Raw genomic sequence first — 288,358 nt, forward strand, 5'->3', positions numbered from 1 at the left:
TTCTACAAAGTTCTCAGGTGCTGATTATGCTGCTACATCAGCATCACAAGTTGAGAATCACTGGGCTAGTTTTTAGGGCATTGACATGACTTAGTTTCTGAGCCCCCAGTGCAGAGGACCAGACCCCAAACAGTGGTGACTTCTACGTAGATGCCATCTTAGGAAGTTTCTTGATGGCTAGCTAACTATCCTGTCCCTGAAGACTACTCTATCTCGGAAAGCATCTTTTAATTATTGATCAGAATAAGTTATTACCTATAGGTCAAATCTGTCCTGATCTTATGATTTATATCAGAAACTGTTTACATTAGTAAATTCCTGATTTTCACTTGGATTACTTGTTATTTACTAATGTCGTAAGATCAGACAATTCTGCTATTGCCTTCTACAGAATACAATTTAGCTTCTTTTCTGCAAGTTGATTACAGTATCTAGAAGTCAGAGTGGTCTTTTCCAAAATAATTTTCCACTGTAATCTGCATCAGTGTCTTTTGGTCTCTAGAATTAACTCAAAGCAGTTTCTATCATTTCTGTATCAGTAAAAGCTGGTATTAGATGATGGTTTTCAACCATCCATTCTTCCAGTTCTTCACAAAGCTTTCCAGTTCGTTGCAGTTGCAAACTACTCTCTTCTACTCTATTTCCAAGTTGCAGTTCTAAACTACTCTCTTCTACTCTATTTCTTCCCTCTCTGCCCAGTGCTGACAGTTTGAAGTTGCATGACATAAAAACTCAGTATATTTTGTCTTGACTGACAGGATCTGATCACATAATTGCTTCTTTCCAAAGCTGTTACCTCCTCAGTTTCCCTCACTGTTCCCTCTTATTCTCTAAGCAAGTCATTCTTAAACTTTTAGAGAATTTGTGCCCAATAGAAATATCATGTGAACCACAAATACAAGCCTCATATATATTTTGGAATGTCTGGTAGCTATATTAAAAAAGTAAGAAACGGGTGCAATAAATTTTATAATATATCTTATTTAACCCAACATATCCAAAATATTCTCATTTCGATATGTAATGAGTATAAAAGCTATTAATGAAATAGCCTACATTCTTTCTTTCATATTAAGTCTTCAAAATCTGGTGCATTTGACACAGCATATCTGAATCTGGACCAGCTGTATGTCGACAGCCACACGTGGCTAGGGGCTACCACGTTGAACAGTGGTTTTAGAGCCTCTAGATTCTCTGAATTTATTCCTCCAGAATAAAGCAACTAAGTTCACACTATTTTGAAAACTCTGTCAGGAGTTTTGTCTGAAGCCCATCCCTGGATGGGGTTTGTAATCCCAGGTTAAAATTCTTGCTCTTAACATTCCTCAAGCTCCCAAAGGACCTGGTGTTCGGGTCTCCAGCAAATAGTGACAAAGCAGTCCTTGCTTTTGTGGCAAACATGGGTGAGGGAGGGGTGGGCACACCGGCCAATCAGAACTTTAAAATGTGGGTCTTATGTTCTTTCTGCCTCTGGGTTTTGGGCACTTGCATCCCAATTCCATCACATCCTGTACTCTTCTGTTCTTACTTCACGCTCAGCTGCTACAGGTGTGTGTGTGGGGGGGCAGTGGGGGGTGGGAGAAAAAGAAATAAAAGGAATTAAAAGTAATAGAGACTTCTTGTTCTAGCCTACCAGATAAACCAGGATCACCTGTGGTAGGTGTTCTTTGTACTCGCGACAGGGGCTTATGGATAAGTAAGAAAGAGGATTTGTACTTAAATATCAAGAACATTCCAATGCTTAGCCAGTTATACTGTTCACTCTTTCGTCGTTTGCCTCGTCCTTCTCCAAATTATTTGTCCTCTGGTGGATCTTGACAAAGCTCCTGCACAAAACTAACATGCATGCAAAACCTGGATGAGCCAAATTGATTTGCCTATAATTTGTTTGTGAAGCGATCAGGACGTGGTTGAAGTGATTTTAATTTCAGAGCCCAAGTCACCAGTCTGTCTTTTTGTCAGGCAATTAGTTCCGCTAGCTGGGCAAGAATGCTGTGATACAGGAGCCAGGGGAACCGGGCAAGCAGAGGCAGTATGGCCTTCCTTTTTGCTTCCTCTGTGTGTTCCTCGTGCCAGGCTTCTTTTGTCTCTCTGGTTTATCTGAGGTAAAAATCCCCCGCTGAGCACCAGGCTCTGTGACTTTGCTGGGCATCGTTCTGTGGATAAGTGCTCTGGATAAGGACCCAGAAGGAGGTCAGCAGAGGAAACCCTAACAGCAGTTACTACTTCTGGCAGGGTGTGAGGCTCTTCACCATGTGTTACTACTTCTGGCAGCGTGTGAGGCTCTTAGATTCAGTTCATGCATTCGACATCAAATGACAGGTATTACTACCTTCGTTATCCTGATGATGAAATCAAGGGGCAGAGGGAGGTCGGCAGTTAACCCTAGTGCAGCGTCATGGCTGCAACATGGGTGCTGTTAATCCCTGGACTGCGCTGCCCATTCGGCCACACAGAAGCCATTGCCTTTTGGACTTTGGGGAGGAACGATGTTGGGATAAAGAGGCAAGCTAACAGTAAGCTCAACAAGGCACTTCTGCCTCCGAGGGCAGGGACTTGGGAAGTATCCTCCAAGCCCGACGGAACCTGCTTCATCCTCGGCACATTCAGGAAGCGCACCCATATTTGTTCAGTGACTAAACTACATTATCCCATCGGATTTTCACAATGAGAGGCAGCCAGGAAGGGTATTATTATCTTTTTTTATGATGACTTTCCCCGAATTTAAAGGAATATCTCACATTCCCAAAGCGATTCAAATAAATTTCTGAGTCATTTTAATTGTCACATGGACAACGTAACCTAGAAAGGTTTGAAGGTCCCCGAAGCAGGGACCAGCTCCTGTACACCTTGAATCCCCTCCCCCCACGGTGCGGAGGACATGGCTGTGGTCATAGAACGTTCTGTCGGACGGTGCTGCTCCTGAGGCAGGCAGAGGCTGGTTGGTGATGACCTAACATAATACCCTACTTCAGAGCCAGAGGTAGAACTTAATAATTTTTGAATGAATAAATGAATGAATACCGTAATGGAACTGTTTTCTTAATATAGACTAAGCTAATTACGGTGATCAGTCACAGGTTGAATTAGAGCTTTCCAGAGTAGCTGACTTCATTTTTCAAAATGAATCATCAGAAAGAGCAGAACAACTCATTTCTTAAAGATGTCAAAGTGCAATTTTAAATGTCATGCTAAGTAATGGCAAGATGCTGGGGTGGGCTAGTCCGTGATTACTGCTATTTAACAGTAATTCAGAAATAAGGCAAGAGCGATGTTTTTACCAATATGGCATTGAAATAGTCAAAACCAACTCCAGTTAGATAATGAATTAATTCATATTTATTAATAATGCATTTCATTTATTTTGTACCATTTTTCATGAAGTTTAAAGTGAGTCATGGTTATTATTTTAGCTAATATGATGTCATCTATCTATGCCAGAAGGCTGGCATTGCCTTTTCAAAAAATGACAGAGAAATGAAAAAAAAAATAAGGTTTTTAGGTACCATGATGCCCAGTGCGTATGATATCCTGAGCCCCCTTTTTTCATCCTGTGATTGTCTCACCTATATTTTGGGGGACACGTGAATAAAAAAAGATGAGTAAAACGGACAACAGAAAGGCTTGGTTTATTGCACTAAGCTCCCCAGAAAGTGCAGCTTATCTTGTATTGTTCTATGCCTTAACCAGCCCCTTCGGGGAGAAGTGCTTTTTAGCAATTCAGCAAATTGGTATTTTGTGGAAACACAGCAAAGGCTGTGGCCCATTTAACCCCTGATGTTCCTTACTTTAACCAGTCTCATCTGTACCAAAACCTGTCCTTAACTAAGACTGATCTCATACAGTTCAAGGGAGGGGCATATCTCCAGGGTAAAGCAACCCATTTATTCACTTATTGCACGTCTGCAAGTGCCAGACAAGTGCAAGGAACACAATGACGAATGGCACACAGTTCCTGCTGTCAAGGAGCTCTGGGTCTCCTGGGACCTCAGGTGAGTAGACTGGTAATTACCACAGGGGGTGATCAGCACTATAATGGGGGTGAGCAGAGGCTTCTGAGGAACGGGGGATAAGAAAAGGCTTTCTGGGAAAATAGGAACAAATCATGTCATGAAGCCAAGGTAATGGTTAGTCAGGTGATGAGAGAGACAAAGAGAGTACAAAAAAGGGAGCAGGTGTTGATGGAAGAATTATAGGAGTCATAGTGTCATGAAAGCCCAGATTCCAGGGGCCACAGTGGGTGGAATGGCGGCATAAGGCTCTGGAGCTGTGCTGTCCAATATGGTAGCCAATAGTCACCTGTAGCCATTTAAATTTAATTTCAAATTAATTAAAAGTAAATGAAATTAGAAATGCAGCCCCTCAGTTGCACTAGCCACACTTAAAGAGCTCACTAGGCCCTTGGGGCTACCATGGTGCCCCGTGCAGATACGCAAGCCTCTCCTCACCACAGAAATTCCACTGGATGGTGCTCCTCTAGAGGCAGGCAGGGGCCAGCCAGCGGTAGACTTTGAATGACATGCAAAGGTACTTGGACCTTATTCTGAGGATAATAAGATGCCACTGAAGTGTTTTATTCAGGAGAGGAGAATGATCACATTTATATAGTAGAAAAGCCACTCGGCAGGGCATGGAAAGAATTAGAGAGAGGCAAGACTGGAAGTTAGACCAGCTCAGAGAGCTTTTCATTCATTCAAGAAAGAGATGATGAGGGCCTAGAACAGGTAGCATAGTGGAGAAGTGTACGGATTCAGGAAATATTGAGAGAGCTAATCTACGTGACTTATAGTTTAGGTGTGGAGGGCAAGGAAGGCAGAAGTTAAGGTTGATCCCTGCTTGGGCAGCTAGTGAATGATGGCACCCTTAGCCTAGACAGGGAACAAGGGAGAGGAAGGAATAGATCTGGAGAAGAGAGATGATAAATTCAACTTTGTACTTGAATTTGAAGTCAACAATGAGGCATCCAAGTGAGCTTGCCGAAGGCATTTGGATAGTCAGACCTGAAGCCTGGGGTACAAATCTGGGCTGGAGATAAAGATTTTTTTTTCTTTAAAGAACTTGTCTTTTTCTTTTTCTTTTTTTTAAAGATTTTATTTATTTATTTGACAGAGACAGACACAGTGAGAGAGGGAACACAAGCAGGGGGAGTGGGAGAGGGAGAAGCAGGCTTCCCGTGGAGCAGGGAGCCCGATGTGGGGCTCGATCCCAGGACCCTGGGATCATGACCTGAGCCGAAGGCAGACACTTAATGACTGAGCCACCCAGGCGCCCCTGGAGATAAAGATTTTTAAGTCATCACCACATGGGTGACATTTGAAGCCATTGGAGTAGATGAAATCCCTGGGGGAGGGAGTGTGGAATGAGATGCTAAGAAGGCCAAGCACTGAAGGCTGACAGTGATGAGACCAGCCATGAAAGAGGAGCCCAGAGAAGCAGCCAGAGAGGCAGAGACTATATGGGAGCCAGGTAAAGAGGATGTTTGGGGAAAAAGGAGTGGTCATCATGTCAAGCGCTGTAGAGATGTCCTCTCTGTAATCCCTGTGTCATTTTTAAATGTCTACCTCGTATTAGAGATATTTGTAACGACTCTTACGCTCTGTACTACTCTAAGCACGTCGGAAGACAGACGGGTTCTTCTATATCTTCACACCTTCATTTTTCCTAGTGTAAGTGTTGCATATAGAAGATACTCTTTTGATAGTTGTTTAATTACTTTCCAGCCTTCAAACTTAAGGCTCTTATTGGACTTAAATATATATAAAGTGTGTATCCTTTACATGTGTTTTCCTCTTATGGAACTTTCTCTGATGGAACGAAAACATCTCAGTTCCCAGGGAGGGTAAGGTCATGATAAACCCATAACTTAGTAGAATCTCATGTTTTCAGGAAACTTTGCAAATTGGGGGTGGGGGGGGTAATTCCCTCCAAAACAGAAGAAATAGAACAAAGATGAATATGTTTTAATAAAAAATTTTTATTATGATTATTTACACCAGTTCCTCGATAAGCATATAAATGTAAACTTTTATCATTGGCATTATTTCACATATGACTTATCGAAATTCAGAGTTAATACTGTCATTTGAGTGTACAGGTAGTGAGAAAATTTTATTATATTCACAGAATATACATACACGTGCATCCAAAATGTGTCCGTCGTTAAGCCAGCGGTATAGACACAGTCCCATTGGCCCGGCTTCTGGTCCGCAGGTGTACACTGGAGTCAGTGATGTCCTCCACATGATCCTCGCTCTTCTTTTCCTTCAGGCTGTTGATGAATCTCAGGGTAATTTCGTCCCACTCCTCCGGCAACAGCATCAGCAGAAACCCAATGCAGATGATGATGGTAGCGGCCAGGCGGACGACATTGAATATCACCTCCTGCTTCAGGAGATCCACAGCTAGGGCAGAAAAATCAGGTCTGTCATAGGCTGTGACTGTTTCTAGGTTTCTCTGAGAACAAATGACCAAAGTCAGTGCTACATCTAGAGATTTCTAAGGTCTCCCTTGTTCTTTCAAGCTCGTCTTTCCTTTCTCCATATCATTCTATCGTTCCCTTTGTTTGCTTTCTGTTTCTTCTCTCTAAGTCTCAGGCTTATCCTTCAAGGCTCATGTCATCTCATTTAATTGCCTCTGCAAGTTTTATTTCTTGAAACTTCTCCTCTGCGTCCCTTCACACTTTTCCAGTTTCATTGGGCCGCTGATGATTTTTCAGATGAGCCAAGCTTGTTAATGCCTACGTTTTGGCACATGCTGTTCTTTTTAAAAAATGTTTAATTGAGGTGAAATTCCTATAAATTAAAATGAACTCTGTTCAGGTGAATTTAGTGGCATTTTGTATGTTCACAATGTTGTACAACCGCCACCTCCATCTGGTTCCAAAACATCTCCATCACTTCAAATTATAACCCCTTACCCATGAAGCAGCTACTCCCCAGCTCCCTCCCCGACCTCCCAGTTCCTGTGTGGGGATCTGCTGTTGGTTTCCATGAGTTAACCTATTCTGGAGATTTCACATAAATGGAATCATACCACATGTGACTTTTTTGTGTGTGGCTTCTTTCACTTAGCATGACGTTTTCGAGGTTCAACCATGTGGTAGCATGTCTCCATACTCCCTGCCTTTTTATGGCTGAATGAGATCCCATTGTACCACAACTTGGTTATCAGTTCATCTGTTGATGGACATTTGGGTGTTTCCACCTTTTGGCCACTGTGAATAGGGCTGCAATGAATATTCATGTACAAGTATATTTTTGAGTCCCTGTTTTCCGTTTCTCAGCATATGTACCTAGTAGTGGAATTCTTGGTCATGCATAGGCTATTCTTTTTACATGGAATGCCCGTTCCTTCTCATATCCACACCATCCAGCTAATCCCTTCGTTAGTTCTCTCTTTTGGCTTCTTACAGGAAGCCTCCCTAGAAGCCACTCCCGTGTGCTCTCAGAGCCTTCATTACACACCTCTATCGAGACAATTCTCTTTCTACATTGTAACTACTCAATTCCTTTTGTCTCCCTCTGTGTACTGCACGGTCCAGAGAACAGGAACTGTGTGTCACTCAGGACCCCTCACCAGCATTAGCACTGTTCCTGGCACATCCTAAGTGCTCAGAAATGATGTGTTGAATGACCGGATCCCTGGGTGAATGAATGAACTTCCTTGACAACTCCTCTCCTCTCTGATATTTCTTTCCTCTGGATATCTTTTAGTCTTAAGAGTCTGTCTCACACGATTTGGCATTTGCTAATAAATCACACTGTGGGGTTGTAAGTTATTTCATATATGCTGGGCTTGTTTTCCAAATTTGGTGAAAGTTTCTTATGGGAACAATAATATCCATCCCGCCCCCTGCCCCCCGTTTCTTCTACAGTTCTGCACACAGTAAGTGCTCAATGAACACTTGCTGATTGTCCCAGGGCAGAGAAAGGTGGGCACCCGAGACTTGGAAAAATAGAATTTTACAGTTAGAAGGACTATACGGTGTTCCAAATCACTCACTTTCATTACTTGTTTCATTGACAGGTTGCACTAGGAAGATTATCCTGGAAAAATAGCTTCTCTTCTTGTCCCTGAAGTGAGTCCAATTGCTTTTTCCTGTATCTATTCCTGAGGGCCATCTGCTGTGCCCCCAGGAGAAGCTTCTGCCGCTCCCCACGGATAGTCTGATGGGGAGCCAACACCCTGAACATTTCCTACACTTTCATTAGTGACGTTTACTTGAGAGTCCTTGGCTGGGATGCCTTTTGTTTCCACAGGACTTCCTCTAAAAATACCGCAAAATTAGGTTGTCAGGGAGATTACATGAAACCCAAATGATACATTTGGTATTTAATTCTAAAAGCACGACCGAGTAAAAACAGTGTTTATAGCTGCAAATTTTAAATCTGCTGCATAGTTGTTCTGTTGTCTGCCACCTTCCCGATATTTAAAAACATCTTCCCAGGCAAGGGACATAATTCACAATTGCTCGAAGAAACAACACAGGGTGTAAAAGGAACACAAGCAAGAGACTGCGCACATGTCAAATCCTACAAGTACCTGCATTTCCAGGAACGCTGAGCACTGTCCCGATGGAGATCAGGATTGGGTATGTCAGCACCACGCCGACATTCACCAGGATATTGAAGGCTGTAAAATAAAGGATACAGATGATGAAGGGAAACTGATCTGCTGGGCTCTTTCCTTCTTAACATAATAGAACCAGTGTTTTTGTTAAACCTGCCTTCTACACTGTCTGCACCTTTGGTCAATTAATTCTCTAATTTGGGAGCCGGATGCACGCTTCTCCATTGAAGTAGTCTATTCTTCTTTCTCCTCTGCCACCTTGACTGCCTGATCTCTTGCCAACTGGCTGGCAAGGGGCATACTGAGCAAATGCAAAGCAGTGAAACAATCAATTCACGACACTGCTTATTAGCACTATAAAGGTAGGCTGGGGCCAGCCAGGGGTTGAAAGCAGACAATGATTGAAGTTTGGGCTTTTTCCCTTTGTTACTTTGTTATATTATGACATATTCCTGATAACTAAAAGGCTCTCATGTTACTGCCAAAACAAAGCTCTATCCAAGCATGGCCTATGCGCTTTTATTTCCTTTCTCTCGTGGTGAGCATCATGCAGACAAACGAAAGTGTGTTCAATGTAATGCACTGAACCCCAGGGACCTTTTCCGCATCCTGACTTGTGCACAGATTACCCAAGGGCAGGTCCACAGAACCAAAGGAAGGTGTAACTAGATACCTTTTAATTAATATCTTTGGATCTTTTTAGTAAAATATAAAACAATCGTCTACCCCCTACAAAAATGATCAAAAATACATGTTTTCAAAAGAAAAACAATTATAAAAAAAGAAAAACAATGATAAGCTATGTAGCATTGTTTTATTTTATTTTATTTATTTATTTTTTTATGTAGGCTCCACACTGGGAATTTGGGTTATGACTATTCCCAGCTAGATTGTTTTCGGCCAGAAAATTATCTAGGCACTTTTAATTAGAATGTTTGGATCTTAGGAGATCAAGACTTGAGCTGAGATCAAGAGTCTGACGCTTAACCCACTGAGCTACCCAGGTGCCCCTACATAGCATTATTTTAATGGATTTCAATCCAGTGTTTGTTTTAGGGGTTGTTTAGATGAGTATTAACAACTACGAATGGTCCTCAATTCAGAGAGATCTCTTTGTAAATGACTCAACCATGTTGCCTATATCTCTATAGAACCAAAGATGGTTCTAGAACTACTCCATTCAGGACAGTGTTTATTCTTCTATGCTATCTACAATTCTTGCTTTAATTAAGCCCACTAACTTACTTATCTGGAGTCACTTGTACTTGGTAGTTAGAGACAGTGGGTTTGACTTTCATAAAACTTGGGCTCCTTCATAATTATCATATAATAGTAGTGGCAATTAAGGCAGAGGACCTTCCTCAGTTAGTAACTCTTTCTCCTTCATGGCAGAGCTACAATGAAAATGTTCCTGCCCCTTAACTCTCTCCCCAGACTCAGGGAATCAACTATGGCACACTCTAGCAAGTCAGGAATTTTTTCAGTCCCACACAGACTCTGTAAACTCCTGCATGGCTATTTTATTAGCTGAACTGGGTATTTCAGTGGATTGAAAGTATTGGTGTTTGGGTGAGAACTGAGCCCTTCCCACTCAGCAAGAAACAGGGGGCTTCACTGAAATGTGTTGTCCGTTTTTAATCAGTTCTTTAGGTAGAACACTTACTCATTTTTCTGACAACCTAAGGACAAGAATATATAATTCAATATGTTATCTGTAGCATGGGGCCCAGCCCAAGTTGAAATGGGCTTCAGACATGTCAGGGGAACGGACCAGGCCAACCTGCATTTGGGCTTAGGCACTCCCTGGCAGATAGCCCGACCTTCGAGAAGGAATGAAGCAAGGTGAGCCTAAGCAAATAAAAGCTGTAGTTACAGACAATGTGGGCAGGCCAGAGGGCCACCGGCTGTTTGTCCAGCCCAGCTCTAGCCAGATCATAGCTGGTTACAATGGAGAAGAGAGGGATGGAAATAAAAACTCAAGAACAGGAGCAGTGAAGATTGTATAAACCCTGGGGTGTGTAACACAGTCAGGAGAGAGGCTGTCCCCTCATTTTATCACAGAGCAGCTTTGGCACCATGAGGACTGCTGTGGGCTGGGGACGGGCTGGGTGGAGCCCCTCTGGTACTGGGCAGCACTATACCCAGTGGAGTATGGAGATCATGCTGCTTGATGGAGAACTAGTACCCAGTAGGCTGGGTAACACCCAACCTGAGTGGGGCTGGTATAGGAGCATGTATTAGACCTGCCAAGGGATATATGTAGGTGAAGGGCTACTTTGCAGAAAGCTGGAGATCATGTGTACACAGCTGAGGCCAAGAGTCAGTGAAATTTGGGTTATGACTGCTCCCAGCTAGATTGTTTTTGGCCAGGAAATTATCTAGGCACTTTTAATTAGGATGTTTGGGTCTTATGGAAACAGTGCTATTGAATTCCACTCAATTTAGCAGAGGTTATGAAAGGTCATAACTACATATTTTTGGACTTCAAAAGTAGAATTCAAAGGACCAACAATTAACATTTGATCATTCTCTTGTCTCAGACCTCTCCTTAGGGGCCTGGGCTAAAGTAGAGAAAAGATGACCCAGTGCTTATGTGGGAATGAAAACCCGGGCATGTTTTTCTCCCAGGAATTGCAAAGCTGCTTCAGATTATGTCACCTTGATAAAGAAGGACAGCTGAGGGTTGGCAGACGTCCTGCAGGTCAAGTGTGGTGGGTAAATGGGGACCAGGCAGAGGGGGCTGTCCTTAGGAAGGGTGAGGACAGAGGAGCAGAACGAAAGTGATTTGGCTCTGAGTAAAGGGACATTGAGTCATGTCGTGGTTGCTGTTGTTCACCTGCTTGGGGACACAAGAGTGGGCTTGTTATTTTTCAGGTTCCTTTTACAGCTGGTGACAGAAGCAGCACAGCTGGAAAGTGGGAGCCCCCTGGTTGCTCAGGTGAAGCAGACCACCTTGAGTTTGGGGAGTTTGGAGAGACAACATTAAAAAGACTCCAGTTGACTTTTTCTTGGTCATTGACTAGGCACAGCCTACTTAGAAGGGCAACCAAGTCTAGTTCTGCCTTCTTCTCCTGCTTGCTGAGGGCTTCCTATCTCAAATTCCTTCTCCATACACAGCCCCAGAGTGGGCTGACTAAAATGCAGATGTGAGCCTGTCATCTCTGCTTAAAGATTTTTCAGTGGATTTTAAATCCACTCCCTTAACGGGTTTCCAGGCCCTTCATGACCTGTTTCTTTCCAGAATGTCATCTCCTTCCTTCCTCCCTATTCCTCCTGCACTTGGTGTTCCATCTATTTTGATCCACTTTGAGTTCCTTGAATGCACCATCTCCTCTCTCCCTCTGCTGACGCACCGTGCTACACCTGGAACACAGTGACATCATACAGTACATCATGAAGAATGGACAAGGCTTCTTGAAGACCAGTGGTGATCAGAGTGGCCTGGGCCTCCAGCTCACACATTAACCCATGGGAGGTATACCAGTTGAACATCTCTGATCTAATGAAGCAATAGCCTGCAAAGAACCTTCTAACCATTAGCCAACCTTAGGTAAGTTTGGGAAATAGAGGACGAAGTTTCCCAAGGGAATAACCCTACTATGATCATTTATCTATCCAAGGAAAGTTCAAGTGACATAGGGAATGGAAGGCAAAACCCAGGGCCACTTACCCAGCCACAGCCCGGCCATCCCACAAAGATAGCCCCATGGCAGAGCTGCAAATGAGGACCAGTGCTCCACCTTGGTGAAATACAGGATGATCGGGGTGAAAGAGATGAAGATCAAATTGAAGAAACCCAATGTGGAGACAAAGTGTGCTGCTTCACCGAAGTTGGCACTTCCAAGAAACATCTTGAACAAAACCTTGGATTGGGAAAGAAACTCCTTAGCCACACAGTTAAAAACTTTGCTAGAGCAGAAAGGCAAGTTCTACACAGTGAACTGACCAGCCCAGAGTTTATCCTCTATTTCTTCTTACCCCACCAACTCCATGGCACTAAATGGGCCGTTGAGATAAGGAAGTAAAATGCCCTGTAGTCTTCATATGAAACAGCAAATGCCATAAAATGAATTCCTTATGATGTTGGAAACTGCTGAAGGCATTGTGTTAAATACCACCATCGGGGATGGGTATAGGGTGAATGATAACTAAGAGTGCAGATAAACCCAGGACAATCTAGGGTTGAGATGCCATCAATTCTTCCCCTCAAGCATGGGATTCATTTTACCCATAATCTGACAGATACCAAAAACTAAATTAGAGAGACGATCTTTATGTTGTTGAGAGACATAATAATGATGCCTTGGATTTATAAGCACCTTTCTCTCTGAGCTTAACATATTTTCACAAATACTGTTTGTTCTCCAGATTAAAAAAAAAATTTTTTTCCTGGATATAAATCTGTGTACAGAGGAAGATAGCAAGGAGGTGTGAATGGTCAACATAAAGCCACGTTGGGCTAAGGAGGACCCAGGTGTCTAGTTGATACTTCTTGGCTTTATAACCCTTCTGCTTCCTATATTAATCCTCGAACAATGTAGAATGGAGCAGATCTTCCTGACGGTGCACATTTGATTTTATGCATGTCTGCAAATGTTACTGCTCCCAGGATGAATACATCTATAACATTGTCAGGAGAATACCTCAATAAGACAGCCATCCCAGTCACATAGCAATTCCAGGGGTTGCTTTTAATTTTAACCAAACTTACTATTTTTTTCTCTTGAGAGAGTTAATCAAGAGAACTTGACCACGTGCTGTTCTTTGGTCCCATCAGACACCTCAGTGGAGTCTCAGTTGGGGGCCAGTTAGACACTAATGGCAATTGAGTGAAAACTTGTCAAGCTTGTCACAGAATCAGTGGGCCAGGAAATGTCAATATGGAAATAGACTCAGTGCCCCAGGAGCCGCAGTGTTGGTGAATAATCAGAACAGGCATCCAGGAGGGATGCAAAGGGCGTTTCCTGCTTTTCACAGAGAAGTTTCTCACTGAAACACCAAGAGAGGGGAAAGTGGAACAGTGCCTTAGCTACATCCCAAAAGCTGGCTCTGAAAAGTGGAGTTTTGGAGATAACCTTTTAGATCTGTTCTCTTAGTCCTTGCCTCTGAAGTCAGGGGCGACGACTGAACAGATTTTCCACTGAAGACAGGCAGCTCCAGCAGAGAACGAGTGTTAAGTACATAGTGCAGATTCAGAGTATCCATCAGAGAGGAAAGGAGGCCCTTCGTTTCACTAATAACAGGAGTTCCTGTGGCTTCGGGTTAATACGTAGCAGTCAACTCGCAAGTGACGGCTTGCTTGTTATTTTTAACACCTCATTGGAGTTAAGATAATGACTGTAGATAGGTAACATAAAGAAACTTAAAGAGAAGAGGAGTCTTTATCCGCCCCTGCTGCAACTGATTGATGATTGTGGAGGGGCCGAGGCGTGGAGCATGGGCTTTGGACGTGGCCAGTCAGAATTTAAATCTTTCTATCGCTGCCTGGCTGTGTGCCCTTGGGCAAGTTACTTAATCTTTTAAGCTTCAGTTTCCTCATCTGGAAAGTGGGGATCAGTGCCTGTGCCTCAGAAAGTTGAGTTAGCACAGGTGAAAATTTCTGGCCAGTGCCCAGCATGTCGCAAGTACCCAGTAAATGGTACTTAGCCTTATTTGAACCATCTTTTTTTTTTTTTCTTCTCTAGCCACGACTTTCATTGTCCTGGCTTCCTTTATCACTTGCATCTAAGTTACGAATGACAGCTAACCACATAAAAAAAAGGCACAACATACCTTATATAATGCAGATGTAGAGGCTGAGCCCACTGCGAATGCCACTCCTATGATCGAATCTGTGTGGAAGTTATCTGCATATGCCATCATGACGATACCAGTAATGGCCATGATTGCAGCAACTATCTGTCAAGTAGAATGCAAAGAAATTTTTTTTAAAAAAATTGATGCCTTCATATCTCAGGGCAAGCAATTGAAGACTTCATGAGAGTTGCTAAATGCTTCCTCAAACCCAATTACCTCTCATACATCGCTGTTTCAAGGTAGGAAGGGTCAGTATTAACAAGAAATCAGTATGCTCGTGAGACATCCAGACAGAGACTATAAAAGCTGCTCACATTCTAATTAAGGGCTAGTAATTGCAGTTTAATCTTTTAGCTCAACTTCTTAGAGATTGATATCCATGTTGGTGAAATAAATTTAATAGGAAATCACTCCACAGCATTTTCATCTAGACTGTATTCTTTTTCTTCAAACAATTCAGCATACATTTTAATCAGCTCCTCAGACCAATGCATGATTTTGAAGATTGACCCATCACCAGGACTTGATTAGGGAGACATACCACTGATGCAGCTAAGAGGCAAAATTTAGGCCAAGGGACAAAAAGTAAAGCCTATCATCTCTCCCAGTGATTTATAAGGAGGGAGCTGATTTTGCACTGGCACTTGGCATGTCAAACGGAGGCTAGTTCTTCCTTTGGTTTACGTACAAATTAACCTCAAAAAGATATATTCTAGAGCATTAACTGCATAAAGTGAAATATTCATCATTTGATTAAAATCATAATGGTTTACTATAAATTGATATGATCCTGGATCTATTCAAAACAGGAGTCCACTCCCTTAGTGAAACGCTGATTTGCATCTGTTTCTGAAATTATCTTGACCTGATTCCAGTAGAAAACATTTCAAAGCTGTAGTAAACAGTACAATGATGGCCCTGGAATAGGGAACGGTGTGTCATTTCCCTGTGAAATAGTCTCACTGACTTTTAAACCCAGATGCAGCTTTGCGAGAAATGTATAGGCACCTGGTGGTTAATTTTGTTAAGGTTCAGTTCTGAGTATTCCCAAGTAAATCAATTCCTCCGAGATAGCTTTTCCACATATGTGACTTTTGTTGGCCCCTCCGAATATTATTAGTGAATTATTTATTACAACAAAATGTAGCCCTTCAACATGTGACTATAGACTCGCTCCAGGCCAGTGCAGAGTATGATAGCTATGACACATATAATTTAGATGCTGCTAAAGCAATTCTTTGTTAATGACCACCAAAAGCAAGTGCACTGTTGGTTTCAGACCTAGCTCCACACTGAAGCATCTTTTATGAAAAACAGCAGGAGTACTTGCGAACAGACGCTGACATGTCAGCAGTGAAAAACCGTCTTCATAAAGCGTTTTTCCAGGAGGCTGTTTGATGGGAGGCATTCTTCTTGCTGAGTGAATATCATATTCTCTAAAGCTCCCAGGCATGTGTTCTAGTTAGGCTTTGCCTCTCACTAGAGGGAATAGAATCTAATACACACACCATGAGGTGTCAAGGAAATTTTCCAAACAAGAAGTAATAGACTCATAAATAAACATGGGGAGGGGGTTCTCTCGACCTGGAAATTCTGCGAGGGCTATCATTTTCTTTGATTTGGGGATTTATAGTTCAGCCCGGGACTTGCAACGATCCTTTGGGCAGTCTGATTTCAGAGAAATGAAAAAGCACGTGAGACACTGGCATTTTCTGATTTGTTTTCATGTTTAAATAATGTTCATGGGTCAAAATGTTCAGGTGCACAAGTCGATTTCCCTCATAAGACTGAGCTTGTAGGACAATAAATTTGAACCAATATTTGTTTTCTTTCAGCCAAGCATCAGTTACATTTTCTTGTTCAGATCAAGACAGGGTTATTAGAATACACTATTAATTGTAATGAACTTTAACATGATGTACTGTTTCATATTTAAAATTATTGTATAACACATAATATCTGGGTTTAAGCAATTGTGTGTAATATAGAATTCTGGGTCGAGGGAACGCTGAAAACAAACAGCCTATCCAAAAAAAAAAAAAAAAGCAAAAACAAGAACACTGTCTAGAAAGCGACGAACATTTGATACTATTACCCCAGGATATGGCTTCAGTTAGAAGCACTTCCTTTTCTGAGTCAGCCTTTAGGAAAAATATATATGCACAATATGTCTATTATAAATTTTCCCAAGATAGGAATTGCGTATGGACAAAGATTATAAATTTCATAGCAATTCAAAATTATAACTGTGATGAGCCTTTTAAAGATCTCCATTAGACTTTATATTCAACTGCTTGTAGAAATATTAGCTGGACCACTTAAGTTGACATATCAATTACACCAGTGTCTCTTTCAATTGCCTTCATGGAGAGGAGCATTTCTCATGTCGGGGTGGGGGGCAGACAATGTAATTAGTTAAGTTCTAAAAGCATGAAAATCTGAATATTTGAGATGTTAGAAAAATTCTTCTCTATGGTATGAACAGTAATTTATAGGTTATATAGGTTTCCTGGGAGGAAAAGGTAAGTTAAATTATTTTCCACATTTTTAATTTAAAGTTCACCACTATCTAACAGAACAAATTTTCTGTGGCTGTGTTTTAAGATCTTTCAATGGGTTTCTTATCTACACAGCTGGAACTCAGGGACGAGAGCTCAGCTAATCTAGGAAATGCAAGGAACTGTGGGGGGGGGAGGCTCAGTGGAGTGGGCATGCGGATCCCAGAGGCGGCTCTCTCTGGCACCACTGGTTAACAGCAGAGTAGATACTTTTCATATTTCCAGAGAACGAATAGCATAAACACAGATCTGAGTCACAGGTATTTTCAGAATTGATCAGTTATCAAGGAAGGATTCATAGTCTGTTCTTTTGAACAAAAACCACAAATGACTCTTCTTGGGCTCGGGACCCTGGACACGTGCCTGCAGGAAGCCCGTGCCTTAAATCCGGGTCAGAAGTGCTCCAACCCCAAAAATGCCTTTGAGCACATTGGCATCTAGATGAGGGATGCTTCTGCTGAAAAGACACCATCTCATGGTGCCCCCTGTCTGGCTCCAGAAAGACATGGTTCTCCTCACACCCTACTCCAGTTCCAGCCCTATAACCAACCGGAGTGTCTAAATAAGACAGAACACTCACCACTATCATTCCGTGAATCTGGTTCGGGTGAGAATGTTTGTAACCATAATGACCATAACCCTCCCAATGCCTCATTTTTAACTTTGGAAACCTCTCAGACCTCTCACGTCATGGTGTGCCCACCTGGGGGGAATACCCCGAGGAAGAGGATTTATTTAGCCCATTTACTCAGCATACCTCTTAAGGGACATTTCCTCCTGAGCCAGCTACCTTCCTCTGCAGGCTCAGCCCCCTCTGAGAGCCTCCTGTCAACTTTCAGGGCTAATCAGAGGGAGACCATGAGGCTGAGTGTGTTCCTAAAGCCCAAAGATGGCTTTGGAGGTAAACATTTGATAATATCACTGTGCTATTTACCATATGTGACCCTGCATGAAAGCTAGGCTTCTGTCATCTCTCAAAGAATTCATCTGTATACATAAAAGCTAGAGGAACATCTGGCTTTTGGCTGTTTTCTTTTCTTGTATCATCATTTCTTTTTTTTGTCTCAGGCCTTCCAAACCAAAATGGTCTGGCCCTTCTCTTGATCTCTGTGAGTGTTCACCAGCCTCATTACAGTTACTGTTTCCCCCACTGACAAAATGGCGTCCAGAATTATTATTTGTGTAACAATACCAGCTCTTCCAGGGTTCAGGGTATTGAAGTGAACCTTTAATCGCTTCTCTTTCTAATTGCAACTGAAATAACTTTCCTTAATTTGCCTTGTGGTTAACAGTGTTTCTAAATCTGGGTGAGCACGGAGGGGCTTCTGTGGCTCACAACGGACCCCTGAACCCCAAGCCTCCAGTAGCCTCTAGAAAGGAGAGCCTCAAAGGTACACTGCTGGCAGGGTGGTACTCAAGCCCAAGACTACAGGTCCGCAGCTGAAGGTGGGATACACATTAATAGCTTGGCCGGTGAGACCTGCACTGATGATCATCCTGCACTGATGATCATCCTTATTTTAGTAGAGTCCATTTTCAAGGAAAACCAAGGCTATGCAGAATCCTTAAGCTTGTCCACATGCTACATTTAAGGTTCCATGAAGGTGAACCATCTGTTTTACTCAGATCCAGTGAAATTGGACAAGAGTTGAAGTGTGAGAAATGAAAGAGGTGGGCAGTGTTTAGCCATACAGATTGTGTGTGTGTGTGGGGGGGGCAGAGGGTGCCTGGGGACAGGTCAAACCAAGTTGTGCAGAGCCCCAAACCAAGATTCCCAACCCCCATCCCCCAACACACATCTATTTTTATATGAATAAAATCCATCTGAAAATGATTTCTAAGGGAGACCAGGATTGGAAAAGTGGGAAAGAACTGCCAGATGGGAAGACTAAAGGGTGTGCATGGAGGATAGAGCAGATCTATTGGTGGCATCTTGTTAAGGGATTACAGATTCCTTGCGGGCATAAAATTGGGAGAGCATTCCACCTCAGCTTTCTCCTCCCAGTATTCACAAATTTTTCTCCTGCCAAGAGGGGGATGATAAGGATGAGTCCCACTACCCATCCTCTGCTGCCTCCTCCAGGAAGCATGAGGGTTCTGGATAGAGGATTCTGCACTGCACACAAATGAGCAGTTAGGGCATAAATGTCAACCAAAGGCAAGATGGAAACAAAAGGTTATCTCGACTCTTCTCTAAATGTGTCATATTGGCACAAATCAGTAACAGCTCAGCTCCAGTGTCCTGATTTAGGGCACTCTGGAGTTCAATTTGAATTCAGAGAAGTGCAGGTTAAGCAGTGAAAGATTCCATTTAACTGACATACTGTAGTCAGTCCGTGGTGGATCTTGGAAAGTATCCAAAGGAGCCACAGTTTGGAAAGTTAACTGCATAGGGACCCAGCTAGAAAAATATGTGGGTGTCAAGTCAAAGAGACACAAATTCATTTCCTAAATCTGCTAAGGAAGTTTGGGGTCTGCTGAACCATTCACCACCCACCAATTTTCTTCCTCCATTCAAGGAAATTTAAAAATGAAAGAAAATTTTCAATTAACAATATAAAAGATGAGGGGGGACAAGATCTGAAAGAAGAGTTTCAACTTCCTAGCCTGACATTTACTTTTCAGACTGGAGTGCAATCGATACCCGTGACGGAGAAGAAACCCCCAGCCAGTGGTTCATTTTCTTTGAGGAGAACCTTTTTTTTTTATTAAGGTGATTTCTCTGCTTTTCATGAATTTAAGAACTCTAACTAAACAAGACAGGATCTTGAAGATGGGGAAACACCCTTTTTCAAAGCTGCAAGAGCTGGATTCTCACCAACATTTGTGCAATTAAAAGAAAAATCTTTTTAAAAAGTTTACTAATTTCCATGGGATGATCATATATCAGCTGTAAGCAACTCCTCATGAAAGAGTTTTTAACACAGCAATGTTTACCAGCAAATTGGCTGAAATGATTTTGTGCTAGAAAACTAAATGTACAACAAATTACCTTTCCATCTGTAATGCAATCAATATTCTAAGGAAACAAAATATTAACAAGTTATTCATAAAACAGAATCATTTCTCCGTGAGCATTGCTACTTCTGGCCAACTGGTGCTCCGGAACAACCCATATTTACCGATTTTATAACTTAAAGCATCCTTCATTCTGTCTAGGGTGTCATTTGGATGTGAAAAATTGAAGTAGGAAATGTGATCATCCTAAATGTGAGCAATCTTCGGGTCAAACAAATGAAAATTACAATCCAAAAACAATCTATCTGTAAACTACTGAAACCTTAGAGTGAGTCAAAAATACAAACTGTAATCTGATGACCGAAAGCAGCACTTAAACTATTAAGAAAAAAGAGAGAGTAGTCCAAGTGGGGAGGCCTGCACGGGCTGTGCTTTGATCCTGTCTGGATGTAGGCAATGAAAACCGCATTTACATTGTCAGTGTTCTGTTTGCTCTCCTTTAATTTCTCAAATGACCCAATTATACATGTTCTCAATATGTCTCAGGAAAAAACAGAATTGCTGAGACTGTCAAAAGGCAAAACGCTGAAGCTGTTTTGGTTCTTTTCATATCCCATGGCCTGATTACAGGCGTCGTTAAAATTACACCTTGACGTTCTTCTGGGTTGTGGCATTAAACACTTCCTCATGTTTCCCAGTGAGGAGCAAAGCATTTCCTGGTATATAAAAAGAAAACTATCTGACTTCTACCATGCTTGACGTTCATGTTTACCATTTTGCCATCTATAAAGTCTTAATTTATGTATGTCCTTATTAACAAGTATATACAACTCATTGGCTATGTAATGGTTTTTTTTTCTACTGGGTCTTACTACTTACGGGTGCTGTAGTAGTTTCCTGAGGCTGCTGTCACCAATTACCACAAACTTGGTGACTGAAAACAACAGAAATTTATTCTCTCACAGTTCTGGAGGCCAGAAGTTCAAATCCAGCAGAGCCATGCTCCTAATGGCAGCTCTGGGAGAGAATACATTCCTTGACTCTTCCAGGTTCTGGGGGTCGCCCCTGCTTTCCTGGGCTTGTGGCCACGTCACTCCAACCTCTGTCTCTGTGGTCACATTGCCTTCTCCTCTTCTGTGTGTCTCTCCTGTGTGTGTCTCTTATAAGGATATATGTTATTGGAATTAGGGCCACCTAAACAATCCAGGATGATCTCCTCTTTGCATGATCCTTATGTTAACTATGTCTGCAAAGACCACTTTTCCACATAAGGTCAGATTCACAGGGTCTGGGAATGAGGATGTGGACACCTTATTGGAGACCACCATTCAACCCACTATAGATGCCAATTTTCGAATGGTGATGGTCTGTAGCCTGTAGGCAGATTTCCTAAATGTGTGATTTAAATAGAAGTTACACAGCTGAGTTTGTGTGTGTGTGTGTGTGTGTGTGTGTGTGTGTTTTAAATCTCAAATAAACACTGAACCTCTCTTGATAGGATACCTTGCATCAGTAAGTTCCCTGGTTAAATGCATTCATTCACTCCAATACAACTGATTGTCTCACTGGTAAATCTAATAGTGAAGATATTGATTCCCTTTTGGTATTCAGATGCCATTGAAAGGGCAGAAAAGCCCCTAAATCTCCTCTTTTCCCCTTTCTTCTGAGAAGGCCCTCCAAATCCTCATGGGTAATCCATGGTGCTGGCAGATAGAAAAGAGAAAGAACTCGTAACCATGAATTTATTGACTATATCCTCAAATATCTACTGAGCCCTGTTTTGTCCCCTGCCTTATTCTAGGTGCCAGAGACAGAGGCAGAGCTGGCTTCATGGGCCTATGACCTTTGCAGATGCATAGGGTCCCATGATTAGAAGGGCCTTGCCCTTGGTTTCATGCTCTGCTGTTGCTGCATTGAAATTATGGACAGATTTTTTTGAGTGGTCCCTGTGTTATTTAAGAAACAAAACAGATCAACATAGGGGAAGGGAAGGAAAAATAAAATAAGATAAAAACAGAGAGGCAGGCAAACCATAAGAGACTCTTAACTATAGGGAACAAACGAAGGGTTGCTGAAGGGGAGAGGGGCGGGGGGAGGGGCTAGATGGGGGATGGGCATTAAGGAGGGCACTTGTGCTGAGCACTGGGTGTTATATGTAATGATGAACCACTGAATTCTACTCCTGAAACCAAAACTACACCATATGTTAACTAACTTGAATTTATTTATTTTTTAATTTAAATTCAATTAGCCAACATATAATAAACCATTAGTGTCTGACTAACTTGAATTTAGATAAAAACTTGGGGGGGGAAATAAAGCTGCTTTAAAAATTAAAAAAAAGGAGTGGTACCTGTGTTTTCATTTTGTACTGGGCCCCACAGATTATGTAGCTAATCCTGAATGGAGCAGTGAGCAATATAGGGAGGGTCCCTGCTCTCAAGGATTTGTCAGGGTACTTGAGGGTAAACAGCTAGCACCAGTGTTTCACATATAAAAACATAATGGTAAGTCCTTTGGATGGCAAATCTAAGTTAGCTGGTGGAGAGTGTGGTACACATCTGGGTATATTCTAATGTATCATGGACTGGTTCAGAGTTTCTCAACTTGTCTGCTATCATAGCTTTCTACTTCTTGTTCATGTCAAGCTTCAGTTCTGAATTTTTGAGCAGCATCTCCCAAGATACAATTGGAATTTGCTATTAAAAAAGTTTTAAGGGTTAATGGCTATCATCAACTCTCTCTCGTATTAATTTCAGCATTTAGGGGGCCAGGGACCCTGAAGTCATTGCAACAAGAACAATATTTGGACAGAAAAATATGCTTCAAATCCAGTCTTGGACATCTCTTTCAGAGAACAATAAGTGTGTGATGTTTATCTTCTGGGAAAAGGCTTTTCATTTGTACCTCTTTCTAAAGAATTACGTTCTCAATATTTTCATCATGGTGGCATGCCAGATTACATGAATGAGATCTGGCTCCTTAAATCTGCATGGCTTTCAATCAACCTAACCTAGAGCAAGCATACAAAAGAATTTTTTTTCAAATCCATATTACTTCTGAAAGGAATAAACTCAGAACTGAAGTGGCTGGTGGGAGTTTAATACAGTTCAATGAAGGATTTGTACCCGAAAGTACAAATTGCTGCTTTTCGTTCCATTTCTAGATTAGTCACGCTAGATACATAGCCACTTTTAACAGCATTGTGCCATTACCAGTGACTTTATTTACTGTTTGGTAACCTTATCTACTTACACCAACGTTAATTAAATCCATCTCGGGGCTGGAGGGGAGGGAAAGCATGAGGGAGTCGTCCCAACATATGTTGATTGAAAAAAAAAAATCATAATCTTTACTGTGGCTAATTTTCTCAGACCCTTCTTTCCTGAGGACAGAAAGAGTTGATCACACCACTAATTCTTAAAAAACTTATTTTTCCCTGTCTGTTTTCGGGCCTCCTGTTGAAATCAGCTGACTGCCCAAGGGAGTCTCTTTATCCTTTCATGATATGGTAATTGCCTGGGTGTCCTAATGCATCTTCAAATTCCAATTTGTACCGAGAACCAATGGGGAAAGTTTGACAGAAATTCCATGAAACAGAGGAGCTCTCCCGATGCCCAGGATTTACGATTACGGGTGTCCTCACACATTGAATCAAGTGTGCCATTACCCTCACTCCCATGAACCTGTCTTTCAGCACGATCCACGACAGCAAGAAGACAAAGGCTTTGTTACAACAGAACAGAGCAGAGACATCCGTGGCTGTCAGCTTCTTTAAAGCCAGTAAATACAGGTAATTAGTCAAAGTCCATAGAATAGAAAAGGGAGCAGTTCTTTTAAGAAAGAGCTTCAATGTCAGACCATCTTCACCAAAAATCCGACTGCATTCCCTAGGAAAGAAAAAGAGATTACTTGTCAGGTACTAATTGTGACACATTTTGGGTTGTCTAACTCTTGACAGCCATTTTCTGGCAAGAACACAAACACTCAACACCCATTGTTCATCTGTGGAAATTACTGAACCCAGGGCTCCCACCTACGGGCCACAATGGGGGCAAAGGGTTCCATGGACAAGAGGCCACATCTCCCCAGGCGCAGAGCTAGGCCCTTTCCTACCTAGATATTCTCTCGAGATGGCTGGGGCAGCCAGTCTGCTGCTGCTGAACATTCTCAGAGAAGCCTGGAGAAATACAGAAATGAGTATTTTCTAGGATTACCAGCTATTGGATGAGAGAGAAGATTCTTTCCCAAGGGGCGAATACAACAGGACCAAGAGGGCTGCGACTGTGTGAACAGGTAGAGATGACTTGCAGCCATGGAAAGCCACATGATGTGGGATGTTATTTTTCCTAAGGGTCAAGGCCTCTTTCTAATGTATCTGCCCAGTTGACTAATTTGTTTTTCCTCTAGCATTTTTAAGACAGAAAAAAATGATGAAAGCTTCTGTGATGACCCCAAACTGGTAAACTAACTAAATAAAAAATCAAACTCAGGTTGTATTTATATACACATATTTGGCTGTTTGGGATGAATTATCTGAATTTATTGTGTAAAAATAATCACTTCAGTTAAATGTTTGCTTTGTTTGATTTCTGACTAAATTGATTATTTAACCCAAGGGGCCATTTTAATCAAAATGTTCAAACTAGCGATACAGACAGGCAGTAATGGCGTGATGGAGTAACAGTGTTTGTCTGACTACGGACTGAAAAGAGGCTCGCCATTGGGATAACTCAGCTTTATTTTTTCCACTCAGTTGTTCATGAACATCCAAGCATTTACTGGGCAACTATCATGTGCCAGGCAGTGTATTCTCAAGAGTCGTATAAATATCTTGTTCAAAGCAACAAGTTACTGATGTTTGCATGGTTATAATGAAATCTACATGGTTTCTCTGGCACTGATTTCTCTTCTAGCTTTTCCTGAAAAGAAACAATTGTGCCTCAAAGTATTGCAAACCAAAGTCATCTCGAACCAGTGTTTGCCCCACACGTATGAAGCAACTTACCCCACGGGAGGGCCACATGGAGGGAGGGAGTGACAGAGTGGTGAGGCTCTAAGCACAGGAGTATGGCCTTCAATGTCAAGTCTCACGGTAAACACTGCTTCCAGGCAGCTGAGAATGCGGGAATTGTAGGCCAGCAAATCCCGGGAGGTTAAAAATGCGTATTGCACACACAGAAACCAGTGTAATAGTTTTAGTTTTTATGTGGGGGACAACTAAAACGGAAGGATTTTTGTAAAATAAAAATGCGATCTCCCAAAGGGAAATTCTAACTTGAAAGAGACAAAGCTTCAAGAAAGGGGCGAAATAACCTAAAAACAAAGTCTTTTGTAAACAGAAATCGCACCTACTCACACACCCAGGGAAATGGAGGGCATCTCTCGAGCCCTGCGGCCAGGGAGATACACGGAATCAGAGCCACAGTTGGCTCAGGACATCCTACCTGTCTGTCCTCACAAAGGGATCTGCTCTGTGAGAAAGTCTCCAGGGAGAGCTGGAGCTGAGAGCTGTGGGCTCATCCTGACATCTACAAGTACTGCATGACTTTTGAAATACACATTGATGAAGAACCACAACAAACGCATTTCTGAGGAAAGGATTTCTTTTCAAATCGCTGGCCCTGTCCGCGGATGGTTCTTCCTTCCCAGAGCCCACCATCATGCTGGGTTGCAAGCTCTCAAGCAAAGACTTTGAATGCAGGAGAGTACACATTCTGACCCTGCAGGGAGGCACAGTGACAGGGAGAGCCCCCTCCCCCAGGGGGGCAGAGACTGTTCTGTTCACCTGGCCCCGCCTGGCCCCCTGGTGTTGGCTTCCTTATCAGTCCCCTCTTCTTCCCTTCTCTTCCTGCCAACCTTCTCCCGGTTTGTCACTGCTATAGCAGGACTTAAAAATGGTCTCCATTGAAACGCCAGGTCACCGGTGTGGCACCTGATGCTGTTTAAGCATTAAGCGCTCAGAAATGTGACAATTCAGAAAAAGAGAGGATTACTTTAGATAAGCAAGTAACAGTGGGGCTCTCCTTGGGATGATGAGATCAGAATTTCTAGGCAAGAGGCACTGACAGGTGGCAAAGCTTGCGCCAAAGCTTAGAAGCTGGGGGACACTAATAAATTAATTATGCTCAACATTGGGGTGCCTGGGTGGCTCCGTCATTTAAGCATTTGATTCTTGATTTCGGCTCAGGTCATGATCTCAGGGTTGTGGGATTGAGCCCCATATCAGGCTCCGCACTCAGCTGGGAGTCTGCTTGAGCTTCTCTCCCTCTCCCCGTCTCTCCCTCTGTCCCTCCCCCCACTCACAGGCTCTCTCTAAAATAAATACATAAATCTTTAATTATGCTCAACACTGTTACAGCACCTACTAGTTACTGAACCCCTTCTATATGTCAGATGACATCTTAAGCACATTTCATAGGTGCTGACAGAGATGAGTAGATCTTTGGCTCTAGTTTCATGCTTTCTAGAGATTTTTTTCCTTAAGAAAACACCCTTGTCAAAACTATGGTTTATAAATATTTTCTTATTAAATTTCAAATTCATATGATGCAATTAAATGCTCTTGATTGTAATATCAGAAACGATTTCCAAATGAATAACCCCTACGATCTAAATTTGATACATTATTGAAAATTCTTTTGATGTTAGCGATAAGAAAAAAACTGAAAATGCTTTCACACCATTCAAGGGAAAAGAAGAAACTAGTCAGAGGGTCTGAAGCTATGGGACACATTCTGTTTCCAGTCTTCTACCCTAATTCTATTTTCCCCTCATTCTGCCATGAGAGCTGCGCGAAGTGCCTTCTTGGCAGATGGTGTTATGAGTCTACAAGGAAAACAAGATCCAGGATCTCAGAATTTTCTGGCAATGTTTACCTCTCCTATGGGGGGGGCACTCTGGAGAATAGTCCTGTCAAAGACAATGTTTTCTCCTTGACAATAACAGCCCTTTGATTCGGTTTCAGAAATCGTCAACTTCACCATACTTGCACTAACATGTGGAGGTGTCTTGTCAAATCCCAGGTTTTGCTAAATTCGGCATTAGTCCGACATGAGAGAGGTGGTGGAGATGAAGTTGATTCCCAAAACAACATTTCTGTCAGCAGCAGCCTCTTGTAAATGTGTTATCTCAAATAAAACCAAGTCGGCTTGCTTTGAGGTGTCCTGAGGTGCTACATCCCGTACTAAACTCTTGTTTTTGTCAGCATGTGTGTCTAAACCATAGGGGCATTGGAGTAGAACATACATGCTATGGATAAACTATTTTCAAACAGGGAGAATTTTAGTCTGATAATCATGTCCCCTGCAATCGCTTATGAAATATTGTTATTAAAAAAGACCTTATGCCCCAACATCATACCTATTTTGATGGGAATCAAATACAAAGTATCCTTAGCAATCACAAATAGGTGTCAGTCTTATTTCTTTCCTCCAAACCAGAAGACATTTATTATTTTTATAGGTTTTGTTTAATTTTAATTAAATAATCATGGACACCATGGAAAAATCAGCTCACAGTGTGACTTTAATATTCTCGGGCACTTCCAAGCTGGTGACAGAAAAGGGAAGTTGAAGATACACACTTTGCAGTTTAAGTTTTTAAGAATAGTCTGATAATGCACTTCTTCTCGTGAAGGACAGGGGCAAGAAAGAAAGGTGATTTTGGCTTCTGAAAGATGAGTTTGTTGTCATTCTGCCCAGGAACAATAAACTGGTGTAGAGAACTGTCCCTCTCCCACTGCCATCCACTGCGGTCTTGACTACTGTTTTGTCTCCATGATTAGAGTGACTGTCCTGGAAGTTATTCCTTCCCTCTGGGCCTTTCCTCTTCAAGAACCTGTCTGTTAGCAAAGATACTTTGACCCAAATGCTGCTTTTTGCCTTCATTGAATGCTATGCAGGACTGGTCCTGCCAGCTTCCTGAATGCTCCAAGATGGAGCTGCAGAGGCCAAGTTTAGCACAGAGCAATTACTAGAACCATGGCACTACCAAGTTCATAGCTGGTGAACCAACAGTGAAGGCCCCATGTGCTCCCAGCCAGCAAAGAATGGCATCTTCTAAACCTCAGGGCTGGGCTGCCTGGGTGGCTCATTCCGTGGAGCATCGACTCTTGGTTTTGGCTCAGGTCATGGTCTCGGGTCATAGATTGAGCCCTGCATCAGCTTCCCACTCAGTAGGGAGTCTGCTTGGAATTCTCTCTCCCTCTGTCCCTGCCCCCCGCCATCAAATAAATAAATAATCTTTAAACCATCAGGGCCAAACTTCCTTTTTTATGAAACCAGATCATTTTATCTGCTTAGGCACCACAGTGTCCAGAATATTAAGCAAATGTTTTTGTAACAATTAATCTTACTAATACACATTTTGTTTTGTTTTTTTTTTCCTAGGCTTGAGACATTGCGGTGTTCTTTTAAAACATGACTTTCTGAGATAATTCTGCATTTAAGTCTGGATCCTGTTATTTAGACCTGTGTGACCTTGGACAAGTTATTCAACCTTTCTAAATTTGTTTCTGCTTGTGTTAAAATGGGAATAACACCACCTTAAAAGGTACACGTTACCACCAATGATGATTAATTAAGATAAGATCTACAAAAGCACCAACACAGTGCCTGGCATGTGGCAGACATTCAATAATTTTTTGCTGTGTGGGGGTGCTGATTCTGTTTCCTAGTTCTCATGTATTCATTACCAACCTTAGATCCTGGCTCTCCACACTCCCCAAGTCAGCTCAGTTCATATACCACAGAGATGAAATTATGCAGATTTTCATGAAATTATTTTAAAACATTGTGTATTGGCCATTTAACATGAAACCTACCTGAATTTTTTCATCGGAGATTGCTTTTCTTGAGCAGTGGCCAGATGACCGGAATAATAGACTGGGAAAAACATAATGTTCCAGTTTGTTGAAAACCAAGTCATGAAAAATGGACAGTAGAAGTTCTTGTAAGTAATTTTTACAATCTGTGTGGTTCCAACCCAAGATGATGACACTGACAAGATGATCAAGAGTCCCCAGACGGCCTTCAGGACCATGGACGTGCAGGACCGGCAGCGAGCCTTGCTTCTGTTTTCTTGACTGCTGTTCTCAGGAAGTGTCTGTGTTCCATCCTCCCCTGAAAACAGGAGAGAAACACAAATGTGTGGAATTCAGGTTATAGGACAGCAACCAAAGAGGAAGACAGTAGAATCACCAGTGTTTTGCTTTTTTACAAACCTCATTTAAAGAGATTCATAACTCTGGCTCACTTTCTCTCCTGAATCTTTGCTCTGTAAGGTACAGTATGGATCTTGACCCCCATCCATTGTCAAGGCCATGACAATGCTCATGAACTTGGTGGATGCTATGCTGTCCTTTCATGTACCCTAATCATTTCCTCATAAAAGCATTACATATTTCAGCCCCAAAGACTTTGGCCTTGGCCCCATGACCTGCTTGGTCTAATCAAACATGAACAGAGAGATGTGAGGTAGGTCGCCTCCCAGAAGAAGCTTAAAGAGGCATCACGAGGTCCCACTAAACTCTCCTGCTCTTCTTTTCTGTTACTAGAATGGAATATGCCAAATAGGAGCTGCCCTTTCCGTCTCTGTGGGAGAATGAGCAGAGCCCAGCCAAAGCGGCCCCGTATCTGCTGACATGAAAAGTAAGTGAGAAATAAGTATTTGTTGTTCTACTCCACTAAGGTATTTGTTTTTTTTTTCCCTGAAACTGCAGCAAAGCTGACTATTAAATTGAAAAGCAATGTGTCCCAAGAACAGAGCAAATCCTGACTACACAAAGTCATTTCCCACATAGGAACAAATTACAGTTTAATGTATTTCTGGGAGCACAATGAGTTCTGCTTTGTGTTTTTACATTTACTAGGAAAATTTAGTAGCATTTTTTTACATTAAAATAATCAAAACTCTCTGAAAGTGACAATCATAAAGACCTTCTCTCTTGATAGAGAAAACAAGTGCAACACAATAAATTTATGCACCTGTCAGGAGGTTAAAAGAAAGCTGAGGTCACCCTGAGTCCCCAAGCTGAGATCCCAGGTGTTAGAATCCTGAGGGAAGGGAGGCAGAGTTGTCTGCAAGTTCTCTCCTGCCTCCAGGCACCTCCTTTGAGCACAGGGTTTATCCTAGGTGTTAAGAGAGTGGTGTAGTCTGCAGATTGTAAGTGGTAGTGGATGGGTTTCTCACTTTATCTCTCCAGAACCTGCTGTCTTTCTCTCGCTGAATGTTGGTCCTATTGCTTAATGAGCCAGGCATGACTGCCCCCCTGGGGTAAAAACTTTCACCCAGCCAAGGCTTTCTGATATCATTATTTGGGGAGGGGGGGTAGCAAGACTTGAAGGTGAATTCTGAATTGGGGACTATAAACCAAGTAATGACAAACACAGTAATTACTGTATGACTTCCAAGTCTTCTAAACAGTACTGGATTCTTAGGACCAAGGCCTCTAGAAGATGAAAACTGGTCTTCTTTTTTTCCTGTATTCAACAAAATCTTATAGAGATTACCAGGAGCTAGTTAGCTCTTTGGGTCCTAAGGGTTCAAAGATGAAAGACCTGAGCTCATGGCCCAGTGTTAAGCCAGAAAACATCCAAAATAGTGTGATAGGGCCAACTATGGCAGATACAAGGCCACGTGGAGGCAGAAGAGAAGCACTGGTTAAGGGACAGGGTGGGAAATGATCAGGAGAAACTTCCATGATGTAGTAACATTGACATGAGTCTGGAAGTGTGAGCCAGCTAACTCCCTTTATTGTGTATAGACAATTCCTGCTCTTGATAACAGTTCTGCAAATCCTCTCTGTGACCACGTGGCTTATGCAGAGAGTAGAGGGGAAAAATATAAAATGAGTGAGAGGGTAGATTAAGAGGCTCTTGTCTTGGGAGGCTGGGAAGGAAACGGTAACCTACCGGGTGAAGTAGGTATTATGACTCCCATTTTACAGATGAAAAAACTGAGATTTGTGTTAAAAGTTGTCCAAGGTTGAACCCAAGTTGGTATGACTCTAGCGTCCAAATCTTTTATTCTGGATATTCGTTCTATCTAGGTTTCAGGCTTGAGCTCTTCATTTAAGCATTGGAAGTTTCAGAAACGGTCTGGAGAAAAATTTCTGTTTCCTGACAGGAATGGTAGTCTGGCATGAGGCTTAAGAGGAGTGATGCCTAAGAGAAAGGTGTACTCTTCAGATTACATTATTCTCAGGGACCATCTCATAAAGGAGGAATGATTCTATAAAGGTTCTCAGTATCCCGTTAAGGTGGTATCTGCCTTCACTGTCACCTTCTTTGAAGACTGCTCGGTGCCACCCTCATACCATGGATGGTACTCTTGATGACACCAGTAGTCACCTAGATCCCTCCAGAGCATCGACCCATTCTTCTTCTGCTAGCTAGATTTAATTGCTGCCAATTCTTTACTTTTACCATCTATCGATACCATAGAAAGACTGGGTCTCCAGAGCTCTTTTATTTTTCTGGTCATTTTAAATTCTCTATAGTCCTGCTTAGATGTATAGTTTTGTATATATCATTACAACTGATATACCAGGAATTCCATCCATTACCATGAAACTTGATTAGATTTATTAATGAGGCCACTGGAATTTGGAAACATGAGTGCAACCATTGTGTGGCCCTGAGCTCATGTTTGATTCCAGTCTTAGCTTTTTTATCTGTCAAACAGTGATAACACTTGTCTCATGGGATTCGTTTTGAAGTTAAGTATATAACATTCATGAGCCATGGTGAGCTGCTCTTCAGATTATTCCCCTTTTCTCTTTTTTCTTTGGTGCCCTGGAATATCCCCCAAGTGCCTTCTGAATCATCACAGAAAGTAAATTATGTCCCATGTGATCTTTAATGGTATAGCCTTTAAAATTTGTAGTCTGCATATGATAGATAGGGCAAGTCTTTATTAATCAGTATATTTAATTAACTGGAACATTCTATTCTGCAGATAACTGGGATAATAGGAATATTACTGCAACTTATTAAAGCCAATTAAAACTTTCTGATGATTTAAGATGTCATTTTCTTCATTTTTAAAAAAGAACCTCAGCCTTGGGGTCAATAGTTGCTGAGATACTATTTTAAAATATTGTCACTTTTTGAAAAATATCTTTTCTTATATTAAAAAAAAAAACCCTCTTCTCAAATTAGGAGAGCCCTAGAAGAGGCTCTTCTATTTCCTGTATACTTTTGTTACCGCCCCCCATCCATACTAAGTGCCCTGAATTCCATTTTCTTCTGTTTATTTTTTTAAGCCAGTTTTCTCAAAGTTCTGTTTTATTTTCAACTAACCATTTATTTTGGATGGAGTCTTTTGTTGGTTTTGCTGTTTTATTATTGTTTTTAAGGATGCAAGAGATTTAATATGTTACTGACCAAGCTGAAGGAATGAGTGGAAGGAGAGACTGAAAATGCAGGTGGCAGAAATGGAGAGGAGGTGGTCATGGACATAGCAAAAGGAGTTGACAATGGAAAGGTAGAAACACACATGTTAAAGGCGGCCCCAAAATATGGTAATTGGCAAACAAAAGAACAGAGACATCGCGGCACAGAGGAAAGCGTCTGTTAGCATACGATCGTTGATTGTTTCGCTCTTTTCAGAAATGGAAGTGCAGTCATGTGACAAGAGGAAGTGAGTATGAACTGGGAACTTGAGCACATTCTCTAGGGAAGGCAGTAAGATGTCCACTGCCAAGAAGGCCGGTATGGCCAGCAGCCTAGTGGACTCAGCTGCATCGGAAAATGATAACTTTGCTGGGAAATCCCTGGATCTAGTTATGAGATTCATCTAGCAATTCCAGTAACCTGAGTAACCCAGGAGTTGGTGAGTGTGGTCAAGTGGATGTGAGGAAAGTCTAGAGGTCTTGACTGACCAGTAAATGCTGATCAGGGAGGCAGTGCAGTGTCCTGAAGAAGGTGTAGATCTAGGAAAACTAAGAGGGTTCCAAGGACCGCCAGTCCCGATGGGCACAAAAGCAGAGTCTGTGATTTTACTGCTGTTTTTATTCTCAGAGAAGGAGTGGGCTATTACTATCCCAGGGTTGAGATCAAAGATGCTGGCATTTGACATCTTCAAGATGAGAGAACTAGTTACCTTATAAACTTAATTGGGTGTCACTGTTTAATCCTGTGTTAAGCCCTTCAAGGACCGTCTTTGGTATTTGCTTTCTCTGCTATACTGCACACCACTAACAGATCCTACTACACATTTCCCTTCTTCCTTCTTCCACTTGACAAACCTTCCCCACTCCCACCCCTGAGAGTCCATGGAACGTCTCTGCATTCTGGGCCAATGGTACCATCTTTCATGGCTGGCTAGAAGGTTACCTAGATGTACTGTTATTTAAGAGGAGGTCACCAGCGTACCTGATCTGTTCTGCCTTTCGACTCTGTGTCCGCAAACTCCAGAGGATCCTCGGCTCTGAAGTTCAAAAATAGGAGCAGAAGAATCTTCAGTGACAGAAAGAGGGGAGAGTTGTCTACTGATACCACTGTGGGAACTGGGGTAGTTGGCCCCTGGTTTACATCGAGTAACTGATGATCTGGAGGTACCTGGGAAAAAAGAGTTCAAAGCAGTTTGAGAACTTCCCAGAGGAAAAACTGGAAACAGATTAAAAAAAAAGATTTTTAAAAATTTATTTATTTAAGCGAGAGACAGAGAGAGAACGAGCAGGGGCGAGGGGTGGGGAGAGGGATAAGCAGACTTCCCGCTGAGCAGGGAGCCCAACCTCAGGACCCCAGGATCATGACCCGAGCTAAAGGCAGATGCTTAACAGACTGAGCCACCCAGGCGCCCCCAAACTGGAAACAGATTTTAAATGCCTTGGCAGTAAAATACATTGTGGCAGCAATCACAGTCCTGATATCAGGGACATTCATTGAGCTCAATTCTGATTTTATAAGAGAGGCTCCTAAAAAGAAAATTCTATATTGGCAAGGTCTGTGTCCCTAAGATAAAGGGTCTTTTTAGATAAATCTGTCAACCAAAAATGAACTTCAGAAAACGGTGTTTGGGTTGATACATCTGTTCTGAATTAGAACTGTTAACACAGTCAAATAGTTTACCTCAAGGGAAGGAAACTGTCCTGTCACGCTTGCTTCTTCCCTTTTCCTCCTAAGATTGACTGTTGAATTCTTGACTGGTGAAAACTGCCAGAGGTGTCTCCTATGAAGCCCACTCTCCACTTTTCCACTGGATCGGTCACAAAAATCCGATTTGGTTGTGTCTCCTCAATCACCTCTGGCCTCTCTCCATTCTTACAGAGGAAAACCCAGCCTTCAGAATCCTCCACAGCCTAAGCCCCTCCTGATCCTGATTAATCTTCTAAGCACCCCTGCCCAGGGTGGGCCGGCTTTACGGGCCTGCAAGCAGTGCAGCCGCACGGGGCTCAGAAGGACCTCACACGCCTCCCCCACAACAGTGCATAGTTGCCATGTGGAAGTGCTTTTATCTTTCCTTTTTTAATTTAAATTCAATTAGCCAACCTATAGTACATCCATGAGTTTTTGATGTAGTGTTCAATGATTCATTAGTTGCGTATAACACCCAGTGCTCATCACATCCCGTGCCCTCCTTAATGTCCATCACCCAGTTACCCCCTCCCCCCAGCCCCCTCCCTTCTGTAACCCTCAGTTTGTTTCCCAGAGTCCAGAGTCTCTCATGGTTTGTCTCCCTCTCTGATTTCTTCCCATTCAGTTTTCTCTCCCTTCCCCTATGATCATCTGTGCTATTTCTTATATTCCACATATGAGTGAAACCATATGATAATTGTCTTTCTCTGCTTGACTTATTTCACTTAGCATAATACCCTCCAATTCCATCCACGTAAATGGTAGGTATTCATCCTTTCTGATGGCTGAGTAATATTCCATTGTATATATGGACCACATCTTCTTTATCCATTCATCTGTTGAAGGGCATCTCGGCTCCTTCCACAGTTTGGCTATTGTGGACATTGCTGCTATGAACATTGGGGTGCAGGTGCCCCTTTCACTACATCTGTATCTTTGGGGTAAATACTCCGTAGTGCAATTGCTGGGTTGTAGGGTAGCTCTATTTTTAACTTCTTGAGGAACCTCCATACTGTTTTCCAGAGTGGCTGCACCAGCTTGCATTCCCACCAACAGTGTAAGAGGGTTCCCCTTTTTCCACAGCCTCGCCAAGATTTGTTGTTTCCTGTCTATTAATTTTAGCCATTCTAACTGGTGGTATCTCATTGTGGTTTTGATTTGGATTTCCCTGATGACAAGTGATGTAGAGCATTTTTTCATGTGTCTGTTGGCCATTTGTATGTCTTCTTTGGAGAAGTGTCTGTTCATGTCTTCTGCCCATTTCTTGACCAGATTATTTGCTTTTGGGTGTTGAGTTTGATAAGTTCTTTATAGATCTTGGATACCAGCCCTTTATCTGATATGTCATCTGCAAATATCTTCTCCCATTTCATAGGTTGCCTTTTAGTTTTGTTGACTGTTTCCTTTGCCATGCAGAAGCTTTTTATCTTGATGAAGTCCCAATAGTTCATTTTTGCTTTTGTTTCCCTTGCCTTTAGAGACGTGTCTTGCAAGAAGTTGCTGCAGTCGAAGAGGTTGCTGCCTGTGTTCTCCTTTAGGATTTTGATGGATTCCTGTCTCACATTGAGGTCTTTCATTCATTTTGAGTTTATCTTTGTGTATGGTGTAAGTCTGGTCCAGTTTCATTCTTCTGCATGTGGCTGCCCAATTTTCCTAGCACCATTTATTGAAGAGACTGTCTTTTTTCCACTGGATATTCTTTCCTGCTTTGTCGAAGATTAGTTAACCATAATGTTGAAGGTCCATTTCTGGGGTCTCTATTCTGTTCCATTGATCTATGTATCTGTTTTTGTGCCAATACCATGCTGTCTTGATGATTATAGCTTTGTAATACAGCTTGAAGTGAGGCACTGTGATGCCCCCAGCTTTGGTTTTCTTTTTCAACATTCCCCTGCCTATTTGGGGTCTTTTCTGGTTCCATACAAATTTTAGGATTGCTTGTTCCAGCTCTGTGAAAAATGTTGATGGTATTTTGATAGGGATTCCTTTGAATGTGTAGATTTCTTTTATCTTTCAACTTATTTTCTGTAAGTGATTTCCAATGGGATAATGGAGCACACACAGGGGGTTTGGGCTCAGAGCCTCAGCTCAGGCATGGTCTTGCCTCCTGTTGCCTCCCCACCTCTTGGGGTGGGTTTTCAGCCACACTCCCATGTCTTTGCTTAGCAATCCTACAGCGACCTGAGTACTGGTGTGGGGAGTGTTGGGATCTCAGGGTGAGACCACCAGCGTGTGTGGGGGCCTGCACTCACCCAACAAGTATCCCTGTGTCCAAGGAACAGATGTTAAGTAGCAAATAAAAAATGGAGAAAGAGAAAGAGAGAGAACATAAGAAAGGAAAAAGCCATTTTCTGCTTTTTGGAAAAGGGGCTCTACATTTTCACTTTGCCCTGGGACCTCTAATTAAACAGCTAGCCTTGCTCCAAGCTGAACAGTCCATTCCAACTAGGCTGGTTCTGGCTGTGTTCTGACACCTTCCTCTCAGTACTGACAAGCTTTAAGCCTTTAACTGGGTTGTTCCTCTACCTGGAACACTCTGAATCTACCCAAATCTTTAAATACTACGATCAAATCCTGATTGGTTCATGCAGTCTTTGCTGTTAAATCACATGCATCTATACTTTCTTTGAACTTTTACTGTCTGAGCTCATTTGACAGTAGTCTTTTTTTTTTTTTAAAGATTTTATTTATTTATTTGAGAGAGAGAATGAGATAGAGAGAGAGAGCATGAGAGGGGGGAGGGTCAGTGGGCAAAGCAGGCTCCCTGCTCAGCGGGACTCAGCGGGTCCAAGATCACGACCTGAGCCGAAGGCAGTGGCTTAACCAACTGAGCCACCCAGGCGCCCCCATTTGACAGTAGTCTTGCACTAGCTGCCCCAATGCTTAACTTTCTCCCGTGTGAATGCTTTCACCCTCTCCATCTGCAGATGCTGCCTGATGCTGGAGACTGCATTCTCTCTCTCTTTCTCTCAGTAAACTTTTAATTTTGAAATAATTTTACATTTACAGAAAAATTGAAAAGACAGTTCAGAAAGTTCCCATATGCTCTTTACTCAGTTTCCTTTAATGGTAACATCTTGCATCACTCTCCCCGATATGCATTTGTCAAAATTAAGAGATTAACATTGGCGATTACTATTAACCACGCTCCAAACCTCGTTTGGATTTCCCTAGCTTTGTTACTAATGGCCTTTTCCTGTTCCAGGACCTCACCCAGGACACCACATAGTATTCAGTCATTGTGTCTCCTTGGCTGCCTATGTTTGTTCACAGGGTACATTTATTTTTCCTTGAAAGTTATGAGTTTCTCTATTTCCATGGCTCCAAGGGGAAGAACAGAGGCTATCCTCCTCTCTGGTCATGGAGGCTATGTCTTGGTGTGATGCTTCTGAGATGGTAGAAACCATCAAATGAAGAGCAAAATCTTGAAACAGCAATGGCATCTTGGCTTTAGTTTGGCTTTGAATAATCATGTCACATACTGTGTGAGTCATCACTTGAAGCAATCAAATCAGAACCTTGAGAAGCAGGGCTATCCAGAAAAAGAAAGCTTGAGTTCCTGGACCATGGTCTCCAACAAGAACCTAGCAGAACAGCAGAGTAACTTGGCTGTGAGTGTTAGTTCTGCAGTCCGGGCCTCCTCATCTATGACAAAGTATATCTTGTTTTCTGTTCTTCCCTTTTCTTTTTTTCTCAGTATTGGGAAAAACAGGTAGAGATATATAAAAATGGAGTTAGCTGTACCATCTATTATTAAGTGTCTTAAGTTGGTCTAATTAAGATGTATTATTTAATCTTGGATTCAAAAGAATAAAAAATGTACCGCTACTCAAATAAGCAACAGAAGAATTACACATTGATTATTATGCTTAAATTAATGCTATGTTAATACTGTTATTATAAAAGTGTCAAAAATACATAAGGTTCTTATTTTATATATCCAAGATATTTCCTATGCCTTTCACAACTATGTTTCTAATGGAATATTTCAAATTCAATGAGAAAAGTCTGTCTAAAATTCAGTGAACTCTCATTTATTTATGCTCTTCAAGAGGGGCTGATGTTCAGATACTCCAAGAGTCATTTTTAATTTATCTTTCAAGTATTTTTCATAATTTATTTTACATGAATTGTGCCTTCTCGTGTTTTCTTATGTGAATATCATGTTTCATTTTGTGATCATTCAGCAATGATCATTATAGGTGGATAAGAGGTGGAATTATAGGTGGAAAGGAGGAAATTCCAAAATAGGTTGGGAAGTTAGTTGAGCAAGGATTGAGATAAAACATCGGCCATAGTTACAAAGCTGGTAAATCATGTGCAGCTGGGAGTGTTGGGTTTGTAAGCCAAACTAGTGATTTCTCTTGCTTCCTCATTTTCACTGAAGTGTTGTTACATTCTGGCTTCTGTACCTCCTGGTCTGTATGCAATAAGGCTCAACACCCTTTCCTGCTGCCAGTTGCCTCACACCGGTTGATTTATGGAAGAGATCCGAGGGCAGCTGAGCCACTGGAGACACTGGAGACATTTAAATCATTGTCCTAAAAAGGCAAACTTTAAACTTCAGAGCCAAGCCCAGAGGCAATGTTCAGGGCTTGGGCCATGAAACAGTCATCTCCAGTCCTGGAAAACAAAAACACTGCCCCATGCTACATGGTTGTGTACCCTTCAATTACTATAAAGCCACCTCTGACAAAAATAATATTCAGAACGTCACCTGGGATGCAGTCAAGGATCATAAATAAATGTCTATTTTCAATTTTCTATGCCACAGTGAGTACCTGGGCATTGCAAATTCAGTTAGTGAACAGTGTTCAGACTTTAATAGGTATTGAGAGTAAAGTGTATTAGAAGTGATAGGTTGGAAGTCTCTCATTAGTCACACCAGATGGTCCCCCCGCACCCCCCGTAAAGATACCTGCTCACCTGAGCCATAGCAGTAGGGCCATCTTGTGCCATTTTTCATATTTGTCCAGGCACAAGAATATAATTTCTTCATTTGCACTGGTTAGGCTCTGCAGTTCCCCAAATTGATGTAACTCAACAAGTAGTTATTAAACACCTATTCTAGGACAGGTATTGTGTCTGGAACAGGAGTTAGACAAATGAAGAATACACGGTCCGTGCCTGCACGGAGCTCTCAACATAGTATTGGAGTCAGACTTGTAACCAATTAAGCATAATTTAACATGAATTGGAGGGCAAGAAGAAAGGGAGTGATTCATTCTGCCAGGAGCAGGGAAGTCTCTATGAGTGGCTACATCAAAGTTGGCTTTGGAGGATGAGCAGGACTTTGCCAGGCAGAGTTCTACACTGAGGAATAAGCAATAGAGTCTGAGGCAACCATAGAAGCAAATGCTCAGAGGGGTAAAGAGTGTGTTATGAGACAATGATAAGATGAGCAACTCTAAGATGCTGAATTCTGAGTACAAACAAGCCTTGAAAATCCTTTGAGGAGTGTTGCTCAGATTAAATGGTCCACGGAACATGCTCAATACATGCAGACTATTATAACAAAAAATAAACAGGTAAACAAAAAAATAAACAGGTATTAGCAGTACTTTATCAGTTAGAATATCTGACTTCATATAATAGAAATCCAAACTTGACCTGGTTTGAGCAAAAATGTAGAGTTTTTAGGAGCTTAGCAACCAAGGGACAGGACAGCCAAGAATGTCCCTAAACCTCAGGAACACCTGGGCCTGGGGCTTGGTGTAGGCGAACAGTCCCCCATCTCTCACTGCAGGTACTGCCGCATGTCTTCTCCCTTGGCTGCCATCTGCTTTTCTCTGCAGAACATTGGGTTGTTTGAAGCTCCCAGGTTTCCAGTCTTACAACTAGAAATCCAGTTTCCCAGAGTCAAAAATCTTGAGGAAGGATCTTGTTGTGTCTTATACTGACACCTGGTCCAATTTCTGTGGCCAGAGAACACCGTGACAAAACCGGGAAAGGGCGGGTGGGGGTGGGCAGACAGGGCCTTGGGCATCCCCTTAGCAACGTCAAAGCAAAAAGTAAAAAAGTAAAGCAACTGCCTACCCAGAGTGTAAGGTGTAGGGTTCTCAGAAAACAACTTGAAAAGCCAAGCAATAAAGAGTAATTAGGAAAAGCTCTTTGGAAAGTAGGTGAGAAGCAAAGTGTCAGGTAAGGCTCTGTGTGAGCAAGTGCAAGATGACTTGGAAGATAATAGACCAGACTCTAAGATATCATTCTAAGAAGAGCCCTGCCATTGACTCTTCTCTCTCATGAACACAAAAGGTCAATGACACATTTGGTTCTACTAAGCATTATCCTGAACAGTGAGCTGGAGATCTTATCCTCACTCGCCCCGAGCTATGGTGCATACTTACCTGAAACACCACAGGTAGCCCTGGTGCCCAAACCTAAAGGCAGAGGTAATGAAAATACAGAAGGCAATTACACAGTCTGGGGGCTGGGGGGTGGGGGGCTGGGAAGGAAAGTGGGGTTGGAGAGGTAGGAGCTGTGTGACCAGAGGGAGCACAGTATCCTGGAAAGACTTCCGTGAAAAGCAAGATACCAACTGGCTATGTCCTCTCGGGGAAATCACTGGACCTCTCTGTCTGTATTCTTTATACTCTGAAATTTAATGATTGAACAAAATGGTTTCCTAAATCCCTACAGCTTTCTCTCCATTGATTTAAGGATTTTTAAATTTTTTTATTTAAATTCAATTTAATTAACATATACTGTATTATTAGTTTCAGAGGCAGAATTCAGTGAGTCATCAGTTGCTTACGATACCCAGTGCTCATTACTTCAAGTGCCCCCCTTAATGCCCATCACCCAATTACCACACCCACCTCCCTCCAGCAACCCTCAATTTGTTTCCTATAGTTGAGAGTCTCTTATGGTTTGCCTCCCTCTCTATTTTCATCTTATTTTATTTTTCCTTCCCCCCCATGTTCATCTGTTTTGTTTCCTAAATTCCACATATGAGTGAAATCATATTGTATTTGTCTTCCTCTGACTTGTTTTGCTTAGCATAATACCCTCGTGGCAAATGGCAAGATGTCATTCTTTTTGATGGCTGAGTAATATTTCATTGTGTGTATACATATATACATACCACATCTTTTTCAAACAAGCAAATCATGTTTAACCATAAAACAAACTTTGTCTATTTTCAACTAATTTTTTATAGTCATTTATATTAGTCAAGGTTCCAGAAGCAAGAGAGAGCAAACTCAAATTAGGATACTTTATTGAAAAGGTGGTCAAGGTACAGGGCTATTGGGCCATATGGTTCCCTAAGCCTCCCACTGCAGCATCACTTGTGAGCTTGTTAGAATGCAAATTCTCAGCAGCCACCTGAGACCTATTAAATTAGAAACCGCAGTGGGGGTAACCTATGGTTTAAGGAGCCCTCCAGGTGATTCCAATGCAAGTGAAAAATTTGAGAACCACTACGTGTGACACCACAGGAGGGAGGGTAATATCCAGGTGTAGCAACCGTTCTTACTACACTTAGGCCTGAAGGGACAAGGAGAGGGAGTGATTAGAAAAATCTGCAAGGAGGGGCTTGCCTGATATGAGTTATGACTTTTCATTAAGGTAGGCACTCAGCTAGGGCTTCCTGAAAATACTCCTTTCCTTTGATATCTCCTAAGGACTCCCCATTGATCAGTAAGCCAAAGTCAGAGGGCGAGAGAGCCTGTTTTCTGCAGTCCTTATAGTTCAACCACCACAAAGAAGGGCAAGTAGAGAGAGATTATGGGGCAGGTAGAAAGAGAATTTGGAAGGGCAGAGGCATCTGATCTACCATGTTTTTACAATAATAATATTATAATCACAAAATCAGGGGCTAGGCCACATGATCTTCTAGCTTTAAGCTTCTTTGATTGAGGATTCTTCTTTGATGACTCTTCCAACCAATCTCTTGAAAATCATACTTTAAGCATAAAACTAACTTTGACTATTTTCAAATAATGTTTTATAAGTGTGTTTCTTTTAAATATCTGTGATCTTTTCTGTGAACATGTTATAATCACTGAAGAAACATCAAAGACAGAAATGTAATCTTGAATTTTGACATGGAGTTGGTTGGAAGCCACGATTATTACTTTGACATTTTGTTTTATAAAAAGAGATAAGGTATTAGCAATTCAACAAAAGATTATGTGAAAAGCTACATTTCAGCTTATTTTTAAATTCATATTTCATCATATTACAATGACAGCAAATATTCCTTGTAATGAGGGAATATTTACTGTCGTATTGGTTGGGTTTTCATTTAAGTCCATATGGAATTTGCAAAAAAGCTACTTATTAGGTAAACACTTAGTCCTAGAATTATTGAAAGGGGTCAGCACGGTGGATGTTTTCACAAGCAATATACCAACTTTCCGTTTCAATCTGTACCACCTTATTCTTTAAAGCCCAAACCCTCCCAGCACAGCAGTGCCTTACTTATCACATACTATTCACTCTCTGTAGCTCTGAACACTTTTTTAAAAAAGATTTTATTTATTTGTGAGAGACAGAGAGAGTTCAAGCAGGGGGAGGGGCAAAGGGAGAGGGTGAAGGAGAAGTAGACTCCCCACTGAGCAGGGAGCCCAATGCAGGGCTCGATCCCAGGACCCTGAGATCATGACCTGAGCGGAAGGCAGACACTTAACCGAATGAGCCACTCAGGCACCCCTGAACACTCTTGATTCATTTCCTAGAGAAATATCTTTTAAAATAAACTGGCTGTTGATTATATTATTATCCACATTTTTTGTATCAAAAAAATTTTTAAGACTTGCTAATTATCTTATTGCAAATGATAATAAAAAGTCCATTAACTAAAAGTTAGATTTTCAAGATGTAAATCTGAAATATTTGGGTACCTACACATGTGTACTAAAATGACCTTTTTAAAAATCTTTTAAAGCCTAATTCATTTTTATTCACCTAAAACCTGTAATTGGAAGAAAAGACTAAAAATTGTTCTATTTCTGTTATACACATCTTGTCCCTAAAACAGTATTAATTTATTCTATCTGGAATGTGATTTATTTATTTATTTTTTAAAGATTTTATCTATTTATTTGACAGAGAGAGAGAGAGACAGCTAGAGAGGGAACACAAGCAGGGGGAGTGGGAGAGGGAGAAGTAGTCTCCCGGCTGAGCAGGGAGCCCGATGCGAGGCTCAATCCCAGGACCCTGGGACCATGAACCGAGCCAAAGGCAGACGCCCAACGACTGAGCCACCCAGGCGCCCCGTGGAATGTGATTTATTTTCTCTACCAATAACTACCTTTAAAACTAAAAAGTATGTTGCTGCTCCCTATTTTTACAATGTAAAAATAAAATGTCTAGCACTTATTTAACACTTACCATGTGCCAAGAGCTTTACATAAATGATCTCCTGACAACACAATACTGTGGGGTGGATTTTACTATTCCCATTTTATAGATGAGGAAAGTGGATCTTCAACAGCCCAAATAAGTATTTTCAAAAGTCAAGGCAGGTCCAGTTCCAAAGCCCATATTCTTTCCAGTATAATTTGTTGCCCTTCCCATTTCAGCCAATCAGCATTGTTGAGCTCTTTCTGTATGAAGGGGAAATAGTTGTGTGGTACAGAAAATAAGGACAATTACTGTTCAGAGAGTGGCGAGATTAATTTCAGCCTGGACAATTACAGAATACTTAGCAGAGGATGATGGATTCCAGCAGATGCTAGCACAGGGCAGGGTTTGGATAGGAAGAGAGCCTAGAACAGCTTCCAACAAAGGAAAGTGGGGATTTTGCCCTTTTAGTTGCTGGGAGCAAAAGAGGTATTTTGAAGAGGGATGATGAGTTGGAAGCAGAGTCTCTTGAAGGCAAAATTGGCAGGAGAAGGCAGGATGCACAGAACAGATAGAACCTGGAAGGAAGACATCTATTTGGAAGCAAAACATGCTCCTTAAAGAGAGACGGGACTTCCCCTGTAGAAACGTGTATGGCAGTGGGATCCTTTTTTCCCTGCTAAGATCCAAGCATTCACATGGTAAAAGTCAAAAGAACACCAATAATAACAGTATCTTGTGCTTATAAACTGGTCATACTTCTTCTTCCTGGTCATGATCTAACCCTTTTGTGATGCAACCAGAGCACCCTTTACCCCAGGGCCTATGTATGCCAGAGGGACTTCATTCTTACTTGGGCAACCCATATATTTGTCAAGTGCATGTTCTGGATTTATACTCTAAAGAAGAGGTTGGCGGGGCCCCTGAGTAGCTCAGTCGGTTAAGCATCAAACTCTTGATTTCAACTCAGGTCATGATCTCAGGGTCATGAGATCCAGCTCAGTGTCAGGCTCTGCGCTGGGCATAGAGACTGCTTAAGATTCTCTCTCTCTCTGCTCCACACACCCCCCCCCCCCCCGGGCCCCCACCTCTCTTACATTTCTTCTGGCTTCCTTCTCCCAAACAAAATATCATCCTTAAGAGCTGCTTGTTTAGATCATTTCTGGACCTACATCTCCATCCAGTATCAAGCATTTATTGCCTCAGTGCTGCTCAAAGATGTCACCCCTCCCTCAACTATGGCTCCAACCACGCCCATGTTTTATTAAGCCTACAGTTATCCTACTTCCAGCTACCTCTTATCTTGCCCATCCTCAGTCTCTGACTACGCAGCCTGTGATTCCTTACACCTTCATCATCTGGAGAGTTAGATTGTAGGTTAACCTTGATGATTTTTGCTGAACACTCATAGATCTGGAATGGATTTTTAAGTATTCCCAAGGTACCTAAGAGAGAATTTTAAATCTATTTGGTTGATCCTAGATATGAATCAGCAGAAAACTATAAAATTACCTTTAACATTTTTTTTCTTTGGTGATAGCCTCAGTCTTAAATAATTTCCCAGATGATAGAAAGTGTCTTTCATTGCAAAAGAACAAATAACAATTTTTAAAAAAATCTCTAAGCCCCATTAACAATTCCCTGAATGTTTTTTAATGTGAATACCTTGGGCCTCTGTCCTACTTTTAACTGCCCAGCACTCAACTCCCTTCGTATTTAAGGGGACCCTCCCCCTGCCAATTACATAAGCCTTGTTGGGAAAGTGCCCCATATCCCACAGTGGAAGCCAAACGAGACTCTTTAAGAGGTCTACACCTCTCCCTGCCCCCAACAATAGGGGGCAGGCATGACTGGATTTCATCCCATCAGACCCTCTTATCCAGAACTTTAAATTTCCAGAAACCAGGATGGTTCAAGTTCCACGAGCAACAGTGGCAGCCCGGGTCGTAGGTAGTGATGGCAACAGCAGTACCCTGGGGGCCTGTCCCGGCTGCTCAACTGTGAAGCCCCTCAGCTCCTGCACATTTTCCAGGGTTCTGTGAGTCTCTCCACCCCAGTCCACCCAGTAAATTTCCCTTTTGCTAACCAGCCATAACAACTTCAGAGGCTCCAAGTTGAGAGCCCCATCAGAGATGGACTCTCTGGGGCCTTCAGGCATACCCAACCCCACAGTATCCTCCTCTCCTGTCCTTTCCCCCTTCTCTCCGATGTCCTCACCCACTACTTCCCCTGTATTGCCGCCTTCTCTATGAGTGACATTTTCTGTTCTCAGGGAGGGGTCTATGGAGAGATTTAGGAAGATTTAGGAAGATTTTCTGGAATTCTTGCCAGCTGCCCTATGAGAACCCAATGGCAGACATTCTTAAGGGGGTGTAGCTGGCCATTACCTTTGCTGAACACCTGGAAGCAAGTATTCCCCCCCGCAGAAGGGGGCTGGCTGATTCCTAGGTGAAGGTGGAATGGGAGGACTTCAGTGATGCACCAACCCCACCGCTCTCCGGTGTCGCTCCAGGCACTAATGCCAACAGCAGGTGCAGATTCACTGGCCATACAGTAAAATGACCTGTCCTGATGGCTCTGAGATACTCACCTTAACCCAGGAAAACCAAAAGAAATTTAGGATCAACTTTAGAACATTTCCCAAAGAGATCAGCTCAATAAATTGAAGCAAGATAGATAAGAAAATGCTGTGCCATATGAAGAAAATAAAAGTAAAAGTGTTACCCTGGTCTAGTATAAATCTATAGCTTGGCTACTCCTGGAGTATTAAGTGCAGTTCTGGAAATTGTACCTTTGAATATACACCCCTGTGTCTCAGTTGGTAAGATACTGGCATTAAGACTACACAACTATTGTGCTTTTTATAATACCGTATACGCTATTCTTAAAACACATATAAATAATGTAACGGTATTAATCATATTTTACATGAATTGATTAATTTTGCATTAATCATATTTTAGATGCAGTGGGAGTGTTTATGCTTGAAGTAATAACTTCTTGTTAAAATAAGTAACTGATTCTAATTTGTTTTCTAATCTTGGATTTTCATATGTTCAGCTTGTTTCCTTGAATGATCTGTTTGCTTTTCATTAAGCCTTCACATTGACTGTCTTCTAGTTGAGCTTTTGTCTCTTCTGCTCCTAAAGTCTTGATTTCTTTGTGATTTGAACTGAAGTATTTACCCACATGCAGGTGCACATGAAGGGGACTAAGATCCCTATGTACCTTGCAGCATCACTACCACCCTCCAGCGATGTCATTATTGCCCTGAAAATCTTGGAAAATACACCCTGCTGACTGTAGAAACCCTTTACTTACAAATTCCTTCCTGGTAGGCTCTCCTGGAATACATTTTCTTCCAAATGGCCCTGGTGAATTTCTCGATTGATGGAGTAGACAAAGCATTCACAAGGCAGCCTCATAACTCATTGTAGTCAAAAACCAATTCAGGATAACCCTAAAGACCTGTGGCTATTGGCCAGATTGTGTGATAACACGTTAATTAAGAAGTTACTGATGCCAGGACGCCTGGGTGGCTCAGGAGGCTCAGTGCCTGCCTTCGGCTCAGGTCATGATCCCAGGGTCCTGGGATCGAGTTCCATGTCAGGCTCCTTGCTCAGCGGGGAGCCTGCTTCTCCCTCTGCCTGCTGCTCCCCCTGCTTGTGCTCTCCCTCTCTCTCTCTCTGACAAATAAAATCTTAAAAAAAAAGAAGTTACTGAAGGCTACTATGTGTCTGGCCCTCTGCTTAGTGCGAGGAAGTAAGAAGGCATGATACCTGCCCTTCATTTTCTTATGGTCTAAAAGGGGAAAAGCCAATTACAAAGGAATTTCCATAAACAGCACTAAAGGCTGAATGGGTGGACAAGCCACCTTTTAATCTGGCAGCCAACTGACTGCAGCTCTTTGCAACTGCCAATGGTCCACCAATATCTTCTCATTTGGGAATTAGCTTTTAAACCATAAGCTTATGGAAGAGTTCACAAAATATTTATGCCTTATGCATGAGCAGAAAAAAATAAATGGGTAGAAGGGCATGCCAGGGTACAGCTAATGTTGTTGGCATCTACATCTGTCACCAGGGAGGAGTGCAAGGCCAGAACTGGCAGAGGCAGCTGCTTGGGCAGCCCACTGTGATTCAGGCCACATCTAAAGACAACTATTCACAAGTTTCTGTCTTGAGTGATATGGGGAAAGCTACATGATCAGCATCAGGTCATTTTCACAATTGTTGTGGGTGTCTACACTTAGCAGGGAAGTGGACTGACATGGCCCTTGAATCTAAACCCGCAAGGTTTAGGCCAAGGTCCATATTCATACAAGCCTTTTCCCCACTCACCTAGATTCTACTGTCCCTTCAATGTCCTGCTCAAGGCCTCACACCAGCTGTCTGGGTCTGATGTCCACTTCCAAGGGCACTCACTGCCACTGAGTGGCTTAAGCAGGGAAATGGAATGACTAGATTTGGGTTTTTAGAAGAGTGCCCTGCAATGTGGAGAATGGCTTGAGAGGGAGTAAAATCAGAGATAGAATGACTTGTTAGGAAACCACTGGAGTGGTCTGGGGGAGAGATACTAGTAGTCTTGCAGAGGTGGTAGCAGTGAGGTCAAAGAGGGGTTGAGTTGAGAGCCATTGCAGAGATAGAACTGACATAATTTGGTAAATATGAGATGTGGTTGTAGAAATGAGGGTGAAGGAGTAGTCAAGAGTAAGTGTCAGTTTCTGCCCAGGACAACTGAACTGATAAGGCACCATTCTTAGACATGTTGAGTTTAAGGTACATGAAAGTCATCCAAGAGAGATGGACGGGGGGCAGTTGGACACACAGGTCCAAAGTCCAGAAGACAGGTTTGGGGTGGAGACACAGACTGGAGAGTCATCAGTATATGGACAAGTCATCGAAGCTAGAGGAGAGGTTATGGGTTGAATATGTCCCACCCTTTCTCAACACATGTTGAAGTCCTAATCCCCAATATATCAGAATGAGACCTTATTTGGAGATAGGATCTTTACAGTGGTAATCAAATTAACATGAGGTCTTTAGGGTGGGCCCTAATCCCATAGGCCTGGTGTCTTATAAAAAGCGGAAATTTGGGTACAGACCCACAATAGGGTAAACACCATGTAGGATGAAGGCAGATACTGAGGTGTTGCTTCTATAACTCAAAGAACACCAAAGGCTGTCAACAGATCACCAGGAGCTAGGTAAGAAGCATAGAATAGATTCCCTCTCCCTCTCGCTGGGAGGAAGAAACCCTGCTGACACCTCAATCTCAGATTTCTAGCCTCCAGAACTATCAGACAATACATTTCTGTTATAAGCCACCAAATTTGTGGTACTTTGCTATGGCAACCCTAGTAAACTCATACTGGAGGGAATGAGATCATCCAGAGAGAGAATGCTGAGAAATGCAGATAACTAGGGCTGAGACTCAAGAAAACTATTAATTAAAGGGATATGAACCTATTTTTTTAAAAAAAAGGCAGCCAGAAAGTGAGGGGAAGAAACAGGGGGATGCAACAATATCGAAGGCAGAGAAAGAGAGTAGGAGAAGAAGGCCATGGCACAGAGTTTGGCTTCGGTCATTGTCAACTGTGGAAAGAATAGTTGGTGGAGTAGCAGTGGCAAAGGGATCGGCGTTTACAGAGAAAGGCATGGAAGGTGAGAAAACACAAGCAGGAAGTGTTGACAGCAACAAATGCAAAGAGAAAGGACATAGTTTTATACAGATTTTGAAAATACAGAAATCATGTTATTTTAAGGAGTAGACAAATCATCCCAAATCTGTTATGTAGGGAGTGGGGATGGACACTTATGCAGATGAATGGATGCAGGGAGAAGACCAAGTCTCTCTGCCTTGGTGCACGGTACACTTGGGGCAAAGAAACCAGAAAACAGGTGAATTCTATCCCAACATGGAAAGCCCCGATATAGTGACAAATCCTGGGCTTCGTGGAAATGAGGAGCTGCAGGATGGAAGAAAGATGGCAGAGCCAGGTCATTCAGTATACTTTATTTTTTTTAAGATTTATTTATTTGAGAGAGAGAGAGTGCATGAGGGGGAGGGGCAGAAAGAGGGGGAGAGAGAGAATCTCAAGCAGACTCCTTGCTGAGTGCACAGTCTGACTCTGGGCTCCTCGTGGGGCTCGATCTCACAACCCTGAGATCAAAACCTGACCCGGAACCAAGAGTCAGAAGCTTAACTGATTGCACCACTCAGGCACCCAAGGACAGTCTTGTTACAAGAAAGATAATCTCTTATTCACAGTGCAAAAAATTCATAAAAATCATGCATGGTGCTGTAATTTAATAGGAGAAGATGTGAAATTTTCTTTAAGCTTCCTGAAATCTTCCTACCCAGAATCCAGGGGATCTGATTTGTCATGTTAATCACCTCCCTGCCCCCAGGGTCATTTCAAATGTTCAATCGAGGGGCGCCTGGGTGGCTCAGTCGTTAAGCGTCTGCCTTCAGCTCAGGTCATGATCTCAGGGTCCTGGGATCGAGGCCCACATCGGGCTCCCTGCTCGGTGGGAAGCCTGCTTCTCCCTCTCCCACTCCCCTTGCTTGTGTTCCCTCTCTCACTGTGCCTCTCTCTGTCAAATAAATAAATAAAATCTTTAAAAAAAAAAAAATGTTCAATCGAAATCCTCACTCACTATCAAGGCCATTTCTTGGCCAGAGATGAGGGATAAATATTAAAGTGTTTGTTTTATGGGAGTAAATTATCCCCGGGGAGTACTGTATTCGCCCACGTGAGGCAAATCACCGCAGCTAGGCAAGTGTTGGGATGCGTACTGCACTGGTACTGACAGCTGAGCATAATAGATTTAAAAATTCTCTTGCAGAGGTAGCTCTTGCAGTCTGTTAGGCATGCTCTCCTCTTGCAATCCTAAATTAATCTAATGGAGTGGAAGATACTTCAGATGTTCACACTGTCTGGAAGATGACTTGAATTTACTGCAGGAGCCCTGGAATAATTTAAAGGGTCCTGCTGGCATCACCTTCCTTGAATCTATCTCCTCTTGCCATCCTTATCCCTCCAATCCCCCAGATGATGCCCTCCTCCTTTGGCTTTTTCTTGCATAATTGACTGCCACGAGCTTCCAGCCCCCAGGATTGCACAGGGTTGCTGCCACATGAGGATGGAAGTTATCTGCTATCAGAGAGAAAACTCTGGGTTAACCTTGACCCACACACTCTACAGCCCAGAGACTAATTTTCCTGGCTACCATTTGTTTTGGCCACTAATTATGGCAATAAGGATGTCACAGGTGACTTATGAAGCAGTTTCAGTAGAGAGGAGGTGAAGGAAGTGGAAGGAAGAGGCACGGAGGCAGAGGTTTGAGAAATTGGAAGGATTTAGCGTCAGGGTCGAGTGAAGTGTTATATAAGATATAGGGGAAAGTTCCAGCTATGATGAAGTAACCTGTACAGGACTAGTGCTCCCTCCCACTGCAAACAAAATAAAACTGGACAAACCATAGAGGCAACTGTTTCCAGGCATTAGCCAACAGGTGGCATGAGACTGCAATCTCTAAGAAAAGTCACAAGGTGAGCCCCTTGATCTCCAGCTTCTGCTCGGAAACAGTTTCCTCCCTGTGGAGCAGAAAGGTGAGTCTGAGCAGAGCCGTGAGGCACCACTGAGGAGAGGAGGCAGAGATCGAAGTTTGGAGCCACTGGAATTCATGGTCCGGTTGGAGAGGATGGACTCATGACTCCCGACACTGTCACAAGCAAGTACAAGCTCGCCTGTTTCTCTAGTCATGCCATTGACCACTTCTCCCCATCCAACCCCTGGGCCTACATTCTGTGAACTCGTATGTGAGCTTCAGGACTCAGGTCAATGTTGCCTACCCTCAAGGGCATTCCTTGACCACCTGCCTTCCTCTATGCATGCTCCACTTCCCTAATCATACCATACTGTCCTGTCACTTCAGTATTTTTATTTATACATTTATTTTTCTCCCTGGCTTTTAGCTTTTTAATAGTATGGGCTCTATCTTGGTCATTTTTGTGTCCCCAGTCCCGGCACTCAGTAGCTTTTCATGAGCATTTGTGGAGTTGCCTGGCCCTTGAGAAACTAAGTGTAGCACCTAATCATGCTCTTTATGTTCAGTAACTTTCATGTGTCTATGTTTTATCACTTAACACATGCTCAAGAAACATATGTTTAAAGACTGAATGAATTGACAAGACTAGAAATGCCCTAATTAAGTTTAAGAACTAATTCTTACTTGTTTTGAGTCTCTTAGTCCTTTAGGAAAGGATGTTAGGCTCACACTCACTATTCAATAAATCCTTGTGAAACTGGTTGATTAGCAGGAAAGTCAGTAAACTCCAGACACATCAAGATTCCCTCACCCCCACCTAGAAGCAGCTTCTCAGCTCCTTTTGGATTCTCTGGTCCAGTTACTCACCTCTGCTCCAGCCTCCATCACGTCCATCAGAGTGACCCAGAAGTCCTACGAGGTGTCCACCTCTGGCCCCCAGGCCTTCAGCAGCTGCTCACACACATGGGCCTGCTGCCCGCATCCTGCCCCCCAGCCTTTTCCCAGTGGGCTGCCGCAGCAGCTTGCAAGATGGCCTGGACACCTGCATGAGTATGGTCGTGGCTACGGTGGGTTTGGGGGTGTGGGGGGCATCACAGCTGTCTCGGTGAACCAGAGCCTGCTGAGTCCTCTTAAGCTGGAGGCGAACCCCAACATCCAGACCGAGTGCACCCAGGAGAAGGAGCAGGTCAAGACCCTCCCTCAGCAGCAAGTTTGCCTCCTTTAGCGACAAGGTGTGGAACCTGGAGCAGCAGAATGAGATTCTGGAGACCAGGTAGAGCCTCCCACAGCAGCAGGAAACAGCTCGGAGCAACAAGGACAACATGCTCCAGAGCTACCTCAACAAGCTCTGTCGGCAGGTGGACACCGTGGTCCAGGAGACCCCGAAGCTGCAGGTGGCACTGGGCAATATGCAGGGGCTGGCAGAGGACTTCAGAATAAATACGAGGAAGAGACCGAAGAGTGTGCAGAGATGGAGAATGCATCTGTCGCCATCAAGAAGGCTGTGGGTGAAGCTCACGCGAACGAGGCAGAGCTGGAGTCGGCCACAGATCTCCGACACCTCCGCGGGCCTCTCCATGGACAGCAGCCGCTCCCTGGACCAGAGGGCATCATCGCGAGCTCAAGGTCCAGGACCAGGAGATGGCCAGCCGCAGCCGGGCGGAGACTGAGGGCTGTCCCAGATCAAGTAGTAGGAGCTGCAGAACTCGGCTGGGAAGCACGCCAATGACCTCCGACGCACCAGAGGGAGATTTCCGAGGTGAACCACAACATCAGCCGACTCCCCGCTGAGGTCCAGGCCGTCAAAGGCCAGAGGGCTTGGGTGGAGGCGGCCCTCGCGGATTGCCGGGCAGCACGGGTGGGGGGCAGTAAGGACACAGCGAGTTGAGCAGGACTTGGCGCAGCGGCCGTGCAAGTGGCAGGAGCTCGTGAATGTCAGGCTGGCCCTGGACAGGGCGATCGCCACCTACCCAAGCTGCTGGAGAGCAGGGAGAGCCGGCTGGAGTCTGGGATGCAGAACGTGCATATCCATACCGGGACCACCAGCGCTACTCAGGTGGGCTGAGCTCAGCCCGCCGGGTCTCACCAGCCCTGGCCTCCACTCCTTCCAGTCCAGCTTCAGCTCTGGTGGGGGCTCCAGCTCCTTCAGGCATGTCAGCGCCTCCTCCAGTCAGGCCATGGTTGCCAAGAAGATCAAGACCTGCGATGGGAAACTGGCATCCGAGTCCTATGACGTCCTCTCCAAGTGAACAGCCACTGAGGTCCCTCCCAGCCGCCCCCCTCCTGTAGCTGCCCTAGAGCCTTTGAGGAAAGGAGCTGTGCAGGGGAGCGTGGGGAACAGGAGGCCCATGTGAGGCTCAGCCCCAGTCCTCAGCCTACCCTTGGGGGGAGTCTACTGCCCTAAGGACCCCATCTTGCCCATGCCCCCAACTAAAGAAACCAATTCAAGTGTCTTCCAAAATAAAGCCTCAGTTGGTTCTGATGGCCCCCTCCCCCCATCAAAAGGGATTTTCTCATATTTGCATCTTTGAAATGTGAGCAGGAAACAGAAACTGCACTGGCAATTAATTGCTTTTAGATCTCATGAATGCCAGATGCGTTGACTCCAAGGAGCTATCACATCTAAGATCTGGGCAGCAAGGACAGGATGGTCTTTGTGTCTGTGTTTCTACCTCCTGGATGGAGGCCATTAACAGACCCGCTGAGTTGGCCTGATCAACAGGTGCACAGAAAAGAATCAGCTTTCCAGGATTTCTGGCAAATCTTAATAGAGTAATTATAAAATTTATCATGTATGTGGCTCCATCAGGGGTTTAGATCAAAGTGAAATACATGAGGCTTGAGATCTACAAAGTCTTGTTGAGGGACAAAAAGAGAGTCTGTCATACACGCCCCAGGGAAGATGACAGGCTGTGCCTCCCCTGGCATCCCCTTCTCTCCTCGCCAATGGGATGCTCACAGTCACAAGCTCTGCGGTCTCTCTGTACTCTCAGAGTCTCAGTTGTTCCCATGACACTTTCTGATCTCCCAGTAACTTGCAATAGCATTCACGAGAAGGCATTTCTACACAGCAACAGTCAGAGGAAACTTTGTCCCATCTGAGATTTAACACGAATTTTTTTTCTGGAAGCTGCTGACAGCGTAGCTTCCAAGGATTTTCTAAGGTCCAGCGTGGCTTCTGACAGAGTCTCCTTAGAGCATAATTTCTGCACTACAGCACAGTTAAAGAGCCCAGACTTGGAAGTCAGATGACCAAGGGTGGAATGTCAGCTCTGCTGCTCACCATGTTGCGCTCTTGAGCAAGCAATCTTTCCTTTCTGAGCCTGCGCGTCTTCATTGGCAAGAAGGAGAGTGGTTATCTACCTAGCAGGGTTGTTGTAAGGATTAGAGGAGATAATGTACTTTGTTGTTACTTTATTTGTAGAACATTATAGCACCCGGAATGGTGCCTTTCACCCAGAAGGCTCAAAAACTATTTCCTGATTGAATTTTATTTTAGCGCAAGGCATATACCATCGGCAAAATCTGACTTATAAACGGGAGTTTTTCCCAATTCTAGATGCACTTCCCCATATAAACAAAGTTATAAATTGTTGTTTGACCGCGGATTGGTACTCAAGTCCCATTTAGTACACGGCGTTGCTAAAATACTGTACATTTGCAGTGGGGAAGCACAGTCATTAAGCAAAACAAGACAACATTGACTAAAAACAGTTTTATATTTATCTTGAATGTTTGTGGTTGAGAAAAAGTAGATTTAATTTAAGGAAGAGGAAGAAGTTGTAAATAATTACTGGCGGGGATCCTGAGGGAAACTACTGTGTATTTCCCAAAGACTCTCAGTGTTGATGCCCTGCATCTTTCTTCTGTTTAATTTCCCACCAAACCTTAGGACTTCTTCTTTGGTACAGGTATCCCATTAGCACCAATTCCTTGCTTATCAATGTAACAAACACTTCTTTTAGCTCACAAATGGTGGGGTTTCAAGAATACAGTTTTATTTCCCCAGAAATAGGAAACTGGAGGGGAAAAACGGATGCATGAGAGAGAAACTGAACAAACAACAGAGCTTTTTATAACTCTAAGAACAAGTTGAAAAAAATGGGAAGTAAACAGAGTTAAAAATAGGTGTGTGTGTGTGTGTGTGTGTGTGTGTGTGTGTGATAATTCTACCTCAGGCAATCATCTTAATGAAAAAGTGAGGAAAAACCAGAGGAAAATGGCATAGGCGTTCTCTTTTGGAGGGTGAAAATGGGAGTGGTGGTCAACGTCAGAAAGAAAGTTCCCCGTTATGGCTTCTCTGTGGTATATCAGCCATTCGAGAACTTGGTTTCTGTTCTAAACAAGTGCATAAGAAAAGTTTGTAAGGCAAATTGAAGGGAGGAGGCTGGGTGACCTTGGGAGGTCACTTAACCTTCCCAGATTGGAGTGTTCTCAGTTATAAAATGAGAAAGTGGGACTAGACACTCTGGAAATTTTTAGTGTAAAAAATTTTAAATTTTATGAAAAATTTATGACTTAATACCAACTAGCACTGTTTCCAGTTAGGTACAAGTTAAAATCACAGACTTTGCTTATGCAACCCAATATGGTCCTTCCCCCTCACCTCCTTAAAAAGTTATCTTCCCTAAGCATCACCATGACAACTGAGAAATAACCTGTGTTTCTTCTAAGGAAGGGATTTTCAGACTTACACCTAGACACAGGGCAGGATATTTTTCAGGAAATATCACTGCATTTGGAACTTTCCCTAGAGTAAAAGATCTAAGGAAGAATCCCTGAAAGAATAAAAAACAGAAACTGATTTTCCTTTAAAATATAAAGAAGGCTCATATTTTGCAGTGTTAAATGCTACTTTAAAGAGTGTATTTTCAAGAAAAAAAAATGAATAAGATGTATGACAAATTCATTACACTCACGTTTTATCAAAGGACATGGTTTTAAAATTCCACTGTGCGCACTGTGAAACTGATCATTTTTATAAAACAATGTTATGAGGCTTCCAGAATCTCAGTTATGCATACTGAAGGGATAGGGTTGAATCTGTAGTTTTGCCTGAAAAGAACATTGTACCAGAAATTAGGATCTCCAGGGCTTAGTGGTCAGTTTAACTCCTGACTAAGCATCTGATCCTGGATGTTTCTTTTGTCATTCTGTCTCTTGATTTTCTATATATGAAGCTGGAAAATAACTACCATTCTTTACATCAAACTCATTGCTATTCTCTTATATTTTTATTGTGGTATAGCATAGAATTTACCATTATACCCTTTTTAAGGGTAATGTTTAGTGGCATTAAGTATATTGATATTGTTGCTCACCATCACTACCATCCACTTCCAAATTTTACATCTCCCCAAACTGTAACTCTGTACCTATTCTCTTATTTTATTTTATATTTTTAAAGATTTTATTTATTTATTTGACAGAGAGAGACACAGCGAGAGAGGGAACACAAGCAGGGGGAGTGGGAGAGGGAGAAGCAGGTTCCTCGCTGAGCAGAGAGCCCGATGTGGGGCTCGATCCCAGGACCCCGGGACCACGACCTGAGCTGAAGGCAGATGCCTAACAACTGAGCCGCCCAGGCGCCCCCCCCATTCTCTTATTTTAATAATATTTCTCTTAATCCACTCAGAGCACCAACCAATAGAGTTCTTATACCATGTACCCCCTTAGTGTGGCTGTGTGAAAATAATTTTACAGAATTAAGAAGGGAAAATTGAAAACTGCAGATATGCCAGTCTGATGTCAAATCTGCTATGAAGTTTATGTATCAAGTTCGGATGATTAAAAGCCCATTTGGGTTACTCTCAAATGTTTGAACTCAAACATTTGATCACTGATGTATATACTCTCCCTGTGAAAAGCACACCAAGAGGAATCTTGTCCCTTTTGGTGAAAAACACCAAGAATTGCCAGAGAAGACTAACAGAGTTAAGCATTCTGGAAGATCAACCTTCCAAAGAAGTAGACGAATCAAGTGGGCTGGTTGTGTCTGTGCAGAAGAGACTCTTGGAGCATCATTGCATCCGGGGATTTCCCGAGCTCCAACGCTCACCTGTCTACTCTCCATTATTTGCTGTTCATTTTGAATCCAGTTCCTTTTACTCACTGCTTTGAACCATCCTTGCTTCCCTGCCTCACCTTGCCCATATGTCCCAGGTCTTCCTACCCCTCATCCACAGCTCCACCCTCATCTTGGATATGGACGAGGTTCCCTTTTGCTTAATCCTACGCCATTGTAGGTCAGCCTCCTCCATTCCCCTCCTGGCCATAGCTGGCTAACTCTTAGCCCTTCTTCTCTCCCCTTTACCCTCTCTCTCACTCACAACCAGAGCCACAGCCATTGGAAACGTGGTTTTCTATGTTTCATAAAAACAACATAATATTGAGAAGGGGGGCAAATCAGAGGGGGAGATGAACCATGAGAGACTATGGACTCTGAGAAACAGACAGAGGGTTTTAGAGGGAAGGAGGGTGGGAGGATGGGTTAGCCCGGTGTTGGGTATTAAGGAGGGCATGTATTGCCTGGAGCACTGGGTGTTATACGCAAACAATGAATCATGGATCACTACATCAAAAACTAATGATGTAATGAATGGTGACTAACATAACATAATAAAATAAAATTAAAAACAACAACAACATAATATTGAATCAGATAATTTGAGCTTCAGCTTTCTGATGCTGATTTATAGGTCAGACTTCCATGCAGAGAAATCCCATATTGAAAATCTGGTTCATAAATGGTGTTGGGAAAACTGGACAGCCATATGCAGAAGAATGAAACTGGACCATTTCCTTACACCACACACAAAAATAGACTCAAAATGGATGAAAGACCTAATTGTGAGACAGGAGTCCATCAAAATCCTAGAGGAGAACACAGGCAGCAACCTCTTCGATCTCAGCCACAGCAAATTCTTCCTAGAAACATCGCCAAAGGCAAGGGAAGCAAGGGCAAAAATGAACTATTGGGACTTCATCAAGATAAAAAGCTTTTGCACAGCAAAAGAAACAGTCAACAAAACCAAAAGACAACTGATAGAATGGGAGGAGGTATTTGCAAATGACATATCAGATAAAGGGCTAGTATCCAAAATCTATAAAGAATTCATCAAACTCAACACCCAAAGAACAAAGAATCCAATCAAGAAATGGGCAGAAGACATGAACAGACATTTTTCCAAAGAAGACATCCAAATGGCCAACAGACACATGAAAAAGTGCTCAACATCGCTCGGCATCAGGGAAATCCAAATCAAAACCTCAATGAGATACCACCTCACACCAGTCAGAATGGCTAAAATTAACAAGTCAGGAAACGGCAAGTGTTGGCGGGGATGCGGAGAAAGGGGAACCCTCCTACACTGCTGGTGGGAACGCAAGCTGGTGCAGCCACTCTGGAAAACAGTATGGAGGTTCCTCAAAAAGTTGAAAATAGAGCTACCGTACGACCCAGCAGTTGCACTACTGGGTATTTACCCCAAAGATACAAATGTAGTGATCCAAACGGGTACGTGCACCCCAATGTTTATAGGAGCAATGTCCACAATAGCCAAACTGTGGAAAGAGCCAAGATGTCCATCAACAGATGAATGGATAAAGAAGATGTGGTATATATATACAATGGAGTATTATGCAGCCATCAAAAGGAATGAGATCTTGCCATTTGCAATGACGTGCATAGAACTGGAGGGTATTATGCTGAGCGAAATAAGTCAATCAGAGAAAGACATGTATCATGTGATCTCACTGATATGAGGAATTCTTAATCTCAGGAAACAAACTGAGGGTTGCTGGAGTGGTGGGGGGTGGGAGGGATGGGGTGACTGGGTGATAGACACTGGGGAGGGTATGTGCTATGGTGAGCGCTGTGAATTGTGTAAGACTGATGAATCACAGACCTGTACCTCTGAAACAAGTAATACATTATATGTCTAAAAAAAAAGTAGGAAGGGAAAAATGAAGGGGGGGGAATCGGAGGGGGAGACGAACCATGTGTGACTATGGACTCTGAGAAACAAACTGAGGGTTCTAGAGGGGAGGGCGGTGGGGGGATGGGTTAGCCTGGTGATGGGTATTAAAGAGGGCACGTATTGAATGGAGCATTGAGTGTTATACCCAAACAATGAATCATGGAACACTACATCAAAAACTAATGATGTAATGTGTGGTGATTAACATAACATAATAAAATTAAAAAATAAAAAAAAAGAAAATCTGGTTCATTTTAACTGCACGTATTCTTTAAAAAAATGGCAGAGCCATCATTATGTAGAATGCATTATGCATTTGTTCATCCATTCTCCCACCAAACATTTACTCAATACCCTGCATGTGCTAGGCACCATCTTAGGCGCTGGGAAAATAACTGTGAATGAGAAAGCTGCTGCCCTCATAGAATTTAAAGTCTTTAGGGAAATATAGACCCCAAACGGGCAATTGCAATAGTGCAGATAAGCACGGTGATAGGAGAGGTCGAGCGGGGCTGCATGAGCTATGACAGGGGCATCTAACCAGGCATGGGGCTCAGGCAAGTCTTCCTGAAGAAGTGATATTAAGCAGGAGCCCAAGAGAAGAAGTTAGCCAAGCACCATCGTAGGAAATTTGGAATACACTGCACGCCATTTACAGATCATGATAATTTCATTTATTTTTCAAAAATTAAATGTTTCTCTTATCCAAAAAGTAAAACAAACTCTTAACTGATGTGTAGGCAACAGAAAGGACTTTAATGATGCCATCTAAATACAGTGGAGTCTGCTTGTCCTTGGGGTAAACAATGATGCTGTCTCATGATGAGATTCATTTTCTTTTTGCATTTCAGTAATAAAATCATATCAGGTGGGATTTAAGAAAAGATTTAAAACTAGAAGTGTTTCTATCTAACATTTAGAATTTATTAGTAGTACGTGAGTAAAACAGATGGATGACATGAGCAAGATTTTAAAATAAAATGTTGGAAAACTTTGTATATTTGATTTAAGGAATCCAATCATGCATAAAGCATCAGTAATGTCTTAATTCTTTGCAACTCATATCTGAACTCAACACATGAAAAGATGAACTTGCATTAGGATGGACATAAAGGTCCACTGTTTGGGATTTAAGTATTTTACATTTTGTGATCAATTGAACATAAGCCAGATTGGAGTTTAGTTTTGTAGTCTCAAAAAAGGGTCTGGTGAATACATTTAGAGTAGAGAAATAAGACTAAGGAAGGACATTTAATTTGCCAAACCCCTCTGCAAGCATTTGTCTGCATATCAAATATCAACGTTTTTTAATTTTTTTAAATATCAATAGTTAATATGCTAACTAGCAAGCAGTAGCATTTATTCCTCAGATCAAGTCTAAGCAAAACTTTGTTAGCTAATTGTTTATGGAATTGTATCTACTTGAAATAATTCAACTGCTTTTTTAAAAAGAAACATTTTTTAGTTAAAACTTTATTACAGCTTAGCTGAGCTTTTTACCTAATTAGTTTGATGTTTATTGCTATTCATCACAAAAATATCAATGAAATACACAGTCTCTCGATGAATCCAAGGAATAATATAATGGAAATTACCATATTACTCATTCTTGAATGCAATACTTATGGAGCAGTTCTTAGTAAAAGTAATTGTAAAATATTCCTTAATTAAATAAAGACATTGTCACTTTACCAATCCAGTACTTAAAAATCTGATGTCTAAACTAATACATGTAGGATTGGTAAAGAGAGAATTTTAATTCTTTTTCTTAAACAAACAAACCAGCATTCAATATATGAGTCATAAGATTCAATATTAGTCAACGTCCAAGAGTCAAAAGGACTGATAATTTCCCCTTAAACAATTAATGTTGTTTTCCCCTTCATTCTTTAGCGTTAGACTCAACACAAGCTCACATGAAATGTCAGTTAGGCTGACAAGGATCTCAATTCAACTATGTAGGAAAACATACATTTTCTTCAGTTCTTTTAGTATACCTTTATTTTTTCAAACGCTAGACTCTAACACAGAAGTCTGACTTTATATACTTGCCTTATGTACGTTGTTAAGAGAAACAGCAACTAAGTATAATGACTGAAATATTAGAGAAGTCAAAGACAGAGAATTCAGGTTCCAAATAAACTGATACCTGAATAAGTCAAATCTAAGCAACTTTTAAAAGTTTTGTCTTTTGGGAAATGTAATAAATTTTTCTCTACAATAATTTTCATCTCCAAACTGCCAATTCTGCAAGTAAAACCTGAACGTAGGCAACGGGTAATTTAAGCTGCATTTCAAGGATTTCTACAGAGAATAAACACAGTGAAAATAATAATGAGCATAAGGAGCATAAGACCAGCCATGTGGAGAAGGACAAATGCCCAGTAAAACAGTATTTACCGTCTGAGAGAGGTGAGTTTCCTGCAGAAACGCTGTAGGATGCTAAGGGCACCACTCTTGAAGAATGTTTCTTTATCTTTTGAAATGGTTCACCTTGTTCACAGTGCTTTTTCTGAGATGGTTTGAGTCTCCAGTTCTATAGCAAACACTCTGCTGTGGCTGGTGTCTGGGTGCTGGTCTGGAGATGCCTCTGGAAGCTACGAGCACTGATGTGCTGTCTCCCTGGGAAACCATCTGCCCGCGTGTTCAAGCAATGTTTGGCCTGCACTAAAATGTTTCTCTTAATCAACTGTTAGGCAAAGTGTAAAACTATGAAAAATGAAAGGGAAAATCAAGATTGCTTTCCACTAAAAAGCACAGCACAGTTGCTGAACTAATAAAGCATCACCTTTCTAAAGATGTGTGTGTGTGTGTGTGTGTGTGTGTGTGGTGTATAAGATATATTAAGATTTTTAAGCTCCATGGGGCACCTGGGTGGCTCAGTTGGTTAAGTGTCTGCCTTTGGCTCAGGTCATGATCTCAGGGTCCTGGGATCGAACCCCACATTGGGCTTCCCGCTCAGCGGGGAGTCTGCTTCTCTCTCTCCCTCTGCCTCTGCCCCCCAACTCATGCTTGCTCCCTCTCTCTCAAATAGATAAATAAATAATCTTTAAAAAAAGGATTTTTAAGTTCCAGATTGGTAAACTGATAATGTCATTATATATACATATTTATTATATTTATATACATTTATATTTTATATATATATATATATATATATATATATATATATATGAAATACTGAAGCACAATATTTTCAGGGTGCAACCAGAAGGAAACAAATGCAACAAAATCTTTGGAAAAGCATTGAGTTCATTGGAACAAATCACATGGAAAGACTATGATGCCCGGGTAAACATTCTGACTTGGATGAAAGGCGATTCATTTGTATAGAATCTCCAAGAGTGAAATGCTTCCATAAGTAGAAAAGAAACAGAATTTTCTCATTTCATGATCACAGACATTACCACTACATCTGCATCAATTTACTCAGGACCAGCACGGATAGATCCGGAGAGACTGGTCTGGTTGCTATGTACTTGAGAGCCCAAGCCCGGAGCCCAGGAAAGAGGGAGGGAGCCGAGCGCATCAATGCAGAGACTACAGTGAGGGGAGGAGCTGAGAGCTCGCAGGGAAAGCCTGCAGGAAGTAAAGAAAAGCAGGCCTCAGGTGGAGCCCTGAAAAATACTTCCTTAAAAAAACCTTTTTATTTTGAAATAATTTTAAACTTACATAGAAGTTGCAAAAATTGTAGTGACATCCCGTGAACCCTTCTCCAAGCATTTTATTACATGCATAGATTTGTCTAACCACGACAGTCGGATACACAACAGCTTCATCACCCCCAAAAACCTCCTGCAGAATGCCCTGGAGATCCATCCAATATAGTTGTGTGTATCAACAGTTTGTTCCTTATTCTTGCTGAGTAGTATTCCATGATATGAGTCTACATCTGTCCCAGTTGGAACACTAATTTCTTTTCTTTTTTTTAAGATTTTATTTATTTTTTTGAGAAAGAGGGGAGGAGCAGGGGGAGGGACAGAGGGGAAGGCCGAGGGAAAAGCAGACTCTTCGCTGAGCACGGAGCCTGACGACACAGGACCCCGAGATCACGACCTGAGCCAAAGTCAGATGCTTAACCAAATGAACCACCCAGGTGTCCCTGGAACACTAATTTCTAAAGGACTGAAACAAGAAAAGAAACCCACATATGAAAGTGAGGAAAATGAGACCAGAGAAGGGAAAGCAAGAGAACCAGAGTCCAGAAGTAGAGGAGGGGAGGTGAGCTTCAAGGACAGTGGACTCAGCTGTGTCAAAGCTGCCGAGTGAGATGAGGACTGAAAATTTTGCAGGACAACCACAACCAATAAGATAGTGAGCAACTGCCACATGCTAGGAAGGAGCTAGGCTCTGAAAATAAAATGGGAAGCACAAACAGACATGGTCCCTGTTCTCATGAGTCTAAATGGAAAGATGAAACCAAACAAATAACTTTACTAAAAAATATAAATTGGAATAAGTATGGATAAAAGAAAGGGAATGATGTTACAAGTATGTATAACAGAGGGACCAGACCTAATCTAGAGTTCATTCATTTCTTCTTTTCTTCTTTTATTTTTTCATTCATTGTGCAAGATTTATTGAGTGCCTAGTGTGTGTTAGCTCTGTGCAAGATTATGGAGACATATTAGTAAACAATATGCACAAGGTTCCTATCCTTATGCTACTTAGATTCTATGCTGTGGAAGTGATGTTTGAGCTGGAAGATCTGGATGATAAGAAGTAATAAAGTGGGGGGAGGATAGCTATTCCCCAGCAAAGGAAGCATATGCAAAGGTCCTGTGGCAGGGTGCCACACAGTTCATTGGAGAAACAGAAAATGCCCATGTGGCTGTAATGTAGTGAGTGAGAAATATATGGGTATGAGATAAAGTAGGAAAGCCCAGCCTTGTGGATTTTTTTTTTCCTAAGTGTAATTTAAACCTATGACTGGTCTTCAACAGGGAAGTAAGCTGGCCTTATTTATAGTTTAAAAGGGTCAGTGGGGTAATGGAGAGTGGACTCTAATGGAGTGGAGAGTTCAGGTGAACCGTGGTGGCTTTGGCTAGAATGGTGAAGATAAGGAGCCAAAGCCAACACAATTTTGGAGACAGGCCTGACAAGATTTGGTGACAGATTATCCAACCCAAGCCAGAAGAGGGTCGTAGAACGCAGAAGATGAGGGAGGGAAAGCATTACAAATAAGCTCCAAATCTCTGGCCTTTGCAACCGGATGGATATTACTGAACAATGGAGAAAGAACAAATACGGGAGACGGTGGGGGGAAGGGGATGGAAGATTAAGTGATCCATTTTAGCTGTGTTAAGTTTGAGAAGTCTATGAGACGTCCAAGTGGGGATATCATGAAGGCTGGTGGGCTGCAGTCTGTTGCTCAAGAGATAACACTGAGCTGGACAAATAGGAGAATCGTCACTGGGGAGATTTTTTTAAATCGCTACAAGTTTGAGTGAGGTCAACTAACAAATGGAGAGAGCCACAAGAGGAAACAGTGCTGAGCCCCAAGACCTCTAGCACTTAGAGATGAGGTTGAAAGGGAGCCAGTAAAGGAGACAGATGCTTAATAACGAAGCATCTGCGAAACTGAAATTCAGAAAGGCCTCCAGGATGATAGCTTAATATGCCACATTCGAGATGCCAGAAGAAATTATTTTCCAGGAATTACAAATGTATTCTTGGAAGCTAATGAACTGTTTTGATTTCTGAGAACAAATTTAAGTAAGTTTGAGAAATTCCATCAAACAATTTATGCCAGGGTATGTAATTACGCCAACACATATTGCACTTAGAAACCACTCACTCCTTCAACGGCATGTGAAAATGTGAGCACAGCAAGGGAGAACCGAGCCTTAACTCAGAGCTTCCTGGCTCTGCCAGGTGAAGTCAAGCAGCTTTTACTCCTGTTGAGGATTTTATTGTTGATTTGTTGAAGTAGGTTTTGCATGCTGTTAACAGATGCTTCAAGAAAATTACCAGGAACTTCCACAGCAAACCTTCATGATTGTTTCGCAATCACCAAATTAGACAGCCCAAGACATGAAGGGAGCAGGGATGGGCATGCAGGGGTCTAGAGGAACAGAAGCCCTCGGGTACAGTTTAATTCCTTGCAGAAACCCATTCAAGCTTAAATGCGGGGCAAAGCCTCTTCTGGGGGATAGGGGTAGGGGATGGAGATAGCCCAAGAGAAGCTATTTTATGTACACTGGATTTACTTACTAAACATGCAGATCGTACTGAAACGTTTTGAAAACTTACTTTCTACTCTTTATGGCAGAGGCTACACCGCAAATACCATTCTCAGCAGTCTACTCCTTGCGCTGTTTATGACACGTTGTAGATGGCTTTCACAATTTATAAAGACTACTGAAATACCCCATGTCATGTTACCCTTCCATTCATCTGTGAGGCACTTACTATTACTCTTGCTTAACTGACGAGGACACCAAAACTTGCAAGGGTTGCTAAATGTGATTTGTCACATGGCCAAGAGTTTTCCAAATACATATTCTAATATTGTTTTATTCCAGAATCATGTATTAAGCACTTGTTGGGGGTCAGGCATTATGCTAGAATCTGGAAATATAAAAAAAAGTTAGGTAGAAATTAGATTTCTGCTCACAGTCCACTGATTTATTAGTGGGGTTACCAGATAAAATCCCATATAGTATGTGGGATGGACTTACATTAAAACTTATTTCTTGTTTATCGGATTCACATTTAACTGGGCATACTTGTATTTTTATGTGCAAGATCTAGCAACCTCACAAGTCATTAGAAACGTTTTATGAACCACCTAGGCCAACAGAGACCTCCTTGTTATTTTTATATTATACAAAGTGATTTGAAATGTTATATTTTCCAGAAAAATTCTATCTGCCAACAAAATGCAAAACACAGACTGATGTTTATTGACTACAGCATAATTAGACAGCAAATTATAAGGCTCTAGCTAAGAAAAATTTCATCTCTTTATTATATATTAAAGTACTTTTTAGTTTGCAAAGCATTTTGCATACATTATCTCACTGGCTCTTATGCAGATCAAGTGATATTGATCCCAATTTATAGATGAGAAAACCAAGGCTTAGAGAAGCCACGTGACTTGCTTTGAGTGAATAGTTAAGTCACGGCACTCTGAAACCGGTCAACGACTCTTTAGCTCAAGTGCTTCTTTTTCTATAGGATTCTGGAGGCTGATGACAATAACTGCTAAAGTAGAATCCTAAAATTGAATCTTCTTCCTTCAGTTTTGGATGAGGCCACAAAGGCACAGAAAAATTTAAAAGTTGTCAAATATCCCCCTGCCCCTAAATGCAGGGCGCGTCACCTCAGCCCACCTATAAGAGACCACTCTGCAGAGAGTTGTTGATGTGCTGTGCCATGGCCCCTCGCACCCCTCCCCCTGAAGTGAGGGAGGGGGAGGGTTTCTCCTCACTTTGGGTGGAGGGGCAACTTGGCACGTGTCCACTAGGGTCTGGGGTCCATAGGCTTTGCAGCCTGAGTCTCCTCAGTGGGATTTGGCAGCTGGAGATGACCCTGTGAAACAACAGAGTATAAAGAGCAGCACAAGGAGCAAAGAGCCCTTCTGTCAACGACTAGGCAAAATGATATGTCCTATGCTGGAGACCAGCAAGGGAGCTGGCTTGGTGGCCTTAAAAGGGATCCTACCCAAGATGACTCCCAAGAGAGGTGACATGACCCCAACAGAATGGGGCTTGGGAACCCCAGGAACTGAGAGATGGGGACATCATAATCAGCCAGTTTGTGTGGGGGAGGTAATTCCTTGGAACTCTTTGAATTGTTTAATATACACTAACTCTTTTTTTTTTTTAAGATTTTATTTATTTATTTAGAGTGTATGTGTGTGTGTGTGTGTGTGTGTGTGTGCCTGAGTGGGGGGAGGGGCAGACGGAGAGGGAGAGAGAGAATCTCAAGCAGACTCCATGCCCAGCGCAGAGCCCAACCTCATGACCCTGAGATCATGACCTGAGCCAAAACTGAGAGTCTTAACCAACTGAGCCACCCAGGCTCCCCAATATACATTAACTCTTACTTTTCATCATATTCGTATGAAATAAGTACTATTATTATCCCATTTGACGGAGAAGGACACTCAAGCACATATGTAGGTGAATTAACCAGCCCAAGGTCATACAAGTGATGAAGCTGGAATGTAAACTGAGATAGGCTTGTAAGCTCTACTGATTCTATTAAGTCCTTATTTTATTTAATCCTCAAACAACCTTATTGTTGTCCTGTGGTTATATTCAGCTAAGTCAATAGGATATGAGGGAAAGCTCTCAGAAACTATTGATATTGTCATAAAGAAAGAAATTAACATTTCCTTTTCTTGATTTTATACTACCACACGCTAAGGAAGGAGATGTGATAAATATATTTACTTTAAGTTGTGGAACACTCAGGGCATAATCCCCATTCACTACTCCCAAAGGCTCTGGAGATCACTGGACAAATAGCAGAAATGATGAAAGACAAAACAATGCAAAATGCGCAGTAGAAATATTGAACCTCATGTGCATTCTCTAGCTGTGAGCTTCTGATATTCAGTCACAGATAGTAGGTAGGTGGTAAGAAGTGAAGAGACAAGAAATCTAAAAATTCTGACCCTAACTGGTATAATAAAAATTTTAATTTATAAAAAAGCCTGCAGTCTTATGCAGATTACATGGAAACATGCAAATGCATGAATATGTAAAATGAGATCCTCCAGAGGAAGCTTCCAGCCAGGACTACTGTACTAAAAGCAGCTCAATCTTTCAAGCTAATTGATGGAGGTGCTAAAAGTCACCTCTGAAAGGAATTATCACCATTAGACTCTACCATTTTACATATTCTAAATTACTGCTTTAATAGAATTTAATATGAACATTATTACAAACATTTCCTGAGGAGACTAAGGCATGGAACTAGCTGGTTTGGTGCTTTACAGTCAAATGGGACTTTATAAAGCAAGAGCCAGCCTTTCTGTTATGAGAAAGGCTACTGCAAAGAAAGGCTGGAGGGAACACATACTACTCTCGTCTGCCCCCCACCACTTCTTCATGATAAGAGCCTCTGCTTTTCCCATGAGGAACCACGCCCATTCCGCTCTAGGTCAATACTGTTTAGGTGAAGCTGGACACCCCACCCCAGGCCCCTGAGTCAAGGATGGACACGTAAATCTGTGCTGGCCAATCATTCTATTCCATAACTCAGCCTCACAAGACTCAAAGCAGTGAGGGCCAGCTCCAGGACTTTTGCCAGAACCTTATGGAAGGTGCTCTGTAATTGTTGAGATCACTTATATTGGTAAAATGTGAGCCTAGAGTTTTCAGGGTCACCTTTGCCTCAAAAGAAAATAGAGCCAGGGTCATCAATGTTTTGGCACTCGTATCAGGCCTCACCTGAACTCAATAGATCCCCTGTACTTCTCAGTTTCATGAGGCAATAAATTCCATTCTGTTTTGTTTTGGTTTTGTTTTCTGCACCCAGTCTGAGTTAGGGATCTGTCACTTGTAAATGAAGGAAGGAGTCAGGCCCAGTCTCCATGGCCCTAGGCAAGGGAAGTTAACAGTTGACCTAATGGGCCATTGCCAGTCCTCAGGAAGCAATGTGAAGGGGTGCCTGGGTGGCTCAGTCGTTAAGCACCTGCCTTCGGCTCAGGTCATGGTCCCAGGGTCCTGAGATCAAGCCCCACATCAGGCTCCCTGCTCTGCGGGAAGCCTGCTTCTCCCTCTCCCACTCCCCCTGCTTGTGTTCCTGCTCTCCCTGTGTCTCTCCCTGTCAAATAAATAAATAAAATTAAAAAAAAAAAAGCAATGTGAAAAATCAACTTCTTCAGCAACATTGCAGATTAAGTGAATTACACAGCATTTGACTTGACAGGAGAGAATGAGAGATGCCTCCAAATGACCATATTGCCTTTTCTTGCCCGAAATGTATCCTGCCTCATTAATGACAAACTATCTCACTTCTCATTTTTCTCTTGTGAAACCATTTTCTCATCCTCTTTTACCTATGTGTATAAATTAAAAACACAGAAGATTCAACCTCCACCTCCCAACCCCCTTGTTAATACAGTATCTTCTGCTTGAGATCAGCTTAGATCTATAAAATTTCATATTGGTTCATGATTATGCTCAGTTTACTGTTCACCAAAACATAAGTCAAATAAAGGACATGTTTATTTGTTTCATCAATGTCAGATAAAACTTTGAAATATGATCTCATATTGAGGATCTCATAATTTTATATTAAAATAATTCCAGCAACATTACCGCCTTCTTGGTGAAAGGCCTGGTGATTTATTAGGAGATGTCTCAGAGGACAAGGTACTGATTCCAATTTATTGCATAAATGACAATGGTTGAAATCTACTAGTCTACTAGGCCTACTCATCTTGAATCTACAAGTACATACGACTACTACTATTTCTACCAGCAAACCTCCTGCCTTAGAAAACTTGGCCTCCCAGATGTTCTGGAGTAATGAAGGGAAGACATAGGCTAATCTATCCAGAAGAACCTTAAGGAACCCTTTTCAGCTCATGGTGCCCATCAACATCATGAATATGTGAGGTATCATCTGAAGTACAGCTTGAAAAAGCAAACTTTTCCTCAAAGCTGACAAAGGCCAGCTCTTTTTTTCTATATTAAAAATCTTCTCACTTCTCCATTCAACACAACCCCTTCCTTTAACGATAACACACATCTCATAATAAATCATTGAGTTCCTAATCCAGAAAGATAGGCACAAGAGGGAAGGGAAAATTAAAGTTTCTTTCCAAGAGTCCCCTCTGGTTTCCTTATCTTCTGAGATGCACTGTAAATGTTCCAGATGGATTCATGTGTTTCCAACATCTTAACTTCATGGTGTTCCCAACACCTTGGCAACTCAAATTCCATGAATCCCACTGAACAAATAGAGGAAAAATAAAGAATCCATCCCTGCCCATCTAAACCCTATTCACAAAAAGTATCAAGCACAAAAGAAATACAAAATACCCACAGACCTTAAAAAGGGGGGTGGGGTGGGTGGGTGGGAAAGTCCAGAAAGCTTCAAGCCAAGAGAACACATGAACACATAGGGCTTGAACCAGCTGCAGACGTAAGCACTTTCTGCCTCTAAAATTGCAACTCTGAGAACTCTCTTGTTTTATTTGGTTACTAGTCCCTCTTTTGACATCTGCCAAATACTATTTCAGAGTGTTAAAATGATATTTGATTTGCTCCTTATTCAGGGAAGTATTATCTTTCTTTTATGAATGAAAAAATTGAAGTCCAGTAAAATGAACAAGGTTATATAGCAAGAAAAATCACATGGAGCCCTGATATATTATCTTGGATAATGTATTTCCCATAAATTTGTTCACATAGATTATCTCTATCAAATTATTACCTAGAAAAGATAAATATTTTTGTGTTCAGTCTGTAAAAAGAACCACTTGAGACTCAAAAGGAATCAGGTGAAGGTTTACAAATGATATTAATATAAAAATAGAACTCATAGACTTGACTAAAGCCAGACAGTTGATATCCTATGGGATTTCTGAAATAAGAGAAAACAGAAGTTTACATGAGCCACGAATTAATTGGTTAATGGGGCTGACTCTGCACACCAATATAATGGCTTTCCAGTCTTTTTAAAAATTCATTTTTCTTGCTCGAGGGCATTATTACAAAAGTGAAAATCAATACAGTGTTATAAAGAAACAGATGTCCTGTGAACAAAATCCTAACTAGACTTAGAGAGGAAGCAGAGGTAATTAGTTATACAATCTAAGCCTTTTTCTGTTCAATATCAGAAACACCTGTTGCATCTTAATAGTTTACTCAGAGGAAAGATGATCATGGACATGCTAAGTTTAAAAATAGAGATGGTTTTTAAAATAAGGTGGTGATAAACAATACTGCCTCTCAGTTTCACTGAACATTTTACCAAAGTCAACAGAGATGGCCCTGGAATAAGATGCCAGGGACCTGAATCCCCAGGTGAGCCTAATATCTCTGGGCTTCAGTTTCCTCATCTTGTGGATGAGTGTACTGGACTGGATGGCCATAGACAGCAAAAATAAAAAATAAACAAAAACATCCTCCAAAATACCATAGGAGGAAATGTAGATACACTTTCTAGCTGAAGATTTGTAATCAGCCACTTGTAGGGTGACCTATTTCAAGAAAATTCAATACTTAAGCCTCAAAACTCATAAAATGAATGAACTAAAAATTATGCGGAAATTATTCATCCCACCATTCTTTTATTTTTTAAAAGATTTATTTATTGGGGGGGAGGGGCAGAGGGAGAAGGAGAAGCAGACTCCCCACTGAGCAGCATGGCTTAATCCCAGGACCCTGAGACCATGACCTGAGCCCAAATCAAGAGTTGGATGCTCAACCCACTGAGCCAGCCAGGCGCCCCCCACTGTTCTTTTAAATGTCGGCAATCTGTGGTACAATTAAGAAAAAAAAGATTTGATTTCTAAAAAAGAAAACATCACCTACAAAATGTTAATACTATAGCTATCACATAGAGCAAAATACTACATATTAATACATAACAATTTATGGACTCTGGATTTTTTTATGAAGGACACGGACATCTTTATGAAGATAGGCAATTCTCATCTGTCTAGATTAACTGAGGAACACTGCAGTCTTCAAAGTGGTGGGTATAGGGCGCCTGGGTGGCTCAGTGGGTTAAGCGACTGCCTTTGGCTCAGGTTATGATCCTGGAGTCCCTGGATAGAGTCCCCCATTGGGCTCCCTGCTCGGCAGGGAGTCTGCTTCTCCCTCTGACCCTCCCCCCTCTCATGTGCTTTCTCTCTCTCTCTCTCTCAAATAAATAAATAAAATCTTTAAAAAAAAAAAAGAAAGTGGTGGGTATATGTAATGTCTAGGCTTATGAGCCCGTTTTACCAAAAGTCATTTTTTGGAAATTATTATAGATTATTTTGTTTGAACATGACATTGAGGATTACATAATCAATTCTAATCTATAAACACAAATAATCATTGTGTTAACACAAATACAGTCTCTATTGCTGGAATGTCTGCATATCCGGGATGCTTGACCTTAGAGCATCATTAGAGTTTAATTGCCTTACTTCGTTTTATTAGTTTATCCCACATTTGCCCATTAGTAAGTGAAATAGCAATACAGCCACTTTCTAAGGTGAAATGAGGAGGTGATTTCTAACCTTATCTAGATGAACTGCTAATTACCTTGGTTGCATTTCTTTCCATGCTCAATGACCACTATGGTTGATAAAGGTGTCTGCATTAGTGACTGGGTACTAAGGAAAAAGACATCTCCTTAGAGGATGATTTCATATAAACAACCAATTAACTCATGCTTAGCTGATAATTTCATTTTTCCAGAAGATTACAGGTGTTTGGAATATTAAAGATCAGCCTAGTAATGATGTTTACCATATTTTGTAAGATATAGATTTCTCAGATTTCAGATGCACCTCTGAAATCAGATTTGTCTCAGAGCTAATGACATCTTACAATCACAGTTAGCCCGTGGTAGCTGTGGTGCAGTTGACATTGTCTTTGAATGTGTGAACTCTGTTGTAATTCCTAGTGGCACGACAGAACAACCCCAACTGCTTCATGTTTCAGTTGATAAACCATTTAAAGTCTATCTGAGGAGGAAAAGGAATCCTGGCTGTTGTTTGAAAACCTTCCATTGGTACCTTCTGGCAAAATTTAAAAAATGCCAACATCATATCTTGCACTATGGGTGTCAACAGCTTGGAAGAAAATGTTGGAGACAATAATGGAGTGAAGAAATGATATATCCCCATCACTCTTGATGGCACAGCACGGAAAATAAAGACTTCAAACAGAGAATAGATGAGTGATTTGGACAATTCAGGCATTTAAATTTTCATACGTTCAAAAGAGAGATAGATGCTAATCTTTTATGTCTAAATTAGCCCAAAACAATAAGAAAGTAATGTGTCATGATTTCATTGCCATTATTTTCTGAGAGCTATATCAAATATTGGTGCATCTTAAAAATCGTAGGTTCCATGATATACCATGGGTTTCAGCTTGGATGCCACATGCATTGAATGAGTAGTGGCTGCACAAGGAACAAATCTGAGAGGGACTCTGAGACCACAGCTGGGCTCAGTGAAGAGAAGAGTGATCAGAGATGTCTGCAATGAAAGCTGGGGTCCTGCCATTTTTCTTCCAGTTCAGCCTTTCCTCAAAAACAAGAGTCCTCCCTTTCTTAATTTTTCAACTTAAAAATATAAATATGGATGGTTTATGCACCTTTCTTTAAAAGGTGGGGGTAGGGGTGCCTGGGTGGCTCAGTCGTTAAGCGTCTGCCTTTGGCTCAGGTCATGATCCCGGGGTCCTGGGATCGAGCCCCGCATCGGGCTCTCTACTCCGCGGGAAGCCTGCTTCTCCCTCTCACACTCCCCCTGCTTGTGTTCTCTCTCTCTGTCAAATAAATAAATAAAGTCTTAAAAAAAAAAAAAAAAAAAAGGTGGGGGTAAACTGAGCTTTCAAAAAGTGCGTACAAAGCATTTTTTTCCCTGAAAAATAAAATAGAGCTTTCTCAAGCTCTTCAGCAATGCCCTGCATGATCTGCCGTCTGCATCTCATCTCCCTTACACTAGCTGTCAGATAAAATACAGATAGGATATACTTATACTAAAAATCGTATACCGTTTAGCTGAAATTCAAACTTAATTGGGTGTTCTGTTATTTTATTTGTGAAGCCTGGCACCCCTGCCCATCACTCACTGCCCTCGTCTTTCCACCCTCATCACTCTGCCTGTCTCTGCCCCAACCCCCAAGCTCCTCAGATTTCCACACGTGCTGCCCCCTCGCGATCTGCCTAGCCCCTCCTCATCCTTCCCCTCTCAGCTCAAGGGTCACTCCTCAGAGACTACTCTCTGATTCCTTAATCAAAATCAGTTCCTCTGTTGAAACTTCTTGTCAACACCTTTTCTTTCCTTCATAGCGCTTATCGCAACTTGTAATTACTTGATTTATCTCTGTGCTAATATGATTAGCATCTGTATTAGTTCCCTCTTGCTGCAAAACAAATTACCAAAGCTCAGTGGCTTAAAAAACCACAAATTTATTATCGTGCAGTTCTGCTGGTCAAACGTCTAAAATTGGCTGGTAGGGCTGCATTCCTTCTGGGGGCTCTGGGGAGAATCATTTCCTCATGTTTCCTAGCTTCTAGAATTCCTGCATTCTCTGGTTCATGGCCCCATATCACTCCTGCTTCCATCCTCACATTTCCTTCTCTGCCTCTGACCCTCCTGCCTCCCTCTTAGAAGGAATACTGTGGTTAGATTGGGTCCACCCAGATAATCTAGGATACTCTTTCTGTGCCAAGATCTTTAATTTATGCACATCTGCAAAGTCTCTTTTGCCATGTGAGGTGACATAGTCACAGATTCGGGGATTAGAATGTGACCGTCTTTGAGGGGTCATTATCCTTCCTACACAGCACCACACAGACTGTGAAAATGGACCACATCTATTTTCTCCCACTGTTATCTCAGGGGGCTGGCATGTAATGGGCACCAGATGAATGTCAGTGAACTAAATGAATATATCTTTTTATGTTTCCCTACTTTGAAGCAAATAGCAAAATTCCTACACAGTTCACCAACTAAGACTGACTAATCTGAATACTTAATTCAGAGGTACGCTCCTTCCAAAGGGAGGCAGACAGGTAAGAAATCCTGCATATGCCATGGCAGCTTCAGATGTGCACCCAATTTTTTTTAAGTAGGCTCCACACCCACCGTGGAGCCCAATGCAGGGCTTGAACTCACAACCCTGAAATCAAGACCCGAGCTGAGACCAAGAGTTGGACACTTAACTAAGCCACACAGGCACCCCTGTACCCAATGATTCTATGCCTTCCTTCATCTCTCCTTCCCTCTCAGAAGCACCAGATGCATCTGACTTTTCTTTCCATCTTTAAACACTTACCTCTTAGCTTCCAGGACCCCATAGTCTCCTGGATTTCCTCCTTCGTCTCCAACAGTTCCTTCCTAGTTTGCCTTCCTGGTATGACTTCTCCACCTGACCATTCATGTTGGAGCGCCTGAGGCCTCGGTGCAGGCTCCCTTCTCATCTCTGACCATGCTCAGTTCCCTAGGTGATCTCAGCCAGGCCTGTGGCTCTAAGTTATCTACCTGTGGATGGCTCCAAAATCACAGGTCCTGCTCCCTACTTGGTACCCTTACCTGAATGTCTAATATTATCCTTAGAATGTCGCAAACAGAACATTTTATTCCTGTCACTCCCAAATACAATTCTCCCCTCAGAGTCCACCTCACAACAAAGAGCATCAACATCCAACCACTTAATGCTCTTCTTACAACATCTAATTCATTAGCAGGCTCTGTTGATTCTGCACAAAATGTACTTCACATACATCCACTTCCTTCCATTTCTGTGCCCGTCACCCTAATCCATACTTCCAGTATCTCTAGGCTGGTCCATAGTAATCTGCCAACAATCTCTCTGCTTCCAGCCCTTCCTTCCTCCTATACTATGCTCTCCACGCAGTGGCCAGAGTTTGGTCTTTTAAAAATGTCAGTCAGACCATGCCATTCCTTGCTTAAATCCCTCCAATAGCTTCCCCGAACTTAAATGCAGACTTGTTTTTTTGGCTTTCAAAGCCCTCCAAGACCAGACCCCTGCCTGCCCTCCGGCCCCATCTCAGGTCACCTCCTCTCACTCACTTGTCCCTGTGATGTGCTCACACTGGCCAAGCTCATTTGTGTATCAGTGCCTTAGCCTATGCTCTTCTCTGTGTCTGGAACTCTTCCCCAGCTCCTTGCATCGCTGGGAACTCACCCTCCCTCAGGTCTCAAACCAAGTATCACCTCCTTAGAGGTGATTCTCTAAAGCCTGTATCTAAAGTAGCTACCCTCCTCGTCACACACCATCCATTACCTTGTCAATTTCCTTCAGGCAAATATCACAATCCGAAATCATCTTCTTCATTTATGTGTTTACTTATCCCTCCCATTAGAGTATAAGCTCTTGTCAGTCATATTCACAACTAGATCAGGACCTAACACAAAGTAGGTGCTCAAAAAATGTCAGCAGACTGACTTAATAAATGAACAAATAGTTCAATAAGACTAAATAACCCAGAGCTTGCCAAATATATCAATAGCAGACTTTTAGTTCTGCAATTGCTTATCGGAAGGTCTCCAGTGGGGCATTCTGAGAAATGAGTCCTCCTGGGGATGAACAGGAACGGTGAGGGCGGTGAACTGCCTGCAGCCTCATGAAGCCCAGCCAGTGCACCCCAGCCAGCAATGGTATCTGAGGGTACCCCCTTTCTTTACAGTGCTGTGGCAGATGAGGGACAGCAACAACTACGGATACTAAAAGTGCTGTCTCCAAAGGAGTACCTCTGAGTACCAGCCACACCACACAGGCACCAAGAGGAACCAGGATGGCCCTTGGAGCATGCGGAGAGCAGAGTTCCTCCTCACAGTCAAAGGGAGGGACATGGTGCAGGTACCCGCTGTGGCCAGACCAGCCATTTAAGCTCCATGGCAGTGTCTTGGGAAATGTCTCTGTACATGAGTGTGAGCTAGAGCCCTATTTACCTAAAGTTTTGTCGTTCTGAGATACCAGGCCCAAGGGGGCTAGAGGGACCAGAGAGAGGTTCATCCTCCTCCCGTGTCAAGAAAAAGTGCTGTCAAGTGGGACCCTCGTTGGGCAGAGCAGGAGGCAGGGACTGAACAGCAACAATAGCCAGAGAACACGTTTCTTCTCCTGGAGGAAATAATAAACCAGATCAAAGCACTAGACTGCGTAAGCATCCTACGTTCCTAAAGTACCCTCAGGAAGGAAGCTCCAAGAGGAAAGAAAGACATTCAGGCCACAAGCAGGATGGGGTCTCTGAGTCTCTAACACAAATCTCTAACACAAATGGGATGTGACCTAACTTCATTTCCCAAGTGGGTAAATGTTTAGTTTGGATGAAGCTAGAATTTTCCAGAAGATTTTGTGGGCTTATGAATTCCACAGGGCTCATATTTTAATGACTGTCAGTGAACCAGAGACAAGGAATAATGATAAGAAACCATGGAGAGGCATTGGGGTGCTCTGTCCTTCTTGTTTCTTCAGAAATCTTTCAGCCAGGTACCTTGCTCTTGGTAACTAAAAACCAACCATGATGTGTCCTCATTCCTTCCCAGGAGGAATCAAAAAATCAACATGTTTGAAGCACATTTTTTCCCTCATTTAGATCAGTGGTTCTCAACAGGGATGATTTTGCCTGTCAGGACATGTCATCAAGTTTCGAGATGTTTTGGTTGTCATGACTTGGGGGACCTAGTGGGTAGAGGCTGGGGTGCTGCTAAACATCCTACAACGCACAGGACAGTAGCCCTCCACAACAAAGAATTTTATCCTAATTATCATGAACCTTCTATATGAACAAAATCTGCACAAAATGTCAGATTTTTTAGTGCTGAATGTGAGAGTCCTGATTTACGCTAAAATGTACTCAAATCTCTTCTCTGCTGTGGCTCTGTAATTATGAGAGGAGGGGAAATGATTTGTGATACTGAACCAAAGCTGACAGTTCATCTTGCAAGCAATTCTAATCCAGAGCAGTTTAACCAAGCACTAATTTCCTTTTTTATTTAGTGCTGATGCCACCTCATGGATGATTCTGCCCGAGTGTTTTCTCCAAGCATTTTCCCCTCTATTGAGTAACTGCTCTAGATGGCAGGCAACCCCTTCAGACTGTTAGAAGCATTTTTCCTCAATATATTAAAAAACCTCAAGTACATATTCCTTTGGAAGTTCAATATCACAAAAGTCACAAGGCCATTTACAAGGATTACTTTCAAAGGCCTTTTATGGTTACTCTTAAATAAATTATATGTTCAGTGTACTGGAGCTTTAGAGAAGAGATAAAAGCAGAATCTCTGCCCTGGAGTGTTTGCAATGCCCTGCGAGGCCCAATAAAATAAGGCATGAAAGAGGACTTCAGTGTGACGAGAAGAGTCAGGTCTCACTGGGGGAAAAATTCACAAGGGAAACTATTTCAAAGAGAGGATCTAGCGAAACCAAGGCTATTCCCTCTGCTAAAGAACCGAGCGAATGGAAGGTAGCTGGGGCTTCGGCATCACTCACTTACACCTGAGGTTAATGTGGAAAGAATCACTGGTGGGCAGGAGGGGAGGCTCCCAGGGACCATCCCTCAAGCTGTTGGCTCAGTGTCCAACCTTATAGTGATAGTAGTTCAGCTCTGGGCCTTTGGATTTTTGTTGTTGTTGTTGTTGTTTTGAGAGAGAGAGAAAATGTGCACATGTGCTAGTGGAGGGAGGAGGGGGAGAGGGTGAGGGAGAGAGAGAATCTTAAGCAGGCTCCACGCCCAGCATGGAGCCTGACATGGGGCTCAACCTCAAGACCCTGAGATCATGACCTGAGCTGAAATCAAGAGATGCTTAACTGACTGCGCCATTCAGGCGCCCCATCAGCTCTGGGCCTTTGATTCACTTTCCAGCCCCACAAATATAAATACCAGAGAAAATTCTGGAAACACAAATGTATTTTGCTTCCTGTCTGTTTTCTAATCAAGACCATAGTTATATTCTGAAAATGTGGCACTGGAGTAATGCAGGTGGTGCTTGCTGCCATGTGCAGAAGAGAGGCCCCTCAAGGGATAGCCACCTTATCAGGGCTGGGTATGCCCTGGGCTGGTGTATTAGTTTGCAAGCACTGCTGTGACAAAGCATCACAGACTGAGTGGCTTGAACAACAGAAACTTACTGTCTTATAGTTCTGGAGGCTAGAAGTCTGAAATCAGGATGTCAACAGAGTTGGTTCCTCCTGAGGGCAGTGAGGAAGAATCTATTCCATACTTCTCCCCTAGCTTCTGGTGGTTTGCTGGCAATTTTTGACATTCTTTGGCTGGTAGAAATGCCACCCTATCTCTGCCCTCATCTTCACAGAGCATTCTCCCTGTGTGTGCGTCTGTGTCCACATTTCCCCTTTTCATAAGGACACCAGTCATAATGGATTAGGGGCCCACCCCACTCCAGTATGGCCTCATCTTAACTAATTATATCCGCAATAACCCTACTTCCAAATATGGTCACATTCTGCGGAACTGGGGATTAGGATTTCAACATAAGAATAGTTGGGGGATATAATTCAACCTATAACAGAAGCTGGAAAGAAAGGAAGACTTCTGAGCTCCCAGCATTCCAGCTTATTTTAAGGTCTGTTGATGATGTCACAATGCCTCTAAACCAGAGGATGTCTGGAGCTCTAGTTACAGCTCTTGGTTCTACACTCCATGGTGGCCCCTACTGCTAAATCAATGGCAGCTATGATTCTTCAGAGCTTGGCTGGAGCCATTCGGGACATGTCTCTCTCCACTGGCTAGAGTCATCTTGTCAATTCAGCGTGTTCCTTAGTGTGTATCAGAAAGGAGAGTTGATACTGAACTACCTCCCTTCTCTTCTTCTTTAAGAAAATGACAAATAAATTATTAATAATCTCTTTCTAGAATCGCATGTTACTCAACAATAGTTGAGTGCCCGCTCTGTTTGAAGAGGAGGGGGCACTGTGCCAAGAGCTGTGGAGGAACAGAAGACGGACAGGTGTCTGTCTTGATAAGACCACTGCAGACCAGACTGCTGAAAAATAAAGCAATAACACATCAGAGTATTTTTTTATATGGATATATACAGGATATATTTTTTTTTATATCCAAGTGATCTAAGGACCTAAATTAGGGCTTCACAATCCAGGACTATTTTGAAACCCCCAGTGGTGAGGAGGGGTGGGTGTTTAGGGCTGCAGCAGAGTGTATGTGACATCACTCTAGGGATTGCAATTCACAGATGGTACCTACAAATAGCTTGTACCATGCACTGCCATGTATTATGGCTTTACACTTACCATCTTCTCTTCACTTTCTCAGCCTTGTGATACCACCCCATCCAAAGCTGTTGCTATGGAATGAATGCTATAGACATCGCTATAGACCGAATATTGCCCCTAAATTCATGTGCTGAAACCTAATCCCCAGTGTGATGGTACTTGAAGATGGGGCTTTTGGTAGGTGATTAGGTCATGAGGGTGGAGCCCTCATGAATGAGATTAGTGCCCTTATGAAAAAGATCCCAGATTACTCCCTTGCCCCTTCCACCATGTGAGGACACAGGGAGGATGCAGCCATCTATGTACTTGGATGTGGGCTCTCACCAGACACCAAATCTGCTAGTGCCTTGATCTTGGACTCCCCAGCCTCCAGACCTATGAGAAATAAATTTCTGGTTATGAGCACCCCAGTCTCTGGTGTTTTGTAATGGTAGCCTGAACGGAAGGGACAGCTGTATTCCTGCCAGTGCCCACATCACAGGCTTCCATGACCCTTTCTTGGTCTTGCTGCCAACTCCTATAGACTGGTACTCTACGCCAACTCTCACCTCATGCTTGAGTGTCACACACAACCAGTTCTCAACAGCGTCATGCCTCATTTAGCACCCATTATAAACTGCCAACGTTTAGAAACAATCATTTCATAGATTAGTGTGGTTATCCCTTAGTGTCACTCCTCCCACTCATTTATATCCTAACGCATGTAATCACCAATCCCATAATCCCTGAGGAAGAAAAGAGGAGGGCATGCTCCACATTGCTGCCAGGATCATCTTCCTAAGGCTCAGGGTTGATCCTGTCACTCTCCCATTTGAGAGTCTTCAGGAGTTTCCCTTGTGTCCAGAATGAATGCTACACGTGTTAGCACAGGTCGTCCCACAATTTTCTCTGTCTTTTCACTCCTTGCATTCCCAGCCTCATCTTCTACTACTCTCCCTTCACATCCTGCATTCTAGCCAAATTAGACTGCTGGTTTCATTTCAACATTTATTTTATTTCCCATTGCTGTGCCTTCATTTTCACTGTTCTGCTTGATATTCCTTGCCCCAGTCATAATGCCAAATCCTACCCAATTCCCCCAATAAGAATCTATCCTTCCCCTGTTCTGCGCTTCCATGACATTGTTAGTATAAATGATTCAGCACAATTATCACATTCCATTGTGACTTCACTTATAATTGTGCAATTTGTCTTGGCTATTAGATACTATGCTCTGTAGGTGATATACATGCCTGTTTCCTCAAAGCACCAAGCACAGAGACTTACACATGGCAGGTGCTTAATCAAGATTCAATCTCCACTAGACACCAAAGCTGCCAATGAATCAGGAAGCACTCATTTAAGCATCCTCTGGATCTTTGACTCAAATGGCTTTTTTTTTTCCTTTCCTTGATTTCCTCTCTGTCCAAGTCTTTTCCATAAGAATTAGTTTCGAAGTGTGTATTTTTCGCCTTATCTTTCTCCTTTTGGGGGATGGAGGAGGAGGGGCAAGGGATTCCCACCATAGCTTCTTAGTCCTTTCCTGGGATTTGATCATTCATAATAGGACATCATCTCTGTTAGAAAGCACTGAACACAACTTTCCACCACTGATCCTTCCAATACATCAGTGTAGGCTTTAAGTAAGAACCGAGCTGCTCTCATGCTATGGGTCTGTTTGTCCTTTCATAAACTTTCTATATTAACAACACATTGCCATTTGTGATTTGGAGGGGGGGTATGGTGTGATATTTTACCTTACCACCTCAGGTTAATGGTTGCTAGAAAGGCTATCCCAGTGTCGTGCATGCATCATTTCCCCAAAACTACAAGTTTTGTGCTGGTCCTTGCTTTTCTCCACTGTACCACAAACAGCATTTCACGTGAGATTCTGTGCAGCTGCAGAAAGTTCCCACGACCAGTGGGGGCTGGATAGTTCTTCTCTACACCTGCCGCCTCGACTCAGAAATCAGGCCCTGACTATGATTTAGTCAGCATGATAATACTGGTGGATAATTCATTATTCTGGGGAATTTGAGGTTTTGTTTTGCTTTGTTTTTATTTATTTATTTGTCAGAGAGAGAGAGAGCACAAGCAGGGGGAGCAGCAGAGGGAGAGGGAGAAGCAGGCTCCTCACTGAGCAAGGAGCCCGATGTGGGACTCGATCCCAGGACCCTGGGATCATGACCTGAGCCAAAGGCAGACGCCTAACGACTGAGCCACCCAGGTGTCCCGGAATTTGAGGTTTTTAAGCATCCTAATTCAATAAAGAAACCTTAGGTGAGAGCAGTACCAAAAAAAGAAAGGTTTCAGGCGTGTTTGCCACTAATTTTCCTATATACAGCACATTAAGTATGAACTCCAGTAAATTACCATGTCACTGAGGAAGTTACTCAGCCTCTGTGGGTCTCAATCACTATATCTATTCACAAAGCTTTTTTGAGAATCAAACAAGAGTATATATAAAACAGGTCAGTAGTGTGCCTGACGCATGTTAAGTGCTCAAGGAGAAGTAGCCATTATGATTATGAAAACTCAGGCAAGTTCCTTTTCTCCTTGGTGACTCTATTCCTCTCTCTTCAAAACAGAGATCATAGTTATCTTTTAGTGTCATCTGATAAGAGTGTTTTATAACTTAATACCCATTAAAAATGCACTGAGAGTCTCAGATGAAAGCCTCTCTATGAAGGGAGAAATTTATACTATTTTTCAGAGAAGCAGTTAGCTGTGATTTAATATGAAATATTTGTTCTCCTAATACTTTATTAATAAAACTGACACCACATATGTAAGCTTTCTAAATGTTCCATTCATTACTTTAAGTGCTTCTTTATCAAATGGAAACATCTGTGTTGAAACAACTTTGATTCAGTGCTTATCACAGTGACAGTGGTATTCGTCAGGGCTACAATCCATTTCTTTGCATGTTTGCATGTATTTGAGATGCTCAACAATTAATTAGAGAGGGAAGAAGTTCCTTTAGTAAAAATAAAACAGCAGATAGGGAAAGAGGAACCGTTATCCGTCAGGTTCCAAGGGACTTTCTGACATTTTTGTTCTTTTTGTTTCTTTTTTAGTTGAAGGGCAAATCACTGATTCTTAATGTGAATGCCACTCCCCAAACTGAGATCCAGTTTAAAGCCAGATACAGCTCTAGTGGCCAAGGTTGTTTGGAGAAATGCTAAGGGTCATGAATAGGCAAGGCTCATAAATACGGACGTCACCTGCCCTGCTACCCCAGCCCCAAATGAGAAGCAGACAGGCAAACAAACCCTAGAAGAGTGCCCAGCACACAGGAAACACTCACTATATTTTTCTAATTAATAAATCAGCTCACTTCTACACTTCTAGGGCTTGTGCTCATGAGTAAGAAAGCAATCCCACAGTGCGGGGGAGAGTGATCTCCCGGGCACATGAGGAAACAGTACATTCTCACCTTCAGAGGTTCACCAGGCATCATTCCTGTGTATTCCTCCTGCCTACTGGGTCATGCTGTCAAGATTTAAAGTTTTCCCGATCTATTTTATTACATTATTTTACCAGCCCAACCTAGAGGAGACAGACATGTGACCCAACATTACTGACTTTTTGGTTCTACTCCCACCTTTTATGGACTTTTTAATATGATCTTGGCAATGCAATGATTTTTAAGCCAGTAAATAACTAGAGTGGTAATAAATCAGGAAGAACAATGCAATACTATTGATAATAGAGGTCAGTTTCCTAAAGGACTTGAATTAGGACATTACACTTGTAGCTACTGTGTGAAGCAAAATGAGGGCTCTGGATCCAGAGGTGAATGTGCTCTCAATGGAAGATAATAAGGGCCCCATCCTCTAAGGCAGGGGGTCTCCAACTTCAGCGAGCATCAGAATGCCCAGGAAGCCTTGTTAAAACAATTTGCTTGGCCCCGTTCTCAAAACTCCTGACTTAGTATGTCTGGAATAGAGTCTGTGAATCTGCATTTTAACAAATTCCCAGGGAATACTGGCCACACTTTGAGAACCACTCCCCTGAAGTTTAGATTGAGGGTTACAAACTCAGGGGTGTTCAACAGCCAGACAGGAACATAAAGAACTGGGTGTAACATCAGGGAATGGCGAGGCCTATGGTGGGCTGCAAAGATTTCAAGAAATAACAGCCACTCAAACCAAAAGCATTACTGTAATCACAGTGCAGGAAGGCTGACGTCTGGGACCCTGGCTCAGCTGTTTACTTGCCCCTGTTCACTCCAACACCTCGAAACGTATGCTTTTAAAAAACCATAGAAATTCATACCATGATCAGAGTTCTATAACTTGGATTGAGCTTCTTTTTTCCCCAGTCCTTTGTCAGACAACTTATAGATCATTCATAGTCATGGCACCATGCTAAGTCATGCCCACTGGCAACGAGCTGACGTTGCCACCTGGGACATGTTGTGATTAGAGCATCTTCTAAGAATCAGCCAGGTGTGCTGCATACTGTGCATCCTCCCCTCCAGACTCACTCTCCATCCTCCCCCACCTTGCTGTGCTCCCAGAGGCTGACTGCTGGGGACTGACGGAACGGGGCTTCCTTGTCTTCCAGTGCCTGGCTGGAATGGCCAATGTGAAGCACTCACAAGAGAAAGACTGGAGGCAGGAAGAGGGATGAGTCACCCACCCTGGGCCATGATTGTCAGTGGTGCTGCTCTTCTAATACCACAACTCTTATTAGGTGGCCCTCTCCTAGAGTTATGGCTATTTCTGGGAACCCTCTCTTTCCCCTGGTCACGTCGTGTCTAAGGATGCAAACATCTCCCTGCTTCCCCAGTCCTTGCTGGTCTCCCTCAGCCCTGACTAAACCTTTGTAACTAGTCCCTTCACTGTATTCCAATCGCTCACCCCTTGTGAGTGTCATGTATTCCCCACGTAGACCCTGCCTGATTCCATTTTACTGGACAAGATGTGGAATATTCCTCATTAGTATTGAAATTACATAAGACAATCTAGCAGCCACAAAGCAAACCGCAGAACAGTGATCATTTGTCCTTTGGTAAAATCAAGCACTAAATGCTGCCCAATTATGGAATTCATTTTTTTTTTTTCAAGTACCAATCAGCATTCTACATCTGGAGCCCAGGTTCAGGTTGTTCAGGGGAAGACCAGATAAGCACAAAATCAGCTTTCCACAGAGGGATCCTGCTGCCGAAACTTCAGGATTTTTATCTTTATCGTGGGCCTTGAGGCTCGGCAGCCTCTGAAAGCAGTGGTGGGAGCCCCTGACAGAGAGACTGTCTGTTGCCATGCGGGGACCCCAGAACCAGGACACGGCTGCACACGCCTAACATCGCAAGACGACTGTTCACATTTCTCCGCTCTGTGACACATTTGGGACAAGCATCAACCCTTTAGTTCTGCGGGGTTCTGGCAATGAAAAACACCACAGATAACTAAAAACCGAACTTGGGGTGCCTGGGTGGCTCAGTCATTAAGCGTCTGCCTTCGGCTCAGGTCATGATCCCAGGGTCCTGGGATCGAGTCCCACATCGGGCTTCCTGCTCAGCAAGAAGCCTGCTTCTCCCTCTCCCATTCCCCCTGCTTGTGTTCCTGCTCTCGCTATCTCTCTCTCTGTCAAATAAATAAATAAAATCTTTTAAAAAAATAAAATAAAATAAAAAAAATAAAAACCGAACTTGATGATCTCCGTATATTGGTCAGCTGGTGAAATCAGGCTGCCAGGGCCTTGTTAGGAGTGACAGATCAGGATCACTTCTTAGTCTGTGACATGACAACACAAACCAGCCCGGGCCATGAGAAAAAGCCATACGTGAGAGATGGCAGATTGGCGGCTTGCAGGCATGGCGCAACCCATGGGCATGTTACCCAGCCCAGACGGTGTTTTCATTTTGTACATTTGGTTGCCACCAGGTAATATTTGGAGGATTTCATATAAATGGCTTTCAGCTTTTACTGAAAAAAATTTTCTTGTAGCAGTCTGATGCTGTACATAGAGTAGAATACTTGACAAACCCTGATGGAAATATTAATGGCTGCAAACCAATATGAGAATGAGAAAGGTTCTATGTGGCCCAGCACCTAAAGAGACACTAATAATCAAGTTTCTGTTGCTGGAAAGCAGCCACTAGAGAAAGATGTACAGAGAATACACATTAGGTCAGCCTAAGGCTCGGCGAGCACATTGCTCGTGACTTCATGAGTGCTAAGGAACGACTGTGTCCGAGGGCATTATCTTCTCTTTTGTCACTGGAATGGTGGGAGACATCCATTTACCAGGTAGCGCGGGGGTGGGAAGCTGGCCAGCCCGGCTCTGGTCACAGTTTGGTCACACCAAACTCAGAATGAAAACCATGCTTCCCCCCATGGGTGGCAATAAATGTATCAGCTACTGGGAAGGTTCTTCTATGAAAACCAGGCTTTTTGACCTTCACGCCTGTCCCATTGACTAGAAGACACTAGGCCACAATGACAGATAAGGCTCCGGGTTTGAAAACAGAGCCTAAGCAGTAGTGAGAGTAAGAAGTGACATTGGCTTCCCTGGGCTTGCCGAGAAGGTGAGCAGGCAGGGACCACGTGCCCCGCTTTCCGCCATGGACTAATTTAACGACATGTTTCCACTTCAGTGTGGGGCCAAACCATTCTAGAGACTTTCTTTCATCTTCTCCTTCTCTCCCCTTTATCATCCTCACACTTTCAAACACACACACACATCCACACCCACACACACACCACCACCACCACCATACAGATGGAGAACAAAAGAGGTTTACAGAGAAAAAGATACTTGCCAGAATGGAAAACATTCTATTCCTCAACTCGGGTCTCCCAGTCAGCCCACCCAGACTCTCCCCGAACTCTGGTTAACATGCACCACAATTCAAATTTTAAATAATAATAACAATAGCTAACATTTACTGCACTAAGCATGTAATTATGGGCCATGTAGGTATATATCACTTTATTTAGAACTCTTCTTCTTCCTCTTCCTCCTCCTCCTCCTTCTTTTTCTTTTAGTTTCAAGTTTTCATTTAAATTCTAGTTAGTTAACATACAGTGTAATATTAGTTTCAGGTGTACAATATAGTGATTCATCACTTACATGTGATACCCAGAGCTCATCCCAACAAGTGCCCTCTTTAATCTCCATCACCTCTTTAACCATCCCCCTGCCCACCTCCCCTCCAGTAACCCTGTTTGTTCCGTATAGTTAAGAGTCTGTTTCTTAGTTTGCCTCTCTCTCCCTTTTTCCCCTGTGTTCATCTGTTTTGTTTCTTAAATTCCACATATGAGTGAAATCATATGGTATTTGTCTTTCTCGGACTGACTTATTTTGCTTAGCGTAATACTTCTCTAGCTCCATCCATGTCCTGGCAAATGGCAAGATTTCATTCTTTTTGATGGCTGAGTAATATTCCACTGTGTATATATACCACATCTTCTTTATCCATTCATCAGTCAGTGGACATTTGGGCTCTTTCCATAATTTGGCTATTGTAGATAATGCTGCTATGAACATCAGGGTGCAGGTGCCCCTTTGAATCAGTGTTTTTGAATCCTTTGGGTAAATACCTCGTAGTACAAGGGCTGGATCATAGGGTAGTTCAATTTTTAACTTTGTGAGGAACCTCCATACTGTTTTCCAGAGTGGCTGCACCAGTTTGCATTCCCACCAACAGTGTAGGAGGGCTCCCCTTTCTCTGCATCCTCGCCAACACCTGCTATTTCCTGTATTGTTAATTTTAGCCATTCTGACAGGTATGAGGTGATATCTCATTGTAGTTTTGATTTGTATTTCCCTGAAGATGAGTGATGTTGAGCGTCTTTACACGCGTCTGTTAGACCTCTTCTTTTCATTCTCTTGACAAACCTATGAGCCAAGCACCATTCTATCTCAGTTTTAAGGTTGAGGAAACTGAAGCTCAGGAATGTTCAAGGTCATCCCAATATTAAGTGGCACAGCCAGGATTCCAAACTGATTTCTCTGATCCCAGAATCTGAGTAAATCTATTACACTGAATATACTAAGCTGGTTTCCTCAGATATTGTCATGGAAAAGTCCTTAATTGCTGTACAGACCAAAAGGGAGGCACAAAGATGTCAACAATTTCCTCAACATCACAGTCTCTGCATGAGGAAATATGAAGAGAGACCCAGAACTTGAACTGGGGTATTCCCAGGGTTCTAAATAAGCAAATTCTGCCCAGTTTTGTTTTCCTCATTCAGCACAATATCATGCAAGCTTCACACTAGGTAAGATTATAAATCAATGATGTTTGGGCTTCCAGGGCATGAGGGCAGCCTCCAGACTCTCGACAACAAAGAGCTGGGGGCCTCAGTCCCACAACCAACAAGGGAAGGAATTCTGCCAGCAACCTGAATGAGCTGGGAATGCCACTTGGTCGACACTTTGATTGCAGTGTTGGTAGGCACAGAGCAGAGGACCCAGTCAAGCCATGCCCACACTCCTGACCCACAAAAACTGTGAGATGGTAAATGTTTCTTATTGTAGCCATTGAATTTGTAGTAATTTGTTACACAGCAATAAAAATACCTGATAAACAATAAAACGGGGATGATGGCCCCCCAAAAAAATGCATGTCTAATTTTTTTCAACTGATAGCAGTCAGTTAGAGAAACCAGAAGCAGGAAAAAAGAAAGCTATCAAAGCAGTTTTTAAGTGCTTCATTCTGGAGGATCTAGTATGTGTGCGGCACTCAGCTTAGTGGACGTGGGGCTTCCTAGAGGATTCAAAGATGTGCCCAACAGTGTCAGAGACTCCAAACAAGGAATTGTGATACATAAAGTTCTAGAAGAGCAGGGTGCTTGGAGAGCTCTGGGGCTAGAACCTCAGCTATGGGAGGAAGGCAGGAGGAAGGTTGGGCAAGAGCATCAGGTAGCGGTAACTTCGGATTTAGACCTTCCAGGAAGAGGATTGAGAGCACCTTACAAAGAAGTTTATTGTTACGCTGGGGAAGTAAACAGGCCTAGTTCTGCTTTTCCTTGGTAAAGAAGAACAAGCAGATGTAGGGATACTCTATGAAGCCTTCTTTAACTTCTATTGATTTATATTCAATATTTTCTAATCCCAGAAAGATCAAAAAGCTAGAGAAGGTGTAGTAGACATTGGCTACTGGTGGTAACCCACTCATTCCTCTTATTGGCTCTGTGCTTCCGTGCTGCAGCACCTGTGACTTCTGAGGCTTGCCCTTGAGCCCTGGAACCACCTCATCCATGCCGAGAGCTAGGAGTGCCTGGGAGGCCTACAGCCACTTCTACCCCAGTGCTCCCAGCTGGCAGCCAATAATATGATAGACCAGTGTGGAAGTACAACAGCCCAGTTTCTTTCCCATGAAGCAGGACAAACCCTAGAATAGTTAATACTCCAGAGCTCCCAAGAGAATCAGACATCGCTTAAAACCACATCCTTTATCTCTTTTTTGCCGCCATCCTGCTCTGCGTGGCTGACTGCTTCTCGCCATGTCTTCCCACAAGACTTTCAGAATCAAGCGATTCCTGGCCAAGAAACAAAAGCAGAATCGTCCCATTCCCCAGTGGATTCGGATGAAAACTGGTAATAAGATCAGGTACAACTCCAAGAGGAGGCACTGGAGAAGAACCAAGCTGGGTCTATAAGCCATCACACATCATGAGATGACACACTTAATTGGCACACATATTTAATTAAGCTGCATGAAGATCACGTGTTCTATCATTCTGTAAACATCCTTCCTACCTGGCCATAGACTTGTCTTATCGTGGAAATGATTTTTCTCCGTGACTATGCCTCTGCACCAGTAGGTTGGTTCAGTAATAAATGTGAGACCTTTTGGCTCTAAAAAAAAAAAAATCCTTTCTTGATTTCTTCTCCACTCCCCAGCCTGCTCCCCTTGTTGGGGATGCTCCTCCAGGAGCATTTCCCTAATAAATCTCTTACACTCAAATCCTTAGCTCAGGACCTGCCTCAAGGAGAACACAAATTAAGAGAAATAGAAACATCCCATGGCTCTAGACATGTGGTATTTGGCTGCATTTTGTAGCTCATTGATCTAATTTGACCAGAGAATATATCTAGAACATTCTCTGAAAAGGGGTGAGTCACAGCATCATGCCCATCCACCAAGGTCACATACTTCTTCCTAAGTGCTCCATTATCTGATGCCCAATCCTAAGGTCCAACACTTCTTATTACCACCTTGCAGCTGCTGCCAAGCTCAGCCAAGCCACTATGGACAAAGATCCTGCAAACGATCTACTTGACCTGGACAGGGGACAATGTGGCCGAGTCTGACACCCACATTTAAAAGTGAAAAATTTTTTTTAAAAAGGTGAAAAATCAAGAATTATAAGTGATCTCAAGAAAAACTATAATAGGAACAGTGACCTTAGCTCTCTAACCCAAAACTTGTGCCATGACAACATACACTATGACCCATACTCTCTCTAATGGTTTATTATGCAAGAAAAATTCAGGTCCCTGGAATTTTTCCCTACTAAGTACACAAAGATATGCTATTGGCCCCTGTGAAACATGTGAAATCAGGACAATATTAACACTATGAATATATAATTGTAAAATCCCTCTCCGAAAAAGTGAAACCCTTCCCTGTATCATATATTGCTTTCATTTATGCTTAAAATCTACTTAAGAGAACTTGCCATATGGCTTTTTAGAGTTGGAAACCAAAGAGAAAAAATAAATGAATAACATATGTCTTTACTTGGATCCTTATCCAGCATGGTAAAGAATATCTAGAAGGTAAGTTTTACTCTTTTCACTTAGATTTGAAACAACATAGTTGTGTTAGGACAGAAAAGTAGGCCACCAACAAAAGCTGGATCCCTTCATATGAAACAGAGTCTTTTAACCACACCATCGCCTCCCACCAAGTAGTTTTCACAATTTCACAGAGCTATTTTAAAATTTTCTTTAAGGAAAACAGAAATTAAAATTTCCCTAAAACAATCCTTTAAGGAAAGGCAACAAAGGGGGCTCCTGGGTGGCTCAATCATTAAGCGTCTGCCTTCTGCTCAGGTCGTGATCCTGGGGTCCTGGGATTGGGCCCTGCATCATGCTCCTTGCTCAGCGGGAAGCCTGCTTCTCCCTCTCCCACTCCCCCTGCTTGTGTTCCTGCTCTCTCTCTCTCTGTCAAATAAATAAATTAAAAAAAAAAAAGGAAAGGCAACAAAGTATTTCAAATTTGAGTCAGCAATCTATTGCATGAACACCATTTAATCTTCATATATTACTTTCAATATATCACTTTGTTTTATAAGACAAACCACTTAAGAAACATGAACAACAGAACTGGGAAGTTTCAGAGGATTATAGTGACAGCCAAGTAAAACAGGAGTGAAGCTCAGTGTGTCTGTAATGATGCAACACGCATAGTGAACAGTGTACCCCCAGCGTTAGGAGTGGTGATGAGCACAGTTTATGGAATCGGGAAGTTGCAAGTTTTATTTCCAGCTGTGGAGCTGAGTGACTTTGAGTGGAGTTACCTCACCTCAGTGAGCCTCATTTTCTGGATCTGTAACATGGGGCTAATAATATCTTTCATGGGGTCAGGCTGTGGATTAAAGGTGATATGTGTATGTAACAAGATGGAGAAATATTATTGACCAGGATTCCAGGATATCTGAGGAAGGCAGACTGGTCTGATAAGTCTGCCCTCCCTACTCCGCCCTCATTTTCAAGAGGAATAGTTGAAGGGCTAGGCACTTCTCAAAGAAATGTCTACTATGAAGAGGGTCCAAAGTAAGGACTGAAGGCTGGGCAGGGTTGGGGGGAGCGTTAGAAACATTTTTTGAGGAAAACACAGGAGCATATCTCCATGGCTTAGAGTAGTCAAAGATTTCTTAGAGACGTCACAGAAAACAATAATCATAAATAAAAAATTAGATATTAGACTTCATCAGAATTAAGAACTTCTGCTCATTAAAGGATACCATTAAGAACATTAGTAGGCAAACCATAGGCTAGGAGAAACATCCCACAAATGACTGATATCAGTGAAGCAATAAATGGCTCAGTAAACAACCCCCCAAAACGGGCAAAAAATTTGGACACTTTATAAAAGAAGATCTATACATGGCCAACTAACCCACACACGTAGTCAACATCATTAGTAATCAGAGAAACGCAAATTAAAACCACAGTGAGATACCACCAAAACAGCCACCAGAATAACTGAAATGAAAAAGATTGACAACCCCAAATGTTAATAGTAATACAGAAATTGAACCTCATACATATTGGGATGATCTAAAATGGCACAATCCTTTTGGAAAAAGTTTTGGCAGTTTTCAAAATAAAACTAAATATATGCCTGCCTTATGGCCTAGCAATTTTACTCTATGGTATATACCAAAATGAAAACATTTATTCATAAAAAGACTTGTACAAGAATTTTCATATCACTTTTATTCATTATAGCTGAAGAACCTGGGCATAGTCCAGGAGAATGGAGAAATAAACTGTGGAACAATGGAATACTACTCAGAAATAAAAGGAAAAGAATTACTGATAAATGCAACAATGTAGGCGAAGTTCAAAAACATGCCGAGACAAAGAAGCTTGACCACACACTGTATGTTAAGAACTGTGAAGGGTTAGAGACTTTACCCTATTAGGGAGCCAACCAGTTAGCCTGCCACCTTTTCACGGATGCCAGTAGAAGACACAGGGCTCCTGGGTCAGTGACAAATCTATAGCAACAGCCAGAGCATCAGCGTTTTCCTGCAAAGGTTCCCAAGCCCAGTTCCTATGGGGTGACGTGAGGAGCCAGGGGAGAGCTGCACACACAGTGGAGGCCCTGAGCTGGGCGAAGCTGCATCCTTTATAGTGGCAATGGGTATGCCTGCTCTCTGCTCACGAGGAAGACATGATCTTTGCATTCCAAAGCCACCTGCTAAACAAATATCCTTGAAAAGAGTCCAGGACAAAGGCCATCAGTGCTTCTGGTAGCAAGGTGTGCAGACATGTAGTCATCTGTGAATAGAGCTGTATCCCAACACTGTATAATACCACTTACATGAAATTCTATAGGAGGTAAGTCATTTATGGCAGAAAAAAATTAAAACTGTTTTTCTCTGGTGGTGTGGAGGTGGGGGTAGGTCACGCAGTGAACTTTCTGGGTAGTGGTTATGCTCTATATCTTCATAGGGTTTTTGGTTCTATAGGTGTATGCATTTGTCAAAACTCAGTGAAAGCACTCTTAAGATTTGTGTGTTTCATTGGATATAAATTTTATATCAGAAGAAAAAAACTGCAAACAAATACTGAACTTCAATTCATGATATGCATGCCAAGGTGCTTGGAGGGGATACATCCTATCTGCAATTTACTCTGTAAAACACTAAAAATAAGCTAGATGAACAGATCGATAAAGAGATGAATAGATGGAAAGCTATGCATAAAGTACAGTACAATGTTAATGGGGAACCCAGCTGGTGCTCTTACAGATGTTTGCTGTAAAATGCTTTCAACTGTACTGTTTGTTTGAAAACATTTAAAATTAAAATGTTGAAGAAAAAATGAAAGTCTAATAAAAGAATAAAGAGAAAACATGGATAACCATGAGGAGATGGCCTTTCTAAATTAAACAACAAAGGAAACCCATAACAGGAAAAAATTGATAAAGATGACTACATTATAATTTCTTAAATTCACACATAGGCTAAATGCACTTCCACCCCACACACACATACATTGTCAAGTGGTGCAAACGAAGAGTTCTCACAAGTCGAAAAGAAAAAAAGACTAATACCAATAGAAAAATAAGCAAGGGTCATGAACAGGCAACTCAGAAAAACTGAATGCAAAAGTTAACAAACAAAATGTGCAGCATTATTAGTAATCAGAAATGCAAACTAAAACATCAATAAGATGCCGTTTTTTGCCTATTTGATTGGCAAAGAATTTTTAAATGATCATACCCTATGTTGGTGTGGATATGAGGCTGATTAACTGGCCAGCTCGACTCTCAACTCCTCCTCTTAACAAGCTGAATGACCCTGGGCTGGGTACCTAACCTTTCTGTGTCTCCGTGTCCTCATCTATAATAAGGGGAAAATAGTATTATCTATTAAGTTAATATACTACATTTCAACAGGGTATCTGGGCATAAGAATATGGCAATAGTCCAAAAGAAAAACCAACCGGAAACAAAACAAACAAAACTCAGTATGTAGATTTTTGGGACGGTCAGAGCACAGAACTCACAGGATCCAAATCATGAACTCAATCACCATGAGAGAGACTCTGTTCTATGATGAAAAAAAACCTCAAGTATATTTCAAATAAATATATGGCTACCTCATTTTTTGAGGAGCTTAAATGTAAAACTGTTGCATTAATATTTTTCCCAGAGGTAAAACATATACTTAAGCTAGCAGAAGGTCATGCGCATCTTAAAGAAACCTTCACAGAGTCACATTTGAATTTTTTGCTTTCACAAACAAGACAGAACAAAAATCATCAAAATTATTTCCGCAGAAGACTTTTCCATCATGGTGGCGAGTTAAGAAAATACAATAAAATAGAAGGAAAAGACACTTATAAAACCTGGATTTTTTAAATGTTAGTAACATCTCAGACCTGGAGCGACTGTGGGGCCATTGCCAGGATCACCTCCTCCCCGTCACCACAGAGACTCTGGGCATTGTCAGCGCCTGGGTCTGGGAGGCCATTTCTGCCTCCCTACCTCAGCGCTGGATACAGACCTGCCCGGGGAACCCAAGCAGTGGCTCCCAGTTAGACACACAGACATCTCTCTTCCCTGACAAATGTCTGGGCTTCATTCAACTACACGTTCCCTTTTTTCTACATCTTAGTGACCTAATTTTCTGTCACTTGACTTTTAAAACTAGTCCACTTCAGTTTAAAAATGTCAGTCTAATACTTTCAGCCCCCTCCCCTGTCATAGATGGACTAGACAGGCCTTCATGCAGAGGCTAGAGGGCCATGCTTGCCTCAAAGATTCCTCCTCTCCCTCCCACCAGCATCTGATGGTACCCATGTGAACCAGAACAGAGACGAGAGCCAATTCCCACCATCAACCAGTCACCCCTCTGTGAGGTTTTTTTTTTTTTTTTTCCGGAGAGAGGGAGAGAGAATCCCAAGCAGATCCATGCCCAGCATGGAGCCTAAGGTGGGGCTCGATCTCACAGACCTGAGATCATGACCTGAGTCAAAATCAAGAGTTGGAGGTTCAACTGACTGAGCACCCCCAGGCACCCCCTCTCTGTGAGATTTTTTACCCCATCTGTTCACCTCCTACCCCAACCCCAGCTGGAGCTGGGTTTGGCTGGGGGTGATTTCCTTGGGGAGAGGGTGTTCATTTTCCCTCTAGGTCGCCGCATCAGAGAGGCACCCGTGTCTCCCTATAGCTCCTTCTCTCCATTATTTCTGGTACTCCTGCAGGAGCCATAGGAATCATAGCATCTCCCTTCCACAGCTCCCAGAGCCTTGGAGAGCTGCAGGGATGGGGGGTGCTTGGCCCTGTCTCCTTCCTACACCCCACACTGCTGTGTGGGCAGACTGTTCTGTGCGCCTCTCTAGAGCAGCGTGGGCCCCCGGGCTCATGCTCGCATCCCCAGCCCTCCTGGTCCTCAGTGGCACCTGGAAAGCTCTTCCCAGCCTCTGTCCTGTGGATACACAAAGATGGATGGGTCTGTGGGTTGAGTATGAAACCACATGGAAAAGAGAACATTCCCTCTGTCCTCCCTCACAGGGGTCTCTTCAGGGTTAGAGAGTTTGTGGGCAGATTCTGTAGCTCCTTAGTTAGCTGTGGAGGAGAGGGTTAGAGAAGGGGGAGATGTCCAGCCCCAGTGGTGGGTGGCTCATGGGATACTTAACAACTTTTATTGTGAGCTTTAAGACTCAACTGTAAATCAGGACAATGCAAAAATTCCCACTTGATATTACATGTGCATGTATATTTCTTCTTTAAGTTTATTTAAATTCCAGTTAGGTAACATACAGTGTAATATTAGTTTGAGGTATACAATTTAGTCATTCAATGCTTACATGCATTGCCAAGGCTCATCACAAGTGCCCTCCTTAATCCCCATCACCTATTTACCCATCCACCCCATCCTCCTCCCCTCTGGTCACCATCGGTTCTCTATAGTCAAGAGTCTATTTTTTGGTTAGCCTTGCTCTCTCTCTCTCTCTTTTTTCCCCTGTGCTCATCTCTTTTGTTTCTTAAATTCCACATATGAGTGAAATTATATGGTATTTGTCTTTCTCTGGACCACTTCCTTACACCATACATGTGCATGTGTATTTCTCCCAGAAATGTGGATTAAAAAATATAAATGAATCAATATGCGTTATCTATGTAAGAAGAAGCAGATTTTCAAAATGCTATGAAAGAGGTGGGTTAGTTCTATCTTTATTGCATGTAAGGGTAAATAGTATTATTATTAACTCTGAGCAAAGATAAAGACATTAGACAGATCTTTAGGCCCCTAGGGGGTCTCTGGTGGCATCCATTGCTGGATTTGTCCTATCCAGCTGATTAGAAAGCCAGAGTCATATGGGAAATCAAGTACAGGTGTGTATGGCCTTAGAGAAAGGTTAGGGCTTTCACTTGACCTGACCACCAGAGAGTATATCCAGATTGATTTTGGTGACTAATGGGATTGGAAGAAGAGAGCAGAAAATGCCCTTTAGTTAGAAACAAACAATTATAGAAATCTTCGGCTTGGGGCATCATTGGGAAATGGGTGATTTTTCTCAAGTATTACTTTTTTCAGTACTAAAGATCATTTGATTAAAAAAAAATTTTTTTCTAAGTAAACTCTACCCTCAACTTGGACTCAAACTCACGACTCCAAGATCCAAAGTCACATGTTCTACTGACTGAGCCAGCCAGGTGCCCCTGATTTTTTATTTTACTTGGACTATATCCATCCAAAGCATTCATATACTTCTTTATGTTCCTAAACACAGTATACTGATCACACTCTCCTTAACTATTCAAGGTCATTGTTACAAATCCCAGTTGGTGTTCTAGGATATAATACAATAACATACTCAAAAGCCAATGATGTGAGCTGACTCTCTGCCCCATATACTGAACAATCCCCAAATTCACTGCTTTTTAAATTATTTGTTTGTTAGAGACTTTTCTGAAATTTTCCTTACGATCACTCAAATGGCCCTTCTCCCTGCCACATACAGTCCATTAGAAGTTCTTATAATCTGATGCTCCTGGTCTTTGGGTTTGGAAACTAGATAACCATGTTCATTTGAACTGCATGAAAATCAAGAGTAAATTAGGTTCAAGAATGGTTCTGAGCAGGTCTCGAGGAAACAAAGCGCATTATCTTCACTGCATGTGACATCGAGGTTTGCTGCTCAGGAACCCTTTATGGTTAGTTCTTTCTTCTTGGCTATGTTCAGATGGGTGAGGTTACCAGATAGTTTATTTGAGTTCCAAATAAGTAATGTTGAACCATCATTTCTAAACCAGGCATTATTAGGAGGCATTAATTCTCGTATCACTGGGTCATTATGTCAATTAAAAAAATCTATCAAGAAGTGAAAACAGTCACTGCATTTTTGAAAATGCTTTAATGTTACCAAGGAGTCAGTTACTTACTAACCTGGCCCATATCTTGAAATTAATTCCTAAAGCTATTTATACTATGCAGGCTCTTCCTGGAGCCACACTTTAAAGGATGCTATTTCCAGCATGAGCTCAGTTGTTCAGGGCAGTATCCTGGGGTTTTCAGTTCAAAAAATCGAATTAGTACAGCTGGGCCGATTACCAAAAGCCATTAGAAGACTCCAGTTGCCTTTTTAACAGCTCCCTACTCTCCTGCACTCTTCCTGCCTCAGAACAGGGATGTTCAGTGTGTGAGCCTTTTTTCTGAATTGCTTTTGGCACGGGCTGCAGGCAGGCAAGCGTGCAGTCAGAATCTCAGCCAGAACCAAAGTTACACGACAATGCTGATCTCGGCTCCAAAAGTCAAAAGGAGAGTCCCTCTACTCTGACCCATGTCAAGGATATTCACTTATTTTTCAAGGCTTTTGATAACCTCATATCAATGTTAAAATGTGGTTCCCAAGATAATAAAAAAAATGATCACTAAAGTTTTTACCAACTATGTTTCCAGATTTATTAAGAATTGTTTTCTGGGGCACCTGGGTGGCTCCGTCGTTAAGCGTCTGCCTTCAGCTCAGGTCATGATCCCAGGGTCCTGGGATCGAGCCCCACATCGGGCTCCCTGCTCAGCGGGAAGCCTGCTTCTCCCTCTCCCACTCCCCCTGCTTGTGTTCCCTCTCTTGCTGTGTCTCTCTCTGTCAAATAAATAAATAAAATCTTTAAAAAAAAAAAAAAAGAATTGCTTTCTGTCCAGCTTTGTTATCGATTGAATTATGTTGAAGTCCTAACCCCCAATATCACAGAATGTGACTATTTAAAGGTAGGGTCTTCAAAAGGGTAATGAAGTTAAAATGAGGTTATTAAGGTGGGCCTTAATCCAATATGACTGGTGCTATTATAAGAAGAGATGAGGACAAAGAGACACAGAAGGAGGACTACGTGAAGACACAGGGAGAAGACTTCCATTTACAAGTCAAGCATAGAGACCTCAGAAGGAACCAGCCCTGTTGACATGCCGATCTTGGACTTTCAGCCTTCAGAACTTTGAGAAAGTAAATTTCTGTTGTTTAAGCCACCCAGTGTTTGTTAGGGCAGTCCTAACAAACTAATCCAAGGTTTCAGTGGCTAACACTCCACATCATAAACAAAAGAGGTACAAGCAAGTTCATAACCATATATGGCAGCAATGACACTAAGGACAGTATTTGAGTTATAATTTAAGAGTACCTTTTTGCTTGAACTGGACCTGTTTATTTTTTCTAGGTATAACTGACATAACATTATATTACTTTCAGGTGTACAACATAATGGTTCTATATTTGTGTGTGTGTGTGTATGTATATACATACATATATTTTAGTAAATACAGTGAAATGATCATCATAGTAAGTCTAGTTAACATCTATCACCACACATAATTACAAAGATATTTTGTTTCTGTGATGAGAACTTGTTTTTATCCATGTTGTATATATCAGTACTTCATTCCTTTTCATAGCTGAATATTTCCTTGTGTAGATCGATCACATTTTGATTATCCATGAGTTGATGGACATTTGCCTTGTTTTTGTTTGTCTGTTTGTTTTACTGTTAGGAACAGTGCTGCTACAAGCTACATGATTTTTTTGTGAATATACTTTTTCATTTCTCTTAGGTATATACCTAGGACTGGAGTTGCTAGGTCATAAGGTAACTATGTTTAACCTTTTGAGGCTGTTTTCTCGGCTTCTGGGCTGTTTTCGAAAGCAGCTGTATCATTTGACATTTCTACCAATAGTGTATGAGGGTTCCAATTTCTCCATATCCTCACCAAACTTGTTACAGTCCATCTTTTTTTTTTTTTTAATTTTAGTTGGTTAACATGCTGTGTAATATTGGTTTCTGGAGTAGAAGTCAATGATTCATCACTTATATACAACACCCAGTGCTCATCTGTGATGAGAACTTTTTAAAATCTACTTTCTTAGCAATTTTCAAATATGTGATACAGTATTATTAACTGTAGTTACAGTTGTATATTACAACCCCAGGACTTTATTTTATAGCTGGAAGTTTGCGCTTCTTGACTACCTTCACTCATTTCACCTACCTCCCCAACCTAGACTGTTTCCATATTTTGACTGTTCCATATTTTAGCTTTTGTAAATAATGCTGCAATGAACACGGGGGTGCAGATATCTCTTTGAATTGTTTTTGTTTTCTTCCAATAAACACCCAGAAGTAGAATTGCTCGATCATATGGGAGTTCTATTTTTAATTTTTTGAGGAACCTCCATGCTGTTTTCCATAGTGACTGCACCAATTTACATTCCCACCAATAGTGCACGAGGGTTCCCTTTTCTCCACATTCTCACCAACACTTGTCATTTCTTGTCTCTTTTTAGTAATAACCATTCTAACAGGTGTGAGGTGATATCTCATTGTGGTTTTCATTTGCATTTCCCTGACTATTAGTGATGTTGGGCATTTTTTCATTTGAGCATTTCATTATTGGCCATCTGTATGTCTTCTTTGGAAAAATGTCTATTCTGTTCTTCTGCCCATTTTTTAATTGGATTTTGTTGTTGTTGTTGTTGTTTTGCTATTATAACTGGCCCTTTTTAGATATCAGTTATATGTAGAATTTGGAGCCACCCGTGATCTATTCCCACGAAACACTCTTTGAACAAGAACATCTATTCTTTGTCCTGTTCCCAACATGAAACATCTTCCCCACTCTGAACACTTTTCCCATCTTCCAATGAGCTCTTCTGAATTCCAGGTTCCATGTCCTTCACTCCTCCTCTAGGGTCTGTGTGTCTCCCTTCCCAGTATCAGCTAATTAGCCTATCTCTCTCACCATTGCCTCGGATCCATTTCTTCTCCTGCCAAGAGGGGAGACTGTCCTGTAAGACACACACATAGGCAGGTGCTACTTTTCAATACCTTGTGTGTTCTCTCCTTTCCTGGCCTTCACTTAGTCACCAGGAGTTAATCAGCTATTAGTGATAGAGTCCTTCTTTACTTGCAAAAAGAAAAAAATTCATTAACATGCTAAAATGTAATTTCTGAAGAACATAAACAAGAGAACACCAGTTTGAGAAAAAAAATATTTCCAGCAATATATTTAGACTGAAGCAGCTGTGCATTCAGATTAAAATTGTAGAGACAGAAGATTAATCGTCACACTGCAAGTCTGTGGAATCGTCCATATGAACCTGCTCCTACATAGGGGTGGTTCTCAACTCCAGGTGAGTTTCCTGAGAAATGTTTAAAAATTTTTGATAGATCTCATTGACAGAGATCCTGAGTGAACTGGGACTATTGATTGGTATTTCAAAAATATATCAGGAATTTGAAAGAGAGGTTATTAATGAGGGAAAGAGAGAGAAAAACTGAGAGACAGAGATATGAGAGACTGAAAGATGGAGGGGGAAAACAGGCATTGGTTTATTTTTTGTTCCTAACTACTATGCAGGACCCAGTGTTTCCTTTGCAAGCAAAATGTGGAATAAATTAGGTTTGATTGCAGCTAAGAGCGTCATATTAAGACCTTAGAAAAACAACTCAAATTGTTGCAGTGCGGAATGGATGTTATCTTTAACTGTAGCATCACCCTGAGACAGCTTTATAAATTACAGGGTACATTGGGTTATTTTGATGAGATTATGGGTTCTTTATATTGCTTACTCAGACAGGGATAATAACAGAATACAACCATGTGTGTTTATAGTTTCTATTTGAAAAGCCCGTAAAGACGACCAGGATGGAATTAATGATGATTGCCTCTCCGAGGTGTGTTTTCTTTATAATGAGTTTAGTAACACCCCTTAATCTGAGCAACCATATTTAGTTGTGAAGGTGAGCAAGATCCCATCTAGTTGTAACCAATGGTCTGCTATCTACCTGCAGCCTTGTTATCCCTGCTGTTCTTCCTCCCGGGTAATCATTCGTTGATCTTGTTGAGGTCCTCAAGTAACAAATACTTGAAAATTCAAGCAGGGTGATGAGTTATTACAAAGGACTCCTCACTATTTACCATTGTAAACTAATTTAATTTTATTCATTTTTGAATCTAAGAGAAAACCAGAAAAACCTGATTAAAATAGTGCTGTGGGAATATGATGTTTAGTGCCAGGGAAAATAACCAAACATAGGGAAGTCAGCTGAGATAATACCAAAGTTACTGTAGACATTATTTGTTAGTCAACTGCAATAAAGAATATTTTCATAAAGATATTAAATGAAAACACAGCATAAGATAACCATTGTTTTTCTGTGTCTCCTCTTTCTTCATTTGAATAGCTTATGTGTTTCAAATTCACCATGCTTCAAGATGAACTAATTTCCTCTCTCTCTAGTACCTTTGCACTTCCAAATTCTTGACCCCAATTAACAACATCATCCTCCAATCCAATCAGAAGCCTCCACATCATGATCAACAGCTCACTATCACACTCTCTCTTTCTCTCTCATCCCCAATTCACTTCTCCATCCAGCCAGTTCTACTTCCTAATTTTTCTGGAGTCCATCCCATAACTCTTCAGGCCACTACCACTAGCTTACTTCAGGTCTAGATCATGACTGCCCTGGAGAACTGCGTATATCTCCTAATGGAATGCTAAGCCACCTCAAATACTTTTAGGAATGAGGCCATTATTAAAACAACAACAAATACAATAATAACAACAACAACAAAACTCCCTGTGCCTGGTCTCACTTCCCTGCCCCTATCCCCTAAGCCATTTCCATAACATTTCCAGAGGTATCTTTTGAAAATAAAAGTTGTATATATTATTCCATCACATAAGACCTTTTGATGCTTTAAAGGTATGGCTCAAATTTCTTAGCATTCTAACCACTCATCCCTGCCCACACTGGGTGATTCCATTTACTTCTCAAACAAGCCAAGCTCTCTTTCACTTCTAGGTCTTTGTATACTCCCTCTCTCTAGAATATCCTTTAGCCCTCCCTCTCTATAGTCCTAAACTTCCTTTCTACCTCAACTTTGAAGCCTAAAATCAAATGTTAAAACCTGGCCAAGCCAGCATCTTTTGGAATGAGTTAGTTGCTCCCTTCTGTCATCCTAACACTGTACAAATCCTCATTGTAAGTCGGTCATTGGGTAATAACTATTGAGCACCTACTGTGCAAGATGCTAGGACCACAGTAGCAAATAAGAAAGGTAAGGTCCATGTTCTCATGTAACTAATGTTTTAGTGGGGAAAGACAGATCATAAATAAACAAAAAGAGCAGTATCTAGAGTGATGTAGGGACAGAAATCCAACTGGGACAGATTGAGGAGAGAACAGGAATGAGAAAGTGCAGTCAACTTAGCACACTTTGGGGTTTTTATTTGTTTCCATGTCTTCCTTGTCCTCTACACTGTGACCCACAAAAGAGCAATGACATCTTATTTATTGATGTAAATGAGGGCACAGCACAATGTCTGGCTTGTAGTAAGCAATCAATAAATACTGGATTTCAAAAAGAAAGAACAAATGAAGAAAGCAAAGAAGAAAGAGAATAAAAAGATGAAACCTCATATTCAATTTCTGACACAACAGCTTTTGGGTATCATACCAAACAGAAAGCAGAAAGACAAAATGCTAAAGGTAGCAGATCATATACTTTAAATATGATGGACCGATACCTGACTTTTTTTCATTTGTTGAAGGTCAAAGGGAACTGCAGTCCACAGCCAGGATGGGAGTTCAAGGATAGTAAAGGATCTTATTGATGTCATGGAGTCAGATCCAGAACGGACTATTGACATACTATTGACATGCTATAATACTGGGGTCTGAATAATCAACAAAGAAACTGAAGCTTATATTGGCTATGTAAATGTAATATCAATTGTAGTCATTTGTGTGAATTTTTAAATTTCCCTGAGGCAAACACAGAAACAAATCCTACATGATCTCACTTATATGTAGAATCTAAAATAGTTGAACTATAGAGGCACAGAGTAAAATCATAATTTCCAGGGATTGGGAGGGGTGGGAGAAGTGAGCAGATGTTGGTCAAAAGATATAAAATTTCATTTATGCAAGATGAGTAAGTTCTGGAGATCTAACGTACAGTATAGTGACTATAGTTAACAATACTGTATTGTATACTTGGAGGTTGCTAAGAGAGGTGATCTTAAATGTTCTCATCAAACACAAACGGTAACTATGTGAGGTGATGGATGTGTTAATGAACCTTATTGTGATAATCATTTTGCAACATATACATGTATCAAATCACCATGTGTACACCTCAATTACATATTACATGTCAATTATATCTCAATAAGGCTGGAAAAAATAAAAATAAATTTTAAATAAAAAGAAGATGGTTGGAGAAAAGGATATTCTAGAGTGGAAAAGTTCAGATGTGGGACACTATGGTGTATGTCCAGGAAATCAAGAGTGCAGTCTGACAGAAAAGTAAAATATGGAAAGATGTAAATTTGGAGGAAAGACTGGAAGAGTGGACTGAGATGAGATCATGATGGCCAAGTGAAAGTTTATATTTTGTCCACTTCCTTATCAATTTCCAGAAAAGGTCCAACTGGAATTCTCTATATTGTGTCCAATAGGTTTTCTTATTCCCAAGGAAAGCCCCTAGTACAAGAAAGTTCCAACATGGAAGGATTCTTAAGGGGAAGCTCATATACAGTAAATCCATTTATTTTTCACTAAATAACTGCCATCTAGCCATTTAGACTCAACATCAAATTGTAGATTTGTGCTACATATGGATGGTAGAACCACTTTAAAATTCTCATATATTAATTGCTTATATTTGGTTGCTTATCGATTTTTAATTTATAACCACTTTACCTTCCAAAAAAGATTTTGAGACAGCTTCTCACTTATGTTTGGAAAATAAGGTTTGTCTGTCAATAATCCATTTTGGTTTTCCACTTACTCTGACCAATTTCCCTGCTCTGAGGTGTTAAAGTACATTTACTTCCTATTCAAGAGATTCCCTGGACTCTTCCTGTAGAGAGGGATCAGAGTTTCTCTTTGTTCATACTTGAACACCTGCAAGGAGATACAATCTAACCGTAAAACCTTCACTTATAACCCAAAAGGCTGAGTAACTGGCCTGTAGTAGACGGCAGTTGCTTTTTCCTTATTGTCTGGGCGCATATCTCCACCTCCAGGTGGAGCCAGTGTTCTAGGAAGTCCTGGGAAATGCAGACGCGTCTCCACTGAGATCAATGCTGCCAGAAAGACCCATCATCCGTGCAACTGTATCACACGGTTTTTGGTAACCACCTGTTGGAGTACTCCAAACATGCCAAAAATAAGAAAATACTATATGTGCCATTATGCCAAAGGCTATTTTATTAATTTAAATTTTTTTAGCAATCAATGTGGGAGCTGGTTTTGATTCTTAAAGAGCAGACCAATCAGAGAAAATAATAAAGGGAGGCAGTTCCACAGTGCTTTCTTTTTGTATTCAATTCTATTTAAAAATATGTATACTTCTCTGCAAAGAGCTGAAATTACCCAATGAGTTGGGCATTTAGACCAGATCTATGTAAGGAAAGTGTTTTTCAACAATACACTATTGTTTGTTCTGCAACATTTTTTTCTCAATATGGGAAGGCTTTATGCCCGCTCTATAGAGTTGGTTAGAATCCCAGTCAGGATCCGAGCATGGACCAGATAAATGTCTTTTCCCAAGATCTTTAAATCTGATGTATTTATAACACTTTGATCCAGAGTTAAACTTCAGAAATAAAAGAATTTCATCCAGCACAATTGCTTCTTTTTTCTAATTTTTTAAAAAAATTATAGACTATAACATAGATTTAGAAAAGCACAACAAACTAAAGATGCAAAACTCCATAACGTATAACAAAGTAAACACCATATAATCACTTCCCAGGTCAAGAAATAGAATACTGGGAACACCCGAGAAGCCCCTTCACATCCTATCCCAGCATTATGTTCTCCCTCCAGAGAGAACCACATTCTTGGTTTTCTTCATAGTTTGGCTGCCTAAGTGTGCATCTCTAAATTCTATTGCTTAGTTTTGCCTCATTGTTTTTTGAACTTTATATAAACATAATATAGCATTTTTATGTTCCTTGCTTCTTTCATTCTGTGTGATGTTTGTGAGATTCATACATTTCGTGAAGCTGTAGTGTATTCATTTTCACCACAGTAGTCCATTGTATGAATTTACCACAGCAATTATCCATTTTAGTGTTAATAAACATTTAGTTTTTTTCTCATTTGGAACTATTAAAAATAATGTTGGGAGTTGATAGGAATTGCATAGAATCTATCAGTTATTTCGGCAAAAGTTGACATCTTTACACTAGGAGTCTTCCAATCTATAAACATAGTATATTTTTTTATTTATTAAAGTTTTATTTAATTTCTATATTTTATTCAATCATATTTTATAATTTTCTATAGAGAAGATACATTTATTCTTAGGTATTTGATTTTTTTAAACTATTGTGAGGTTTTTTTTATTTTCTGCATATTGCTAACGAATAGAATTGCAATTACTTAATTGTAGATTTGTAACATGGTGGCACTGATAAACCCTCATATTAATTTATCATGTGGAAATAATAATAAAGATTTTATTTCTTCCTTTCCAATCTTTATATCTTTATTGCTTTTTTTTTTCTCATTGCACTGGCTAGGATCTCCAGTAAGAAGCCGAATAGAAGTGGTAATAGAGACATCCTTTCTGGTTCTCAATTATCAGGAGAGAGAGAAAGCTTTAAACATTTTATTATTTCTATGATATCTGTTATAGGCATTTTGTGTACAATATTTAGCAGATTATAAAACTTTATTTTCCTATTTTCAGAAGTAGTTGGTTTTTTAAAAATCATGAATGGAGGGGTGCCTGGGTGGTTCAGTCAGTTAAGCGTCTGCCTTCAGCTCAGGTCGTGATCCCAGGGTCCTGGGATTGAGCCCCGCATTGGGCTCTCTCCCTCTACCTGCTGCTCTCCCTGCTTGTGCTTTCTCTCTGCCAAATAAATAAATAAAATATTTTTTAAAAAAATAAATAAAATCATGAATGGATATTGAATTTTATCAAATAAACTAAATTGGTAGTCAAAAGACTTCTCTAACTACTTCTATATTTGCAAAAAATGTAAGACCTTGAAAATTTTATTGGTGAGCTTTACCAAACCTTTAAAATTAAGCATCTGGCTCCTGATTTCCATTCAGGTCATGATCTCAGGGTCGTGAGATCAAGCCCAGCATCAGGTTCTGCACTGAGTGTGGAGCCTGCTTAAGATTCTCTCTCTCCCTCTCCTTCTGCCCCACCCCCTCACGTGCAAGTGTGCGAGCTCGCTCTCTCTAAAAAATAAAAAAGGATCCTTTAGTCCTGGGATCAAGCCCGCAACCACCCAGCTCTGTGCTCAGTGGGGAGTCTACTTAAGGATTTCTCTCCCTCTCCCTCTGCCCTCCCCCTGCTTATGAGCTCTCTCTCTCAAATAAATAAATGAATCTCTAAAATGGATAACCTAACATTTTATGAGAATTGTGCAGCTAATCAAGAATAATTTATTTTTAATATCCCATCATTCTCTCCTGTTGACCTGAGCCGAAGGCAGATGCTTAACCAACTGAGCCACCCAGGTGCCCCAATCAAGGATAATTTGTGTAAACTAATCAAGAATGTGAGAAAAGTATATCCCAGTAGTACTTTTATTTACTTTTTCCAGCTTTATTGAAGTATAACTGATGAATCAAAATTGTATATATTTAAAGTGTACAACTTGATATTTTGATATATGTATACATTGTGAAATGATCACCAAAATCAAGCTAATTAACATATCCATCACTTCACGGAGTTACCTTTTTTTGTGTGGTGAGAACATTTTAGACACCTTCTTAGCAGCTTTCAGTATACAGGATGGTATCGTTACCTATAGTGCTGTTGAATGAAGTTGGCTAGTGTAACAGGGATATTGGCCTATAGTTTTCTTGTGGTGTCTTTGGCTTTGGTATCAAGGGTGATGCTGGCTTCATGAAATAAGTTTGGAAGTGTTCCTTCTTATATTTTTTGAAAGAGTCTAAGAATTTGTATTATTCTTTAAATGTTTGGTAGAATTCCCCCATAAAGACTTCTGGTCCTGGGCTTTCTTTGTTGACAGGTTTTTGATTACTGGTTTATCTCCTTATTTATTATCGGTCTATTCAGGCTTTCTATTTCTTCTTGATTCCATTGTGTTAAGTTGTGTTTTTCTAGGAATTTATCCATTTCTTCTAGGTTATCCAAATTGTTGACACATAATTTGTTGACACATAGTTGTCCATAATAGTCTCATATATTTTTTTAATTTTTAAGGCATTCATTGTAATGTCTCCTCTTTAATTTCTGATTTTATTTATTTGAGTATTCTCAATTTTTTTTCCTTAGTCTGGTAAAGAATTCGTTGATTTTGTTTATCTTTGTAAAACATCCAATTCTTAGTCTTCTTTCCTTTTTTTCTTACGGTGGGAGGGGCGGGGGGGGGGGAATCCCAAGCAGACTGAGCCAAAATCAAGAGTCGGATGCTTAACTGACTGAGCCACCCAGCCACCCCAAGTTTTCTTGATTCAATTTATTTCTGCTCTAATTTTTATTATTTCCCTCCTTCTGCTAACTTTGCGCTTAGTTTGTTTTATTTTTCTCATTCCTTGAGGTGTAAAATAGATTTCAGATCTTTTTTATTTTTTAAAGATATTTATTTTTTAATGTAGACATTTATTGCTATAAACTTCCTTCTTTTGCTGCATCCCATAAGTTTTGGTATGATGTGTTTTTGTTTTCATTTGTTTTGAAATAGTTTTTAAATTCCCTTTTGATTTCCTCTTTCGTTCAATGATTGTTCAAGAGTGTGTTGTTTAGTTTCCACATATTTGTGAATTTTCCCATTTTCTCACTGCTATTGATTTCTAGTTTTATTTCATTGTGATCAAAAAAGATACTTGGAATTATTTCTGTCTTATTAAATTTGTTAAGATTGTTTTGTGAACTAATATGTGGTGTATCTCAGAGAATGTCTCATGTACACTTGAGAAGAATGTGTATTCTCCTCCTGTTGGGTTCAAAGTTCTGTATATGTCTATTAGGTTCATTTATTCTATAGGGTTGTTCAGGTCTGATGTTTCTTCATTGATTTTCTGTGCAGATGGTCTACCCATTATTAAAAGTGGGGTACTGAAGTCTCCTACCATTATTGTACTGCTATCTATTTTTTCCTTTAGATCTTTCAATATTTGTTTTATGTATTTAGGTAATTCTGATATTTGGTGTGTATCTATTTATAATTCCTATATCTCCCTGTTGAATTGACTCTTTTATCATTATATAATGACATTTTTTCTTACATAAAGTCTATTTTGTCTGATATAAGTATAGACACCCCTGGTTTCTTTTGGTTATCATTTTCATGGAATATCTTTTTCCATCCCTTCACTTTCAGCCTGTGTCCTTAAATTTAAAATAAATCATTTATAGACAATATATCACTGAATCTTGTTTACTTCTCCATTCATTCACTCTCTGCCTTTTGATTGGGGAGTTTAACCCATTTACACTTAAAGTAATTATTGATAGGTGAAGACTTACCTATTGCCACTTTATTATTTTCTGTTTTACAGGTGTTTTGTTCCTCTCTTCCTCTCTTTCTGTCTTCTTTTCTCATTTGATGAGTTCTTGTACTGATTTGCTTTGGTTCTTTCCTCTTTTTTTTTTTTTTAAGATTTTTTATTTATTTGCGAGAGAGAGAATGAGAGACAGAGAGCATGAGAGGGAGGAGGGTCAGAGGGAGAAGCAGACTCCCCGCTGAGCAGGGAGCCTGATGTGGGACTCAATCCCGGGACTCCAGGATCATGACCTGAGCCGAAGGCAGTCGCTTAACCAACTGAGCCACTCAGGTGCCCGGTTCTTTCCTCTTTATCTCACCCAATTATCACTTTATTTTTTTCCCCCATCCAATTATTATTTTAAAACATGCATATAAAAGTTTTAAATTTATCTAGAAAATTTAATCAAAGAATTTAATATATACTTATATATAATATAATATATAAGATTATATATAATATATGTAATAACAATGATCTCAATAGACACAAAATTATTCATTAAAATTAATTGCTCATTTGTAATAATTTTTAAAAATTCTTAGCCAACAAAGAACAAAAGGAACTTCCTTAACTCTATAAGGGTATGTATGGAAAACTAGCAATTACCAGCTTAATCGTGAAACTTTCAAAATATTTCCATTAAAGTCAGGAATGAAGGATAGTGTCTATCATTCTTACTCCTTAACACTATACTGTTGGTCCTATTCAAAGAAATAAGATAAGGAAAACTAATGAGAAGAATAAGAATTGGAAAGGAAGAAACAAAATGTCCTTATTTGTAAGTGTCACAGAATATCCCAAAGAATCCACAAACAATTAAAATTAATGAGAATTCAGCAAAGTTTCTGGTTACAAGGTTAAAGTATAAAACTCTATACCAATCTGACACAATAAAAATATAGAACAATTTCATGACCCTCTAAAATTTTTTGTGCCCATTTTGTAGTAAACTCCCACCTCTGACCCTTAGTTCCTGGAAACCACTGATTTGCTTTCTGTCCCTATAATTTTTTATCTTTCTCAAAAGTCATAAAAATGAACTCATATAATATTTAGCCATTTGAATCTGGCTTCTTTCACTTAGCATAAAGTATATGAAACTCACGCATGTTGTTGCATGAGTTACTAGTTCATTTATTTTTATTGCTAAGTAGCATTTCACTGTATAATGTACTACCATTTGTTTTTCCATTTACCAGTTAAAGGACATGGGATGCTTCCAGTTTTTTACAATTCTGAATAAAGCTGCCATAAACATTCATGTACAAGATTTGGATTTAACATAAGTTTTCACATTTTTCGGGCAAATTTAGAGGGGTGAGATAGCTGCCAAACTATTTTCAAACTTGACTGCATCATTTTGTATTCTTATCAGCAACATATGAGAATTCCAGTTGCTCCACATCCTCATCAGCAATTGGTATTATCAGTTGTGTGGGGTTTTTTTTTTCCTTATTTTAGCTATTGTAAATAGGTTTATAGTGGCTGAGATCTCAATGTCATTTTAATTTATATTTCCCTAATGGCTAATGATGTTGGTTTGTAGTCTTCTTTTAATGTCAGAATAATGCTGGCTTTACAGAATGAATTGGAAAGTGTTCCTCTCTCTTTTATTTTCTGGAAAAAAGTGTGTAGAATTGGTATTATTTATTCATTAAATAATTAGTAGATTTCACCAGTGAAGCCATCTGGGCCTAGAAAGTTTTCAACTATGAATTCAATTCCTTTAATATATATATAAAACAATTCACATTTTCTATTTTTCCTCTGTGAGCTCTGATAGTTTATGTCTTTCCAGGAATTTGTCCATTTCATCTAATCAAATTTATGGGCATAAACCTGTTTGTGATATCCTCTTATTATCTGTTTAATGTCTCAAGGATCTAAAGCAATGTCTCGTTTTCCATTCCTGATATTGAAAATTTGTGTCTTCTCTTTTCTTGGTCAGTCTGGCCAGAGGTTTATCAGTTTTAAATCTTTGGTTTCATTGATTTCCTCTACTGTTTTACTGTTTTCAATTTCATTTTTTATTTTTATTATTACCTTTTAATAGTTGCTTTGGGTTTAATTTGCTCTCTCTCTCTCTCTCTGTTTTGTTTTGTTTTTTTTTAGGTTTCTTAAGGTGGAAATTTAGATCATTGATTTGAGACCTTTATTATTTTCTAATATAAGTAATAACATAAATTCCCCTCTAAGTGTAGTTATAGATTCATCCCACAATTTTTTAAAGACTTTATTTATTTGAGAGAGAGAGAGAGCATGTGCACACGTGAGAGAGGGAGAGCGAGAGAGAGCATGGGGGGGGGAAGGGAGAACCAGACTCCCCACTGAGCAAGGAGCCCCACATGGTGCTCTGATCCAATCCCAGGACCCTAACGCCCTCAGGCACCCCCATCCCACAAATTTTTATACATTGTTTTTATTTTCATTTAATTCAATATTTCTAATTTCCCCCGTGACTTTTTCCTTGACCCATCTATCATTTAGAAGTGTGTTGTTTAATTCCAAATATTTAAGAATTTTCAAATACATTTCTGTTAATTTCAAGTTTAATTCATTTGTGTTCAAAGAATATAGTTAGGATGATTTCAATTTTTTAAAAATTTGTTAAGGTTTCTTTAATGTCCTGAATATGGTCATTATAGAACATTTAGAAAATTCCTCTAAGCAAAAGCAACATTGAAAAAAAAAAAACATTGCCCAGAGAAAGTTAACAGTTCGATATGTATTTTTCAATTTCTTTCATTATACTCTCATATGTATATACACACATATATGTATATATACACATGCATGTGTATGTGTGTATATATATAAACACACACATTTACAAATGTAGAATCATGCCATACAGATACTTGGTAATCTACTTTATCTATGTAAAGCAGCATAATCAGTGGTTGAGACTTGAGCTCTTAGGCCACACTGGTTGGGTCCAAATCCAGGTTTCACCATTTACTTGCTATGTGACCTTTGGCAAGGTCCTTAAATTCTCTGTGCCTCAGTTCTTTACATGTAAAATGGGGGTAATGATAATAGCATTTACCTCATAGGAATGAAAAGAATTATTTGCATTAATATAAACAAACTACTTAGAACAGCACCTGGCACCTTGTTAGCATTACATAAGTGCTTGCTATTTTCTCTCATTGTTTTCCCCTGCCATGGTTCCGGTGGAAGGATGCACCACAGTTTATTTAGCTCATACCCTGGTAACAGGCATTTGGATGATTATTTCCTTCCTTAGGATGAATTTACAGAACTGCAATTGCATTTTGAAGAATGGGCATATCTTTAAAAAGTTTCTGATGCTTTTGCACAAGTCCCAGAGAAGTTTGGGGTTTTGTTCAATTCATTTAACAACCCACCATTATGTAACAAAGTGCACAAATGGGTCAGAAATTATTCCAAAATTTTCCAAGAGAATTTTTTTGAGGTTTGAAGAGATAATAGTACTAGAAGACACCTTCATGGGTTGAGTTTCACAGAGCTACTCAGAGAAAGGATTTCATTCCAGGACCTCAGCGCATGACCATGTTACTTCTACAGATGAATCCCAGAAGGATGACAACAGATGCCAATCAAAAATACAAAGGAGAGGGGCACCTGGGTGGCTCAGTCGTTAAGCGTCTGCCTTCGGCTCGGGTCATGATCCCGGGGTCCTGGGATCGTGCCCTGCATCGGGCTCCCTGCTTGGCAGGAAGCCTGCTTCTCCCTCTCCCACTCCGCCTGCTTGTGTTCCTGCCCTTGCGATCTCTCTCTCCATCAAATAAATAAATAAAATCTTTAAAAAAAAAAATACAAAGGAGATTGTGCCGCTCCACTGAACAGTTTTTAAAACTGTATTAATTAAAGCTGGAAAATCAATGAATTGATTAAGGAAAATTGTCCTTCAGACATTTATTGCTCTTAAGTAAGATATAACTCCATCTTCTGAGGATATAGATCACAAAGACCCTTTTTTAAGGAAAATGTTTAATGGCATATAGAGTGCCTAGAAATATAAATTTCTCTGTTTCCCTCTCTATTTTATATCTATAATGAATTGGAAAGTGCTCCCTTCTCTTCTGTACATATATAAATATGTAAAAATAGGGACATTGTTTCTAGCCATGAGTGCTTAGCTTTCTGATGAAAAAGTTCCATTGATTCAAAGAACAAAAATGGAGGATTTGAGGAGAATTTCTTTCTTTTTTTTAGCACTGAAATCCTAAATGGCAGTGTTTAGGGAGGTACAGAAAGTGGGAGGAAGAAGTCCTCAAAAGTTTATCCAAACATTTTCCCACATTAAACCCCATTTCCCAACATGAATAGCAAATGTTCAAGAAAATTCTGGGCAGCAAATAAATACAAAACCAAACCCAAGGATCTCATAATCTCAGCTAGAAAAGTGTGACTCATGGAACCCAGGGTAGGCATTCTCACATATTTTACCAAGCCTTAAAGGTAAACAGCGTGAGCCATTCTTCTCACAAATCAAGATTTGCCATAGGATAAACTTCATTGTACTAAGAGAGAGATCACTCCAGGGAAGCCATCTTCCCTCAAGAAAACTATAGCAGAACAAAAAGGCAGCCCCATTTGGGGGAAAGAATTGAAAAAATTCTATTTTCTCCATCCAACTGATGGAGAACAAGCTGATCAACTTTAAGGACAAATAGACCCAGAGAACCAGAAAACTGAGGTTCACTGAGTTTTGTTCACTAAGAAAGCTCTTTTTAAAATGAATTACAAATTCTTCTAAAATATAATCTATACCCCAAGGTTAACTTTTCTTTGAGTCCAGGTAATGTGGGATTTTTATATAAAATTAAGGTTTCCATTACACAGAATAATTTACTATATCTTCAATATTCCAGGAATGTGAAGGACACCAAACAGGTAACAGCCACCTCAAGAGAGACAAATCTGTGTTCGTGGGATTAATTAGAAGGCAGTCCGTCTGGAAAACAGGATGCTTAAAAGATAACTGATATCCAACCTGAGACTGTTCTATTCACTTTACTTCCTTCTACTTTAAATAATATTCTGTCAGCAGTTATGACTGGATGTGTCCTCCCATATGACAGGTCTTTGTGAAAAATTCATATAACTTCTGGCTATCTTTAATTTAGTTGAATAAAAGATCTCATTCTACAAGTTAGTAATGACAGTTTATCAAAATGTTTGCTCTGTGCCTCTTTCATAAGAGTGTGCATTAGCAGAAACAGTAAAAACCGTAATGTCAACACTTCACCCAACTTAAACATCTTAAGACTAAAAGAGATTTCAAAACTAATTTGTTCTAGACCAGCAAAATATAGCACCAGCAGAACTCTCTCTTTTCAAAATGCTTTTTTATTATTAATCACTTTATCTGCACGATGTCCCAGGAGCTGGTTCTGTCTAATCCCCATTTTATGGATGAGTACATCAGGCATGAGACAACAGTAAGCTGCTGTGGGCTCTAACACGAAGGCCAAGGACAGTGCCCACAACCCTTGAGGACGGTGATTTTCTGAGTTCTAGTCCTAGCTTTTCTGTAGATTGTTAGGATACATTGCCTTTATTTTTTTAAAAATACATTCACACATACACACACACTCTCTATATCAAGCTACAGTTTGTATTGACCTTGCACACACAGAGCTAAAATGAACCATCAGCTGCTCTGTTGAGGCAGATGGCACAGCAGAGGAAAAGGAAACTAGAACTTTGTAATGAAGTAGACCAATTTTAACCTTGGCTTTGCCACCAACTAGCTACAGAACCCTCTCTGAGTGCCATTCTCCTCATCTGTGAAATGGGGCTGATGGCATCATCTTCACAGAGAAGTAATAACAGCAAATGCAAGCCTAGTCATTGGTACGTAGTAGATGCTGGACTATCTGTTCCCTCCCTCCTTCCCCATCTCATTCAAAAATACTGTAGGTGGCAAATTAAATCAGTGTCTTGACTACTTAACCCTGAACAAGGGACAATTTGCAAGGTGGCAAGCACAAACAGCAAGCAGCAAAGGGTACGACTAAGTCAGAGGACAGCAATCCTCAGATAAACTGCTCACAAGTGGCCAGGCAGGTGGGGGTAATTCCCTTGTCCCTCTCATTACTTACTCTGTCCCAAAGGCTAATGGTGGTGGCAGTTGCCAGCAGGTGCGCAGTGGGAGAGGTAAGCCATCACGGACAGGATGAACCCAATGCCAGATAATTACTCCCCATACTATTAGGGATTGAATCAGTGCATGATGCCTTCCTTAAACACTTCCCTTTCCCATGGATGTTAAACTTAGCATAGGCGAGCTACTCTTGTATTCCTTTACTTACAAGCATTAGAATCAAAAACTACTCAGGAAACTCTTTGCCATCTATTTTAAAGAGAATTGCTCTAAGAAGCTGAAAATATCAAGATACCTTTTCAAATCACTTTCATATTCTTTTTTTTTTTTTTTTTAAACAAGTGCCTCAAAGGGCTCATTTCTTTCTTCAAAAGGACAGGCTGTGTCTTGTTCTCTGGAAAATGGACCACAAGTGTGATGCAGTGAACCCCATACACCCAAAGATTCTTGGGGTTCCCTGCTGGAACTTTCCATTGCCGCCATCCAAGGTCTAAACGATAGGACCCTGATCCTGAAATATTTCTCCTCACCTTTTCTCTAGCACATAGGACTTAGAACTGCAGCGTTCAAAACAATTCTTTTTTGATGGGAAGAAATACAGGGATCCAAAATTTCATTGCACGACCTTGAACACGTGTTCTAACTTCTCAGCACTATAGTGACGTTGGCAGCAAGTTTGGCATCTCAACCAGCACTCCGTGGCTTCCTATGTGGAAAGACAGGCCAGTGTAAGCACACCTCTAAAAGCCTGGTTGTAGTTTTAGTTCTGATAACATTTATGTGTGACCTTGACTTCTGTGGCTTCAGCCGCTCCCGTTAATACAATAAGAGTCAATGGCAAGATCAGTGATTCTGCTGAAAGCTGGGGATTATCACCCCAGAAAAATGATCAAAGTCACAAAGATTGGCACAGAATATCAGGAGGTGCTCTGGCCCGCAGGGCTGGATGGCCCTCCCTCCTCGAGGACCCTATGGCTACTGTCCTCAGGTACCCTAACAAGATACAATACGATTCGCTGCCCAGACAAGAAGGGGTATCTCCACTGGCTCTTGTTGCGCTAGTTGCAGGGCACGAGAGAGAGTGGATGAAGGAGAAAGAAGCTTGGGAAGGCCAAGGTGAGATGTGATGACTAGATCAGTAGCTAGATAGACTCCCGTTACATATGAACTTCAGCCTCTGTGCAGGCCAAGGGCTCACTCTGTGGCTTTGTGTGCATGTACATAGGAATTCAGCCAAAATGTCCTTTATTATTGATGCTATATGCATGAGAGGGAGAGCGTGCCCTGCAGTCACTCCCTACCCAGGAATACTCCAGCAGAAGCTCACTATGCATACAAATTGCTCAGCAGGGCTTCTTGCAGCAGAGCAGCCGTGAGAAGGGCTCCTGGGCCAGCCAGTACCTCCTCCCAGTAAGGGTGGGCAGCAGCGGCCTCTGCAGCAACAACAGAAGGTCCTAGCAGTAGCTCAGCAGCAACAAGAATAAGAATAAAGAATAAGATCTAGTTCGCCATTGCCTACTAATTAGGCAATATTATAGCTAGCTCATAAAATTGTTCTGAGAATTGAATGAATTGATGTACATGAAGGACTTTGAACAGCACCTGGCAGTAAGATAGGATGGATAAATGTTAGCTATTAGTACCAAAAACTAATTTACACAGAAAAAAAAAAAACCAAACTACTGGAATTCAACCCAATAGTACATAGGGAATACATATGGGATAAAAAAATTTTTCTTTTACTCAATCATTGGATAAAGAAACTAGGAACTAGAAGATATGGTAAATCCTTAAATCATTTATTCAGCCCAAAAGGAAATACTAAGTGTAATGCATATATAGTTATTATAAAATCCAGCACCCCTTATATACTACCTGCACTGTTTCTGTTTGACCCCACCCCACCCAGATCCATTCTCTGTCTTTCTCCACTCCACTGAGGATCCCAGAAAGCTGACCTCTATCATGTGGGATCCATCCCTCCCTGCATCCTGACTGGTCTGGACAATGAGAGGCTCCAGCAAGAGATGGAAACAGCTGCGCTCCTCCACGGCTACCAGTCCTGCTTGAGTGGGCCACTCCCGTGGCCCCAGCTCTCTCAGGGTTTGGATAACGCCATTCCCTCCTTTTGCCTCTTCAAGCCAACAGACCAGACTCTGGATATTTCACCATCCCTTGCTTGTCCCCCTTACACTGTCCAACACCTTTGAAAATAGTCTATTACACTTAACTTTACTTAAATCCTTTAACTTTAGTTAAATCCTTTTGACTGTGGTATCTGTTTCCTACTCTAACACTAAAACACTGTCTTATGTTCTTATCTAGATGTTTCCTTGAAGTCAGTCTTTTCTCCCCAACTAGAAGTTAGCAGAGTTGCCTTCAACTTCTTCATGCTTCATCTCTTCCACCTAACTCCCCATCTCCTTCCTCAAACACAAAGAGCAATGTGCTGGGGCCACAAAAATATGGCTGACATGCCTAGTACTCCATTCAATTCCACATTTCCCCCAGTGAAATCACCTTTAACTAAGGAAATCATCTCTAAAACTTGATGTTCCTGTTGCAATGAGTGTTTATGCTTCATAGCCGAGCTGTTCTAGATAGATTACACCAACTGTTTTCAACTGCAAAGTCATCCTGAACACAGTGCTAAATCTACTGTGAGTTCTACCACAATAACTGGTTACTGATAAAAACTATATGTACATGTTATAGATAGTATATCTATGGCTATTTATTTATCTATATCAGGATATAGATACAGATATTTTTTAAGTAGTCTCCATCCCCAGCATGGAGCCCAATGCGGGACTTGAACTCACGACTGTGAGATTGGGACCTGAGCTGAGATCAAGAATTGGACGCTTAGCTGACTGAGCCACCCAGGCACTCCTCTATGGCTATCTACATAAAAAATTAAGGAAGGATTCAAGCTTTGTCAAAAATATCACTATCCTAGCTTAAATTCTAGTCTTTTCTAGTGGATTTTATCTTAGGGCCAATGGGAAGCTATTGAAGGGCTCTAAGAAGGGGAGAGTCACTACCAGAGTTTGAAAAGATCTATCTGGATCAATGAGGGCAGGAACAGATATGGGGAGACTGGTTTGGAGGTTGGTGCATTTTGTCTAGGGCAAGGATGACACTTGTTTGGAGAAAGAAATTGGTGATGATGGGGAGAAGTAGTTGGATTCAAAGGTACTGAGAAAAAGAATCGTAAGGCTTGGAAACTGGTGGAATGTGGAGAATGAAGGAGAAAGTAGAGTTCTGAAAACTCCCAGTTATCAGGCTTGGGTAGTTGGATGGATGATGATGCCACTTCCTGAGCAGGGGAGCGCAAGATAAAGACAGGCCTGGGACATGAGAACATCATCTATTGGGTGAGACGAAGAAACAATGGATAAGAACTACTGAGTTAAACTCAGGGCTGAATCATATGAAATTGTCAATACTGGGCTGTTTTGATGTACAAAAATGGAAATTTAATTTGGTACTGGTACAAAAGCCTCTCTCCTGGGATTAACACAATGTTTAAGGAAGCACTGTTTGATTATGGTGCACTATGAGCTTTTCTGCAAGACTAGGTCAGGGCTATGGACTATGATTATGATCATAATCAAGGAGAAGCCACAGAAAGAGGACACAGAGGTACACGCACACACATACACTAGGAGGCCTAAATCAAGGTATGAAAAGGCACAGATTCATCAAACACAAGTGAAGAAAATTAAGCTGTATGCAGCACTACTCTAAGATCAAATAAATCCAATGTACCCCAGAGCTATTCTGGGACTATTGGAAAACACTTATCCAATTAACTTTACAGCCTGCAGAGAAGTCAGAGTTTAAAAACTGGTTTGCATTTATTCACCATAATACCAGGGAAAACAGACCAGACATGTACCGTGTTTGTTTCTAATTTTAAACAAGAATCCAGGTTTCTCACTCTGGAATTCACTTAGAGAAACAGGTAACAGCACAGCATATGGAGGGTTCCATCCTAGATCTTGGATCCCTGCTAATTGGCTCCTATTGCAGAGTGGAAGGCTGCAGCTCTTCTTCCCAATCTCAAGTGCGAAAGTCCCGTAAAGCAACCAGGGTCTACCATTTCTCACTGCACTTTCTAAGAGGAATCTGCCTCCTTCTCAGGCTGTGTCCTCTGCCACTGAGTTCCAAGGTTCTGAGCCTTTTTTTTTTTTTTTTTTTTTTTTGAGCCTATTTATCTTGAAGAGAAATCACCAATATAACAGGGGACAGCGTCAGTTGTCCACACGATAGGAGATTGCTTTCACTGAGCACAGCTGTATCCTGAAGGTCACTTCAAACTAGGGATTCACATCCCTTTGCTTCCGTCTGGTGTTAGTATATTACTCATCATTAAATAAGGTCCGGAGAAATATGCTGCTAGTTAGAGGTAAAACCGCACAATTAAAAGACTCAAATCTAATACATTAGCTGCTAGCTCAAGTTAATATTAGCCTAGAGTTTTTCGAGGTATTGATATTAACAAGCTGATTTCTTACACACAGTATTTTCCCTGTGATGTCTCATTACCAGGCTTGTAAAGGTACCTGGCTGTTTTCCTCATTCCCCCCAGCCCTGGGAGAAAGGAGGGGAAGAGGATGTATGCCCCATATTTAATTACCTTCTTTGCTTACTGCTCTAACAAATAGGTGGATATTTTTTAAGTAGAAAGGGAATATTTTTTAATTTCTAGGACACGTATTAGTTTCTTAAGAAAACAATTACATATTTATATGTCATAATTTTTAAAGAGCTTCTAAATGCCTGTCAAAGAGAGGATGCTATTTTAATCCACCTATTGGGTGATTTAAAAACCTTTACAGACATATCTGCGGCTAGTTGGTTGCAGTTGGTTAGAGCAGTACTTCCCCACCTTTGGGGATTTTCAATACTGTATTGTTTTGTGTTTGATTTTATGTTTCCTACCACCTCCACCTTCTCAGGGATGGCACAGATACATCTTCGTATAAATTAAGCCAGAAACCCAAACAAATATCCTGAATTCCTTCTTTTCCTTCATCCAATCCTCTTCCCAGATTCAATCAAGTCACCAAATTCTGTTCATTCTCCCTGGAAAGTCTCTCTCTGCTCTGCTCCATCTTCAAAGCTGTGACTTTGGGTTAAGCCTCATAATCTATCACCTGGACAACTGCCAGAGCTCCCCACTCTTTTCCCTGCTTTCAATCATTTCTGCCATTCAAGCAATCCACAGCATATACAGCAGGACCTCTCTAAACCCACAGATCTGGTCACTTCCTTCCCATGACAACTCTTCAATGGCTCTCCCTTGCCTACAGAATAAAGTTCAATGCCCTTAGCATGACACGCAAGGCCATCTGTCTCACGGCTCTTTCCTCCCTTTCCAGCTTTATGCCCTTTTCCCCATCTCGTACCCCCTCTAGGCACCAGACATGATCAACTACTTGAAGGCTCTTGAATATGCATTATAGGTTCACACCTTTACACCATCATACATTTATTCTCTTTACATAGGAATCTCCCCTGCCAAATTAAGATTTTCCTCTTTTGTGCCAGAACCAAACTGGATAGATATCTCTATTTTTGCATTTATCATACCATACAATAATTCTGTGTCTGTGGCTGCCTTCCTTTGTAGAACACAAGAAGGTCAAGGAGTTTTCTTATTCATTCTACCTAGCGTGGTGTCTGACCTGTGTCATGTGCGCTATGAATGGATGGAGGAGGTGTTAAGTGGCATCTGCTTAATGTCTTAAAAATTAAATCAATGAACATTATTTTGCTATAAGATTTTATAGAAAATCCCTTCAAATACATAAATTGTAAAATGTTGTCCAGTCTTCATTGAATTTTTATAGCCCCACTTCTCCTACCCCAGGGGATCTGCTTCTCTCTGCTCAAGAGCCACAGATAATCTCTGACTCCCAATCATACCCATATTTCTACAAATGATGACTAGGCACAACATACAACCTGGAGAGAAAAAATTTCACACAACACATCTAACAGAGCGACGATAGCAGCATCTTTATATATAAGACATGACATTTATGCATATTAACTTAGCCTTCAAGAAGAGAAATGCCTACTCAGAGTCTAGAAGCAATTTAACTATCTTTCTTTATACTAAAACTACATTATTTTTTAAAATATTATTATCCTTTGACTCATCCCAAAAGAAGGGGTTTGCCCCTAATTGTTCATGTCATAGACCTGACAATAATGCATCTGCAAGTTAAAGAAATTTAAAAGGTTTTGCATCAAAACACGATAAAAAATAAAAATCCCAGGGGCTGAGTAATGCTTTAATTTTATTATTCACTCTTTTAAGATGTTCAGCCAGAGTAGCTAAAATGCGTTTCCCCATTGAGAGTCTTAAAAATAAACTTTAAACTTAGGAACTCTGAATCCAGTCTCTTTCCAGAATGAAGCCATTTTATGTGTTTGCTTTGCCTACAAGAGAAAGCATACAGCCTCTGTTTAGTTCAATTAACCAAGGATATAAATTACCCTGAAGTGTTTCTTTTTCTTGCTCTTTATAAATAAGACGACCAAGAAAAAATACAAAAGATATTGCCTGACTGAATGCATTCACTCATTCAGCAAACATCTATGAGAAGCCCTTGCTAGGCCCTGGGGCTACTGAGATGAATAATTCACAGTCCTCTCCTTCAAGAGGCTCCCAGCCTCGTGGGGATATGATACCTAATCAGGTAATTGTAAAATCATGTGGAAGTTAGTGATCGAGACGCACAAGTTTTGGTGTAAGCCCGGAAGAGGAACATCTAAGCCACAGGTGGTTGAACAGAACAGACACGTACCTTTGAGACTTCAGGGACCCAGAACAGGCATGTTAGAAGAAAGTCCACGGAGGGGCGCCTGGGTGGCTCAGTTGGTTGAGCGACTGCCTTCGGCTCAGGTCATGATCCTGGAGTCCCGGGATCGAGTCCCACATCGGGCTCCCTGCTCGGCAGGGAGTCTGCTTCTCCCTCTGACCCTCCTCCCTCTCATGCTCTCTGTCTCTCATTCTCTCTCTCGCAAAAAAAAAAAAAAAAAACCCTTAAAAAAAAAAAAAAAGAAGAAAGTCCACGGAGATGTGAGGAATGCGCAGACGAGGGAGTTTATAGCTACTAACCTCAGTCCTCTCAATAGTGGAGGAGTCTAGCTCATTTCCTAGGAAGCTGTAGTCGAGCATTGAGTAGGGGCATCTCTTCTAAGAGGCAGTGTGGAATCACTTCTGAGAGGAATAGGCATACAGGTACTACGGATAAGAAAGCAATTGAAGGGTGGCTCTGAAGGCTCAGTTAGGGGACTGAATCTGTAGATAAGCCAGAAAGGGCAAAGGGCAACACTGGCCAGGTTGGGGTTCTGTAGACCCATGCGGCAGAAGAATACAAGAAGAATTGGGGGAGGGGTTGGAGAGCAATCGGTTCAGATGGCCAACCCACAGGTGGCATAGGATAAAAAGATGGCTCAGCAGTGTATGATGACTGGTGTGTGATCATATGTTCCCGTTTGCCCAGGACCAGCCTGCCGAAGAATCTCTGTTGGGCAATATATTATACAGTCCCCTATATTATATGGAGAAATAATAAGAGAATGGGTTTCTGGGAGGTCAAAGGGATAGGGTGGCCAAAGACTGGAATGAAGGAGTTATGATTTAAGAAGGGAGGGCTTCCTGATAGTTAAAAGACGAAGTGTGTGATCCTGGGAGGGAGTGGCTGAGATGACACAGAGATGACAGTCGTTAGGGTTAAGGTAGCCCCAGAAATATGACATTAAATGATTGGATGGGTCATTCTCATGGCCACTGAGATCAGCTTTGGGCACTTAGGAGATATTCAATACATGTTTGAGGATATGGCAAGAGGTGGAGTGGGAAGGGAGACTATGAATCAGGCCCCAGTGTGACAGACAATAGGGGGCTGGCCAGGAGAGGGGAGACAGAAGGGAAGAAGGGTGCAAGATGGCGTAGATAGGAGCCCAAGATGCAATATAAAAATGTACCTTTAAAAGAGGAAGGAAAGAGGGGCACCTGAGTGGCTCAGTCAGTTGAACATCCTACGCTTGATTTTGGCTCAGGTCGTGATCTCGTGGTGGGGGATCGAGCCCCGCATTGGGCTTCTTGCTCAGCAGGGAGTCTGCTTGAAGATTCTCTCCCTCTGCCCGTCCCCCTACCTGCTCACGCATGCTCTCTCAAATAAATAATAAATCCTTAAAAGAGGGAGGAAAAATAATGATCAGAGAGCCATCAGGGGGCAAGCCAGTAGTTTGTGGGGTTGGGAGAATAAGGGGACTCTACAGTGTGAGCTACAGAAGCGCTGTCCCCAGGAGAGGGGAATGTGGGCACCACTGTGCAGCTCCCACGCAGCCTGCAGGGGCAGCAAAGGTCCCGTTAGGGGAGAGGCTATGGGTTCTGTCTCAATGTAAGTGAATCCTATCGAGGTCAAAAAAAGGTACAGAAACCAAATTCCAACCTGCACAGGAAGTTTAAGGGTAGCAGGTAATTTCTCAGGTATTATTTCTCTTGCCTTGTATAATCCTAACCTATACCTTGGAGGGCTGGTACAATGGAACGAGGATAATTCACTGCTTAACCTTTCTTGGGCTAAAGCGTTACTTAGTTATGTTACCTTCTGTTACTACTTAATAATTACTAGAAAAAAATGACTGATACTTATAAATAAATCATTTCCACTTCCCATATATGTATCTTTTCTTCAGACTTTGGAGAGAGAACTGTAGCTTGTCCCAACATGTCTCTTCCTGTCTATGTGGCACAGAGAGGCAGATCTCAATAAACAACTGTGTACAAGTTGTTCTGGAGTCCCTGAAAATGTACGACATACTAAATATTCCCTGAAGATTTATCTTTCAAAACTTCAAATTAAATTATTTTCACCAGAGAAGCTAAAACTCAAAATGTTTTAATTCAACTAAAAGAATTTCATCAAATTCAACATTTTTAGAACAGTTTGAAAATGTCTGGGTTCTGCTGTCCTTAAATCATAGTTTGGGGCGGGGTGGAGAGCGAATAATAAGAGAATTCTTGACCTACTGATGCATGGGGGAGGGGGAGCCTGTCAAAGGAGTTGGAGAAAGGTTCATCCCAAAACTTATTCCAGTGAAACAGGTCCTGGCTTCCCTGCATACCACCCCTGTCCCCGCTACCGGGAGGCCTGAGACACATGTCCTTGAGCACATGGCAAAAGTCTCTTGACTAAAAATGTCCTGCGCATCCAATAGTAACCTAAGTATTTCCATCTTTTCAAGTGCCAATTACGATGGTGGTTCTCAGGCCGAGGAGTCCAGAGGCTCATCTCATTAGCTGTCTACTATGCTTTCACGATTTTTCTTTGGGTCAACCCCAGTTTAAATAGCAAACAAGATTATGGAAAGATTGTAACTGAGGTCACCAATTGTATAGAAATATGAGAGGTGACTTTTATTTTGGTTTGTTCTTACGAGGAACTCTTGTGTGTGAATAATCTAAACTTAATAAAAATAGCACTGTCCTAGCTAGGAACACCTCTGAAAAATGGTAGCAATACAGGTATGCATTATTTTATTTCTCCCTGTTTCATTATTTAGATCCACACGCTTCTGCAATGGTACGCATCTATATTTGTCTCCTAAGTCTGTCAGAAAACACTGCAGCTGCAACTGTGAGTTTATCCAACGGATACAAATAAGAGAGCAGCACCCTTTTAAAAAGACTTCAAATTTCAGATCAAAGTGTCATATTGCATGGAGACAGATACAAAGCTTTTCAGGAGGCAGCTTGTGGTAGGGCCAGTGGGACAGTTACAAGTGGAGTTGCTAAGGGAAAGTATCATATTGAAAGTAAAGGAGCAAATGCAAAGAAGGGAAGGGGTCATTTAGTGCAACCTCTTCATTTTACTGAGGAAAGAATGACTACCAGCGTGTTAGATCTGTTCAAAGAGCCACAGTCGAGCCCAGGTGAGCACCAGAAATCAGAATCGCCAGGGAAGGGGTCAGTGCTCTACCTAGCACAGCGTCTTCTTCAATCAATGGGGACAAAGTCATGCCTTCATGTTTGGAGAAAACACAGCAGGGATTTCCACTAAACACCCTATGGCTATCATGAACAACTGTCAGTTTTGACCACCAAGCACTATTTCCTAAAGTACTATACTTTAGAATTCCTTTTGTGGAATTACTTTTCTCCTACTGGGAGAGGTCCTGAAGGGAGGGTCCATCCCAGCACCTGCCCCCTCCATTGTGCAAGCTAAAACAGACTCTGGAATCTCTTTTGCCAGAGCATCTTTCTCCTACCCTACAGCAGCCAGGGGCAGACACAGAGTTGGGTCCAATGACTCTAGCAGCTGACCCAGCCAAGACTGTCAGGCAATCAGTTCCTGCTCCTGAGACTTAATACCTACATTTCCTAAGGCTGTGTTTTGAGCATTTCCTTCAGTCCAGGGATTTTCCTATATTTCTGCAACAAAATCTCATTTATTTTAAGTTAGAGTCAGAGTTGACTTCCATTACTTACAACCCAAAGCTTCTCAGAGGAAAAGAATGTAAAAGTCTGAGGGGTAGAGAGATCCTAACTAATTCTGAGACGAGATACATACATAGAAGGCATTTCTTTAGTTAAACATTCCTACTTGTGGCAAAACAGAGAAAAGCTACAAGTCTGCTGAGATTTGGGTACTAATAGCTGATGAAGTTTTGATGTCATGCTGGCATTATCTTGGAGTTAAAATCATTGAACCTAGAGCCTTTTAGAAGAATAGAGAAAGTTTTGATTCCAAGGAAAAAAATTTTTTTAAAGATTTTATTTACTTATTTGTCAGAGAGAGAGAGAGAGCACAAGCAGGGGGAGTGGTAGGCAGAGGGAGAAGCAGACTCTGCTGAGCAAGGAGTCTGATACGGGACTCAATCCCAGGACCCTGGGACCATGACCTGAGCCAAAGGCAGACGCTTAACTGACTGAGCCACCCTGGCGTCCCTCCAAGGTAAAACTTAAGATGAGTTCTAAAGAAGCAACACACACAAGTCTGAGACTGAGACAAGAATTACATTAAAATTTAAGAGATAACAGTAAGATCAGTGTGGAAAACTTTATCTATAGCTAGATGTTTATTTTTAAATCTTTCTCTATATTTAAACTCAGATTTTAGAAGTTTTGTAATATTAAATTTTCCTGTTTTGAGCTTTAGTTTTTGAAAAATAACCTAGAATGGACAAAATGGTAAAATGAGGAAGAAAAAAAATCTACCTTAGGCAAAAAGAGATCACCTTTATGCTTGGACCTTACTATGGCCATGATTGAAGCATGATCGCCTCCTTGTGGTGATATACTTTAATTGCAGGCTCTATTTCTCTGATGAGAACCCCATGAAAGACTGGCCTTATAACCTAACATAAAAAACAAAGGCCGTAGAGTCATGATTTATATGTAAATTAGAAACATCTTATTTCATATGATAGGAAAGCTTTTCAGTTCCAAAGTGTTGTGGGAGTGAAAAATTCTGGTTGATGGTAATTAAGATAAGCTAAACGTTCAATCATATTGCTCTGTGTGTCATGTTCTTCATCCTAAGACTTATAAATCAATATGTTGAGCCAACAACTCTTGGGAAACTAGAAGTTGAGCCCTCCAGTTGTAGTAACCAGGCAGATGGCACTACAAATAGAGTTAAAGAGCTTCTGTCAGAGAAACAGGTTTTACAAGTTGGAATGAAGAAAACCCAAACTGAGCTAAATTGGGTTATGGGAATGCAGTAAGGAATCCTTTTATCTTAGTTGTAAGGAAAATCTATCCACAAAAAGAATCACCCAGAATATCATACATCAGAACATTCATGCAAGCAGAGAAAAGCCAACATGAATTTCTAACACATAAAAACCATTTTCACAGACTGCATGGAAAATAAAAAAACTTATTTCAAAATTCACATTGCCTTTTGAAAACAAGCCATCTGTTGTTTGTAGGAAAGGTGCTAAATTTTTGAAGAAAAGGATATGAAGTGAGTTTCAGAACCAAAGGTGACAGGAAGGGCACTGATTCATGTATAAATATGAAAATATGAAAAAAAAACCCAGCCTCCAGATTCCTAGAACATGGATAATTTATCACCAGAAATTGCTAACATCAAGAGCTACACTGCTTTGGCTTTGCTACTGTTTAGTTTGGGCCTCGGTCAACTGCCATATTATAGATTTGTGTGGGCGATGTCAGAAAGCCTTGCTCTTTGGCCTACAGATTTGGAATGGATACACTTTGAAACTATTCATAAGTCAAGACAGAAATCTGACTATGGATTTTTAAAATACATCTCTGGTACAAGAGAGTGTCATTTTTAAAAAAAATTGGTCATGACTATGAATATCTGTTCATCTACCCAAAGATAAGTAGAGATATAGTCAACCAATAAATAAATTTAGAAATATCCAGGAAAACTTTTTTTTTTAGCAGTCCAGCAGATACAAAGAAAATGAGACTGAACTAAGAGACATATGTTGAAAAAAAAACATCTTACACTTTCAAGAGTGATGTGTATAAAATCCTGAAACACTTTTTCCATTGATGTATAATAACATTAAGAGGGACATTTTCATGTGATAATACAAACACTGAATTTGAAACATTTTTAGCTTTGTAATTATGGAAAATTTCAAATGTATACAAAAGTAGAGAGGATAGTATAATGGACTTTCAAGTACCTTTCAGCCAGCTTCAGTGATTATCAATTCATGGCCTAGGCATGATATCCCCCAGGCTAGGGAAAACAATCTCAGTATGTTACAAAAGACATACTTTTAATTTATTTTCCGAAAGAATTGTTTGCTTCACTCTTTTCCATGGCTATCATCTGTATTTTTTTTTTTAGTTTGTTTGTTTGTTTGTTTGTTTATTTATTTATTTAAAGGAGATAGAAATTTATTGAATACACCACCAGGGAGTGACAGGCAGGACAGCAAAGGAAAGACTGCAATGAGGCAGTGGGTGGGGGCTGTATTTAAAACAGGAAGGCGAGGAGGTCCCCATCCATGGGGACATATGGAATTTTCCCTTTTTTGGTAACTATGCCTGGTTGTAAGCAGCCCATTGATTAGTTAGAGCCTACGGATATTTCCAGGTGGGTCACCTGATGGGCCTGTCTGTATTCAGCCAGGGGATCACTGTGGGCCCTTTCTACATTCCATTGCTCAAGCCTACTGCCTAAAAGTGGACTCTTCATTCTTCCCCCCTTCCCCCCGACAGATCAGCAATGACAAATCTTTGGCATTTGGGCAGGAAGTCTTATCTTCAATAGCTTCTTCTTCCTGAATGAGGAATGTAGAGATGTCCCTACCTAAATTTCTCAGTCCATGATAGACCAGAGCATGGTATTATATTAAAGTGCTGACAGGCGATTTGAGTAAAATTCCTTGGTGGCCAGGTCCATGGGATTTGGGGCAGGGGACCCTCCGATTGTATGGACTGGAATCCCTGTTGAACCATCATTCCTACAGGGAATTGTTGGATTCACTCAGACGGGTAGGAGCGTGTTTGCCTGCAGATCAAGATGGCAGCTGGGTCCACAGGAACAAAGGAAAAGGGTGGAGGCCAAAAGAGGGGAGGAGGCTGAGAGTCAACCAGTGTCAGGAAAAGGTCCCAACCCAACTGAGTCCTTCTGGGCAACAGTGATCCGGCTGGTTCCTCCTGGGGCTTCGGATCCTCACTGAGGAGTAACCGCCACCTGCCAGAGATCGTCAGTTCCCCGTGGAGTACTAGAGCTGGTCTACCAAGGGAAAGTCCCGAGAAATTCCCAAAGAATCTGAGGAGAGCCCGGACAGGCAAAGACTCTTCGTGTGGTGTTCTCCCTTTGTGGGGAGGCCACAAAGTCTCCCCGTGTAGGGCCACCAAATGTGGTGTCTCTCCCAATTGGATGGGGGCCTGCAAATGTGGGGCACCAACTGGGTGGAAGCCAGTGGGCTGGGCAGTGAAAGGATTCACCCAACACAGAACAAAGGAGATAGAAATTTACTGAATACACTGCAAGGGAGGTCAGGTAGGACAGCAAAGGAAAGACTGTCTGCCTATCGTCTGTATTTTTAAAACTAGATAGCTTTTTGTAGAATCAAAAACCAAGTTGAAGGAAACTTAGAGATCATTATCTAATCAACCATATTCCCACTCAATTCAAGACCCCCTGACCCAAGATCCTCATACAGTGTAAGGAAAGTCTCTCTAGAAACAATAAGAATAATTTAAAATCCAGGAAAGCTGCCTTGTGAGGCCATGGAGACCCCATCCCTGGAAAGGTTGAGATACAGCCTTAAGCCAAGACCTAATATTGCAGTATATAGTAAGCATGTGTGCTTGGGAAACACACCTGAGTTTGAATCTTGACTTGGCCAGTTGGCAGTCGTGTCTCCCCATCTGAGCTTCAATCCCTCCATCACAGGTTGCTATTAGAATCCAATGAGGTAACAGAAATAACATGCCTAGCACACAGGAGATACTTAATAGACATCTCTTTCTTTCATCTCCCTTCACTCCCCAAATCAGTTACACCTAATGACGGAGAAAACATGCAAACATATAAAAGCATTTTACTAAATGAAGTCACATTCATGTATAATTTTTCAGTCACTGTTTTATTATGGGATAACAGTAACTGAAATATTAAATTGATAGAGTTTCTCTCAGGGCTGGATTTTTCCTGAGACAATCCACATGTAAAAAGTATATATGGAGAACAGAGTGCTTTCATATCACTATATTAAGCTGGAAAAACACAGGGCAAATCACTCCAAAGATTTATAGCAATAAAAGCTAAATTGGTTTTTTTTTTTCTTCATCACATTCTTATGTTATAGAGAAAATATCTGATTTGGAAAAAGAAAAGCTTTAATAGAAAGGAAGAGAACCGTATTAAGAGGAAATGAAAAAAAAATCTCAAAGCAGATAAATTCTTAATTACCCTTTTTCTCACTATTTTAATACCCAGCTCCAATGGTAAAGTATTTCAAATTAATGACTCCTCGGTGGTTTCATTGCCTGTGAGCCTTCAGTATAAAATAAGTCCCCATGTCTCTCTGAGGAGTGACTGGCTCTCTCCGCCTTCCAGTACTCACTCCCAATGTGGAAAATTTCTACCAGCTACAGTAAGATATCATTATTATTCCATATGGAACCAATTTTTTTAAAGACTCTTTCCTAGAAATGCCTGCCATGTGACAAGCACGGACATTTATGACATGTGCCCTACAACATGCATTAGACCAGAGTGTGGGCTAAGGGAGCATCCGAGAATCTCTCTGGATTTGATTTCTCTTACATGGTGCATAGGGCTTTGGTGACTTCATTGCAGATATTTTTCGTCTTGAATATTGTGCTCTGCTGTCCTTTTCACAGATATCCTACAGCCATCAAAGTAAAGATGACTCTATTTTTAAAGCCTAAATATTAAAACTATTTATTGAGAGTGTTTCAGTTAGCCTATGATGCATAACAAATCAACCCAAAACTTGTCAGCTTACAACAACGATGCTTTATTTTGTCTCACGATACTGCAGTTTAGCTGAGCAGTCTCTCTGTTGGTTTCGCCTGAGCTCATTCCATGCAGCTGCGTTCAGCTGGAGAGACGGCAGGGCCAGAAGGTTCAAGATGGGCTCACTTATGTCTAGCAGCTGATGCTGGCTGCAGTCCAGGGGGCCTCAGTTCTCCTCCACTTAGCCTCTCACCTCCAGGAGGCCAGACTGCCTTTCCTACATGACTATCTCAGGGCAGTGTCTTTGTCCTAAATTGTCTAAAGCAGAAAGTGCAATATGACATTATTGTCATTGCATTTTATTGATCAGATCAATAGGAAGGGAGGAAGGAATAGACACCACCTCTTAATAGCAGATGTGGCAAAGTCACACTGCAGGAAAGTTGGGGAGGAAATGTCATCTTTGAAAACAATCAGCTACAGAGGGTTCTAAGCAATGGTATCAAATCAAGTGTATTGCCTTTCTCAGAACTAAGCTTGTCCTTTCTAAAACTCAAGCATAGCACAATGCCTCTGGCTGTGATTTCCTAGGAATCAGAAACTAAGCCTTGGCTTAGAATTGCAACACATGTCTCAGGGTTCTGGCTGCATTCATAATCCTTTTGTCCCCACCTGCAAGTAGAAGTGTGAGGAAGAAAACGTTTTTTTGTTTTTTTGTGTTTTCACAGTCACAATGTTTTGTTCCCAGTGGGAAGAATAATGTAGAAAAAAAAGTTCAACCACTTATAATACAAGCAAATGCCATGCTTGGAGAGGCCATGCAGCAAAATTTTTGAGATCCTCAGGTGGAGAACTTAATGGGGATGGCACAGTGGCCATGAGCGCACCCCCATGATTTGGCTGCGAGCACAGAGCAGCTTCTCCACGTTCAACGTGCCCCAGCAAAAGCCAAGAAATGGCTGCATGGCAACAAGTGGGTGTGGATCATGCCTGGACTAGTACTCAGAAACCCGGAGCTCTAACCTCTCTAATTGCTAGTTTTTGTTTGACCGTGAACCTGACTCTTGTCTCTCTCTCTCTCTCTCTCTCTCTGCATGGCATCACTGCAATTGCCCACGGGATATGCAGAAAGCAGTTTAGATGTCTCTGAGGAGATAAAATGGAAAAATATCAGAGTACGATTTTCGGGCTACTGCTAATCAGTGGGACATTTAAAGAGACTGGAGAGCAAACAGGAACTTGCTCTAAATTTTAAAATATTTCATTTGAAAAAAATATAATCATCAAGTTATTACAGAGCTTTGAGAGCCAAAATTTAGTTCCACAGTCATCAGAGTAAACTAGAGTGAGCACTTTTTTTCCTATAAATCAATGATTAGTGTCCTCCTTCTTAAAAGATTTTATGGAATATATTTTGAGTCATTTTATGGAATATATTACTTTGTGTTTTTGCTAGTTTGTGAATTAGATGCAGAGTTTGCTCTAGTAGAAGATACAGGAAAATGACATCTGTGTGTGTGTGTGTGTGTGTGAGAGAGAGAGAGAAAGAGAGAGAGAGAGAAGGATAGACAGGCAGACAGACAGAGAGAAACACACAGAGAGATCTCATTCATTTCTGCTACGTCATGTGCCCCTAAAGGGACAATTCCACATAACGTCCAAAGCAATATGTGCTTCTATTAACTATTTGACTGCCGATCTTCCAGATTGGTTAGTGTCCGTGATAAGAATACCTGGAATGATATATCACAGCTACAGATCTTGTTTCCTTCAACTTACTCCCTATTCTGCACCTGCTCAGATTCCTCAGTTTATTTCCTTCCTCCCTTTCTAAAGTTAACTGATGATAGAGATTTTATTACTTTGAAAGAATACAAGCTCTGCCATCATCTTTTGACTCTAGACTGTGAATTATGGCACTTAGAGAATGTACCAATGTCCCAAACAGTGAACACATAACTGGAAAGGAGTTAATGGCAAGGTTGCGGCCAGGGTAAAATGACCCAGGTAGCCGTCGGAGGTTAAATGCATCAGCTGTGGACAGCCGTCCTTGCCGAAGGCTTCTAGTTTTAAAATACTCGGGCTTAAACCTCAGATTCTGACATATATTATCCTCCCTCTAGACTCTCCTCTAGTCCCATAATGCACATTTTATGACTGTGAGCCATGCTACATTGGGCTTTCTCAAAGAATGATGAAATACTAACAGCTAACAGAATGTAGCAGAACAATGAGAACAAAACCACAGATGAGCAGAAGCTTGGCACCCAGTGCCTCTAAGACCAGAGCAGCTGAATTAATCTTTTCCAAATGCAACTAATTGGATCTTCAACTCCAAAGTAAATAGAGATAAGGCTTATTAGATTACAGTATTCATAAGTGAGGAAGGATCAGCAAGTACTAGGCATAGTCGGAAAAAAAGAAATTATATTAGGGCAAAGATTTATACATGCTGAAACTTTGATGGAGAAAAATATATATAAGTAATTTCCGCTTAAAACACTCTGAGAAGTGCCCTAATTATGTCTACAAATGAAGGCTCAGTAATCTATGAAGTTAATTTCCCACTCCAGCAATGCCGGAACATCCCTACCTTGGAGTATATGAGGGTCTATTTGACTCCTGAGGGCTAGGTACCACCTCACCTGCATTCACTTACTAATTTCACAAAATTTGGTTGACCTCCTATTTATATGGTCCACATCCATCTCAGTATCTCAGGGAGCAAAATGGCCTCTGTCCTAGGAAGAGAAGTTGTCAATTCTACCACTGCTAAGACAGACTTTCCTCCAAACAAGTCCACCTGGATCTCCATCCCCCTCTATTTTCACGGATTTCCTGTACCCTGGCTACCTGGACCTCGGCCTCCATCCACTTCTTCCTCCATTTGATTCTACCTCCCTGTCGTATGTGGGCTCTGGTCAGTCTCAGGGCTTGCTGCCTCCCTAGCTGGGCCCTGCCATGTAATTCTCATGGCTGCCCATGTTCTGGTGTCGATTATTGCATGCAAAGATGTTGAAGAGGTGGGGAAACGAACAGGCAGATTTAATTAACCTGCTTTTCAACCAAATTAACTTTTGTTTATTTCTCAAAATCATTGGAAGTCTGCCTAATTCCACTAGATTTACCATTCCAAATTCATTACAGGCTTTGTTTCATAAATGCTTGAATTTTCATATTTTTTTTAAGCTGCTATCAATGCTGTAATTGGGGACAGACCTCCTAGTTGTGTTCTGGACTGCTTTCCTACAGACCGGAAACAAAGAAACAACTTCTTACTTTGCAACTTGTAAAAATCAAACAGTTCAAGTTTCTTTGTCATCACGTCACTGATGGTGGCCAGGCTTTGTGTACGTGACAGCCTATCTCTTCCAATACAAAAACTGTCCTGGGAACGCTCACGGCTTATGCACTTGGCTGGGAGGTGGGGCTTCTGAGAATAGGACTGGGGAACAGACTTCTTGGGACAGAGGGCTCTCAGGGTGCCTCCAGGTGTGATGCAATCATTTAGAGTTCTAAATCTCCATGAGATACCCCACCACCATCCACCAGAGGAGCCCATGTTTGAAAATCTCCATAACAGGGCTCTAAGGGACCCAGGAGCAGAAGGACCCCCCCAGCACAACAAGATCTAGCACTTTGCTAATGACTTTTCTCTCCCTGCTTTGGACTGTTGGAAGGTTTCTTTGTGTAGTGAGAGTAAAACAATGCAGCTTCAGCTTTGGTTTGGGGAATTATTTGTTCTTAACCACACGATTCCTAGGTCTAACTAGGAAGCCCATGGTTTCTGCAAGCAGCTTTGGGCTCTGCACCCCAGAATGGGTAATATCAAATGCCCCAAGTGAAGAGCCAGAATCCAAAGATCCTGTGACCCTTCCTGGCTCACACTGCCCCCTGTGGGTTGTGCTGCAGAATGGGTCCCACAGGGGACGGTTGAGGAATGAGATTTAGTGAGAGCAGTGTGGGGTCTCAGGCTAGACCTGGGCTGGAAGCTGCTTATGCCATTTATTATACATTCCTCAACTTCACTGAATTTCCTCATCTATAAATCAGAGGTAATAATTCCTACCTGACAGGTTCGGTGTGAGAAGAAAATAATCAATTCAGGGCACCTAGCACAGAGTATGCTCCCAGTAAACGGGAGCTATTGTTATTTTTCATTTAAAATGTAAGATAAGGATAACCCAACTCCTGTGAGATACCATAGCTATTTGGGACAATTTATTAAAAGTCACAGAACTCTATTTTTAAAAGATTAAGACAAACTACGATTACTAGTCATATATTGCATTTTCCAAGTATTTACTGACAGAATTTGGGCCATTTATTTCAGGACTGTGGATGAGTTACTTAATTGTTGTTTTTCTAGTTTTCCAATAGCACGCATATTTTGTCTCCAAATATGCTGATACCCTTAAGCTGCCTAAACTCTATCCACAGGAGGTCCACAAGGAATGCTTGCTGGAAGAATGATAAGATTTAGTGATTCTAGTGTTTTGTTTGTTTTGTGGGTTGTATGTGTGTATGTGGGGGGGGGGGGTGTTTTTGTCTCCCAAAGCTTTGTGGTATTCCAAAATGACTCAAGGGATAGATATTATGCAAGCACCATTTATTATCCGGAAATGCAAGGATAGAGAAAATGTGCTTTAAAAATACAGGAGGGTTATTACGAAGGGGTGAAGAGTACAGTCTGGAGTGTGTGGGCCACGTCTGAGTTCAAGCTGGTTTCTAAGGGCTCTGTAACACCTCAGGACGGGGTGGTGTGGCCGCCCACTTGCCATCTCCTGATCTCCTGCCCCGCATGAGGAAAGGAACCTGAAAGAAATCCTAAGTGTGGAAGCTTTTGAGCTAATCCATTTTACTAAATAACTGAGTTTTTAAAAAAGATATTATCCATTCTATCAGGATATTCAGAGTCCTGGGGAGTAAAATATAACAAAAAGGAAATAAACATGTGAGCAGGAACATGCCCTAAAATATTTGCCTTGCTCTTTTGGAGGTTATCTCAGAACAAAGGTTTGCTGTTAGGACACACTCAAATACAAAGTCTTCAGACATCAAGCCAAGAATATTAGAGAGCAAATGCTTACCGCACGGGGCAATATGGGACACCATGGCATCAAAGACATCCTACAGAGAGTCAGTCGGGGCATTCATCCTCAGTGAGACACGCAGGAGTGTTTTACACCCATGGAGGAAAATGTGAGGGTCCTACTCATTTAGCCCACATTTACAATATAAACAACCCAAAAGACTGGGCTTTGTCTTGCATACAACACTGAGGCTGCTTTTATTTTGACTATCTTCTTCTTTAACATTTTCATAAGAAATAGTTCAAATAGGATACAAAAGCAAGAAAATGGTGTAATGAACCCTCAGGTACCATCACTCAGCTTCAACAATTAGCAGCCCATGGCTGACCTTGTGCCATGGATATCCCTAGCTACTTCCCCTGGCCCTGGGTATTTCCAAGCAAATCTCACTTCATTATATCATTCCGTCCATAAATATTTCAGCATATGTCTTCAAGAGAGTAGAATTCTATTTTTATACCCAACCACAATACTATTGCACTACTGAAAAACATTGACAGTGATTCCTTGATGACATGAAATGTCCAACTACCTTTTGCATGATCACCCACAAGTCGATGCAGTCACATGAAAATGACAGCAGCCGTAGGTAGAGACACAACATCTCTGAACAGGCTTCGTTAGAATTAAATTATTGATAATGAAGAGTGTCTAGCATAAACTTCAAGAACAAAAGCCTGTTTTGGTGACGAAAGTGATCCACTTTTAGGAGCATTTGCTTTCCCCAGTGAACTTCAACAGTACATTTAATCCATCCACTTAACTCAAAGTGATGGAGTGTCCGCACATGGAAAATTGAAAGCATGTTATTTTTAGGCTTGAGTTGTAAAATTCTATATCTGACCAAGAAAACATCATAGAAAGCTAATGAAGCCAGCTTGACCAAGCCAGCAGTTGGCTAATTTGTTGGTTTATTAAGGAAAAACTATCTGAGGTTTTTCACTGCTATGTTAAAAAAACAGGAATATAAACTCTGAAAGCCCAAAATACAAAATGCATCTGAATGCTGAGGTTGCTTCTACAGCATATGAGCAGTCTAGATCATGTGTGTGTTTGGGGTGGGGGGAGAGTTTTATGCAATTTTACCCCATGTGCAGATTTGTGTGACCACCATCACAGTCAAGATACAGGACGATTCCACTACAATGATCCCTCATACTACTCTTTTTTAAAAAAGTATGATTCACAAACCACCTGCATAAAATCAATGGGGGGCTGGGGGGTGAGGGGATGGAAGGAGGTAGGTGTTGCTAATAAATCCCAGGGCGTCACTAGAACAGCTGAGTCAGAGGTGCCACAGGCTGGGGCTAAGAATTTGCATCTTAACAAGCTGCCCAAGGAATTTTTATTTATACTAGTTTTTAAGAACCTTTGTTATATTTCAGTATTCTGGCTTTAGTATCTATTTCACCAAAAACTAGGACTGAAGAAATTTAGAACTTTTAAATTAAGGTGCAATCAGAATTGTTGCATCTAAATATAATGAATCTAGTCCAAGCTCAAATGGAAAGCCTATTTTGGATTTTGGAGAGAAATGCAATGTGTATAGTTTACGTGGTTGCATCTAGAGTCAACGAAATTTGCAAAGTGTAGACTGTAAATCCCCAAATATACAATATAAAACAATCCTCTTTGCTAGTTCCCGGGTACTGTGTCTGGTACTTTACCAATACAAGATATTCAGTGCTCACTGTAGTTCTATGTTGTGGGTCTAAAGGTCCACATTTTACAGATGAACAAGCAGAGGCTCGGAGAAATAACCTGTCCATCCGATACACAGCTAGTAAGCAGCTAAGCAGGGATTAAAATACAGGTATGTCTGGAATCAATATTCACACCCTTTCCACAATGCCAGAAGGATTCAGATATAAAACAGAGGCCATTGAGTTAGGTTTATATGAACAACCTCTAAATTTCCTATTTTTTGATTGACATTGTATCTTCACTAAATTTTCTGCTGTTGTTGTTACCATTTTTGTTTGGAAGTAGGATTATGATAGGGCTGAGCGGGACCACGCAAAATATGTTACCAGATTGTGACAAAGTACAGAAACTGAGAGTAAGCATTTAGAAATGTTCATAGCAATCTGACATGGCTGGAACATCAACTGAATCATCAGTGGATTTACCTTCTCGCAGACAATATAGGCCAGGACAGAATGCCAAACTCACATGATGCATCCTGCATGGCTCAAGCCCCAGGCTGGTCCTATATGGCAGGACCACGTACTTCTTTGTGATGGACGGAGAACAAAGAAGTGGTCCATTCCTACAGATCGTTTGAAAAGTACTGGGTTTTGCATCTGAAAATGTTAAAGATGTAAGAGAGGCACTTTGCTTCCTGTTTGCCCATCGTGCAGGGCAGCCATAAGCTGACCAGCCTCTCCGAGGTGGCCTGAGCCTCCTCGGGCCCACACCTGTCTCCCCTGGTGAGCCACCAATGCCTCCTTGGTCTGCCATCCCTGTCACCCCAACTACCACCCCCAACGTGTTTTGCACACAGTGTCCATGCCCAGCATGTTCAGTCGGGAACCAGGAGAGGAGGAATCGGGGCACAGAAGTCCCTCCCCGGTCCCTCACACAAGACTTGCAGTGGCACCTGGAGTGGAGAAATGATGATAATTTATGGGCAGTTTCTTCTGTTGCTATTATCGCTCCCTCTATTCACCACTTTTGCGATCAGTCCAGGAACATTTTGATTTGGAATTTGGCATCCCTCATGTTACCCGCCAGCACTCTTCTGACTCCTTTTACCTAACATACATGATTTAGAGCATCAGTAGCATCATTAAAACAGACATAATAGACTAAAATCATGTGTCAAACATGGCAGAAGGGCTTTATGTAAGTTATCTCATCCAACTCATAAAAACTACATAACACACTAAATGATCTCTATTTTTCATAAGAAGGAACCAAAGCTTAAGAAGGTTAAGTTATCTCTCTGAGTAACATGGCTAATAAGAGGCAGGGCAAAGATCTAATTTCAAATCCTCTGTCCTTAACCACTTTAGATAAACAAATATTCAACATTATTAATATTTCCACATAGTTAGTAGTAAATATCTCCATTTTACAGATGAGAAAACTGAGGTGCAGAAAGAGTCAGATGCCTGGCAATAAGACAATTAAGTTCTCGTGACTCAGAATGATGACTTCAGACTACTGCTCTCTTAGAGATTGTGTTTTTCCTTTTGCTACTGCTATCCACAAATGTCCCACTCTGCTGTTTTAAAATCATTACTTGTACTGTATAAATGGAAATTCACCTGAGCTGAATATCTCAGAAAAGGCAACAGCAAAATATCATTTCACTTAAAGTTATAAATGCCCAGAGCTTCTGGACTATGTTTTTATTTTCATTAATATTTAATTTAGCCTCCTTGTAGGTGAAGGCAAAATGAGGTCGTATACAAAGAAAGAAACTGAACTACATTACAAGGAATAGGATAAAAATAGAACGATGTTAGTTCTCAAATATGATGGTAGATATATTAAAAATTCTAGGCTTACAATGAAAGTATCACATAGCATTTATGTGGACATTGGCAGTTTTTTGAGGCACATAATCTGGCCTTCATTAAATTTTTAATAACTCAATATGGAACACTGAATCCAAACACTGAGATTCTAAACATAAGCCCTTAGAAAACATTGTGTGTGTGTGTGTGTGTGTATTTTGTTTTCCTCACAACCAGGCAATCCATTATTTTTTCCCAGATACTTGGGTAGGGAAAGTAAGATTGCTAACTAGAACTTCCTACTCCATGCTCCTAGAACAGTTCATTTCTCCCCTCCCATCATTTCCATTTCTCTGATGGAGCCAAGGTACTCAATGCAATCCCTAGAAAGTAACTCTAGAAAGAGTACTTGTACACTGTGACGGTCAATGTCCTCACTCCTCCCTTCAGATTTTGGGGCCCTCAGGGTTCTGCGTTAGCACCGAGGACAGGACAGGAGAGAAAAGAGATTTTGCTTGTGTGACCGAGCCACATGTTCATGGTGTGAGTGTGTCCACGGTCTCAGGATCTGGACTGTTTCTGATAAATAGTGGCAGCCTCTAACAAAGAGGTGGTCTCTGCAAGGTGGTATATGCAATCTTCTTGGGGCAGTGTTCAACTGCACCCAAGCTCCCGCTATCACCGAGGACACCCCTACTGGAGCGGCCATATCCTCCTTCAGGTTGGGTTTCTCCAACACTTGGCCCAATAGCACCTGGGCATCCCCATGCTTCGTGACTCTCTTCCAACTTCCATGAGCCTTTACAAGGAACCATAGGTGCTCCAGAGGTATTCTTCTATCCTCTGAGGGCTGAGAAGATAAATATGGGATTGGAATTGCTTCCTTTTTCTTCCCAGATATCTCACGCCATGGTCCTTTCAAACCCTGTTGGTCTGGGATGCTCCACTGGGCCTTCAGACAGCTCTAGACCAGAGGCAGATACCCACTGCTCTGTTCTCCATATGCCCTCGAATTTCAGGGAAACTATGTTAAACTTCCTCCCAAAGAATTCTCTCACATACATCACCATGAGGACAATACCAGAAAGGGGCTGCAATATTCAATTCAGTGAACATCCAGCCAGCGGTCCTGCTCCCAGGCTACCCAACCTCTGGTGATTTTTCTGCTATCCCTCTCACTTAGGTGGAGGCGAGAGGACAGCTTTCATTTTCTATGAACACAGGCCTCCCTCCCTTCCCCCACGTTAGACTCCCTCCATGAGGCCCTTATATTATCTGGAGTGGGAGGTGCCCGTGACAGTTCCAGGGTAACCAGTGTGTCTGGAGGGTCTTGGCAAGAAGCTGTCTGTCCCAAATGGGGTCAGCTCTAGGGCAGCTCAGTGGATTTAGAGCATGTACAGTGAAGATTTCCCTTCCCTTTCAGGTTTGGTGAAATTACCAGGACAACAGGAAGTCTCTCTAAACATCATTAACATAGAGAGAAGATACTTTGCAGTTATTAAACCAACGCATTTCCATTGTCCCTAACTTGCATCTTTCTTCCTGGGTTTACCACCCAAGGGAAGAAAGCTCACACTTAGGACTTCTTTAACAAGACTCCAGGTTTTGCTAAGGAATCAGGTTCATGGAATTCCTCTCTCTCTCACCCAGGGCCAGCTTCCCAGGCGTATGACCAGCACAGTAGCACGGAGTCCCATTCTTGTCTCTCAGTGTTCTGCGGTTGCCATCCTGAAATTCCTAATAAGCTTTGGAGAAGGGGTCCTGCATTTTCATCTTGCACTGGGCTGTGTGAATTATGCAGCCATCCTGCTTCCATTAGCATATCCCCCCATCGCAGGCCTCAGGGCCTCCAGGTGAAAGGAAGATAAGAAGCAGTGGAAGAAAAAAGGAAAGAAAAGTCAACAGTTTCTGGTAAGAATTGTAGGAGGAAAGCAGCAGGTGGGGGATGTAGGGAAACAAAGTGGTGAGCCATGTGTCTTGATTTCCCCCTTGACTCCCGTTCTCTGAGAGGAGGGAAGCAGGGGTGAGCAGCACAGAGGAGCCAGACGGAAGAGGGGCTTCAACTTCCAGGGCTGATGAGACATCTGGCGAGAGACCCAGTCTGCCCCTCACCAAAGTGGGCCTACCCAGCAGGATAAACTTGGTGGTACAGGGTGGCAAGGCAGGAGGAGCCCTGATGCTTAACTCTCCTGGCCAATCTGGCTCCCGGGCCCTGTGGATTAGAACCTTGGCCTCCAGGGGCCAACTGGAAGGACCTCGGTTCAGCAACCCTCTCACCCACCCTGCATCCGCCCTGGGGTTCCTTGTACTGCCAGAGTCCCCAGCAGTGTCTGATGTGGCAGAGGCCCACACACGGCTTCTATCGGAGGCTGAGCCAGCCAGGCCCTGACCAAGGGCGCCTCCAACAGTCCAGGAGTTTAAAGAAAAATCTAAATGATCAATCTCATTCAAATATCCTTTCTTTCAGTGAATATAAACACTTCAGTTTCTCCAGTTCTCTTTGAACCAACTTTCCCATCTTGCTAGTCCCATCATTAATAAGCTTTTGAAATGTGTTCATTTTATATTGAAGTCCCGTTTTTAACTTTAGAATACAGATTTTGATAATGCTTTCTGCCAATATCAAAATACCCAGTTTCAAGAAGTATCCTGCCCCTACTTTCTCTCACTCATTTGTGGAAAACAAATATGCAGAGAAAGGTATCTGTTCTCCTTAACACAACTAAGGCCTACTAGAGAATATTTTTTAACTTAAAAAAAAAATTGAAGATAGAAAGAACATCAAATGTTCAGAGGCAGGATGGTATTGTGATTAAGAGGGTGAACTCTAGAGCCTGAATAGCTGTTTTACTGGCTTTGTGACTCTAGGCAATGTTTCTTTCTTTCTTTCTTTTTCAAAGATTTATTTATTTATTTTAGGGAAAGCGAGAGAGCGAGCACACACAACCTCCTTCAGGTTGGGTTTCTCCAACACTTGGCCCAAGCATTTTAAGAACCTAGAAAAATGTTTGAAAATTGGGGGAAAAATTACTGACTCCAAAATAATAAAACTGTTAACTCACTATTAATATATGTTTAGATGCCTACAAAATGTAACTTTGTGTCAATAGCACTAATTGTTAAAATTAGTATTCATTAAAATGTCATTACATTTGGAAATAATTAATTGGCCAGATGATGTCATTTTGCAAGAATTCTCAAACATGTACAATTGCCAAGAAATCATTGCCAATCATAAATTAAATGAGTTGCCAAATAATTTCCAAAGGAACCTCATAAAATTTCTTTCATACAGTTAATATGAAATTAATGTGAGATGTGGGCTTGTATCAATGTGTTTGATAAGAAGTGGAGTACAGTCTCTAAATGTTTGAGAACTTATAGACAACAAGGTCTTAAATGCTGAATGAAGGGCTCGTTGCCCAGAGCCCTCTGGACAGTGAGGGGGTAAGTGCTTTCCTAACTGTACTGAAGCAGGCCAGTTAAGTAGGGAAGATTATTAGCAAGGGGCCACCAGGGCCACAATAAACCCATACAGTACCTTCATGTGATTTAAAAAAAAAAAGGTGACCCTTCCAAGTAGATATAGTCCAGCCAGAGCACAGAACTTGATGAGCTAGGAGTGGATTCGATTTCAGCACCTATGTATCTCCTGGGCTAGATGCCCTTATTCAGGACACAACATACACAGGCATTCGGAGTAGCCATGATAATACTCTGTGCAAATGTCAGACTCAGTAGAGTAATTGTTGCCTACTTTGTGGCTCTCCTTCCCTCCCATAGTATTGAAACCTTAGTCATGTGTTCATGGAAAGTTTTGGCCTCATTACTGCTTTGCTGTAGGAAACTGAGGGGAAGGACACGCCCCACTCTTGTAACAAAAAGAAAAGCAAGAGTCTCTTGCCTTAGGTCAGAATGGTGTAACTGAAGATAGTTGTGCACAGCAGAGTGGGGATAGGGTGAGAGTCACTGGCAGCCAAGGCAGGTTGAACCAGAGCCTGGGAGCACAGAAGCCTATCCCGAGCATGAGACAGCATGCCACAGAGCCCTTAGAAATAACTGGTGGATAATCAAGTGATTTGGGTACTTAAAATTGAGTCCAAGTTTGTTTTGTAGTCACAGGTGAGTGAAGCTAAGGTACTAGGCTTCTTTCCTTCACAGAGGCTCTATTCTAACAAAAAATTCAAGCAGAGTAAGAGAGGGTTCGGTAAAATAAATAGAAGTTGCTTTCCCAACTTCATCTCTAGCATATTAATAATTAATTTGTATGTAAATAGCCTAACTACACCAATCAAAAGGCACAGATTAGCGGTGGGTAATAAAACACAGCTCATTTATATGCTGTTTATGAGAAATTCATTTCAAAGTCAGTAACATGTAGGTCAGATGTCGTAAATGGATGACAAAAAAGATATACCACGCAAATGTTAATTTTGAAGAGGAGTTACTATACTAATATCCAATGAAGTAGACTCCAGAGAAAAGAAAATTATGAGAGGCAAAGAAAGACATTACATAATGATCGAAGGATCCATCTACCAGGAAGACAGAATGATCCTAAATATGTGCTCATCGAACAACAGAGCCTTAAAGACACAAAACAAAAACTGACAGAGCTGAAAGGAGGAATAGACAAATCTGCAGTTCTAGTTGGGGACATCTCCCTCTAACCAACTGATAGAACTACTAGACAGACAATCAGCAAGGACATAGAAGATCTGAAATACTCAATCAACTGACGTGATCTAATTGACATTAAAGAACACAACAGTCAACAACAGCAAAATACATTTTTAAAAATCATCCATGGAAAGTTCATGAAGATAGTCCATATCCAGGGCCATAAGGCAAACCTAACAAACTTAAAAGAGTTGAAATCTGACCATAATGTGCATTTTCTGACTATAAGGGAATCAAACTAGAAATCAATAACAGAAAGAAAACAAGACAATCTCTAAACATGTGAACATTAAACAACACACTTTTACATAATGCATGGGTCAAAGAGGAAGTTTCAAAGGAAACTTTAAAAATACTTAGAACTGAAATGATAATACAACATACAAAAATATGTAGGATGCAGCTAAAGCATTACAGAGAGGATAATTTATTGTACTAAATTGTTTACATTAGAAATGCAGAAAGGTCTCAAATGGATCAACAAACTAGAAAAAGAAAAGCAAAATAAATCCAAAGCAAACAGGATGGAAATAATAAAAGAAATAGATAAATGAAATTGAAAATAGGTAAACAGTTGGGAAAATCAATGAAACAAAAGCTGATTCTTTGACAAAAAAAATAAACAAAATTGATAAGCCTCTAGGAAGACTCGCAAAAATAAAACTAGAAGGGACACAAGTCAACAATATCAGGTATACAACAGAGAATACCACTACAGATCCTGCCACCATTAAAAGGATAAACAGGGAATACTACAAAAAGCTTTATACACACAGGTTCAACAACTTAGCAGAAATGGACCAGTTTCTTTAAAACTACAAACTACCAAAATTAGGATTTTCTGTTGGCTTTACTACACCAAAATGCTTTTTTCAGCTTATCCAGTAAGAGATAGGGATATATTTTAAAAATCCAATTTGTCTTCCCAACTTAGACTCCAAGTCCTACTCTTCAAAGGAAACTATTTCTAAGAGAAAGTGGGGATTCAATTTTTGGTTTAAAAGGATGCAATGATGTTCTCCAAACCTGTCCTGTGAACAGCAAGGTCCACAGCACAGTAAGCAGTAAAATATACTGGGGAAGGAAATTCACAAAGTTAATTTCTTATTTTTGGTCAGCACTGTTCATGGATTCACTAACCAATCCCCATGAGTCCCTCTTTCAAGTCTAAATTGTCAAAAAAAAAAAAATCTTCCTAAAGGAAACCCTCAAGATCAATGGCAAATCACAATTTTTCTCCATTTCCTTGGACTTGTAATTGCCATAAATTCTACATAAAGTGACAGAGGAAAAAAAGAAACAAATGCCTCAACTATGGAGTACACTTACAGAAGCGTCAACCTTGGTTCTCATTTTTTCAGTTACTCTAAAGAATCCTGTTTGTGAGGAATTTCCAGAAAGCATTGCTTCTGACTTCAGAGAGCAGAGCAACTAAACTATCCCAAGAACATTGGCATCAGCCCTAATACTTAAGAGCAACCCTGGTAAGAACAACCCACAGCCTTTCCTAATAAAGCCATTTTGCTGCTCTGCATCAGTACCTTGTTGATAGACTCCAGCACTCCTGCTGAGCTTCCATTAGCAAGAACAGCCATGGGCCCAACTCACCCATGGGGCCAGGGGCCCATCCTTTTCATAACATAATCTCTTTGAGCTCAGCCATTGGACCTAATGAGCATGTTTTCCTTGAAACTATCTCCATGCAAGCCAGGTGCATTTATTCTCTGAAGAATCCATGCCGGAACGCTAAACATACTTTCACAGAAATACAAGATTGGGTTCTGAATCTGTGCAGATGCAATCAGCCCAAACTTCATAAAATAAGTGCATCACTTCAGTGTCCCACATCCATCATGTTACCTATTTCTTTTAACATTTAGTGTATGGAAACCTGCCTTTTTCATGTTGGACGGTGATTTCATGGCTTCTAGTAAGAAACATCATTTCTGAACAAAGGCTACACAGAACCACAAAGGCAGGCATTCAACCAGAAAAACGAAACCAGTGCTGGAAGGGTCATGTCATTACCTACTACAGGCCCCCTATGAAAAGTATGGAAAAGTGGACAAAGGATCCTCAATATAATGTGGCCTGGATGCTTACAGATTCTGTAACAGTGCTTCAAGTCACGTTTTGAAAGAAATGAAAATGAATTTTCTGCCCCTTTCTTTATAAGACCTGATGTAATATAAGTTTTAAATGGATTTTGACTACAATTTCCCATAGCCTGAGGGCAAGTCTTTTTTGAAAAAGAGCAGCCATATTTTCAATATTTTACTGATGTGTTGCATTAATCATTTAGAAACACCATCTGCCTCCTTTGTGGAGGGCCCCAGTTCTCAATTTAGAAGAGAAAGTACAACCAAAGAACCCACAGAAACAAAAATTAATCTCTAAAAAACTCTAACCCAGCAATAAGTTCTACAGACAGTGGAATGGGGTCCCAGGTGATCCATTGAGAACAATGAAATGAAAGCCAGCACTACGGAGTGCACCGTCTATTAAAATGCCTCTCATCAGTGGCACGGAAGTGCACTTCAGAGGGCAATTCAAAGGGAAGGGCACCAGGGTCACGAGGCTCTTCCTGTCTGACAAGTGGTGGCAGTGCCAGGTGCTAAGTGACAGGACAGCGGTCTGTCTGATCACCATGCAGTGTGGTCGTTGGCCAACTGGCAGCATTCAGGGGTTGTTTGGGGGCAGTGGAGGTAAAGGTGGATGATGTTGAGCATGCCTTGCTTTGCTCTTACAATGAAGAAGCCAGAAATATCAGTGAGGTCGGGGTCATCTCATAACTGGCGATCAAAATTCCCAGAAAAACAAAGCATAAAAATCAAACATTTGGAGGGGTGGGGGAAAAGACCAAGGCAGGACTTAAGCTCTTGGGTTATTTTGCTACCTTCCTGGCCACCGTCTTTCTTGTGAGCTCTCCAAGCACCCCAAGATGTGAGATGAGGGAATCTCTGGCACCAGGTGGGGCTAGTGGGAAGAGGGTGTGCATCTATGCAACTTGCAAGCATGGTCATGTCAAATCCCATAGATGCCTTTCTCCATGGTCAGCAAATGAATATGGGTCCTGGTACATTTTTTAATCCAGTAAATGCTTGGAACTTTCAGGGCAACTTATTACCCTGTACGCCGCAGTATAGGATAGTAAAATCTGGTTGCTGCATCTATCTTGGTGCGTTGAAAACCATCGTTAAGGACTGAGACCCAAAACTCTTCGATTTGTCCTGCATGCTCAGGGCATGGTGTTTCTTCAAATTTCTTAATGTGGAAAACAGAGGCACTAACACTTCACAAGCTCAAAACGTCACTGGTTAATTCTAAATTTCCAATCAGGCTTTTCCCCCCATGGGTTCCCCACAAGTCACGCCACATCTCATAAACAATTCCAGTGTTATTTCAGGGCCCCTGACTGCTTTCCTGGCATAGATGGAGTTTTCTGGAGAGTGGAATTCCACCTCATATTCTTCTATCTGCTTTTCTCCTAGGTTAGTTCCCTTAAGTCTAAGTCAGATTTCTCCCCTCGCTCTGCACTTAGAACCTGTAAGCTTACCTGACTACAAATCTCAGCACACCCACTTCATCTCCTGTAGATCATCTTCAGACCCTGTAGGTCCATTTAATAACTCTGCAAACTAATTTCTTTTTTTTTAAGGTTTTATTTATTTATTTGAGCAAGAGAGAGCGAGAGAAAGAGAGAGAGAGAGAACGCTCTCGAACAAGTGCGGGGGAGGGGCAGAGGGAGAGGGAGAAGCAGACTCCCCGCTGAGCAGGGAGCCCAACCCGGGGCTTGATCCCAGAGCCCTGGGATCATGACCTGAGCCAAAGGCAGATGCTTAACTGACTGAGCCACCCAGGGGCCCCCAAATTAATTTCTAATGTGGAGAAGGTTCAAATCCCTTCCATAAGTGGGGCTGAAAATATGCTCCCTAGCTTAGGAGTCATTTCAGACCAGAGGTGCTATGAAGCTGTAGTGGAATCTCTCAAATGCTGCAGGAACATGTGTGAGGAAGCTAGGAGGGCAGGATTTCCTGTCAACACAGGATGGAAGGTGAAACATGAATTCCGTATACATGAAATCGGCTACCCATTGTTTTTCTGAAGTTACGGTTGTCACTTTATAAAACAGTCCAATATTTTTTATATTGTGTAATTATATTTTTCTAGATGTATCTGTGCTTCATAGTATGTTCTCATAATTTCACTTAGCATAGCATGTGTTATCTTTTGCTTTATATTTCCTTTCCAACCCCTATCTATCCCTGTGTCTCCCTGCACAATTACACTTAGAAATGGGAAAACCTATCTGTGAAGCAACACTCAAAAAATGCACTTAAGGTTCATGTAATATGCTCTACTACAGATGCTCTTAGCCACTTTTTCTCCATCAGCAAGCAAAATGCCATCAACAGTGAATTTTGCAGGAGGGGCGACATTTTTCTCAACTTAGCTCTTCCAGATCATGGAAATAAAGGTAATATTCAAGGTCAAACCCAGGGAATACTTCCTGGAATAAAAAAAAAAAACATAGTGAAATCAGTGAAACCAGACTCTTTGCTGCTTCCCTCAAGAAAACTGTCTTCCTGGGGCGCCTGGGTGGTTCAGTAGTTGAGCGTCTGCCTTCGGCTCGGGTTGGGATCCCAGTGTCCTGGGATCGAGCCCCGCATCGGGCTCCCTGTTCAGCGGGAAGCCTGCTTCTCCCTCTCCCACTCCCCCTGCTTGTGTTCCCTCTCTTGCTGTGTCTCTCTCTGTCAAATAAATAAATAAAATCTTTAAAAAAAAAAAAAGAAAGCTGTCTTCCTTGAAGACAATTATGCATGTTAAATAATATCAGCTAGGTTTTATTGAGCTCTTACTATGTGCTGGACATATGCATTATCCACATACACCATTAATAGCTCACCAACCCTACGAGGAAGTTATTATTGGACCCATTTGATGGGTGAGGCAACAGGCATCATCCTGCTGAAGCCTACAGTTAGTACCAGACAAAGCCAGTAAGCTATAAAATCACAGGTTGTATGAAACAAAGCCAGAGTTCAGACCAGGGTCTGTCTGCCATCAAGGTTTGTGCTTTTCCTGTCTGCTGCAGTTAAGGGGCACCTTCTACAAGGAAAGCCAGCCTAGTGTATTTGGCTATAACTTTTCCACCACAGATGCTGATTATTCAACTTTAAAAAACACCCTGTGTAAAGAGTAGTCTTTTTTTAATAGAAATTATAACAACAGTAGTTCTAGGGAACCAATCCCTCTAACATGACCCGAAACATGAAACTAATGAACAATTTCTTAATTGGTTGTGACCATTGCCACTTAATTCAGGATAACATGAAAGCCGATTTCATATAGTCACCGCTCTGCTGTCCCCAGGATCTCTAATGGACTTTCTCAGAGGCCGGTACTAACTCCAGGCCCTCAGAAGGTGGTATGCATTAATCACAGAAGCCATGTGTTAATTTCATACCACCAGTAAATACATCTCCCAGAATTCATCTTTCTAAGGTTTAAAGGAGGAAAATCATAAAAAGTACAACAGAGTTTAAAAGGCAAAGCAATCCGAGGAAGACCGATACACCTTGGTAACCTGTGAGAGGCCACCCATGTATCAGAGAGTAATACAGGTGACAGATGTTCACCATAATTACCCTCAGTTACCAAGGACAGTTTCAGTATACCCATCACCAGCAGAGTAACTATTAAAACATTTTAAAGAAATATAATCAATGATTAATTTATGTGATCGATCACATTTACCCAAATGATTGCAAGTAGTTTAAATATTTTGATGATTAAAGGGGCACCGGGGTGGCGCAGTCGGTTAAGCATCTGACTCTTGGTTTCAGCTCAGGTCGTGATCTCACAGTTGTGAGATTGAGCCCCATGTTGGGGACACTTTCTCCCTCTCCCACTGCCCCTCCCCCCGTCAAATAAATAAATAAATAAACCTTTTAAAAAAAACAGTAGACCTGAAGTGTTAAGCTACATTAAATATCTCTGTGATGATGCCAGACACCACAATTTAACCTAGATGATAGCCAAGGCCACTGACTCCTGGCCAAGGGCACCGCGCTCCTCCCCTGACACTAGAGGATCCAGCAACTTGAACGCACAGCTCCGCGGCCTGCTTGCCCTGACAATGAAATGAGGCCACATTTGAAAAATTGCTGTTTTTTAAAGCACCCAAGAAAACCAAAACAAACAAAAACCCTGGTGTCTGGAAAGCAGGAAAGGGAACTCCCCAGAGAGAAGAGGTCTGACCTCACCTTACTGTATAACTTCCCAAATCCTGTGACCATGCTAAGGGACCTCTGATTAACAGAATACAAATCAATTAATAATAGTGAGAGGGGTGTACCTGAGAAAAATCACATCTGCTCTTCTTTTTCTATGCTCATTTCTTAAGGACTACATCAGCACATCTGTGGGCCCACTGGTTCATTTTAACTCACTCTTTGGGCTTGGATTCATTTAGATTTCCAATGTCCTTCAGCATTCTGGCCACTGGCCCTGGGACAAAAAGCCTCTTTGGGTAGGTTCTGGGACTGTTATGACTGTCGTACCCTTCAAACAATATATAAATAAAACTACTCCAGATTATGTGCTTCGGATGCACAGAGAAAACACACTTCTGAAAAAAAAAATGACCTTTTAAGGACTTAACTATCATACATATTGGCATCAAAGACTAATGAAAAGACTAGAAGTCTTGCAGATGTTGGTGGAACTCAGAGGACTGGGTTTTGAATTCCTGTTTCACTACCTATTAGCTGGATAACCTTGAACAAGTTACATTATTTCTGGAAACCAAACTCTTCTCACCTGTTAATTAGAGATAAAATGGACTCCTTGCCTCATAGGTTGTTATGAGAATTTAAATGAGATAATGTATGCTTATCACAGATCCTGGCATTTTATAAGTGCTCAATAAATGTTAGTTGCTAATATTTTCATTAAATGTAATCATATCCTTCCCCAGGCAGTTTGTACATGTAGATACAACTGAGAATATTTGCCAAAAAAAAAAAAAAGAATATTTGCCAGATTCAGATGAATGGAAAAATCTCAGCAAACGAACTTTGATGTTTTGTCTATGGCTTTCATGTGTGTATTCAGCCCTCACGTTTCTCTTAGATAATCTAAAAGAAGCCCCAAACACCTGATTCATTTAGGAAGCATTCACTGAGTCCCCAGTGGTACGTAAAGAAAGAAAAAAAAGATTCAAGAGCTTGCCTCCATGTTTACTCCCAATGACCAAACTGACCACAGCGAAGGCAGAAGTCAGAATTTCCGACTAACTTTGCTTTGAGTCATTTAACAAATGTGGCCATGTGGTGATTCAATATAATAAAAAACCCTAAATCGGCCATGATACAGCATTATAGATTCCATCAGAAGTATCAGCTCCAGGAAAGTCACTCAGAAATCCAATGGACTAGAAGCCACTAGATGGAAAAGACCAAATCTCATCCCTTTGAAAAAGGAACACAAGGAAATATGAGGTTGATTTCTAAACAGAATTAATGAATGAAAATGATACATAAATTATAGTATAAAAATATTTCTGCTGTGGACATATGAAATAACTATAAAATTAATAATAAAAATCTTTAACTTTTCATTTCTACAGAGTAGGGATTCTCCACCTTTATACTGCAGGTCTTCATTTCTGGTAAATGGCCATCTTTTGTTATTTTCACATGGTTCACGAACCTTTTTTGCTCACCTCACCTGCAGAATAAACTGCTGCTAATTCTCATCTGTGAATTTTACTTTTTATGTAACTTTTTTCAGTCAAAGTTAGAAATGATTAGAAGTATTATTAATGAAGATAATGCATTTCTATCTGGGCAACTTGTTTCATATTGACATCAATGTAACATCAAAATCATATCAACAAAAGCATTAAGAACAGAATAGGTAATGGATGGAACTTCTCAGGGAGCATGAAACAACCAACTGAATTTTGGTTCTTCCTCCAAAATATGTTTTTTTTTACATTTTCGTGTAAATAGTGTCATTCTAAAGCACCATATGTGCAGAATGAAACAAGTAGACACAGCTGGCTTCTGGCCATAGCAGATGGAAGGAAACCAATAAAGCAGTTAAGCATCAAGCTGAAGGGCTCGCATGCGCGCACGTGTACACACACACACACACACACAGACTCTTAATAAATATCATCTGATGTTGGTGAAGTACTCAGTTTCAGTGGGAAGCCCAGATGACAGGTGGCACAAATGAAATTATGAACAACTGTATAAACACTGACAGGGTGGATGTGTTCTTGCTGCTCAGTTAAAATGTGAAGTACATTAATGAGCACTGGGACACACAAATCATCTCAAACTTCCTAATTTCATGACTTCTTCTTGCACAGACAGCTTTCAGAACTATACCCAAATTTCCACACCACGTGCTTTGCTATAACCTCCCAGAGAATGCCAGGATTCATGAAACCACTTTTAAAAGGCGTCCTGAGAGGTTGTCAACCTGGCATACAGATCTGTGACTCTTGTGCGGAGCCCAGAAGTCCCATGCTTTGTCATGCCTGCTAGGGGAGGACAGACCCTCACTCCCGGCTGGGCAACTCGCTGGTGGGACTCCTTCATGCTCCCTCTGCCCCAGGAAATGTACTATCTGTTTTTAGTATTTCTAATGTAGGCAGGTCAGCTGAACTCCTCCCAGGAAATGGCATTGCGAATGGCATGTGTCAAGAGGAAAAAGGAATTTTGGAATGTTCTGCTCCTCATCTCACACATTAAAATATATTGTTGCTGACTAGCTGTGTGTTCTCACGCAACTCACTTAACCTCTTTGGACTTCAGTTTTCTATTCTGCAAGATGATAGAACTGCAACTCTCAGGCACCTTCCAATTCAAATACTCCATGACAATTAGCTGTGAAGTATTCCAAGCCCATAAAATTTATGTAAAGCTATCTGGGAAGAAGAGTCTATGATGAAAAGGCATTCAAAATTCACAGAAAAGACCAATTGCCTTATAAAAATGGAAACTAATAGAGGAAAAAAAATCTGAGCCCCAAATATAACTTATTAGACAACTGTGTGGTAAATAGAATTATTGGCCACTCTCCTATAGTGTAGTATACCTCCCTGCCATATGCTGATAGTGTATGGAATGTACTTCGCTATCCCTTGACCTTGGACTTGGCCATGTAATTCACTTTTTTCAGTGGGAAATTAGTGAAAGTAATACAGAGACTTAAAATGTGCCTGTGCACTGGGGTTGCCCTCCTGAGCATCTGCCATTGCCACAGGGAAAACATACCATGAGAGTCACTGTCCATTCAGTCTGAACCCCAAAACAGACTCATGGCAACAATCCTAAATCGGGCCTACAGCCTGGAGCAACTGAGTCCAAGTGAACTTCACAGACCCATAGGCAAGAAAAAAAGTACTTCTGCTGTAAACCACTGAGATTTTGAAGTCATTACATAGCATGATTCCAAGAAAAGCTGACTGATAAGCCCTGCAAGGAAATAACATAGGGAGTATGAATAAAATGCCTAGAGAACTTGAGAAGATAAACACCTACCTATTGGGTTCTATATAAATATCTGTCAAGATTCTGTATCACAGAACCTACAATGACGTGTACCCAACATGGTCACAAGTGTGTCAAGATGACAGTGATGTCAACTTGAAAACTGCACAAAAATTATCCAAAGAATATGAAAACACTAATTCTTCTATGCTCGATTTAAAAAAAAAACATAATGAATAGCCATAAATGGTTAGCTTGATAACAGAATTAGATCTTTATTGGGAAAGTGGTAAAATTATGGAAAAATCTGAAAGTTCCTGAAACTTCATTTGAATATTGGTTTTCACAAACCACCATATACTCTTTTTACATTGCACGCAGCCTGGGGATGCTGCAGATGTTGGCCGCCCTCAGCCACACACCTTTTTTTTTCCCTTTGCAAACAGACTTTCATTTTTTAATTTTTAAAAATTCAGATATAATTGACGTATAACATCCTGTAAGTCTAAAGTATACATGTTGGATTGGCACATTTATATGTTGCAATATAATTACCACCTAAGCATTAGCTAACATTTCTATGTTACATAATTATCATTTCTTTTTTGTGGTGAGAACAATTAAGATCTAGTCTCTTAGCAACTTGGAAGTTTATAATATAGTATTGTTGACTATAATCACTATGCTGTGGATTTAGGTCTCCAGACCTTACTCATCTTCTAGTTGCCAGTTTGAACCCTTTGACCGACACATCCCCAGTTTCCTCACCACCACCACCACCACCACCACCGCCCCCCCCCCCCCCCAGCCTCTGGTAACCACCATTCTACTCTGTTTTCAGAACTATGGCTTTTTTTGGATTCCACATATAAGTGATATCTTACACTATTTGTCTTTCTCTGGCTTATCTCACTTAGCATAATGCCCTCAAGATCCATCTATGTTGGTACAAATGGTAGGATTCCTTCTTTCTCATGGTTAAATTATATTCATTCATATATATATATATATATATCACACCTTCTTTACCCACGCATCCATTGACAGACACTTAGGTTGTTTCCACATCTTAGCTATTGTAAATAATTCTGTAATGAATATGATTGTGGAGATATCTCTTCAAGATACTAATTTTAATTCCCTCAGAAATATGTCTAGAGTAGAATTGCTGGATCATATGATAGCTCTATTTTTAATTTTTAAGAAGCCCTCATACTGTTTTCTTTAAGGGTTGCTTTCCATCTTCCATTCCTATTTCCATTTTACATTTCCACCAACAATGCACAAGAGTTCCCTTTTTCCACATCCTTACCAGCATTAATTATTTCTTGACTTTTTGATAATGCCCGTTCTAACAGATGTGAGATGGTATCTCATTGTGGTTTTGATTTGCATTTCCCTGATGATTGGCTATATTGGGAATCTTTTCATGAACATGTTGGCCATTTGTTCTTCTTTGGGAAAATGTCTATGCAGGTCCTTTTCCATTTTTAAATTGGATTTATTTGTGGTGAAAAAACTGAGAGATCAGGAATAAGACAAGGATGTTCACTCTCACCACTTTCATGCAACATAATATTGGAAGTCCTAGCCACAGCAATCAGACAAGAAAAAGACATAAAACGTATCCAGATTGGTATGAAAGAAGTAAAACTTTCACAATTTGTAGATGACATGATACTATATGTAGAAAACCCTAAAGAATCCACCAAAATACTACTAGAACTGATAGATGAATTCAGCAATGTCACAGGATACAAAATCAATGTACAGAAATGTGTTTCATTTTTATACACTAATAATGATGTAGCAAAAAAAAAAAGAAATTAAGAAAACAATGCCATTTACAATTGCATCAAAAATAATAAAATATATAGGAATAGACCTAACCAAGGAGGTGAAAGACCTACTCTGAAAACTATATAACATTAATGAAAGAAATTGAAGATGACACAAACAAATGAAAAGATACTCCACGGTCATGGATTGGAAGAACAAATATTGCTAAAATGTCATACTACCCAAAGCAATCTATGAGATTTAATGCAATCTCTTTCAAAATAACAACAGCACTTTTCACAGAACTAGAATAAACAATCCTAAAATGTGTATGGAACCACAAAAGACCTCAAATAGCCAAAGCAATCTTGAAAAGGAAGAACAAAACTGGAGATATCATAATCCTGGATATTATTAAGGAGAGCATGTGTGGTGATGAGCACTGGGTGTTAAACGCAACTAACGAATCACTCAACACTACATCAAAAACTAATGATGTACTATATGCTGGCTAATTGAACATAATAAAAAATAAATAAATAAAAATAAATAAAAAAGATACACTATAAATCTATAGTAGTCAAAACAGTATGGTACTGGCACAAAAATAGACACATAGATCAACAGAACAGACTAGGGATCCCAGAAATAAGCCCATAATTATGTGGTCAATTAATCTTCAACAAAGAAAGCAAGAATATCCAATGGAAAAGACAGTCTCTTCAACAAATGGTGTTGGGAAAACTGGACAGCCAAATGCAAAAGAATGAAACTGGACCACTTTCTCACGCCATACACAAAAATAAACACAAAACGGATTAAAGACTTAAATGTGAGACCTGAAACCATAAAAATCCTAGAAGAGAGCATATGTAGTAATTTCTCTGACATTGGCTTGTAGCAACATTTTTCTAGATATGTCTCCTGAGGCAAGGGGAAAAAAGCAAAAATAAACTATTGGGACTACATCAAAATAAAAAGCTTCTGCACAGCAAAAGAAACAATAAAACTAAAAGACAACCTACTGAATGGGAGAAGATATTTGCAAATGACATATCCGATAAAGGGTTAGTATCCAAGATATATAAAGAACTGACACAACTCACCACCAAAAAAAAAAAATAATAATCTAATTAAAATGGGCAGAAGACATGAACAGACATTTCTCCAAAGAAAACATACAGATGACCAACAGACACATGAAAAGATGCTCACTATCACCAATCATCAGGGAAATGAAAATCAAAACCACAATGAGATATCACCTCACACCGTACATGGCTAAAATAAAAAACACAAGAAACAAGAAGTGTTGGTGAGGATATGGAGAAAAAGGAACACTATGCACTGGTGGTGGGAATGCAAACTTCTGCAGCCACTGTGAAAAAAGGTATGGAGTTTCCTCAAAAATTTTAATAAAATTACCATATAATCCAGGAATTCCACTACTGGGTATTTGTCCAAAGAATATGAAAACACTAATTCAAAAAGATATATGCACCCCTATGTTTATGGCAGCATTATTTACAATAGCCAAATTATGAAAGCAACCCAAGAGTCCACTGATAGATGAATAGATAAAGAAGATGTATACACACACACACACACACACACACACACGCACACTGGAATATTACTCAGCCATTAAAAAGAATGAAATCTTGACATTTACAACAACATGGATGGAGCTAGAGGGCATAATGCTAAGAGAAATAAGTCAATCAGAGATAGACAAATACCATATGATTTCATTCATATGTGAAATTTAAGAAACAAAACAAATAAACAAAGAAAAAAAAGAGACAAATCAAAAAACAGACTCTTAACTATGGAGAACAAACTGATGGATACCAGAGGAGAGATGAGTGGGGGGATGGGTGAAATAGGTGAAGGGGAATAATAGTACACTTACCACGATTAGCACTAATGTATACAATTGTTGAATCATTATATTGTACACCTTAAAGTAATATAACACTGTATGTTAACTATACTGGAATTAAAATTTTTTAAATAATAAAAACCTTTAAAAACAAATCAGATTATTTGCTTTTTTCTATTGAGTTGTATGAGTTCTTTACATATTAACCTTTTATCAGATATATGGTTTGCAAATATTTTCTCCCATTCAATAGGTTGCCTTTTCAATTTATTGGTTGTTTCCTTTGCTGGGCAGAAGCTTTTTAGTTTAATGGAGTCCCACTTGTTTATTTTAGTTTTTGTTGCCTAAAGCACACACTTTCTTAAGAGACAATGTTTGAATTTTCCTAGGATCTAGAAGCTACTGAATTTGGACAAATCAACTTTCTAGAGAAATGTGTACATATCTGTCTCATAATTAAATAATATAATTACTATGTTGCATCTAATTTTTATGCTGTTCTGTCTATTGGAGCCAGAAATCCTGCTCAAGCAACCTTATGGTTTCTATAGTAAACGCACCAAAGTCTTTGTTTTGTTTAATAGCCTCAGCAGAGAGGACCAGAGAATAAACTAGTCAGAGAGGATAAACTTCCAAAACTCAGTTTCAGAGCACCAGTCACAGTAATAAGAATGAAGTAACTGTTATTTTAACCACTTGGTAGTAGATTATGCAGCCATTGAAAACAAGGTTTGTGAAAAAATTGTGATAATCTATAAATTAATTGTGGTGTAATTTTAAATGAAAAAAAGCAGCATACATAATAGTAACGATAGTAGGATCACAACAATGTAAAAAACGTGCACCAGAAAATCAGATTTGGAATGTTCTCAAAATTGTTAACACATTGTCTTTGAGTGGTAGAGCATTTGAGTGATTATATTTTTTCTATTTTTCTGCATTATCTGTATTTTCCAAATTGAATATGCATTATTCAAAATATCTTTTGAAATTACTTCTCCTAAATTACAACTTTATTCTTTCAAAATGTAGTTTTCCTTTTTGGTATACTCTGTTCAGTCTTCTTCCACATCCTTATCCAAAAAAGGGGAAATGCAAATTAACCTTGAAATAGAGTTTATGTATTTATGTCTGATCCTCAAAAGTTTTGTTGATTACCAACAGCACAAATGTTTGGTCCCACAGCTAAAATTTCAGGTGCATTTTTTTAAGCCAAATGTTAACCAGAACAATGAAATAATATAATCTCTACAGAAGAGCTGACAGCGCCTTACAGCATGGTCATTAAAAATGAAGATGCCATCTCATTACTGCAAGATCAGGGAAATTTTGACATTACACAGGACGTGAATATATCATGTCCCCAAAACACAGCAATCATGTCTTCAAATTTGTAATTATTTCAACAGAATGGACTGGCCTAACTCAAAAGTTATATTTAAATAAGTTATATATACTTTAATCTCAAAAGAATAAATAATGAGCTTATTCTTCATCCCAGAGAGTTTCAAAGATTTTATTTAATAGAATATCATGAACTCTATTTCTTCAAAGACAAGTAAAAAATAGAAATGTGAAGTAATTTTCATAAGGCCACACAGAGTAAAATAGGACCATGCGATACTTCCTAATTTATGAATCTTTCCTGAGTGTGTCATTAGAATCTTGAAAATATATGTTACCACTGAGCTATATATAAGAAGAAAAGTTTTTCTAAATCAAAATTCCCATGTTGCAAAAGTAATTTCGTATAAGGCAATATTTAGTGTTTTCATTTCCAAAGCAAACATTAAAAAAAATAAAACTACCTCCCACTTGGCTTTGTGGGAAATTGCTACTAATGACTATTGTTAAACAGTTTGCAAAAATATGACATGCTATTTCATTGCCTGATAATAAGCTCAGCAGAACAAAGCATAAATAAATAGCTCTATGCTATTGTTTTTCAGCTTCAGAAAATTACACATGCTTTTACTAGTTGATAATCTTGTGCACTTAAAATCTAGAAACACTCATTAAAAATTAATAGTCTTGTATCATAAATAATATAAGCATATCTTTAGAAGATTTGGAAGGCAGAGTATTGGCACTTGGAAAAATCAACAAGGAAAGACTACCATGTCATACTTCAAAGATTCACCTAAGTTTTTAGGAAGGCTCAGGAATGGTTGTGGGAGTTTGCTTACTGTGCAAATTCTCTTATGATTTGTAAGGGCCAAGAAACAGCAAAAATTACCTCCTATCCCAACACACACAAGTACGCGTGCGCACACACGCTAGTTATGTCAAAGCAACTAAGATCACCTGCTAATTGATTTTTTTTTTTAAAGCAGGGGCTCCACTACATTTTTTTTTTGTCTTCATAAAGAGAAAATACTTCCGCATGCTCCCAGGTGGCTGTGGTGGAGAAACAGAAGCCTCGCCAGGATTAATGGAAGAATGACCAACTTGTGGAGGAGACTCCAGTGAATGATGTCATGTGTGGTTAATTGATACTAGAAAGAGCAGTGCAGACACTTTTAAGTCATAAGATTACAAAGGGGACCAATCAATAGAGCACCCTAACTGTGGGGGGGCGGTAATTAGAAACAATTTGCCTCCATGAAAAGGAAGTTTTCCTAAGCATGCCCTCTGCCCTTGAGGAAGAGGAGTGACAAATGGGGTTGGTAAATTTGGGGCAAACGCTCTGATCCGCTGTACTTTTCTTCCTCCTGAGAGTGTGCCTGTTGACACAGAGTACGAGTTCTCTCTGCTCCTCTGCGCCAGAGCCTCTCCTGGGCAGGGGTCCTCCTCCTCGGGAATTCCGCCCCAGCCAGGTGGCCCCTGGGGCGGTAGGGCAGTTCTACCTAACTCAGGACTTCAGCCGTTAGTGACCCATGTGGCCAGCACAGCCAAAGCCATCGCCTTCCTTCTGGCTTCTGGAGACAGCTGGTCCCTGTCTTTCTGCTGTTTTATAGCTGAACTTTTTCAGAAACTAAGCCTCTCTGCGTATCAGTTTTAGGGTGGTCTTGTTCTGCTGATGCCATAGCAAATCACTACACTTGTTCGCAGGGAAGGACTTTCACTTACTGCCGACTGATTTGCAAAAACTCCAAGCCAGATCCACTGCCTGATTTATAAGGAAGCCATCAATTATCACAAGAGACAGTGAGTCCACACTTGAATAATCTGTTTACCAGCATCACAATTCTGGCCACAGCACATTATGGACTTGCACTATTATTTATTAATGTTGCTCTTTTTAAAGGCTCATTTTATTTTACTATAAATTATTATGCCAAAGGGAAACTACGTTACCACTATGAAAGGAAAATGAGTACTACTTGTCAAGGATTAACACCAAAAATGTACATAGCACTTACCATATGCCAGGCACCATTAGAAGTGCTTTACAAACATTAACTCTTTGACTTCTCACAACAATCCTATGAGGTAGGTACTATCATTGCTGTCATTTATAGATGAGAAAACTGAGGGATGGAGAGATTAGGACATCTGCTCAAAGCCAAGCAGCTAATGAGGGGCAGACTGGGATCTGCCCCACGTGTCCTGTATCAGGTGTCCTGGCTCTAAAGTCAGCTCTGACAGACCCCCAATATAGAAAGACAAAGACAGCGAAAAGAAAATCGATGTTCTCACTGTATAAAAATAAAAATGAAATGCAACTAATAACAATTGGTAACAAAAATTCACACCTGTAAATCTTATTTTTCTTGCACAAGAGATAACTGTTAATGATCAGTTGATAATAAAATTTTAAATTTAAAAATAAAAATGAAATACAAAGAATAACAACCAATCGATTTATAAAAATCCACTCTGGAAAATTCTATTTTTCTCATGCAAGAAATAACTGTTGATGATAAGTCAATAATAAAAACTTCATTTTGAGTAGCTTCATTTTAAGATCAATTAGAGTAATATGCCCTGAAGGGAAAAGAGTGTTTTAATTCGTTTTTCTTCCTCTTTTGCTATGTCTTGAGCAGAAATCCATAGAGGTTGAATAGACCTGAATCACTTTTAGTTTATCTAATGGCATTTTTCCCCACCACATTCTTCAATGTACTTATCAGTAGTGATTCTTTTTTTTCTTTTTTTTATTATTATGTTATGTTAATCACCATACATTACATCATTAGTTTTTGATGTAGTGTTCCATGGTTCATTGTTTGCGTATAACACCCAGTGCTCCGCGCAGAACGTGCCTTCTTTAGTTCCCATCACCAGGCTAACCCATCCCCCCACACCCCTCCCCTCTAGAACCCTCAGTTTGTTTCTCAGAGTCCATAGTCTCTCATGATCCCTCACTCATCTCTTTCCCCCCAGGAGCCTGCCTTCAAGTGATTCATGTAGTCGGTTCTTGGCTCTACTGCTTCAGTTTCACCCAAGCAATAATACTATATCTGTGAAGTTAGGGATTTGATGTGCTATTCTTTTCATAACATATGCATGAAGAGAGACAGCAGTAACTCTCCTCCCCTCCACTCCTTTGCTTCCTGGTCTCACAGCGACTACACATTTCCCAGCTTCCCTTGCAGTTAGGTGGGGTCACGTGACTGGCTCTAGCCAATACAGTGTGAGCAGAAGTGATTCATGGCACCTTCAGGGACCCTGAATGTCCTCTGTTTGTCTATGGCTGGAGAAAGCAGACTCAAGGACCTACCTAGAGGAACCCAAAAGCCCAAAATAGGAGTCTGAGTCCTTAAATGACTGTGGAACACAGGACTAACTCCCACCAAAGTCAACACCGGATATGATATGAGGTGAGAAATAACCTTTCACTGTCTTACTTTGAGATCGTTATGATAGCAGTTACTTTATTCTGATGAATATGATGCATTAAAACAAATACTTAACTCCTACTATTTGAAAATCATTTCTCCATGTATCTTTAAAATGGCAATTCTTTGGTAAACACCAATGTGAGAGGCACAGCCCCTGCTGTGGTCATTCCATGGAAAATGTGCTTCCAGACACCGATGAAAATAATCAAAGGCTGCATCATACCAGGTTCTAGCTAAATCGGCTCTAAACTTACTGGTTTTTCTCTTTCTGCTAATCCTTCATTATAACAGGCATACTGAATGAGTAAAACTCATGGGGTTTAATCACCAAAACTTGTTTTTTTCTAATGGGCTCTTTAAATCCAATTAGATCCTTCTCTTCACCCTGACTTTTATGGTCATGCTTCGGTTTAAAAAAAAAAAAGAAAAGAAAGAAAACCTACTGTCATTTTAAATCACAATTGCAATCTCAATTCAGTATTTTGAAACGACTAATTGGATATAGTAAGCAAAAGCTCAATTGTCAAAGTTACTATTCCTCCCTTCACTTGCCCTTCCCCATCCTGGGCCAGCAGCCGGCTGCTCCCCACCTTAGAGGAGGAGAGTCTGCTTAACATCTTCTGTGTTAAATTTGAAATTTCTCCCCCATGTCCCCACTGCTATTTCTGACCTGTGTCCCATCCAGGGTTGAAGCCACAAGGGGGAGGAAGTAAAAGGGCGGGAGAATTTCTACTTGACAAGTCCTATGGTCATATAGTGCTGTTTTTTCTGGTGTTGGTGGACATTTAGAGCTGATATTTTTTGTTATTGTGGGTATTTTTATGGGTTCTCTGGAGACTCTTTTCTGGGTCTCCCTGACTGAACCCCCTAGACTAACCGATGCTTCTCATTTGGCTGCCCATTCCCAAACATCCTCAGTTTCTGTCCCTTATCCCCTCACCCCCATATTTATCTTGCTAATTTCTTTACTTGCTTATTGTCTGTTCCGCTCTACACCCCCACATCACTAACCTGTCAGCTCCATGACCAATATACACCTCACAGCCTTTTACAGCTGTGGTCTCCTTACCCTGGGGCAACCTGTTAGAATTATTCCAGGCCATTGGTTCAATGGCTGGTCCCTAGGATTCACATTCTATCACAGGGCAGAGGAGTTAGAAACGGCTCTCTTCCCCCGGCCAGAGCACTCACTGTCCCCATCTCTCTGGCTCCTTTGATTTCCCAGTGAGGCTGGGGGAAATGAGACACCAGCTGGCCAAGCCATTCTACCCACAAGGGTCCCATGTGAAGCTCTCTGGGTAGCTGGGTGAGAGTCCCCTCCTCAGATTTTCGGTGAGGGGCTAAGCACATCCCTACTTCTCTTGCTTAGTTTAAGCAGAATCACAGTACAGCTTTCCCCTGAGAAACCCTCCTCACAACTCTGTTTTAATTTTGAATATAAATTCACTTATCTTTGACATAGGTGAGGGGCTTCATGAATCATATAAGTGGTTCTCAGTCTTCCCTTTCTAAATTCTGCTTACATTTTAACATTTCTTTTTGGAGTGGACCTTCTATTTTTCTTGGTGCCTCCGCCAGAACTTCACAATCCTGTTCTCCTAGTTAAATCGAGGTCTTCCTTGTGAGCACACATTCCAGTTAATGCATATTTCCGGGCTCCAGGTGTCCTATGTAACACGTCTACACCTTCGTGCGGCTTACCTAGTATTCCCTGCATGTAGCAATTGCTCGATTTGGTGGGTCAACAGCTATTCCGCTGCCATTTGTTTAAGCATACAATTTCATTTTCTTCCCACCACCTCTGTTGGGGACTTTGTCAGTCTAAGTTTCTATTTTTTCCATATTCACAGGGTAGCATTCCAGTTGGAAGTGAAGGCTAAAGAACAATTCTTGAAGTGGTTGCTTCGTTTTTACTCAGATTATATGTTGGAGATTGATGAAAACATCAAAATGTTCTAAGGATGCTTTTCTTCACACTCAGCACAGATGAGGAAGTTTCACTGCCCACCTCTAAGTTATCTTGCTCAGTTCTCTGTTTACTTGCTTATTGTCTGTTCCTCTCCCCACCGCACCCCACCGCAACCCACCCCACTAACACGTCCATCCCATGATAGCAGAATTTCCCCATCAGGCTGACTCTCCCCAGCGCCAATGACTGTGACAGAGAAGCTGCCCTAAACTAGTGCCTCCCAAACTTCAGGGCCCCAAAATCACCTGGGCATGATACTAAATCAAATGTTCTTTGATGAAATAATAGTTAACTTTAATCAGCCGGCCTGGGGTAGGCCGAGAGGCTGCTTTTCTAACAAGCTCCCACGTGAGAATGATGGTCTGCAGACAACCACACACTGAGTAGCCAGGTAGAAAAATATTTGTTGAATGAATTTTACTTTTTACATGGCTATTTGTTATTTATGGTATTTTAGGGAGACTGATGGAGATCATGGGGCAAGGAGCCCTTCAGAATTGTCCCTTGCCACCACCACTGACTGTCCCCAATTTTAGCCTCTGTTCTCATCTTTCTTGGCATCAACATCTGATGTCTTTCACTCGGCTTCACATGAGCCCATCCTTCCTGCAACAAAGTCTCCGAGTGCTGACAGCTCTAAGTGTCCTTTGTCAGAGTCTGCTCATGGTCTAGGAAGGATTTCAGAGGACACGGTGCAAAAGGGCCAGACCTTAGCTTGGGGTGGAGGACTCTAAATTGCACAAGTCTCAGCAAGGCTCAAAGGAAAAGACCCAGCCCATACAGCAGTGAAAGCGACTGTTCAGACTACACACCTGGAAGGTGTGGCCCCATCTTGCTTTTTAACTTCTCTAAAGCAGATAGATGCTTCGCATAAATTTGCATAGTATTGGGCGATTCTAATACTGTCAGGTGATAAACTGACTTATTAAGAGACACTTCTATCCCAAATCCCAGTTTGGGAGGCAATAAACAAAACAGACCTATTTCCCAGAAACCTCCCAAGTGGGAAGCAGAGGACAAGGTGGGGAGCAGAGGCCCTGGGGGAGCTGAGCTGGAGAGAGGACTCAGTGCAGGCGGCCAGGGGATCTTGAATTACAACCCAAGGAGCAGCTTCTCTTCCTTATCCCTTGAGTTGGGTAATTCTCCTTACTTCCCACCAGAAGTGGGCACTGCAGTCTGGAAAGGGGAGGGAGAGTGGGGTGGCCAGGGCAAAGATTTCAGGGTGGGTTCATTTTCAGATTCTCTACTTACTACGAACTTTGTGACTTGGGGCAAGTTACATAATCTCTGAGCCTGAACTGTCTCATCTTTAGAGTTAGGACAAGAATAACAATCTTGTGAGGTCCTTATGAGAATTAAATAAATATATACCAGGAGGCTTAATGTGATGCCAGCATTTAACAGGTACTGAACAAATCACCCCTCCCCCTTCAGGACGACCACAGGCATGGGAGACACATGATACTCCGCAGACCCTTCACGCTTGTAAAGCACCTTAACTTTTTTTTTTTAAGATACTATTTAGTTTCTGATGCCTTTATTTTTTTTAATATTTTATTTATTTATTTGAGAGAGAGCACAAGCGACAGAGCACAAGCAGGGGGAACAGCAAAGGGAGAGGGAGAAGCAGATTCCCACTGAGCAGGGAGCCCTATGAGGGGCTCCATCTCAGGACCCTGAGATCATGACCTGAGCCGAAGCCAGCCACTTAACCTACTGAGCCACCCAGGCACCCCTAAAGTGCCTTAACTTTTAAAACATCTTCACAGCTGTTTACTTACTTTGCTTTTCTAGAAAAAAAAAGAGAAAAGGAAGATGTGAAGAAGAGAAATACACAAAGAAGGAACAATGGAAGAAGCACGGGACATTGCAAAACAGAAACGAAAGCCTACAGCTCCATGGGACATAGAGACGTGTGCCCATGTGACTGTCAGAGGCTCTCACAAGGCAGATGAAGGTCAACTGACAGCGAGTTAAGTCTGCAGTAAATGCTCCAGTTAAAATAACAGTAAGTCAAGCATCTGAGTTTGTTGTGAATTTGACCCAGAAATTAATTTTTGAGAAGAAAGAAGTCTTGCTATTCCAATCGCCTGCAAGTGGAGTCATAGCGGCATTTGGCCATGCTAATCACTGATGTATATTCCCTGGTGGGACCCTAAAGGATAGGACTGAACCATGCTACCCTATTAAAACCTCCTAAATATAGCCTCTGTGGTGTCTGTGGACCCTTTCACACGTCAAGATCCAAAGCAAGTACAAATCTGCAGTACAGATAGAATTAGGGCCCAGCTGGAGCCCAAACTGTGCCCTTCTTCTCTCCTTCTCCCTTTAGGGGTCTACCTACATGGAGCTACTGGGCATCTTCCAAGATGGAGACGAATTAGATAGAGATGGGTTAGGAAGAAAGCATCAGTGCCCCACCAGCCTGGCACATCATCATTGCCCCTCGGGCCTTTGACTAAGTCCTTGGGAAGGGACAGCTTGGAAAAATAGCCACAAACTATACTCACAAATATCTGAGAGACACTGGCCACAGTGGGCAGCAGAACTTTGGGGGGCATATGACAAAGTGAAGCAAAGAGTGGAGAAAAGGAGCTGTCCCCATGTCACTAGTGTGGCATTTCACCCAGTGGTCAAGTGTGCTAGCCCAACAGACTTGGGTTTGAATCCAGGGTCTGCCATTTTCCAAGTGTATGAGGTAGGGCAAGTTCGGTAACCTCAGTTTCATCATCTGTAAAATGGACACAAAAATGCAAGCATCTCTTAGAGTCCTTCTGAGGCTTCAACAAGACCCATGTAAAAACAGTGTCTACAAAGTCATTACAGAATATAACACAGGTGTTATAATCCTGTGACATAATGAAACTGCTTTGTCCCAGAAGTAACAGCATTTGAGGTCCTCAGACCACAGGCCCTTGCAGACCCATCTCCTGAGGACTGAAGGGGATAGCAATAACAACGGTGATAGCACCCACATAGTGCTTCCTATGAACCATGTGTTGTGCTAAGTGTTCTCCACTGAGTAATTCATTTGGTTCTTACAACAATCTTATGAAATGAAAATATTATTAGAATCCTGACTTCACAAATGAGGCATGGAGAAGCTAAGTAATTTGCCTGAGATTACAGGGCCTGTGAGTGACAGGGCCGGGTCCAACCCAGGCAGTTAGATCCAGAATCTTGCCTTCCACCATTAGGCAACACACCTCCCACTACCATGGCCCAACTCCAAGCCAGACGTGGCAGCACTAAAGTACAGCCCTTTTCACCAGACCCGGCATCAGGCGTCTGATAAACATTAGTGTTTACGGAGCAGCTCAGTCGAGTGTGCAGGTGCCCAGCGAGATCCGCAGTACCAGTGGTTTGACAGAGCAGGGCAGTCCAGGGTGAGGGCCATGGTGCAGCCGGCTGTGGCAGGAATCACAGAGAGACAGTCACAGCTGGCCCAGCAGGGGCCACCTGCTCCACCAGGAAGGGAAAGGGGGGACGGAACCAGTGAATTCCTCATGGTGGTGAATTGAAAGTGAACCCACCCTGAAATCTTTGCCCTGGCCACCCCACTCTCCCTCCCCTTTCCAGACTGCAGTGCCCACTTCTGGTGGGAAGTAGGGAGAATTACCCAACTCAAGGGATAAGGAGGAGAAGCTGCTACTTGCATTGTAATTCCAGATCCCTGGCCCTGGGGTTGTGGCAGTCTCCGGTCAATCCTTGTGGGACACTCCGGTGGGGGCTGGAGGCCTAGCATTAGTGCGGGGAATTGGAGCCATGTGGGCATTACTGTTGCAGTTACCCCCCAGTCGGCCTGCCCGAGGAAGCCCAGGGCACAGCTGGAAGCAGCTCTTGAACTTTAAACGTTCGTCTTGCTGATTATAAATTGTAAGTTCCTGAAAGGCAGACAATGTGTCTCTTGCATTTTGATAGTCCCCGCCAGTGGCCAGAGGCCTTTTTTCACATAGTAGGCCATCAATAAATGTGTAATGAAGTTAATCAAATATATTTAATAAAGATTTACTACGTAGAGCTAGCCCTTAAAACAATTACTTTCAACTTCACATTTTCTTGGCAGAGACAATGGCATGAGCCAAATTCTCCGCTCTAAGTTCTAAGAACAAGAAAACTCCTAATGGCAAAACTGAAGACCCAGACCAAACTCTGAGCACGTTTATCACACACTGACTCTATATATGATTCTCTTTAAACACTAAGGCAGAGTCCTTCCTCTGCAGAGAACAGCATATCTATCTATCTATCTATCTATCTATCTATCTATCTATCTATCTATCTATCATTTGTCTGTATGCTCTTGGCAAACTCAATCTTGTTGTTTTCCCTAAGTAAAAAAATTCATGGCCAACAGCAATTTTCATTCTTATTATTATTACTATGATTTTTGCTAACACTTTACCAATTCTGAATGAAATCCAATGTTATTTGATGCTATGACTCAGGGAAGAAAAGTCGCTGCGGTTGGCGCCATAACTCTTTAAGTCAGTTGTTTTCAAATGTATAAAGGTTGCTTTAGGTCATCTTGGAGGACTGGTTGCCATGTCCCAATGTCTGGACTCCTGGTGCAGGGCTAGACTAGGGCCAGAATGTGATGGAGTGAACATAAATTAAATGGGACTGCACTTTCTTTCATGGAACCCCCAGAGATGTGTGTCATGGAAATTGAAAATCCCTGTTCTACAAAATAAATGCAGTTTAGCAGTGCTTTGCCAGATACCAATTTCTCAGTGACAATTTAGAACAAGGGTCAACAATCTAGAGTTCGTGAGCCAAATTTAGCCCATCTCCTGTTTGCATAAGTAAAATTTCATTGAACACAGCCACACTCATTCATTTCTGTATTGTCTATCACTGCTTTGCCACACTGTAAGTGTAGAATTGACTACTCTCAAAAGAGGCTGAATGGCCTGCAAAGCCAAAAATATTTGCTATCTGTCCCCTACAGAAAAAGTGTGCCAACCCCTGATTTAGAATAACACCTATGGTCACAGACACCAATATCTCATGACAATTCGGAATGATACCAAAATTCATTTCACCAATCCAGAGCCCAGCCTCCTAAGACATCTGAATGTATGTAGGGTCACTAAGGTTTTTTTTAAGCATTTATATAGCTTATTCCTTGAATCATCAACACGATGCCTCTCAAAGAGGCATAAGCTTTGCCATAAGGTGATAACAAGGGAGTAGAAGATATAGGTCCTGCCCTTTATATTGACAGTTGGCATCTCACTCATGTGCACAAAGTCCAATACATGGTTCTTTTTGCATTTCCTTCCATATGTGAGTGTTTTACTTGTCCCCTTCATGAGCTGGGACAAACTCTAAAACATTAAAATGTGTCAGTAAGACATAGAATTGAAAACCCCATCCCTCAGTTCTTAAGATGTGACCCTTCTTATTTCTACTTTTGATGCCTGCCTAGCTGCGGCCTTGTTAGCCTGGCCACCCCCAAACAGCTCTCTGGTCAGGCAGCATTTGCCTAATGACGTGTGAAGAAGTAGAAGCCCCTAGACCCCACTTAGTACACCTTTTTCTTCCCTCACCTCGAATTCCCCCTAAGTATGACTACGTCTCCCGGGATGCTTGACTAGCTAGCAGAGAACAGCAGTGTTCTCATTCTTTCCCATAATTACTTATTTTTCTTACACTCCTCCTCATGAGCACAAATAATGAAAGAGGAAAATTTAAGTTAAAAAAAAAAAAGCGTGGTGAGACGTTAACATGTGGTAAAGGCCCAGGCAGTAGGAAAAGAAGAAAGAGACATGCAGGACTACCCCAAAGGTAAAACCTTATCCATAAAGAAGCGATAACAAGCCAGGCTGTCAAAAGAGAAGTAAAAATTTGACAGTAACGGGAATGCAGGACATTTTAGTTCTACCCACTGACCTTGTTCTTTCAAGGTACATCTTATATTTTCTCAGAAAGAATGTGCCTGAGGTTGCGCTTCACGTCCTTGCACTCCAGGTAGAATCCCAATGACAGTGGTGGATCTCTCTCTTAATAGTTATTAAGCCCCATGCATGTAGAATCCCATTTTCACAAACTTCAGAGTGCATTGTAATGACTTTGTTTTACCTCTCATTAAATGGAACCAAATGGCTACACTGCAGAAGAGGCTATTATCTACTGATAGTTATTGAGCAAAACCAAATCAAGTCCCAAAACTCAAGACACCAGCTCAGGATCCACCCCAACCTGCCATGCAGAAAATCAGTCTCCCTGACTCCACATTTCTACTCGTCAGAAACCTAGCTCGGGGCCCGCCTGATTTGGGATCCATCATTCCAACACCTGAACAAAGCATCTGTCTACTACCTAAAACGCAGAAAACATGTAATAGCATCTAACATTTAGTTGATGTTCATTTCTTGCTCTGATTTTATCAATAATAAAAAATACAGTAGGGTCTGCCTTATAGACATTGGACCCTACATATTCATAGGCTGGGAGGCAGAGCTGGAATAAGGATAAAGCCTTCAGTAAGATACCTAGGGCACAAATTTAAGGAGGCACTCACTTTCAGGTCATGTAAGTAGAGTCAGCAATCTCTGAGCAATGGGGGATGGGAGTTTATGGATAAATGCTTCACCTTTCCATCCCTCAAGTGTACGACTTGAGTTGCATTCTATAGGCTATGCAGGAGGACGTTATGATTGTGTTCAGTTGCCCAAGCAGTGACCACTTGATAATAAATATTTACATTTGCGTTTCCCTCCTCTTCTATTTCATTCTTTTGAAGTTCTCACCCCAACTCCATGGAATCACCTCCCAACTACCATTTCCTAAATGCAAGACTATATCAGAGGCTCCGCTTTCTGAGAAAACCCAACCTACGAGAACTGGTGTAGGATTTGCCGTAGGAAGCAGGTGCTCAGAATGGGATTCTGGAACTAGTGACTCACCAAGGACCAGGATCACTATCATCACACTTACCTATAGCAAATGGAAATGAGGTTTTGGTGAAAAGTGAACAATTGGTTTCTGCACTTGAAGAGGATAGAGGGAATGGGAATTATAAGAATTAGGGGTTAGCTAGCTTTAGTTAACTGCAACCACAGGACATATTGTGTTGAAAATTAGGTTCAGGATTTATTAGTAAAGATGTAGAGCTACAAGAGGTCTTTGGTGTGTCTCCTATGTCTACAATATAGCAGCAGCCTTGATAAGAGTGTGCCCCTGAGATCTGGATGTAGAAAGACCTGAGAATCTTGTATCCCTAGAATCCTTTGAATTCCACCGCCCTAGATTAAGCAGCACCCTCTCTCTTTTTAGACAACAGCCTTCTCTTATCTGGAGATCTGCAAAGACCTCATCTGAGGGAGGTGCTTCATGTGATAAGGCATGTCCACCTCAAGAGCTACTCCACTTCCTGTTCCTGCCTCCATACAAGGATGCACCACAGCCCAGGGAAGGAACACAGTCCCTGCTCTGGTAAGAAGGAGGATACATGCTCAGAAAATTTCAGGACCTGATAGTGTGGGGAATGGAGAATACATATGAGAATAGATCTTTGAGGTTTTGGACTAGAAGACAAAATATAGGTGAGATAGGGAAGAATTTCTCCCATGATTTGGGAAATTGATATTCTGGCAGGATCACCTGAGACTGATCCAAAAAGATGCCTAGAGTGGCCCTTTGAAGACTGAGCATGAAAATGGCCCATAGTAAATGATGTAGAGATCATGGACTTGTCCTAGAACAGTACTGAGGTAGGAGTCAGAAGACTCCAAGAGGTGAGAATATTGGAATGAATTTAAGGTTAGAGAACTCAGCCCTTGAATTTATATTCCAGAAAGGCCCAAAGGCAGGATGAACAGGGGAGACTCACTGAGAAACTAGGCAGTGGCTGTCCTCTGCAAGTTAAAGCTGACAGAAGGAGATACTGTTGTAGATCTGGGCTCCTGACTTTAACATCAATATATTGTGGTGTTGATGGTATGTGGAGATGGCAGAGGCCAAAGAGTGGCACTTAATCATCAGAGACAGGGTGGAAATAATTACCTTCGTGGCATCAAGCCTGGAGTGGCAGTCAGGGGGCTTCATCCCTAATAACTAGATGAGTGTGGAACCGACAGACAGAAGTAGGATTGGGCCCTGTCACCACTGCTTTCAGGTGTGTGGCCCCCTTGCTGAATGTGTGCTTCTTCTCTCTACAGCCTTAGCATTTGTTTAAGAACCAGATTTGCCAGGAGAGAATTGCCAGAGAAGTGGAAACTTCTACCAGAGGACACAGTGTGAACCTGAAGCTATGAGTCCAGTTTATCATATGGGCTTCTCATTCCAGTAGACTAGTAGCCAAAGAAAGGATTGCTTTGTCACAGTGGAGTTATTGACCCTGATTACAGTAAATGAAGACTTAGGATTGCTGCTATATAATAGAGGCAGAAAAGAGAATGTCTGGGAACTAGAGAATGCACCGTGGTATTTCATGTACCCTGCAATCATATTAATTGGAAATCTTAGCAACCATGATCCAACAGGTGTTAAAAATAAAAATAGACAAAGGCTCAGAACCTCAAAGGGATGAAGATCTAGATCACTGACCAGGCAAGCAACTTAGACCTGCTTAAATATTGTCTAAGCATAATGAATTCCAGAATGGTTATAGAAGAGTATGATGATGAATATTAATTATAGCTTCAAGAACAATTGCAAACTAAAGACTGTAGCTTGTTCCCATAACCCTGTTTTATACCTTTCCTAGGATTGCAGCAATTTTGTTGATAACCTGATACCATTTTTACCAAAGATCAATGGCAAGCATCACATTTAATGGTAAAACTTTAGAAATATTTCTCTTCAATTCAGTGTCGAGATAAGGATTCAGGCTAAGACTGCTAGTTAATATCCTGCAGACATCCTAGTCAATACATTAAATCAAGAAAAAAAATTGAGAGGTAGAAGAACTGGAAAGAAAGATAAAATTGCCCTTTATTGTATATGATAAGACTGTCAATATAGAAAATCTGTGAAATTAGAAATTTCATATATAATATAGAAAATAAATTACTAGAACTGATAAAAAGATTGGCCAACTTGTGAAATACAAGATCTGATCTACATTCTAAAATTAATAACATTTCTTTAAACCCATAATATTGAATTAGAAGACATAATTTAAAGAAGATTTCGTTCACAGTGAAGGATGTAAAGATATGTGATGTGGAGAAAATCACAAAAACGGTTATGAGAAAACTTAAAATACATGAATAAGTAAAAAGATAACATTCGAGGATGAGTGGACTCTCCCAATTAATCCATAAATCAAATGTAATCCCAATGGAAATGTCAAGAAAGTTATTCATGAAATTTGATAAGTTGATTCCATAATTTACATGGAAAAGCAAAAAGCTAACAATAGTATAGATGATTCTGAACAATGAGATAGGAGAACCAATCCTACCAAATAATAGTGCTTCTTATAAACAAACAGAAATTAAGACTGTGTGGTATTGGTAAGGGGATTAGCAAATTGTCAAACAGAATAGAGACCTCAGAAATAGACCCCGGCCTATGTGAAATCCTGACACCTAGGATGCATGAAACTGCAAAATATTGGTAGAATACGTGGATGAATACTTCAGCAACACTGGGACAACTGGTTCCCCATCCACGTGGGGAAAATAGTGCATTGGAATGTCTATATGATATCATAAACAAAATTAATTCCAGGTATATTAAAGACACTGATGATAAAACAAAATCTAAAATTTTTAGAAGAAAATATGGAATTTTTATGACCTTTCCGCTAGGAAAAGATTTCTAGAAAAAGATCACACACACACACACACACACTCACACAAATCATAACAGGAAAAGAGACTAGCACAGTGTTCCGCCTATAATGTAGACATCTTTCAGTATGTGCTTATTATTATTAATTGACTACATGCATCTTCACATCATCTGTGCCACTTTGTTCTAAGGAAATTAAGAAAATCAAGAGCAGACTGAAGAGTTTTTAGGGCAGTGGTTAAGGGCAAAATGTGACACTGAGTAAGTAAGAGGAAAATGGTATACTTTATGTAGGATCTGGAATTCTTCATAGCACAGAAAGCAAACCATAAGAGAGACAAATAATAAGCCAGTGCAAGATATGTCTGTCACCAATAATTAGAGGTGACAATAGCTACAAATAGCTCAGTAATTAATGTTTTATTCAATTAATTGTTCTCTTCAGAGTATCTATAACACAGCAGCCTAAATGGCTCCATGTGTTTTCCCTTTTGAAAGTATTTGCCAAGTGAGTGTGAATAGAAAGGAGAGAAAACTTCCTGTTTGGTAACATAAAACTTCCTGAGTTTTAGATTATGAAATGAGTAAGCCTCTGAGAATGGTATTTTTAGTGTCCGATCTCATGACAAGGCACTGACTTCTACAAGGATCATCAATCTCACAAATTTAAATTGATTGAAGTAATAAAAAATACTTGGCAAAAATGTAAATCTAAAGTAGAGAAAGGACTGAGATTTCTAATCATAGAGCCAATGCCTTAAAAATGTGTGTTAACAAAAAGAGAAAGCTTGCTATCCCATAAATTTTATAAAATACCTTATGTTTTAATGTGATGTAATTTTTTCAGCTTGATTTACTGTATGAGTTATTAGTCCTAGTCCATTTTTGTATAGTTCCTATTTCATATTTTTAAGATTCAATTCACTCACGATTGCCATTGTTGCCCGATCTGTTATATATCTGGTTTGTTCCTTATAAAAACAAGTCAAAAGCTAAAACAATGTCATTTCGGGGCGCCTGGGTGGTTCAGTCATTAAGCATCTGCCTTCGGCTCAGGTCATGATCCCAGGGTCCTGAGATCGAGTCCCGCATCGGGCTCCCTGCTCTGCGGGAAGCCTGCTTCTCCCTCTCCCACTCCCCCTGCTTGTGTTCCTTCTCTCGCTGTCTCTCTCCCTGTCAAATGAATAAATAAAATCTTAAAAAAAAAAATAAAACAATGTCATTCAGCCACAATTTCAAAGTCACACAGGCAACTTCTTCCTAGACTTTCAGATTTTTGTGATAGCACACCAAATTATACTAGAATCCAGACTCTAAAGTTGGCTCTTTTAGCAAATAGCAATTACAATTTAGTGTAAAAATTCACTTCACAGTTCAGTCTACCATCAGACAAAAGCAAATTTTAAATAACCAATAGGTTTTTATGGTAAGATGAAAGGTGTGTTCATGCACCACATTAACTGCACCAGCAGGTAATAAGGGCATTACTAGAAGGGCAAAACTAAAGCAAGACATTAAGGGGCCTGGAGAAACAAACTCAGCAGGGAAGTTCACTTACTAACTTTCCCATTTGAGTAAAGTTGATCTGTGGACAACCACCAGCATCTCAAATATTATCAATTCTTTGTCTTTCCCCATGGTTGGGGAAGACTGGTTAAATCAAATACTCTGGTCAACTACAATATTAAAAAAATAAATTTGCAGAAATAGATTTCCAGCAAGCCTAAAGCCTGGTTCTGTTCTCAATATCCAGAGAGGCCTGGGAAACTGACCTCCATTTCACCAGGTGCTGAAATTATCACTTAGCAATAGCTTATTCTTAGCAAAAAAAAATTGTTGTTGCCATGTGATAGAAGAATGATTTCTTAGAACACATTCCATGGCAAATCATATAAAAGAACCACTTTCTGAAAGACATCCAAAAGACCACCTGTGGACAAACATGCAGAGCTACCTCCAAGAAACCAGACAAGTAAGTTACTAATCCCAAGTTGAAGACTGGAGTGGGGAGGAACCCAAACTCATGAATAAAAAAACTGTACAGTGACTACCAGTGGGGGACGTGGATGGAGAAGGGCATCTTGGATGAAAGAGAAAGGCCACTGCTTGTTTCTAGGGGACAAGCTAGAGGCAACCGTGTGGGGTATGCAGGGTGGGCACTGGACGAGGACAAAGCAGGCTTGCAGGGTTGGGGCTGGGCGGGATCGTAAAAACAGCCACATTTCACAGAGGTGTTCATCTTCTTCCCTGATGTTCTGCCCACCGATGCCACATGACAGCCCAGAGTGAACACTGCAAGTGTTGCTGGCCTAATGGATGGCCCAGGGCACAGCATAGGAGCTGAAGGAGGAGCCCTGGAGTGATTGCGTGCATGGTGTGGGTGAAACCAGAGCCAGGGCACCCCTAGTTCAGCACAATGACCACATCTCCCCTCTCGAAGAAGCCCCAGGCCTTGCCAATGTTCATGGCCAAGTTCATCCAGAGGTCCCAGCCCTCCTACACTGGGTCCTTACACACCACCAAGAAGATGCACCCTACAGGTGGGCCTGGCAAGGGGCCTGGTGACTTGGGGTCACAGCTGTGATGAGGACCCAGGGATAATATCCAGCCACCTGGTAAGCAGATTGACCAGGCTCCATAAAAGTTGTTCTACAGCAGTTGCGATGTGGACCTGTTGAGGAGGCGGGCGTACAGGAAATCCAGAACAGTTGGGAGAGACCGGGGCCAGGGCCTGGACAAGGGTGAGGGAAGTGACTGCCCCCTCCCCCACCCATTGCAAATATAAGATGCTGTTCACCCTTAGGCACTGACTGGGCTTTTGCACACCCCTGAGAGCGAGCGCCTCCTTAAATTTTGTGCCCCAGTCACTTCATTTCCCTCGCCCTAGTCCTAGCCCGAGTGTAGACCAGTGATGTCCTCAGGCCATGCTGATCCTTCTCTAACCGCCAAAGTCCTCATGGGAAACTTGGGGATCTGGAAAGCTTGCACCACTTTCTGGGAGCATGCTGCATTGTCTGATTTGCATGGTTACCTGCCTCGAGGTAAATTTCTGTTTCCTTTGCAATTAAATAATTTTTACATCCTTTAACTGTGTCTCTTGGCACTTTTCCATCAATTACATCACTGTCCTGTGGTATCACCTATGCAACACTTAACGCTAAAATAAGATTCAAAATCAAAGTAGAGAAAATCAGGGTCAGCATTATGAACATCAGCGATTGTACTGCAGGTGTTAAGGAGCAGATAATAGCAGCCCTATGGGAAGAAAGCTAGGCAAACTAGGTTATTCTCTACATTCAGTGAAAATTTCGGTTTAGTAGCTATTTGGCAGTTTCTTAAGTTTTTTTTTTCTCTCTCTCTCTCTCTCTCCTTTTTTTTTTTTTTTTTTTTTGACTCTTACAAACTAAAAAAGTCAACATGTTATTGGCTTCAAATAAAAATTGGTAATTCAAATACCGACAAAGAAACATATTTGTTTCTGTGCGAAGGGCAGTGGGCTTTCTGCCTAAGGACTGCTGGCTTGAATGTCCAAGGGCCTCCCAGGGTTCTAATTATCTAGGACTAATTATATATTACAACGACCTACCCTAAAATTCTGTGGCTCAAAACAGTAAACATGTTACTATATCTTAGGTTAGAAATCCTGTCCCCCAAACATCAAACGGGGCCATTCGATGATATGCAGTTGGGCTGGTCTGAAGGCTGTAAGACAGTCTCATTCACATGCCTAGAAGGCTGGGCTCAGTGGGGCTCCCCTTGTCCTCCAAGCAGTCTCAGGATCTCTCCATGTCATTTCTCCAGCAGGTTAGCCGGGTGCTTACATGGTGTCTCAGGGCTCCAGATGTTAGCTAGCATTCCAAGAGACAGGAAGTAGAAGGTCCGATCTCTTAAGGCCAGGACTGGACACTGGCCCAACATCTTTCTCATGCTTCTGTTATAGTCTGTCAATGTAGCCATAGAGCCCATGTAGTTTCAAGGGAAGGATAACAGACCCCACCTCTTGATGGGAGGAATGTCAACAGGCTTTTGGCCCTCTTCATTCCATCACGCCTACGTATCTGCCATCTAGGAAGTTACAGCACACTTGAGCAGTGCCAGAGATGTCCAGCCTCCATGGAGCACATTTTATGTCCTCTTTTTGGATCGAGCGTATCCATAATGACCCCTCAACTCCATGAAAGCAGAGAGGGAAGGTCAGACCAGTTGCTAGGAGAATCAGAGAAGGTACACACCTGGACCACCTGAGTGGCATCAGCAAAACACCTAGAACTCAGCTAAGCCCTGGGCTGTGTGGGTCAGAGCTAAGAACATCAAGGCTGCTCAGAGCGGTTTGTCCACCACTTCACTGAGACCCCTGACCAAGGCACCAAGTTTGATGGTCACATTTCTGTTGTTATCTTCCTTGACTTTTGAGTAGGACTGGACACAGTTCAGCAGTCCCTCATTCTTTAAACATTATTGTCTCTTGGTTCCCATGATAACCTACCCTGATTTTCCTCCTACTTCTAGGTCCATTTTTTTTCTCCATCACTTTTGCTACCTCCTCCTTCTAAAGTCTCTAAAGACCGGGGCACTTCAGGGCTTTGTCCAGGGCTTAGTCTCTTCTGTATCTACAGGTTCATCTCCTAAGTGTTCCTATGCATCAGAAAGTCCATATATGGATGTTCTCCAAGTTTGAATCTCCAATCTAGACTTTATTTGTGAACTCCACGTTCATGTTTCTCACTATTCGGCACTTCCACTTGGATGGAAATAGGCATTTCCAACTTATGACCAAAACAAAATTCTTTTCATCCCCTCAAATCCTATTTCTCCCCAGGCTTTCATATGCACCCAGTTGCTCAATCAAAGATTTAGGAGTCATCCTTAGGTTAACCCTTTTCCTTCAGTCTCCAGCCCCCATCACCTTCTCGACCTCTAAACCTCTGTCACCCACCACATCTAATCTATCAGCAAGCTGTCGTAGCATTACCTCCAAAATGTGTCCTAAATCCAGCTATTTAGGATTTAGACCACCTCCTGCCTAGTCTGCAACAAAAACCTTCCAACAGGTTATTTTCTTTCAACTTTTATCCCTTTACATCATCTCCATTCAATGGCCAGAGAGACCTTAAAACAGAATTAGATTGTGACCCACCCACCCCACCCCCCTTTCTAAAACCACTCATAGCCTGGGCACCTGGGTGGCTCAGTTGGTTAAGCGACTGCCTTCGGCTCAGGTCATGATCCTGGAGTCCCGGGATCGAGTCCCACATTGGGCTCCCTGGTCAGCAGGGAGTCTGCTTCTCCCTCTGACCCTCCCCCCTCTCATGCGTCTCTCTCTCTATCTCATTCTCTCTCTCTCTCAAATAAATAAATAAAATCTTAAAAAAAAAAAAAAAAAAAAACCACTCATAGCCTTACTGCACTTAGAATGCCATCCATGCTCCTTACCACAGCCCTAAGCCCTGCATGATTGGGCTCCCACTACCTTTCTGGCGTCATTTTGTTGGATTCTTCCCCTTGCTCACTATGGTCCAAACTTCCTGGTCTCCTTTTCTTTCCCTCTGCCTGGAACACTCTTATTGAGTTGCCTTGACCTCATGCTCTGGCCCCAGCTTAAAAGACAACTTGTCAGTCTTGTGACCACCTTCGCCCACTCAAATAACTCTTAGCAAAATCTGTAATCAGCTCATCTATTATTTGTCATTGTCAGTATTTCCTTCTCAAAAATCCATCCCATGCATTTGGGGTTAGTATTATTGCACAGCATATTTGCACCATGCTCCAGGGGAGCAGAGGAACTTTAAGCAATGCAAAGGCTCTGAAGGAGCCTGCCATCTTGTTTGTTGCTATAGCCCCAGGACTTGACATAATACCCAGTACCTAGGAGGTACAAACTAATATTTTTCAGTGAATGAATGAATGAACTAATGACTCTGGGCCTATCATTTACAAAGGCTTGGAAGCTTCGGGCAGCATGCAGTCTGGCACTACATCTATTCTGCCCTCCTTGCATATACTTATACACAGAAACCGAAAACATATTGTTAAAAGCATGATAGGTAACATCTTTTCCTATTTTATTTTTAAAAATTGGGTTTTTTTAATCATTTCAAATATTATTTAGATTCATTGTATAAAAATTGTAACTCACAAACATAAAAAAATAAAAGTCACTCATAATCTCACCTTTCAGAGGGATAATGTCCTAAATGTTGCATCCTTTACTATTTTGTTTCCTTGTACTTTTTGAAATTTTTCTCTACCCTGTAGACATCTTTCAGTATGGAATTTCAGCTGATTTTATTTAATTTTTGAAAAAAAAATTTTTTTTAGAGACAGTGGGGGCAGAGGGAGAGGGTTAGGGATAGGGAGAGGGAGAGGAATCTTTTTTTTTAAGATTTTATTTATTTATTTGTCAGAGAGAGACAGAGAGCATGCACAAGCAGGGGGGAGTGGCAGGCAGCAGGAGAAGCAGGTTCCCCACTGAGCAAGGAGCCCGATGTGGGACTCGATTGCAGAACCCTGGGATCATGACCTGAGCCAAAGGCAGACACTTAACCAACTGAGCCACCCAGGCGTCCCAGAGAGAGAGAATCTTAAGCAAGCTCCATGCCCAGCATGGAGCCCAACGCAGGTCTCAATCTCACAACTTTGAGATCATGATCTGAGCCAAAAACAAGAGTCAGGCACTTAACTGACTGATGCCCCTGGAATTTCAGCTGATTTTATATTACATTTCCCAGGATCAGGGAAAATAAGAACAATATTCTAACAACTGGCAATAATTTGAGGAAGCCTGGAGGACCATTTTGATGCTTTCAGATGATCCTTACTAGCCTACTAGAATAAATTATATCACTTAAAAGATTTGTAAACAGTTAATCAACAAAACATTACCCTTAAAATCTAGAATGCTGTTTGCATGTATCACAAAAGTTTGGTAACTAGGTCAGAAGCCTGAATCATTAAAGGTAAAAATTAGCATACATTACTCATTCATTTAATGTTTAATCATCAAATGTTTACTAAACATCTACAGTGTTGGGCATTGTTTTAGACTCCAGCAACAAAGCAGTGACCAAAATCCTTATTTCTCAAGAGCTTGGGCTAGCTGAAGGACAATAGAGAGATGATGGATAGATAGATAGATAGATAACATATGTAATATATTTGATGATGGGAAGTGTTTTGGAGAAAAACATGGCAGGGAAGGATGATACAAGGGTTGCAATTTTCATTTGTTATTAGGGTTACCAGAAAAGGCCTCACTGAGAAAGGGGAAACTTCTTGCATTGTTGGTGGGAATGCAAACTGTGCAGCCACTCTGAAAAACAGTATGGAGTTTCCTCAAAAAGTTAAAAATCGAACTACCCTATGATCCAGCCCTTCCACTATTAGGTATTTACCCAAAAGAAACAAAAATACAGATTCGAAGGGGTACATGCACCCTGATGTTTATAGCGCATTGTCAACAATAGCCAAACTACGGAGAGAACCCAAACGTCCATCGACTGATGAATGGATAAAGAAGATGGGGTATAGAGTGTGGGGGCGGAGCAAGACGGCAGAGGAGTAGGAGACCTGGCTTTCGTCTGGTCTCAGGAATTCAGCTGGATAGGGATCAAACCATTCTGAACACCTACAAACTCAACAGGAGATCAAAGAAAAGAATAGCAACATCTCTCTGACCAGAAAAGTGACCACTTTCTGGAAGGTAGGACGTGCGGAGAAGTGAATCCGAGGCGATATTCGGGAGGATAGACAGTGGGGGAGGGGCCCTCCAGTGGCCGCTTCTGGCAAGTGATAGAGCCGTGGAGCACAAAATCGGAACTTTTAGAAGTCGGCTCCACTGAGGGATGTCACTCCCGTGGCTAAGCGGGGGGTGGAACCCTCGTGGGACAGTGTGGTCTCAGGACCCTTGGGGTCACAGAAAGACTGGGGGTGCCTGAGTGTGGCAGAGCTCCCAGGTATCGGAGCAGGGAAGCCGGCGGCAGAGACGGAGGCGAGGCGCGGGCTCTCAGCTCGGGGTTGCCATAAACCGTGATCCGCGGCACAGTCGGGCCCCTGCTCCTCCAGCAGGGACCCAACAAGCGGCAGATCCGGGGAGACTCACCTTACCCCGGGGAGGAGAGGTGCGGGAGCGCACCGCAGGGATCTGCTGGGTTTGGAGACTCCACACGGGGTCGTGCACCAGAGATAGAAACACTCGGTCACAGGCCAGGTGAGCACGGAGTGCGGCCGGAGACCGGGGAGACGGGAGTGATTGACTGCTTTTCTCTGGGGGCTCACTGAGGAGCGGGGCCCCAAGTTCTCGGTTCCTCCAGGGCGGAGATTGGGAGGCCGCCATTTTCACTCTCGGCCTCCAAAGCTGTACCGAAAACTTGCAGGGAACAAAAGCTCCCGAGAGCAAACCCGAGCAGATTACTTAGCCCAGACCGGGCAAGGGCAGGGCAATTCCGCCTCCAGCAAAGACATTTGGGAACCATGGCAACAGGCCCCTCCCCCAGAAGATCAGCGAGAACAGCCAGCCAAGACCAAGTTTACCCATCAAGGAGAACGGCAGAACTCCAGCACTAGGGGAATACTGCACATAGAATTCATGGCTTTTTTACCATGATTCTTTAGTCTTTCAAAGTTAATTTTTTTTTAACTGTCTTTTTTTCTTTTTTTCTTTTTAATTTTTCTTTTTCCCTTTTTCAACCAACATCTTATCAATCCCTTTTTTAAAAAACATTTTTATTTTTCATTTTTAGAGTCATATTCTATCCCTTCATAGTAGTTACCCGTATTTTTGGCATATATATATAAGTTGTTCTCTCTTTAAAATTTTGAGATAGTTTCTTCTAACAGATCAAAATATACCCTAAATCTCTAGTGTATGGTTTTGTTCTACTCTCCTGCCTGATCACATTCTCTCCCTTTTTTTTTTAAATCCTCTTCTTTCTTTTTTCAAACAACTTCTTATCAATTCCTTTTATAAAATTTTTTATAATTTTCATCTTTACAGTCATATTCCATCCCTTCATCAACCCTTATTTTTGTACATATATAAGGTTTTCTTTCTTTAAAATTTTGGGAGGCGCTTTCTTCTAACAGACCAAAATACACCCAAAATCTAGTGTGTGGCACTGATCTATGCACCAGCCTGATCACATTTGATCATATTCTGGGTTTTTTTTTTGTTCTGTTTTTGTTTGTTTTTATCTTTTTCTTTTTCTTTTTTTTTTTCTTTTTCTTTTTTCTTTCTTTCCCTTTCTTTTCCCCTGGCTTCAGGTCTTTTCTGATTTGTTTAGAGTATATTTTCTGGGGACATTGTTACCCTGTTAGCGTTTTGTTCTCTCAATAGTCTATTCTCCTCTGGACAAAATGACAAGACAGAAAAAATCACCTCAACAAAAAGAACAAGAGATAGTACTGACTGCCAGGGACCTACTCAATACGGACATTAGTACGATGTCAGATCTAGAGTTCAGAATCATCACTTTAAAGATACTAGCTGGGCTTGAAAAAAGCATGCAAGTTATTAGAGAAATGCTTTCTGGAGAAATAAAAGAACTAAAATCCAACCAAGTCGAAATCAAAAAGGCTATTAATGAGGTGCAATAAAAAATGGGGGCGCTAACTGCTAGGATAATTGAGGCAGAAGAGAGAATCAGTGATACATAAGACCAAATGATGGAAAATAAAGAGGCTGAGAAAAAGAGAGATAAACAACTACTGGATCACAAGGGCAGAATTCGAGAGATAAGCGATACCATAAGACAAAACAACATTAGAATAATTGGGATCCCAGAAGAAGAAGAAAGAGAGAGAGGGGCAGAAGGTGTATTAGAGCAAATTATAGCAGAGAACTTCCCTAATTTGGGGAAGGAAACAGGCATCAAAATCCAGGAAGCACAGAGAACCCCTCTCAAAATCAATAAAAATAGGTCAACACCCCGACATCTAATAGTAAAACTTACGAGTCTCAGAGACAAAGAGAACATCCTGAAAGCAGCTTGGGAGAAGAGATATGTAACCTACAATGGTAGAAACATTAGATTGCAACAGACCTATCCACAGAGACCTGGCAGGCCAGAAAGGACTGGCATGATATATTCAGAGCACTAAATGAGAAAAATATGCAGCCAGGAATACTATATCCAGCTAGGCTGTCATTGAAAATAGAAGGAGAGATAAAAAGCTTCCAGGACAAACAAAAACTAAAGGAATTTGCAAACACGAAACCAGCCCTACAAGAAATATTGAAAGGGGTCCTCTAAGCAAAGAGAGAGCCTAAAAGCAACATAGACCAGAAAGGAACACAGACAATATACAGTAACAGTCACCTTATAGGCAATACAATGGCACTAAATTCATATCTTTCAATAGTTACCCTGAATGTAAATGGGCTAAATGCCCCAATCAAAAGACACAGGCTATCAGATGGGATTCAAAAACAAGACCCATTGATATGCTGTCTGCAAGAGACTCATTTTAGACCCAAAGACACCCCCACATTGAAAGTGAGGGGGTGGAAAACCATTTACCATGTTAATGGACACCAAAAGAAAGCTGGGGTGGCAATCCTTATATCAGACAAATTAGATTTTAAACCAAAGACTGTAATAAGAGATGAGGAAGGACACTATATCCTACTTAAAGGGTCTATCCAACAAGAAGATCTAACAATTGTAAATATCTATGCCCCTAACATGGGAGCAGCCAATTATATAAGCCAATTAATAACAAAAGCAAAGAAACACATCGACAACAATACAATAATAGTGGAGGACTTTAACACCCCCCTCACTGAAATGGACAGATCATCTAAGCAAAAGATCGACAAGGAAATAAAGACTTTAAATGACACACTGGACCAAATGGACTTCACAGACATATTTAGAACATTCCATCCCAAAGCAACAGAATACACATTCTTCTCTAGTGCCCATGGAACATTCTCCAGAATCGATCACATCCTAGGTCATAAATCAGGTCTCAACCAGTACCAAAAGATTGGGATCATTCCCTGCCTATTTTCAGACCACAATGCTTTGAAACTAGAACTCAATCACAAGAGGAAAGTCGGAAAGAACTCAAATACATGGAGGCTAAAGAGCATCCTACTAAAGAATGAATGGGTCAACCAGGAAATTAAAGAAGAATTAAAAAAATTCATGGAAACAAATGAAAATGAAAACACAACTCTTCAAAATCTTTGGGATGCAGCAAAAGCAGTCCTAAGAGGAAAGTATATAGCAATACAAGCCTTTCTCAAGAAACAAGAAAGGTCTCAAGTACACAACCTAACCCTACACCTAAAGGAGCTGGAGAAAGAACAGCAAATAAAGCCTAAACCCAGCAGGAGAAGAGAAATAATAAAGATCAGAGCAGAAATCAATGAGATAGAAACCAAAAGAACAGTAGAACAGATCAACGAAACTAGGAGCTGGTTCTTTGAAAGAATTAACAAGATTGATAAACCCCTGGCCAGACTTATCAAAAAGAAAAGAGAAATGACCCAAATCAACAAAATCATGAATGAAAGAGGAGAGATCACAACCAACACCAAAGAAATACAAACAATGATAAGAACATATTATGAGCAACTCTATGCCAGCAAATTAGATAATCTGGAAGAAATGGATGCATTCCTAGAGATGTATCAACTACCAAAGCTGAACCAGGAAGAAATAGAAAACCTGAACAGACCTATAACCACTAAGGAAATTGAAGCAGTCATCAAAAATCTCCCAATAAACAAAAGCCCAGGGCCAGATGGCTTCCCAGAGGAATTCTACCAAACATTTAAAGAAGAATTAATACCTAATCTTCTGAAACTGTTCCAAAATAGAAATGGAAGGAAAACTTCCAAACTCGTTTTATGAGGCCACCATTACCTTGATCCCCAAACCAGACAAAGACCCCATCAAAAAGGAGAATTACAGACCAATATCCTTGATGAACATGGATGCAAAAATTCTCACCAAAATACTAGCCAATAGGATCCAACAGTACATTAAAAGGATTATTCACCACGACCAAGTGGGATTTATCCCTGGGCTGCAAGGTTGGTTCAACATCCGCAAATCAATCAACGTGATACAATACATTAACAAAAGAAAGAACAAGAATCATATGATCCTCTCAATAGATGCAGAAAAAGCATTTGACAAAGTACAGCATCCTTTCTTGATCAAAACTCTTCAGAGTATAGGGATAGAGGGTACATACCTCAATATCATAAAAGCTATCTATGAAAAACCCACAGCGAATATCATTCTCAATGGGGAAAAACCGAGAGCTTTCCCCCTAAGGTCAGGAACACGGCAGGGATGTCCACTATCACCACTGCTATTCAACATAGTACTAGAAGTCCTAGCCACAGCAATCAGACAACAAAAAGAAATCAAAGACATCCAAATCAGCAAAGAAGAAGTCAAACTCTCACTGTTTGCAGATGATATGATACTTTATGTTGAAAACCCAAAAGACTCCACCAATTGCACTACTGGGTATTTACCCCAAAGATACAAAAGTAGGGATCTGAAAGGCTATGTGCACCCTGATGTTTATAGCAGCAATGTCCACCATAGCCAAACTATGGAAAGAGCCAAGATGTCCATCGACAGATGAATGGATAAAGAAGAGGTGGTATATATACACAATGGAATATTATGCAGCCATCAAAAGGAATGAGATCTTGCCATTTGCAATGACGTGGATGGAACTGGAGGGTGTTATGCTGAGCGAAATAAGTCAATCAGAGAAAGACATGTATCATATGACCTCACTGATATGAGGAATTCTTAATCTCAGGAAACAAACTGAGGGTTGCTGGAGTAGGGGGTGGGGTGGGAGGGATGGGGTGGCTGGGTGATAGACACTGGGGAGGGTATGTGCTATGGTGAGCGCTGTGAATTGTGCAAGACTGTTGAATCACATATCTGTACCTCTGAAACAAATAATGCAATATATGTTAAGAAAAAAAAAAGGAAGAAGAAGAAGATAGCAGGAGGGGAAGAATGAAGGGGGTAAATCGGAGGGGGAGACGAACCATGAGAGACGATGGACTCTGAAAAACAAACTGAGGGTTCTAGTGGGGAGGGGTGTGGGAGGATGGGTTAGCCTGGTGATGGGTATTAAAGAGGGCACGTTCTGCATGGAGCACTGGGTGTTATGCACAAACAATGAATCATGGAACACTACATAAAAACTAATGATGTAATGTATGGTGATTAACATAACAATAAAAATTTTAAAAAAAGAAGATGGGGTATATACATAAATGGAATATTACTCGGCCATCAAAAAAATGAAATCTTGCCATTTGCAATGACATGGATGGAGCTAGAGTGTATTGTGCTAAGCAAAATAAATCAGTCAGAGAAAGACAAATACTGTATGATTTCACTCAGATGTAGAATTTAAGAAACAAAACATATGAACATATGGGGAGGGGGGAAAAAGGAGAGAGGGAAATAAATCTTAAGAGACTTAATGAAAGAGAACAAACTAAGGTTTGATAGAGGGAAGTGGATGGGGGATGGGTTAGATGGGTGATGGGGATTACAGAGGGCACTTGTTCTGATGAACGCTAGGTGTTGTATTTAAGTGCTGAATCCCTGAATTCTATTCCTGAAACCAATATTGTACTGTATGTTAAGTAAAATTTAAATAAAAATTACAAGAAAAAAAAAAAAGAAAGGGTCTGAGACTTGAAAGAGGTGAAGGAGCCAGGCATAGGGATATCTGGAGGAGGAGTGTTCCAGGTGGAGGAAACACCCATTGTAAATGTCCAGAGGTAGGAGAGAGTCTGGTTGGTTCTAGAAAGAGTACAAAGTCAGTGTGGCTGGAGTTGAGTGGCCAAGGGAGAAAGCCATAGATGATATGGCCACAGCAGTGCCAGATTATTCAGAGCCTCGGGCCCTGTAAGGATTATGGCTTTTACACTAAGTGGAGCAGAAAGCTATTGGAGGACTTGGACTTAAGAATGATGCCATCTTACTTAATACTTCAAAGGATCCCTGTCTGCTATGCTAGGAACAGATTGGGGGTGAAGGGCAGAAGGAGGAAGAGTCAGGAGGGTGAGCAATATCAAGAGAAGGATGACCTGGACCGCGGTGCAGCAGCGCAGGTGGCAAAATTCGAGATACACTCTGAAAGTAGAGCTGACAATCCTTGAGGAGGACTTGCAGGTGAGATGATCAAGGCTATCCCCAAAGTCTTAGGCCTGAGCAATCAGAGGGATGGAGTTGCCATTTACAAAGAAGTTTAAGACCATTGGAGTAGAAGGTTTCAGGGGAATATTAGGACCACCCAAGAAAAAAAAAAAATTTAACAAAGTGTAGGAAATAATTGGATATATTTAAAAGGAGAAAGCAGGGAGCAGAGTGAATAATAAATGAAAATAAGTGGGGAGTTTAAGTGCTGGTACAATTAATAAATAGGTGAATTTGGGTCTGTTCCGATACTAGATGTGGTTCTTTTAAAGAGTCAAAAAAAAAAAGGTCTCTCAGCAGGTATCAGAGGGATTTGACATTCCCCATGTATCCCTGTAGAATCGCTTCTTAGAAAGGATCAATTCACCAAGCAATAAAATAAAATTCTACAAGCTTAACAGCATGTTCAGTAACAAGAAAGTAATTACTGATTTTTCTCCCGAGGGAGTTATTTTCTATGTTCATCAAATGTTTCTCCGGATGTCTATAAAAATGAATGGCAGGGGGCACCTGGGTGGCTCAGTCGTTAAGCGTCTGCCTTCGGCTCAGGTCATGATCCCGGGGTCCTGGGATCGAGCCCCGCATCGGGCTCCCTGCTCGGCGGGAAGCCTGCTTCTCCCTCTCCCACTCCTCCTGCTTGTGTTCCCTCTCTCGCTGTGTCTCTGTCAAATAAATAAATAAAATCTTTAAAAAAAAAAAAAAAAAAAATGAATGGCAGGACACAGAATTCTGCAGCAAGTGGTGTCCAGTTGTCCTCTGCCAATGGTTGAGGGAAAAGTTCACAGTCTTATGTGAGATCCCCTAAATGAGGCTCAGCAGAAGCCCATAGGTTGACAATTTTTTAAAGATTTTATTTATTTATTTGAGAGAGAAAGAGAGAGAAAAAACAAGTGGGAAAGGGGCAGAGGGAGAAGCAGTTTCCCCACTGAGCAGGGACCCTGATGGGACTCTATCCCAGGACCCTGGGATCATGACCTAAGCTGAAGGCAGATGCTTAACCCAACCAACTGAGCCACCCTAGCAATTTTTGTTAACTACCTTGTCTAATATAAAACTATAAGTCCCTGTGCCCACTCCTTACTTTTTTGAGAAAATAGCAAATAAACAACTTGCTTAACAGACATTTGGACCTACTAACTATCATTCTTAAATGTATGGACAATTTTTACAAAGCATGAACTTCAGTGTAAGACGTTAGAAGGCTTTTGACTAATAATCTGCATCTACATTTGCTCTGGTCAGTAAGGAGCTCTGTGATGAATCTCAAGCCCCTCTGATTATCTCTTCTCCCAAGTTTCTTCTCATATAATTTCTATAAAAAGGAAATACAGAAGTAATTACCGAGCCAGGCAAAAGTCAATACTGCCGCTCACCACCAAGCAGGCCTTTCCAACCAGCCCCAGCTGAGATCACAGGGAGCCCGCTACATCAGAGGTTCTCAGCCTGAGAGGTACATTTGAATCTTGTGAGAGCCTTTTGAAAAAGTACCCAGCCCCAGCCCCAATGCTGGAGATTTTGATTTAATTGGTCTGGGAAGGGGGGCGGATTTTTTTTAAAGTTCCTCCCATGATTATAATGCACCCCCAGGACCGAAACCACCACACTAGAAAAAGCTGTGAACACAGACTGTTCTGTAAGGAATTTCAACACCAACAGAAAGAGTATATTCTAAATAATAATACTCGGTAATCCAATAGACACACAGGGCCAAATTCTCATGTGATAAGAAAATTCAGGTGGCAGGGGTGGAGTGGGGGGTGGTTAGAAAATGCAGGTAATGGGCATGCTTAAATTGTAAAAAGATTACCTTTCCATAGCAGTCATCAATACACTTCCCACACATCCCCCCACCATCCTTTTAACCCAATTTTCTTTTAAAGCCCATACAAGCAGACTGTGCTCCCTGCCAAATTCTTAAATATGTACAAGGAATCCATTGTGTCACAGAATGTTGCCCAGATCCACCCCTCGACTGGGCAGCCCGCTTCGTCCCCATGTCACCAGCAAATCCAGAAAACTGGGGACGAGTTGGAAGGAATGATAAAACAGCAGAAGTTCTCAAGGTAGCATGAAGTGTGCCACAAGATGGGAATTCAGCAACTCTATCTTAGGAAAAGGTGAACAGAGCTCCACAAGGGCATCTTGAAAAGAATATAAGATTATGCAACAGCAACAGTAACAATTTCCCCACAGCCCAAGCGCACCCACAGGATAATTTTTAGTGGGATAACATAGTTGGTTGTTTTTTTTTTTTTTTTAAAGATTTTATTTATTTATTTGACAGAGAGATAGACAGAAGAGCACAAGCAGAGGGAGAAGCAGGCTCTGCACTGAGCAGGGAACCCGATGCGGGACTCGTTCCCAGGACCCTGAGATCATGACCTGAGCCGAAGGCAGACGCTTAACCATCTGAGCCACCCAGGCGCCCCATAGCTGGTTGTTTTTAAACAGCCATCCTGGAAATGCCTCATATAGGGAAACATACTCAAATGGGTTTATTTTTTTTTAAAGATTTTATTTATTTATTTGAGAGAGAGAGAGAGTGCACAAGTAGGGGGAGAGGCAGAGGGAAAGGGAGAATCCGACTCCCCACTGGGCAGGGAGAGCCTGACTACACTCAACCAACTGAGCCATCCAGACGCCCCCTTAAATGGGTTTAAACTGTCCTCGGACTTAGACTTCTGGGCACCTAGTATGCACAAAATCAGTATGTCAGCTGCAGTGGGTGACACATGGGCCCGGCCCTCAAGGCAATCACAGTGTTGTTGAAGCAGGGACGCACACACACAGGAGCTGACGTGCAGCACCGAATGAGCTGCGCAGAGAAAAGACGGCAGCGGAGCTCAGAGGAGGAGACCACCAGGGGCTGGAGTCATTAGGAAAGCGCCAGGGTAGAAATGAAAATTAGACCAGAGCATGAAGTGTAGTTAGGCTTTCAGAAGAAGGAGAAGAGGGGTGCCTGGGTGGCTCAGTCCGTTAAGTGTCTGCCTTCAGCAGCTCAGGTCATGATTCCAGGGTCCTGGGATGGAGCCCCGCATCGGACTCCCTGCTCAGCAGGGAGTCTGCTTCTCCCTCTCTCTCTCTGCCTCTCTCCTTGCTTGTGTGCCCTCTCTCAAATAAACAGATAAAATTTTAAAAAGGAGGAGATGGAGAAGGGGAAGGGGAAGAGAACAAGGTGGGGATGCTCCTGAGTAAAGCGCTGTGGCAGGAGCACAGAGCGCCTACGGGAGGCAGACACACCCGCACAGGTGACTCTCAACACGTGTGCTGCCGTCACCAGCCGCGATGTTCTGTTCATGCGAATAATATATTTGTGCGACCACTGAGGACCGCCACGGTTAAAGCCCCGTGTCTTTATGACAGATTACAAGCCGGGAGAGTTGCGCGAAGCAGTGGAGAGCAGCTCTAAAGCTTGCTGCCACGAAGAGGGCAGACCGAGTCCTCAAGCAAGGAAGACGGCATGACTCTGGAAGCCGAGGGAACATTTCTTCTAAGGTAGGAAAGCGTGGCCCTGGCACTGGGCTCAACCTACAACGCAGCACCAAAGAGGGGCCAAGAGAACGGGACGCCATGCTTCCTGTCGCTGCCTTTGTGGGCGTCACGAGACAACTTGCTACTGTGATGGGGGCTGGTGTTGCAGTGATTGCTGACAAGTTTTCTGTGATTTTGAGTCTTTTCATCCCTTCAAGCGTGCAGTAAATGATTCAAATATTTCAGAGAATACTGTGAATATAAAACAAGAAGAAAAAGTCGAGAATCTCCAGACTAAGCAAGTTGGACCATATCCTGTATGCACTGGGGACTCACCGATGGTTGGTCCCAGGAGAGTGACTTTATGGAAAGGACATGGCGGGAAGAATCATCTTGCCATTCAATGCAAATTAGAATGGAAGGTGGAGAGAGTATACAAGCACAGGCAAAGTGATTTCAATTCCCCTAACGTATTAATTTTCAAAAGTAGGAAAAGAATATGTAACTTTCTACTTTTCAACAAAATTTCTTGTCTTCTACCTAGGAAAAAAAAAGTGATAGAAGGAAAAACAGTAAATATTGCCCCCAAAGAAAGTGCTCACATAGTCATATTTCCCCTTTACATATTTTCCATTTATTCCAACTTCATCACATTTCAGCCATATGGTTTTGGTCACATTGCTCAATCTCTGTAAACCTTGGTTTCCTGATCTGGGAAATGGAGACAATATGGCTTTCTGCCACCCCATGGGGTCTTTGTGAGGATTGCATGAAAGAAGGTATGCAAACCTCCTCTTCCTTATATATATATAGCAGCTTTTTGTTTGGACCTCTTTAGCTCTGGGCAAGAAACACATTTCTTACAGGCCTTCTTACAGGACTTCCAGCATACCCCAAATATGAGGGTTACAATCCAGTTTCATGTTAGTATGCCATGGAAATCCTAAAAGATATCTCTAGGAAAACCTGCAGTCTAGCATGAGAAAGATTGAAAGCTTGAGTTGAGTGACTCAAAACTCATTTAAGAAGCCAACAAATTCAAACCTCATATTGAAGGAGCTCTGCTCAGACCTCACTCACCACCTCTTCAATGGGAAAATGGCACCTCCCAACCACGCTTTGTAAAACAGCAACAGTACCCATGAGGAGAGGGGCCATCAGAACACAGGTTCCCGAAGCAGACAGTGGCTGGTGGTGTCGCAGGACAGAGAATCACACACTCCTTCTAGCCCTCCCGTGTAACTCTGAAACTGAAAACCCAGGGCTGCTTTGTCAGAGATTCACCCCACACCGAAGACAGTGCTCATTTGTGCACAAACTACCCAGAAGGTAAGTGCAGTGGCATTGGTGTAGAGAGGATTAGCCACTTACTCTAGGCGCCGGGGGCACAAAACACATCCCTGCTCTCTCATTGTTGCTGGGAAATGGCACACTCGTTCCGTCCGAATTTCTCTTCCCCTCACTGGATTCCAGTTTCAGTTAGTACACCATTACCACAAACCAGTCACTCAGGCTACAGCTGGGACAGTTTCAATTTCTCCCATTCCTGTCCTTACTTCTTTTTTTTTAATTAAAAATTGTATGTGTTTAAGAGGTACAACATAATGATTTAATATATATACACATAGTGAAACGATTACCTCAGTCAGGTATTTGACATATCATCTCCTCACATACTTACCTTTTCTGTGTGTGATGAGAGCACCTGAATTATACTCTCGGCAAATTTCCAGTATTCAATACAATATTATAACTGTAGTCATCATGTTGTACATTAAGTCTCTAGACATAGTCATCCAATAGAACTGCAGCTTTGTACCCTTTGACCAACATCTCCACATTCCCCCAACTTCCTGCCCCTGGACACCCCCATTCTACTCTCTGATTTTCTGTTTTTAACTTTTTCTTAGATTCCACGTATTAGTGAGATTGTGAAGTTGTTTTCTTTCTGTGTTTGGCTTATTTCACTTAACATAATGTCCTCCATGTTCATCCATGTTGTAGCAAATGGCGGGATCTCTTTCTTTTTAAGGCTAAGTAATATTCTATTGTATATATATACCACAATTTCTTAATCCATTCATCCATCAACAGACACTCAGGTTGTTTTCATATCTTGTCTACTGTGAATAATGCTGCAATGAATGTGAAAGTGCAGCTATCTCTTCAAGGTACTGATTTCATTTCCTTTGGGTATTTACCCAGAAGAGGGATTGCTGGACCTGATGGTAGTTTTATTTTAATTTTTTGAGGAACCTGCAAACTGTTTTCCATAATGGGTGTACCAATTTATGTTCAGTGTACAGGGATGATTTTTCTTCACATCCTCGGCAATCTATTTTTTGATAATAACCATCCTAACAGATGTGAGGTGATCTCATTTTTGTTTTGGTTCGCATTTCCCTGATAATTAGTGATGTTGAGCACCTTTTCATATACCTGTTGGCCATTTGAAAGTCTTCTTTGGAAAAATATCTAATCGAGTCCTTCTCTGTTTTATCAGATTGTTTTTTGCTATTGAGCTACATGAATTCCTTGTATATTTTGGATAGTAAGCCCTTAGTAGATGTATAATTTGCAAATATTTTCTTCCAGTCCATAGGTTGCAATTTCATTCTGTTGACTGTTTCCTTTGCTTAGCAGAAGCTTATTAATTTGCTGTAGTCCCACTTGTTTACTTTTTGCTTTTGTTGCCTGAGCTTCTGATGTCATATCCAAAAAGTCACTGCCAAGGCCAATGTAAAGGAAATGTTTCTCTATATTTTCTTCTAGGAGTTTTAATGTTTCAAATCTTATGCTTAACTCTTCAACCCATTTTTAAATTGATTTTTGTGTATGATGTAAGTAAGGATTCAATTTCATTCTTTTGCAGGGGGTTATCTAGTTTCCCTGACATCATTTATTGAAGGGACTGTCCTTCCCCCATTGAATATTTTTGGCATCCTTCTTGAAAATAATTGATTGTATATGTTTTGGTTTATTTCTGGGCTCTCTATTCTGTTCCATTGCTCTATGTGTCTGCTTTTATGCCAGTACCATATTATTTTGATTAATATAGCTACAAAGCTATGTGATTCAGAATCAGGAAGTGTGATGCCTCCAACTCTGTTCTACTTTTTCAAGATTGCTTTGGCTATTTGCAGTCTTTTGTGGTTCCACACAAATTTTAGAATTGCTTTTTCTATTTCTGTAAAAAATGCCATTGGAACTTTGATAGGGATTGCGTTGAATCTGTGTATCACTTGGGGTAGTATGGACATTTTAACAATACCAATTCTGATCCACAAACACAAGATTCTTTCCATTTATTTGTGTCATCTTCATTTCTTTCATCAGTGTTTTACAGTTTTCAGTGTATAAATCTCTCTCCTCCTTGGTTAAATTTATTTCTAAACATTTTATTCTTTTTGATGCGATCATAAACGGAATTATTCTCTTGATTTCCTTTTCAGATAGAGCATGGTTGGTGTAAAGAAATGCAACTGATTTTTGAAGATTTTATTTATTTATTTGAGAAAGAGAACATGAGTTGGTGGGGGGGAGCAGAGGGAGAGGAAGAAGCAGACTCCCCACTGAGTAGAGAGCCTGACCTGAGGCTCAACATGGGGCTCGATGGGGGGCTCAATGCCAGGGCACTGGGACCATGACCTGAGCTGAAGGCAGACCCTTGACCAACTGAGCCACCCAGGTGCCCCAATTTTTGTATGATTATTTTATATCCTTTACTGAATTTGTTTATTTGTTCCAACAATTTTTTTGTGGAGTCTTCAGGGTTTCTACATATAGAATCATGTCCTATGCAAACAGAAATAATTTTAGTTCTTCCTTTCCAATTTAGATTCCTTTTATTTGTTTTTCTTGTCTAATTGATCTTGCTAGTACTTTCATCACTTTGTTGAATAGAAGTGGTAAGAGTGGGCATCTTTTCCACACCAGAACTTAGAGAAAGTGTTTTTAGTTTTTCCCATTGATTATGATGTTATCTGTGGGGTTTTCATAAATGACCTTTATTGTGTTGAGAAAATTTCTTTTTATACCTATTTTGTTGAGAGTTTTCATCTTGAATGGATATTGAACTTTGTCAAAGGTATTTGTGCATCTATTGAGATGATCATGTGATTTCCATCTTTTGTCCTCTTAATGTGGTGTATCACATTGATTGATTTATGTATATTAAATTAAACTTGTATTCCAGGGATAGATCCCACTTAATCATGATATATAATCTTTTTTATGCATTGTTGGATTTGGTCTGCTAGTCTTTTGTTGAGTATTTCTGCACCCATGTTCATCAGAGATATTAGCCTGTAGTTTTCTTGTGGTGTCTTTGGCTTTGGTATCAGGGTGATACTGGACCCATAAAATGAATTTGAAAGTATTCCTTCTACTTCTATTTTTTGGAAGTGATTAAGAAGAATTGGTATCAGTTCTTTTTTGAATATTTGGTGGAATTCAGCCATGAAGCCATTTGGTCCTGAGCTTTTCTTTCTTGGTAGGGGAAGGTTTTTTACCACTTCAATCTCCTTATTTGTTATTGGTCTGTTCAGGCTTTCTATCTATTCTTGATTCAGTCTTAGTAGATTGTATGTTTCAAGAATTTATCCATTTCTGCTAGGTTATCCAGTTTGTTCACATGTAACTGTTCATAACAGTCCCTTAGGATCCTTTTTGTTTCTGAGACATCCGTAATGGCTCCTCTTTCATTTCTGCTTTTAGTTGAGTCTTCTCCTTTTTTCTTAGTCTAGTTAAGAGTTTATTGATTGTATTTATTTTTTCAAAATACCAATTCTGATCTCCGTACTTATAGATACCAAGTTCTGCTACTCTTCTTCCACAGTATCTCTAGTATCTTTTCCTCCTTTCGTTTACTCTATTTAACAACCCTGTTCATTTCCTCTCATCCAAATGACTGCAATTGCAGGAAAATGAGTCTCCCTATCCCCAGTCTCCCTTCCCTCCGATCCATTTGAACTTTTACAAGCACATCTCTAACTGGACCATCCCTGTGCTCAAATATCTTTGTGACTCCTATTACCTTTATAGTAAAATATGAATTCCTTAGCTTGACATTCAAAATCCAGATGATCCATCCTCAAACTATTCTGTCTACCTTTTCTTCCATTGTTTGGCTGTATTCCCACTTCTGGGAGCCATTCCTGATAGGACAGCTAACAATAACCTAATTATATATCTAAAAATGTTGCAACATACAAAATACAATTATTTACTCAATATGCAGCCTTCCAAAATGGCCCCAATGATCCCAGCCTCCTGGTAGTCACACCCTTGTGTTGTCCCCTCCCCTCTGAGTAGGGCTGGACCTAGTAACTTGCCTCTAATAAATAGAATACAGAAAATCTATGGATCACTTTCAATATTGGGTTATAAAAGACTGTGACTTTCAACTTTCTCTTTCTTTGGCCTTCTCTCTTGCTTGGTCTGATGAAGCAAGCAGCCATGTTGCAAGATGCTCTATGAAGAAGCCCATGCAGCAAGGGATCAAAGGAAGCCTCTGGCCAACAACTCGTGAGGACCTGAAGCCTCAGTCCAATAGCCAGGTAGGAAATGATCCTGCCAACAACCATATGGATGACCTAGGAAGGAAATCTTTGTCAGGTGAGTCTTGAGGTGACTGTAGCCTTGCAAGAGACCCACGGCAAGAAAATCCAGCTAAGTCTCACCTGTGTTTCTGACCCACAGAAACTATGAGATAATAAATGTTGTTTTCTTAAGATCCTAAGTTTCGGGATAATTTATTACATAGCCATATATAAATAATATGGCCACCTGTGCTGAGCACATAATGTTTTTGAAAAAAAAATTGATGTTGGGGCGCCTGGGTGGCTCAGTCGTTGGGCGTCTGCCTTCAGCTCAGGTCATGATCCCAGGGTCCTCGGATCAAGCCCCGCATCGGGCTCTCTGCTCGGTGGGAAGCCTGCTTCTCCCTCTCCCACTCCCCCTGCTTGTGTTCCCTCTCTTGCTGTGTCTCTCTCTGTCAAATAAATAAATAAAAAATCTTAAAAAAAAAAAAAAAGAAAAAAATGTTGATGTTATAATAAATAACATTTCTCCCCATTTCTAATTTCTCTTTGAAAGCTAAAGCTAAAAAGAATATTCATTCATATGACAAAGATTTGCTGAAAGAGTCCTATGTGCAGGGCATTCAACAAGGTACTAGAGGAAGATAAAAAGCTGAAAAAGACTGGACGCTTGTTCTCAATGCATTTATAGTGTGAGTAGAGAAGGGATATTAGAATGTGTAACCACTGAGTAAAGAGATTTATAAAGGGGAAGTGAGGGGCGCCTGGGTGGCTCAGTCGGTTAAGCGTCTGCTTTCGGCTCAGGTCATGATCCCAGGGTCCTGAGACTGAGTCCCGCATCAGGCTCCCTGCTCAGTGGGAAGTCTGCTTCTTCCTCTGCCCCTCACCCTGCTCTCACGCTCTCTCTCTCTCTCTCTCTCACACACACACACTCTCTCAAACAAATAAATAAAATTTTTTAAAAAATTATTTTAAAAAAGGAGAAGTGAGAGGATGCTGAGGGTATTTGCAGTCTATTGGGGCCATGAGAAAAAAACACATGAGTAGGTAGCAAATGAGTGGAGTAAGTCAAAGGAGAGATGTCGATAAAGCCCTGTGGGAATGAAGAGGAGGAAGGATGACCCATGCAGGATAGTAAGGGAAGGCTTCTTGACAGAAGTGCAATTGACACAAACCTTGATTATCAGGGACAATTTTGACATAAAGGGTTCGGGGAAGGGCATGATCAGGGGAAAAGCAATTTAAGCAAAGCAAGGAATCCAGAACATATAGAGAGAAAATAAGTACTGAAATTCAAACCAAATTTATCCCCGACTCAACTTTTCCTTAACTGGATCCCCAAACTTCCAACAATCACTCTAACACCACTTGAATGAGAGAAAGTGTGAGAGAGGGGACAAACTCATTTCTAGGGCTACTCCCACAGCCTTGGAGGGGGTCCATGCAAGTGAAGGGGCCTGAAGCTCCAGCTTCATGGGGTGTCTGTCTCTGGTTACAGTCAAGAGAATCTCTCATATTTTTTCCTCTCGGTCCAGGTTTGTGAGCAGGCTGAACAGGGCAAGCTATAGGCCTTGTCATCTAATCAGTTTCTCTGTGTGTAGAGAGATTACTGAGGTTTCTCCTACTCAGATGATTTTATGGGTCTAATAATAAAGGTTTGTAGAACAGGTATTATGTTTGCTATTGCTTAGAATTGCTGTAAGGATAAAATTAGAGGATTTATTAGAAAACGCTTGGCAAACTCTAATGCACCTAACACAATGTAAATTATATGAAAATTATGAATTCTAGTACAGGAAGCCGATAATTGGAGATGTTCAGTGCTTGTGAAAGGTCACACTGTGCCTATCAGAGCTGGGGCTCCAAGTCAGGACCCCTACTACTAGAGACGCCCATTTCAGTTAGCCAGAACACAGGGTCCAGGTTCAAAGTTCAGCTTGATCACTTACTGACTATAGCTTGGACAAGTTCCTTAATTTCTCTGAGCCGCAGTTTCCTCATCCATAAAACAGGAGTTATAAAATGTACTTCACAGCATTGTTGAGAGGATTCAAAGATATAATGTGTGTAAATGCTCAAGCACAGCTTGGTACATAGCAAACACTCAATAAATGGAAGTTATGGTGATGATTGTTACCATTTCATACCATTTTCACTGAACCAGCCAGCACTCAATTCTAGTAGCTCACTGGTCATGATTTCTGGTTCCAAGCAGTATCAAAAATAGACAGAATCTGTCTTCAACATCTTACCCCTCCCCTTTCCAAGTGCTTCTTCTCTGGATCTCCCTTCCTGGGCTGGAACCTCACGTTCAAGTAAGGCTTGGGGTACTATCCCAAGCATCCTGTCCTTTTCCATCTCAGCTTCAACTGTGTCTCATTCCTTCTGGACCCTGTACTCTACTTTCCAAAGTAACAGCTAATTGACTAATCTACTAAGGGACTAACTGCTAAAATTGCCCAGTGCATTACCCTCCCCACCCCACCTGAGATATCTTCATCCTACCAGGAGACCCCTAGACACACAAGCTGTGTGTAAACTATATGGATGGCCCTGCGTCCTATAAATCCATCTCTGTAACTCCATGTTTGAAAGCCTAAAGGACACAGACAACTAAAAGATTGGATCAGGTTTTGCCTAAGTTGGAGGAAAAATGAGCAGTGAAATCAATTTCCCATAGCCTGGTCTCAAAGAGTATTTTAAAAACTCATGCTTGCAAGAAAAAAAAAGATTGAGAAAAAAAAGATTTCTAAAAGAGATGCAGAAATAAAACCAACACATTAGGTAGATGTGAGGACAGACCAAATTTCCCTCTTTAAAAATAAGCAGGAAAATGCAATATATAACCAGGTCCATCTGGCAAGAAGAGAAAGAAGGTTAGGAAAGGCAGCCACCCAAGATGTACCCTTCCAGGATGTGAATACAACATCAGCAGGCTTAGAGCCCTGCCCCTGCTCCTGAGATGGGACTCCATCTCTCAGCTCCTTAGTTTTGTTACCAAAGAAGGGTACCAATAGCATCATGATCGTGCCACTCTTTAAAAATATCCATTGTTTTTCTGATGGTGTCAGGTTAAAAAAAAAAAAACTTTCTCATTTATAGTAATGTAGAAAACTAATATAGAAAACTAATATTTAATTTAAAGGAATGTATATTTGTAGAATATAGAAAATAACAAGAAGAAAAATCAAAGTCATCCATAATCTCTCCGCCAAAGGATAATTACTGAAGAATTTTTTCAGTGTGCAGTTTTTCTTTCTGACTTCTTCTCTATAGATAGATATACATAGATATAGACATATATATGTATATATACACATACATATAAACAGAATGAAACAGTTGAGTTCATCTTGTGTATAAAATTCTGTAATGTGATTTTTTTTATCACATTATATAACATTCTTTATAAACTTAATGACTGTGTGGTATTCTATATAAAGGTACTTTAATTTGTGAAATCATTTCCACACTGTTCAACACTTAGTTATTTGTATTTTCATGAATTAATATAAATAAAAATACCAGGGGGTTATTTATGCACATATCATTCCAGTTCCAATTATTCCTTTGGATGGATTGCTAGCAGTAGCATTACTGGGTCAACAAGTTAAATATTTTGAAGGCTCTTACTAGAAACTGCCAAATTTCTTTCCATCAAGCTTATAGCAATTTATCATCCCACCAGAAAATACAAAATGTGCATCTTGTCACCACCGCCCCCCACCATGCAATGACTATTATTTTTAAAACGAGAAAATAAAAGAAGACATATTTTGGAGTCAAGGAAATTTGTGGCCTCTCTGCCAAATCACTCCAGTAGCTGTTTCCCCTGAGTAAATCCAGAAATGAATATTATAATAGCACTGAGTGCAATGAACAGAGTCCTGATGTTGCAAGGAGGTTCTTAAGTGACCTTCTGTAATGAACTCTTGAGACAGGGGATCAGTCAGAATCCCAGCAGGAACTGGACTGTGCTCTAGAATAGGGAGTTGACCGGCATTTAATAAGTAGTTGTGTAAAAAGAGTGGGATGGAGTCAAGACTGGCCGGAGGGCAGGAGGACAGCCTGAAGGAGCTGCCACCACCTGAGGCCGACAGGAGAGGGGGAGGGAACAGGACCGTTGCTAGAGAGAGTAGGGGATGCCCAAGGGTAGATGTAGGCTCACAGGTGGGAGCCAAGTCTCTCCAGCCTTCCTACCAGTATCTTCCATTACATGAGCACAGCTCACTTCCAGAGAGCAGGACTAGGGACCCGGGTTACTGTGGACTGAATGTGCCCCTTCCCCCCAAATCTACATGTTGAAGCCCTAACTTCAGTGAGATGGTATCAGGAGGTACTGGTTTATATGAAGTCATGAGGATGGAACCCCCATGCTGATATGAGTGTCCTTATAGGAAGAGGAAGAGACCAGAACCCACACTGACTCTACCATGTGAAGAGATAGCAAGAAAGCAGCCTTCTGCAAGCCAGGAAGAACCCTCGCCAGAAACAGAATCAGCTAGCACCCTGATCTTGGGCTTCCCACCCTCCAGAACTGTGAGAAATAAAGATCTATGGTATTGTGTGATAGCAGCCCAAGCAGGCGAAGATACTGGTAGATACAGTCATAGAGCTCAGCCTCCCAGGTCGCAGAGGAAGGCCAAAGGTCAGACCGTGGAGCTGGGGGGGCGGGGACGGGGGGGGGGCGTGGCAAACTGAAACCGTCTAGTGCAGACAGCTAGTAGGAGACACGCAGTCACTGCTTCACAAACCACCACAGTAAATAATTCATCTAGGGTGACTGTTTTCTGTGGAATTCTCAAGCAGCAAGTGGGTCTATTACAATGTATCATTTCCCTTTACTTCAGTAATTTACAGAGTGAAAATTTGGACGCTTTTTTCTTCTCAAGAGACCAGAGTATATTTGTGGGTCCAAAAGCATCTTTGCAAAATAGAAGAAAGATTACCTTTATCTTTATATCAACCAGGCAAAGAATGCATTCTAATAAGCAATCGAGTGGGAAAAAAAAAAAAAAAAAACCCTACTGTGATTGAATTTATTTTTCCAGAGAAATGCAGGAAATAGTCATGAATGTTTCATTAAAACTCTTCCTCATCATAGATGTATATCCGTGTCCTAACAAGTACATGTTTTTAGCACTGCAACTCTCCAAGCCAGCAAACAACTCGGTAAAATTGTCTTTAATCCCTCACAAATGACTCTGGAGTCCCACTGAGGCTTTATCACACATTATTTAGTAAATCCATGAACCTATAAACCAGGAGATGTGGAAAACCGTAGCAACCAAGGACAAGACTGGAGAGGTGGCCAGTGTTTGAAGGATAGCACTAGGGGGGACGTGCAGCCTCCCTGAGCTCTGAAGCCCACTCCCTCCCAGCCCACCCTGCTTCACTTGACCTTGCCTTCATCACTCCTCCCTCCCCTGCAGACCTGGGACAGGAACTTGTAGCTGGAATGGGCTTATTCCTTTGGATGGATTGCTAGCAGTAGCATTACTGGGTCAACAAGTTAAATATTTTGAAGGTTCTTACTAGAAACTGGTCTGGTCTTCTGCTTGCAGACAAATTATCATTTTATACATGAGGAAAAGGAGACCCAGAGACTTCGAGTGGCTTGTCCAAGGTCACAAAACTAATACACGGAAAGAGAAGATACTAGACCTCAAGTCCTGATTCTATCCCAAAGCTTTTACCAACTCTAATTTCTACATGGTCCGGTTCTTTACATGGAATGAGGGAAAAGGGAACTCGAATTCTACCTGCATCTCCGAGAGCAATAAACAAACTGTTATGGCCATTGAAAGTAGCATATTGAAACTGAAATTAATCTATAAAATTGCACTAATAAAGAAATTTCACATTTCATAGCAAATTTGCCCTTCAGAAAATATCATGAAATATACCAGATGCTGGTTTCTGTCAGCAGCGCCAAGACACACCTAGTGTATTTTGATTGTAAGTCCTCATCATTGTTGGAGGATTTGTTCATTTAGTTAATGATAAACATTTTGAGAACATGAGAAAAGTATCCACTGAACGATTTTAATTATGCAGGAGAAAAACACAGATGCGTAAAGAAGTATAAACAGGACATTTCCTTACTTAGAGCTCATGGAAGAAATAATAGGCGTAAAAGCTCAGAGCCACCTGGTCCCCAGCGGCGGCAGCAGTCAATCTCAGGGCCACACGACTGGGGACAGACAGAATTCTCATCCTCTCTCATGATCTTTCATGAGTTTACCTCAACCCTACGCCTAGCTCTGCATGTTCTGGGATATTAAATGGTGTTTGTCGGGGACCATCCCTGCTAAGCAAGCCTGGTTTTCTCATTCTTTTGTGCACATTAGTCCAGATTTCCCAGGCCTTGCACCTCCGGAGGAGCTGAGTCAGTGTTCTGGGACGGAGCCCAGGCATCTGTGTGTGGTGAAACCTCCCCAGGTGACTCTGATGAATCAAAACACAGATGCCTGCGCTGTGTCCCAGAAGAACGGACTCGGTAGCGCTGGGGTTTAAGATCTGGGAGATCTATACTGTGAAAAAGCTCCCCTAAGTCGATTCTCATACACACCAAAAAATGAGAAATGCTCTCTTCAACTGACAGGCACAAATCTGGCCACACCACCAGGGGGATATAATGGGGCAACAACCCATGTTAAATGAATATTTAAATACAGACAGACTCCAGCCATGCCCACAGCTAACCTCTCGTTGGCTTTCCAACTTGGATAAATGCTAAATTTGCTCCTTGGGGTGGCTGTTGAGTGTATTTAAGTATACCATGGAGATTGTAGGCAGAACTCTGAGGCATCTCTTATTATTTTTTCATATATTCACAAATCACCTTTATGAACACTGGCTTCACATCGAACAATAAAAATGCACATTAAACAAGAACACAGACCAAGCAACAGCATCAATTTGAAAACATGTTTAATTTTACTCTAAAAATCTTTTTGTTATTTTCATATGTTAAACCTGAATCCATTTACAAAATCATGTGCTGACTTAAGTGAAACATACAAGAAATAACACACATCGTTAAAAGTTTATACGTTAAAATAACATCAGAAGCAGACTCCAAAATTCATCTAAGACAAGAAAGAGCAAGCAGGCATCGTAGGAAACATTTTACCAGAGTGCAAGTCACCGGCCATGATATCTTCCAACTTCAGAGTACAGAAGGACAACACCAAAAGGACTGAGTGGGTAAAAATTAAGAGTAAGCGGCTCGTGAAAAGTAAAATCCTGTTTCAAACAAAACGAACTAGTGCAAGAATCGTGCACTTCGCTGAGTAACGGCAGCACATTGGTGAACCCACGTTTTCTCTCTCTTTTCCTCTACAGACTCATTCCCTCTGCTTTGTGTCAGCCCTAACAGTGAGCCACAAAAACGTCAGAAATTATAGAGTGCAAATTGTGTCAAACCCTGAGCTCACAAGGAGGCCCGAAGTGGTAATCGTGTATTTCTCAGTTTAAATAGACAGAAAAACATGCTTCTTGCCTGCAAAGTAAAATGATGACAATTGCAAAAAACGTCTCAGTAGGGCTGATCCCTGGTCTCTGCTACCGATGAAGGGGGGGCCGGGGAGGGGTGCTGGAACAGAGAGTGGCATAATTAAGCCATCTGCTGTTAAAGGAAAGTCCAAGTACAATGGAAGAGCAACATCATATTTACTCCGACTAAAATTAGATCAAATCCTCCTTGTCCGGCATGTCAGTACAGCGAGCTGCCCCTCAAACACCAGAACAGAACGGCTGAAGCGTTCACAGACCCATTCAAAAGCCGCTCTTCGCTGCAGCAACTTGAAAACAGAAGCAGTGTTATTCACCACGCCCGTGGGGTGACCCGCCCCGTCTCCCTCAGATGCTGCCATCAGGTTGTTGTTCCTCGTCAAAGATCCAGTTATTTTTTTTTTTTTTAAAGATTTTATTTATTTGACAGAGAGAGACACAGCGAGAGAGGGAACACAAGCAGGAGGAGTGGGAGAGGGAGAAGCAGGCTTCCCGCGGAGCAGGGAGCCCGATGCGGGGCTCGATCCCAGGACCCTGGGATCATGACCTGAGCCGAAGGCAGACGCTTAACGACTGAGCCACCCAGGCGCCCCAAAGATCCAGTTATTTAAACAGCCACAAAGTCCAGGTAAGTCTCGTCGGCTGTCTCCAGTCAGCCCCTGCAGTTCACAAGCCACAGAGAAGCCACGTTAGCGGCAGCTACCTCTCATCAATCTAGAGGCAGATAACGAAATGCATGGGGAATAGCATTAAAATTCAGTAATAATGGAAATGTTTACACAAACCAATAGTTTCTTCCACGTCTTTCTCAACACCCCTAAAAAGCAGCAAATGACTGATTTGCATTTCACACCCTCTCCCTTCTTACAGAATAATAGTCAAACTATGACAGGAAAGCAGGAGGGGAGCACAAAGACTCTACAATATTTCGGCCGTGTAATTATCTCTGGAATACCCAAGAGCTGGTTGGAGAGAAATGGCCCCTGCCCAGTTTCTGTTGCTCTTGACATCCTGGAGTCAAGGAGGACCCCCTAAATTCAACATGCCTAACACCTCATTTCCCAATGACCATCCAAGAACTACCCCGTCACCCTTACAGCCTCCCTAGCCACTGCCGCCATGACTGAATCATTCCACCATTGAATCATTCCACCATTGAATCATCCCACCATTGAAACCTTGGAGTTAGCTGTGGCTCCTTCTTATCCTGGTATCAGGTCACAGCTCTCCCCAAGTGACTTCAACTCTCCCTCCAGGGCCTCTTGGGAACGGTCCTTTCTTTTCATTTCCATTGTTTGGGCTGAGAATTAAACCATGAGCAGGAATTATCCAAGCAAACCTGTTTGGAAGGCGTTCTGAGAAATGGAACAGTCCGCACCAAGACATAGATGCGTGAGAGCACAGCACAGCGTGGAAACTCCTGGTGATCTGACATGGCTGCATCCTGATTGGTGAGAACAGGAGGTAAGAAAGGGCTCTGACAGGAAGAACCTTCCATCCCCCAAGGAGAGGCCTGAACTTTTCCCAGGAGGCCAGCATCTTGTAGACTTCAGTAATTTGACTAATGCCTTATCTATATACCACCTATATTATTTACTTTTTCTGTAAATTGATTTTTCTGTATTAATCTACTTATTTAACATTAAAATTTTCTTTTCACTTTTACAATTTTATCATGGAAATTTTCAAATGTACACAAAAGTGGAGACAATAGTAAAATAAACCTACTTGTACCTAGCACAGCAAATATCAAGCAATGTCTAATTTTGTTTCCTCTATACGCCCCCTACCACACCACCTCCGCCAGCCACACATCGCTGAATTACCTCATCTGTGATAAGCGGATCACAGGTACGATATCATTTCATGTATATACGACTTTGTAAAACATAACTGCAATAACATCATCACACCCAAGAAAGTTAAATATCCTCACTATCATCTGATGTGTAGGACATTAAAATTTGACACCACTGCCCTATAGAAAAAACTGAAATCATTTGCCATCAATTTTTAGAAGAAAATAATATTAAAATTGCAGCATCATATGCTTGCATTTGGAACCTTGGCTTGAGGCCTGTTCTCCTTATTAAAAATGGAGATTAGGAAATATTAGATACACCAGTTTTATACTTCCTCATTGTCAAAAGTAGAAGGATTGAAAGGGAATTTCAAAAGGAATACATTTGGGGCGCTTGGGTGGCTCAGTCGTTAAGCGTCTGCCTTTGGCTCAGGTCATGATCCCAGGGTCCTGGGATCGAGCCCCTCATCGGGCTTCCTGCTCAGCAGGAAGCCTACTTCTCCCTCTCCCACTCCCCCTGCTTGTGTTCCCTCTCTCCCTGTCTCTCTCTCTGTCAAATAAATAAACAAAATCTTTAAAAAAAAAAAGGAATGCATTTCTCACTATGTAACGTAAGATTATTTAATGTCATGCTTACCTACCACCTAAATCATCTTGCATTTCACCAGGAATTTTTGCCCCCATACTTTGGGAGACATTGCTACAGAGAATAAGGAACCACCTAAGAATTCTGGGCTTGATGGAATTTATGATTTGGGGAAACTGTTCTAGCAGCACCAAGAACAGGAGGGGGTTACAAAGGAGGAAGGGACAGCCTCTTACTGTGTCCTACAACTCACTGAATCACCCCAATACTTCTTGGGAGCTGGAGAGTAGAGGAGTCTCTTAGTACCCTAGTACGGGAACACACAAACTCACTCACATGCCCTTGACCAAAGAATATACCTTCTGTATCGGGGAAGGTTTTCTCTGACTGATCTCACAGCTTCAGGGGAAGGGGATGTACATGAATGTGCAGGAAGGGGGAGGAAAGAAACACTATCTAGCCAACCAGATCAGCCAGATCAAACGTGGCAGTCAGTGAGGTGACTGCTGTCACAGCTAGATGGCCCTCACATCCCACCCCATCATGTCCTGAACCTTCACTGTCGTCCGAGCTAACCCCCATCTCTCCAAAGCCAATCTTCCCCAGAAGGGGCTTTAGTGCCAGGCCCCAGATCCTCTTTCTTCATGAGCATGCTCTCCTGTGACTAAATCACCAAACCTTCAAGAAATGCCAAAATGTGACATTTTCCAGAATTTTTCTCACCCCTCGCCCCCACACACATACACTCAAATATCTTCCATGGTTCCCCTTTCACACAGAAAAGTTCACATCTTTGCTGCACTATTCAAGGATCTCCCAGATCTGGCTGTCACTCATCTTTCCAACTTTATTCTTCTAGAGGCCTCTGCTTTAGGTTGCCTGATTTAGTCACTTTCACCCAAACACGCCCAGGCACAAAAATCATTTATGTCAACCTAACACAGTTTAATACCACCCAACGTCCTGATCACTTCACTCATTATTTTGTCCCACCTTTCCAAGGTAAAGGCCAGAAAAGTCACATTTCCAGACTCCTTAATATTGGGGTATGCATTTCAGCAATACACTTCAGTATTGCTCTCTGGTGCAGAGATTATGTGAGCTCTCAGAATCCTTTTGTAAATTCTCTTTTGACTGAAATTAGCTAGAGTTGGTTCTGCTGTGTACACCCCAAGACCCTTACTGATGCACTGTCCATGTTCCTTAGCTTAGCCCATTTCCTGTGCTGAAGATGAGCTCCTCGGTCTTCTACACAGAGCCAAGACTAACCCCTCTTTCACATTCTATCTTGTCCAAGGTATCTTCCTTAAGTTTCCTCAAACATTCTTTCCAAATCCAGGCAGCTCATTGTTTGTGTCACTCACTGGAAAGTTAATACATGCTTTTCTATTTTATAGCTATAGTCTTTTGCCATATCCTGTTTCTACAATTTGAATATGAGTCCCTGTGTTATTACAGATTCAATAGTTAACAAGTTCTTTCTATGGGTAAAGTGTTGTGCTTACTGCCAATGATACCAAGAGGACTAAGCCAAAATTTAAGTCCTTGGCAACTCACAGGCCGGTGGGAAAAGTAGGTTAAGAAACAAAAGGATACAAAGCAATGTTCCATAATAGAAGTCCTATGAGTTCAGGTGGAGGAAAAACTCACTATCCTTGGGTAGGTTCCAGGAAGGTAGGGAGGATGGAAGTGAGGCTTCATGAGCAAGTGGGAATTCACCAGATAGGCAAACAAAGAAGAGGGGAATGTCTCCTACTTCTTAGACTCTTGGGATCCCCCAAACTTAATTTGTTCCCTAAACATTCTATGTGCTCAAATTCTCTTCTAGTCTGAGGTCAGCAATGCATTATGTCTAAGCGTTTCAACAAGAAGCCTTGATCAAAAACCAGTAAAAGAAAATGAAGGAATCAAAGAAAATGGAGTCAAACAAAATTTTTCCAAATCAACTCATCTTCATCGAACACTTGCTGTATGAGATATAACTTAATACTGCCCCTGCCTTCAAGGTCCACTGCTTGTTTAAATGCAGTCTAGCTGAGGAGCTATATTTGTAAAAGCAAGGAGATTTATACAACAATAAAAGCCTTGACAGTTCAGTCTAATAATAGAAAAAAAAGACATAAGTAGCACATGATCAGGTGCCAAAATTAATGCAACCATGAGAATTTTTTTTAAAGAGTGATCACTTCACACTGCGTGAGCCAGGGGAAACTTTATAGAGATATAGATGTATATAGACAAGTGCTAAGTGAGAGGTGGAAACACACAGGATAAGTTCAGGGATTAGTAAATAAATCAGTTTGGCTGAAATAGAGAATTTGAGTGGGAGAAGAGCATGAATAAAACAACTAGAAAAAGAAAACTAAAAAAACTGATTAACAACCCCAGGAGGCTCCCGGGTGAAATCTGAAACTGGGCCCCATACACGGAGGGCAAGGAGAGACTAAAGAAAGAGGCGGGCCCTCCAGACTGGTAGGTGGCAGATTTAATAACGAAGTGAACTTATTTCCAAGGCTTGTCATGGGTGGCGCAAGATGAGTAGATGTCTGCACCTGCCTGCCAGAATCTTAGTAGTTTATAGAGAGGTCTTAACTGGGTTCAGTCACTTATACTCTACAGAGGGTCTCTACAACACATTACTATCTCAAGGCTGTGCCCTTTTGTTTTGTTTCTTAAATTCCACATATGGGAATGGTGGGCAAAACTTACATTCCAGAGACAGGAGAGGGGGTGAGGACCCTCCAAGAGCCTAGATTGAGCTCAAGGGTCAACCAGCGATCACAACCTCTCAATGACTTCCTCCAACAAGGGGTCACTTTGAGGATGCATAATACACACACACACATGCTCATGCACAAAGAACAGTAACTACTTGTTGAGCACCTATTACCCATAAATTATAAGCTCTCTAAATTAATACCCAGATAAGAACACAGGGGGCTTAGCTTAAGTATTTTGTTCAAGGTCAGTCCAGAAATATCCAGATGCAAAAGACAGGTGTGGCTCCTTACCTCCAGGGCTTACAGTCTAGCATTTTCAGAGCTCATAGTTGGATGGGCTGAATTTATATCCCAACTCCCAAGATCAGATTCATCACTTTCGAGTACTTCTCTGTTCCTGTCCAGCTCCCAACTAGGTTAAATATTAGAAAACCTCAGTTTCAGTTTTTGTGTAGGATAGATGGCGGGGATTCTTGACCCAGCCTGCACATCACAATCACCTGTTGGGCTTTTTAAAAATACACATGCCCTGGACCCAGTCCCAAAGACCCGAACTGGGGATCCTCATCACAACCAGAGTTAAGAAGTTCATAGATACTGAAGAGTTCAAAATATGCCTCAAAACTTATTACCTAAGATCTAAGTGAAATCCCCATTGTTGCAAATGGGAAGGTTTCATTCTTTTTGGTGGCTGAGTAATAGTCCATTGTACAAATATATATACCACATCTTCTTTATCCATTTATCCATCGATGGACATCTGGGATCTTTCCATATTTTGGCTATTGTGAACATGGCTGCTATTAGCATTGGAGTGCATGTGCCCCTTTGAATCACTATTTTTGTATCCTTTGGATAAATATGACATGAATGGAACTAGAGTGTATTATGCCAAACAAATAAGTCAGTCAGAGAAAGACAAATACCATATGATTTCACTCAGATGTGGAATTTAAGAAACAAAACTGATGAACATAGAAGAAGGGGAAGGAAAAATAAAATAATATAAAAACAGAGAGAGAGGCAAAGCATAAGAGACTCTTGACTTTGGGGAACAAACAGGGTTGCTGGAGGGGAGGTGGGTCAGGGGATGGGGAAATTGGGTGATGGGCATTAAAGAAGGCACTTGGTATAATGAGCACTGGGTATTATATGCAACTGATGAATCACTAAATTCTACCCCTGAAACTAATAATACACAATCTGTTAACTAACTTGAATTTAAACTAAAAAAAATAATAAATAAATGAAATCCACACATGCCCACTTTATTCCACTCTCTTACAAACAATCCAGATGAATGATCTAACAATGGTGCTAATGATAATAACATTAATAGCTACCTTTTACTGAGTGCCTACTCTGCCTCTAGGCACTATGGTATTTTTTTATACATAGTATCTGACTTAATTCTCACAAAATCCAAAGAGGAGAAAACTTTTAATATTCTTATTTCCAAAATCATAAAGCTAGACAGAAGAGCTGGAATTCACACCCAAGAGTGTATTGATCCAAAATAAATGCTCTTTTAGCTACTTCACTACACTGCTTTCCAAAACGAATGGTATTTATCTATCCACTGAATATCTGATCAAGCGCCATCTACATGCCAGCTCTTGTGTCCTCAATCGCATACAGCATAAATCAATACTCCCTCACTCCAAGGTAACAGTATATTTACTCAAAGCTCCAATGGATAAAATTTGTCACCGGGACTATACCAAATAAGCTGAAAATAGAATGAACAACAAGCTTTGTTACCCAGTAACTTAACAAGATAAAGATTTCACTATCAGGAAATTGGGTTTTCCTGGGGAAGAAAAAAAAACGTATAAGCTATGGTTAGCATAAATGAGGCTTTAAAAAAACGACTTTGACTCTGATTCCCACAGGTTTAGGCTTTCAAAATCTGAGTCCTGCTCATCCTCATTCATTTCCAGGAACTAAAGGTCAACCATCTGATCACCTCATTAGGAATCCCCAAAGAGAAACCCTATTCACATTAAGACCACCTGAGCATCACTTGATATTATTTTTCAATATGCTGCTATGGAATATCCAAACACCCTCAAAGAATGAATGTTTTCAAAAATGCAAGTCATGTATTCCTTTCCTTCCTGTACGCCCCATTCTTTCCCGTGGTTATGTTAATCTTTTGAGGACCATGAGTGCCACCGAGAATCTAGGGAACCTTGTGAAGACTTTCAGAAGCAGACATAGTCCCTGCACATATCTTTAAATTAAGAATCTTTCATCTAAGCAACTCTTCCATTTGTTCTTTTTCTATTCAATTTTTAAAAAATTAAATGCTATTTCTGACACTGGGGGTGTTTGATAAGCAAGAGAGAAATGCTCCTCATCCCAATGGAGCTCATCTACAATCTAGCAGTCTTACTTATTACTAAGTTTTGAAAAAGAAAATATATAATAAACCATATTATCAATTAACAGAAGTGCATGAAGCATGAATGACCAGCTGTACAAGTATGGCTAATACCTGGACAACAGTTGGAATGCAGGGCAAAGCAGGAGATCAAGGGAAGCTTAACCCCCAGCTGATGGGAAACATCCCAAGAAAGTGAGAAGTTTGTGTAGTCTGGAAAATCTGGCACTAGGTAGTGGAGAACAGAATAGGAGTGTACTAGGTTCACAGGCAGATCTCCAGTCCTGAAGAAGACATGGGTCAAGGTTTAAGGCAAAGCATCAGTCTCTAGAGTACAAGGCAGAAAACAAAACAAGGATTGAGGCAGTGGGGTCTTAGAAACCCAGACCCATTCACTGACACTGGGATATGGAAGGGGCTTGGTCAAAAGGAAACAGTCAAGACTCCATACTTAGAATAGGCCCAAGATCAGAATGAGACTCACAGGGCACTGAACCTGGGAGCCACCGGCCTACTGCTTCTCAGTTCCATTCAGTCCCCAGTCTCCCAAAGCCAGAGGACTGGTGCCAGGGCCCATGGCAAAGGGCAAATCTATAGGTGAGGGTCAAATAGCTAAATCCAGCTGTGGAGATTATAAATCTATAGGGACTAGAAGCCAAAACATCATTACAAGTAGTAACTGTGTTTCACAAGATAGCTCCCACTATCTTGGAATTCTTAGATGTGATTCTACTGAAACAAAAAAGTTGGAAAGCTAGAATATAAATTCGGTTAAATACTTGGAAATGTCTGTCTACTGAACGTCAAGCATCTTGGTATTTAGAAATTACATAAAGCAGATATTTGGAATACCAAGTTATTGTTGTGCTCTAATCAGATGTTGGCAATAATAATGATCTATTTTCTGGTTAATGCAAATTCTTCACAATAGGTAATTCTATGTACTGTAGTGGTTCTCTCATTCTTCTCTCTGCAATGCTGGACTATATACTGCTTATTCGGAGAGTGTGGGGAAAGATAGAAAAATAACCAAGCTAAAAATGATGAACAACTAACATGGCTGATGGCTTGTCTAGACCATTAATAAAAATTACAAAACATTTGTTTCCTTCACTTTTTACATATATGGGTTCACAGCAGGGCATTCTGAAACAGGGCAGAGAGTCAAGCCAGCTAAACCTGAAAGGGGCAAGATGAAAGGACCTGAAAGGAGCAGTCCTTGCTGGAGTGCTGGACATATTCTATTTGCCTCTTCACCCTGTTATGTGGCCTGGACACTGAGCTATGTGCTGTACCACTGCAGGATCCGGTGCTCCTTGGCTCCCATGATGTTCAGGCAGTGGAGAGCACCCACCAGCAGGAGATGGGAGGGAGGAGAAGGACTTCAAGATTTGTGTACCCCAGCTCCCTCCCTTAAGGTCATTACAGGTTGTAGAGTCCTTCCATTCAACACTGGTGCTGTCAGGTGGCCTTCTCCACATAGCCACCCCCCCCTCCCCATGTTCCAGGACCTGCTCCCTGCCCTTGCACTGTCACAACCCACTCCCCCAACTCTGAGGCTCCTAATGCTTTCAGTTTCCCTACACCCTGCCCATTCCTCCTCTAATTGTCCAAAATGAGTGTGTATCAGTTTCCTGCCAGGACCCAGACTGAATATCATCATTCCACAGCCACCCCTCCAGTGGACCTGGGGTTGGGGGCAGGGGCTGGGGGGCGGCGGGGGGGGGGGGGGCTGGGGTTATGTGACTTCTGCTGGCAATACTACTGAGTTAGTGTTAAAAAGTTCCAGTCCTGGGTGCAAGAGAAAGAGGTCTGTTATTTCTACTTCACCAAGCATCCTGAGGACAGAGCCAAATTTCACCCTCCCCCTGAATCAGGTCAATGAGTTGAGAGATTTTGGTTTCTGGGTATCATGAAGAACAAATAATCAACTTACCTAAGCCAGCAGTAATTCCCCAAAATAGAGCTACCAAGAGAAAGATCTAAAAGGTTGGAGTAGAAAGGGTTTGAAGCTCAGTTTCTCCCCACTTGAGCTTTTTCCTAATGTACTTAGAACATTTCTCTCAATTGTTTAAAAAAAGTTAAAAACTGAATTTGTATTCTTCACTTGCCAGATTCTCAAAAGACTTAGAATATGATATTCTTACAACGTACTCAAAACTAAAAACAATTTCAATAGCTCTGCAGGATATTAAAACCTCCTGGTAGCTTCTCATAAATTCAGTTTTTTGTTTTGATTTCCATCAAGTAGTCAGACACTTTATGTTCAACTCTTACTGAAGATAAGAATAGGTTACCCATTAAGCATAAATAGCATTGATTTAACATTTTTAAAAACCCACTGACCTTACTAATGCACAGCTGAGAACCTTGGCACGGCCTGTCTAAAGATATTCATCTAGAAATGTTGGAAACAAGTATGGTTTACCTACAATGGAGCTGAATCTAATGATGCTTAAATCCCACCACTCTTGAATTTCCAAGGCCATTGATAGAGATCTGCATCGAATCTTGCAGAAGACTCAGTAACGTAAATAACAAAGGGTGAGACTGCAGGCCAATAGAGTCAATATCAAAGTAGTATGGGACTCTTTTTCTGAAAAGGACAACAGCAACACCAGTATCAACGTTCCAGTGATTTAAGCTGTAACTAGAGAAATTTCATTAGATACTAGAACAAGCGTTGACAGCTAAGATGTATGGTCAAAATTCCACAAATACTTTTCTCCGGTACCCTGCCATGCACGAGTGACTCAAAACTATAGACATCTATACTTCGCCACAGGAATGGACAATGTCTTCTCCTTCCATCCCCTTAATAAGGCTTTCTTTTTTTTTTTTTTTAACTTGTGGATGCAAGAAATAGAGAATCTTCAAGAGGAAAATCTGCCTTCTGGGAGCAAGTTTTCCTCAGTGTGACCATAAACATAGGCTTTCAAATATCCAGGTAAAATCTTGAGGGAGTCAGGTGGGGCTCGGGGGGGAGGGGTTGTCAGTCTCTTCCTGTCCCTCCACTGCCTTTCTTCTCTCTTTCTCTAGAAAAGGAGATTCCAGATACCAGTTGGGACTTGGTAGAAGTATCTCGGTCTCCCTTTCTCTTCCTCTCTCCCTCCCTCCCTCTCTCTCTCTCTCTCTCATACACACACACACACACACACACACACACATACATGGCCTGATTCTTAAAGCCATCTTGATAGATCTCTCCTCTTTTCAAAAAGAGCCTTCAGGTGCAGCATCCATTTGAGGTAAAATTCAAACTTGGAGGAGAGGGACAGGCCCTGCTTCAGTCCTAAGAGCAAGCCCTTGACCAAGGCTGTGCATTGCAAGTTACAAGCACTGCTAAAAACGAAGTAGAAGTGTATTATCATCTTCCATGACTTCAGGAGGAGATGGAAGAGCTGAGTCATAAGAAGATATGTGAATTTTACCATTTTGACTTCTTGTTACTCTCTCTAGTAGAGAGTATGGCTTTGGGAAGCAGACAGGTCTGGGCTCAAACTCTAGCCCTGATTTCTGGTAGCTGTACCCTGGAGCGAGGTAACCCCTCAGCCTCCAGTTCTTCATCTGTAACATAGTGATAACAACACCCCCTTCACAGACAGGCTGGGAGTTTTCACGAAATCTTAAATTCTGTTGCCTTGTAAAGTGTTAAAATGCCACACGACTGTCAAGATAGTGGTAGTAGCACTATTCAGAATTCGTAGACTGAATCCTTTGTGTGCTAGGATAAGTTAAAGCCCCTGCAATTTCTTTCAAAGTGCTCATTTTAAGTCTCATAAACATTTCATCTTTACTCCGTCTTCAAAGATTACGCTGCACAAAGTTCAGCCTTACATCTGTTACAATTCACCAGGGCTGTGCAGAGTACATATGTGGGTATAATTTTCCATTAAAAGTCACAGGATAACTAACTTCTTAAGTTATAGCATATGCTGAGATTCCCATTCCTGCTTTTTGTCCCTAACAAGCTTTCATGGGTCAGAGGTTAGATGTGCTTGGTGTTTTATCTGCATGAGCTTTAAAGAAGATAGAATCCATAAGCAAGTAGGTGAGACACACTGCCTCCATTTTCCATCCCTTATCAAGTTACCAAACCTGAATTGCAAAGGGTACCCAAGTCCAAAGTCAAGCATATCCTCTCCCTCCTTTCTGCTTCCTTTCTGAGAGTCAGACTTAAGTCAAGGAGAGCTACCATGAAATTCTACACTCCCAGCAAGTATAATAAGAATGTAACACAAGTCAAGATGAGTAATAAGGCCATTGAAGACAGCTTTATTAAAAGTGACACAAGGGACTGAGAGTGCAATTAACAACATCTGGTGTGGCCTTTGGTTGTCTAATAAGCGTAATTGTGTCATCTTCTCTGAAACAGGTGAGCCAGTATTTAGAAAGGAAAAAAAGATAAGAGCTATCTGGAGCATGTTAATCAGAAGATCTGCTTCAATTCGAATTCAGCTGCATCACCATCAAAATAATCTGCCAAAGGGAAGGGAGTTAGATGTCATCATAAGAAGATTCATCTGACTCATTCTGAACTCCTCCCCAGGATGAAGGCCCCACAGATTCCAAACCTTGCTCTCCATCCCATGCTTCATCAACCTAATGGGCTTCCTTCCACATGGGTAAATTTCCATACTCTGTATGGAGCTGTAGCAAGTTACAGCACCCACTTCCTCTCATTCAGTCCTACAAACACTATAGGCAGGGGGCCCCCACAGGCCTCCGAGCGAAACCCCACCCGTCCTTCGAAGATTCCAGCCCGAATAACAGGAGAGTTTTCACTGCATTCTAGCCTAAGGTGCAAAGTCACTGAGAACAAAGTTCCTGAAGAGTCTTTGGTGGATTTTTCCCTGAAATTCATTTGTCCGTACAACTTACAGATTAGATCCACTACAAATATACATGAGATCACGTGCTAAGATTTTAGTAGTCAAGAGTTTTTCCTCAATTTACACAGCTGAAGGAAAAGAATATTTGAAAAATCTCAAACCAAACCATGAGTTCTTAACAATGGCTTTCACCCCATGCTTTCCGAGCCCAGAAATGCATCAGAGTAGATGCGATGTGGCAGGGGGCTATGGGGAGTTAGTGGGAGCACACACGATAGGCCTCAATCCACATCCTCTTCAGTCGCCAAAATGACTCCACGGAGAGGAGCGGATACGGATACTCAGCCTGTGCTGAGAGAGAGAGAGAGAGAGAGAGAGAGAGAATTCCAGGGTCTGAGTAGTCAGTGCTACTTCACGTGTGCCCGCTCGGCAGACTGGTACTGGCCGTGAGCTGTTACCAGCCTGGGGCCAGACAAATACGGAAAGGGAGAGTAAACACTGAGAAAACGTTATAGCAAGTTGACATTGCTGTGATCTTTCAGCATGATTATTTCTTCTATTAGTTCATTTTTATTGATTTTGCAAGAGTTTCCATCTATAGCGAGTTGGAAATTTAAAAATACAAACCGGTTCTTTACCCCAGATAATTTGAGAAGTCATGTTCTAAACCTGTGTTCATAGCCTTGTCCACTGGACTCTCCTGGTGAGCATTAAAAAGTACTGATGCCTGGGTCTTAATCCCAGAGAATCTGCTTTAATTGGAATGTAATGCAGCCTTGGCATTGGGTAGTCCTTAGAACTCCCAGTTGTTTCTAGTATGCAGCAAAGTATTTGGGAACCACTTTCCTCATACTGGTAAGGGACTAGGGGATATACTTAGGGGTTAATGAGCTAGGAACACACAAAAGTAATTATTTACCTTATTTATGTTATTTTGAAAATTTAGAAAATATTTTTAAGTTACAATTCAATGTTTATTAAAAATAAGAGTAAAACAGACTGGAATGCTATGATATCTAGTCATGTTATATACAATTTTTAATGTAAACTTTTTATTGTAATATAACAGCCATATAGAAAATTACACAGACTTGAAGTGCACTGCTTGATGATATTTTCCTAAGGTAAACACATCTGTGAAACCAAAATTCAGATCAAGAAGCAGATCGTGCACAATGTTATTTGCCCCCATGTTATGACATCTAAAATAGCTTCCCACTGGGGGGAAATCAAGATAATGTACTCTGCTATGAATATGATATTATCTTAGTTTACAGTAGATCTAGTTTAAGTTTGTAGATTTCAAAGAATAGAAATAGAAAGGACAATGGTACTCCTGGTAAGGATGGCAGGTTGAATACATACATCTTTATTTGTTCACTCAGGAAATTCCACTGAAATGACAATAAGTGAATTTCTTAAAGGCGTAAATCTGCAGAATCAAGCAAAGATAAGAACGATGTTTTAGAAGCTAGAAAGTAGTAAATGACTTTTCAGGCCTGAGGAAACTAAAACCTAAACTGAGGGTAGAGGAAAGTGGATATTAGTCCATTTACAACACAGAACTGTCCTAAGTTACGAGCTACCCCTATTAGAGGGATACTAGTGAGGCTAAAATCAGTAGCCTTGGTTAAATCTGTTTAAGCCTGATGGCTTCTTAATTCCCACCCCTCACTCTGTACAGCATTTGACTCTACCTCCCTTAACTCTACCAAAGGCCAGAGCTTTATTCTCTGGAGAGGCCCAAACAGGAGTCTAAGAGGACACCAAGCATGGCTGAATACTGGGGTACCATACCAAAATCATGGAGGAATTAAGTGGAATGTATGCACACTGCTCACTGAGATGCCCAAGCTTCTTTCCTACTTGATTCCCAAAATATTAGCAGCCAGTCAAGAGATGAGAAAAGCCTTCTATGATCCAAAGGACAGATCTTAAGAAAATGATTTTGAATGTTCCCAAGGAAACAGCACAGCTATTTGAAATAAAATCATAAAAGACAAGCCCCAGTCCGGAGACAAGTCTCCATAGGTCTTTCTTTCATTTCTGAAGATCTTGGGCAGAACCTGACAGCTTTTTTTTCTGGACTACTTTTTCAAGCCCCTGTATAGTGAAGAGTTTGGAAGGTAGAGATAATGTCTCCCTCTAGAACGGAAAGCAGGCTTGTTTGCAAACATCTCCCTCTGAAGCAAAGCTTGGGTAGGTTCGCTTACAGGCCATTATAAATCATTGGGATTTCCTAAGCTGAGGAGTCCTCAGCTGTGACACAAACCTACTGCAATAGTGAGGATCCACCTTGCTTTGCTCCACCTCGTCCCTGTGGAACTTGGGGAGCAAGGGGAACCATGGCGAGCATGAAGCTCACGCTGCTTGCTGGACTATGAGTAATAAAGTCCTTTGTCTCTGACCCAGGAATCTCCTGTCTTCTGCTAGCATCCACAAAATTGCCGCAGACTGACTTGTTAGCTTGCAAGTGGCATAAGACCCTTCATGGTTCTTGCCCTCCTCAACCACCCCCACAGATTCCAAATAGCTTTGGAGCCCTCCATTGCGGAACATAAGCAGATAAAGCAAAATCACAAAATTTCAAGTATATTGGCTAACAATAATAAAAACTGATTAAAAAGTAACCTGGAAAAAGCAGCCCATTGAAAAGAAGAAAACAAACAAAGAAAAAACACGTTAGTAATATCCTCAGGCAATAAGAGAAGCTATCATATTTGTAAAATACGAACAAGATGCCATATTTTTAAAAGAAATATTAGGAAAACGAAAGAAAGTTATTACAACTTTAAATGAAACTTTAAGTAAAAAAAAAAAAAGTTAATAAAAGAGTTTTAAAATGAAGTCAAGAAAATGTCCTGCAAAGTACAACACACCAAGAGATGGAATACAGTAGACTCTGGGTACTGCATTACAACAGAAGCCATTAAGTCAGCCGCCCTACTTCCCAACTTCCTGCTCTCAAAGAGAATAAAGTTCCTTACTGCTTAAGTCAATCTAAGTTGAGTTTTCTTGCAGTCAAATGCATCCTGGGAAGACCTTGGGAACCAGTGTGCTTTGGAAAAGGATAAACTGGTTTGTGGTCTGTAGCAGAGGATAAAAATGGAAGCGGTGCCCTTATCAAATAAAGTCTTCTCCCCAAGCTGTTTATTTGCCACAATTTTGCTGCAAACATTGGAGATAGCAGCAGCTATGCTATTTCCCTTTAGCAAATAACTATTTGTCCCACAATGCTTCCCACTCCTGATTTTCCTGTTACATGAATATGAATATCATCTAAGGAGAATGCCTATCCTGCAAGCTTTTTAGGAAACGTGAAAGGTTGCAATGTCAAACAAACTATACCTGGGGAGAAAAGTAGGTTGTGCTGCTTTGGTGATAAAAGAAGTTTGCTTAGGGCGCCTGGGTGGCTCAGTTGGTTAAGCGACTGCCTTTGGCTCAGGTCATGATCCTGGAGTCTGGATCGAGTCCCGCATCGGGCTCCCTGCTCGGCAGGGAGCCTGCTTCTCCCTCTGACCCTCCCCCCTCTAATGTGCTTTCTCTCTCTCTCTCTCTCATTCTCTCTGTCTCAAATAAATAAATAAAATCTTTAAAAAAAATTTAAAAAAAAAAGAAGTTTGCTTACTAGTATAACTTGCTGCTTTACACATCAGCATATAGTAGTATCCAAAATACTGTCAAGGATCCCACAGGAAACCTTGTCTAGTGCCTTAAAAGGCAATTGCATCAAAACCAGTAAAGAGAATGTGGAATTCTTCTTGACTACCTGGAAGCTAATGTCTTTCCAGAAACCGTGACTTGAAATCTTTGAATGACATTTGGCGAGACATTTGTATCCCCTTTGAGAGAAAAGGAAAGCCCATCCTTAGAATAGTCACTTTAGTAAGGAGAAGTCCATTTTTCACTTTGCTTACTTTATAGATATAAACATGATATACTTTTTCATTGAAAGCTTTAAAGTCACTATTAGAATGCAGCTGAAAACCACAAGTTCTTTTGGAAACACAGCTCCTTGGGAAAGTAAAGGATCCAGAGTGACAACATGTCATAAAATTTCAGTGCAGAGAAATGATCTGGGAGTATCTAGATCCACTGCAGGATGTATTTGAAAGCTAATTATGCTTAGACAACCTTAAAATTGAAACACAAATTCATCATCCTTTCTTTGCTATCAAAGACAGCATGGATGATGCAGATCTCGCCTCAAAAATGATCTCATTGACTTGAGTGCAAATTACATGATGATTCCCATGCCTAAAACCACTCCAACATTTCCGCTTCTTATTCAATCCAGGCGACAAGAGCTTTCTCACTAAAATTCACTTTTGAATAAAACTGAAGTCCATTCCTACTTTAGTTAACAAATTTGAACTATTTCAATTTTTCCAGACACTACCATTAAATTTTGTACACATTCTCATAAAATAGAAAAACAGATACAACTCATCGGAATCATCATCTTTATAGCCCATTCCGGTGAAGTAATAAATTTCCAGTGTGTTCAAATAAGCTGCATTAAAATGTTTTGTGTATACGTATATTTGGAGGGAGAGGCGGTAATTTATAGCTTTATCTAGATTTTCAAAGATTTCTGCGTCCCCCAAAATGTTAAAAAGTAGAAACACTAACAACTACCATTCTATGCTATGGAGTAGTCCTTTAAAATACTATGTAATTACCATGTCAGGTTAGAGGTCATTTCTAACATGAATTTAATCCAATATCACCTTGTAAACTACTTGTTAAGTTTTCCAATGTGATCTGACCCAAGCCCTAAAAAACTGACCAGGAAATTCCTATAAAATTGAAACTATCTTTCCAAGTTTGATGCATTAGAAGCCTACTTAAGAAACATGACAACTGAATGCAATGGGCCAGACCAGATCCTGGACCAGAAAGAGAACCTTAATGGAAAAACTGGTGAAATCCAAATAAAGCCTGGAGTTTAATTAACAATAATGTACCAATATTGGTTTCTTAGTTTGGACAAATTTACACTGATCATATAAAGTGGTAACAATGGGGAAAGTGGGTGAGGGACATACAGGAATTCTTTGTATTATCTTAGCAACTTTTCTGTAAACTGAACAATATTTCAAATAAAAGGTTGATTTTTTTTTTTTACAAAAACTCTACTTGAAATTGTTAACAAGCCTTGATCACACATTCAACAAATATTTATGGAGTGCACAGGCACTGTTCTGTGTGCTGGGTACATGGTGCTGAACAAAATGTATCCATCCCTTTCCTTAGGGAGCTAAGAGACTAGCGGGCAGGAAGACCATTAAACAGTCACAGCAATCAACATAAATTGTAACTGTAGTTTGTAGTAAGTGCTGTAAAGGAAAAGTACAGAGGAGAGAGGTGCAAAGCTAGAAAGGTCTCTCTGATGCAGTGGCAGTTAAGGTGAGACAGGAGGGTTGGCTAGGAGCCAGTCAGGTAGGAGCACTAGGAGTGGGGAAGAGCATGTTCATCAGCCAGGAGGAAAGGAAGGGCCAGGAGCACTTGCCACTGCGCCCAAAGCATGATCAGGGCATTCTACCAGGGAAGAGTGTTGCTATCTGAAGAAATGGACCCCGTAGGAACTTCCTTGTAGGCTGGGTTTAAGTTTTTATGGTTTTCCAAAGAGATATGGAAAGCCACTAAAAACTTTAACCAGAGGAATGATCCAATTAATGCTTTTGAAAGATCATGATGGCTGTGGACTAAAAAGGAGCATGACAAGAAGCTCCTGTTCAAGTACTCACATTAAAAAAAAAAAAAATTTTAAGGAGAAATAAAAAGTTCTCAGCTTCAAATATATTTGTTCTAAAAAGTCCCTGGTAAATGATAATGTCATCTTAGATGTATATATTGCTTCTTTAGAACCTGCCACCATAAGTCTTGCAGGGAAGATGGTGTTCCAAAGGGCTCCCAAATCACTCGATCTGGATCGTTCCTCCAGAAGGACTATGATTCAACATAGATATGAACAAAAACACAAGATAGATACCAAAGTCATATGACTTAGAGCTTAGCAAGGTATCAGTAGCAAAAATCTGCAGCTCTTACCTCCTTAGGACTCTTAGCTTTCACAAGAGAAAAAGAATTCTTAGTCTGTCTGGTTTTTAAGACCACAAAACCATTATTGACACCTCACTAGTGCCATCTTGGCATTAGCCCAGGACTAAATATAGAAAATTCCAGACTGCAGAAAAGTGTAATTTTCAATGCCTGTTTAAAATATACAATGTTAAGGGCGCCTGGGTGGCTCAGTTGGTTAAGCGACTGCCTTCAGCTCAGGTCATGATCCTGGAGTCCCTGGATCGAGTCCCGCATCGGGCTCCCTGCTCGGCAGGGAGTCTGCTTCTCCCTCTGACCCTCCCCCCTCTCATGTACTCGCTCTCTCTCATTCTCTCTCTCTCAAATAAATAAATAAAATCTTAAAAAAAAATTGTTTAAAATATACAATGTTAAACGTCATCTTCAGTTACTATACCTTGAGCCTGAAGGAACTGGTGTGTTGCCCTATCTGACCTAGAAAATAAAATATGTTTTCCAAACTTGATGTAAGCAGTTGCACTTCAATAAAACTCAATAAGTAGTGTGCAGTACTGGCTGGGTACTTTAAAACAGAAGTCCCTCGGGGCTCATACTCTCAACAGACACTTGGATTTCCTTAGTTTGTAGGAATATAGTATCTATAACCTCACTAAATATTATCGAGATGGGGCGCCTGGGTGGCTCAGTCGTTAAGCGTCTGCCTTCAGCTCAGGTCATGATCCCGGGGTCCTGGGATCCAGCCCGGCATCGGGCTCCCTGCTCAGCAGGAAGCCTGCTTCTCCCTCTCCCACTCCCCCCTGCTTGTGTTCCCTCTCTCGCTGTGTCTCTCTCTGTCAAATAAATAAATAAAATCTTAATAAATAAATAAATAAATAAATATTATCGAGATATACTCTAAAAACAATCAGAACCAGAAGAGAGAAAAGATCGGCTCTTGATTGAAGCCTACGATTTGATATAAAAAAAACTTTCTTATGCAAAACTCTGTGAACCAAATAATATTAAGTTGACTGTCCAGTCAATTGCCCCTCTTCTCTGGAAACAGCATTTTCCCCTGCGGTCAAAAGGGTTACTTACCCGAGAGAGTCTCCGGCAGCGTGATCGTGTCACTTGACCCGGCCACAAGCGACAACAGTCAAGAGCGTCAGGAGCACGCACCTGACACAGACTGGGCCGACGCGCCCCTCTCTCCGGGAATCTGGGTTTAGAAGTAAGAGATTCTTGCTCAGTCTGTCTGCTCTTTTGAATAGAGGACACATAAACACCGGGACGGCTGGTAGAGGCTATTTTCAACCATTTGGACAAGGAAATTGAGAAAGCCAGCCTGCAGGAAGAGACAAGAATGGAGAACGTGTGCCAGAAAAAGAGATGAGAGGCAGAGAAAGAGGGCTTCCTGTTTTCCCTGTCACACTCCAGGACCTGCTGCTAGCTTGTCCCACCTTATCCCTGCCCCCCAAATCCGTGGGACACTCCCGGCCTCCTTTCAATCACTTCCGTTTTTGCTAGAGCCAGCTCAAATGGAATTCTGTAACTAGAAACCAAACAAGCCCTCATGAACACTCCAGGTCTCTCCATTTTATTTAGTCTCAAATAACTGAGAGCCAGCTTGCACAAAATTTTTAAGGCAAGCTCTCTGAAAGGAGAATCTAATTCCAGCCTCTCGGAGCAGATAAATGCAACAAAATTACAAAATGCTTATCCTAAAATGTTAAGCAGAAGAGAAGCAGGGCACAAAATTGTGTGTGTATCAGAATTATGACTACACTATAGTTTATATTTGTCAAAATTCAAGAAGTGAAGCCCTATACACATCAGGAGGAAAGGAAATTAGCCAAAATAACAGCAGTTGGGTTAGGGTGACGAGATTATTTTCTGTTTTCTCTATATCCTTCTGGGTCTGTAAATAATTAAACACTTTATAACTTAAAAAAATTAACTCCAAAGATTATGTAGAAATATATAATGTGTTTATAACATAATGATGCATTTTTTAAAGTAGAACATAAAATACTCTGTTATGTTTACTGCTACATAAATAGCCCAAAAAGGAACTGTCCCTTTAAGACTCCGCAAATTAAAGAAACATTGCAACTTCCAACAGACTAGTTCCAAATCAATCCTCAGCCTTCACTTCCTCTTCACCTGGTGGCGCTCCCAATCCTGTCTAACCCTACTCACCTCCATCCCATGCTACCCATCTTCAAATGGGATTCCACGCTTCCCCTCCCCCATTCCCTGGTCCCTATTCTCCCACACCCCTGGCACCCCTCTGCACTCCCTTCTACTTTGAGGTCTGCCTATCTGTATCTCCAGACACACAGACCCATCCTGTCACTCATAGGCCCTAGATTTGTCTCCTCTCTTTTAGATCAACCCACTGGGAATAACCTTATCACAAATGACCTCCAGCCCATTTTAAACTCTCCTTAGGGGCAATCCAGGTAAGTGTTACATACTGCTCCTTTCAATCACAGCATCAAACAAGCCAGAAATGGATAAGGAATGGAAGGCAATGTCCAATAATAAAAATACACTATGAACTTGAATAATCTGTAAATTATCTTTAACATTGCTATAACACAACTTCCAGTAACAATTCAAAATACAACACTGGATATGGAAGAAAAAAAAAAAGTGGTAAGTCACTTATTCACCAGGAAAAACTGAGCAAGGCTTTCTGATGGCGAAACCAATTCTACTGGTTTCCTCCATAATCACTAACAGCTTCCATACATTGAACTAGGCGTTGTGCTAGACATTCGGGATACATTATCTTACATAATTCTCCAATGACCTGTGAAACAACTACAATTATTCCCATTTTACAAGAATAAAATTGTTGACCTGAAGAGTTACTTGTGCAAGTTTATTTTTTTTTAAATATTTATTTATTTATTAGAAAGAGACAGAGAGAGCAGGGGGAGGAGCAGAGGGAGAGAATTTTCAAACAGATTCCCCACGGAGTGTGGAGCCCCATCCCCAGACCCCGAGATCATGACCCAAGCCAAAACCAAGAGTCCAACTCTCAACCTACTGACACACCCAGGCGGCCCATTATTTGCACAAGTTTAAAGGCTAAGAAGTAGCAGAGCAGGATCCTGTGGTCTTTGCATTAGACCTCAAGGCCCCAAACAGGCCTTAGATAGACTTTCCAAAGAAAGTAAATCTGTGAATTACTTTATACTTTATAACGTTAAACCCACGTGTTAGCTATTAGTAGTAGTAGTATTTTATAATACAAATACCCAATTTACATGTAAATTTATATATTGAATGAAAAATACATGCCAAAAGAAGCACTGCAGAAATGACCACGTTATCCAACATTAATAAACATACATAATGATATTCAGTATCAACATAGCCCTTATACATTACAGTTAAAAACTATGTTACAAAGACTTCTCAATACTACGTATCAATGGTAATTATTTATGACTGTTTACAAAACACTACCTATCACATACAAAGAAGCATAAAGCTTATTATCAGGCTAAAACAGAATGTGAACTGGGAGAAATATTTATTGCATTCATGTCACTAATAAGAGACAATTTTATAACTTACTCCATTAGAGTGGAGTAACATTACAATTTTATAACATTACATCAGTTAGAGTGCGTAAATGTTATATATTATACCATGAAGACCAATGGCAACCATTTCAAAAGAGGGTGGGGGAAGGACCACATTGTATCTCTTATAATTCTAGTAACTTGTACTACTGTGTATTAAAAAAGAAAAAAAAAAGCCTTTCCCTCCATTCAAGCACAGAAAACGAGATGAAGAAAATAAGAAGGACGAAAATGCAGAAGTTATAACCACAAAGGTAAAGTGATCACAAAATACCATTTGGGGTATTTTCATTCTCTGAACAGGCACATCTATTCATAGCTGGTGTATTTTTTCTGTCCCTCCAATTGCTACTATCATGTACTTTCTTTTTCTGTATGAAAATAATTAACTCTCCCATTTCTTCAAAGGAAACTATAATCATTCTATAATCATTCATTCATTAGTACAATAAACCTTATTGAACATCCAGAATGTACTAGACACTTTACCTAAGAGGAAAATAAATAAATAAAGTCAGTCCCTGCCCTCCCCAAGCTCTGTGGGTGAGACAGCCTTGTGTAAAGTAAACAGCCAAAAATAGTGTGCTAAATGCTGGAGCAGAGGTGAGTACACAGTATTATGGGCGCTCAGAGGGAGGATTAACCCAGCCTGGAGCAATCAGGAAGCTTTACAGAGGACAGCACGTTTAAACTCAGCCTTTAAAGATAAATAGGAGCTTTCCAAAGAGTGATGAAGGAGACATAGGGAGAGGAAGCCATCTGGCCAGAGTGTAAAAAGGCACTGAGGAGAAGAAGAGCATGGAGACAATAATGTTATCAAATACAATGAGCTCCTTGATGAGACTATGCCCAGGGTTTGTGAAGGCCATGTCGGCTATGAAATTAAAAAACAAACAAACAACAAACTGGGCTAAAAATCCAACAACTTAAGTAGATTAAGGTGCTTGAATATATGGAAGACTGTGAATACATTACATTTATTAAAAATATAGAGACCAATGAGAGAAATGTTCAGTATGAAATAAAAAGAATTTGCACATGTCTATGGATATAAAAAAGACTGAAAGGATAGTGTTAACCAAAATGTTAATACTAATCACCTCTGGGTGATGGAATTATGAGTAATTTTGTTTTAATCTCTCTTTGCTTCTCTGCCTTCCAGATTTTCCGCATTAAGCATGCTTTACTTTGGCAATTAGTGGGGAAAATGTGTGCTAAAATAGAACAATGTAAGCTGGGCTCAGATTGTGGCATGCTAAGGAGTTTGGACTTTATGCCACAGAAAAGGAAGATTTATTCCAGGCATTTGATTAGGGATGGGAGATGAACCGATTTGCATTTCAGGGAATTAAAGGTTGTTAAGGTGTGCATACTGGATTAGAAGGGTTTGAGGCTGGAGGGAAGATGTGATGGATAAAACTAAGGCAGTGCCAGTACGGATGGAAAACACATATTTGGGGAAGAACAGGTAGGACTTCTTAACTGAATACAGGGTAAGAAAAAAGGGTAGAGGTTTGAGGGATAACTCCAGGTTTCCAGGCAATTGGTTAGATAGATATTGGAAGCTAAAAAGCATAATAAGAAGGAAAAGCCGTATTTTAAGGACAGGCTGATGAATTTAGTTTTATGTGTGACATGCCAACAGGACATTCAGGTAGGAATTCTAGCAGGAAATCTGAAATGGACTCGGAAAAGAGGAAAAGAGAACCTAGATATACAGACTCATAGGAGATGGTGAAGCCGTGGGATTGAATGAGTTTGCGCAGCGAAAGTCGGGTAAGAAGAGACAGCTGAGACATGCTAAGTCTATGGCCGCGGTCGGGGACGTCAGCAAGCCAGAAGAACCAGAGGTTGGTGGAGTTCTCTCTGGGGCTGGGGTGGTCAGTGCTGGGATCAGAGCAAGAGGAAGAAACTGTACCATCACAGCTACCAACAGTAAACAACCACAGAACCTGGTCACTAATGGGGCACAGGAAAGCAAAAGGCCAACAGATGCCAAAGACATAGAATGAAGAGAGGCAACTGGTCACCATCTGAGATGGAAGGTGAGGTAAAGAGAGGCAAAGTAAGCACAGTAGCGATTACCAAGCAAGACTGTTCCACAGAGGATGGAACTTTTTTGAAAGCTGTCAAAGCTGACCTACTGCGTGGCCGTCCTGAGGCAGCAACTTCTATACTCTTTTTTACAAACAAGGAAACTGATGTACACAGGGAAGGTCGTGGAGCCAGTTCCTGGCAGGTTTAAGACTAGAATCAATCTCCAAACCACTAGGGCTTAATTCATTACATATCAACATACTGCCTCCTTATGCAAACACAAAAAAGAAGGCTCACCCCAAAAATATCAATTATGGAATACAGTAAAACATAAATTGACTTGACTTAATGGAAATAACATCTTACAGCATATAGCTCGCTCTCTCTGACCACCACATCTTGTCTTCCAGCTAACTTCCGCTAGCCTTTGATCCCACCGAGATTGCAATCCACTGATCCTTACCACCTCTTTATTCGCTGCCTTTACCTTGGTTTCCTGTCCTCTCCTTACCAGTTTTAAATGCTATGGTCAGTCATTACGGTAATACCTCTCTCGCATGCATTCACTACCCTCTTGCCCCTATTATTTTATTATACCCATTGGATAATGTGCAACTCTGGTTAAATCCTTCTCTTCACTTGCTCCATGTCTTCATTGTATCAGTGAATACAACAACCTACTGACTAGTCTCACTTTATATTTGTGGCCAGAAACTTGAAGTGGGCCCAGTAAGGCAGCCAGACAACCTTACTGCACTTCCCCAGTCTGTTCACTCTCCCTACTTAACTATTCACACCTTCTCTCTCCTCCAACCACTACCACCTGTCCCCCACCCTCACTCTCAGTTGATTCCTTGCTTCCTCTTTGAAGAAAACTAAAGCAACAAAAGAGAACCTCAACTGACCCCCACCATCTTGGTTACCCACCTTCCAGAACCTGCACCCACATCTTCTGCCCTACATCCATGAAATGTCCTTTCTGTTGTGCGGTAGATTCCATACCTTATCTCTCCAACATCACTGATTATTCTTTCTCTATTAAATCATTCTCAAGTGCATGCAAACATGCTGTTATTTCTTCCAATTAAAAAAAAAAAACTTCTTAACCCTACTATCCCCATTTCCTCTGCTCCCCTTTGCACACAAAAAAAAACCCTTGAAGAACCTTCTATACTCACAGTTCCAAGTCCTCTCTCCAATTTTCTCTTATACACATTTGAGTACTTTTATCCTACCTTACCTGCTCTTGCCAAGGTTCTAGTCAAGGTCACCAAAGATCCCCAGTTGCCAAATTCAGTGGTCAGTTACCAGTCTTTATTTTACTTAACTTTTCAGCAGCATGGGACTCAGCTGATCCCTTCCCCTTGAAACTCTTCACTGGCTTCCAGGGTATCACATGCTCCTGGTTTTCCTCCCACCTCCCTGACCTCCTTGGTCTCCCATAGTGGTTTCTCTTCTCCTCAGCCTCTTAATGTCTGAGAGCCCCAGGGTTCAGTCCTTGTTCCTCTTTTCTTCTCTACATAAATTCATTCCTTGGAGATTTCATCAGTCTTGGGCTTCAAATACCATCCAAATGCTGAAAAATCCCTAATTTATATCTCCAATCAGGTATTTCCTCTGAATTCCAGGCTTACCCTTCATCTCCAATTACATTCAACATTTCCAAAATATTATCCTTATCCCCTGCCCCCCTAAAGCCTCTCTACCTTGAAGCCTTCCACACTTCAGCTATTGGCAACTCAAAGTCAGTCAAACCAGAAAGGACAGGATCATTTTTTTTTTTAAAGATTTTATTTATTTATTTGAGAGAGAGAGAATGAGAGAGAGAGCACATGAGAGGGGGGAGGGTCAGAGGGAGGAGCAGACTCCCTGCAGAGCAGGGAGCCCGATGCGGGACTCGATCCCGGGACTCCAGGATCATGACCTGAGCCGAAGGCAGTCGCTTAACCAACTGAGCCACCCAGGCACCCAGGACAGGATCATTTTTTGCTCCTCTCCCCCGCCCCCCTCTCTCATAGGTGCCATATCCAATCCATCAGGAATCCCACTTGGCTCTAATTTCAGATATCTGTAGAATCTGACCACCTCTTCCCACCTGTACTGTTACCACTCTGGTGCCCGGCACCATGCTCTCTCACCCAGGTTACAGCAATAACATACTAACTAGTCTCTCTGCTTCCACCCCTGCCTGAATAGAGCAGCCAAACTGATCCTTTTGAAAGTCAAGTCACATCACTCCTTTGTCAACACCCCACAAAGGCTCTCCAGCCAAAAGACTTATGATGGCCTATAAGGCCCTACTTTACCTGAGCCCTGCACCCACGGTGACCTCACCTCCAACCACTCTCCCAGCTGTTCACCCCCCTTCAGCCACACAGACCTCTATGCTTTTTCTTTAGCATGCCAGACACGTTCCACCTCAGAGCCTTGCATTGGCTGTTTCCTCTGCCTGGAACATCTTCCAGATGTCCACATGTCTAACTTCTTCACATACCTCAAGGCTTTGCCTACTTGTGACCTCCTCAGTGAAGCCTCAGCTGACTTAAAAATTGCCACAATTTCTACCCAATTGCCACGATTTAAAATTGCCACAATCTCTACCCCCCACCTCAGAATCTGTCATTCTTTTTACCCTGTTGTGATATTTTTTAAAAGCACCGATCACCTTGAAATAAACTACATTACTTATTTGTTTGTTTGTTTGTTCATATTATTGCCTGTCTCCACCCACTGAAACTTCAACTTTAAAAAGGAAAACATTTTTGTCTATTTTGTTCACGGATGGATTCCTGGCACATAGGAGGTGCTCACTTAACACTTGTTGAATGGATGAATCTATTTCCCCTACCAGGCTGTAAGTAACTCGAAGCTAGACAAATGCTTCAATCATTTCTGTACCTTGATTATTATCCTGATAATATCATGTATATTATAAATTATATATTGTATGTGTAATATACATATACACACATTTCTTTTTTTGTATCAGGCTGACTAATAGAATTTCTTCTGGGCAAGGTACTCCTCTTCCTGATTGCCAGGGATGGCAGCCCTATACATTAACAGGAGGCTGATCACTGATGCATTTTCTCAGAGGTGAGTCCCCACCTACCTCTAAAAAGGTAAATGACATAGGTATACAGAGATCATCCTTCAGGTTTCATACATGACCAGTCAGAAAATGGGAAAGTCATCTTGTCTTCACATAGTATACATTACTCCCCATAGCCTTTTCCTAAATATATCCCTCCAGACTTTCCCCAAGCTGTTGCTCATTCCTGGTAACCGCTAAATCAATTGACCATATTGTACTGGTTTGCTTCAATGTGTGTGTTTACTAGTTGAAGCCTGCATTAAGAGCAGGATTATTTCATGGTGCTCGGCTGCCTGGCTCTCTTCCAGCTCTCTCCTCTCCTAGTCTCTCTTTGTGCAAAATGGCAAGCTCTTTCCACCCCTGAAAGCACGAACATCCTGAAAGTTCTTTGACGATCATGTAATTCTCTGTGCTTGTGAGATGCTGTCTTCACTGAGCACTGTGGCCTGAAGTTAGGTAAGTGCCCATCACAAATAACTATGCCAACTGTATCTCCATCCCTTTCAGCTTCAGTTACTGTCTCAGCCAATGCCCTTCCCTCTTTTTGTCCTATTATTCTGCAAATGATACATGAACAGTTATTTGAATGAGTCCGAAAAGATAATATGAACACGATTTTATCTAAAATGTCACTTTTCCAGGATTCCATTTGGTTTGTTCTTTATTAACCGAAGTTCCATTGCTATAAAAATTACAATAATAAACTACCCTGAGTCTTGTAATTTCACAGCTTCTCCATTCTCTAAGCAACCAAAAATCCCATCGTTCCTAATTAAAATATTCAAAGGTGAAATCCAAGTAATCTCCACATGGAATACTAGTGCTTCCACAGAGGTTTCTAGGGTTAAAAAAGAAACCCTTTGCCAATAGGGGAAAAAAAGAAGTTTCTGAGTCTATAGTACAAAGACTTCAAACTGCATTCCACAGTGTGTTATTTTCTTTCCAGAAAATTCTAACACTATATAATTACTTTTGTATGGAAAATGAATAATGTAAGCTTCTAAAAACAGCTAGACAGAAACCATCCAAATCAGACAGGCCTTTCCTGAAACCAAATGAAATATTAAATGAGAAAATATCTCTATGAGAACAAAGCTCTTGGATTATTATTAAATAGAGATGGAGCATAGTGGGGGAGAAAGTTCCATGGGAAAAAAAAAAGTGTTTTCTCGTCTACGTGTCAGGGTTTGTCTGCTTCAGAGAAACTGTAACATTGCTCGGACCCCAAAATGTCACAGAAAAATACCAATCAAGAAACGCATCTAGGCTCTTGCAAGGTTTCCGGTTAAAAGTAACAGCAAAAAATATCAATTAAGCTCCATCTATTGCGACAGAAATGCATTGATACAGGAAAAGCGAAATCCCACCTGCATGGGAATTAAGCCGCAACTCGTCCCCCAATTCGGAGAAAAACGAGCTTCGCTCCGGTCGCTGGCTGAACTAATTCCAGCAAAGATAGCCAGTGGGTTTGTGTGTTGGGGGAGGGGGACAGAGTAGAGCGCGCCTCACCGCCCTCCCCCCAAAACTGCTCCAGAAACGTGAAAGCATCCGCGCCACACGACCTCGCTTGGCCGGGAGAAAGGCGGTGCGGAACGGAGAAGCCTCCTCGGGCTCAGAAGTAGCCGCGACGTGCGGCTGGCAGCGCGGGCGCCTGGCCCTGTCGCGTCTCCCCCTTCCACCCGCCCCACCCCCAGTCGTAGGCACGGGTCTCTGAGGACCTGAGCAGGTTCTCTCTCGGCCCAGGGCGGAGGACCTCGCAAAGACATTTTAGCAGGAGTAATTCCCGCGCTGGCAACGTCTCGACAGCCCGAGTGAACAAGCCCAGGCGGCCTGCGCCGGGACCCACGTCTGGCTCGGCCGCCCCCGGGCCGGCCCCATCCCCGAGCCCACCCAGCCTGAGTGCCCCGCGCCCCCGGCCCGCGGCCGGGCACCCCGCAGGGGCTTGGGGTGGGGGTGGGGGCTGGGGGGTGGAGTGCAGCACCTAGGGCTGACTTTCCGCTAAGTAAACAGCCACGGCAGCCTCCCCCGGTCGTAGATAAGCCAGAGGTGAGCCGGCCGACGGCTGTCAGGAACGCTCACCGGGTCCCCCGCCCCGCGCTGCCCACCCCGAGGCTGCGCCTGTTAACAAACTCCTGGGCGCAAATGGCTCGGGCCCCCGTTCTGTTTCGTGGTTCAGCACCGAGGACAACGGACATACTTTTCGCCCCAGCGGCCCCACCGCCAGGAGGGTAGCGTTAGCGGCACAGGCAGGGCTGCAGGTGTCCGGACGGCGCGCCCTCCCGCATCCCACCCGCTCCGGCGCCCAGGAGCAAGGCAGCCCCGCGGCGTCTTACTTTTCTGGCTGGAGTAACCCGGGTAATAGCCATAGTAGCCAGTGATCCGCAGGATCCGGTCCTCGATGGTAGCCACCCCGTTGGGGGCCGCCTTGACATCCATAGAGAGCGCGGGGCGGCGGCCCCGGGCGCGGCGGGGCGGAGAGCGCAGCGCGGGGCCCGGGAGCTGGTGCAGGTGTTGCCGCCGCCGCCGCCGCCGGTGCTGATGCTGCAGCTCGTGCTCCCGCGCCCGGGCTCTGACTCCACCGCCCGGCGCAGCACCGGCTCCGCATCACAGCGGCGGCGGCGGTGGAGCGGCCCCCACTCGGGCTGGCCTCTCCGTCAGCCTGGCAGCTCTCCCGCCCGCCGCCCGGCGCACTGCTGCCCGAACAGCGCCCCCTCACCTCCGACGCCCACCGCGGCCGGGGCGGGTGTGGGCGCCCCACCTGGCCGCAGACTCTCCTGGTTAACCCTTCTGCGCCCCTTCCCAGAGGACTTGACATTCCCCCCCAGCCCCACCTGCCAGAAGGGATGCTCGGTCCAGGGGCGTGGGAGGAGACGAAGTGAGATGGTGGCAGGGGCTCGGGGAGGAGGGGTGGAGATGGAAGAGACCCAAGCGGAACCAAGTGTTAATGTGAGAGGTGCACACTGTCACTCGGGGAGATGATACATCGGGGGCGCCGCGGGGTCTTGGTCCACGCTTGGCGTTTACACCACCTGGGGCCAGCAGACATGCAAGCGTTCCTAGGAGTTAATCAGTTCCCGAAACTTGCCTAGACGACAGGGAGTCTTTTCTTAAGAAATGAAAAGGAAAAAAAAAAAAAAAAAAAAATGAGGCCTCAGCAGGTGGTACGTGAAGTGATTATCGAGGTATTGTGGACACAAAGACTTTAAAAGATGAAGCCCTGGAGTCTGACAGGCCCGTGTCCCGACCCTCAGCCCCCAGCGAAAACATCAAAGGTTTGGGAGACTCAGCTGCAGCACAGCATGTTTGTTTTGCCAATTTCAAATGCCCTTAGGAGAAATGATTTTCTCCTTTATTGCCAAAAACATCAGGGGGGAAGCCCTTCAAACTGTAAATATCTGGACGGATGAAAGTTTTAGCTACAGTCTAGACTTTCCACCTGAGTCTAGAACGTCCCTGAAGCTCTGTGTTCAGGGTGAACACCCTCCCCTCAGGTGTGACTCTTCTGTTTTGCCAAGATACTCACCGGGTTACAATCAGTGAGCCTTGGGGATGATTCTTCCATTCGTAGTTTGTAGTCACAGCCTCCTGAAAAATAATTTTCAAAATTTCATCTCAGAAACTAGAGTGTGGGGGGATGGGAGGATGGGGGTTGGGGGTCAGTTCATCAACTTAGAGGTCAATAGGTCCACCTTAACCCCAGACCCAGTTGAAGATGTCCCTGCCAGATTTCACATTTCTAAAACTTAGATGGGGGGGGGGGCAAATTGACTTCAGAGCCCCCTCAGAAACCTCCAAAGAACCTATCACACAGCATTCTGCCTTCAAGCATTTTCCACATTGTACTTGCGTCTTTAAGAGGGAAGAAATGTTGCAAACTTTTTAAAAGATGAATGAGATTTAAGCATATGAAAATGCAGTATTAAATTTCACAATGTGTTAAGGGTTTTCATCCAGACACAAAGCCTAGCACAGAATCCTGCGAGTGGAGTGGATCTGAAGTGATTATGGCTGGGAGGAGGGTTCATAAAGAAACCAATTTCCTCCCACACCTGCTTTCTGGGCATGGAAAGATGGAAGGATGGAAGGAACTAAAAGGTCAAAATGAACTTAAAGGAGAAAGCAACTCTGGTGCAGTGGTGAGGAGCCAAACATTTAAAGCAAAAATGGAAGGATTATGCCTTTACACTCTGCTGCCCACCCCCACCCGGAAAGTGATCTTCAGCACACTTTTGTTACTTTTATTCTTTTTCTTTTTCTTTCTGTGGCAAACATTAAAATGCATGCATTGTACATGGTAAAATGGGTTGATCACATTACTTTAAGACATTCCTTTGTTTAAAGTTTCTATAAAATGAATTTGTCTGTATTACATCATATGTGTTTAATAACATCATAATCCATAGCATATTAATATATAAATGATTCAAAGAGAAACTACTCAAGCAAAAGCCTTTTAATGTAATATGAATATGCACAGACTTTAAGAACAAGTGGTTTTGTCCTATTCATGCTTATAACTTATTTTACCATAATGTATTTAAGTTCTAAATTACACTTATCATTTAAGTTGGTGCCTTCTTCCTAGTTTTGCTTTGTTTCCAGAAATTTCCAGAGTAGTGGTTAGAATTGTACTTAACTGAATCTCATCATTCGTACAAACAGCAAATTCAGCATAAATTTAAATAATGTAAATATTATACTCACAAGAGTCTGTTACCTAAAAGAAATTATTTTTAAAATCTCAGACTGACCTGGAAATTAATTTTTAAAATAGCAGAACATTTACAAATGCCTCTGTAATCATCTGTAATAGGGTAACTAAAACAGTAAATGCAAACACATGCCACCAACTTGGACACACTTTTTTTTTTTTAATGGAACTGAAATTTTACAATTATAAATTGATCAACAATGAAAAGTAAATTTCTGCTAATGATAAGCACTCTTTGTTGCACATGATAACAGTTTTTTAACCTTTCAAATGCCACTTTGCAGATCATTAAAATTTTATAGAAATTATTTTGAAGGGAAGAGAATTTTTAAAAACATTTTTATATGTTTGCCTGCTCAGCCTACCAGTTTTCATAAACCCCAATACAAAAATTCAAATTTACAAAATGTGAAATATCAGTGTGCCTCAAATCTATTCTGAAAAAAATTGGGAAAGGTACAATTAAACAAAAGAAGATTAAAGGTAATTGTTTGATTCAAAAAATGGTTCCTCATAGTAGCCAGTTTACATAGCCAATTTCCCTATTAAATTAAATAGTAAATCAGTTTTCCGGGTAGATCATAACTCAATTTAGAAAAATTTGGTTTGTGTGCAGGAATATTTTTAATGCATTAGCACAGGGCATCTGTCTGTGATTCCAAGTGAGTTTTAATATCTGGACCATATTTATTTTGATCATCTGACCGAGTCAGATTAGGTATTTATACTAATTGAGTATACAAAACTTGACCATTTGTGTTGTAAAAAAAAAAAAAAAGCCATATCATTTGTAAAATAGTTTATGTGATAGTCACTTACAACTTTGTGTCTAATGCTAAAATAAGTATACCAAGTAATAACATTAAAAACTAAGTATGATCACTGAACATAAATTCTATTCAAAGATATATTCTGTCATAAAATCATTTTAAAATACTACATCATCCTTTAAACTTTGGAAGAGTTAGTAAAATAAAATCCATGGAATCTAGTCTTCTTTACTATGATTAGAAGCTGGAGGCCAGAAAATCTAGGTTTTAGTCCTCTTCCCATGGCAGGAACAAGTCACTTCATCTTTTGACCACCTATTCGGAATTACCAATAAAGGATGCTGAAAGAAGGGAATCTACTATAGTGTACCCACCTCCTTGAGCTAAGAGTAACTTAGCTGTTTGGAGAGCCAAGAATGTTTAATACCCAAGGGCCAATGTTGCCTTGTATAATCATCAGCACTATTTACAGATTTGACCCCAGGTAGTTTGCACAGTGTTTGTGTTTAAAAGCATCTGGCATCTAGCCAACCAGGTGATAAGCACTAGCATCTGAAAAGAAAAAAATGTAGTCTTCATATTCCATTTTCAAGAAAGCTGTTTTGAGCATTTAACCACTCAGTATCTGTCTAAGAAATCAGGGCAGAGTCCACTCTTCATTGACCTCTGGTACTAGGTTCCATCACGGGACTATTTCTGAAGCTCAATTCCTTGGAAATGCATTGAAATCCTTTGGAGATAGTTTGAAGTAATTTCAACAAATACACTCAAATTTTAGAATATATGACGTGTGTGTATTTGTGTGTGTCTGTCTGTCTCTCTCTTTACCTCCATCCTTCCCTCCCTCTCTTCCTCCCTTCCTCACTCCCTCTTTTTTCTTACCTCATCCCTCAGCCATATAGTACAGTGGTTTAGAGCATGGACTTTGAATCCAGATTGCCAGGGTTCAAATCTGGTCTCACCATTTTCTAGCTGTGTGACTTTGAGTGAGTCTCTTAAACTCTATGACTCAATTTTCTCATCTGCAAAATAAGACTATAGTGCCGTTAAAAAGAAAACGACAGGCCCAAAATGGTGTCACTTAAGCTAAGTCACCAAATCTGGACTTAATACCTAACCGAACTGCAGTTTCAGCTTCTCCCAGAAATGTAGTCTTAACTCGTCTTCAGTCAGGAATTTTCTGATCAACATCAATGAGGATTCTGTCACATGGGTCCCCTCCATCCCCAAAAGGAAGATGAGGTAAGCCACCTAATGAGACTCCCTGCCCTTCCCCCTAAGGGAAGGTGACCTTGCCTGAAACAATGCTTTCTTTTCCTTTGCTAATAACTTCGTGCCTCACTCTCCTTCCTATAAAAACCTTCCCATTTTGTAGAACTCTTGGGAGCTCCCTTCTATATGCTAGATGCTGCTTAATAGAACCAATTAGGTCCTTAAAATTTACTCGGTTGAATTTTGTTTTTTAATCGTATCTACCTCGTGGACTTATTGTGAAGATTAAATGATTTTATATTCATAAAGACCTTATAACAGTGGTTGGCATATAAAAGCATCATAAATGATAGCTACCATTATTATTTTGTTTTATGGACACGTAGAACACTCTGAGCTTCAGTTTTCTCATCCATAAAATGGGCCCAAACTCTCTACTTAATAGTGTTGCTGTAAAGGGTAAGTGAGATAACATATGAAAATATCTTACCAAGGGGGCGCACGGGTGACTCAGTCGGTTAAGCTTCCGACTCTTGATTTCAGCTCAGGTCATGATCTCAGGATCATTGTCTTGAGCCCTGAGTCTAGCTCCCCACTGGGTGTGGAACCTGCTTAAGATTCTCTTCCTCTCCCTCTGCTCCTCCCTGCTCACACTCTCTCTAAATAAATAAGGAAGGAAAGAGAGAGAGAAAGGAAGGAAGGAAGGAAGGAAGGAAGGAAGGAAGGAAGGAAGGAAGGAAGGAAGGAAGGAAAAGAAAGAAGGAAAGGAAGAAAGAAAGAAAGAGAGAAGAAAGAAAAACTTAAAAAAAAAAAATCTTACCAAGGCATGGTACATAGTAGGTGCAAAATAAATATCAATGTCCTTCTCCTAACCCTACCCTGCCCTGTCCATTATCTATTACTAAAGTTAATTCACTTGAACATTTCATTCACATTATTAGGAGTATCTGTATCAGTTGCTGTTAGGAGTCTCCTTGAATCCCTTCAACCATGACAACAATCACGTGAGGCAGATCTTGGCATCACATTGGCAGACCAATGGAATAGGTGGGCTGCATAATTTAAGTGCTTTGCAGAAAACGTAGATGCTCTGGGTCAGCAGTTCTGCCTGTCCTTTGAGAAGGCAGGAGGACCCAGAGAATATATGCTTAGGGCCGATAATGGCACAGGTTGGTGGTCCCAGGCATGGGAGGGACTCTGGTTCTGCTTGATGGCCGTGCCCCAGGGAAACGGAATGGCCTCAGAGAGATCACAGGGCGGTGCCCTGAGAGAAGGCTGGGCCTTTAGCCCTGGGCTTCCCAGCCTCTGTAGAGATTCTGGTGCCTCCAAGCTTAGACCAAGGGCAGCAGAGCTGCCAGCCCCAGAGCTATGGAATGTGGGCTTGGCTAGTGTACATCTCAGCAGAGACGAGAGGACTGAAGACAAGCGTGTCTCCCTGATGCTTGAGCTTAGCCAAAGATCTCCCCGACTGCATAACCCTGCAGCAGGGAAGCCCCAATAACACGGAGACTGCATCTTCCACTATTCTTACTGGCTAATAAAGATTTACTTAACCTTTTTAAAAAAAAAAAAATTATTTATTTGAGAGAGAGAATGAGAGGGGACAGGGTCAGAGGGAGAAGCAGGCTCCCCACGGGACTCGATCCTAGGACTCCGGGATCATGACCTGCGCCGAAAGCAGACGCTTAACCGACTGAGCCACCCAGGCGCCCAAAGATTTACTTAACCTTTTTAAATAGATGCGTTGATGGTTATTACGTTCAAACCTGCTACACATTCATTTTACAAATAAGACTTTAATTTCAACATCTAAAAACGCCAGGCATGCCACTGCCCCAAACATACTGCATATTATTTATCTCACAAGGCTTTCTGTAACATTACCTGCTAAAAATGTCAGACCTGCTGTGGGAGTCGTTGGCACTATTTGTCAAATATCCCTGGTTCGCCTTTATTTTAGGCCTACCACAGCATTGGCTTTCTGCCCCCTTGTGGTTGTACGGGGGCCCCGTGACTGATTCTAGTGAACGGAGCGAGCTGGTACAAATCACCGAGCTCTCTCTTCCCTCTGGCATGGTGACCATAAACATTCAAGATGACTTTGACCCATAAAAGTCAAGTTACTAAAAAATAAAAATAAAAAAAAGTTTGAGTTCCTTCTCAAAACACTGTACTTAATTTTCAAATCTTTTCTTCATCCTTTGTTTTCCAAGGGCATACTGTGCATGTTTATATGTTCACCAGTTTCTGAAACAATTATCAATAAACAATAGTGAAGACAAAAGAGTAGGAAAGAAGCAGTATGAATGGTATGGGAAATCAGAGAACAGAACATTTAAAACTCATTAGAATGTTATCAACAAGGCAAAGAGAGTCCAGAATATCTATATATTCAATACATCCATATCTTGAGTAACTATTGCCGAAAGCAATCTCAGGAATGACTTTGCCTTTGGCTTCCAAACTATTCATTTGCAAGCAATATGTTCACAAGGTTTTATTTCATCCGTATTTTCAGTGTCAGTGATAGCCATCAATAAACTTGCTCCTCGAATACACCAAGATAACGCAGACCATCAGTCCTGAAGTGGACATTTGCCTTTTATTTTTCCAGCTACCTGGCTAATGTCAGAGGAGCCCCTCGATTACCAGAAAGAGTACACCTCTCAAGAGAAAAGCTAAAAGGTTGTAGCAAATACCTTTCATGCTTTAATTCATCTGCTCTTGCTTCACCTTTGCAGTGGCCAGCTCTCTGTGGATTCCCATCAACTTCACACGGACACAGCCCGGCAGCTCCCCACCTCCTGCCAATGTCAAGCACCTCCCACCTCCTGCCCCAGGGCTTCCCTGTTGATGCTGAGACATGAAAGTGCATCCACCTGGAGCAAATCCGCGTGCCTCCTGCAAGTGCAGGGAACATATACAACGTGGGGCAGACGTGTGATAGCAGGAGCACGAGCTGGGTGACGGAATTCTCCATTCTGCTCCATATGGGCTGCACAGAGAGGTGGGGACTTCCGCAGCCTCGCGCCCACAAGATAGAGCAGTCAGGTCAGTCAGTCTTGATGCCAAAGGATGGTCAGCTCAGTAACATGCTTATATACCGTTAGGAAAAATATTAAGATATTCAAAATTCTAAAAGTGACTGTTAGAGTAATAGAACTAAGAGTATTTTCTCAGGACGCCTGGGTGGCTCAGTCAGTTAAGTGTCTGCCTTTGGCTCAGGTCATGATCCCAGGGTCCTGGGATCGAGTTCTGCGTCGGGCTCCCTGCTCAGCAGGGAGTCTGCTTCTCCCTCTGCCTGCCGTTCCCCCTGCTTGTGCGCTCTCTCTCTCTCTGTCAAATGAATAAATAAAATCTTTAAAAAAAGAAAAAGAGTATTTTCTCATTTCCTAACTTTCTAATAGATGGCTTTCCTGCTCTTAAAATAAATACACATACACACACCCACACCCACACCACCGCCCCCAAGACACACACACAACCAACCCTAAAACCCGCTCTAGCTCTATTCTGCAGTGTTTGCTGGGTTTTTACATGCACTGTGCAGGAGAGTGCCACCTGCCTCCACATTAATCTCCTCAGTAATCACAATTATCTCCTTTCTGGTGAATGTGATGAAGTCTGACTAAAGGTCTCTAATTCTTCTGGCTCTTCATGTTCTCATAAATAATAAAACAGGGCTCCATGACAACGAGTACATGAAAAGTTTGTACCACCTCAAAGCAGTCCTAAACTCTTCAGATTTTTAAGCTAACAAAGTACTGTGGGCACACAGTTATCTGGGCTTAAGTGATGCATTACAATCACTTGGTTCCATGGAGTAAGACCATCTATGCTTGGATGGTACTTACAAATGCTTCCTCATCTGACCAATGCTGCTCCTCCTTCAGCTGTTTCCAAAGATGTTTCTCCTCTGGGAAGCCTGCTCTGAGCACTTCCCTTCCTGGAGGGCCCAGGCATTTGCCCCACCAGAGCTTTTCCCACACTGTGTGGTCTTTCCCACACTGTACACTTCAGTTCCTCAAAGGCAGGGATGCCATTTTGTTCATCACAGTGTGGCCAGAGCTTCCCAGAGTGCCTGGCATACACCAGACAATTGAAACATGTTCAGAACTGAAAAATATATTGTAATCAAGAAAATCTTTCGTTAGGATCTTTCTGGAAGAAAGGGCAAGGCCCACACACTCACTCAGGAAAGGTTGACTTGTTTCAAGACCAGAAATGGAACAACTTAACCAGTGCCAAGTTTATAAATGAGGAAACTAAAGCTAGAGAGCCTAAGCCAATGGTCCAAAGCCTCCCAGTGAGTTGGCAACAGCCCTCATTCTCAGTGCATCGTCTTTCCTTGACACGGCACAATGCCACCTTCTCCTGTGTGACTTTATGACAGTGCCCACCATCCCCGCCCTCACCTCACCCTTCCAATCAGATCATACACTCGTCCTCCTCTTCCTTCTATCTTCCCCTAGTTAAACCCTGGACTCAGCAGACAGAGGAATGCCCATCAAGGGCTATTAAATGAAACTGAAACCTAAGATGTCTATTTTCCAGAGTTTTCTGTGAATTATATTTCTGGTATGATCAGTACCTGGTTTCTTACACAATTTGCCATCCAGTCAAATTAGAATATTACCCCTCATTTTTGGGGTCCTGGGGGGTGGGGTTAGATAAATGGTTTGTGTTGTCTTTAGATATGAATAGGATTATATATTATCTTATTAGGGAGTTGATATTTTTAAAATTCACTGCCGTAAATAACATGGGTTCATTTTGACAAACCTTTTGGGAATCATAATTAATTAGGAGGTTTGCATCTCCTTTATGTGTAATCTACTACAATGTTCAGAAGGCTTGTTTACTTGTTTCTTCATTGATTTAGGTTAAAAAAAGTCATCAGCTGAGCAGACAGAAGGTGTTGAGGGCAGGTTACTCGTCTTCCTTTCTCTTTAACACCCTTCCTTCCTTCTACTCTGGTTCTACAGACCACTAGCACGTGCATGCCACCGCGGTAATGCCAAAATTGCACTCCTACTATTTAGCTTTTACTGCCCACCAAATAACCCCAAACCTTAGTGGCTTAAAATAACAACAGCTTATTACTTCTCACCACCCATTGGTCAGCTGGGTATTTCTACTGATCTGTCCAGGCTTCTCTGATCCCAGCTGGGCTCACTTACGTATCTGTGGTCAGCAGGTGGGTCAGCCACGGACTGAATAGCCTAGGATGGCCTCTCGCACATGTCTAGTCAATGGGGAGACAGGGATGAGCGGGCCACGCATCTCATCATCCAACAGGCTAATCCAGGCTTGCTCAAGATAGCAGTAAAGTCCCAAGAGCGAGAGTCAAGTTTGCATGGCCTCTAGAGGCCCCGACTGAGAACTTGCACAATATTGCTTCTGCCATATTCTGTGGGCCAAAGCAAGTTATAAGGCTAGCCCAGATTCAAGAGGTGGAGAAACTGATTTTGCCTCTGGATGGGATTGCTGCAAAAAACAACTGTGGCCATTTTTGGATTCTACTACATCCACCAATGTAAATCAATGCCAGTGTTGCAAAGCATATTGATCAGAGACTTGATGAGAATGTCCTTTCTGCAGAATGTGTCCTTTAAAGAATTCCTTGATTCCAGATCAGATCAGCAATCTTCCACTCATCGTTAACAAAGCAATGCGGAATTGACTTCATTAAGCAAAATCTGAAATTAAAGTTTACCTGCGATGATAAGATTTTGTCTGAATAGGAACTGCAGCCTTCTGCATGGCATGTAATGCCAAGCCTTCTGACTTAAAAATGGGGAGCCAGAAGTCGGACACCCACAGAGGCTGGGTCAGCATAACGGTGGTACAGGCAGACGCAGGACAAAGAAACACAGGGAGTTTGACACAGCAGGGCTCTTCCTACAACCAAGGCAAAAAGTGGGGACCTGAAAAGTTAAAGCATTCACTGTGCTTACCCCTGTAGAGGCCTTTATCCCACTATATAGCAAAGATCGGATTAACTTCCCTCCCCCACTAGATTCCTGGTTTCTTTGGGACATGAATAAATCTCTTAAATACATATTTCTGTATGTAATACAGAGCCTGACTGTTGAAGGAAAGGAGAGAGAGAGTTATTTCTGTGACGCAGAAAAAGACTAACCCGATATAACCACATTTATATTTTTAAATGAATCTTTGCAAATACTCAGAAATTCTCCCATATGAAAAATTATAGAAGTACTGGTGAAGATAAGTGACTCCTTACAAAAACAGAAATGCTACTATTCAGCTTAAATCAGAAGGAAGAAGTTGGTGATATTCAAATTATAATCCAGAGGAAAGAAGATGGAGAAATGCATGTTTTTGCTTTATAAGTCAAGAGAAACCCTTAGACTTTCAAAAACTTGAATCTAAATTTTCAATTCACAATTAAATACTTAAAAGTATATATGCACGGCACCTGGGTGGCTCAGTCGGTTGAGCATCCAACTCTTGGTCTCAGTTCAGGTCTTGATCTCAGGGTCATGAGTTCAAGCCTCAAGTTGGGCTCCACACTGGGCATGGAGCCTCCTTTTAAAAAAAAGTATAGGGGCGCCTGGGTGGCTCAGTCATTAAGCATCTGCCTTCAGCTCAAGTCATGGTCCCAGGGTCCTGGGATCGAGACCCGCATCGGGCTCCCTGCTCCGCGGGAAGCCTGCTTCTCCCTCTCCCACTCCCCCTGCTTCTGTTCCCTCTCTCGCTGTGTCTCTCTCTGTCAAATAAATAAAAAATCTTTTAAAAAAAAAAGTATATATATAATATTAACTTTCTTTTTTTAAAAAATATTTATTTATTTATTTATTTATTTATTTATGTGAGAGAGAGAGAGAGCATGCATGCACACAGCGGGAGGGGCAGAGGGAGGGGAGAGAGAATCTCAAGCAGACTCCCCACTGACCAAGGAGCCTCAGGTGGGGCTTTATCTCATGACCCAGAGATCATGGCCTGAGCCAAAATCAAGAGACGGACGCTTAACCTACTGAGCCACCCGGCGCCCCGCAATATTAACTTTCTAACTGTTCTGTGGTGCAAAGATGTAAGAAGTTTTCTTCATGTTATTATAATTATTTATAGTCAGTCTCATTCCAAAAAGGAATTGAAGTGGCTTGTAAAGATACTACATTTTGAGATTTAATACAATAATAACAAGCAAGTAAGGAACTGGGAAGAAAGTAAAATTAAAAATAGAAACCAGAAAATGAAGCCAGAATGAGGTTAATAAATGCCACCAGGGCTAATGCATTTTGACAGAAGCAGCGGTAATTTGGCTTGGCGCTTCCCAGACACCAATCTAAGTGGAACCTGTGGTCCCTAAAACTACTTCTCATGGTCAGAGCTCAAAACAAAGTCAGGAAAAGTGGAAATCATTACTGGTGTGCACCCTGAGAGTAAGTTCTCCAAGATGTTCCTAAGAAGGATCCCATGTAATGTTCTAAACAAGAGCCTGAAGAACATCCACAGGAAGATGTAAGAACATACAGCCTGATGGCACAGTGTGAAAGCACTATGGAGTAAAATAAAATTGATAATACACGTCAAACACTGTGCCCTCTTATAACTCTCAACTAACCCCAAACTGAAGTTGAGAGACTCACAGGCTCTCTGTCCTTCCAGGAGGTGTCTGTAAATCCTGAATCTCTTGAATGAGGAACTGGTTAATATCACCAAATCCCGTAGATAGTCTGTCCTCTTCTAATCCATTCTCCAAACCACAGCCAGGCTGCTTTCCCTGAAACAAGGCTGTTTTCAAACACCTCAAAGGCTCCCAAAGGACTCCGCATGAATTCCACACCCCTCATCACTGAATACAGACTTCCGCCTCCACATCTCCAGCCTCAACTCTCTGACTGTTCCCTTCGTCCCAGCTCTTTGACATTGCTGAAAAGGTCATGCTCTCTCTCGCCTCTGGATCTGTGCTCTTCCCTCTATCTGGAAAGCTCTCGCCTGCAACCCTTTGCTCTTTGCCTTTGTCTGGGGCTTCTCCTCCATGTCTGGGGCTTCTCCTCCATGTCTAGGGCTTCTCCTCCATGTCTGAGGCTTCTCCTCCATGTCTGGGGCTTCTCCTCCATGTCTCAAGCTAGAAGATGCACCTTCCAGAAAGCCGTCTTTACCTGTCTAGCTCACTCACTGGACTGGAAGCTCCACAAGGGCAGCTCCTGGCTCTGTCTTTGCTCACCGTTGCATTCCCAACGCCTAGCACAGTGTCAGGTGCGGACTGGCTGTTTCACTGATGTTCGCATAGTTAGTTGATTGATTAATTAATATTGATTATCACAGGCAAGTCCTTGGAGCCAATTATTCTGTGTTACTACTTAAGGGAAGATCCATTTGCCTTCTTTAAGAAGCAACAAGTTTAGGAGCACCTGGGTGGCTCAGTCAGTTAAAGCATCTGCCTTCAGCTCAGGTCATGATTTCAGGGGATCGAGCCCCGTGTGGAGCCCCTTCAGAGCCCTGCACCCAGCAGGGAGTCTGCTTCTCCCTTTCCCTCTGTGCTCTCTCTCAGGTAAATAAATAAAATCTTAAAAAAAAAAAAGCAACAAATTTAAAGATATTTTTGAGGATGTGTAATGCATATTAACAGCACACGTGCCTACATTAAAGAACATACCATCTCTGCCACCTCCATCCAGGCAAGCTCAAAGTTTTCTTCAGAAAACAAGTCATAATTCACTCCTAAACAAGGATATATGCATAATTGAGGCCCCAACGTCTCATGCCTTTCTAACGTTATCATAACTTTAGTATGAGAAAAACGTTAAAGTGCTGTTGCCAAATCTTACATTGCAAAAAGTTTTACAAGATATTTGACATTGCACTTTTCAAGAAAGTATCTGTTTGAGGATCTTACCTCATCATGCAACAGTAAAAAAAAAAAAAAAAAAAGCCAAGAGACTTAGATCCTATCTTTGTCACTAACTCTGTGATCATGGGGGTCATGATCGGGCTCATTCCTTGACTGGAGCTGGACAACTCAACGCTCCACTCTGAGCCTGACTCTGCCCGGGGTCTGAACAATCGAGCCTAATCCCTGGGCACACCCCTCCTGCCCCCAGAGCTGCCAACCTAGCAAAGTGGGCTTCCCTTCTCTTACTTTCACATCAGCCTAAGGTTGTCAGCTTCCATCTGTTTTGTTTATTGAGTTTTTGCATAATATTTCATTTGAACGAAATACTCTACAGCTAATAAGAAATATGAAAACTCACGGATTACATGATTTTTAAGTTTCTTTTCTACTCAATTATCTACTCCACCCCAGAGGTATTAATTTATTCTGGATATATCACCATATCCAGTTTGAAATGGATATAAAGAAACCATGCCATTCTCTGGGAAGACCAAAGATAGGACCTGAAAGAAGCTTCAGAGATCATCTAGTGTGTTCGACATTTTGCAAATGAGGCCGTTGAGGTCCAGAGTTTCAGTGATGTGTCCAGTGGTACACGGCTGTGTGAAGACCGAGCTTGGACCAGAACCAAGTCCTCCCAGGCCTCAGGGCAGAGCTCCAAGAGATGGACGGTGCTCAGTGTCCTCTGGGATGGTGGGCAGGCTGCAGAAGTGCTAAGTGACGAGAGCCCCTCTCCTCAGAACCCCACTGCTAACTGCTACGATCCAAGCCTCCCCATGTCTGAGCCAGATGAATGCGGCTCCTCACCTCTAGTCTCATCCCCTTCCAACTGGCCTTCCATACCATTCTGGACATGTCCAAAACACATCAGACCATCCCTCTATTACTCTCCAAACTTGGCTTTTCCTGAGATTTTCCTCCAACCCTACACTTTAGCCAAGCTGACCAGATACTCCTGGTTGTTTCTCACCTTGAGACTTGGTGCTCCTTTTGCCTGGAAGGCTCACACGTGCCTTTCCCACTCCTAGAAGCAGCTCCAAACACCTAGACTTGAGATAGTGAGGTGGTGTTGAGATCATAGTTAAGGCCTCTATATAGACTTTTAAGATTTGGCAGGCAGGTGTGGCGATCTACCCATCTTGCAGCCACCGAAACAAGCCTCCTTAGTAAATTCCCTTGCTTTTAAACTGGAGTGGTTTGCCTCATCTTTCGGTCTCTCCCTTCCCCCCAGGTATGCGGGCAGCCTGAGATTAAAGAAGCTCCTGAGGAGGTTTGAACCAATATGTCTTTGTTATTTACAAGCTCTGATTAATTTCAAAGTTTAAAATCACAAATTCAAGGAGAAAGGAAACTTCAACTAACAAGTCAGGTGATAGAGTTCGTAACAGTAGTGGGTAAAAGTAATTGCCAAATTATAACCACAGGTTCCTTTACTATTTGAGCTGCTTCTCTAAATATCCTAAATTTAGCAGCCGCTATAGCACTTCCTTGGCATTTTGATAATATTGACAAATGCTGAATCCTTTTATATTAAAACCCTGACAGTAATTCTTCTAGGCACTTCTTATTTTCAGGAATCCAATTAAATGAAGCCAAAGGTAATTGGAGCATCTGTTCTTCCTCAACAAATTTTGGCTTTTAATCATGTATGAAATCACCTTTAACTGTAGCCCTAAATCAACCGGTAGAGTATGTTTAGTGATGGGATTAAACATTTAAAAATGTAATCCCACTCCCTCTGGTGGTGTAGTCTCCAAACATCCACCGGGTTCACAATGTGGTTAAAATGTTCAGAACAGCTTGGGAGCCCTTTTTTCTCCTGTCCCCTTTTCACCCAAGCGATGCTGACACTAAACCATCCCTCCAGAGGGGATATTTTAGTGCTATGAGTTTCATAAGAATGCATGACAAAGAAACAGCCATTCTTTTCATACTCCCTGATGTCTTACGTACATCATACCAATGTATACAGAGAAAACTTCTCCTAAACAGGTCTAAGCAACCGTTGTTTACCTTTACAAGTAGAAATGCAGTTCTTCAAGTTTTAAGATTTTACTCAGAAATAGATTTGTTGTTATGAGTAGTATAAAACAAAAAATAATTACTGTGCCCTATGCCATTGACTCCCCGGGTTTGTGGAAAACAATTATTAAATGATCGATCAAGTTACAGCAAAACACAGGAGGTGTAAACTTCCATGTTGGAAAACTGTCCTCCCTCTAGGCTTTGGTAAGGACATCAGACACAGTAGGAATACCAAAGATTTTCCAAAGAATACAATTGCACATAACAACATGTGTTCTCAAAAAGAGCTCGTTAGAGACTCACATTGCTTTTTATTACTTTACCACATTTCTTTTCCATCAGAAGGTATATACAGGCACGATGGCCTAAGCAGAGAACAGAAGGATCCCCTGCTCCCAAACACAGCTTACAATCCTCTTCAGTGTGTATGAAAGTCAGTATTGTGCTGTAAGGTACAGCTTTTGGACCCAGGCTGCCCCGCTCAGTTAATCACTAGCTACTCCACTAGAAGCAAGTTAGCTGAACCACATGGTACCTTTGTAATGCAAGTAATGACAGCCGTGCTGCAGTATAAATAAGTTTGCATAGGCTTCGAACAGTGCTGGCACAGAATAAACACTGTGCAAGTATTCGCTAGTATTGATGTTTGACTGAATTACAGAACTATAAACCTGTACTGGTCAGCTTAGGACTTCTTCCAATTGTTTAAATAAAACATTTTTTTTTTCAAGCCTTAGAATCCTTTTACATGTTCTTCCCTTTTCCCTACACTTCCAACATGGTAGCCACTAGCCACATGTGGACCTATTTAAATGCAGTTGAATTAAAAGTAAATGAAATTTACAAGTCAATTTATCAGCTGCACTGGCTACATTGAAAGCCATCAATCGCTATATATGGCTAGTGGCTACTGGGTTGGACAGAACTGACAGAGGACCCTTCCATCATCTAGAAAGTTCTTCTGAACAGTGCTGATCTAGACTCGTCTTCCTCCCACTCTTTATCCCTTCTGCTACTCAGCCTTCATTTTGCTGCTTAAACATCACTTCTCAATTAATCCCTGCCTGAGTCCAAGGTCCTTTTATATCCTCCCACAGCATTCTGGATTTTTCCTTCAGAATACTCCTTATAGTTATAAATATTTTTAATGAATTATTTTCCCACTAGGCTGTAAGGAGTTTGAAAAAAAGGAGATTATGTGGGCACATAGTAGCACCCAAGTTGCTGACTAAGGAACTATGAAAGGAAATTTATAAAACTCCTTAGTATTTGAATAGCTAACATCTGCTTACTGGGTGCCAGGCAGTATTCTGAAGACTTTACCTGCTTTAATTCATTTAATTCTAACAACTCCATGAGGTAGTGGCTTGTATTAGTCACATATTGCTGCATAACAAAATACCACAAACATAGTGGCTTAAAACAACACGCATTTCTTATCTCCCATGCATTTCTTATCTCCACATTCTTTGTGGCCTGCCATCAAGTGGCGCCTGGGCCGGGTTCTCATTGAGAGGCTCAGTTTGGGCAGCCTGTTTCCAAGTTCACTGGGGGTGTGGGCAGAATTTATTTCCAGAATTGGTTAGAGTGGGTAACATTCTCAATGAGGCCTGTCTCTGCCCTGAGCTTAAGTAGGAATTTTCAAAAGTCAACCTCATCATGTAACACAGAGTCACGGGATAAGTTTATTCCTAGGGCCTTCTTCCAGATAGCAGGCTGGACATAGGAAGAAAGAGAAAATTAATGTATTTTTTCATCATTCTCCTGTCCCCCACCCAAACTGGTAAGACTCCCCCCTGATAACTTGACTCTTTCCATATTAAGGGGAAAAAAATGTAATTCCAAAGTTCCCACTGGTTCTTTGTACAGCTCAAGGTAAAGCTTGTGCAGAAAGCCTTGTCCATGAGCAAAGTTCCTTCTTAAGAGCTTTTGGCCACACCAAAGCAGGTCAAGGAACTGGTCTGGGTGGAGAAGGGAGGTATGAAAAGCTAAACCACTAGGTATAATAAAGGAAAAGTTTATTGGGTGTTGCAGGGTCATGTAGGAAGTGCAGAAAGGGAAAGAGAGAGGACTCCTAACAAGGTGGGGAAGCCAGAAAAAAATGTCCTGTGGCAAATGGACAAGACACTTAAGAATAATATTGTTCTTAAATAGTTGCCTGGTTTTCCATTTTTAATGTTACCCTGTTCCATAGTGTTCTCCACCTTCCCTCTGTTACCCAAAACACATTGCAAGAGTCCGTACACACAGCAGCCTTGGGTCAGGGACTCTGGGTACTTTAGGGACGAAGCAGTAAAGGAAATGATCATTTCCCTGTGGACCAGCACCGCCGAGCAGGTTTACATGGAAGGAGGCCCACAGCCCTGTCATTTTGAGCAGAGATCAGGGCAGTGCTGAGAAAGATGGTTAAGGGCCAGGTAGCAAGCCAGTGGAACTGACCACCCCTTTCAGGAAGCACAATAGAGGAAGGGGAACCTCCAAGGGAGGGAGGGAGGCTGTTGGGCCCAGGATGTTTTCCCTGCATCTGATATGGTAGCGTCATGCCAGGCCCATTGTCCTACAGGGAATCGGACTGTTCCCTGAAACCGTCCCCCTGAACCTGATAAGCAGAACGCTATTACATCACCCTGGGAACTGTGCCACCCGCTAAAACTGAAAACTGAACAATGGAACCCCTCACAGCCCTCTGAATGGGCGGCCTCGCTGTGAGTGACAAACGTGCCTTTCATGGGCATCACTTTGAAGGGTGAGCATCCCATCATCCCCAGGAGGAGTTACAGGGTGATCAGCAAGATGCAAGCTCGGGTCTCTTTACTCTCTTGCTGGCAAGGGAACCGCTGCTTACAGAGCCCCAGCAACAAAATCCATCCAGGAAAGTGTCAGAGCCAAGGTAGGGATGGGCAGAGCTACTGTCAGCCTGGGCACAGCCTCATCTGGGCATTATTCTCAAGAGGGAGACTCAACACAGCACCATCTCTAGCGGGACACAGAGTCGTGGCCAACTCGGCAAAGTTTGTAATGGGCTGCTCCATGGATGTCCACGGACGGCGCCACACACTGACCTGCTCAAGGTAACTTCCCTGCAGTAAAGCGGGGCAAGCATCTTCTCTGGCCCACGGAGCGGCCAATGGTGCGGTTCCTCGACCCAAGAGACACAGTCGCCTCTGGCTCCTCAGTTCCACTCTCTGAAAAGACCTCCATGGAATTCTTGATCGGAGAAGACCCGCTCTGCTTCCCTGACATCGCTTATCATCTGCGTTTATCACTTTGATCTGTTATCTTTATTATCATCTCCTTTTACATCCGCTCAGAACAGAGTGTGAGCCAAGAAAGAGCTCAGGGGAAGGAGATTTGAGTTCTTCCTGGAGCTCAGTCCGAACTACTCAGACACATGTTAAAAGCTGCAGTTCTCAATGACTTTCTCTCAAGACAGGAAAGATGAGTTTTCAGAGGCACTTTATAAAAACCGGGCACCTCTTTCAGTTAGCACTTGATATCCACGTGTCTTCGACAGGGAAGTGAAGAAGACTGCCACCAGCGGCCCCTTCCATGTCGGAAACATAGCTGGAAAAGACACAGACTCGAATCAGAAAGACTGGCTTCCCCATTTACTGTCCTAGAGAGCTGTGAGTTCCTTGGCAAAAAAGTAAGGATGATATGCTCCACCTCATACGTTCGTGTTAAGAACTAAGTGAAATAATGTACATGAAACACTTCACACAATGCCCGATGCTCAGGAAGTACTAGATGTCATTGTGACGTCATTATCTTCATCCCTGTCATCATTCTAAGTGATATTATCAGACGGGAGGCACTGGGAGAACAGAGAGCCGTGATAGAGAAGTTAGACCATTTGTACTTTGTTCCAAATTGGAAAACAAAAACAAGAAAGTCATTTCATTCTGGTTTGGAACTTATTTTACTTTGTCAAATACTATATAGTGCTTACTATGTGCCTGTCAGGACTCTAAACAGAGAACTTATTGAATCAGATTTCATTTATTTATTTATTTATTTATTTATTTATTTATTTATTTATTTTTAAAGATTTTATTTATTTATTTGCGAGAGAGAGAATGAGGGACAGAGAGCACGAGAGGGAGGAGGGTCAGAGGGAGAAGCAGACTCCCCGCTGAGCAGGGAGCCCGATGCGGGACTCGATCCCGGGACTCCAGGATCATGACCTGAGCCGAAGGCAGTCGCTTAACTGACTGAGCCACCCAGGCGCCCGAATCAGATTTCATTTAATTTTGAAGGATCACAATTTGATAACATCATATTATAGCATATTGAAAAAAATTATTGTAAAGCCAAACATAAATAATTTGGAGAATGCATATGCTTTTCTTTCACACAAAGAACACTAACAGAAGATGTACCAAAAGCCAGGCCTGGTGCTAGTCCCTGGGATGATAATGTGGAATGAGACAGATAAATTGCCTGCCTCAAATTTACAGTCTGTCAAGATGCTTGAAATGATCAATTGCCCCACTTTTTTTCTGCATGAAGTTTCAGTCTAGACCAAGTTTAACAGAGTTCAACCATTTATTTAGCAGCCAGACTTGGATCTGCCCTAGATAAACTATCTGGCTCCCCCAGGCAGTTCATCAGTGACTCCTGGACACTGTGGTCAACATGGGTAGCTGGGCAGGATCACCAGCCCTGCCGGGTGCTGCAGCCGCAGGTCGGGCCCAGCGTCTGGTCCGGGCATCAGGACCAGCAGTAGCACGGCGATAGGGAAGTGTCAGCTGTCTCAGCTGACTCTAAGTGGAGTGGACAGCAGAGACACTCGGAGTCCTCCCTGCAGCAGAGCTTCAAGCCACAGGATTCAGCTGGTCAGGCCACAGTAACAGGAGAAGCCGCCGGGCAATGATCTCCACCGGGCAGCGATCTCCGCCAGGGGACTCAGGTTCAGCCGCCCTGGTCCTGCAGGGAGGCTCAGAGCAGAACAGCTCGTGGGGAGGCAGGCTTAGCTATAGTCACTGCAAGTCCCAGGATGCCCTCGTGTTCACCTGGTGTGGAAGGGCCTCCTGGCTAGAAGAGCGCCTCTTGAACTATGCTCACGGGAGGACGAATACAAAGGACAGCAAAATATAGACACATGATTATATTAGCACGCCCCTTACAGTTATCTTAGCACAAATTGTGTCATACATTTAGAAAGATCTGATTAAAGTGAATGTCTTTCTTATAAAGAAAATATCCTACTCTGTTGCCATTAACACTATTCTTAGTCTGCTATTGCTGGGTCTATATTATTGGCTTTCTCATGCATGCATTCACTCATTTGACAAATGTCCTTTGAGCCACTCACCACCTGTGCAGGGCCCCAGGAACACAAGGCCAAGCAAAATAGACCAAAGTTTTGCCTTTGTAAGTTTAAGGTCAAGTGGGCTAGGTGATCATTGAGATTACTGTTCAGCAAATATACACGCCCACTGTTGGAGGAACAGATGTTACTTCTCCCACAGTGGGTGTTCATCCTCCTCTGCCCCCGTTGATACTGGATTTGGATATATGACTTGCTTTCACCCAAAGAATGTTAGCAGACCACATGGGAACAGAGGCCTTTGACATGTTTGCCTCTTGCACTCCTGGCCTTCTTCATAAGAACTCAGTGTGGCCACTAGTCCGAGGAGGCGGAGAGGACATGTGGGGCAGACATGAACGCGCCCACATCCAGGAGACAAGCCCAGGTGACCAACAGCCTCAAACAAAGCTGCCCAGCCAATGCCAGCCCAGAGCAACGGACGGAATCCACTGAACCGCAGTAGACCTGCAGACCCACTAGCATCAGAGTAAATGCTTGTTTTTGTAAGCTTCTGAGTTTGGAAATGGTTTGTTTCACAGTGTAATTGTGGTAATAACTCTAATACAGAGCCAAACAAAGCAAGAAAATCTCCAACATTTTGAAAGTTTGATTATAACGTGCTACTTATTTTCTATGAAAGAAAAATTACAGCCCCACAGAGACACTTCAGAAACATCAAGTTCCTTAGCCTGTGTCAGTGGTTGTAACCCTCTCTCTCTGTGCCACGTCTGCAAAGGGGCTTCATTGATCAAGGTCCCTTTTTGTGGATATGAGTAAAGGGAGACTAGGTGTCCCTGAAAAACCTACGCACATGCTGTTTTTTTCTAATGCACTCACCATTGTATGCCTAATTTTGTGGATTCATATTTGAAGCAAGCTGTGAACAAATTGGAGAAAATTTAGAAAAGAATGAGAATGTTATCAAAGTTCTTGTAAATAAGGCATGAAGGTATAGGAAAGCACAGTGCTACGCTCGTAATAGAGACTCTGTAAATATTGTTGATTGATGTGCAAGGAAAAGAATTGGAGGAGTGAGATAACAGTTTTCCCAAAAATATGCATGTAAAAGATATTGATAAATTCTTCCTTCCTCTGCACGAAGGAGCAAACAAAACTAAGCAAGCCCTTTATAGCAGGATAGTTTTAGTTTAGATGCAAGAGAAAAGTCTATCAATCGAAACATGTTTCTAGGGAAAGCTGGACGTCTCCTCATAAACTCGCTTAACATGAGCAAAAGCCAGGGATGTTGGGGGCTGATCAGAGTCAGAGGAATGTGTCACATCTCTGTTTCCCGGTAATTCCAGATTGTGGATCTCTTTGATGCAGTGAAAACCTCACAGACCATATTCCCAGTGAGTCCCATAAACATCAAAAAGAGTTGTTGGGGTTTTTAAATATTTATTTATTTATTTTAGAGAGAGAGGGAGTGCACTCGCAAGAGTGTGTGTCTGGGAGCAGGGGGAGGGGCAGAGGGAGAAGGAGAGAGAGAGAAGCCCAAGCAGACTCTGCACTGGGTGGGGAGCCCGACGCAGGGCTCCATCCCAGGACCCTGAGATCATGACCTGAGCCAAAATCAAGAGTCGGCTGCTTAACTGACTGAGCCCACACGGGTGCCCCCAAAACAGGTTTTTTGTTTTTAAAGATTTATTTATTTGAGAGAGAGAGAGCTTGGCCTGGGGTGGGGGGGAGGGGCAGAGGGAGAGAATCTCAAGCAAACTCCCTACCGAGCGTGGAGCCCAACATGGGACTTGATCTCACAACCATGAGATCATGACCTGAGCCAAAACCAAGAGTCAGATGCTTAACAGACGGAGGCACACAGGCACCCCCCAAAAACAGTTTTTAAAGAAACTCAGTGGCCCTAATGAGAAAACTGAAGTTTCCATTGAGATGCCCACTAAGATGATATCTTTTATTTAAAAACAGATATTCATTCATTCATTCAACAAAATTTCACTAGGCATCTAGTGTGTGCCTGGCACTGTTTTTTGCAGTTTTAATATTGCCGTAAACTAGGCAGATCGCCTGCCCTCATGGAGTTTACCTTCTATCACAAGTGTGGAAACTTCGAGTAGAAATGGTATCAATACGGTAAAGTGGACTGACTGCTTAAGGCTGTTTCTGGTTCTATCGTTCTTAGATAATTGTAGAGAAGTTCTCTGAATTTATGGGTTCTTATATATAGTATAATAAAGACAAAGAACCCTCAGAGTTTTGTAAAAAACAAGAATATGATTATGGGCATCCTTTTCACCAAATCCATGTGTTTGTTTATTATTCATGACATTCTCAATTTTTAAGATAAAGTGAGTTTTGGGGGTGTTCCTCCTGTCCTTGTCTAAGTGCATTTTCCTTTACCTTTTCACTTCTCATCAACGAAGAAAGAGATCAGGAAAATGTGGCCTGAACAGCAATTCCACGCTGCCGTATTGCAGAGAGGATCTGAGATTAAGCATGGACGCTGGGCCTCCCGTTCTGTGAAGAACTGTGTCTAGACACGTTAGTCAGGTGCCACTTTTGGTCTCACGAGAGAAAAGCTTCCTTGCACCCTTGCCACACCGTCTCCCCGAGGTCTCTGCGTGGCCCTCGGACTGCAGGCTGCGGGCAGCCGGCACGGGTGTGGCAGCCTGCCCGCCACGCCCATCATTACATTACAGGTGGCTAACAGGTGTGCCGAAAATAATTCCATTCTTCGAGCCATAGCTCTCAGAACCCCTTGGCAGGGGAGAAACCTGCCTGGCAGATGTTACAGACACGACTTGTTTGAAGTTTCAAAGCTGATTATGAGTATCGATGCCCAATACTCTGCCTCTAGTGAGGGATTCAGCGTGGATCACAATGTTTTGTTTTGCATCTGTGGCTCATAATGACTTGCATTAGCGCCTTGGTATTAGAGGTCGTACCCAAGATTGGTATTTTTCACAAGCACTTATATCTGGGACGCCTGGGTGTCTCAGTCAGTTAAGCGTCTGCCTTCGGCTCGGGTCATGATCCCAGGGTCCTGGGATGGAGCCCAACGTCAGGCTCCCTGCTCAGCGGGGAGCCTGCTTCTCCCTCTCCCTCTGTGCTCTCTCCCCTCTGTCTCTCAAATAAATAAATAAAATCTTAAAAAAAAAAGAAAGCAGTCATATTCATCAATGTATAGTGTATAGAGCCCAAGAACACTAGGTCACCTTCCTTTCCCCACAAATAACGGAAGTTCTCCCTGTGCACTCACTCCTCTGAGGCTCTAGCGGCCTGCAAACCTGTGGGACAACGTGGCTTTCTAAAATTTGGCTTGTTTAAAAAAAAAAAATCTATGAATCATTTTTATTATAGGTTACATTTAGTTTATATGACTCTGTTTCTTGCTTAAAGTAAAGAAAAACACCCAACAGATAGAATTGGACTTTTTTGAAGATAGAAAAAAAAAAAAATAGTCAGGGCTCTAAATGCTTCTTATCAGTTAGGGACCCCAGCTTAGACCTCTGCCACCTGCTTATGGAAATTTTCTAGAAGCTCTGTGGAAGGACTTGTTTCTCAGGCTCGTTTCCTGTCCTGAAGCCACCTTCACAAGATACAGAAGCAACAAATTTCTTCTAGTGCCCTCTTTGGGGCAGCCTTCGCTGTCTTCATGAAGCTATGGGTCCACACATGCACCCACAGAGAAACAACAACACACGCTGAGCACGTGTTGCGTGTCAGGTGTTGTATACGTTATCTCATTTTAACATGACAACTATTCTTTGAGGTAGATTTAATTCCCATTTTTCAGACTGTGAAACTAAGGCTTAGAGGCCTCCAGGGTCACATAACTAGTAAGTGAAAAAGGTAGGGTCCAACCCCACGTTCTCTACCGTTACACCACACTGCCTCCCGCTCCCAAGACGTCATTTATCTTATTTCAGAAGCTTCATCCCTTTGTAGAAACAAATCAAGATAATTTGTGGGCAACTCCATTCAGGCTCTTTATGTCCAAATGCCTGACTCATAATCCATGCCCATTTTCCATAATTTTTTAGAGGCCTCCGCTCTTGGTAGCTTTTTCCCTTCAAAAAGGAGGAGTCTATGTTGTTCTTAGCCAATATGTCCATACATGCTTTCCCTGGACCAGAACACTAACAGCCAACCAACAAGCGAGGGAGGCCAAGCTTTAAGGTTTCAGTCCCAGCAAATTTGCTTTGTAGATGCCCTGTTACTCTCTGCTCTTTAAGAGCTAAATGGAGGGGGGGGGGGGCACGAGATAGACGAAGGGGGGGAAAATTACTTCTGGTTATAACATAAATTAAGTCCTGGGGATATAATGCATAGCATGGTGACTATAGTTAACAATATTGTATTGTATATTTGTTATAACATACTTCTGGTTATAACATAAATTAAGTCCCGGGGATATAATGCATAGCATGGTGACCATAGTTAACAATCTTGTATTGTATATTTGAAAGTTGATAAGAGAGTAGATCTTAGAAGTTCTCAGCACCAGGAAAACAATTGTAATTATATATGGTAATGGATAACTAGACTTACTGTGGAGATCATTTGGCAATATATGCAAATATCGAATCATTATATTGTACACCTCAAACTAATATAATGTTATAGGTCAGTTATATCTCAGTAAAAACTGGTAAACTAAAAAAAAAAAAGAACCAAATGAAGCTCTCGAGTTTAATGAGACCCTCTTCTCTACGTCAATAAAACAAACCAACCCCTCAAAGTAGGTGTTGAGTGAATTTCAATTTAAGTACGTGACAGTTCAAACCCCTTCCCAAAACAAAATAATCACAGGGATTCTTTTTATTTTTCGTGAAAATTCAAAAGTATTTTAGTTGAATTTTAAATTCAGATAACTGAATACTAACTATATCACACACCTGCAACCATAAATACAATTAGAAGATGTCCCTGCATTAACTTGCCAAAGTTTTATTAGCTAGCTCATAGGAAGATAATGAATGCAGATAGACCCCATCAAATCCCTTATACGATATACTCCTATGAAACAAGATAAAATAAATTAAAAATTATAAAACTCAATGCTTAGCATTAGTGTACAAGTATACATAAGTATCATTCAAAGTACTACGCATTGACATTATGACAAGCCATATGAAATTAAATAAAAAGAGCCTTAAAACAATTCCTGATTTCTGAACCGGTAATTTCACATTGCAAGAAAATGGGTCAAAAGAAAGAAAGAAGTCAGTTGCACAAATAATCCCTTTGCAGCACTAAACAGCAAAAAAATAAAAATAAAAATGCAAGTGCCCAACAAGAGAAGAAAAGACTCCACAAGCTATTATATATATATATAAACACGATGACCTTTGAGAGTTATTTAGACTCTATCCGTACCTACACAGATAAAATAACAGTAAGTGAAAAAAAGCAGAACAAAAACAATAATGGAAAGCTACATAAGATATGTATAGTTGCTCAACTTTGCACTGTCATGATTTGTTGAGCTGTACATGATCTGTGTGCTTTTTTTGTGAATATTTCAATAAATAAACGTCTAAAATCCATTGCTAAATTTTTGCCAAATTCAGAGCAAAACTATTTACGTTCATGGAAATAAAAAATTCACTTTTCATGCACCAAAAGTGAATGGCAAATAAAAACAACCAGTAATTTACATTTTTTTATATGGTTCTACTTGGTAAACTTAATTAGTCTACTTAATAAAGTAGAGTCTCATCTTCTTGACATAAGTCGGAAAAAAATAAACTATTTGAGAGTTTCGGGGGTAGACAGATTTACCTGGCATCATCAACTAAAGAAAATTATCTTATTATATAAATAAGAAGCTGACTATTTGTGTGGTCTTCAACACCTATTGTAAGCAAGCAGGTAAGCCTTTATCATACTTCACTGCCAGGTCACACTGAGAAGTATGCCGGAAGTGCCTAATTGGTACAGTGTGCTCAACCGAACGTGTTTGAAGCTATAGAATTACAGATGTCAGAAAAGGAGACCACCTGGCACCCAAACCATGTCATCTGGCATTTGCGAGCTCTGATTCTCAGCATTTCAGAGCAAAACACGTTCCTGTCCATATACACGGAATTGGCCGGTTTCTCAAGGGCAGGATCATACCAGCCAAGCACATGACATGGCAACAAAACCAGCCAGAAGCCCAAGGTTATTATTTTATTTTATTTTAAGATTTTATTTATTTATTTGAGAGAGAGAGAGAGCATGAGCAGTTGTGGGGTGGGGGTGGGGAGGGAGAGGGAAAAGCAGACTCCCTGCTGAGTAGGGAGCTGGATGCGGGGCTCAATCCCAGGACCCCAAGATCATGACCTGAGCCAAAGGCGGATGCTTAACCCACTGAGCCACCCAGGCACCCCCCAAGGTTATTATTTTAACAATGATGTTTTGACTGAGCTGCTTCTGCCTCCTATTTAGGACCCAATTCCAGATATCCGGGTATCTTGGAGGCCATTCAGTAATTAGAAGAATTCTCAGTGAGAGAGGAGTCAAAGCCAAGGACAGGAATCTTAAGGAGAATTTCTTCCTCTTTATGATCCCCTTGTACCTGCTATTCTACAACTATGGTACAATCAATCACACTGAATTGAATGTATTAATTTATATAATTGTCTTTCTATGAACTTTCTATGTACTCTTAAAGAGCAGAAACCATGGCTTAGCTGCACAATAAATGTATGTTGCAGTGAAATGATTAAACTGGACTCTCTTTACCCCAAAATGCAACCCAGACTTGTCAGAATACTAGTGTTTGCCAGATTCAATGTGCATATCTCCCTTAGGAAGGACAAAGTAAACCATTCTGGCTATGCAGTGCAGAAAAGATTTAGAAGGCAAGTAGAGATGCCAGTAGACCAATTAGGAGCTAATTGGTAATTTCGGCAAGAAACAATTGTAGGTGGACAAATAACTGTTGTATATTCATATGATGGACAACTACACAATAGAGAAAGAGAACAAAATATTGATCTATGCAACAACATGAATGAAGTTCATAAACACAATGTTACACAGAAGAAGCCAGACCCAAGATATATAGAGGGTGAATCTTTTGTATGAAGTTCAAGAACAGGCAAGACCAATATGGTGATAGGGATCAGAATAGTGGTTTCCTTCAGAGAGAGTACCAACTGGGAGAGGGCAGGAAGGAGCCCTGCAGATGGCTAGAAATGTTTCCTATCTTGATCAGCGTGGTCCTGTGGAGATGTGTATGTATGCACACTTAGAATGTGGGTGCCTTATTATACGGTGATTTTTATTTTGTTTTACAAAGTTTTAAAATATTGTTGGTGGCCTGGGTTGGGTGGTGGCAGGAGAGACTGGCAAGAGTGAATAGATGAGATATTTGAGAGGTAAAGTCATTGAGAAGAAAAATGAACTAATGCCTGTAAACTGTTTAGCACAGTGCCTGGCATATGGTACAGCTCAGCAAATGTTGGTTATGATCATTGCCTGGAAAGTTCGGCGAGCAAGTTAAATTAAATAATGTATGTAAAGTATTTAGATCTTTGTCTGGGACATGGTAAATTCTCAATGAGTGGTATCTTTTTTTTTTTAATTGATTAGGCTGTAATCTCTTCTCACATTTATTCTGCTTTGGGAGACCCACTCTTCTTACCTTTATCTGGAAGATAACCTACAACCTACATTTTCTGTATGTCCAGAAAATTTATTCTATCTCCTCCTGGGAGTTTTATTAACTTAACTAAGCGCACCACCATAACTGCCTATATCCTGGCCCCCAAGGCATCTTCAGGAGACCCTCGTCAGAGGCTTCCCCGGAAGCACTGAAAATAAAATCACACGAAATCAATGTGTGTCCACTTTTACTCTCCCTCTGGTTGCTGCTTTGTCGTATCAGGATTGTTAGCACGATTTCTTGCAACAGTGTATCAAGAGACTCCCTGCTAGGGTTAAAGCTCCCTAGCATCATGTGGGAGAGGACATCCCAGCACCATCTGCCAGGCCTGCAATTCTATTAAACTGTCAGCATGATAAATGACAAAGACAAGACATTGGAACAGGAGGAAATCTACAGTGAAGCACTGTGGTCATAAAACAAGAAGAACCAAAATGGATTTAGGGCAAGTACACAAACCATCCTTTATAATAAAATTTTCACTTGCAAGGCGGGAACAGAGAGACTGAACGATAACTCCCAGGTCCAAGCAGAAGACAGTAAGACAATCAGTCAGCGCTCAGCCCTGGTGTGCGGTCACACATCAGTGATGCACGCTCCAGCATTTCCATCTCTGCTGCCAAGCAGGTCTCCTCGGGCTCACTGAAAGCACACCTTGCCCACTGTGTGTGAGGAGCTGGTATTTAGGTAGCTGGTTACTTGGAGCATCCCTTTTGCTTACAAAAATAAATAAATAAACAACTCTGCAATGGAACATAATTTAGTTACTGCTCTTCAACTACAATTATCTCAAGAGAGCAGTCACCCAGTGCATCGCTGCCCTGCTTCTAAATTTAGTCCCCACCAATGACATCTTCTCATAGGTAATCAGGTTTCTGGATATTTGGGTTTGAGAATGAGTTCCAATGAGTCTCATTTAGAGTCGCCGGGTAATAATGCCTATAGTAAAAGCAATATTGACTCTATGGGATGCTAATAGATGACTACTGAGATGCTAAGAGACTAAAAAGACTTTGAATAGAGCTTCTCCAGGTAACAAAGGAACTAGGGGCAGCAAAATCATGAATAATCTCCATGCATATAATGTTTCCAGAAGCATCTCGGAGACTGATTTTTCTAAAGAGAAACTTTATAAACACTGAATGATAATCAGCACTTATGTCATCTTGGGTTTTTCTGACACTTTAACCAAAACTAGTAAAACAAGATTAGTGGTGGCAGAGTAAAAAGTCAATTATCTCAATAACAAAACTAGGCATATCAGATTCATAATAATGTTGCATCTTCTGCATTTTCTGGGTATATGCTGTGTCAGTCACCACACGGAAATGCTTGAATGCAGCAAGTTGAACACTATTCATTGCGTGCCTTAGGTTTAGGACATATAATGATTTTCCTTCTGGGCTTAAGACATGTGGGATTGGGGTATTTTATTGCCTTGGAAATGGAAAGTTAATAACGATGTTAACCAGTTAGATACGTGGGTGCTTCAACCAGATCATTAAACACAAACCTTAATGAATTTCTTGGGCAAAAACCAGAAGAAAACAGAGACACAGGAAACAGACCCATAAAAACATCTCTTGTCTCTGCTAATATATAGGCATATGATGCAATTATTCATCCATTTCAAGTGAGGCAACAGCACTTAAAATATCTGGCAGTTGCCCCACCGCTCAATTTGCATGTCAACATTTCTATTATATTAAAGGAAAGAGAAATGAAGTCAGCAAATTCGGTAAGAGCCCTGTGGCTTTTTACCAGCTTATTCAATATGCAAATAAATATCCAGTTATTTGATACATTTCCCCCATGTTGCCTTATGGATTCGGTTCATCTTCATTATGTTTTCTTAATAGGTTTTCTAGGAATATCCTTCAATATTTCTGTAAATCAGAATTCCTGATTTAATACCACTTTGGGAAAGGATTGGAGAAACCAACGGTAAACACATAATATGTGAAACACTTTGGAAACTAAAAAGTGCTATGCAAATGTACAGTGTTTGTATAATCCTGAAATCTTTGGGCTTCAATTACAGAACATCCATCTGAAACTGGATTAAGCAAAAAGAATGTATTGGTTCATGTAACTGGCAAGTCCAAGGCAAGCAGAGCTGGACTCAGGGATGGGGGATGGCTCAGATAATCCTGTCAGGGTTTTCTTTTTGCATCTCTTGGCTCCCCTTTCTCCTGCTTTGGTTGTATCACCATGCAGGCAGTTCCTCATGGTGACAAGATACTCAACCTATTCTCACAGCTGGGAAAGGAGGATGCTCTCTTGGGTGCCATAGCTAATATTGCAGGATTACAACTCATTATGTCACACGCCCATCCCTGAACTAATCACTGGGATCAGGGGGTGGAGTGATGTACTGATTGGTTTCAGTCTAGGTCATTTGCCTACCTCAAGATCCTAGTGCAAAGTCAACTTCCCACATACCACCTGGATTGGGGATGGTGGTGGGTGGGGGGCCAGGATGTGGGTGCCCCGGGGAAACTAGAGCTCTCTTATTAGAAGAGGAAGCCACACAGGGAAACACCCACTAAAGTATGTTAATAATAAACACTGTGTACACTTATCTTGAAGAGCACTGAGAAATATATACAATTGTTGAATCATTATAATGTACACCTGAAACTAATATAACACAGTATTTTAATTATACTTGAATAAAAATAATAATAATAACAATAATAAATACTGTGCTTCATATTTGTTCGGAGGACAATGACAGAGAATGTCTAGCAAATACTATTAGCTACCTAATATATGTAGAAGTCTCCAAAGTTAGAAAGTGCTTCTACATACACTTTATCATTCTATTCTCATTATATCTTTACCAAGTACAGATCACCATTTTACAGATGAGCAAAGTGTATCTCAGCATAGTTTAGAGATTTACCCAAAGCCACACAGCTGATAAGAGGTAAAGCCAGAACTTGAACATCTTCTGACCCCAATTCAGTAATCTGAGGAGGTGGTGTAGGTTTAATACTGTGGATTTTGATTAAATGTGCCCTGGAGGCAAAATTCCCTTAAAGAAAGCATCACAAAACACCAAAGTTCAGATAACATCTTTCCACCCTATTCTTTGAGGAAATAATCAACTGTCCCTCCGAGTGTGGACACTTGCAACAAAACATGCCATTCTAATACTTCTTTACTATATTGGACATTCCTGGTGGCAATGTAAATTTAACGGTCCAGTCCTTTGGGAAGGCAATTTGGTAATAAAATACCAAGAGCTAAAAAATGTCCATATTCTTTGACTTAAAATTCTACTCCTGGAAATTTATCCTGTGAAAATGATTGAAGTAAGTGAAGAAAAATTCATGTATATAAAACATTCATAGCAACATTAATCATAACATTAACATTTTTGAATTCAAAGAGAATATATGTAAAGTGCTTAACAGGATGTTTCACAACCGATTAATGTAGGCTACAATAATTCCCTGCTTATCCTCAAATGCTAACAGGACTTTACATTTGCATCCCATCTGCATGGAAGTTTCTTCTCCCATATACATTTGACTAACTCCTTCCTTCTATTTGGGTCTCTGTCCACATGTGACCCCACCAAAGAGGACTTTCCAAGCTACCCCTCTAAACAATCTATCCTCTATCCCTTCTTTGCTCATTGCCCTTTTCCATCTTCTGGCTGTGCTTTGTCTTCTTTAGCACTTATTTCTGCCTCCTACATGATATATTTATTTGGTTTTTGTTGTTGTCTTTTTTCTCCCCCATGAGAAGGTAAGCTTCATGAGGGCAGGGACTTTGGTTAGCCCATCACAATATGTCCAAGATCTAGAAGAATATCTGGAACACTGTTGAATTAATATTATTTCTGTCTTTATTCTTAAACCCTTGGCTTCCATATTTCTTCATGTATCAAAAATTTTTATTTTGCCAACTCTTTCTTTTTTTGTCAGAAGTATAGTGCAGGCAGAGGCAAGATGGACCAGCCTGGGGAAGACTCTGACATGCAGATCCAGAAAGGCTAGTGGATGGCCAAAGGGCCAAGATCTGAACATACAAGCACAGGCTGGACTTGATATTCATGGTAAGGGCATGTGAGAGGAAAGTCTTATGGTGAGTCCTGACCTAGATAATCAGCTCAGAAGAAAAGGATGGGGAGATCTAGGACATAGGGTCTATCAAATCTGGTATAGGCCAGGCCACCAATAAAGATGGTCAATCAATCTCAGAGAAACACCGCCCGTCCCTAAGGTATCCTGTCATAGGAAAAATAAGATTCTGGGAAAAAAATTTTAACTGCTGGGCCATATGAGATGCCAGAGAAGAATGTTACTATTGAGAAACTTAGATCCAAAGCAGAGGTCCTGGTTACTGGGATACACTGAGGACCAACACACTGGTCAGGCATAGGCCAACAGCTGCCCTGGAGGGAAGGAAATTCCTAGGCACTTCCAGGGGAAGCAACCCCAGGAGCCAAAGCTCATCCATCCAAAAGAAGAGCTACAGGTGCTGGCTGAGAGGCCAAGGCACACTAAAACCCGGCACAGAGAGTGGGCAGAGAAAGCAAATGGCATAAAGGATCCAAGGATGTGGTGGCTTTATAATATGGTGAGGTAGCTAGGCTGAACTACATTTCTCAGAATTCCCATCCAACTAAGTTTCCAGTTAGGGAGGACCAAAAAATATACTTTGTGCAATATTTGGAATGAGAAATGGAGGAACGGCCATTTTTATTCTTGTGCTCAGAAGGTGGAGGCAGGCATTTTTGGTAACTCACACATGCTGCTTATCTGCTGGCTCACCTTGTTGATATGAAGCAGTGACCAGACCTATAACTTACCCTTGGATAAGGTAACTCCACCTTGCCCTGGATCCTGCTGCATCTTCTACCACTCCTGGGTCAGGGGTGTTTAGCTCCACAACAAAGGATGTCAACTTCTGGGGCGCCTGGGTGGCTCAGTGGGTTAAGCGACTGACTCTTGGTTTCAGCTTGGGTGGTGATCTCATGGGTCCTGATATTGAGCCCCGCGTGGGGCTCTGAGCTCAGTGGGGAGTCTGCTTGAGATTCTCTCCCTCTGCTCCTCCCCCCATTCAAACATGCACACACGAAAGTTCTCTCTCTCTCTCAAATAAATAGATAAATCTTTTAAAAGAAACAAAAGGATATCACCTTCTCCTGCACAACACCTATGATGTCAAGGTAGGAGACAGTAAGCATTGACCTCCAACTCATGCTCATGGATTCCAACTGGTCCTTGATCTCCTCACGTTCTTTCTATCCATCTTCTTTTCCCATCTGCTTGCCCTGCAGACTTCAGGATCCCATCAGATATGAGACGACAGCCTTACAGAGACTGTTCAACAAGCTCCCACAACTGTATCAGGTGAAATTCCTATTTTAAAAAATCATATATACACACAAATCATGGATATATACATATATATTTATATCTATCTCCTAGTGGTTCTATTTCTCTCCTTGAACCCTGACTGATACAAAGTGGATGTGTGTGGAGGACTGACCTTGTTTGCCAAAGTTACGATTTTTGTCTCAAAAAACATTAAAAACCTGAACATTATGACAACCCAATATAATTTAATTAATGTCTACTTTAAGTATTAGTCTACTCCCCTAAGACAAAGTTTATACACAACAGTCTAAAGTGCAGTTACAGGAAATCCCTGACAAGAAAAATAATTATGTAAAAACTTTAAATTATTTACTCTGAATAAAATTAATTCTTGGGGCACCTGGGTGGCTCAGTTGTTAAGCGTCTGCCTTCGGCTCAGGTCATGATCCCAGGATCCTGGGATCGAGCCCCGCATTAGGCTCCCTGCTCGGTGGGAGGCCTGCTTCTTCTTCTCCCACTCCCCCTGCTTGTGTTCCCTCTCTCTCTCTGTCAAATTAATAAATAAATAAATCTTTAAAAAAATTAATTCTTCAGTAATGGTGGAGATCTATCCTAATGGGTTGTTTAAAACTAATTCTCACAAACCTTCTTTTGACCCAGCAATAGATTTTCCTAAGCATGTCATCAATTTCAACAAATCTTTTCATTCTGCTATTAAACATGAATTTTACAAGTTCTATTCCTAAACAACTTAATTAATTGGTTGGGAGATTGAAGAATATTCTTGCAAAGAAAAAAAATGTGCTGCCTTTACAAAACAGCTCAAGTTATTAGCTTTGGAAAGCGAATCACTCAGTAATTGAATAAAGATTCACTATAAATATTTAGTAGTTCTATATTCTGATGCAACTCTGCATCAGTCTGTCACACTGATAAATTCATTAACAATTTAAGCCTGGAGTTTGGGTCTAAACACACTATGAATTATTTACTCCGTCGTAAAACTGTACAGCCTCTCTGGAAGGTGTATCTGTTGGTGGTAAAGTTTCACTAATGTGCATTTATAGTAATAGGAGAAACAATGGCAGCCCTGTCTCTCGTGCTCTAAATCAGAGAAGATGCTAGGTCTACCGAGAAAGAGCCCATTTTCATAATGAAAATCTGACCTCTGTTGCTATATCCATTAGAGAAGGCAGACACCATTCTCAAATTTCTCTTGATTTAATGCACTGGTCAAAACATTCTCTTGGACTCCTCTGTTCCATTGTCAGGTTAGGACACTTTCATTCACACAAAAACAAGACACTGAATGAGGAATGAACTTAAGAGCAGAGCAAAGTGAAACTGAATTCAAATTGTTAACTTTCTATACATCTGACCAGAAAATAATTAATGGAAGAAACATTGAGGGGAGTTTTCTGCCTTTGCTATTGGATCTTTTTGTCTTTTTTAAGATAGGACTTACTAAATATTTACTCCGTGTCAGGATCTGGAATAATTTTGTTTACATATATCATCTTCAATTTAGCTCTGCTGAGTGGGTACTATCATTCTCCCCCACTTCATTTTGTTCAAATTTTACTGAGATATAATTGATACATAACCTTAAATTAGTTTAAGGTGTGCAACATCATGACTTAATATATGAATATATGGTGAAGTGATTACCACAATAAGTCTATTTAACATCCATCATTTCACAGAGTTACAGATTTTTTTCTTGTGATAAGAACTTTTAAGATTTACTCTTTTAGCAACTTTCAGATATACAATACAGTATTGCTAATTATAATCACCATGTTGTACATTACATTTCCAAAAACTTTTTTATTTTATAACTGGAAGTTTGTACCTTTTGACCACCTTCACTCACTTCCCCCAGCCCCCAACCCCTGCCTCTAGTGTCTACTAATCTGCTCTCCATGTCTATGAGCTTGGGTTTTTTTAGATTCCACATGTAAGTGAGATCATACAGTATTTGTCTGTCTGTTTGATTTATTTCACTTAGCATAATGTCCAAAAGTCCATCGTATTCTCACAATGACAGGCCTTCCTTCTTTTTTATAGCTGAATAATACTCCATTGTAGATCAAATTTTCTTTAACCATTCACATGTCAACTGACACTTAGATTGTTTCCATGTCTTGGCTACTGTAAATAACACTCCAATGAACAATGAACATGGAAGTGTAGGTATCTCTTTGAGATAGTGATTTTGTTTTTTTTGAATATATACCCAAGGATATCCAAGTGGAATTCTTGAATCATACAGGAGTTCTATTTTTAATTTTTTGAGGAACTTCCATACTATTTTCCATAGTGGCTGCACCAATTTACATTCCCACCAAGAGTGAACAAGGGTTCCCTTTTTGCCACATCCTCATCACCAACGCTTGTTATTTCTTGTCTTCTTCATGATAGACATTTTAACAGGTGTGAGGTGATATCTCATTGTGGGTTTGATTTGCATTTTCCTGATGACTAGTGATGCTGAGCAACTTTTCATGTATCTGCTGGCCATCTGTATGTCTTCTTTGGGAAAATGTCTATACAGTTTCTCTGTCCATTTCTAATTAGGTTGTTCAGGGCTTTGCTATTGAGTTTTATGAATTCTTTGTATATTTTGGTTATTAACCTCTTATCAAATTTATGATTTGCAAATATTTGCTCCCATTCCTTAAGTTGCCTTTTCATTTTGTTAATAGTTTTCTTTCTTATGCAGAAACTTTTTAATTTTATGTAGTCCCACTTATTTTTGCTTTTGTTGCCTTCGATTTTGGTGTCAAATCCAAAAAATCATTGCCAAGACTAACGTCAAGGAGCTTACCCTCTATATTTTCTTCTAGGAGTTTCATGGTTTCAGGCTCCCCCACTTAAAAAAATATGAAAAATAAGGCTCAAAGAAGTTAAACAACTTATTCCAAAGTCCAAAACTAGGATTTTATGGTGCTGGGATCTGAGCCAGGTCTATTGCCAAAGTCTATGCTCTTAGTTACTTCTCTCTACAGCCTTAACTTTATGAAAAGTAAACAGAAAAAAACCACGGAGAGAAGGGCTATTTCATGTCTTTGGGACATGGTTCTTATATTATTCATCTAATGCTGTGAGACAAATCACCCCAAAACTTAGTGGTTTATAACAACAAGAATCATGTATTTTCTCATAAATTCACCTATGTGGGTCAAGAATTTGGCAGTGTCTTGGCTGGAGGGTTCTGGCTCAGTTCTCTCGTAAGGCTAGATGTCTGCTGGGACTTCAGCCATCTGAATCCATAAGTGGAGTTGGAGGATCTACTTCCAAGGTGCCTTACTCAGATGGCTGTCAAGTTGGTGCTGGCTTTTGGTGGGAGGCCTCCACTCCCCTACATGTGGGCCTTTCCACTGGGCTGCTCGAGTGTCTTCACAGCATGATGGCTGCCTTTACCCAGAACTAGCAATCCATGAAACCAAGTAGCCTCAGAAGTCATACGTACACTGTGACTTCCACGATATTCTACTGGTCACACAAGTCAACTCTGACTCCATGGAAGAGGGGACTACAGAAATGTGTGAATACCAGGAGTCAAAGATCCCTGGCGGCCATGTTGAAGGCCTGTCACCTCAGTCCTCTTGCTATTCTTGTGGCAATTAGCAGATTACTTTCTGCCTATGACCATGCTTCAATTGCCTCTCTGGCCATCACAGTTAGAAAGTCACAAAATTACCACAAAACTACTGAATCTCAGAGTATCCTTAGCTGGTGGTATGAATGCCAGAAGCTGAAAGAGGGTGAGCTCAGATTTTCAGCTACAGCAGGTGAGGGAGCGCTTTCTACCCTGTTCAGAGTGGGTGGTACTAAACAGCAGCAGTAAGGAAAAGATGGCTTCCAGAAGATGGAATCTTCAGAGAGAAAGTCAATGTGAAAAAGAGAGTGGAGGGTGGAGCATAGAGAACATGGAAACTACAGGAGGGGAAGGAGCACAGTGAAAACAGAGGAACAGGGAAAGGGTGTGTAAGGAAGGGAAAGCAAGTGTAAAAGGATTTAAAATAAAGGCATCAAATCCCCAAAGACTGAGGCACTGACAGTGAGTCTGTAAGAAGGAGACCTTGGACCCTGAGCATCCCACCCAGCATGAGGACAGGAGATCAGCAAAATGGCGGAGAAACCGAACGGGACACACCCAACACCACAGGCATGAGCAGAAAGAGCATTCCCCTAGTGAGGAGGGCTTGTGACCAAAACGAGGCCCACACCTCAACAGGGTATAGTAAAAAAAAAAAAAAAATTATTGCAAAAATAATATATGTTGCTGAAAACTCAAACAGTGCAGAAATAATAAAAACAGAAAGTAGAAGTCCCCCAGCCCCTAAAGATAACTACCATTTACAATTTGGTATAAGTCTTTGTGCCTTTTCTGAGACTCTACAGCCATATAAAGATATGAGATTACCCTGTGTGTATTCTACTGTAATTGCTTTTTCACAGAAGAACAGACCTTTGATACCTTTCTGTGTTAGTAACAGGAATGCCTCATTCTTTTTAAGTTTCTTGATATTCTGTTTTATAATTGTTGCATGACTTGTTTAATCAATCCCCTAAGAAAGGACATTTGAATTATTTCTCATTACTCACTGCTATAAACAATGCTTAAGGAAACATCCTATGTAATATCCTTGCATAATTGTGGGGAGCTTTTCTGTGGAAAAATTCCCAGAAGTAAGATTGCCGGATCAAAGAGTACGCACATTCAAATTTTTAATAGATATTGCCTTCCCCAAAGGTTGTACCAATTTGCATGCATGTATTTTACATTTGATGTGTATGATTAACTTAACTTTCAAGCAAACTCAACTATAAGCGTATTCATAATTTAAACAAGTTTTTGTCAAATCGTTCTGAGCCTCGTGTGTTATGGTGAAAACTCCAAGCACTTGGAAAGAATCGTTATATTATAGGGTAAAATATGTCAGATGAACAAAACATTATACTTACCCAAGTAATTATGCATGCATTTCCACAGATTCGAGGGATATATTAAAGGCTTTCAGCTACTATATGGCTCCAATCCAGAAGCCACAGTGTCTCCTTGATTTTCCCTCTACTTTCCAATTCCCCACATTCTTCAGGAATTCCTTCTATCTAGAAAAAGCATCTAATAGCCAGGCTCATTTTCATGTGTGTTGGCTTTATCTGTGACCCTTTTCAAGAGTATTTGCATTTTAGAACTGAGTGCAGAGAAATTAATTTTTAATGGTATTATTTCTGATTAAAGTGTTAAAGGGGATTTAAACAAATAGAAGGGGAGATGAAAGTCACTAACGATAACCTCCCCCTTCATCCACCTCATTTGCCAAGAATCACAAGAGACAGAAGAGTACAGCTAAAAGAGACCCGACCCCCTTCCTGAATCCCCCCAAAAAGACCACCTTCTAAGTGCAAGCAATCTCCCTCGGGACTTGACTACAAATCACCTCCCAGATGCCTTCAAGGCTGAAAGGAAATGAAAAGCAGCTCCATTTCACTAAGACCTGAGGACTCTAAAGAGGTTAGAGTTTCATTTAGGCCAATCTTCAGGATAATGGGAATGCTTTTCACAATATTGTTTTCTTCTCATGAATACATTTGTATTTCTTTCTTACCCATTTCTCTCTCTGGTCATAAATTTCGTTAACTGAATTCAACCTAGGCATCAAAACACCTATTTGGTATCCATTTGGTATCCATTTACTTCAGCAAAGCCAACAGCGGAAAAAATAAGCATATCCTTTTCCAAACTTGTAATTATCTAGAGTCACGAGGGCAAATAAGGGAGGGTAGTGGAGCTGCAGACCGTGGAGGCAGACCCTGACCCAGAGCTTGCAGCTGATCCTTCTACAAAGGCCCAGGCCATGCTTTGCCAAAGCTGTGAGAGGCTTGGCAGGGCTCTTATGGTGGAGATAAAAAATACTGGAGTCCAGCACAACTGAAGGACAGCTTTGAAAATTCTGCTTGCTGGACTGGAGTGAGATGAGGAGGTGGGAGATTGAGTATGTTAACACGCTGTTCCTACTCCACACAAAGTGAGCATGGTGTGACAGAGACCGCTAGCTAACCTCCCGAAATTTATGCTCCTTCTGCAGTGGGAACTCACTGCTAGCACGTGACTGTCCAACCACAGATTGATTTCCCAGTACCCTCTGCATCCAGGTGTGACCTTCTGACTAGGTTTCACCAGTGGAATGTGAGTAGAATGATAGGTGCCATTTTCAGGATTTTCCATTACCTGGAAGCAGAAGACCAAAGATCCACAAGATGGAAGGAAGCTGGGTGTGTGAGTTACTGTAATAAGAAAGCCCCCTGATGAAATCCAAATCAAAACCTCAATGAGATACCACCTCACACCAGTCAGAATGGCTAAAATTAACAAGTCAGGAAATGACAGATGTTGGCGGGGATGTGGAGAAAGGGGAACCCTCCTACGCTGTTGGTGGGAATGCAAGCTGGTGCAGCCACTCTGGAAAACAGTATGGAGGTTCCTCAAAAAGTTGAAAATAGAGCTACCATATGATCCAGCAATTGCACTACTGGGTATTTACCCCAAAGATACAAATGTAGGGACCCGAAGGGGTACGTGCACCCTGATGTTTATAACAGCAATGTCCACAATAGCCAAACTGTGGAAAGAGCCAAGATGTCCATCGACAGATGAATGGATAAAGAAGATGTGGTAGATATATACAATGGAATATTATGCAGCCATCAAAAGGAATGAGATCTTGCCATTTGCAATGACGTGGATGGAACTGGAGGGTATTATGCTGAGCGAAATAAGTCAAACAGAGAAAGACATGTATCATATGACCTCACTGATATGAGGAATTCTTAATCTCAGGAAACAAACTGAGGGTTGCTGGAGTGGGGGGTGGGGTGGGAGGGATGGGGTGACTGGGTGATAGACACTGGGGAGGGTATGTCCTCTGGTAAGCGCTGTGAATTGTGCAAGACTGTTGAATCTCAGATCTGTACCTCTGAAACAAATAATGCAATATATGTTAAGAAAAAAAAAAGAAGAAGGTAGCAGGAGGGAAAGAATGAAGGGGGGAAAATCGGAGGGGGAGACAGACTATGAGAGACGATGGACTCTGAAAAACAAACTGAGGGTTCTAGAGGGGAGGGGTGTGGGAGGATGGGTTAGCCTGGTGATGGGTATTAAAGAGGGCACGTTCTGCATGGAGCACTGGGTGTTATGCACAAACAATGAATCATGGAACACTACATCTAAAACTAATGATGTAATGTATGGTGATTAACATAACAATAAAAAAAATTTAAAAAAAGAAAGCCCCCTGCTGAGCAGAATTCTACACATCAGACTGTGACGTGATGGAGAAATAAACTTTTCTTGTGTTAAGCCACTGAAAGTTTGAGGTTTATTTATGATTGCAGTTCATTTTACCCTATCTCATAGAGGGACAGAACTAAACTTATGGAATAAGGGTCAAGCACCTACTCCCTATACTCTGTCTATAGGGAAAAAAGCATTTGGAAGTTTTCTGATTCATAACACTGAGAAGGAAACAGTAGTTGGGGGAAAAGTTTGAACACATAGTTAACACACATCAGCGTGAACATGAAACAAGTTCAATGTCTCCAGGAAACAGTCTGCTCTCAGTTTCCCTGGTTTCCAATCCTACTTGACTTCTGCAGGCGGGGAGGGGTCCAGAAGCAGGGAGGAGAAAGCTAGATCCTTCTGCAGGCTAATCAGAGGACAGGGGACCTTACATCCTCCAAGTGGGCCAGTAAGTAAGGCCACTGGATTGAGGAATTTTCAATTCTAGAATCTGGGGGTGGAAATACAAAGGAAGAGTGGATAGAGAACATTCCTACATAACTACAATGCCAGGCAGAGTGAGGTGCCTGCCTAGATGTCTTCCCAGGGGGAAGACACCACAGCCCCCTGTCGGACGTGGAAGGCTGAGGAAAGGATAGAGGGCATCAGAGGGTTCATTCCAAGGAGGGGCACGATCTTAACAAAAGCTCTCATGGACAAAAAGGCCCAGTAAGAAAATAGTGATTCTTCGGGAGATGGTTATTCTTTGATGATTCTTACAGATCATTCTCTACAAACCACTCCACCAACTTCCAGATCACTTTCACAAGCCTTACCTCCTCTCGTGTTTGCTTACAACCCTGGGAGGCGAGCCTCCCTGTTCGAACTGCCACATAAAATCTGAGATAGAGACATGATGCTTGCACATTGTGTCTTTATCTCTTGATTAAAAACTCACATTCCTTACTGCAGAAAGTGTATGTCTTCAAAAACTCAGTTTCATTTATCAACCATGCTAGCTCAATTGAATCACCAACAGGCTCGCTCTATATTTGCCTTTGGCTATAAATTCTTCTGATTTTACATTTCTTGGATCAGATATCAAATATTAATGAACATATATATTTAAAAAAACCAAGCCAATTATTTCTCATGGGATTGGAAGCCTTTGGAAAACTCTGTTCGATTACTCTAGTCACCATTTCCCCTCTCCAAGGAGCAGCCTTGGCTCTTAGGTCACATAACAACCGTACAATTTCTGGGTCGATAGAAATGAATATAGCGAAGTATTATAATCAGGGCTATTAACCCCTTTTAGGATACCTTCTAGACGAAGCTGCTTGAGCCTACAAAGGATCTCATCAGTATCAAGAAGATTGAGAAGGAAAAAAAACATGGCTGAAGCCTCTGGAAACACTTTTATAGTCAAAGAATAGATTACAAAGCTCTTTTTTTTTATAGCAATATAAATGATATCACAGATGTAAACCTCCTAACTTAAAGAAAGAAAAATTAAAAGGGATTTCATTTTTACATGTTGTCATATTATAGGCACAGACCATCTTCATAATAACTTTGTACTTTATTCATGTCTTCAATTACTATAATGTTTGTTTCAGGAGATTACTCATCTCTTTGAACCAGACATACATCAACATGCGGAAGCTCAGGCAGAGGTAAGCTCATTAGCACCCATGGCAGTGACAGCACAGAAAGGAGACAAAACCCAGAGTTGGGCTCACTATTGGCCGTTGGAACCCAGGTGAGCATAGCATACCACACAGGGGGACAGGAGGCAGGGAAGGGCAAGGCAGGTGCAGTGTCGAGAAGCGGGAAGCCATTCCATGAGAGGCAATTGGTTCAGACAACCCCAGGATCGGAGAAGGTTACCCCTGGTTTTACCCTGGTAGCTGTATGACCTTGGACAGTTACCTAAAAGCTTCCCATCCCTAAAGTTGGGGTGATGATCGTACCTAAGGTTCTTAGACTACTCAGTGTATTAATTTGCTAAAGCTGCCGTAAGAGAGAACCACACACAGGGAGCTTAAACAACAGGATACCTATTGTCTCACAGCTCTGAAACTGTTAGAAAGTAAGAAGTCTGAAGTCAAAGTGTTGGCAGAGTTAGTTTCTTCTGAGAGCTGTGAGTGAAGGCTGTGTCCCAGGCCTCTCTCCTTGGCTTGCAGATGGCCATCTTCACCTCATCTTCCCTCTGCACATTTCTATCTCTGTGTCAAATTTCCCCTTTTTACAAGGACATCGGTCATCTTGGATTAGGGGCCCATCTTACTCTAGTATGACCTCATCTTAACTAATTACATCTGCAACAACCCTGTTTTCCAAAGAAGATCACACTCTGGGGTCCTGGGGGTTAGAACTTCCACATATGAATTTTGGGAGTGAGACAATTCAACCATAACAACCAGTTTGCAAAAATAAACAAACAAACAAACAAACAAACAAGCAAGCAAACAAATAAATAAATAAAAGTAACTGCTGTTTTGACCCAGTGCCTTCGGGTGCCAGCCTCCAGGACAGCTCCGGCTAGAGTGGTGGCTGACTGGGGAGGGCTCTGTCAGATTGGCATCACCTAGGTCCCACTGCTGTACGAGATGGTTTCTCCTGACTCACATGTGTCTAGTTAACTGGTCCCACTGCACAGTGGAACCCTCCGGGACAGGACCCAGGGGACTTATGGCATGCTTGAAGGAATTTTTATTTTGCTTTCTAAGTCAGCGATTCTCAAACTTCATACATCCAGGGAGCTTATTAGAACTGCAGAGGCCTGATCTACACCCAGGAGACTGTGACTCAGCCAAATCCACCTGACCTAAGGCCCAGGAATTCATGCTACCACTTTCGGCTTCCACGCCTCCACACCCCAGGCAGGTATCATTCATCAATTAGAGAACTCTGCCTTGTTGAACCTGGAAACGGTCACAGAATCCTTCTCAACACAGATCCCCAGGCACCTAACAATAACCGACAGTGAGATGAACTCAATCTGCTATTCCTGCCTAAGCCTTAGAGCGCTCTGGGTCTCCTGGGATGGAGGAGCATGCGGTCTACACAAGAGTCTATACTATCTGTGTCTGAAAGAAAAGCTGACCTTGGGGCACATTCAGGTTTCTCTTTCTCCCTCTCCTCCCTGCCCTGGGTTTCCACTGGATGGATGAGACAATACTGAAATATAAGGCCAGACCAATTATTTTGGGCCACTTAGTCAACCATCTGGAACCAGCAACTTGGACCTGGGCAGCAGGGATCTTGACACTGGCTAGTTTTGTGGCCTAAGGAAATGTCTCCGGGCTTTGATTTCCACATTTGTAAAATGTGGCCTCAGTCTCAATGAGCTATCGTGTCCTTTCTTTCCTTAACACAACTGATTCTGAATGCTGGAGTCAGTGAAAATCCAGAGAGATCAACTACATTGGCCAACATCTCAAGCAAATAAAAGCTGGAGACCTCAGTGAAGTGAGTTTGGTGGAAAAATTAGCATTTGAGTGCCTACAATGGAGCTAAAAGCTCTGTATGTCTTATCATCTCTTACTCTGTCCCTATAAGGTATGTAAGTATTGTTATATCAATTTTTCAGATGAGAAAGCTGGGCCCAAGATCATATATCTAATTTTTAAAAAAATAGCTCTAGAACTCAAATGTCTTTTGACACCAAACTCTGTTCTTTCCAACATATTTAGTTTCAAGATCCTTTTAGGACATTGCAGAAATGGATTTAAAATTAGGAGAATGTATGAAATTGAGTCATACAGAATTGCCAATGTTCAACTTTTTTTGTCCTCTAACGATGACAGTTTCACAAGTTTAACCTCACAGGTTAAACTTGCAGACTGACTGTTCTCAAGTTGATTTACTTTGCTCAACCACATCACTCCCACCAGCCAGATGGCCAGGTAAACTCATCCCTGCTGGTGTCTAAATCCTGGAATGTGGGAAGCTTGGCAGGGCAGAAGTGGCTGTGCCTACTGGAAATGCAGAAATTATCCACCAACAACGTAGAGTAACCACAAAATTGCTCAAACGCCTGTCTCAATGTACTTGAAATCTGTGTAGGAGATTCAAATACCTGGTCCCACCCAAGCACACTGCATTCCCTTTCCATATCCACTCTAAAGCCTCCCTCTGGACACTTTTATCTTCCCTCCCCTCTCCCCTGCTCCCCATCCTTTCATTTGGTGCATCAACTTAGCTTCTGTGGAGGCAAGAAAGGATCTTCCCTCTTCAGTTGGAAGAAGAGGAGAGGACTTGAACTGGTGATTAAAGTCTTGTTAGAGGGGCACCAGGGTGGCTCAGTCAGTTAAGCATCTGCCTTCAGCTCAGGTTATGATCCCGGTCTTGGGATTAAGTCCTGCATCGGGTTCCTTGCTCAGTGGGGAGTCTGCTTCTCCCTCTACCCCTCCCCCTGCTCAAGATCTCTCTCTCTCTTTCTCAAATAAATAAGTAAAAATCTTTTTAAAAAAATAAAGTCTTGTTAGAGAGCTGAAAGGAGGTGGGTTGTTTGAACAATCCCATGCTAGTAACTTCTGCCCTATAACACGGATCTCAAGTTGGTTTGTTGTTTGTTTTTTTCATACATTCTCCTACGGAGCCTATGTGGAGTCCCAAAGAATGAAGAGTTTCTTTGAATTTCTTTGAATAATGACTTTTTGTCAGTAGTTTATTTTAGTACTCACTCTGTATTTTCTACATCTTGGAGGACTGGTTGACTTCCAAGACCAAGATTTGGCAAGAACAGATTCTCCTAGGAAATGGGAAGGAAGGAAGAAGACAGGCAGGGGTGTCCTGGAGTAAAATAGAATAAAGAAACACTTCTTTTAAGTGGAAAGTTCTGAGCCAAGTTTGAAAGAACTTTTTCCTTTTACTATAAATAGAAGGATACCATTTATTCACGTTTTGTCAACAGGATAATTTCTGTCACATTGCAAAGTATATAGACATGCTTGAGTCGGCCTGCTGTTACAGCGCTCACATCCAATTAAAACAGTACCGAAAATACCCTCTAGCTTAGACATTAAACAGAGTGCACAATTGATATTCATGAAAGGCTCCCTTGGCATAACCATCTCTCCCTCCTTAGGTATCGCATGGCCTTTATCATCAGCCACTTCCCAGATATTGATTAAGCACTGCCCATTTACTGATTTTTTTTCCCTCCTTTTTTTCTCTTTAGAGATAATAGGGCATATGCAGATCAGGTTCATATCTGAACATCACCGTTTACTAGTTCTGTGAACATGAGCAAGTTCTTTAATCTCTTCGAGTGTCAGTTCCCACATGTGGAAAGTGGGAATGGTTCTCACTACCTTGCAGAATGAGTGAAGGCATTTGCTAGTGTTACCGATGCCCAGCAGATACTCAAAACAGGCCAGCTACCATTTTTGCTGACAAACCATAAAGCCCTTATGGCAGGGCCTGTGTCGCTAACCTTTTTATACCCTTGGCCCTTCTCCCAGTGTTTGGCACACGACGTATAAATGTTTGCGGTTACGATGCTCTGGCTGCCAACTGTTAGGATGTTTCCATTGTTTCTTCAGACAGGAGTTTTGTTTGTTTGTTTGTTTTTAAGATTTTATTTATTTATTTGACAGAGAGAAACACATCGAGAGAGGGAACACAAGCAGGGGGAGTGGGAGAGGGAGAAGCAGGCTTCCCGCTGAGTGGGGAGCCTGATGCGGGGCTCAATCCCAGGACCCTGGGATCATGACCTGAGCCGAAGGCAGATGCTTAACGACTGAGCCACCCAGGTGCCCCTAGACAGGAGTTTTGATGCTTTCGCTAAGGAAATTTACAAGCAGATACCCCATGCAACTTCTTTTTCCCATCATTTACACAGCCACAAAACCACATTCACACAGTCTTGTACTTCCAACTGCTGCTAGTGAGACTTAGGTACATTGAATAAGGGGAGAAACAACTTTCCAAAGATTAAGGCAGTGATGAAAAACATCCTGATGCCAGAAAGCAAGTTAGAGAAAAAATCGACGTGGGAAAATACCTCTGTGGATGTACATCTGCCCCTGTTGCACACTAGCCTTGCAAACCAAAAGTGAGGGACGGGAAAACCCCTAACAAATGACTAATATGATTTATTTCTGTTGGGAAGATATCTTTAATCACTTCTCTTTTTTAAAAAGGGAACATAATGATGGAGTGGGCTAGGGGGGATGGACAAACATAGCAGAAGGCACAGTGATGCCTCAGAGAGGGGTAAGAAGGTGACTCAGCCTAGTTTGAGATTAACAATGTTTCCAAAAGATATGCTCAAGCCAAGTCCTCCTCTCACCTCCCCAGAGACTGGTTAAACCCTGTGAATCCCCCAGCTGCCCCTGGCCTCTCTCTAGTCCTGCTGAGTAGAGAAGAAGCATTGCTGAAATGAGCCACATGCTGGGTGAAAAAAAAGAAACACCACCAAGTGGCCAGCCTTGGGAATGAAGGCAGCATTCTCAACCATCGGTTCCGACCTTCCTTAAAGGAGCAGCAGGTATAACCTGCCCCAGAGACAGCCCCTCCAAGCACCAGCCCACCAACGTTACAACTGAAGGTCTGGCTAGGCGAACCCTTTCTGTGGTTCAGGACTTTGCCATTCTGCAAGCCGTCCAGTTTCTGTTGGAATACATGAACCCCCTAGAAGAGTAGTGGCCATTAACACTTGATCAGAATCATGTCTGCTTTGGGTGGAAGCCTGCAGTTTTGAAGACTGTCATATACAATTCCTTTCTTCTCGAAGGATCTGGACCATAACCAGAGGCTCCTCCTAGTGGTTCAGAAGGACCCAAAGTTTGGAACCATGCAATCTCACCACCTGAATTTCTCCTTTGTCTGGAAAACCTTTGCCCTCTTCGTCTGACTTATTAGGCGTTTTTGTTTTTTAATTGAAGTTTTTATTTTGAAAAAATTATAGATTCACATGCAGTTGTAAAAAATAAAACTGAAAGATCTCCTGTATCCTTTACTCAGTTTTCCCGTGAGGGAAACATCCAGCAAATCTGTAGTGGAAGATCACAACCACAATATTGACATTGATACAGACAAGATGAGGAACAATTCTGTCACCAAGTGTCTCTCACTGTTGTCCTTTTATAACCACATCTTCTTCCTTCCTGCCTTCATGCCCTCCTTAACCCCTGACAATCACTAATCTGTTCTTCCTCTCTGCAATTTTGTCATTTCGAAAATGTTATATAAATGGAACCATGTAGTATGTAAACTTTTGAGATTGGCTTTCTTCACTCAGCATGATTTTCTGGAGATTTATCCAGATTGTAGTATACAGCAATAGTTGGGGTTTGGGGGGAGTTTTTTGTTGTTGTCATCATTGTTATTTGGCAGAGTAGCATTCCATGGTATGGATGGACAAGTTTCTTTAGTCATTCACCCACTAAAGGAGTGGGTTGTTTCCAGTTTGAAGCTATTATAAATAAAGCTGCTATAAACTTCTGTGTGCAGGTCTCAGTGTGAAGGTAACTCTTCAGTTATCTGGGATAAATGCCCACGGGTGCTGTTGCTGGGTTGCATGCTTGTTCCATGTTTAGTTTTCCAGGAAACTATCAAACTGTTTTCCAGAGTAGCTGCATCGTTTTACATTCCTACCAGCAATTTATGAATGATCCAGTTTCTCCAAAGCCTCATTAGCATTCAGCTGATATTTTTAATTTTGGCAATTCTGGTATATATATAATGATATCTCATTGAGGTTTTAATTTGCATTTCCTTGATGGCTAATGATTTTGAACATCTTTGCATATGTGTATCAGCCATTTGTATATCCTCTTTGGTGAGAGTCTTTTCATGTGTTTTGCCCATTTTCTAATTGTTTGGCTTTTCGTTGTTGAATTTTGGGAGGTTTTTTTTTCTTTTTTTTTCTTTTTAAAGATTTTTTTCATTTATTTATTGAGAGAGATAGTGATAGAGAGAGAGCATGAGACGGGGAGAGTCAGAGGGAGAAGCAGACTCCCCGCCGAGCAGGGAGCCTGATGCGGGACTCGATCCCGGGACTCCAGGATCATGACCTGAGCCGAAGGCAGTCGCTTAAACAACTGAGCCACTTAAACAACTGAGTCGCTTAAACAACTGAGTATCTTAGATACTATTCCTTTGGTGAATATGTGATGTGAAATACATTCTCCTAGTTTATAACTTGTCTTTTCATCCTCTTAACAGAATCACAGAACTAAAGTTTTTTAAATTTAATGAAGTCTAATTTATTATGCTTTCTGCATCAAGTCTAAGAACTGCTTGCCTACCCCTAGATGCCTACTATGTTTTCCAATTTTTTTTTATAAAATCTTTCTAAATTTTAGGTTTTACATTTAATCCATGATCTAAGAAAACTTTTAGACAACAACTGGTCTACTCCACCATAACACCATAGAAAAACTATGGACTCATCCTCACCCATAGCAACAAAAGCTAAGTGGGGAGCTCAGACTTCCATTCACACCAAGATCTAATGAGGTACCCCAATACCCTCTCCACATATCAGAGAAGGCCAAGTAGGAAGCCAAGATTATTATCTTTGCCAGTTATGAGTTTCCTCTCTCCTCCTCTACCAACCCCCAATGTGCTAGTAGAGACCAAGTGGGGAGTCTGTAGTTTTGCCTCCACCAGCCAGGAAGAAGAAATCTCTTGTCCTCCCCCTTGGAGTGATGTGACATCAGAGTTGGTCTAGTGGAGAGTCAGGACTTTCACCATCATCCACTGGTAATAAGGTCACCCCTACTACAGTGTCACTGGAGACCATGTAGCGCCCCTGGAACTCCCATCCAGCAGTAATGACAGCCCCCTCCCTCAGGTGTCAGCTGAGGCTGAGTGGGAGGCCTGGACCTCTGTGTCCACTTGGCAGTAAGGTAAGGCCCTCCCTTCCTTGCCAGAGTGGTGTCAGATAAAGCCAGTTAAAATAGAAGATTTAAGTAAGATCCAGGATGCCATAACATAATCTAAAATGTCCGGTTTCAACAGAAAATCACTTGTCATATTAAGAACCAGGAAGATCTCAAACTAAACAAAAAAATAAAATAAAACATGCCAACACCAAGACAACAGAAATATTAGAATTATTTGACAAAGACTTTGAAGCATCCATGGTAAAAATGCTCCAACAAGCAATTATGAATATCCTTGAAACAAATGAAAAAAAATTAAAAACCTTAGCAAAGAAATAGAAGAACCAAATGGAGATTTAGAACTGAAAATTTCTATTGTTCTTTCTTCCAGTTCGCTGATCCTTTCCTCTGTTTCCTGCACTCTCCTCCATTATTTCGATTCTTGAATAACTTAATATAAGTAACTGAAATAAAATGCTCAGTGGATGGGTTCAAAAGCAGAATGGAAGAGACAAAGGAAAGAATCCGTGAACTGGAAGATAGAACAATAGAAATGAACAAACCTGAACAATAGGGAGGAAATAGACTGAAAAAAAAAAAATCAACAGATCCAAACCTACAGGGGAAAAAGTACTGAAATATGCATGGTCTCAAGGCGTAAGAGGCACTGTAAAGGCTGTGGGCATGCAATTCTATTTCCTCATCTGCTATGTTCTCCTCACAGGTTGGCCAAACAATTTGGTTTAGTCCCTTGGCCTCTCTTTGTCCAGTGGACAAGGTAAAAGAACTAGTGAAGGAGAGTAAACAAAGCAAAATAGAGAGAAAATAGAGTTTTTCAGCTTTAAGATGGCATCTAAGTTTGGTGGGATCAAGTTCACCAAGAAGGAAAATGGCATTCAGGAGATCTTGTCTCTAAATTCTGTTAATGTTGAGGAGTGTTCCTCACTTTTGCATCCAACCTTTTCAAAAGCCTCTCACAGTTCCCACTTGAGGAAACACACAGATTTGATGTACACCACTCTTACCAAACTCCCTTAACCACCCCACCGCCATGACATCCAGAGTTGCTTGTGTTAAGAACATGAATTCTTTTTTTTTTTTTTTTAAGATTTTATCCATTTATCTGACAGAGAGAGACACAGCGAGAGAGGGAACACAAGCAGGGGGAGTGGGAGAGGGAGAAGCAGCCTTCCCATCGAGCAGGGAGCCCGACGCGGGGCTCGATCCCAGGACCCTGGGATCATGACCTGAGCCGAAGGCAGACGCTTAACGACTGAGCCACCCAGGCGCCCCAAGAACATGAATTCTTAAAGAGAGAAGAGACACTGTATAATAATTGACATTTTCCAGAAGAAATCCACATGTTGTAAGATGTCAGAAGAGCATGAAACAAAGACACAGATCAAATAAACGAAGCCTCCCCTCAGCCAGCACAGCTCTGAGGAACAGGGAGTTTCCTGGCCACCTGCACTCCCAAACCTGCGCTGTCGCAGAAGGTCACAGAAGCTTCAGGGTGGGCGCTAGCAACACTGACAGGGAGTCTAGGTGGGATTTCTTTTTCTTCCTCTTACCAGACACGAGTTCTTTTAGAAAGTAACTGTGGCAACCTATCATTCTTAGATTCTCAAGAGAGAGCATGTTTTCTAAAGGGATGGGGGAAACTTTCCCATATTCTTCACCTCTAAAAAAACTTCCTCTCCAAAAGCAGTGGTGTTAGCAAAACTCCCTGTGCAGAACATTTTCTTCTCAACTCTAATTATAGATCTGAAATTCAGGCAAAATGAAAACAAAGAGATCCTGGAGGAGCCTCAAGAAAGTGTCACAAGTTAATACAATGTGATTTCTCTCCCCTCCCCCCACAACCTCCCCTCCACCCATTGTCTTTTTGCTCTCAAGTGTTCATTGAGCAAGGAGGAACTGGTACTAGTTTTATACAGATTCATGTGGACAGACCCTGGCTGAGGAAAACTGTGAAGCAAATTTGTTCTTAGGGGCCCTTGGTGTCTGCTGACTTGCTTGTTCCCAGCCGCCCACAACTTTCCTCATTCCAGTGTTCCATTAACCTCCCATCCACCTCCGTCCCTGGCTTCTCCTTGTCTCTGACTCCCACCAGGTAGCCACCCCAGGCACTGTCCCAATTTTTGATGTGTCACTCACTCCTCTGCCCTATAAAAATGTTCCCGTTGTCTCTCTCTCTCTCTCGCTCCAAAGTACTGTGGTCAGTTAGCCAGCTCCTTGGGAAACCCCGGATAAATACATTCTAATTAAGCTGAGACAAGCTTAATGCATTGCCTCTCCCAGGGCATATGTGTATTAATAGAGTGCAGGTGTCTTATCTGCAGGAAACAAACTCCTGAGGATAGAACTTCAGATTTCGGGGGCAGGCCAAGGTAGGAAATACTTGGATAGAGCCCTCAAGTGCCATTTAAAAGGCATTCTCCTGATCTGCTCATGCCTCAAGACTAGCATTGCCTGTCAAGACCATGGAGAAAGGAAGAGTAATGGACCCAAAAGAGTGCCTCCTTTAGGAAAACTCTGAAGTGGTAAATTAGGGGGGAAAATAGGGAAAAATGAGTATGAAGTCAAGAAACATATTTTTGTGATTTTTCACTTTGTAAGAAAAAAAGGAACAAAATCACTGATAATGTTAGGAAGGGAGCCCTAGAAACCAAGCATTTCCACTCCTCTCATTTTACAATGGAGGGCACTGAAGCCAAGAGACTCAAGAATCCAGGGAATTGGAGCCAGAACCAGAAGCAGAACTTGGGTCCACTTGATTCCCAGTCCAGTTCTTCTAGTACATCGTGTTGGTAGTGCCCAATTTTATGGATGGTAACTTGACATCTGTATCTGGTTGGATGCCCAGAGATGAGAAAAATAACTTTTCAAAGTTTTTAATCCATACCTCTTACATTATCATACATGAATTTTGAATTTGTTATATTTCAATTCATCCCCTTCTATTTATCGAGTTAAAGGAGGATTTCTAACCAAGGTCAACAAAATTATTGTCCAACAAAGATCAAACTGGAAGGGAGGATGCAAAGCTAGGTAGATTCTCTACAAAGCACATGCAGATGTGACAGCCAGCTGGCTTGGTGACATGAGTTTGGAAAATAACCCATTAGCACAGAGAAACTATAAGTGCAAGCCACATAAAAATGAAATTAGTCTTCTCTATGTGACTGGGGTGGGGAAAAGCAACTCGCTGCATCAAACAGAGATTGTGACACCAAATTCTTCCCTTTGAACATTAGGTCCCGTGCTGTCCTGCCCACAAGAGCTCCAGTTGCTGGAGATCTGTGGCTCCTCTGATCTCTGTCACCAATTATCTCACAGCTGTTTCTCCATCAGAGAAAACACCCCAAGCACAAAGCACAACTCAGTAGTTTAAATGAAGCACAAAGCATAACTCAATAGCGGACCAAAAACCCCCTAAGGAAATTGTTCAAGCTTAGAATAACACAGCCAGTGTTAATCTTCCCGATCACCCCTCCCCACCCCGTCAATGTGTGCAAAAGATTTTAATGAGGTATGAGAAGTAAACTATCATCTGCAGAACAGACTTCAAGTTGTATAGGAGTCGGATCAGCAAAAGCCCCAAATCTACTCATTTACTCTTATAAGTCTCCTGTGTTCTTGAAGGAGATCTTGTTCATTCCCTGGTCCATCTCACTGCCTTGCTGACATCATTAAGTCATTCATATCTTTTATGGGGAATGTGTCCTCCTTATGACACCCTACCCCAGTTTCCCATTCATGTAACTCAAAAGACAAAAGTTGTAATGTCAACTTACTAGAGTCAGGCAGTGCCAGCTATTGGCTTAGCCAAATCTTTCCATGGTTTTTATGGGAATATCTCTAGTTCTTATTCTCTGTTGGGTTCCTCCTTCACCTCTTGTCAAACCATTGCAATTTCTTGACAAACTAACAGAGAGACCCGCTTCAAACCATGATTTCTAGGTAGTGTCACCAGATGTTCTAATTCGCCCAGGACACTTCCAGTTCATGCCCATTGTCCTGTCAAATTAACAGCACCCCCTGTCACTCAACAAATGTATTTGTTAGAACAAAGTATATGGCCCTCCTACCTATTTATTTGTACGCATGGATATGGAAAGATCTCAGAACTACAATTGTGAAAAATCAAGTCACCAAGTAGTGTGTAAAGTACAGTCTCACTAGTCTAAAAAATTCAAATATGTGTGCCTGAAAATATGTATGTAGAAAAGGTCTTAGTTCTTAGTTTTTTTAGGAAAGAAACTTGGCTGTGATTACTTGGAGGAAATGAGAATCGTGGGTTGGGGGTGGTGAGAGGGATTTTTTTTTTTTCACTTTTTGTCTTTCTATTTGATATGTTTCCCGTTAGCATGAATTTTTTCGATAATAATCAAAAAATGATCTTTAGGACTGAAGGTTTAGAATTCCCATGATGCAAAGGGGCTGCCAAGGTTTCTCTGCCATAGGGATTATTTTATCAACTTATTCACCTGCCCAAAATGGTGACAACTGAAAACGATGCAGCAACAACCAGTGCCATGAAAGGTATGATTCAGAACCCCCATCTTCTGTTCAATTTCTTTCCTCTTACATGAGTAAGAGAGAAAAAATAAAGGCAATAAAGGAAGACAAATACAGTTCACTGGTAAATCTAGAGAATGACGCCATGGGTCTAGAGCTTGAACCAGGCTTCTGGGTGGCAAATAGTAGCTTGGTTTCTGGGGTGGGTCCTGCACTAGGTAGACCCCATGACCAGCTTTCACTTCCCTCTCTCTTCTTGTCTATTTCTCCCCTCAAGACACACATGCAGCTTGATTTTTTTTTTTTTTCTGGCTACAGTTATAGACAGCCCATAATAAAATTCGTAGAACTCACAACTGACTGGAAAATCATGGTCATCAGTTGAAGGGAGGCTCTGAGCCTGTGACCCAGTAGTGTTTCTTGCATCCTCTCTACCATGGGAAATTGGCGGTCCCCATCTTCCTGTCACTGTCAACCTCAGAAGGTCAATAAAGCTAAGGTCTCTCCTATTTGCCTTTGGGGTTGAGTGTAGTACATTTGGTATCCCACAAATTGTTGGGTCGCACATTACTTACAACAGAGAGCCCCTAAGCTATAGAGTGGCTAACGCAAGTTACTTGGTCTCTTTGCTTAATCAGTGAGGCCCCTGTGCCTCTTTTATGCTGTTTTTTCTCCTTTTCAAAATAAGAGAACAACACTGATGCCAGTCTGTTGAGTGGCTAAGTCAGCCAAGAGGGTTTGGCAGAAGATTCCTTTCTGCTCTGGCACATTGCCATTTATTTGTGAAAGGTC

At 41.5% G+C, this 288,358-nt stretch overlaps 2 protein-coding genes across 2 annotated transcripts; one reads left to right on the forward strand and one right to left on the reverse strand.

Moving 5' to 3' along the window:
* Positions 1-5,960: 5,960 nt before the first annotated feature.
* On the reverse strand, positions 5,961-233,588 carry SLC35F4 (solute carrier family 35 member F4). The gene is made up of 8 exons (XM_032405187.1): positions 233,411-233,588; positions 33,257-33,442; positions 28,705-29,002; positions 23,551-23,770; positions 14,341-14,466; positions 12,239-12,431; positions 8,542-8,631; positions 5,961-6,401 (listed from the first exon to the last, which is right to left on the reverse strand). Exons 1-8 carry the CDS (start codon positions 233,511-233,513, stop codon positions 6,160-6,162), a joined length of 1,458 nt encoding a protein of 485 aa, XP_032261078.1. The 5' UTR covers positions 233,514-233,588; the 3' UTR covers positions 5,961-6,159.
* Positions 89,116-89,277, forward strand: LOC116633007 (60S ribosomal protein L39). The gene has a single exon (XM_032405192.1). It carries the CDS (start codon positions 89,122-89,124, stop codon positions 89,275-89,277), a length of 156 nt encoding a protein of 51 aa, XP_032261083.1. The 5' UTR covers positions 89,116-89,121.
* Positions 233,589-288,358: the final 54,770 nt, after the last annotated feature.

Source organism: Phoca vitulina, unplaced genomic scaffold (assembly GCF_004348235.1).
Source record: "Phoca vitulina isolate PV1807 unplaced genomic scaffold, GSC_HSeal_1.0 scaffold7, whole genome shotgun sequence".
Classification (NCBI taxonomy): domain Eukaryota; kingdom Metazoa; phylum Chordata; class Mammalia; order Carnivora; family Phocidae; genus Phoca; species Phoca vitulina.

Excerpts from the sequence above, each read along its gene's own strand:
- LOC116633007 (XM_032405192.1), top strand. The coding sequence starts at position 89,122 with ATGTCTTCCCACAAGACTTTCAGAATCAAGCGATTCCTGGCCAAGAAA.
- SLC35F4 (XM_032405187.1), bottom strand. The coding sequence starts at position 233,513 with ATGGATGTCAAGGCGGCCCCCAACGGGGTGGCTACCATCGAGGACCGG. Across the intron at positions 14,467-23,550 it reads ACAGGTTCATGGGAGTGAGG|ATAGTTGCTGCAATCATGGC; the intron begins GTAATGGCACAC and ends TCTACTTGACAG. Across the intron at positions 12,432-14,340 it reads CTACATCTGCATTATATAAG|GTTTTGTTCAAGATGTTTCT; the intron begins GTATGTTGTGCC and ends TCCCAATCCAAG.